General features: G+C 39.4%; 15 protein-coding genes and 3 long non-coding RNA genes across 27 annotated transcripts; 5 read left to right on the top strand and 13 right to left on the bottom strand.

The window, feature by feature from the left end:
* Positions 1 to 17,162: 17,162 nt before the first annotated feature.
* Positions 17,163 to 18,643, bottom strand: LOC145428522 (uncharacterized). Its single transcript, XM_080300784.1, has 3 exons — positions 18,492 to 18,643; positions 17,956 to 18,045; positions 17,163 to 17,515 (listed from the first exon to the last, which is right to left on the bottom strand). Exons 1-3 carry the CDS (start codon positions 18,594 to 18,596, stop codon positions 17,300 to 17,302), a joined length of 411 nt encoding a protein of 136 aa, XP_080156910.1. The 5' UTR covers positions 18,597 to 18,643; the 3' UTR covers positions 17,163 to 17,299.
* Positions 18,644 to 18,777: 134 nt separating this feature from the next.
* Positions 18,778 to 19,701, bottom strand: LOC145428523 (uncharacterized). The gene is made up of 2 exons (XR_013908810.1): positions 19,570 to 19,701; positions 18,778 to 18,824 (listed from the first exon to the last, which is right to left on the bottom strand). It is a non-coding gene; the product is annotated as an uncharacterized LOC145428523 (long non-coding RNA).
* A 40,526-nt stretch (positions 19,702 to 60,227) lies between these two features.
* trip10a (thyroid hormone receptor interactor 10a) lies at positions 60,228 to 79,517 on the bottom strand. 4 transcript variants are annotated; one of them, XM_026164613.2, is made up of 16 exons: positions 79,210 to 79,517; positions 73,434 to 73,549; positions 72,772 to 72,828; positions 72,198 to 72,345; positions 71,439 to 71,501; positions 69,458 to 69,562; positions 69,228 to 69,356; positions 68,744 to 68,890; positions 68,413 to 68,598; positions 66,001 to 66,162; positions 65,683 to 65,706; positions 64,848 to 64,957; positions 64,471 to 64,603; positions 64,189 to 64,277; positions 63,967 to 64,100; positions 60,228 to 61,702 (listed from the first exon to the last, which is right to left on the bottom strand). In XM_026164613.2, exons 1-16 carry the CDS (start codon positions 79,231 to 79,233, stop codon positions 61,551 to 61,553), a joined length of 1,779 nt encoding a protein of 592 aa, XP_026020398.1. In that variant the 5' UTR covers positions 79,234 to 79,517; the 3' UTR covers positions 60,228 to 61,550. The 4 variants fall into 4 exon arrangements, with proteins under 4 accessions (XP_026020398.1, XP_026020402.1, XP_080156362.1 ...); XM_026164617.2 differs by lacking the exon at positions 65,683 to 65,706; XM_080300236.1 differs by lacking the exon at positions 66,001 to 66,162.
* A 145-nt stretch (positions 79,518 to 79,662) lies between these two features.
* LOC113020556 (uncharacterized) lies at positions 79,663 to 87,689 on the top strand. The gene is made up of 3 exons (XR_003272208.2): positions 79,663 to 79,789; positions 79,886 to 79,981; positions 82,083 to 87,689. It is a non-coding gene; the product is annotated as an uncharacterized LOC113020556 (long non-coding RNA).
* Positions 87,690 to 88,753: 1,064 nt separating this feature from the next.
* Positions 88,754 to 97,583, bottom strand: LOC145428251 (vascular cell adhesion protein 1-like). 2 transcript variants are annotated; one of them, XM_080300242.1, is made up of 7 exons: positions 95,055 to 97,583; positions 94,244 to 94,576; positions 90,530 to 90,784; positions 90,166 to 90,420; positions 89,545 to 89,871; positions 89,105 to 89,368; positions 88,754 to 88,972 (listed from the first exon to the last, which is right to left on the bottom strand). In XM_080300242.1, exons 2-7 carry the CDS (start codon positions 94,332 to 94,334, stop codon positions 88,806 to 88,808), a joined length of 1,359 nt encoding a protein of 452 aa, XP_080156368.1. In that variant the 5' UTR covers positions 94,335 to 94,576; positions 95,055 to 97,583; the 3' UTR covers positions 88,754 to 88,805. The 2 variants fall into 2 exon arrangements, with proteins under 2 accessions (XP_080156368.1, XP_080156369.1); XM_080300243.1 differs by lacking the exons at positions 94,244 to 94,576; positions 95,055 to 97,583 and adding an exon at positions 93,650 to 94,199.
* Positions 97,584 to 97,726: 143 nt separating this feature from the next.
* Positions 97,727 to 106,642, bottom strand: LOC145428250 (neural cell adhesion molecule 1-like). Of its 4 annotated transcripts, none has more exons than XM_080300237.1 (9): positions 106,189 to 106,642; positions 101,478 to 101,629; positions 100,437 to 100,478; positions 100,060 to 100,317; positions 99,478 to 99,804; positions 99,141 to 99,380; positions 98,779 to 99,006; positions 98,387 to 98,650; positions 97,727 to 98,255 (listed from the first exon to the last, which is right to left on the bottom strand). In XM_080300237.1, the coding sequence occupies exons 2-9, from the start codon at positions 101,527 to 101,529 to the stop codon at positions 98,098 to 98,100; spliced, it is 1,569 nt and encodes a 522-aa protein (XP_080156363.1). In that variant the 5' UTR covers positions 101,530 to 101,629; positions 106,189 to 106,642; the 3' UTR covers positions 97,727 to 98,097. The 4 variants fall into 4 exon arrangements, with proteins under 4 accessions (XP_080156363.1, XP_080156364.1, XP_080156365.1 ...); XM_080300238.1 differs by having other exon boundaries at positions 100,060 to 100,314; XM_080300239.1 differs by lacking the exon at positions 100,437 to 100,478 and having other exon boundaries at positions 106,189 to 106,640.
* A 1,204-nt stretch (positions 106,643 to 107,846) lies between these two features.
* Positions 107,847 to 119,375, bottom strand: LOC113021526 (intercellular adhesion molecule 5-like). 2 transcript variants are annotated; one of them, XM_080300235.1, is made up of 11 exons: positions 119,269 to 119,375; positions 118,394 to 118,585; positions 111,450 to 111,734; positions 111,036 to 111,356; positions 110,644 to 110,898; positions 110,272 to 110,526; positions 109,839 to 110,165; positions 109,503 to 109,742; positions 109,147 to 109,374; positions 108,748 to 109,011; positions 107,847 to 108,614 (listed from the first exon to the last, which is right to left on the bottom strand). In XM_080300235.1, exons 2-11 carry the CDS (start codon positions 118,443 to 118,445, stop codon positions 108,415 to 108,417), a joined length of 2,427 nt encoding a protein of 808 aa, XP_080156361.1. In that variant the 5' UTR covers positions 118,446 to 118,585; positions 119,269 to 119,375; the 3' UTR covers positions 107,847 to 108,414. The 2 variants fall into 2 exon arrangements, with proteins under 2 accessions (XP_080156361.1, XP_026022068.2); XM_026166283.2 differs by lacking the exon at positions 119,269 to 119,375 and having other exon boundaries at positions 118,394 to 118,672.
* Positions 112,728 to 117,169, top strand: LOC113020555 (uncharacterized). Its single transcript, XR_003272207.2, has 3 exons — positions 112,728 to 112,887; positions 114,583 to 114,718; positions 116,002 to 117,169. It is a non-coding gene; the product is annotated as an uncharacterized LOC113020555 (long non-coding RNA).
* Positions 119,376 to 127,601: 8,226 nt separating the features above from the next.
* Positions 127,602 to 135,252, bottom strand: LOC113020552 (hemicentin-1). The gene is made up of 14 exons (XM_080300667.1): positions 134,841 to 135,252; positions 133,123 to 133,398; positions 132,713 to 133,033; positions 132,320 to 132,574; positions 131,948 to 132,202; positions 131,518 to 131,841; positions 131,125 to 131,379; positions 130,753 to 131,007; positions 130,053 to 130,412; positions 129,670 to 129,921; positions 129,264 to 129,518; positions 128,578 to 128,922; positions 128,184 to 128,435; positions 127,602 to 128,027 (listed from the first exon to the last, which is right to left on the bottom strand). Exons 1-14 carry the CDS (start codon positions 134,944 to 134,946, stop codon positions 127,855 to 127,857), a joined length of 3,684 nt encoding a protein of 1,227 aa, XP_080156793.1. The 5' UTR covers positions 134,947 to 135,252; the 3' UTR covers positions 127,602 to 127,854.
* A 137-nt stretch (positions 135,253 to 135,389) lies between these two features.
* On the bottom strand, positions 135,390 to 140,352 carry angptl6 (angiopoietin-like 6). Its single transcript, XM_026164619.2, has 7 exons — positions 140,074 to 140,352; positions 139,059 to 139,538; positions 138,839 to 138,976; positions 138,523 to 138,730; positions 136,986 to 137,179; positions 135,794 to 136,064; positions 135,390 to 135,701 (listed from the first exon to the last, which is right to left on the bottom strand). Exons 2-7 carry the CDS (start codon positions 139,521 to 139,523, stop codon positions 135,517 to 135,519), a joined length of 1,461 nt encoding a protein of 486 aa, XP_026020404.2. The 5' UTR covers positions 139,524 to 139,538; positions 140,074 to 140,352; the 3' UTR covers positions 135,390 to 135,516.
* Positions 140,353 to 143,531: 3,179 nt separating this feature from the next.
* ppan (peter pan homolog) lies at positions 143,532 to 147,589 on the top strand. 2 transcript variants are annotated; one of them, XM_080300233.1, is made up of 13 exons: positions 143,532 to 143,748; positions 144,043 to 144,213; positions 144,322 to 144,423; positions 144,697 to 144,747; positions 144,947 to 145,117; positions 145,336 to 145,412; positions 145,749 to 145,856; positions 145,975 to 146,098; positions 146,193 to 146,271; positions 146,478 to 146,607; positions 146,702 to 146,859; positions 146,936 to 147,292; positions 147,326 to 147,589. In XM_080300233.1, the coding sequence occupies exons 1-13, from the start codon at positions 143,734 to 143,736 to the stop codon at positions 147,352 to 147,354; spliced, it is 1,572 nt and encodes a 523-aa protein (XP_080156359.1). In that variant the 5' UTR covers positions 143,532 to 143,733; the 3' UTR covers positions 147,355 to 147,589. The 2 variants fall into 2 exon arrangements, with proteins under 2 accessions (XP_080156359.1, XP_026020393.2); XM_026164608.2 differs by having other exon boundaries at positions 146,936 to 147,589.
* Positions 147,590 to 148,436: 847 nt separating this feature from the next.
* Positions 148,437 to 149,974, top strand: p2ry11 (purinergic receptor P2Y11). Its single transcript, XM_026164609.2, has 2 exons — positions 148,437 to 148,614; positions 148,813 to 149,974. Exon 2 carries the CDS (start codon positions 148,857 to 148,859, stop codon positions 149,772 to 149,774), a length of 918 nt encoding a protein of 305 aa, XP_026020394.2. The 5' UTR covers positions 148,437 to 148,614; positions 148,813 to 148,856; the 3' UTR covers positions 149,775 to 149,974.
* A 1,303-nt stretch (positions 149,975 to 151,277) lies between these two features.
* eif3g (eukaryotic translation initiation factor 3, subunit G) lies at positions 151,278 to 155,415 on the top strand. Its single transcript, XM_026164607.2, has 10 exons — positions 151,278 to 151,392; positions 151,475 to 151,521; positions 152,094 to 152,182; positions 153,308 to 153,367; positions 153,465 to 153,569; positions 153,686 to 153,881; positions 153,994 to 154,104; positions 154,663 to 154,799; positions 155,120 to 155,226; positions 155,312 to 155,415. Exons 1-10 carry the CDS (start codon positions 151,370 to 151,372, stop codon positions 155,325 to 155,327), a joined length of 891 nt encoding a protein of 296 aa, XP_026020392.1. The 5' UTR covers positions 151,278 to 151,369; the 3' UTR covers positions 155,328 to 155,415.
* A 221-nt stretch (positions 155,416 to 155,636) lies between these two features.
* On the bottom strand, positions 155,637 to 159,397 carry LOC113020548 (intercellular adhesion molecule 1-like). The gene is made up of 5 exons (XM_026164606.2): positions 159,237 to 159,397; positions 157,168 to 157,443; positions 156,755 to 157,072; positions 156,391 to 156,651; positions 155,637 to 156,310 (listed from the first exon to the last, which is right to left on the bottom strand). The coding sequence occupies exons 1-5, from the start codon at positions 159,265 to 159,267 to the stop codon at positions 156,216 to 156,218; spliced, it is 981 nt and encodes a 326-aa protein (XP_026020391.2). The 5' UTR covers positions 159,268 to 159,397; the 3' UTR covers positions 155,637 to 156,215.
* A 2,398-nt stretch (positions 159,398 to 161,795) lies between these two features.
* LOC145428455 (intercellular adhesion molecule 1-like) lies at positions 161,796 to 166,408 on the bottom strand. The gene is given in 5 exon segments (XM_080300666.1): positions 161,796 to 163,991; positions 164,409 to 164,570; positions 165,650 to 165,812; positions 165,814 to 165,929; positions 166,405 to 166,408. Coding segments are annotated over 5 exon segments (840 nt in total). The 3' UTR covers positions 161,796 to 163,596.
* Positions 166,409 to 166,638: 230 nt separating this feature from the next.
* Positions 166,639 to 170,600, bottom strand: LOC113020547 (cell adhesion molecule 3-like). The gene is made up of 4 exons (XM_080300783.1): positions 170,329 to 170,600; positions 169,899 to 170,216; positions 169,536 to 169,799; positions 166,639 to 169,446 (listed from the first exon to the last, which is right to left on the bottom strand). The coding sequence occupies exons 1-4, from the start codon at positions 170,489 to 170,491 to the stop codon at positions 169,289 to 169,291; spliced, it is 903 nt and encodes a 300-aa protein (XP_080156909.1). The 5' UTR covers positions 170,492 to 170,600; the 3' UTR covers positions 166,639 to 169,288.
* A 2,331-nt stretch (positions 170,601 to 172,931) lies between these two features.
* dnmt1 (DNA (cytosine-5-)-methyltransferase 1) lies at positions 172,932 to 186,045 on the bottom strand. Its single transcript, XM_026164600.2, has 34 exons — positions 185,711 to 186,045; positions 185,258 to 185,294; positions 184,668 to 184,775; positions 184,316 to 184,556; positions 184,139 to 184,211; positions 183,965 to 184,046; positions 183,819 to 183,859; positions 183,686 to 183,740; positions 183,516 to 183,599; positions 183,291 to 183,400; positions 181,881 to 181,999; positions 181,694 to 181,786; positions 181,447 to 181,598; positions 181,035 to 181,222; positions 178,885 to 179,065; positions 178,693 to 178,790; positions 178,371 to 178,518; positions 178,152 to 178,267; positions 177,875 to 178,076; positions 177,658 to 177,791; positions 177,384 to 177,563; positions 176,863 to 177,087; positions 176,589 to 176,781; positions 176,270 to 176,360; positions 176,054 to 176,185; positions 175,671 to 175,953; positions 175,395 to 175,536; positions 175,054 to 175,220; positions 174,770 to 174,947; positions 174,488 to 174,683; positions 174,231 to 174,394; positions 173,927 to 174,043; positions 173,345 to 173,438; positions 172,932 to 173,223 (listed from the first exon to the last, which is right to left on the bottom strand). The coding sequence occupies exons 1-34, from the start codon at positions 185,755 to 185,757 to the stop codon at positions 173,186 to 173,188; spliced, it is 4,509 nt and encodes a 1,502-aa protein (XP_026020385.2). The 5' UTR covers positions 185,758 to 186,045; the 3' UTR covers positions 172,932 to 173,185.
* A 2,523-nt stretch (positions 186,046 to 188,568) lies between these two features.
* On the bottom strand, positions 188,569 to 204,154 carry s1pr2 (sphingosine-1-phosphate receptor 2). Its single transcript, XM_026164599.2, has 2 exons — positions 203,763 to 204,154; positions 188,569 to 190,458 (listed from the first exon to the last, which is right to left on the bottom strand). The coding sequence occupies exon 2, from the start codon at positions 190,337 to 190,339 to the stop codon at positions 189,218 to 189,220; it is 1,122 nt and encodes a 373-aa protein (XP_026020384.1). The 5' UTR covers positions 190,340 to 190,458; positions 203,763 to 204,154; the 3' UTR covers positions 188,569 to 189,217.
* Positions 204,155 to 204,585: the final 431 nt, after the last annotated feature.

The raw sequence follows: 204,585 nt of genomic DNA, 5'->3' as shown, positions 1-204,585 counted from the left end.
TTAGAGATGACACTTCTTTGTTATTGCTGCTTGTCAGGCTCCAATCTGCTTTAATCTTGTTAGTCCCACAGCTCCTCTCAGATGCTTTCTGCAGAAAAATGATAAAATGCAAACCACACAGTAGCACACGGCTCGCAGCTTTGTCATTATTTACCACTGAAATATTTCAGAAGCCATACTGGCATTTTGTGCTGCATGGAGGAGACAACAGCCCGCTGTGCTTCATTTCTGTGCTTTCATCTATAAGGTTTGTGCATGCTTTGCAGGGGTTGTAACATAAAATAATATCGTAGATTCAACTTTTCTGTTCTTTGTAGTAACCATGGTGGATTTATCCTAGATGACCTTTCTATCAATAAGTGCTACGCTGAAGAGAACCCCAATGAGTTCATACACAGTAGCAGCTGACATTTAAAGCACAATGCAATAAAAAAAAAGGTACAAAGCATCTAACAGCATCAAACAGAAACAGTATTGACTGGGAAAAATAAAGGTTTTGGAGCTACCACAATATTACTTCACATGTAAAAGTAACTGGTTAACAAAGAAACAGATAAAAGTTAACAGAGACTGAATGTGCTCTTAACACAGGTCCACCACTCACTGCTCTCCCACTGCCCACACACACACACGCAACTGGTTTTAAAAAGCAGTGCAGCACATCCTGAATTTGCAAGAATATATACAACAGACCAAGACATCACCTATAGTATAAATAGAATTTCACCTTTTAAAAAACTTTATAGTTTATAGTTTCATAAGCACAAAATAGTATTTGAAGTTAGGCGTGACTGATTATGGCCATGAGTGGTAAAGACAGGACTGCATTTTCAAGCTAGCAAACGTTCTTGCTTTCTTCTTAACATAAAGAAAGCAAGGAAATAGTGACCCATACTAAACAGACAAATAAAGCCATGAGACTGGAAACAGGCACTCCTCTGAGAAATGTGAATGGAATATTTATCCATTCCACAAAATATGACATTTTTTAAGCAGTGGGTTTTTTTTTTTATTAATGTTTCTTCAAAAGAAACAGAGTTCAAAACAGATAAGAATCAAAAGAGAGCTTTGCAAGGACCAACATATGTGCTGTTGTGCCACCCAGTTCTCACACTTAGTGCCAGTAGGTGTGGCAATAACAAAGACAGAGATCAGGGGTATAAAGAATAGCACCAAATCATTATGTGGTGACCCCATTTGAGTATTGTATCATCACATCTGTGTCAGTCTAGATCATCTTCAGCTAAGGCCAGTTTGTCAGAGCACAAACCCCTGCTGCCAAGCAACAGTACTTATGTGCCATCTTTCCTCAGGATCATCTTAAGGATAAAAGACAGTAGGCTGAAAAAGGTGGTTGTGATTCAGGGCGTGTAAAAATGTACTGTAGTAAAAATTCAGAAGCGACATGTCAAATGTTTTTAAAAAATATATATGAGGGAAAAATATATTATAAGTTAGAGCAAGAGGTATTAGTTGAATAGATAAATTGAATTTAAAAAATAATAATTAGTGAAAGATGGTGATTTTGTGCTTATTAGCTAAATAAGTGTTTTTATTGTTCTATCAGAGTATGATGAATACAGTATGATGAATAAAGTGTGGATTCTCAGATTTAATATCTGAACAAAAATATTTCATCAACCCCTGTGAAACAGTTTTCTATTTGCAAGGCCTTCAATGAATTAATCATAAAAAATGCAAGCAATGACGCATGAAGTCTTAAACTCATGAATATCACCAACGTGTGATTTTCCTTCTTTCTGGTTATATGCGTAGCCTTTATATCAGTTATCTTCAGTTTTTATTTGTGTGTTAATCTTTCTACCTTTAGTTTTTTCTTCAGTAAAATGCTTGTTCAGTCAGGATGAGATTAGGGAACTAACTTAGCTACTGAAGAATATTGCACTTTCTAGCTTTATAATACTCCCTGCATTGCTTTAGTAGCATTTTGGGTGATTTTCTATGTGTAATGAGAAGAACTTTACTGGATTTTTGCTAAAGTGAAAAGCAGCTCTACACACTTCAGAATGTGTTCTGTTTAATTATGAATTAACACTAGTGACGCAGTGCTGACAAAAACTACAAATGTATGTGCATTACACCACATTTTGCAGGGGATCTTGTATTAATTCAAATTACATGCCATTCCAAAAGTGCAATGGAAGCAGAGATTGACCCTTCGTTGATTGTGGATGAGAAGGCACAGTACAGTTTATATTTAGCATTTAAGCTATGCCTTTATTGCTCCTCAAGCATGGGATACTGTCATGGAGTGATTATGATATAACAGAAGCATAAGAATTGACACATGTGCAACAGTACAAGGAAAAATCTTACGCAAAGCAAAAAACAGAATTTGTAAATTAGTACACGTTTAACAAGCTTGAAAGCATCTGGTATACTTTATTCTTCAACACAGCCTGAACAAAGCTCTTGGGCAGCTTTGTTGTAATTTCCTTAAGTAGTCATCTCGTTGGAATGTCCTTCAGGCTTCTTGAAGGATATTCAGAGTTCTTCTTTGAATGTTGGCTGCCTTTTGTTCTATTCTCTGTCAAGATGATCCTCACACGGCTTCAGTAATGTTGAGGTCCGGGCTCTGGGGAGACCACTGCATAGTTGATACTGTTCCATTGTGCATCTATCCAGGTATGCTTGTGCTGCATTGTCAGTTTGTTCAGGATTGTTGTTGTGCTGAAAAAAGAAGCCACTGCCAATCAGACAACGTGTTTGTGGATTAAAGTCTGATCCATAATGACCTTTTACCAGACCTCCTCTGTACATGTTGATGATGATCTGAAACAAAATCTTCCCATTTGGATTCATTGCTAAGCTTTTTTGGCTAAAAGCTATTTGGGAATCACATTGTTGATACAAAAATGCTATTTTATGACTGTCAGACTGTGATGTCTTTGACACTTCCTTTGAGTGATACATAGGTCAGCGTTAAAACAGTTTAACAAACAAAACACAATCCTCTTAAATGTCCTCAAATAAAAGGGCAGGACTGACAATCAGTATAATAAGTGAACCAATATTCAAGACCACTTTAAAATATTACAAGAACGTCTGCCTCATTGGAGGTGAAACATAAAGAAAGAAGTGCTGTACTGCACAGTACTGTAAATTGAATGATTGAATAAAATCATTTACCACCAATTTAAACTGTGGATTTAATTTAAAAATTCATAGTGACAATGTTTCAGATGTTAAATTGGGATTAGGGTTAAATTAATGGTTAAAATGTTTGAAATGACTTGCTGTGTTATTATTTCATCATTCCAGGCTGGACAGCAAAGTATAATTTTACAGCAAAGTTGTTGATTCATGTCATTTGTGGTAAAGTATGAAAGAAAGTTCATGTGGAAAGACCTTTAGCTATTTCTGCAGTTGCATTTTTCATTGTTGTTGGAGTCAGCTGTGACTTTGCACATTTTCTCATGGTGCAAAGTCACAGCTACAGGACCCCAGGAAAAACAAAACAACAAACTTTAAAATTAAAGTTTGCATGAATAATAACCAAGACAGAACGTATTAACCTACAGAAATCTCTCAGCATGAGCAGCTTCCATTAATGGAGAGCTGAAATCTAAAAAGAACAATAGGCGACAGAGTGGCTTTGCCGGTTTGATTTCCTTAAAGTGGTTATGAACATGCATTCGCACATGCAGTCGGACTGATTGAGTGCAGGTGGCAGCGACAGAACTGGCTTGATAGAGTGCATGGGGTGAGATTCATCGGCAGGAGCGGAGCTACAGAACAGCTCGAGAATTAAGAAGCAAAGCCAGTTCCAGTTTAATCACGCACCCATCCTCGAGAAGAAGGGTTTGTTTTGATGGAAACACAATCATCTTTGTGAGTGCAGCTGGTCCTGAGACACTCCTCTTTGATTAAACTTGAGAGTACATTTGCTTTCTGTCCCTTCTACTCATACAGTAGGTCATGCAGCAACTTCTGTCCTCTGAAAGGAAAACTTGCAAATCACCCCAGCCTTGTTTTATGCATCCTTTCACTGTAACCTTTTACATCACCTTCCTCATTAATTGTGCCCTCAGCCACACTTGGAACAACACCCCACCTCTTGTTCAGATTCACAGTAAACATTTCCTCTACACCCTGCCCCTTGAGGTGACACAGAAACGCTATGAACAGGGCTTTGAACATTTGTTTCCTCATGATTAAACATAACTTGCACTCAGTTTCCTAATTTTTTTCCACACTCCATATTCATGTTTGAACTCTAAAGGCAAGCAAAGGTGCCGGGGTGTCGAGATGGAATAATGGGTTAGCTGGAGAAGACGCTAATTTACTCTACTCACCTCTTTGGAGAACCTTCCTCATTAATGTCCTCTTTAATTGTGTTTTAAACTTCCATTGATTCAGCACTTGCATCCCTAATCTCATTAGGTGCTGTTTTATGAAGGAAGGACAGTAGATCCATTCTGGGCTGCAACCACGGGCGATTCCATTTTATAACCTGATGCACTCCTCGCTGAGGCAGTAAAGGTTTACCCTTGAACTGATTTTTTTTTTATGTCTCTTTCCGTAATTACAGTAAGATGCTATTGGAGAAAAGAGATGAAATTTTAGCTCTGGTGTGCCAGAAGGGAAAAGAAGTCAGGATACATAAATACAAACATCACAATGTAGCCACAAGCTGAGCAATAACAGGCTGGTAAGTCAATATAACTGAAAAAAGAAACTTTTAGAAAAAGGAAAACACTTTTCACCAGCTAAAAAAATGAAAGATGCTAAAGGAGCCACAAATCACATCCATATACAAAGGGAATTATTATATTACTTTTTCACCAGGTGGATTAAAATTGCAAAGCTTTTAATGTACATATATTTCTCTTAATAAGTCACGATCACTGTCTAAATTAGATAGCAAATCTATTGTAATCAGGCCCACTGATGCACATATTGTAAGTCTCATATAAGCTATTTGCAGTTTTAGGATCGTGGAGTTAACTGGTTCACTGTTGCAGCTTCACATTAGTAGTATTTAACTGGTGAAATATGCATTGGCTTTTATTATGAATTTTACCAAGAAAATACAAGGTCATTGTTTGCAAATTTAGCGTGTTTTCCTGTAGTGAGTCTGCCAATCAACAAAACTGTAATGTCTTACAGCAAATTAGTTTTTCTTCCATTACTCCATGTAATGTTTAAGAGTCTTTTATGAAGAGCTTCAGGCAACAGGCTTTTTGAGCAAAGGTCACTCTCCCCCAAACTGTGTTTTTCAGACTCATTCCACATGCAGCATTAAATCCCAGAATGATGGAAAAAAAGGCCAATCTTTGTCTGCTTCATCCATTAAAGTGACAACACTTTGTTTTGCAGGTCCCAGAATTTATGATTAGTAGTATTAAACTGCATTTGCTTTTACCGCTGATAACTGCAGGTGACCCTGCTCTGTGATGTTTTAAGAGAGAGGGAACTTTTTGTTTAAATGGGCCATCAGTAATTGTGGAGGGCAGAATTTTACAAAAATATTTCAGTCATTCTATTCAGTTGATATTTTTTGTCATGCATGTTGTTTGAAAGTTTTTGTAGTTCTTCAAAATTGTTCAAAGTTAGCCAAATTGGATAGAGAGGCTCTAGCCTCTTGGTCACTGCAAGCCTCACAGTTTTCACTCCTCAACAGTATCCTGTTCTTGAGGAGCAACAAAAGCATATTTTAAAAGCTAAAAATAGCCTCTGTACATAATCTGTATTCACATCGACCATCATCAGTTGCCTGGAATAGCACAATAGAGCCACTCCTATCTGCAATGCCAAGTTTCCTAAACATATACCACTGAACATCATAGCCAAATACGTAAACTTTCATTCTATACCCCCAAAGGATTTTACTCCTTATGTTCTGAGAGTTGAGAATTCTCCCTGCAAGATTTGTGCCCAGCACTTCAAAACCCTGTCATTATAGAGTACTTTGAGTAAGCTAATGACAAAACAAAAAAAAAACAATTCTCAATTTAAAAATAATACGTAAAATGTGGAAAACCTGAAAGTTTGAAGACTTCCTGAATCCTTCTGCTTACTTTAATAAAGTATGTGTAGCTTGTAGATACTGCAGGTGGTATCAGTATCTGCTCATTTGGTATTTCCTCAGCTAGGCCTATCAAACCTACATTGGTCTCTGACAGATACTGGATAATGTTTTTGCTTAGAATCACTGCAGAATAGTTGCAGTTTCAGGCAACCTGCTGGAACTGACGATTGCTGATGTCAATGCAGAATATCTACAGCATTTATATTTAGCAGCTAAGCTTTTATTTTGTTGCTGCCCAAGTACGGGAAACTGTCGAGGAATGATTATGATATTACAGAAATTCTCTTAAGCTTACATATTAGTGCTTCTGGTGGAGGTGAGTTTGAAGAAAGAAATCAGTTTCAGACTTGGTGCAAACAGTATGGGCACTTTCCTCTCAAAGCATTGCTCTATCAGGCCTGCAGTGTTCAAAACATGAAGGGATAACTGATATCCTTTTGAACATTATAAGGAGCTATTTTGAATAAATTCTCATTCTAAGGCACCAGCACAGACCAAAAGCTTTCATAAATTGCTTATAAAGTGTTACTAAAACATGAATCACTGGATATTTTCTCTGTTACGCAGGTTAAGCACTGCTTAGCCTACTTAAGTCAAGAAACCTCCCAGACTCTGAACATAACTTCAAAGCAGGATAATAGTCATAATGAGTGTTTTTAAACAATTTTTGTGTGTGTGTGTGTGTGTGTGTGTGTGTGTGTGTGTGTGTGTGTGTGTGTGTGTGTGTGTGTGTGTGTGTGTGTGTGTCCAATTCAGCTCATTTGAAATATTGCCCATTTAAAAAACTGCAGAGAAGATGGCAACATTTCTATTTTGATTCAGGAAGTATTATATTAAACATGTAAAGAATGGAAGTGGAGCTGTTATCAGCTAAAGATCTGAATCATTCTCACTTTTACAGCTTGCTAATTAACCAGGAAAATTCACAATATTGCCTTTGTTTTCTTTCTTTGGATTATGACAATTTGTTTGTAGTGCCAATAGACTCACTGCAAACTGAACTGAGAAATAGTGTTGAAATTGCAGTTATTTTCAGATATCAGACAGGCTTTATTTAATCTGTTTGGTAAATGGATGGTTCACAAATGAGAGCATTTTCAAAATTTACTTTTTTGCATTAAACCAGCGGGAAACATTTTGACATGTGTTTAGTAAGTTATTATGTTTTAGTTTAGCGTTAATTGGTCCGACCTACTTAACACCATTGGGTTGTATCCCATTACCAAAATCAGTATAGGTAGGAGGTTTGTAATCTTATAAATGGGGGGAAAAACGCTCAGGTTTGTTTACTAGTATTTTTCACTGGCTGGAAGCTAATATTTAAACTGGATGGATGTGTTTATTAAAGTAGTTTCTGTTTTCAGACAGGGTGCAGATATATGAAACATGCTCAGAAATGCAGGGCTGCTCATGAGCAGCAATAGAATACAGGAAACATCAAATATGGCAGGCTAAATAAGAAAGTTCAGGCAAGGAAAGTAAAATGTTGTGAAGGAGACAGAGTGACATACAAAGTGAAATCTAGGTTAAGTGGGAAGACTGTCAGAGACCAGGCCTCATGTACTGTATGTCACGGAAATGAGATGCTGTTCTCTCCCCAGAAGATCAAAAGATCTGTCTGAAGAGACAGAACTTTTTCCTCTTTCCTCTCTGTTCTGTGGCAAATTACAGTTTTTAAAAAGAAGAAAAAAATGTGATCCATCAAAAAACACCAGAGCATGGCCATGAGACCTCCTTTTTATAAAAACCTGTAGTTGTAAGCCACAAATATACAGAACTATAGCTGGATCAAAGTGCTCCATTTCCAGGACCTCGCTCTTGTAAACTGGACTTCATAGGTTAATTTTTTTTAAAGTTAAATAGTTTTAATTGTGAATCAGAACAAGTTTGTCTCTATATGCATTATATTTGCTCTGTATTTTTTTTTCATAGTAGATACATGAACTAATATATTTTGACTTTGTGTGAAATACTACCAACTCACAACAGAACCTGTTGTTTTTAATTCACACCTGCCCCAACAGATGATTACAGATGACTTGCCTTCAGAGCAATCCATCTGACTGAACATCAGAGCAACACAATTATTACAAACATGCACAACATCTTGTACACACAAAGCACAATTTGACATTTTGACCTTGTGACATCTTTGTACTATAATACATGTCTCCTCTATTGGAGCATAAAACAATTTAGACAACAGCCTCTTTAAACCACTGAATACATTGTAAAGGTAAATATAATTCAGATGAGGAATTTTGTCAATGTGATGTAAACAAGATTAGTTCTCTTCACATAATTCATAAATTAACTATTATGGTTTGTGCAAGGAACTCAAAGGCAGGACGCGCTGGAGTTCAGTGTTTGTGATTTTAATGAACACATTCTAATTTACAATCCGTGAGTATTTACAGTAACTCAGAAAGATAAACAGCTACAAACAATGGAAGTTTTGAGTTTGATTTCCTTGCAGGTTAAAGTCCAGTTACCACCAAGCAAGCAAAGCTTCATTATTAAAAGAGCTGAGTTACATTACTGTATTTGTGTGGTCCAACAATACAGGAAAACTGGGGTTATATACTGTTGATAACTGTAGATGAACATCAGGTGGTTCAACACCTGAGAGAATGGCGAGACCATAACACAAGCATGATCTGATTCTCAGTAATATACGCACAAAAAATAAAATTATAATTTACAATTAGATACACAACATATATGACATATTATTGGATGTAGAGATTTTATGCTCTGGTGTTATTTTTTTATGTACGTTGCTGATTTTTTGATCCTTTATGTTTTGAGCACTATTGGTAGCTGCAAGTTACATCTGCTTGTTTGTAATACTACCATTTCTCAGCTCAAAATAGATATGTGGGAATTTGATTTTTTTTTACTCCTTATACGATCAGGATTAGCTGAAAATTTATTGTAAATCTCAAGTAATAGTTGGATTTACAATTATTAAAAATGTCATGACCCTTAAAAACTACATTTATATTGCTCTAATTGTGGCTGAGGTGTTATTGGTTGCCTCTTTAAATAGCGAATCTTTTTCTCGTGCCATTTTCTCTCTCCCTCTCTTCCTATCTCCCTCGCTCTGCCCGCAGTCTGTGTGTGTGTGTGTGTGTGTGTGTGTGTGTGTGTGTGTGTGTGTGTGTGTGTGTGTGTGTGTGTGTGTGTGTGTGTGTGTGTGTGTGTGTGTGCTGAATTTTCCTCCAGGTTGAGAAACATGTGAGTTCATATTGTTCCCATATAACTGTTGTATAATTCATGTATTTACAGAATATGTATTCAGTTCCAAACATCCAATAAATCTTCATAATGCACACACATTCATAAAATGATTTCCCAGTATTTCCCCACACATCCATTAAAACATAATCTATGTGTCCATGGACAGACTTCTGTCCCGAAGTTTGACATTTAATAACAGTTTAAGTATTCATTTATGTGGAGGAGCACAAAGGACTCAGAGTGTATTCACTGAAGAAAGAAATCCATGAGGGTGGTTTCGTACTGGTGTAATTATTTCTCTTCAGCTTGCATTTGAAAGAAAATCCCACAAACAAAATACCTGTTTTTTTTTATAAATAAATATGCAGAGGCATTACAAAGTTTCCACCAGGGAATTGCTGCCTTTTCCTGCCTCCATTGCGGCACAACAGGGCCCTATCCTGACACCTCCAGAGCAGCACAAAGTAAAGGTAATTAAAAAACAGTCGCCTCAGCCCCACCCATCCGTAAACATTGCAGACTGCAACCATTGTGCCACATTAATATGCAAATTGGAGAAAGGGCTGCAATCAGGGTGCTTTACTGATCCAGTTATTAAATCAAATTTCCCCCAAACAGGCATCAGGAGCTGCTGAGGTAGTGAATGGGTTTTCCCTCTTTCTGCGCATAGTAATGAGCCTTTATCAATTTTACATTCATCACGGGGGTAGGGGAGATGGAGAAGGCGGTGCATGATGGCACCACCTCCCCTGTGGCAGGCCACCTCGCTCTGCAGTGGCAGTCATTCGCAGGGTAGTCCATCAGTACAGCAGCCATTGGACACAAGGGTACCAGGATCATCATATCATCTTGCCTCTCTCTCCTCTCAGTTCTTCTGGGACCGCATGCACAGCTACACACCGAGATGACATGATCGAATTTTTCAACGGCATCAACAGGTGATGTTACACAGCAGCCAGAATGCTGCAGTCTCCAAGGAACTGCAGTGTCAAACCACTAAATTTGCTGGTGATTGTAGCAGACTGCAATTCGGTGTGAATTACAAACAAATACACCATGTGAGTTGAACACAGCATGTGAATGGACACTGACACAAAAAGTAGTCTCACTGGTGAGGCAGTGACACTTTGCTAGAGAAAATGAAGACGACAGGTTACTGTTGTTTCTTATGGCAAATGTGCACACACTGATAAAATGATCTTCCTTCAAACTCGTCTTCCTCAATATAAAAACACTGGCTTACAACAATCAAATCAGCGAAGATGAGAGCAGGTGAAATGACGGCTTCCTCCTGGGAGACGTGTGGGAACAATTGGATTGTTTCTCTTACGTGCCTTCTTTTATTTGTATCTGAAGTGACCTTGGGCAAAGACTAGAGTGTGGGGACATTAGCAAACCAGCAAGTATTGTTATAGCAATTACTAGGAAATCACTGGGCCACGGGGAGCAATTATGTGCTTTGTGTTTACAATCCAGCATAGGAGAGCGATGGGAGAAAAAAATGAAGAAGAGCAGGCACTGAAAAAATTGGGCTGTGGGCAAGTAGGAAAGCAAGAGCGCAGAATGAGGTAATAAAAAAGCAGTGTGCAGTGGCAGAAATGGGAGGAAGTCGGCAGTCAGGTGTGTGAGAGGATGGTGAGGAGGAAAGAAGAGGTATTTGAATGGTAGTGAAGTGGACACAGTGAAGTGTAAGTGTAACAACAGTAAGAGAGAAAAGTGGAGGGACAAAATAGCAAGTGACTCTAGAGTTTCTAGAGCCTGTGATAGCTTGGATTTCTTATACAGCATCTTGGTCCTTTGAGGCATAAATTTCAACTGTTTCTGTGTCACCATTGTAGCTGCGTACACTGCCAGATGTGAGCGGTAACGAGCTGGCCTGGCGACATGGTCAGGCTGAGTCTGGGGTTTGGCTGATAAGAATGACGGGGAGGAGGTCACTGAGCTCACTGTATTGAGACATAACCGTCGGTCAATTCAATTTCCTTAAGGACACAGGAGTCCAAGCTGCAATCAGAACATTTCATATCACAGTCAGGCTCCTCTTGCCCTTTCCCACAATCTCAGCAGAGAGGAGTTGGAGAAAGGAAGAATAATGAGAGAGGGAAAGAAAGAAAATAGGGGAAAAGTGTCAGAAGATAATTGTCGGGATGGGTGGGAAGTTTAGAGGTTACTGCAGTGGCCCAGAAAGTCTTAATTTCCTGTCAGCGTTATTCTAACCAGTTATTAAGCTCTAGCTGATCTCAAGAGGAAACGAAGGGAGGAACATCAGAGAACACGTTCACAAACAAATTCAGTAAAGCCTGAGTGCTCAGACAAAAAGGCTAACACTGTCGGGATGTCGGGATCTGTAAAAGAGAAGAATCGGTCTCTCCCCAGCGCTTTAATCTTTCATATCAGTGTGTGCTTGACTTTCAGAGGAGAGGAGGAGCAGTATACATACAGGCCACCCAGAGGATCAAACAGCATGCTGACTGCAACAGAGGATTCTGCAACAAAGACACCAAACCACCCTCAGATGCAGATAAAGAAAGAGTGGAGGATGACTAGGAAGAGCTGAGGCAAGGACGACGTATACAAAGCAGAAATCTAAAATTGACTGGAGACTTTTAGGATGCCTGTGGACACCCACAGACCTGAAACAAAATCAAAGATGTAAAGTTTTCATCATCTGCCTACTTAAAAACATGACCAAAATGTAGCCTTGTTTAAACTCCCAATTTTAGACAAACTTCACTTGAAATCTTTCAAATGGTCAAGCCTTTTTGTACTGATTCAGATGGTGTAATGAACCTTAGGACTAGGGCAGGGCAATATAGCCAAAAATATTTATCACGATATATATTTGAAAATTTGCGATAACGATATAACTGACGATATAATTAACGCGAGACAAAATACTTTACAACTCCACAACTTTATTAGTGCAAAAAAAAAATCCCCCATCGATGTATTTTCACTTAAACTAGCAGCTGGTTTTTTATGTGCATTAAAGTTATATAAAACATTTACAGTGCAAATGCAAATTCCTTGCTGACAGTTTAACCAAAAGGCATTTCCAGTGGAAATTGGCCGACATATCCTCAGCATAACCATGTATAATATCCAAAACTTAAAAAGAGGTTATACACACACAATACGGTAATATTATGTTGAAGCACAGTACATATTACTTTGCGAGGCTCTTGACTCTGGTAGCCGTAATGCTCCAACAATCCATCAAGCGGTGCGACTTTGTAGCTTAGCAAAGTCGTACTAAAATATTTTTTGACAGATTTTTGAGCACCGTGTACCACATAAAATCGGTTCGGTAATAACGATGGATATGTGCTTTGGTGTGAATCTGATGGACGAAAGCCAAACCAGTTCCACACCACTGAAGTTGCACCATTTTTATAAACCAATTCTGGTTCATCTGTTTCATTTAACAATCTGCTTTCGCCCTTCTCATTCTCCGTCGCCGCCATGCTTTTTCCGCCATGTGCGTATGAAAACAAAGGCAGTGCACACGCTTGTTTTGCCCATATTCTATCGCAATATTTCATTTTCTTATCATTGCCTAACATTATACCGGTATTACCGTGAACGGTATGATATGGCCCAGCCCTGCTTAGGACCACATTGCTATATGGGGTAACATTATGACTCATTTAAGCAGGGCTGAAGCAAAGAATCAGGATCATATCTCTCTAAACAATGAAGATATTGAAAAAAATTGATTCGTAATTTATTCACAGCAGAAAATGAAGTGTCTGAGTGTTGATTTGCTGACAACAAGAAAACCCAAGTCCGTACTGTGCCTGAACAATCACATACCATCACATATTAAAACAATGTGAGAGTTGATATTTAGTGAACAAGGGAAAATGACATAGTGTGCCCTTATTTTTCAATTATCTCAGTCTTATAGTAGTTTGTCTAACTGTATTTGCATAGATTAAATGGTGTGTGGGGGTGTGTGTATGTGTTTGTGTAAGAGGTAGGAAAAGAGGTTTGACTGGAGTAAGATTAAACCAGTTTGCTGTTACAATGGGCATTGTGTAAACATTTAAAAAAGAGAAATAACTTAATAAATACAACTGTTAGCTTTATTCATATGTAATCTCAATATTAGATGCTGTATTTGTATTTTTTGTCTGAGGAAAAATAATAGATGCTTAGGAGTCACGTTAACCCCTGTAGTCACTGGACTTACACCTCTGAAAACACTGAGTATGTGACCACCATTGAAATCGGTTTGTCAACAGTGAATCGTTTTAATTGACACTGGAAGTTTTCCTTTTCCGCCAAAAGTTTTTTGTTTTGTTTTATTTTTATCATTATTACAAACTGCATTAACCCAGACAGAAAAAAGAGCAAACAACAGAGAAAAAAAACAACAAAGCAGTCCTCCCAATCCAAACATGACAATCCACATCCACAAGTACAGGAAACAAAATACCCAGGCTCGCATAACAAAATCCCCATGTCAACTCAAAAGATACAACAAACCAAACCCAGTATGTTTTAGAGCAAAAATTACTCTGATTGACATTCTGTTAGATAAAAATCTTTTACAAAACTGAAAAGAGTCCCCAGACTTTTCCAGATGCCACTGTTTGTCTCCCTCTGAAACTGGAGGTTTTGATTAGCTGTATGTTATATAACCTTTTCACATTTTTGTGTTTTTACTTCTGTCCTAAAAGGATAGCTACAGCAACCCTGCAACTAATGACCAGTGATTCAGTAGACAGCTTTCCAACATTAGGTAATTAGCTCTGTTTAGCAAAGAACATCTTTACTGTTCCTCCAAATGGCAGGATTATGAACCCATTTAGACTGAATATACATAAATCATTGTTAGGGAAGAGCTTCTCACCAGTCACTATTCATTTGCTTGATAATGTAAATATCTAATCAGTCAATCACATAGAAGTAACTCAGTGCATTAAGGCATCTATAAATGGTCAAAATAACCTGCTAAAGTTAAATCCCAGCATCAGAAATGGGAAGAAATTGGTTCTTGGTGCAAGGCAGGCTGGTCCGAATATTTCTGAAATATTTCTAAAAGGTCAGAACTTATGCATAAAGTACATCAAACCATAAAGAACATAAAGAACATAAAAGCATGGATCTGTCTGGTCTTGTATCAACAGTTCAAGCTTCTGGTGGTTTTATGGTACTTCCAGAGGATAACAAGCACATCACACAGCTCAAATCATCTCAAACTGGTGTCTTGACACCATAACAATGAGTACACTGTACTCAAATGGCCTCGACAGTTACCAGATATAAATGTTATTCTGTAGTTTACAAACCAAAAGTTTGTTGAACTTTGAAGGGTAGCAGAGAAAATGGGTTCACACAAGTGGGTGGCTGAAATTATAGATGCATTAAAGAAACCAGATGCTGACAGAAGTATAAACAAGCGCTTTGTTGCAACAGCAAATTCATCAGCACTGAAAATGCAGAGCAAAGAGGAGAGGGATGAAGAGGTTGTGATGAGCAGCTGAGCAAAAGAAGAGCGGCTGATGAAATGATTAGAGTGTTTTGAAGTAGAAAAAGACAAGATATGGGATCATTATCAAGAGCCATGGAGCCAAATGCAATCACTGAGAATGTCTGCTTATTTACATTTATTCAAAAACTCAGCCTCTAGTGGTAAAAATCTGTAACAACATCAGTTGTTTCAGAATCATTTCCTCTCAAATATGTATTTTTTGTGCTGAAATGTACGTGGAACGTCTACCAACCCTCAGGACAGGCGTTCACTATGCAGATAACAAAAGGTTCAAAATTAGTCTTTTTAGATATTTCCCACTGATATACAGTTCTACAACTAGCTAATAATTCCACTTCGAACTATGTAGGACACCAAATGATTACAACTATGCAGTGCAATGTATTGCTAGTTGTTGCCACAGGAAAAAAAAAACTGAGGGAAAGACAGAGAGATGAGCAAGATTCAAGACAGCCAACTCTAATATTGTTTCACTGAAGAGAATCTCTTGAGTTTTATTACCAGACTTCAACAGCAGCTGAACTGCAAGGAGGCAAACATGCTGTACATTTTTTTATCTTCTTCTATTTCACCCCATACCCCATCCTCTTTGCTCTCTTTGTCATCTTTTTTTTCCTCCCATATACAGTATGTGACATCTAACACGCTATTTCATCCCTACTTGGCAAGCCCTCTGACTGAGTGCCTTATTTGCTCTCTAATGTTGTCAGGAATGCAGCAACCCTTCCTCGGGTCATTGCTTGAGGTTGAACTTGTATCTCACTGCCTGACAGAAGGAAAGGAAGGCCAAATGGAAAGTAAAGAAAGGAACGGGGCTCTTTCATGCTCAATAGGAGGGGAGAATAGAGACAGAGAGAATGCATAAGCAGAGCAAGGGGGTTGGGCAGGGATGGGCGGGTTGTGGGGGTTCACAGAAGAAGAGCTGCAATACTGAGGTTTTTAGCCAGAGAAAAGAGACAGCCAGTCTGTGAATACACAGCACTACCACAGTGGGTTCCCCACTCTTTTACAACCTTCCATCAGACTAAAATTTGGTACCTGACAGCAGCTGACAGCTTCTAAAGCAGGAGGCAATACAGAAGACCACATGGCACATGCTGTTTATGCAGGTCTCTTGCATATGTATTGCATGTGCACATCCATGCATGAAATAGGGTTTATAGCTGCTGACGGGACTAGAGCTATCTGCAAACGTGATGTATAATTACACTCTAAAAAAAGATCTGCTGGCTTAACGTAAAAAAATTAAGGTAACAATTTGCATGGATCTTTTTAAGTTACTTCAGCTTAGCCATTATAGCGTAAATGCCACAAGAGTTCTCTAGTTAGGCAAACTCTATTCCTTACGTACAAACAACATGATTTGCTTTGTCCTCTACAAGCTTAATTAAGTTGAACCAACTTAATTTTAATTGTTTAAAAAATTACTCCATTTAGTTATTAAAACTTATTTTTTTACTTTTATTCTACTCAGAAATATCCATGCAAATTGTTACCTTAATTTTTTTGAGTACTAATAACTTACAATAACTTATAACTTACAATTATACAATAAATTACACATTGAAATTCCAGTTTTATGATCAAACTGTTTATTAGAACACCAGTCCACCATTCCAGACTCATTGACATTTCAATAGCAGACAAAATTGTTGCCTCCATAAAATAAATGACATAAATCTGTCTCAAAAAGACTGAACATTTTGACAGTCATGCTCTGATTCAAGTTTGTTTGTGTTAAAGTGATAGTTTAGGTTTTTTTAAGTATGAAGTACATTGTGAGTGTATTACACACAGTAGACAGCAGTCAGCACATTCCTGCCACCAACACGCACGATAGGCTCAGTTTGTTTGTGTGACTTTGGTAAATCTGAACTAACCCGAACTAACACCAAAGTCACCAAATAACACAATTACACTTACTGATCAAGGCAGCAGGAGACCAGCAACTCCTGTGTGCTGTCAGGTAAAATTGCTGTTTTTGTCCATGGACGCTGGTGGGCCAGAGCGATTGAAACAACAAGCAGTAGAACTTCTCTTTCCTCACAGAAAAGGCTGTCTGATAGCAAAATAAAGCAGTAAACATATTCTTGATATAATGTACATTTAAACTGACATCAGTTTTATTAGGATGGAGGCTCATCTTGCGTGCCGGTGGCCCCGTCTGCTTCTCCGTAAGTGGAGCTTACTGACTGCCATCTACTGTGTGTAATACACTCACAATACATATGTACCTCATATACAGCCTCACTTCAAAAGACCCGAGCTATCCTTTTAAAGTGCATTATTTTTAACTAGGTGTACTTAATGCTCAACGCTCAACTTTACACCTACTGCCTACTGTACAGTATGTAACACAACACATTGCAAACAACAGTGGAACATTTCCCGTTTAATTTGAGGATAGCCTCACTCTTCACATTTTTTAGTACAACAGTTTACTTTTTAGTGACATTACCTTAGGACTGGCTTTCAGATCATCCAGCTCGAGGAATATCTTTTGAAACACTTCAAAAGTGTTTTTCAAAAGTGTTTTTCAGTTCTTTTGGGTAGCTGAGGTTGAGTGCATATATCAGCCCCATTAGCAAGGCACAGGCTCTGGGTACATCCAGGTCTGCTAGGACTTCTGTTCCTTCAAGTATGATCCTTGCGCTGGCTGGATCAGACGTTGTGGCACCTCTGGTTACAATCTTCATCACTTCATTGGTAATATCGCCGCCACCATCCTGGTAGATCAGAATCAATATAAATGTTTTAAGTAATCATACTTATACATGAGAGTAACACAAAATAGGGCTGCAACTAACAATTTTAGTTATCTGATTATGTCTGTGAAGGTTCTCTTTGCAAGCTCCTTTGACGATTATCTGATTAGTTGTTTGGTCCAGAAAATGTCAGAAAATGGTGAAAAATGTCAATGTTTCTCAGAGCCCAATATGATGACCTCAAATGTCAAACATATTCAGTTTGCTGTCATAGAGGAGTAAAGAAACCAGAAACGATTCACATTTATGAAGCTGAAACCAGAGAATTTGGACTTCTTTTTCTAAAATAATTACTTAAACCGATCAATCAATTATCAAAATAGTTGCCGATTAATTTAGAAATCAATTAATAATAGATTAGATCGTAGCTCTAATACAAAGTATAGTCATGTCTGATTTACCTGCTCTTTGAAGAGATCCTCCTCCTTTTCCCTGAGATACACCACTAAGCCACGGATAGCGACCTCTCGCCTTCTCTCCACAGAATCGTCCTGTGAATAAGAAAAAGAATGTCGAACTGCTCTTCGAGGAGGATGGGTTTTTGATAATTACATCCAAAAAAAAAAAAAAAAGGATTGACTTTATATGGCCTGAACTGTACCAATTATAGATTTCCAGTGATAATCAAAATAATGAATTGATCATTTCAAAGATCATTTCTCTGAAATGATCAATTCATGAACTTGAAAAATCCAGGTAACAAATAGAAAAACTGCAAAATCTTGCATATTACTCTGCCAATCATGATCCACATCACCTATAATTTGTTTTATTATTAAGTATTTATAGTTTTAATTGATATTTGTGCCTCAAGCTCTAAACAATAATTTGACATAGTTGAGTTGTAAACAGCTACCTTTTAAGACTCAATATCACCTATTGGAAAAAAAAAGTGGATTATCCTATTTGAAATAAACTACATTTCATTCATTCATACCTCTAGCAGCATGTTCTGGATGCGCCGAATGCGCATTTTTGCAGCCCCTCCTCTTGAGGACAGCAAGGACATTATTTTCTGAGAGTACTGGCCCAGCTTTGCCATGAATGTTGTCTCCAGGTTAACAGTGGTGATCCTTCTGAATTTTTGGTTTATCTGTATAAAAAAAAAAGGCACAAATAGGCACAACATGTTAATGTATACAATTTACTTTAAAAGAATACATACTGCAAATTATCTTATGGAAAAATATTTACCTGAACTGCATCAAAAAGAGCAGGCCATCTTTCTTTCAGGTCATTGATTTTTGGTGCTTGATTGACAACTTCCTGCCTGCGAATGGAGAATGTTATGTTATGTTTCCAAATCAAAGATATTTTTTCTTAAGTGATACAACTGCGCTTATGTATCTGCAGTTAACACCCAAAAGAGCAAAATTATATTTTATGTGCTAATGCACACTCAATGTAATGTCATTAAAACAACTAGTTTATGAATGTTACTTAAGATCTTTCCTGTGGCGTTTCTACAACATGGCGTTCGCTTCCTCGCCCGCGTTTTTTGACTGAACTTTGACACAGGCTGTTCTTCAGCTAGGGCTCAATTAACAAACTTCAATCTCACATAAAAATAACTCTAGGACTTAAACATCAAAATGCATCGATGTTAAACCGAATGTATACTCAGTAACCTACATTTGTTTAGTCATGAATGTAAAATGGCCCAGCCTTTTGCTGGTCAAACCTTCATCAACGCTGCAACGATTTCAAAGTAGAAAGAAGAAAAACATGTATTACCCTGTCTTTGCAGAGTTAAAACTACTGCTACAGAAGCTCAGTGTCAATTAACACCATTTGGCTGCCACCGTAAAACAAAACTTAACAAAGACTAATGTTACGGTCGAATTACTTCACAAGTTAGCCAGAAGTGTAACGTTACTAGCTTATCACCACCACTCGCCGAGGAAGAGTTTAGTGTTGTGTAAAAAGGATTTCTTGCAGTGCGTGTTGATAGAGTTAAAGTTAGAGTTAGAGTTATTAGCTGCTGTGAATAAAACAAGGCAAAAAATTGTACTCACCACAAAGCTTTAACGTTTGATAATGTTCCGTACAAAATGCCGCTTCTCTGCTTTCTCTCTTTGCCTCCGTTTCTTTCGATCAGTGGTCTGAGAGCACAACATGTCCGGGCAAGTCAGCCTTGTACTCAGCTTTTAAAGGACGCTTACGAGATTTTTAAGTTGTATTAACTGAATACACTTTCATGTTAAGTTAACACAGAAATGTCTGTTCAAAATCGATATATTACTGAGCTAAGACTGTTTTCTTTATTTTCATTTCGACCAACTCATTAAATTAAGTTATCAACTGATTACAATGTGTACATGCAACAAACTTAATTTTTTATGCAGAAAAAGCTATTAATTTTAAGCTTTACTTACTAACCCCATGAATCATTTTTTAGAGTGTAGGACTTTATTTGCATCAAGCTTTATTTGATTTGAATTTCAAACTGACCCACACACACGACAGTAGTTCATATTGTGACTGCTTGTTTATGTGTTTGCCTTTTTCATGATTCAAGAGAATCATTGTGTGAGAACAATCAAACTTCACAATATGCTCTAGTTGCCATATCAAAGAAAAAACCCTCAACCTCTATTGTGAGGGTATTTGTGAGTGTTTGTTGCAGCCATAGTCCACTTGTTCCCTTGAGCCTGGATTATACCTCCAGCATCTTAGAGTGCATTAGTGTCAGGTCCAAGTCACATAAATTTTATGATCAGACCGTGAGGTACTAGTGGACATATTGCATGCCTGCCTGTTTTTTGTGACCGCACTTGTCCAGGACTGAGGATTTAGATTACAATACCTTAGCTTTACATGCACGACAGATAGCCGACATCAAAAAAGTCTAACCTGAATTACAAGGCTGTCTTTTTGTCTGTGTAGATTCTCAGTCATCCAGGTCATAGTAGCCTAAGGAGTTTGGAAAGAAAGCGACTGGACCTCTTAAAGTTTCTTAGAGATGTTTCACCTCTCACCCAAGAAGCTTGTTCACTTTTAAAACCAAATGGTGGCAAGTCATAGTTATTTAAGCTCTAGTGCGGGTTCCCTTAAGAGGGTCGTTGACCCTCTATCTTTGCTAATTTTCTATAAATTTTTAACTTGAAGATGTCAAATTGTGATTGCCTCGGGGTCTTTAAATTATTAGCAACAATACAATTCAAATAGATAAATACTCAATTTGTAAATTGTTAAACTTCCGATAACTCTACTAGGTTTACATGAAATGATCAATAGATCAGATGCCACAGAGTTATACCACCACAGGCTAAAGACAGAAAAGTCTTCAACGACAACTGAAAGGTTAATTTTGCTGACTCACTGGTTATTTCAGACTCTCATGCCCATGGGGCTGTGCATAACTTCTAATAGCCTGGAGGTTTGCTTGACAAGGATTTGGAGCTAATTAGTGCTATGTTTATTGGCAGTTTGCATCAGAAACTATTCAATAAACTGCATTTTTCAGACAGTTTTGAGAGTTACTGCAGACAGTGAAGTTTAGATAAAGCTTATAAAGTCTAGCTGCTCTTGACAGTTTTCTTGTTTGACATTTTTTGTCCACAGCTGGTATTCTCAGTCTGTATCTTTGGCTGGCTTTTCCTGTGACTGACAGACAGACAGACAGACAGACAGACAGATTAAAGCAACTCCATTAAAAAAACATTCAGTCATAACCATAAATAAAATATAATCTAAATAATCTAAATAATCTGAGCAGGGCAGGGATAGCTCAGTAGGCAGAGTGTTCGCCCCATGATCGGAAAGTTGGGAGTTTAAATCCACCGAATGGCTATCCTCAGGTACCCTTGAGCAAGGTACCGTCTCTACACACTGCTCCCCAGGCGCTGGATAGGTAGTTGCCTACTACTTCAATGAGTGAATAGGTTAAACGCAGAGGACTAAGCAATTTCCTACAGGAATAAATTAAACATTATTATTATGAAAAATTGAGATAAAAAAAACAAAAACAAAAAAACAAAAAACAGGATGAAGAGGATAAAAAAAATTGGAGAAGGAGGGCAAATGTGTACAGGTGACTGATTTTTTTTTTAGTGGCGGGGAGAGTCCATTGCATGTGTGACCTCTAGACTCATGAGATGGTTGTCTGTGAAGGTTCTCAGTTATCCAGAACCTTCACGTTTCTGGAGGCACAACGTAGATAAGCCACCTTCACAGGACAAGACTCGGCTGCCATCTGCATCTAAAAGACAAAGGTCACTCTTTCGAGAATGCCAACGTTTGCATTTTGGACAGAGAAGATAGATGGTTTGAAAGAGGAGTGAAAGAAGCCATCAATGTCCACTGAGAATGACCTTTGAAAAGAGGCGGTGGCTTACGACACCAAGTGTCGGCCATCTACAGTATAACCTAGTTTTGAGATCCCTTCCCAGACACCATAACAGCCACTCACACCCTGGGCCATTTGACCTCAGTATATCACATGATAAGGTGGGGCTAGGTTTCACAATGGGTTCCACCGAATCTTTGGCTGATTGTGACCCACACCCGTTTTCACACCTTGCCTTGTGTGATTAGGTAGGGGATCAATAGGAGGATCTTGGGGTCACTCCCATAGGGACTCTTCACCAATTGCTCATAGAACTGAAGAAGCTTCATGAGAATTGAAACATCTTTAAGGAAACTTGGGCTTGTTCTTGTTAGCATCCATGAGCTGGACATTCTTGGAGTAGCCAGTGATGTTCCACACTCCCCTCACACCTCTCTGCTGTTATTCTTCTACAGCTCACACTCCATTTTAGCCTGCATCAGACTCTCACTAAGTTCCTGTTGCATACACCTGAGGTTCTACTTGTCCCACTCCTTGAATGGTTGATATTTCTGTTTAAGCAGTTCCTTAATGTTACTGGTGACCAGGGTTTATTATTGGTCACTAGTAACACAGACTAACTCTACAGACTGGATCCAGAGAGTCTCTGTAGAGCTAGTTTGTCACATCCAGGCTCAAAGGATTTGACAAGGAGGAGGGAGACCACACAGACACTTGGGAGGCTAGGAGATATTTTAATGGAATAAAGAAAAGAAACCCAAAAACAGATCGAGTGGTATGACTGCCATGGCTGAATGCACCATACCAGGACAAATGCTTGATCAGTCAAGCAGTAGGGGAGACCGGGGATAGTTGTAACATTTTTGACATTTCTGTCTGTAAATTGGAGCTCGTTTAAGGTAGTGGATTCAAAATGTAATGCAAAGTATTTACATGTCTCGGCTATTAAATAGTGCAGCTATTTTCTCTGCAGCACAATTACCCATTGCATGGTATGGCCCTAAACACAAAGAGTGAAATGTTACAATTAACCCCATAGTCTGGGTTAGGTGTAACATATCCTGGGGTGAAATGTAACACAATGAAATAAGGGTACTAACAAAATATTAACATGTAATCTTTGTTTATTCAACACATGAATGCACTTAGAGCCATTTATGTAGCTATGTGTGTGTGTGACAGAATGCAGAAATCTAGCTTTTGAACATATTCCAACCCCCCAAAAAAGACAAATTATGGAATTTTCTGCAACTGAATATTTCATTAATTTTGGTTGGTCTTCCTTGAGTTTGGCCTCATTGGCTCAGTGGGCATTATAACCTACAACTCTTGCACCAATTTTGAACATAACAACGAAGCTGAAATAATGTAGTTGTTCACCAGCATCGCAATTCCATTACTTTTTATCATGGCTTACCTTGGTGTGGTTTGCAAAGTGCTTCAGAAAGACGAGGAAATCTGTTTCTCACACCCATCCTGATTTATTTCCACTACCAGTACTTCCTACTGGTCCATCTCTGACACAGAGGTCTGCATAATTTATGTGTGGGAACACAAACAGTGGAGGAATTGTGTTGCCAATGGCATTAACCGCATATACAAAAGCGACCAGTGAACCTCTCTCTGCTGATGTCGTTGCCCCAACTTGTTTAATATAAGTTAAAGTAATAGTGTGGTAAGTTGTAACATCTGCATTATTGTTACAACTAACCCAGACTGTTGCTGTTACAACTGACCCAGACTCCTATAGCCATGAACTAGCTAACATTACAACCAACGGCTAAAACATTAGCACTAAAGACTTACACAGAATATATCCCCATAGACATACAAATAACACAATTTCAGTTTGATGAGTTTAACTGCAAAGCAGATAATGCTATTAAACATTGAAATAAAGTAGAAAAACTTACTTTTTGGCATACAAATTACTTTTTTTCGTGTTAAATTGTCTGTGTTTGACAAAATGTGCTGATTTTTCACATGTGATAGCAGAACTGACTTGAAACTTAGCCCTGATTGGAGAAATTGGAAGTGTTACAACTGACCCACGTTACAACTATCCCCGGTCTCCCCTATACACAAGAGTAAGGAGCAACTAAAGGAGCCAGCAGAGATTCATTCAGACCTGGCCTGCTCAGGTGTGCTGCATCTGAAATTGGGTCAGCTCCACCTACTAGACACCTGAAAGAGAGACAACAAAGTCAGCCCTATCATCACCCCCCCAAACTCATAGAACAGCGTTCTTACCCTGAGCCAAAGCGAAGTTAATTTAGTCCATGATAGTGTTCACCCAGCTATCAGTGTCGACATTTATGTTTTCATCCTGTGGCTCCAGCAGTCTGTGCACTTGAAACAGTCCCTGAGAGACTTGCTGGTCTCAGGAGATCATTTCCTGAATGAGCGGGTGATAACAGGAACCTCATTACACAGGGTTTATATGTGGGCTGGAAAAAAATCAGACTGTGATCTGATCTGCCAAGTGGTGGTAAAGCAGAGGCACAGTAAGCATCCTTCACATTAGCATAAAAAAACATCAAATGTCTTAATTTCTCTTGTGACATACTGTGCAAATACAGTCAGATGGCAGATGAGAGTGGTGTTATGGTGGTCTGGACTCTTGCAACGGTTTAATTTCACATTGAATTACATCATGTCCTATACTTTACTAGTCCCTAAGAACCCCAAAGCGCTTTACACATCCAGTCATCCACCCATTCACACACTGGTGATGGCAAGCTACATTGGAGCCACAGCCACCCTGGGGCGCACACCTTTTCACACCTTGCCTTGTGTGATTAGGTAGGGGATCAATAGGAGGATCTTGGGGTCACTGACAGAGGCAAGGCTGCCAGACACTGGCGCCACCGGGCCCTCTGACCACCACCAGCAGACAACGGGTGAAGTGTCTTGCCCAAGGACACAACGACCAAAACTGTCCAAGGCGGGGCTCAAACCAGCAACCTTCTGATTACAAGGCGAACTCCCAACTCTTGAGCCACGATCGATCATATCCCACCACATATCTGGTCTTTTACTGAGACAGAAGATCATCCCATATGCACACTAAGCTTTGCACATCATAATACTTGAAAATTGCACTCCAAAGCTGCGCACTGTCTCAGGAGCTATTTGGACCTCTCAGTACAGCACAATCTAATTCTCACAGACGGGATTCTCAGCCTGCTTTGTTGGTTGGCTTTTCCCATGCTGTGTCACAAATCTTACACATTTTTCTTTCTGTCTTCTCCAGATTAATAATGTTTCTAATATTGAACAGGAGAAGTCACTTAAATTTTTATTATCCTATATTACATATAGCCTTTGCAGTAAACTTCTGTGGAAGTACCTGCATTTTTTATTTCATCCATATATTCTTTTGCCCCTGTTAATTTGTATAAATACTGTATATAGTGGGAATGTGTCACATCTACATCAAAGAGGAAATACAAGCAATCTGTGTGATGCTGACAGCTAAATGTGAATGGGGAGCTATCATGATGAGTGAGAGATTGAGGTCATCCTGCATCCTGCATCCTGATCTTTGTTGAGGTCTTTCCAAAGGCTGTCACTTCATAAAGTGAAACAAGCTATTTAATCACCACTCTCCCACGCACATTTAAAAAAGAGGTGACATTACTGGGACAGACATCATAGAAAACAAAAATGTTCTTGACTACTCCCATAAAGCACAATGAGGTGAAAAAAACAATCTTGTATTTGACCTCTGAACATCATTTGTCGTTAAGAGAGAAGATTGTACACTCTATGCATTTACAATTTAAATCTGACTAGGCAAAGAAAATCTCATTCAGTATGACAGGACTACTGGGGATTTTTCATTTGCTTTTTGCAGTATTTTCCAGCTAAAAACAGCACTACACACTTCACATAACAATTCGCCACACTATACCAACAAAAACTTTATGAGTGTACCACTACTGTCTCAGATTTCCAATTATAGACTGTGCTTTTGATTAACACCAACACTTTAAATAGGTTTTGCCCTACTTTCTCTACATATAACAGTGTTGCTTACATATATATGCAAGAACACACTGATCCTGACAAAACAGCATCCCCACTAACAAGGGATAAAGTTATTCCGTGCTACTGCAGGTAATGTTTATATCCAATAAAACACAATCTTTGTCGAGAATCTGTATGACTTTGTTAAGATAATACTAATAAAAATTCTATTTCTTTGACACTTACCTAAAAAAAGAGTAGAAGAAAGAATAAGTGGCCAAAAGAGTTGAAGTCACATCATGACAAAATGGCTTTTTACAAATTATTTGGGCTTTACTTTTAAAAATCCACTTTTGTGTGGTATTGAATGCAGTTAAAGTGAATGAAAATAATGGAGAAAGTTAAAATAAGGAATTCTACACCTGTCAAGACAGGTTGCACCTAATCTTACATTTTCCACAAACCCTGCCCATGTACTGAGATATGTAAAAAGGTATACTATCTCTGCAAATGTAAAATAAGAGCTACAAAGAATATTCTTGGCAATGAAGCAGAACACAGACCACTTACCCAGCTTTCGGGGCATTTTGTTAAAAATTAAACTAGACATATATATCTATAATTGGGCTCTAGATCCCTTTTTGTTTGAAAGTACTACACTGCCAGACTCTCACTGAGTCAATTTGGGTGGGTATCAGCTGTGGTGTCAACAGGGAATAAAATGATAATGAAGCAAAAATACACCTGAGTGTTCAAACAAGAACCTCCAGGCAGCTAATATGGATATGTGATGTTAAGCTTCCATTTTATCTCATCTTAGCTTTTATAACGCCTGCTTCAACAGTGTCTACAAGATAATTTGGCAGACAAATATTGTTTGCTGTCGTTCCACGGAGGCTCATTTAAATTTCAATTTGGTGGCAACAGGAAGGAGGGAGAGAAGGATAAATGTAAGGTAGCAAGGGGCGAGGCAGCAAACGGTCCAATCACTCATAGATTACAGTCATTTGTCTCAGTCAGATGGGCATCGGTTCAATTGTTCTTTAACTGTTTCCTTTGACGCAGAGCAAGTATCGATTTATTTCTGTTTACACAATAAAAAAAGTTCTCCCACAAATGAATTCTATATATACATATATGTTCTGACTCTGTCAGAACTGATAAATGTGATGAACTGATAAATGTGATTCTTGAAGAGTTACAAAAACCGGCAAGCACAAAGACACAGATCTGGCCTCAAATAGTTCAAGATTGCAACGCTCACCCTGTCACACTGAAATGACAGCATTTGACAAGTGGTCATGTCAAAACGCACCGACCTCTTGGGTTTTACAGAAGCTGTCAAAGTCATTCAAAAAGAAAAAATAAAAACCCAACAACAAAAACACAGCTTTTCCCATTTCAGTAGGTATTGTGGGAACAAATAAAAGGTAAACAAAGGATGAAAAAGCAACAAAAAGGATTTGGGCTCCCTGGAGCTGGCTAAGCGCTGCTGCTACAAGGATTGTCGTAGAGTAGGGCGAAGAGGGAGGCTGCTTTTTTTGTTTTGTTTTGGGGTTTTTTATTATGCATACTAACAAAAGAAAGAACAAGGAAAGCAGAGTTTATAAAAGAGTTGTGTAACTGCGTGCTGCAATTGTGCACAAAGTTTGTATTTGTTTGCGTGAAACATTGTGTGTACATGTGAGTATGCATTAGCATGAGGTGTGTATATATGCACCTAAATGGGTACGGGAATGAATGAGGAATCAGAGCAGAGGGAGAAAGCCAGGAGAAAAGAATTGCTGTAAATTTACTGTGAGAGCCAGCTAAATTGCTGACTCATATGGTGCCCAATTACACTGCAGGAAGGCTTGGTAACTGCCTTGGTCTGGGCTGCTGGTTAGGCTTTTCACAGAAATTTGTTATTTTGAGGATATTTGATGTCCTCTTCCCTAAAACAGCTACTGCAAATACAGAGCATGCTTATTGTGATACTGTGTAACAAAAACAAAACAAAACAAAACAAAAAAAACTGATAACAGAAGTACAACAAATGGACTTAAGTAAAACAATATATTATATTTTTACCATATATAGTTATATATACTAGTGCTATAAACAAGCACATTTTTTGAGATTGGCAAGTCTGATACAAAACAGCCAACACTACAGAAACTAATTGAAAATAAACTGAATTAAAAAGCAAAAAAAGTTAAACAAAAGATTTTCTAACTCATTTTCTGACTAATTTCAAAAGTTTTGCTCATGCTTGCCTGCTATGTTTGTCTACAATCCTGTTTTGTTGTTTGGACTTGTCATATAGTATGAAAGTAAAAAAACAAAAAACAAAAACAAAGCTATTAATGCAGCAATCTATACGGAAATGTTAAAGAATCCTTTTTTCATTGTAAAGAAAGGTCTGGCGTTCTCTCCAGAGACATCTGTACAGCTGAACAAATAGGTGTTCACACCTGTAGGGAAATGCAAGCATTTCTGGTTTTCTTCTATAATGATACTATAACTCCAGGGGAATCAGGAGGGGGTGTGCATACATATAAATATATAAATCACTGTTATGTTTGAAATTGTAAATAGCACTTCAAAATTCTCAATTAGTGCCAGCTCCAAGCAACATATAATTGGGTTTTGGAAGAGAACATAAAATACAAATATGGGGATTAGGTGTTATCAAAATAATAGATTGTATTGAAGCACAGAAATTCTATTTCAAGGTTTGGGGTTGACTGGATAAAAATATGGATATAATATGAACACACTATGGTCCAGGCAACAAAATAACATCGAGCGCAAAAGCTGAGTTGGAGTAAATTGCCATGGTAATAATGCTGCATTATAAGTCAAGCTGTAAAATTGGGCAACAGCCTCCACATATTGTCAGTGCAGTCAGATAACCGGGCTGTGTGCAGCCACCTAAGATGGAGACGAGTGTAATCTGTTGAATGAGACAAAGCTTTAAAATAAAACTCATTTCTTTCCCCTTGGCATTCTGCTTTGTCTGCAAAAATGAGGATTTGCAGTGACTTCTCCGACACTCAGGGCCACTGGTGAATGAAAAGAGTTATTATTCACATCAGAGTATAGTCTACACACACACACACACACACACACACACACACACACACACACACACACACACACACACACACACACACACACACACACACACACACACACAGAGGCATACACAGGAAGACACATTCACCATCGTAGAGGGGTCCTTTTGCTGTTCTTGCTTATCCCTTTCTATTCTCCTTATTGGTCCTTTATGACTCCCTGGGCTGTGTGCTTGCAAGGGGTACAGCTCCACTTAACAGCCCCTGTATTTTCAGAAGACCCATAATGACAATTTTAAAAAGAAAACAAACCAAAACCAAAAAAGAAAAAAAAAAAGCAATAACTCCAGACATGACGGAAGCAGGAATGAAATGAACACAATGAATAACAAAATGAGGTCACAGTAATTCGAATTTAAAAGTAGGTTGGCCAGATAAACTGCTGCTTAGTGTCTGCTCACTCAGGTTATAAAAAATATTACCAAAGTGTAAAGACCAAGTGTTTTTCCAATAATTATGTCTAAAATTACTTTAGGATGTTCATTATTATACTCAGATTGTATCTGGGAAAGATGATTTCAGGACAATTTTATATATAAGTCATTTATAAAATGTACTGTGAACTTTTAAATTCATCAGTTACTTACTTATAAATTTCACTCAATTAAGATGAGAAATATAGTGAAAAGCTATGCGGTGCTTTCTTTTGAAATTCACAAGCCAAAGAGATTTACCAGCGCAATCCAATACATTTTCCAAAATAACAAGTGCACTTCATTTGTGCAGCATAATTACAGAGTGTAGAATCCATTAATATTCTATACAGATTATTCACTAATCACCAGTCACCAGTTACCTAAATCATCTAAAGCTATATGGGATTTAAACTAAATTAGAGAAGGCCTATTACATGTAATTAACTTGAAATATGCTCAGTTATTTCTAGACATTACCACATATTTTCCGACACTGAAAACAATTGTAATGACCTCTATAGGTTTTTTTTGTATTTAAGATGTGAAATTATGCTTTTTGCAGACATTTTCTCATTTTCTCATGTCTACCTCTGCCAGTACGTGTCTTCTTCAACTGAAGAGGATAAAAAGAAAATGCTTATAACCTCAAAAAATGAAAAGAATAAAAACATGCTCTCTGTTTCAAGAAAAAGCCGCTCGCATGCATGTGTGGGTGCGTGTCTGTTCACGCACGTGTATGTATCTGGGGGAAAAGATGAGAATACTAGAAGAAAATATGGACTTTGAACGAAGAGAGCATGAAAAAGAGGGAATTTTGATCACCAACTGATATGATCTGGCTTATGCATTATGAATGATGCAGAAGAGGGTGACTGGCTCTCCAAACCATCTGCAAAAGTAGCAACAGTTAAGAAACTGGGGGGATGAAGAGATGAATTTGCATATGGGTTTATGGATTAATTCAAGGGATAGGCAGCAGTTACTTTCAGTAGGGGGTTGTTTAATTAATGTCAAGAGGTTTTTCAGATGTGCTACAATGATTCACATAATTTCAGTTGGACCATTAAGACAGCAGTCCAAACTCTCCGGGGAGTCAGACCACCCCCTACTCCATATCATGGATATTTCTGAGTGAGAACAGGGAAAAGTAGCATCACCACGGAAACCACAGATAGCGCAGATGAAACATATTACCATGGGAACTGAAAACTATGTAATTATGCAAAAATATAGCAGATTAAACATATGATCAGTTTAAGAAAGTAAAGTTTTAATATGGCACAATTTCTAGACATGTTTTAGGGTATCTTTCCCCCTCCTTGCATTACCATTGTTATCGCAATGCATCCTGTTTGACATCCATAAGGTGCAAATGCGGGAGATAAAATGATGTATGTGGTATGGAACGGCAAGCAACTGCAGCGAAGCAGAAACTAGAATGTGTGCGTGTGCGTGTGTGTGTGTGTTTGTGTGTCTGCAATAAAAGAGAGAGAGTGGAAGGAAAAGTATGGGAGAGAAAAATACTGCACCCTCTTTGTCATAACATGATGGACCTTGCTGGAAACACAAACTGACAGCAGTGTTTAATTTCCTTGCAATATCGGAAAATTGAATGCAGTAGATAAACACTGACACGGCTTTACATCAACACTAAATGCTTATGATTAACCATCAGATCCTGCAAAAATATTCAATCATAATTCAAGCAAAACTTTTTAAAAACTAGAACACGATGTATATTATTCTATATTTGAATAAATAGGAATAAATAATAATGAATGAATGAATGACAAAAAATGGTCTGCTAATGTTTGTTTCATTTCTTTGTTGCCATCCACATGGCAATAAAGAAATGACAATAATTAAAAGATAAATAATAATCATACATGGATAGACTGTTCAATTAGTTGCCTCTGAACACTAAATTATAACATAAAGAGAGTGACTCCCTGAATGGAGACCTTCAAGCATTGGTCCTCCATCAATGCTAATTTTATTATACTAATTTCTCACCTTAAGGCAAACAGGTTTTGTTGCATTAATATCCTGCACAATCAACCAGCCGAAAAGCGGCCACAAACTAGTATACGCTTAATACCATTCCCAATCTAATGGAGAGAGTTGTGTGAGGAAGAGTGTCCACCGTAAAATCATTGCCAAATAAAATATGCTGCTGATCAAGCATGTGATTCAGGACCTGGGTTAACAGCAACCCCCTACGGTGATGATGAGCATCATGTTGGGTGGAAGCTGTGCCGAAGCTGACTCAAGACAACGGTAGAGAAAAGGGTGTTTGGTTCAGGTCAGGACTGGGACAAAAAAAAATCAACCCTGGCACTTTTGGTCTCGATGGCCCAGATGAAAAAAAAACAAAACAGAGATGGTTCATTCATATAAGTCCAGATATTTGTTTAATTCCTCAAAGTAATGGTAAGGTTAAATAAAAAATAAATTAAAATCATAAATGTATTATTCAGGAAGAGGTCCGAGGAGGCGTGGAGGAGGGGCGAGTAAGACAGTGGAGCTCAGGCGAAAGGGGGCATGGACAACTGGACAAACATCATTGAGGCAAATTTCCATCATGTCCATTTCCTTGCTCAGGTTGTATATGATGCCTTACCAAGCCCAGCCAACATCCATGTGTGGGGCAAGAGTGACACACCAGCATGTCCGTTATGCTCTGGAAGGGGATCCTTACAACACTTGCTGAGTAGCTGTCCAAAGTCCCTTGCAGAAGGTCGCTAATGCTGGCGCCATGACCAGGTGGTGAAGGAGGTTGCAGAAGGTATAGGTAACCTATATGTAACGCATGCTTTGCACACTCTTGGGTTTCTCTTGATGAGCTTCATGGGGTACTCACATGAAATGGTTTTCCAACAGTCTTGAAGGAGTTCCCAGAGATGCTGAGCACTTCTTGGCCCTTTTGCCTTCCTTCTGCGCTCCATCTCATCCTAAAACATCTCGACATCTCGATGGGATGGCATGTTGCTGCAGGATGCTGTGGTAGCTGGTTCAGTGGGCCTTCAATTTTGAAAAAATCCCCAACAGTGTCACCAGCAAAGCATCCCCACACCCCACATCACACCTCCTCCAAAGCTTTACAGTAGGAACCATGCTTTTAGAGACCATCCGTTCACCTTTTCTGCGCTGCACAAAGACATGGCGGTGGAACCAAAAGATCTCAAATTTGCACTCATCGGACCAAAGCACAGATTTCCATTGGTCTAATGACCATTCCTTGCATTTCTTGGCGCAAACAAATATCTTCTGCTTGTTGTTTTTCCTAAGTAGTGGTTTCTTAACAGATATTTGACCAAAAAGGCCTGATTTGCCCAGTTTCCTCTGAACAGTTGATGTAGACACGTGTCTGCTAATGGAACTCTGTGTGGCATTTATCTGGCTGTAATCTGAGGTGCTGTTAACTTGGGATTTCTGAGGCTGGTGAGTCAGATGAAGTTATCCTCAGCAGCAGAGGTGACTCTTGGTCTTCCTTTCCTGGGACGGTCCTCATGTGGCCCAGTTTCATTGTAGCACTTGATCATTTTTGAGACTGGACTTGGGGACACATCCCGAGTTTTAGCAATTTTTGACTGACTGACCTTCAGTTCTTAAAGTAATGATGGACTGTCATTTCTCTTTACTTAGTTGATTGGTTCTTGCCATAATATGAATTCTAAAAATTGTCACATAGGGCTGTCAGCTGTGTAACAACCAGACTTCTACACAATACAACTGACTGAAGTTATACTCTGTTGAACAGAGTGTAACTATAAGTACACTTTTGAAGGACTTACTCAGCACAATTCAAACTGGAACCGGAAAAACTGTATTCGGTGATGTACTCCTACACGGGACACCTTAAGCAGCTAATCAAGTTAGCCTGGATATGCTAGGGAGCTAAACGTAGTTTCTCATGGGAAGAAAGCAATAATGAGTTTGGACTGGCTGGTTGGCCGTGTTAGAATGAGGGGGCGGAGCCCTGAGCACAGCTCGACAGGTCTGCCATAGACAGACGTGGTGTCTTTGGAGCTTCCGTAGTTGGTCATGCCAAGGCGATTCCCATAGTAAAACACTGAGTGAAGTTAGAAAAAGAACTTTAATGCCAAAGTTGTCCAGAAACACAAAAAATACAGACGGTAAGAATGCAAACACTAAAATGAAGTGAGAAACCACAGAGTAAGGAAGCATGCAACCAAGAGGGAAAAGAGGGACTGTGGAAAACAAGGTGCACAGTAGCACACAGTACTGAGGACATTGCACAGGGTAAGAGAAGAACTGAGGTATAACTACACAAAAAGTAATGAGGGAAGCAGAACCAGGTGGGAGCACAGCTGGAAATTATAGACATAACTAGGCAAGGGAAGTAAACACAAAGAAAAAGCAGAAAACAACAGTGTGAATAATTCAGACCACAGCGTTTGATAGTTAATAGATAATTTTATTTGCATTACACACAGATGCACTTTGCTTTAGCACCAGTGTCCCAGCACGGTCAGCTTTCAAGCTGTCTTCACACGCACGTCCTCCCTTCTGGTCTCCGATGTCACTATAAAGAAGGGAAGACCTTGTTAAATGAATCACCTCACCCTCCCTGGCACTGCCCCTTGAGCTCACTGCACCATGCCTCCCCTGCAGCTGAGCCAGGGACCACACGTCCACCACAAACAGTTAAAATAGGAAGACAGCAATTGAAGGAGGAATAAGGGTTAACTTGACTTGGGGAGAAAATAAGATCTAAACAGAAGCACATGGAAAGACAAAGGAAAACACCGATGAGACTCGAACTCTGAGGGCCACAACAAAAAGGGAACTAACTACGAGCAACCTGCATATCAACAGTAACCACAAAAATAGACACAATTTCTAAACACAGGGGATTAAACTAAAATAATCACTTGAGAATTAGCAAGTAAATACTAACTAGAACAAGTTAGTTGTGAGACATTATTGACAAGCTAAATATATACCACAAGATCACAAGGGAGGCAATACAGAATAACCAAAGCAAGCAATTTTATGAAAGAAGAAAAAACCCAAACATATGTCCTTCTCAAGATGCAGAAGAAACATTAACTCACAAAACTCAAACCCCAAAAAGAATAAATCAATGAAAAAACAGAAAGCTCTAGGTCAACGACCCTGGGACCATAACAGTCAGAGCATGTACCCCAAGATAAGAGATAAGATAAGATAAAACTTTATTAATCCCTCGGTTGGGTTCCTCTGGGAAATTTGGTTTCCAAAAGCACAGCACCGACAGAAGTTGCTGAACGTGAGCAGAATATTATATATATACACATATATAAATACAGAGACATATATAAATAAAATACCGGTATATGAAAGCGATAAATAGAATAAACAGGAATAAGAATACAAGGAAATTGCACATTTCAAGAATTGAAGTCTATTGCACCGTTGACTATTAACAAAAGGTATTGCACAAAAAGTATTGCACAGTGAAGTGAAGAGAAGAGGCAGTACAGCTTAGTTGTTCCCCCCTCCTTTGTCCTCCTGTTTCCCCTCCCTCTCCCAGTTTGATGGCGTGTGGGACAAAGGAGTTTTTAAGTCTGTTGGTTCTTGTCTTTGGGAGAAGCAACCTGTCACTGAACAGACTCCTCTGGTTGTTTATGGCCATGTGCAGAGGATGCCCAGCATTGTCCATAATGTCCAGCAATTTTTTTTAGTGTCTTTTTCTCTGCCACTGATACCAGAGTGTCCAGCTTCATGCCGACCACAGAGCCAGCCAGCATAGAAAGTACTCCTGCGACCACTGACTGGTAAAACATCCTCAGGAGCTTCCTGCAGATGTTAAAAGACCTCAGCCTCCTGAGGAAGTACAGTCGGCTTTGGGCTTTTTTATACAGGTGCTCTGTGTTGCATGACCAGTCCAGTTTGTTGTCCACCCACAGCCCGAGGTACTTGTACTTGTTGACCACCCCCACCTCCTCCCCCTCTATCTGAACCGGCAGTGGACCTTCCCTGGACCCCCGGAAGTCCACAACCAGTTCCTTGGTTTTTGAGGTGTTGAGTTGCAGGTGGTTTGTGTGACTCCATGTGACAAAGTTCCTCACCAGACTTCTCCTCTTCCTGATTATCCCAGATACACCCCATGATGGCTGGGTCATCTGCAAACTTCTGAATAAGGCATAATTCAGACAGCACAGTTCCCTGTCGTGCTCCTGTGCTGCTGACCACAGTGTCAGACATGATGTCCTTCAGCCTGACGTACTGTGGTCTGTCAGTGAGGTAGTCTGAGATCCAAGCGACCAGGAAAAACTGCATCCGAATTAAAGGCACTGGAAAAGTCAAGAAACATGATCCTGACCGTGCCTTTTCCCCCGTCCAGGTGTGAGTGGGCTGTATGTAGGAGGTACAGGTGGGATCCTCCACTCCGACATCCGCCTTGTATGTGAACTGTAGTGGGTCCTGGGCATGTTGTACCTGTGGTTGGAGGAGGTTGAGGAAGAGCCGCTCTAGAGTCTTCATGAGTTGCTGGGTGTCAGAAGAGAAAGCTAAGACCAAGAAGAGACCCAATTTCTCTTCTGAAGTTGGGTGTCAAACGAGAAAGATGAGTACGTTGGATGAAGTGCTAAAGAGTATCCCCAGGAGGGAGAGACAGAGGAAAGAGAGGAGGAAGAGGAAGAAGGGAAGAAAAAGTAGGATAGTCAGGGAGATTGAAGAAAAGACAGTAGTATTGGGAAGCTAGAAAAATAGCAAAGATAGAGGTGGCAAAGGAAAAGGCTTATAGTAAGTTGTATGCGAAGCTGGACACCAAGGGAGGAGGAATGGACTATCAACTGCCTGGGCAGAGAGATTGAACTGGAAAGGATATGCAACAGGTCATGATGGTTAAGGATAGGCATGGAAGTACACTTCCATAATTTTGAAGTCTGAGAGCCTGAGGAATCGAGGTGTACTGGTACCAGTTGTTAAGAACCAGCCTGATATGCAGGCTACACTAGCTACAGACAAAGTTGATGAGCCATATGATCTGATGTGGGCAAGAATTACTGAAGCTATTTTAAGAACGGAGATGACAGCATTGTCAGGGTTTATAGACTAATAGTACTTTTTATAGTACTAAATTATGATTAGTGCTAATGTCATAAAGAAAAAAATATCTGAAATAAAAAGTCTGTCATCATTACATTAATCAGTTGCCATCTGTTTAGCTGCTATAAATATTAAAATATATAAATAATCTCATCAGAGTTGACTTTACTGTTAATGCTACGGTTTGTCACAACAGTGATCTACTTTCTAAAACTACAAATGCAGGGAATTGTTCCAGCTGTTGATCCAAAATACTGAGGAAAATGGGTCTTTATACAGAGGTGCATATGGAAACACTTCAGTGATGCAGCTGAATGCCAAAATTTTCTCAGCCCAAACAGCCTTTCAGTAAGTTCTCTGATAAAAACCCAAACACACCCGTTTCTTCTTTTGCTGTGTGGACATTGTGAGTCCTACTCACACATCAGAAGTAAAGAATCCACTCATATTCACTCTGCTTTGAAAACACTCAAAAGCCCAACCCTTCCATGACTGTGTGTGAGTAATAGAGAGTCCATGTGATGAGAGGAAATTCACAGCTTGCCATTTATCCTCAGACAAAAGCTCTGGGAAGAATAAAAGCAAAATTGGAGTGCCTACTGAAGCTGTTGAGAGGGCCCCTAGCCGAGACACAAATTGCTTTCCTCCTTTGCTCTACACAGCCCTAACATGGTCGAGGCCTCGTACATCAATTACCAGCCACCTCAATGGAACATCTCTGCCACTGTAGTACCTTTTCTGGTTTAATGCCAAATGAGTGCTGCGCCTGCTGCACATCACAGAAGTCAAGCAGCCAATACGGAAAAGGCAGGTGCATTATAAATCAGCTGCCCATCCAGAGGAACTAAGTAGCTGTTGACAGGTGCCGGTAGTAGTAACAGAGAAAGCTGACAGCGGTTTGCGAACTGGAGTGTGGTGCAGCTTGCTGATTTTACATAATGCCTTCGGGCACTAATGATTACGTTTTGAAGGATTTTCAGCACCCAGCTTGCCAAGCAGTTTGTGTTTTATGATTTCTCTCTGTGTTCATTAGAATGTGAAGCCTCACTGCCCCCCTGCTTTGAACAAGCGTTGTGGTCTTACTCCAAATCCCCCATTCCCAGAGACATCTTTGTCCTGGCCAGTAGTCCATCAGAGTCCAACACAAGTGAGAAGGAGTGAGGAAGAGAGAGACTAAACTGAGACGAGGGAGCACAGCCATTTTGTCCAGCTTGCTACATCCCAAGCTTTCATCTCTTGCCTGGTTTCCTGCCAGATAAACCAGCAATCCCAAGACACAAGCTGGTCTGTCCTCGGCAGCTATTAAAAAAAACCTGATATGTGCTTGCTCTCTGCACTGGCATTTTTTCCTACAGCCATTTACTGAGTCCAGGTTCGGCCAAAAAAAGAGAGGTTAAAGATATTAAAAATGTCTAATGTATAAGGCAGTTGGAAGTGCGTTGGGAGGTAATGATTGATGCCTCAGTGCTCTAACATTTATGCTAAGTCGGTTTCTATGTTTTTTGAAGAAAGCAGTAATGGTTCTTTGGGCCTCTGGGCAGCTACATCTCATGCCTGTATGTATCATAGATCCCTGCATGCCCATGTAAGAGCAAGATAATGGAAGGCCAGCCGGTCTGGTGGGATGACCAGAGGTGGGAGAACATACTGTAGCATAGACACTAACAGAGAAGCCAATTAGTAATTTCAGCATTTGCTTGTTTAACAAGCATGGTGCAGAGGTCTCTGTTAAATTAATATACAAATCTGAACTTGCCAAAAGCAGGTCGTTGTTGTTGTTATGAATCACATCACAGCCACTTTAAACATTCAGCCAGAAGACAAGGCACAAGGAAACATTTAAAAAGCTTAAAGGGAAAGGAAGATGGAAGACTTCCTCAAGAGATACCTATAGTGCAAGCTTTAAAAAAAAAAAAAAAAAAAAGCACAGTTTAGGGATTTACGTTGTGGGATTTGATTTTATTCCTACACTAGAGACTTTTGTTTAATTGCTGTTCACATAGGAAATCACTCAGCCATTGGGCAAATCAACAGTGCTCTCAAAATTCTGCAGACACACATACAGACTTTTACTCTCACACTATTGAGTTATACGGCTCTCATTCAGCTTTCTGATTCGGCTGAAACATAGCCCAAGGGGAAATGAATTTCTAAAATCCAAACAGTGTTCAATCTAATTGCCCTTTATTTTCTGAAAGCCACTACTGCACTGTTGTTCCTGCTAGTGTAGGGACATGATGGAGATATAATGAGAAAGAGCAAGATTACTATGCTGGACATGTTGCAAGAAAGACATTTAGCTAAAGGCAACGATGTAGGCCAAGACCGGGCCTAGCAGGAGGGAAAACATGCTGCTGACTCTAGTGGTCTAAACTGTTATTCCCACGCTAAATGCTAAATGTCACTGATGTTATTACACTCTCTGGAGCAGCATATATCTTTGTGCTGAAATAGGCAAATTCTCAAGTGGGACTGTGTTTGTAAATTGCGAGTTTGGTACCATTTTAAAGACAGTGTAGCATCTATTTAAGGGCTCTCACAATCAGTCATATTTCCCAAATGATCTGTAGCCACTGAAAAAGCATGACATGGTGTAAAATTTCAGCTGTAGAGCTGGTCGGATAGAGCCAGTACCTTTTTGTATGGACCTTCATATCTGACTTCTGGTTCTGTCAGTCTCTCTTTAACTGTCTTCCCATGCAAAAAACATTGTGTTTTACTGATAATAGTGCCTGCACTCATTTGTCTGACCTGTTGTTATACGTTGTAAACTCTGGTTCGTTAATCTTAAGATTTAGGCGTTCAAATTGATTGCCTTTTAAAAAGGGTGTATGTGTTACATGTACTGGTGTGACTCAAGTGAATAAATTGCAGATTATTCTCTTTAAATACTCACACATATACAGTTAGATATAATAAATCAAGATAAACACACAGTTCAAAGTCTGTAATATGCACATTTTGTGTTTCCCCTTTCTAAAACAAGTAACACTGCTCATGTGAATCTTTACCACAGTAGCGGTATCACTAAGAGGACAGTATGTCAGTTAAGTGTGACATTTTTTGGTACCATCATTTGTGGATGAGGTTCAAATGACAGAAAACTGACTTTTTCTGCTGAGTTGGCATTGCTTCCATATAAAAACTGACAAATCATCATGGTATCGTAGTAGTTACATGTGATTACTGAAAACAATATATGCAGTGGTAGTCCAAGTATAAAGCATCAACACCAAAGTACTTCATGTTGGTTCTTGAGAACACCTATTAAAATATCTCTCTTAGAAACAAACATCAGTAGATTCTGGATCAAAATAGAGAGGATTTGGACAGATGGGTACAGCTTTATTGGGAACAGTCAGCATCCCTAGCAGACCCAAGGCATTATCAGTGTCAGAAGCCTGTTCAAGCAACAGATAATCAATTTTTAACTGACTGTTTAAAAAAATCAAAAATAAATGACTACGACTTACTTATTTTACAAAAATACAGATATTGCTCATGCATGCAGAAATGCACGAGGTAAAATATCACTGTATATGTTAGTTAATTAATTGACTCATTTACTTTATGAGGGTGAGTTTAATACTTTTTGGTAATCTTATTTTGAAAAGCCTTTAGTCCCCAGAAGCATCCATCTTCAGAGTAGCCTGTAGGGGAAGAGCTGGTTCTGTCCCTCTCATTAAATATACTGGCTTAGGAGTGGAACAGTGGCTGTGTTTTTTTCTAAATTAGTTAATGCCCTTCCCTATTCAGGGGTTCAACATTTCTGGAGGCATCACTGGGATGTATGCAACATGTATGCCAAGAGCTAACCAAATTGACAGTCATCCTCCAAAATTATCCCAAGTGTGGAGGAAGGAGAAAATTCACGGCAAATCTTGGGGAGGAGCTGGAGCATGGGCTGCCTGTACTCTGAGGTGAAGCTAACTTACCATTAGAGCTAAAGCTAATATTAAAAGCTACCAGCACACCTGCTGTGACCTACTTTTTTTCTCTGGTGACAAAACAGGAAAATGGAGTCATCTAAACAAGAGAATTTGCAGTTGGAGGTGACAGAGGCACTATGCATGTTGTCCAGGGAGTGCCTTTTGGATTTGTGTGACTTTAACCATAGCCGGTCCAGAGCTTGAGCTGGTGGTTGAGAAAAAATAGGACAGCACTCATATCAATGATAAGCAGCCACCTTGAGTGGGAGAATTTAAAGGAATTGGAGGACAAAGGTACGTCTGAACTTCTTTGTCTTCAGGATAAGATTAATGAGTATTGCAAAATGCCAGACCCACTGGTTGCTGAGATTGTGCTCCAAACTACTGACCGAGCTAAAGAATTACAAAATGGACCGGTGCAGCACGAGCCTGTTCTTCACTTCAATAGAGAAGTGAAGAACAGGCTAAACTTTGTAAGGAAACTGAAGCTTTGCAGTTAAACTTGCAACTGTGAGCTTAGATAAACATTGCTGAAAGATGGCCGGCAGCCACTTAAACCTCTTCTTTATGGCATAAAGATTAAAATATCTGGCCAAATAGGGGAGCAAGGGCAGAGGGATTGCCTTACATTCTCTAGTTTGGCACACGAATTTAAAAATGGCTTGGTCAAAAGCTTTCCAGAAGTGGATATTGTAGATGCTGTGATAAGAGCGATGGCCCCTGGCATCTAGTTCTGTAGCTATCTTGAGGCAAAAATCTTCCCACATTAAGAAGAATTTGATGTCACAATCAGGAGAAGAGTGATACAGATCTGTACAAACAGCTGAGCTCTGAGGTCCAAGTTGTGAAAGAGATGATTTAAAATATTTATCCAAGCCCTTAACTTGAGGCAAAAGAGCTCATTTGCTTTATAAGACTTAAGTACAATTCTGAGCTGGTCCAAAACATGTTTTTTTTTTCATGCTGTGTTGTCAGGCTTGCAAAATGACAATATAAAGCGTGATCTACAGCTATATCTTGAACTGACCAATGTCTCAGGTGTACTGTCACTGGAGAAATTTAATATTCCCTGTGCATGAAAGTGTGAGAAGCAGGACAAAAAGAAGATAATAATGCCAGCTCGTACTGCAGCCATCCATTCTGCACAGACCGACAGTACCACACCAAAGAATGAAAAATCCATTCAGCCAAATCACAGTAAGTATTGAGTGTTTAAGTAAGTATGTGTGGTAGCATTGAACACTGCTTGGCGGGCTGGTGTATGAGGGGAGGAAGACAAATGAGGCATAGCCCTTTAAATGAACAGGAGTCACTCCAGCAGGAAAGGGAGTCCCAATACAGTTCCTACTGTTGCATGGAAGGAGGTAAAGTAAAACTGTGCAAAAGTATGCTTTACTGCTCCAAATCATGTCAGGCAGAACACTAAACTCATCACAAAGATTATCATGCATAGGCGTTATGCAAGAAAACTCAAAACATCCCACCAAAACAAGAGAACTGTAAAGCCAAAGTAGAAGCCTAAACAGAACAATTATTGGCTCAAATGAGATCGGACTTATTGTTGAAACAATAAGTCCGACCTCTGTGCTGCACTAGATCAACAACAAGGATGAAAAATGCATGTCATAGCATACGCCTCCCACATGCTCACAGAGTCTTAGAAGAACTACCACCTACATTCCAGAAAACTGGAATTTCTGGGTTAAATGGGTTGTGACAGAGAGATTCAAGTATTATCCGATTGACTCATCTTGTACGGTCTACACCAACAATAATCCAGTCACTTATGTCTTATCATCAGCCAAGCTCAATGCAACATGCCACCTGGCTGAGTTGGTGGATTTTCACCTTACCATGAAATATTATCCAGGAAGATAAAATAGTAAAGCAGACAGATTGTCAAGAATGTCGGTTGATATTGGGACCATGATTAGGTAATGCATGGAGAAGAACGCACTAACATGATATGGTTCGTGCGTCTTGTAGCTCAATATGTACAAGTTGATGACCCAACACTTTTGACCATTTCAGCTGAAGGAATTTGTGCTTCCCAAAAAGAAGATCAATGCATTGGTAATGGTCCTTGACCTGCAGTCTGGCACAAAACCCAGAGGTCAGCAGCTGAGGTCTCTGACCAGGGAGACAAAATGACTGATACATGTATGGGATAGACTAAGACTGGACAGTGGTGGAGTTTTGAAATGCAAAACAGCAGTCAAAATTCAGCTGGTCCTGCCTGTGAAGTATAAAGAAACAGTATTGACAGCATCACATGATGAGATGGGACATCAGGGGATGGACCAGACATCCTCACTTATAGGAGACTGATTTTTCTGGCCACAGTGCAAAGGATATTGAGCATTCTTTCCCTGAGCTGCTCTTGCATAAAAAACAAAAAACCCAGGAAACAGACAGGAGCCTACTCACTAGCATAGTTACAACCCAACCCTTGGAACTAGTGTCTATTGATTTTGTACAGGTTGATAGATGCTTTGGGGGCTAAGAATACATATTGATTGTAATAGACCATTTCACACGGTTTGCTTGCCCTTATATAACAACATCTAAAACAGGCAACACAGTTGCTGACAAGCTTTTTAATGACTATGTTCTGAAGTCTGGCTTTCTACTGAGGATCCTGCATGATCCAGGAAGAGAATTTGAAAACTGGTTGTTTGCCCAGCTGTAAAAGAACTGTAGCATTGCAAGCTCCAGAACAGCACCATACAGTATCATGGTGAATGGAAATGGTCAGAGCATTTTAACAGGACACCCCTGCAGATGTTGAAAACATTCACTGAGAGGAAAGATTAAACTGGAAGGCGTAATTAAATAAGCTCATTTATGAATACAACAGCACAAGAAGTGACGTGACGGTTTTCACCCTTTTACTAGACCATGTTTTGATCAGAAATTTGACCCCTCATGGGGGAACAGGCAAGCTTCGTAGTCACTGGGATGACTGCATCTACAAAGTTGTGGTGAACAGAGATCTCCCAACTTAAGGGACAGCAGAATTTTGCACCGTAACCTTTTGCTTCTATGTAACCACTTACCTCTGGGGGTCCCACTCAAGGTGGTTTAGCCAAAAGAAAAGGACAGAAGAAAAGCTGGAAAAGATGCAGGTACTGTACTACAGTCTGAAAGCAGTAGCAACAACAAAGATGACTGGTACTGTTACATACCTTCACATGCTTCTCCAGCAGTACAGCCCCAGGAAAATGGAAACAGCAAGCAATCGTACATGTTCTGATGGCGTTCCACATCCTGAGCTGAAAAAAAAGTTTGAGAAGGATACAGATAAGGGTGAACCTGTGTTGATATTATGATCTAATGTTGGCAGTGTTTGCTTTATGTGTGACTCCTCCCACCAGAGGATGGCTGTGGTTTTTTTCCCTTTCTCTCTTAGGAGGTGGACACCTGGGCGTGCCTGCTGAGTAGCTGGGTGGAGTCTCTTCCTGTCCTGGGATTGGATATTGGTTGATCACCTCCAGTACTTAACTACCTGGGCCCTATTTCAGGAAGCCGGTTTAGTGCAAACTCTGAGTAAGTATACCCTGAGTTAACGAAAACTCTGGGTTTTCGGTTTCACAAAGCGAGTTTAGATTAATTCTGAGTGAGTTACTATGACGACACACTCTGTGAAGCTAACCTGCCCCCTAGCAGGTTTACTTCAACTAACCCTGACCTTCTCCGCCTCTTTGTCAGAAACCTGACTGTAGGAAGTGTCAGACATGGTGTGCCCCTTCCTTGAAGAGCCAGTAGATGTTGAAGCCCAAATTCTCCGCAGAGCTCTCCGCCGGGAGAGAGTGATTAGAGCGCGTTCGGACATTTTATCATTTCCTGATGATTTTCTGTGTGAACGTTACCGTTTTTCAGCACAATCTATAATTCATTTGAATAACATCCTCAGGCCTAATATTGCTCATGTGACACATCGCGGACATTCTCTCAGTTCTGTACATATTATTTGTATTGCACTTCGGTTTTTTGCAAACGGGAGCTTTCTGTATAATATTGGTGACGCTGAGCACGTTTCCAAGGCTACCGTCTGTCGGGCAGTCAGGAATGTTACAGTTGCACTGAAACGTCTCCTGTACTCGTTTGTGGTGTTCCCCGGTCATAGACCCACAAGATTTATCAAAGAGGGATGCCACAAAATTGCAGGTATCAGGATGAACGAAACTTAATCCATGATGTGGTGATATTTGAACTACTACTTAAATTTTACATTTATTCTCACGGTTCCCAGGCGTGATTGGCTGTATAGATGGCACTCACATTCCAATCATTGCTCCTTCAGTAAATGAAGGAGACTATGTGAACAGGAAGTCTTTCCACAGCATTAATGTACAGGTACATAGTTCCCTGTAGCATTTCAAACTAACAAATTATTTCATTATAGTAATGGATGCTAATTTGTGTTCTCTGCACTGTGAAGATCATATGTGATGCTGCCAACATTATCACAAATGTGGAAGCCAAGTGGCCAGGCTCTGTGAGTGGTGGTGGTGGAGGACCCCCACCTGTTTTTCGGGCCTCCGCTTTTTTTCTGTTGAGCATACAGAGTAAGCAAATATGTACTTGTAATGTGCTCAGATAATTTCAATAAGTGCTTACAGACAGAAAATTAATGTAGCCTCTAACTGCAATTGATTTACATCGGACAAACAGACCAAGCACTATGGCCCATGATACAATTACACCTTACCTGTTTGGACTATATTTTTATATTTCATTTTTACTTGCTGCCAGGAACGTTTGGGGCCTGTTGGGTTGCACCTGCGCTCAAATCACATCACAAAATAAAATGTATAAAATACAAAATAAAATAAAATATAATAAAATAACGTGTTAAATGGGTGGAAATCCCTAGATCAATGTTTAAATTAACACTCACGCATTGACTCTGTCGGCTATGTTTTGCCATGCATGCTCCCTTTCTTTTGCAGCTGAGGCTGTGTTACCTTTTTTCCGCGGAATTTGCATGTTATCGGCATATGCTGCCATCAGAATTTCGGCCTCAAGCGCTGTAAAATACATTGACCGCGCCTTCTTTCCCTCCGTCTCCATGGTGACTCGCTTAATCTGTGCTCCACTAATCAGGGCTTTATGTATCCTCGTGCGCGCGCTTAACTTGGGGTTAAAGCAACTCCACGTTGACTGAACTAATTGTTATCAGCCTTTCTGAAACCGAATATTCCGAGTTCGACAGTTCGGGGTTACTCAACCCTGAGTATCGTTTTTCACTCTGAGTTTTCTAAACCGGCTTCTTGAAATAGGGCCCTGGCCTCCTCTCTCTTAACCTCCACCATCCAACAAAGAACCTGTGTTTTTGAGTCGTTGCTGTGTAGAGTGTCTTTGCCAAATTGATTTGCAAGTATAACCTTGTGTGTGTGTCTGGCGTTAGTACCTCAATTTTGTAAATAGCTGTAAATAGTTTTGTCAAGTAGCAATCGTGTATTTTGTTCACCTTGTATATATTGGATGCAAACTGCATTTCGTTGCTCTGTACCTGTGCATGTGCAATGACAATAAAGTTGAATTCTATTCTATTCTATTCTATTCTTATTCTATTCTATTCTATATTCTTCACTGCAGCAGCCTAGTAGGCGTGAGAAGCCATTTTTGTTGATTGAGTTTTCTCCTGTTTTTCATTTAGAAAGTTAGGTAAGTGAATTGTCTTTTGTTTGGTTTTCATTTGTGTAGTAAAGCATAGGGACCATTAGGGAGTTTTGTTTGTTATTTTTGGCACTGCTCACTGCTGAAGCAAATAAATGGCTGTTTAGCATTTTAAAAGATACTATTGTTTGTGTTCTTGCTTTGGTGGAGCGGGAGTGGGCCAATTTCTTGTTGCGTTCAATACACGCCTAGACAAAGAACGTAACAGTTGGATAGTAAGGAAGGTTACACTAAACCCAGTCACCTGCACCAAGAACACACATGTACCCAGGAGGACATCATATTACAGATTAAGGCAGTCTTGGAGTGAGGGATGCAATCACCTGACTAGTTGGGAATGAATCAAGTGGCACTAAACAACCCCTTAGTTATGCTGAAATCGGCTTAGACTGCTGGGGGCTGGACTGCTAGGTGCATTTCTTCTTCACTTTCCATATATATCACTATTGCATTTTAACAATAATAATTCATTTTAAACTCTGGCTCTCTCCTGTATGTGTCTTTTGTCCTATTTCACTCTGCTCCCTTATCGTTCTCCTCATCCCCAAACTGTCACTGCAGATTACTGCACCACCCTGAGCCTGATTCTGCCAGAGGTTTCCTCCTGTTCAAAGGGAGTTTTTCTTTTCCACCGTCTCCAAGTACTTGCTCATAGGGGATGTTTGATTATTGAGGTTTATCTCTAACATTGCAAGCTCTTTACCCTACTATATAGATCGCCTTGAGCCGACAGCTTTTTGGGATTTATTGTTTAAAAAAAAAAGAAATTTAATTAAACTGAATTGAATTAAAATTTAAAGTGGGCTATTGGTAGAATAATGTCATTTTTTGTTGTGTTTACTTAATGCTTTAGATTAACATTAAACACAAAATCAGGGAGTATACATTTATTTTCACAGCGTAATTAACAGTAACTTATTAAAAATTAGTAAAATGTGTATATTATTCACCTCCTGACTGACTTCATTTAGTAAGTTAAGAAAGTTATTGGAATTTACAGTGTATGAAGAGATTCAGTGTAGCTTCAGTGAGTGTTATTACGCTTCAGTCTTGACATTTAATCCATGCCAATTTATCACTACAGCAGCCCACCCCAGCAGTAGTATCTGCTGGGGTCGGTGGGTGGTTTATTGCTTCATAGTGAACCTCTGGCACAGACACAGCAAGTGACAGGTTTTTCCTTTTATGCCTTTCCGTGTATGTACATGGAGGTGCATGTGTTGCCATGGGGTAAGGGGTGTATAAAAAATAAAGAATTGTCATAAAAGAAGCCATTGTCTAAACCATTTATAGCTGCCGGCCAAGTTTGCTGTTGTAAAGAGATACAGTAATGAATTTCTCCAGTGGTCTAGGGAACAAAAGAGCATTACAAAGATTCTTGAGAGGTTCATTAACATATTTGCTGCATTGAGGGACTAGTTGATGATCATATGTATAACCCCAATGTACACATTACTTGCTTATAAAAGAAGCTTGCATCAAAAAGCCACACCTAGAAGCTGAATACATTCTGGGGTAAATCTGTCGTAAATAATATTTCCTCCGAATCATCGCCAGCTCTCAGGAGCATCTTCTGCATCTCCTTCGATAACAAAAAACAGATTATTTTATTTCATACCAGTTTTTCTCAAATGCCTGTGCATCACCGTGATTGATTTTCAGGTAATTCACTGAAGGAGGATGATCAAATGAGTGTCCCGTAACATGGTGCACCAACAGATTATAAAGGTGACAGTCTGTCTACAAACTTCCCTAGCTGTCACAAAAAGCATGCACTTCTTTAATAATGTGAATATTCCTAGAGAGAATTTAACTAATCCTTGCAAAGACAAATAACTGTGTCACTTCAGAGAAAGCTTTCCCTGAAAGACTGAAGTCAGATACGTAACTCTAGCATAAAAAAGAAAAACTTTTTTCCAATTGGTTTACAACTGAATGTAGAAGAAACCACACACTGTTAGAACTTCACAGTGATTTCCCTGCAGCTAATCTTGAGGATGGGAGTAAAAGTCAGTTATGTTGTATTTGAAGGCATTTTTTCCTTTACATATACTTTGTTTCAGCTTCCTTAGTCTTCCCTCGCTATTCTGTCTTCCTGCTCCCACACCCTGCTCTGGGCTCTCTGAGGCCCATGACCCATCACTTCTGCTAAGACCTCTAAGGGGCCATCCATCACTAGAGCAGCGTTGTAACCTGGGGATAGATTTCCTCTTCCCTTGCCCACTCATCAATCACAACAGGCTACTGTGCATACCCAAGCAGCTTGCGAAAGGTGGGAAAGGCCAAGCAATGTCATTCACTAAGCCAAAAAGGAACCTGCAATATAGAACAAAAAAGCATATATGCATCAAACCACTTTTTTACATGTCAAAAATAAATAGACTAATCTTTCGATGAGGAAAAACTTGATCATACTTCTTAAGTATGCAAGTAAGCAACAGGCTATCTCTGTGTGTTTATGCATGATTAATTGTGAACATTAACTTCAATAAAAAGCTGAAGTTTAAACAGTAAATTCACCTAAAAGAGAGAATGTGCTGGAAAGTTTCTGGTCAGTAATCAGCAACTCTGTGTCAACCGGCTTAAACAAAATAGTATCTTCACAGGTGCATCACTTACAGTTCACAAGAAGGTCACTCAAACATACAAGCAGTTTTTGAATCATACATCACTTACCTGAAGATGTTATCATGGGGGAAAACGAGAAACCATTGATCAATTGTGAATGAAGGTACTGGAGGGGGGGGGGGGGGGGGGTCACAGTGATGCAAAACAATGCAAGGAACAATTAAAGACTCCCATGAGAGCTTAGACGAAAGGGGAGCACTAATGTCTCACAATACACAGGAAAGAAGTGGTGATGCAACAGAGTAGAAAGAGCAAAAAAAAGGGGGGGGGGGGGGGAAATAGGAGAAAAGCAAAGTGCAGGCACCTACAAGAAGCCATGTTCCTTGTCACTGACACCTACACAAAGAGGATGCAGCGGTGGTTAAAGCTTTTGTAATGTCGATATAGCAAAGGCTGAGTACACTGGATGATGGGGTTGAGTCAGACAGTGCCAGGTGTCCTTTTGACATGGGCACCACTCCCCTAAATGAGTGGCTGAGAGAGCGAGTGCGGCTGTCACCAACACCCTTCCAATTAAAACCTCTAATTAATCAGAGCTATTTAAAGCAGCCCATTCATCCCCAATGGCGGGAAGCACACTGATGAGAGGAAAGACAAACCGCACATCTTTGCTCTCATTTACCTTTTTTCTAAGCTGCCCGTTGGCATTATTGCTTTCTTTCCACAGCTATGATATGCAGCTGCTATGCACAGTTACAAATGTAAGAATAACTGCATCTGGAGCAGGATATGTATTTTCTTTACCTTTTTCTTTTGAGGAATAATAGGTTGCTGTATTGTATGCTTGTACTGTTGACGATCATTAATATAAGTTAAGTAAATTATGTCTTTTCCCTGCAGTATACTGACAAACAAACAGGTGATGTGTGATTAAATGTCAGCATTGAGACATCATTAAAGATTTTTGATTAAAAATAAAAATCATAAAAACTGTTTTCATATTAGGATTATACATACTGATGTTCAGTGTTTGGTAAAGGTTGGAGCTTCTAAAAATTTACAGTGGAAGTTAAACTATAGGTTCAAGCTACTTAAGGGAAAAATATAGTTTGGACAAATAAAAATGCATCAAATTGTTAATCTACATATGTTTCAAATATAAAATTTTAAAAGTAACAAAAAATAGCACATCAGTGAGTTTACAATAAAGGTTTTCCACTTTTTCACATGCTGTTTATATAGTGCCCATGGTGATTCTTACTGAGACTGAGATCCTTATCCATGATGACGTCGCAGTGTGAGCGCTGAGCAATACCCCCCTTTGCACATACACTACACAAAGGTCAGATGTGTGGTTTAATGAATGCTTTGTCTTCATAATAGTTAGGGCGGAAGAAGAAGGTGATGGAGCAGGTGAAAGGGGGTTAAATTCAGTAGAAAATGATAAACATATATTTGTTTTCTGTTTATGACTCTTTTTTTTTTTTTTTTTTTTAAATAAATAGGACAGGGGGAATGAATGAGAGAGAGAGGGGGAGAGAAAGAAAGAAAACCAAAGGGGAGAAGAGATGGTGAGAAGGGGGGGGAAGAGAGACAAAAAAAAAAAAAGAACTCCTGGGTCACCTGTATGGAGAAAAAAAACAAACAAACAAACAAACAAAAACAAACAGAGGAGACAGCAAACAACAAAGAGCAACATAATAATAGAGAAAACAAAGCACCATCACAATAAACTAGCTAGTCATAGATATCAATATTTACTAAATAATAAACGATATTGTGCAGCACGCAAGATAGACAGCGCACAGTGTGCTTTGAGGCAGCAGCCAAGAAAGCTTTAGTCCGCGTCTGTGAATACCCATGTGTGCATACCTGTGTGGATCAGCATGCTTGCATTCCAAAGGTTTCTCCATGTAATGATCTGCTAGGGAGTGTGGGGGGGCCACAGCCCCGTCCTCCAGGGTGTGAAGCGGGTATGGAGGAGATCAAAACTCCAGACATCCAGAGGCCCCCAGAACACAAGAGACCATGGAAGACCAACAGAGGGGCAGCCGCGCCACTGTCCCAGTAAGAGCTGAGGAGAGTCCCAGATGAGGGCTCGCCCAGCAGCCGCGGAGCAGAAGTCAGGGGGAGTTGCAGTGACGCGCCCGTGAGCTCCGCCGGCCCCCAGCTGCGCCTGAGTGACCGAGCCCTAGGCCGAGAGGCCGGGGGCACCCCACCTCCAAAGGGGCCCGAGCGAGCCCCAGGCCCCAGGCCCCGACAAGCGGCCGCCAAGGAGTGAGCCGGTGTGTACCCGGACGCCCACCCCCAGACACAAAGAACCACCAACACACCGACACCTGAGGGAGTCCGCCACCGGCAGGGGAAGTGGTGGTGGGTGGAGATAGGCCTCCAAACCTTGGAGGGCCTGAGGTGTCCCCAGAGAGGTGGCGTCTGATACCCAACCTGACATATAGACACAGACATACAGGCACACACAGACACAAACATCCATTCCCACCCTCATGCTCTCATATGCACTCACTCCACACTCAACCAACGTGGAGACAGACATAAAGAGACGCTGTACACACGATCACACTCCCCAAGCGTACTCTACAAACCGGGTCTAGGTACCCTTGCCCCTGGAGGGGGGAATTGCACCCAGACCCAGGTGGTGTTACCCTTTTCCCTGCGGTGGGGAGAGGCAGACCACCCCGACTCTGCAGTAGCAGGGAGGCCCCACACCCCCAGACCGCAGTCGGACGGCCAACTCCTCCTACTAGCCCTCCCGCTCCAGCAGGCCGCAGAGAATGGGGGTGGGAGAAGACTCCAAACCTCCCTCCACCCGCTCATTGTAGTGTTGATGCATATGTGTTCTAAGGTGCAATTAAAACCCAGGAGGGCATGTAGCTACCTGCCAAGGAGCAGCAGGTAAGCGCATAGTCCCTCCTGCTAACCCTCAATGACTAAGTGTATTTAAAATTGAGAGGTGGGCAACGACGTCAGGGGTGAGGTATACACCCTGATGGTGATTTGGACTCCGTGATTGTGCCCACCCCCAAGATCCTATATGTATGTGTAATGAGAGTGTGAATAATGTGAATGTCTAAGTTGTGGGATAAAATTGAGGCAGAGGCAGCCAGAAGGGGACAGGGGGGGGGGGGGGGGGGGGTAGCCTCCTCTGCACCCTGGTGACATACCCCCACTCCAAGGCCCTGCATGTGTGGGTTTATGACTGTTTATGACTCTAAAATGATCATAGTTCCTGTGGTTAATGACATGACAACGTAGCAAAAAGGTAAATTAACTACTTGAATCACAATTATACAATCAAATGGAAAATTCAGAAGATTCCCATGAAACACCCTTACTGCTTCTTTAGAAAATAAGAGGGTAAGAAGTAAGTGGTGCTAATCAAATGCACTTGATTAAAGCATCATCTGCATGTAGGACAGCCTCTATAAAAAGAGTTTTTGTGGGGGTTTTGGACTGGAGCATTTGGGTGTGTTAACTTAATGTCACAGTCTTACCAAGAGTGGAGACCCACTCTGAAATTGGGTCATGCAAACAGGACAATGATGTCAAGCACAGGAGCAAATCTATAACAGAAAGGCTGAAAAAGGAAAAGATTTTGCAATGTCAAACTCCAAACCTCAAAGTCAAAGACCAGACCTCAACCTGATTGAAATGCTGTGGCGGGTCCTTAAGAGAGCTGCGCATAAATGAAAGCCTGTAAACCTCAATGAGCCAAAGCAATGTTGTAAAGAGTAGCGGGCCAAAATTCTTCCACAATGATGTGAGAGACTGATATAGTCATACAGAAAATGATTACGTAAAGTTGCTGTTGCTAAAGTTGGTTCTACAAGCTACTAAAATCTATGTTTTGCACATGACTGCAAATGTAGCTAAATTACCAGAAAGCTACTGCAAAGGTAATTCTCCACTACAGATAGTGAAAATACATCACATGAGCATTTGAGAAAATAGCCCACTATTGTTTAAAATGTTCAGTATTTTCTGGTAACTAATAAATACGTATGAGTGCAAGTGACTGACAAGAAGAAAGAAGCGTGAAGCGTGGTAATTGGTTGTATAAAAGTAAGATGTCATTATGGTCTGTATGGTAGAATTAGAGATGCTAGGTTTTTTTTTTTGGGGGGGGGGGGGGGTTTAAAGTTGGATTTCAATGTGGAACGAGGATGCTTTTTTCATTTCTAACCATTTGGGGGTTTTTTCTTATGCATAACACATTTTCCCACCAAATCAAAATTTCGAGCCTTATCAGTCAACATTTTAGTTCTCAGTATCATCTCAGCATCCATCTCAGTTATTCAATGTACAATAGATAAACTTGGAAAGCAAATTATTACAACGACAGTTCTCTAGTGGCATTGGGAAAGTGGAACTTAAGCCCATTTTTCACCATATGCTTGTAGCGCTGTGCCATAGTATCAAGTGTGATTGTGTACTTTGGTTTTTCGTTTTACATTTGATTCAATTAGTTTGTTTTACTACAGTTTTTAATTGTATGTACCTTCACATAGGTTGTATTTTCCTTAATGTTTAAGCTTTTCCCTATTTACATGCTTCTTCTTTTTTTGTAGCATTTCTAATTTTGCTTGTGCTTTCACGTACTACATGCGCTTTCCCCAAAGCGTCAGCCACAGCAAAGTCCTTCTGGAGGGTCAGATCCAGACTGCTTTGTGTCACGTTGGAGATAATGGACAAATTTTGCATTCAGTTGGCACTTCAAGTAAAGAGGTTGACAATAGTTAGTGCCAAGGTGAAGAAACAGCAGAAAATGATCATGAAACATGTGGATAGAAATGGCTGGAGTCACATATACACACATGAGATGCAGAATTTCCTCAAGCTGAAACAATCATTTAATCACACTCAAAACTTTCTAGAAAATAAAAGGAAGCAACATATTGACACCCTTTATTTTCTCCCTGAAAAGAGCTCATTAGCTTCTCGTGCCGTCAATTGAGCTTCCCAGACAGAACTTCCTCTCACATTGAATACAGATCTCATCTCCTTGTCTTAGATTGAGACACTCAAACCCTAACCATAGCCATAACCCTCAGAATGTCAAACAAATTTAACCAAAAATATCTCATAATTAGATGAATTTTTAGTGAGCACTGAATGACCTGCAGGCATGATGCCTACCTGAAGGGATCAGTTCAGGGTGGAAGCATTGTCTCTAAATGAAAAGATTTCTATTTCCTACACCTGTACTATTTACTTTTTTTTACTGTTTGCATATTTATTTTTGAAAAAAAAAACATACATGTGTCAACTGCTTAGTCAAATGTCTCTCCAGACAAATTGCCTCCCTCAGTTAATCACCCCTATTTACATGTAAAATCTGAACTCTGCCTATTACCCATTAAGTACCTGTCAGTTTGACTGAGGAGCAATTAAACTGAATCACCCCATTACACAAATAAGTAGTAAGTAAGTGTTGGCCTCTGTTGTGTGTCCTCTAATTCAATTTAAAACAGTAATTCATACAACTTGGTATTAAGAACTCAAACACTTATTGAGTCTGGAAGCACATTAAATAATATGAAATGTAAATGGCTGAATCCTTTTCAGTCTGAAGATCTAAAATATATTCAGGGGAAGACAAAACTAGTGTGAGTAATTCAGGAGGTGAGGCAGAACTTGCATAACCATTTTATCATAAAAGAAGAAGAAGTGAGTTTTACTATTACCCCAAACCAAGTTTTCACTAATCTTGTGATTGATTTTGAAAACTAGAGATGGAAATAAGTAAGGCAGACCTGTTCCAGAGGAGTGGTTTTCAAATAAAACAGTGGGTAAGCACATGTTAGTGTTGACATAAATTAAGGTTCTCTGCTATTAGATATAGAGTCTTAATAAATTTGAGTAACACTCAGGTTACCCTACCGCTGCATGTCAGTGAAAAGTTCTATTAAAGTAAAAATGAAATGCTTAAGTGAGTCAGGGCGAGTGTAATGTCTGAAAAAAAAAACATGTAAATGTAATTGTAAAAGCAAATTGAACCTTTCAGTAAATAAATAATAAAATTAATCAGATCCTACTGTTGAGATGTTTTTTCTGGTGAGATCAGCAGAGGTGACGGTCAACATGAAGGTGGAAGTTAGAAAAATAAAAATGAAAGTACACAAATCAAAAACGCACCATCCACGTTTTAATCAAACATAAAAACTTATTTTACGTTTTGGAATGGAAAAAAAACCGCAGGCCATCATCCTGTGATTATGAACAACAGTAGCTGGAGATGGCAGAAGGTAGGTAACACAAACTGTTACCTATTTTTTATCCAAGACCCACAGTCATACAACAGTGTGGAAACAAGGGTTTTTGTTACATGATTGACACTGGAACCCAGGAATGTGCAGAATTATTTTCACAAACACAGCCATATCCACACTCTACAGAGAAGTGAAGCTTACAGCTGAGCGTAGTTTGAATACAATAAATAGAGTTGTATTGAAAAAAGGTCCATCCATTCATCCATCTTCTTCTGCTTGTCTGGGCCCGAGTCACGGAGGCAGCAGTTTAAACAGAGAAGCCCAGGTATCCCTCTCTCCGGCCACCACCTCCAGCTTGTCTGAAGGAGGCGTTCCAAGGCCAGCTGAGAGATATAATCTTTCCAGCATGTCCTGGGTCTGCCCTGGGACCTCCTCCTGGTGGGACATGCCCGGAACACCTCACCCAGGATGCACCTTTATCAGGTGCCCAAACCACCTCAAATGACTCCTTTCGATGTGGAGGAGCAGCGGCTCTACTCTGAGCCCCTCCCAGATGGCTGAATCCTCACCCTATCTCTAAGGGAGAGGCCAGCCACCCTTCGGAGAAAGCCCATTCCTCGAAAATGATTTATCACTGAGATTGATCACCTTGAAAAAAGGTGATAAATCACAATATACGTTACTGCAATACTTTGCCAACCTGAGAATTCAAAATCAATCTGATATCATAGTAAAGTATCTTAATGATATGGTACCCTGGGGTCTCGTGGTGATTCACACGTGTAATTTTGACCACAAATCAGATTCAGAAGGTTGCTAGGGTCATTGTTCATTCTTTGTTACTTTTCTTAAAAGTAATGCAATATGTTACTTAATTACTTGCTTAATTACCAGCACACATACAATCTTTCTTGCCTTTGTTTTGAAACAACTTTAATCTCCACTTTTCAACTTCTCAAAATAGTATTCCGAGTTTAATCTTGAATTTTCAACTTTATTCTCAAAATAAACAAGAATATTTTTTAATGCTGCCTTAATGCTTTGTAAAATACAAACAAAGAATCGCAGTGAACAAAACAAAAAAACATGTTTTGTTTTTTTTTAAAAAGTGTTATAACCTAAAATTGTGACAGCAACATTCAAACCAAACAGGTAACGGTGCAGAGGAACAATGATGATCTGACTGAGGGAGGACAACTTTTAGTACACAGGGGCTGTCTGGGAATGAGTCATACATGGATTCAAGGCACCGGTGTTAGAGTAACTTTTTTTTTTAAAGTTACACATTGCATTTGTAGCACACTACTCCATAAAGTACTTTTGCATTACTTCATTATATGGCCTGGTGATTCTCAATTATCTGGTAATGATAAAAACCTTGAGTCAGAGTCCCACACATGTTCCTGTCGTCTGAGGACAGAGGCAGACTGTTCTTTTAGTGTTTAGGCATCAACACAAAGCCAGTATTCAGGCTAGAAACCCAAACAGCACTTAACAGCTACTGCCACAGCAATTCTACAGTATAAACAAGCACCGGCAGAAATGACGTTAGAAGCAGCATCACTGCTTTGTTAACTGTTTAAAATCACACTCTGATTGTCCTGCTGGGGCCTGCATCCTCTCAGCTAAATTCTCTCTAGCTTTTGTATGCATCCCATCAGCAGACACCTGAAAAAAGTCAATGTTGTGTTAGCAACAGTTCCTTCTAACCTCGGTGCAGTTTTCACTTTATGTTCTTGTTATTTCATGAAAAAAGGACTAATATTCATGTCTCCATCCCTCAAAAGACCTCCAGCATTCACATTCGGTTAGCCTTTGAAACTCAAGTGGAGATAATTGGAAGTGTAACATGATTAATGATTTGAGTACAGTAATGTGTTGCAGCAAACATTCAATATGATTACACAAAACACTGCAAGACACAAGTAGAAACAATTAAGGAAAGACAAACACTGTGGGGGAAGGAACAAAAGCATGAAGTAAAACCAACAATAAGATCCATGACAACTAACTTACAAAATAAAGTGAGAATGAAAAAACAGAGAGGGACGCCACAAACACGACAAAGACACCTAAAATAACAACCGTGATATGTCTCTTGTATTAAATTATTATAAAATGTCATCTGTTAAAGGGAACTGACAGCTTGTAAGGAACTCTATGACTCATCATGTTTGGGTTTTATATTTTTTCTTTGTTGTGAACAGACTGCAGGAAGAAAAATGGGACGAGTATCTTTTAAAAAGACTGTGGTATACAGTCTGTTGAGATTTCAGGGGCTTTAAAAAAAAAAAATATATATATATATATATATATATATATATATATATTTTTTTTTTTTTTTTTCAACACTGTGGTGGGGAAGTCGTATTGGAAGTCAGCTGGCATTTTGTGTTTCTGTGAAAGTAGGTGGGTCTGCTTGAACTCCTCACAGTGTCCTCTGCATACAGAATGAGTAAATTAGTATGTTGGGCTTGAACCATCTTAGAGTGAAGTTGTTTTATTTTTTGTTGTATCTCCAAAATCTCCAAAATGAACCTTTAACCAGGTAACAGGTGCCATAGCCACCTTTGCCCTTGACCTAGACTCATTTCAGTAAATACATCCACTATCAGCCAAATTCCTTGGATATGAGTACATGTGTCAGAACCTGCGGCACTCTTTGTTTAAATCATGTTCTTTGTCTATTGAGAATAAAAATGAAAACACTGAAAAAGAAAATTCCTTTTGTTTTCCACAGAAAAAAAAAGTGAATGGCATTTTTACACCCTGACCAACCTGAGAAGCTGAGCAGCGTTGTGGTTGTGAAGGCCGGAGGCGCTTCTGTTTAAAATGAAACTTAAAAAGAAAGTTATTCACTTCTGTTGGGATTTTAAAAAAATTGACGATGATATTAAAATTAGATTCGTTTTGGGGTCTTGTGGAGCCTCAGAGAGAATTACATGCCTCGGTATTACACTGATCAATATTTACTGGTTATACTCAAACAGGGTTTAGTCTAATGTTTAATAATTTATGTCTTAGTAATGAAGCTGACAACTTAGTCGAGGCAGTTTTGTGTTACTCCTAGCTCTGCTGGCTTGATGGTAGTGTTAAAATACTTTTGATTGGTGGAGCTTATTAAAAGCTCTTTGGGTCCACATATGCAGAAAAACAGTTACGGGGGGACAAGCTTCAACAGAATGGCTGTGAGAAGACAGAAGTTGTAAGCAGACAGAAAATTGGCCTCAAGCTGTGCCGCAGGAATGAACATGAGGCAGTGATTAATCTGAGGGACATTTATTTATTTATCTACAGCAAAGCTACAATTACAAAGCAGTTGACTCTGACTCTGTTGTTTATTTGTGGATTTTTGTACATGTCACTTGAGTGAACCGGAAACGTTATTTACTTAGAGATTGTCCTGCTTATCTTGTAAATTGCCTTTTCAAATTTCTTAATGATGTAGTTTGATCATTCTCTCGTTGACCATGCGGAGCTGATGAAAAGCTTAAAGGTTATCCTGCATATTTGTCTTTATTTTCTCTAGTGACTCCTGAAAGATCTGTTTCTTAAATCTTTAATCACCTGTGGTGCAGAAGGGTAGAGAAATAATTGCTTATTTTGTAAACCACCGCAGTAAAATGGAACTGGTGTTTCACTTAGAGTGACACATAATGCAGTTACTGAATTCCTGCCAGGCAATGCTTGTTTGGAGCATTTATGCCAATAATCAGCCAAATAAAAGCATTGCTAATGGTGACCAGGTTGTTGTCGATTTGTTGATCACCACTAGAGCGTTAAAATGATGTCTGAGCGCTATTCATTTTCTACAATCTCTGATTCTGCAAGAACAAAAACAAATATTAGTTAAACACAGGCAATTCAAAAAACCATGGCACCACATAACTAGCGTTTGAAGTCCAACAGCTAGATTCATCTTTCCTGCTGGACATGTGTCAAAAGCAGCATTAATACACCAGGCACTGTTTATCAAGACAACATGTTTTTATGAGTCATTTTTTTCCCTCACATTTTTATAGTGAAATCCTTTGCAGTAGATTCTGATCTATTTTAATGTAAGGTTAAAGAAACATAGTCGATTTAAAAAAATGAAATGTGAGTATCCATATCCAATTGTGGGTATCGATAATGGATGCTCTTGGTCAGTCCCACATAGGAATAAAAGTGTTGTGTAAAAATGTTAAACTTGATGTGAAACGATTATAGACACATGAAATCAAAGATTACACTGAGTGAATATATTGAATAAGACTTGCCAGAGATCTCTTAGGAACTGCAATCTTGTACTGTGGTACATAACTTCCAGACAAAGTATCATCCTAGATTTTTTTTTGGAATATGGATGTTCCAAAAACAGGAACAGCTTTGGTTATCAGGTTTCCCAACACATCAATAAATTATACAAAATTAGGTTGTGCCTGATATCTGCTTAAATAAATAAGTCTTTAAAGATTCAAATAAAATGAAACACATGAAAGCCACTGCCCAACTCTAACTCGGTTCATCCTTCAGGTAAGTTTGTTTTTCTGTCCAGAGAAACCGTTTAAATGTCTTCTCTTGTGTATCCTCCCCATTAACATCGCCACTGGGGTGAGACGAGAGGTACCAGGATGCAGTGTTGTCCCCACCGAGCTGTAGGTAGACGGAGAATGTTGGCTGGTTCCTGTTAGCCTTATTTAAAAGCTGACCTTTAATGCATCTTGAGAATAAAGGCTTTGCATACAAATAATGATCTTATTCCTCAGTCAGTCAGTCTCTCAGTTTGGCCACACCAAACTGATGCACTACCATTTCTGCCAGTGATTTTTTTCCCCATTTCTATCAAAATATGATGTATTATTCATTCAAACCTTGTTTTTAACTAAATTCACATTCATTGCATTTCACTTCACTTGTGTGGTATTGTGGATGAGGTGATACGAAAGTGGGGCACATGCCAATTTTGGGTTATTTAATTAGTCATTATAAACATTATGGTTTTTGAAGCCAGTGCAATTTAATCAGGTATGCAAATGCATGGCCTATATTGAAAACATAATTATGCAGAAGAGAGTAGATGGCAGGTCTATGACACAAGTTGCATCACTTAAGAAATGATGCAACAATGCCACCTACTGAGAATGAGCTGCATGTAATCAGTTAAGAGTGTGAGACATATCAATGCATTCTGGGCCTTATTTCTTAAAGCAGGTATTGGGATTTTGTCTTTTGTAGTTTGTTGCAACACCATCTCAATTTTTATTCCTAAGAAAATGCAGCTAAATTCCTATAATTGTTACATTATATATAATTCAGATTTTTCTAGGTCATCCATGTAGATGGATTGCCTTGTTATTAGATAAAAAAGAAAAATATTATCTTATATGACCAGATATGTTTTATTTTTTTCTCCAACTTCAGAAATGACATAACCACTTCAAACTCTGAAATGTGCTTAACATTTATTAAATCTTGAAAAAAAGAGAGAGAGAGAAAATACTTTATATGCAAAAATGGTATATACACATTGCTTTTAACCAGAAAGGCACCAAAGACACATAAGCAGTTACTTGGATAAGTAATGCTGCTAGCTGGCTTCATGACAACATAAAAAAGACATTGTATGACAAATTAAAGTGTGAAAAAGCAACATTATCGGCCATAAAATTAGCTTTCAGTTTTCTCTCTAAAAAGTACGATTTTTTTATTTTTTTTATTTGAATGGTTAAAATCGCTAATAAGACAATAGTGGTGTTGCAATAGCTAAAAATATATATTACTTATTACATAAATACAATAGTCTTAATGAAATACATTTTATTTACTCCCTTTTGTGGCTACAAACTGTCCACTATGTGTGCAAGCAAAAAAGAAGAACATGAAAAACATCCTTAATACAAAGTACAACTTCTTTCAAACATGAACGTTTGCGCATCTGCAATAAATTATTTTTCTCTATAATTTCAGGATGTAACCATGAGAAAAGAATAGGTCCTGCATATCCTTATTACTGCTAAAGGTCTGAAATTAACTTAAGTGAGAATGATATGACTGTGATTGTCTGAACATTAAAGTGTTTGTATGGTTGTTTGAATCTGCTATGATGGGAGAGCCGTTCTCAACTTCTGGTGCTACACACAGCTAAAAACTAAAAGTAAGTATTCTCCCACAAATGAAATTCACCACCCGGTGACACTCAAGCACTATCGAGGGTAGAGAGTGACATGCTTGAAGCAAATAAAAACTCGCAGTGGAGCAGACTGCAATGAGCCATAGGAGGTCAGGTTTTTAACTGAAAAGGTAAACAGGAGAAGTAACTTCCTCCTAAATATTAATGGTGTTAACACCCAGTGTAAAGATGGCAGCAGCACTCCTCCTTCCTCTCACACTCAGAAACTAATGCCTCACTAGTCTGTGGAATGAGACAAGCACTTGTACTATTAATGGTGCCTGAAAATGACTTTTAAAAAACAACAACAACAAAAATGACAACTGTATATTGTGATGCAAGACTAGAAAATAAAATGTCTTAGTGGTTCAGGTGGCTTAGGTAACTGGGATGGGGAAAAAATGTCATTGAAGCCATGATGAGCACACTGGTAGCACCATTCTTCTTCTTCTTCTTATATGGTGCACCTCTTTCAGTCAAAACACGTCATCTGCATATTTCTGGTAGTCTTGTCCATTAGTGCTGTCTTCTTTATGATCAGTCCAATAGGAAGAATTGCATACAGTTTTTTTTTTTTTTTAAATGTTAAGTGTTTCACTTATTTAGAGTGATGGTAACATAAGATGTAGGTATGTAGCCTTCATCTCCATTGTTCCTACGGACACGGGTCCAACCATCCCCTTTGTCCTCCTCTACCACAGCCAGCACCTCCCCTTCCTGCATAGCGATGGTCCCTTCACTGGCACCTGAAAAAGAAAAACAGGCTAGAGATAATTTCATATACCGATGTGCTGACACAAACCTTGCTCAGTCAAATCAGAGGGGAAAAAAATGGATTCATAATTTTATGACTGACTTCTTATTTTGTGGTATAATTATGCTACAACCTACAGGTAGAATTTCAAAAGCCAAGCCAGCACTATAATTTTACTGTCATATAACATTCTGTAGCCATAATGAAAACTTAGAATAAAATTGTCATTGTACATGTACAACAAAATTGTGGGTGTGCCACACCAACTGTGCTGGAATGAAATATAAACAGTAGACAGCAGGAATAAATAGCAAACAGGAGAAATATATTCGAAAAAAATAAGAGAAATGCACACATTGGAAAACAAAATAGTTGCAAAGTGCTTGGAAGTAGTGCAAAGAAAAGACTAAAAGCCAGAGTGATGGGGGTTACTCTGACCATGGCTGAGATTGGTGAGGTGGGTGGGCAGGGGTGGGGGCAATATTGTTTATTGACAGTCTGAATGGCCCAGGGGAAGAAGCCGTTCGTGACTCTGGAGGTGTGGGACCTGATTGACCTGAGGCGCTGACCAGAGGGCAGTAGGGTGCAAAGGGTCACCTGTGATGACAAAGGTTTTTCTGAGATAGACGGATCTGGCGATGGCCTCCAGTGTTGGCAGAGGGCAGTCAATTATTTTTTTGGGCCAGTGTTAATTATCCTCGGTGCAGCCTTCCTGTTCTCAGTAGTGGCCCCTGCGTACCAAACACCCAGGCAGTAGGAGAACATGCTCTCCACTGAGGAGCGGTAGAAGGCCAGTACCAGCTTCTGGTCCAGGTTATTCTTTCTCAGGACATGGAGGAAGTGCAACTACTGTCGGGCCTTCTTTACCAGGCCGTTGGTGTTGTGGGTCCAGGTGAGATCAGCGGAGATGTGGGTGACCAGAAACCTGAAGGTGGAGTCCAATTCCACCCGTTCTCTATTTATAAAGAGAGGGAAGTGGACCTGTCTGTGTCTCATTATAAGTTCTTTTGTATTGAGGACGTTCAGCTTCAGGTTATTTTCCAGTGTTGACTGACTATGGGTGGGTAGGGTGGGCAGATCAGCTGACAGCTCACCTGATACCCTTCACACATGCAGTTAGATTTACAAAAAAAAAAAAAAAAAAAAAAAAAAAAAAAGAAAGAACAAAAAACACTTTGCAAACCACATCCACCTCATATTCTTCTTTCATGTCGTTTCTGACTTAATCGGTGTCATGTCTGCTGTCATTAAGGCTCGCTTTCTTCACTAAGCGAGCCTTTCTGCTGTTCTTGTTGCCTCCAATTTTCCATATATGAACATGGAAGTCTGGAGACATCTCAGAACAGAGCACAAATATTACAACCAAATTCTAAAAATAAAAAAATAAAAACTTAGGATGCTGTGTTAAATGTAAAAACAAACAGAATGCAAGGTTTTGAAAATCTCACAGATCCATATTTTATTCACAAGACAGAGGGAGCAAAAAAGGGTGTAAAGTCATATTTAAAAAGAACATTTGGTAACTGATTAGGTTATTTGGCAAAAGGTCACTAACATGATTGAGTATTTAAAAAAAAAAAAAAGACATCCTTGCGAGATGATGCAAGACAATTTTAAAGGACATCTACTACAACGGCGTAACTTTGTAGTAGAAGAGTCTGGATGTTCAACTGTGATGCCTACAGTCGGAAAAATATGACCAAGACAACCCGGGATTATTGAACAGCAGACAATAACAGGAGACAAAAGTCCAGCAACTACACTCTCGAGTTCCCCGATTCTTACAGACACTGTTGTTAAAAGAAGATGTGACGCTACACAGTGCTAAACTTAGCTCAGCTCCAACGTTTAGGTGCCATCAAATTCAAAATAACTTTTTAAAATGATAATTTTCTCAGTTTAAACATATTATATGCTTTCTCTATTCTGTTGTGAATAAAATATGGGTTTATGAGATTTGCAAACCACTGCATTTTGTTTTATTTGCGTTTTACAAAACATCCCAACATTTATTGAAAATGGGTTGTAAAGTACACCTCGCAGGAGAATAAAAATCTTAGACTGTAGTGGTTCTTACTAAACAGTGAGAAATAATATTTCCATAACTCAGCTTTTTAGGAATGCAACTCTTGTAATCACACATCCTAGCATACAGCATCGACTCACTATGCCTCATTTTGAACAACAACAATAGGTCAATGAGTCCATTAGTTAAAAAATAATAATAATAATAATAATAATGAGTGTATTACATACCAGGGAAGTTGTACATGGCTGTGCATTTCCCGATAGGAGCAGCTAGGTCTTCATCCTCAAAGTCATCATCAAACTCAGCATAAATGGCTTGGGAAGGATCAGGAGTGCTTTCATCGGAGTAAGCTCCATCAGGGCTGGAAAGAAAATAGACAGGCTTCCTGTACAGAGTAGACAACAAGCCTGTGTTTTAAAGTAATGTCTACAAGCAAAATGTAATCCTACCTGTGTACATCATTAGCTCCATTATTGTTAAATGAGTGGGCTTTATAGCGCAGCGTGTCTCCTCGACCTCCAGCTTCAGCAAGCCATGTCTACTCAAGAGAACGGTCCCCCCAAAAAAAAGCAGAAATTTCCATCAATCCATTATTCTGCCATTTGTGTGACACATGCTTTAAAAACTTTTAATTGGTTAGAAGAAAAGGCTGGAAACCTATTGACCTAATAGTTTATTAGAAATAACATATATGGGTCACATCATTTGACAGCAGCAGAGAGCTAGATTACCTCATATTTGCTCTGCTCTCCTCTGAGCCGCTCTATATTCTGGGATGTCTGGTTGATTTGGGATGCCAGGCTGGCGGGGTCTCCCATTTGAGGATTTTTCTCATAAACATCTTTCATCTTTCCCAGCGCTTCACTGAAAAGAGAGAAAAAAAAGAGAGCGATAGACAGAGAGAGGGGAACAAAGGAAGAAGAGGGAAAGTGACTTTCAGTAGAAATCAGTTCCCTGCAGACCTCAGGAGTGGATAAACACACAGAGACACGGCACAGTTGTGTACTCTGCATGGATATTATATCCACTTTCCCAGTGGAGAAGTTCTAACAGAGATGGTTATTAATACACAGAAGGATCCGCACATGTCTGTCTAATAGACACACACCTCTGATCAACTTCCTTTTGCAACTCTTTGCAGATTTCATCCAGTTTCTGTTGTAACCTTTTTCTGCGCTGCTCCGGAGGGAGGTGGGCAAAGTCCTCTGTCACTGTAGGCTGCAAGAGGGTACAGGAAGGGGGGGGGGGGGGGGGGGTGTTAGCACTGAATGTCTTCTTACACTTTCATAATGACAGTTACCGTGGTGTGAGAACTGGACAACTGCAGAGGAAGCCTGTGGTTTGTGTTCAGCTCAGGAGACGTCAAACTAAAAACCATTTCAGCTCTTTGAGTTTCATGTTTGTTTGGTTTTGAACTGACATAAAGCCAATGAAGTACAGAACATCAGTGAGCTGAACACAAAACCATCACCCATGGACCAATAACCGCATTCCAATAACTTCGTACAGTCCCATCTCTTATCATCTTCACATTAAAAAAAATAGTCTTGATTTACATGTGTGACACAGAAAAGTGCACGATTGGGGCTATTCGGAAAACAGGGTTACTGATTGCTCAGTGTTTCTGTGTGCCACCAAGCATTCCTCCCTTCCTCCACCACCAGGTGGCCACCTCTTCAATACAGGCTTAAGAGGACAAGTCCTAGACCACATTACCTTATGTAGGATGCGGTATATTGAGGCCGTTTAGGGCAAAAACCAGCAGAAACTTATGAAGTTCCTGCTGGAAACTTCATAACTTTCTGCTGGTTGAGAAGGGAAACTACAGAGAATTTACAATGAATGTGAAGGGAAATTACAATGAAATGAGCCATTGTAAAGAAAAGGTGGCTACTTTTTACGAGTCAAACACCTCCACACCCCAGCTTTGTTTCCTGTATTACCATTATCCTCTCTGGAGTAAACTTCTGAGGGGGAAAAAAAGAAAGAGCATGTGTACATAAAAATGGTGAAATAACCTTAAAGTGGGTTTCTTGCTTTTCACTTTTTACCTTGAAATGAATTTTAATTACATTTTTATATACATAAACATTAAAAATCAGACTAAGTTTAATACAGCATGTTCATGTCCTAAAAATATAAATCAAATTATTCATTACAGGAATTCAGTGACTCTTGCAGAGGCATGAACACAGGATGATGTGTAAGCCCTTATGAGTGAACGTCTCCTGGCACCCGAACCGTCTTCTGTGGTGACTCACCGATCTCCTGAGTGTCCGGAAGGAAGAGATTCTGGGTTTGACTGTCTTATTGATCTCCTTCAAACAGTACGACAGGGGGTCCCGGCCAAACTTGGGGGAAGGGGGTCCGTTAGGTGAAGGGGCAGGGGGAGTGGAGAAAGGAGCGAGCACTGGAGAGGACAGCTGGTGTGGGAAATGAGCAAAGTACCAGCACCCAAGATAAGATAAGGTATACAGACATAGATTGGTGTATTGGGGAAGGAGGAGGGAAGAATAATTGAAAAGAAGAAGGGGAAGACAAGAACAACAAGATGACAAGGGAAAGAAAAAGACACCGTCAACACCTTAAAGCACACCACAAAGCAAGGAAGACAACACTGAAGCCAACCCAGCACATGAGCCCAATAAGCATGAAAGCAAAAAACACTCTCATAAACACAAACATCAAGTAATAATTACAAAAAAATAAATAAATCCCAAAACACTAAGATTACACAGCAAAACAACCAACCACAGCTCCCACATTGGTGCCACAGCAACCCTGCAGCCAAGTTCAAGCCCAGCTGATGGGCAGCCTGAGCTCCAGTGAGGAACTGGCTAAAGAAAGCCTGCGAGGTTAAATTACTTTGCATTTTTTACAGCTTTAATTGTTTATTAGTAATAGCAGTAATATAATCATTCATAATAACAACATATTTACTACCCAGTTTCAATGCTAACAATAACAAGACCGAGGTTTCTAACTATGGACTGGATATGATCTCTCTCAATACACCCAATAGGCTATGGTTACTGGCTTGCTGAGTATCTATAGACAGTGGTCAATGTGTTTTTCCAATTTGGCTGTAATTCAGTTACACTGAAAATAGAATTTCATCTCATCACAAAATAACTAAGAAAAATGTTTGATTCGCAACTAAATATGTTTAAAGTTTAACCAGCACTATTAGAAGTCTGACCTATATAGACAGAAAATATCAACTCACATACCAGAACAGTAGCTATAAATAGCCTGCTTAATTACCGCAGTGGGATTCTGCACATAGATTTTTTTTTTTTTTTTTTGGGGGGGGGGGGCGCCTAATGAGTGCCCTCTGTGACCTATTAGAAAGAGGTTAAACTGCAAACATGTCTGGGTGAACTAGACGCTGAGGTGTACATAAATGTAGTAAGGTGGGTGGGGGTCTATTAGCTAAATTACACAGGAGGCTGATGGCTTCTAGTCTCCAATAATGAACGTCTAAGAGAACCACACACAGTTTCTTGTGTAAATACGGTGAGCTAGAAGTACATTGTTATTATATGAACATCTACCAAGTAGGTGCCGCTTTTCTTCAGGGTTACGGGGGCCTAAATACAGGAGAGGAGTTAAGAACGGGAATGTTTAGGAGCTAGACATAAACCAAGAGCTCACTCAAGCCGATATATTCAGCCTCCTATTCACACGGCCGAGTCCTAATTGGGAGAGCATGACTGATGATACAGAGCACTGTGCCACACACATACACAGAGCGGGAAAAGTGCACAGCCAGTAAGACATGCAGAGAGTAGAGGGGTGCTGAACAAGCAAACACTGCAGGGAAGAAAGAAGGGATCATTTAGAGCTAGGACTGGAGGTGGGGGACCATTAGCTTGTTAGTGGTCAGCCACTCATATCGCCGGCTTAATTTTGGACCACAGCAAAAGTGCTCCATTGAGATAAGATTTACAATGTAGCGCAGCTCTCTTGCTCCAAACACAAAGTCATACGCAAGAACATAAATGTCAATGAAAACATTCAGGTCATAAACGTGCGACTGTAACTGGTCGGGGTTTTTTTTTTTACCTACAAAATGTGGTATCATTCTGAAGTTGGCACAAAGATTTTATTGTGATGCAACACATAATGGCAGGTTCTGCACAGTATAATAGAAGCAGTGTGTTTGTGGATGCCTATAGAGAAAAATTCAATGTTGTTTGGGTCCCGTGCTGATGAAAGCACAAGCACAGCAGAATGCTGCCTGCTAGTTGACCTATTGGAAACCAGGGATAGGGAGGGTGTGCGTGGACGAGGTTTATACGCTGACAGCCAGTCATAGAGTCATGCAAAAGACCTTTTCCAGAAGTGTTGGGGTGTGTGAGAGTTCCCATATAACTCAGTGGCAGAGGGTCATGCAATATTATTCTGAGCATTAAAGGTAAGAAGGGTGTGTATGTGTGTGTTGCAAGTGTGTGCAGCTGCAACCACAGGTCCACCAGGGGTGCTCTCTGTAGGGGATTTCCTGGCTCTGCCATGCAAGGAGTCACACACTAATCTGCCTGATTGCCAACCTGAAGACTCACTGATTCATTGAAAAATTTCAAAAAGTACAATAAAGGACATCTGTGTGAGTGTGAGTCCATGTCATTAGGCTAAATTAGCCTAATGTTGCACTCTATAGTAAAATCTCCTACCTTACTTCGCTTGCTGAAAAGCCAAAAGTTATTGGTCTTCTTCTTCCATGGGTCAACGGAGACTTTAGGTGTACCGAGGCTACTGTCCGAAGAGGCTCGATTGATCCCCTGACTGTAGTCCTCAAACTCCAAATCTCCCGGACGCTCAAAGCCCGACTTATTCTGCTCTATTACAATCATGGAGTCCTGCATTAAATGCAATTATGGATAAGAGCAATTAAGAGCTATCGTCAAGCAGATTTAAGGCTAAAACGAATTAGCTGTACAAAGCCATGCTTCACATTAATATCCGTTCTTTTCTCCTTTTTTTTTTTTCCCGAGATCCACTCACATTCTTCTCATTAACATTAGTTCCGGCTTTAGTAATGCCTTCCAGGCACTTGCCAATGATGGGCATCACATGCTTCTCTGTGTCTGAGAACAAGACGTAGCCTTGTGCCAACTTCTGTATTCGCCTCTCATCCAAATCCTGCAATTTCTAGTGAATACAAATTAACAGTTATTTACAAACAATGCCATTATTAGAGATAAAACAAAGCACAATAGATAGCAGCTAAAAATGTGTATTTTAAAAAAGGAAAGATCAGGTTTATACTAAAATATTGAAATCATATACATATTTATCTGAAACAAAATAAACAAGCTGTAGCTGTTTATGATTTTCAAATAGCTTTAAAGCATAACTTTGACATACATCATTTTTTAAATTTCTCATTGATTCATAATAACTAATACGCGTTACCAGTAGAATTTCTACTAAAACCGAAAATAATGATGGTGGTAGGTGGTCATTTTGCAATAGATAATTGACTTACATTGAAAATGAGAGGCATGTCACTAAAATAGAATTGGTTCTGTTCTTTGTTGTATTTCTGGAGCTGAGCAGCATAGTCGTTCTTACACTCGTCTGCTACGTGTGCTCTCATGTGAGCTTGCTGTTTGGCCTGAAATCATGCACAAATAAAAACAGGTTAACAAAGCGCATCTAGTATTACTTTGGACGATGTCAAATAGGATATGGATATTCAACATGTTTCCTGTTTACTTTTTCAACATCAGCTTTTGTGGCATTGATGTCTTGATCTGTCTTTTCTGCATACTGTGCTGCACGCTCTGCTTCTCTCCACTCTCTCTCAAAGCGCTTCTTACTCTGGTGTGGATGGAGGAAAGAAACAGAAAGAAAAGCAAGAACATTACATTCAGTTCATTTAGTAAAGAATTAACTCTTAAGAGGTTACACAACTTTAAGCAAAGGACATGGCAGGTTTGACGGAAAACAGGTCTTGTAGTGCGAGGCGGTATTACCAAAAAATTGTATCTCTGTAATACTTAAGATTCTGGCCCTCTGACTTACTTTAACACATTACTTCAATTTTATTTTGTATTACACAAGTGCGCCTTTATATTGGTTTACAGCTACAAGTAAAATGTAAATAAGGTACACACATTTAACTGCTCTTTAACACAATTATCAGTTGGTCACATGGCAGCAATTCAGTGCATTCAGGCATGATCGTGATGGCCTGGTGAAGGTCAAAGCACAATGGGGAAGAGAGGTGATTTAAGTGACTTTGAACGTGGCGTGGTTGTTGGTGCCAAATAGACTGGTTTGAGTATTTCAGAAAATGCTGATCTACTGGGGTTTTCCCCTCACACAAGTATCTCTGGTGTTTACAAAGAAAGATCCAAAAAAAGAAAGAAAAAGAGAAAAATAGCCAGTGAGCAGTAGTTCCCTGGGCCAAAATGCCTTGTTGATGCCAGAGGTCAGAGTAGAATGGCCAGACTGCTTCGGGTTGATAGGCAGGCAAGTAACTGAAATGATCACCAAAGCACAGAGAAAAGCTTCCCGGAATGCACAGCATGTCAAAGCTTGGAGCTGACGGAGTACAGAAATAGAAAACCACACCGGTTATCACTCTTGTCAGCTACAAACAGGAAACTGAGACTGCTATTCAGCACCCTTAGTACCAACTGAGTACAATTAGCACTATGGCACCATTCAAACACCACAGCCTACCTGAGTATTGTAACTGACCACAGTGTGCCCATGTCGAGATGGCTGCTTCTAGTAGGGTGACTCGCTATCTCACAAAGCCTCAATTATCTCAATCACAGACACCAGGATGTCAATCCAACGGAGCATTTTGGGATGTGGTGAAATGGGAGATTTGTATTATGATTGCGCAGCTGACAAATCAACTATGTGATGCTATCATGTCAATAAGGACCATAATTTCTTAAGAATGTCTCCAGCTCCTTGTTTAATCTATTCCCAAAAGACTTCTGAGGGGAAGTCCGTTCCGAGGGGAAAGATTAATCCAAACTAGAAAAGGGGAACTAATAAAGTGGTCAGTGAGTGTATCACGAAAAAGAAATAAAACACAAAAAACCAAAAACAAAACAATGAATTCATCTGCAATAAAGATCTGTTTGGTACAGGAAGTCCTCAACAGGCTGCTTGGTAACCTTTCGCAATATGCCACTGCTAGGCCTCACATGCATTAATTCAAGTCACTGAACTGGACCTCGCTGCCCTGAATGTGCTGCTGGTAGTTTTGGACCATTCAGTGTTGGTTTACATGGGTTCCCTCTCAATGCCAGCACAGCTTGTCCAGTGACCAATGTAATAATAGTACACAGTTTCTTGAAATGCCACAGTAGCGTGTTTTTACTTTTCACCTTTATAGTGGTACTTGAAAAAAATATGCTTTAATTTATGATGTCAGTGCTGCATACCAGTTTGTCCAGTATGCAGCACAGCAGTGGAGATTCAAAAGTAGGCTTGCTTTCCACTCTGTTCATCTGATTTTACTATAGACAAATCTAGTCACCTGACTGAGCACACAGAATCTAGAACCATTCACTTTATCTTTCATTTTTTGCACTCAAGTCAAACATTCCAGTTTTGGTTATAGAGAAATCTTTTTTTTTCTTTTTTTTTGGTGGTACTTTAAATGTTAACATGCATTGTAGAAATGACTTGTGTGCTGTGTTCATCAACCTTTAAATTCTAAGAGTAAACTTACACTGTCAAGCTGCTTGTAGGTGCTCTCCAAACTCTGCTGGGCCTTCTTGGCATCCATCAGATACTGCAGACATCCATAAAAATAGAGTGAGAGGAGGGTCAGATGACAAAAAGAGAGACAGCCATGTGCAGGGGCAGACAAAATAAACAATGACTGCCTAAAGCCACACAGCACAACAGACAAGAAAACAAATACCAGTGTGTCTGTTTGAGACATCACGTCTTCAGTAGAAGCCTGTACATGGCTGCTCTGTTCTATCAGGAAAAAGCCAAAGCATTCCTCAGAGAAATGGCACACCACCACTCAGACCATGCCTCCCTCAGGAGACTCTAAGTGAGGCTTCTTTCCTGCCACAGCAGTAAGATCTCTGCATCTCCACTCCTCCTTATCACTGTTTGTTGTATATTCTAAAGAAAAACCCCATTTGGCATGTTGTCAGAATGTTGACGACTATGGTGTAATAGGCACATACACAGTGAGTTCTAGGTGTTTTCATTTACGTCATTTACATAACGGGGGCTTCCAGTGTCACACAGTATGACTCAAACCAGGAAGTAAACAACAAAACTGTTAAAACAGCATGGAAGTGAAACAAAAGTGGCCTAGTACAAGACAGTTAACCATCTGCAGGTAAAGAGTGGTATGAATGGGACTGTGGGAAACGAGACCAACTAAAATGAAAACATCACAGATTCTCTTTGTTGCCACAGATTAGAACTTTAAAGACTCTAACCCTCATCCATTTCATATCGAGCTCACCGTCTTTCGTTCCTGCTTAAAATCTTGCAGGTACTTGGTAAGATCGATGCAAATGTTCATCATCAAGTTCTCTGCAATTAGCTCTCTCTGCCCCGCATAATCGTTCATCTCTGTCAGGATGTCCAAAAATGCCTGGTAGCTGGACAACCTATTATTTAAAGAGGTGGAGAAAGGAAAGGGTGGAGAAAGAATGACACTGTGATGAGGCAGCTGATAAGATGACAAACAGACAGGTTAAAAGAGAAGTTTGCAGTGGACCACGGCACGATAAGAAGTTTATAGCTTCCTTATTCCTGCTTCCTTCTAAAGGCATTTAAATGGCAACGAAAACAGCAATGCACTACTGCGTGGATAACAACACCAACTAACTGCTTGGATAACAGGGGGAAATGAAGGGAAAACCTTTAGTTTCAGATAGCAAATGAACTTAGGGGCTGCACCAAAGTCCAGGATTATTTTTAACTATAGATAATGCAAAGATATCCTAGTAGATACCACAAATAAAAACATATAAATATAAATAAGGGAGCTCTTCTATAAGAACAATCCTGCAACATAACCAACAACAACTCACCTGCATTCAGGCTCATCTTTGCTGCTTCGTTTTTGGTTATACTTCTTTGAAAGGTTCCTGTGAACAGTGACAGATCATTAACAATCTGAAATGGGGAAAGGGCTGAAACGGCAGATGGCAATAGAAGACAACTCGCTGACTTAAAATGTTCTTATGTAACCATTTGATTTGTTTCCACACCATAGGATCAACAACAGCAGTCCACTATGAACATATTTAAATAGCTGTTCTTCCTCCTTTCACTCTCCTTCTGACCACTTCCTGTCTATCATGCGCCAGTCTGCTCCCGCTTCCTCTCCTTTCCAGCAAAGCTCAGCACTACAACAGATGGGGGCCTACAAACTGGGAAACAACCGGGAGAGGAAGGACTATGTAAGAAAGGCCACAGGAGAGAGAGAGAGGAGAAAGATACAGGGACAACAAGCTACAGCTGGAGAATCGAGCTAGTGTTTCACACACAAGTTAGATTCAGTCCCGCAGTGGTCATAAGACCAACAAGCATTTCATAAACAGCCTTTTAACAGGCACCCATGCAAACACAAAAGGACACATATGCTGCAAGCTGCTTTGAGCAACACACTTGTACACAATTCTTTGTGGCAGTTGGGCAACAACAACGTGAAAAACAGAGGAGGAGAGAGAAAAAACAAAAACAGGCCTACCTCAGTTGTTTGGCATAGTTTTGCTCAATCTCTGTCCTCTCCTTCGCAAATTTCACATACTTCTCTACCAGCTCCAGGCCAGACTGTGTGTGCTTTTCAATGATGTCATATTGGTCCTGGTGGAAGGAGCACAACACAAATAAGGAAAAGACAAAACACAGTGAAATACCAAACATGTGTTGAATTCTAGGTAATGACCGGGATGTTGCACTGGTGGACTTTGAGGTCACCAAATTACATCTTAAGCAGGGGGGAATAAACCAAAAACACATCAAGGTTTGTTCTCGCATGCTAGGTCCCAAGAATGCTCGCCACATGTGCACAAGATATTGGCAACCGTTTCTTAACTTCCGCTAGGCTTTAAATCATGGGGGACCTGCGTTTTTCTTACGAGGGGGAGAGAACTGTCAGAAGGACACAGAGGTCATGCTTCTCAGGCATTAAAGAAGGAGGTGCTTTTCTCTTCCTTATGTGGTCAGACTGTGTGGAGTGAATAGCAACGTGACGCCCGATTCCTTAGAAAAAAATTTTTTCATGCCAGTTCCATTTACAGCCGAATTTGCTGACTTCTCCTCATCATTATGCAGTATGACTGAGGCATATATGGTTTCTGTTCCTCTTTCACTGCTTTCTTTAAAACACCTTCAAGCTCTGACAAGCCTACTAAGAGTGAGAAACAATGCTGAAGACTTGAAGCGGAGGCATGTTGAAAGGGGATTCCTGACGTGTTGAGCCACGTTATTCTACACCCTTCCCGCTCTTCAGGTGAAACAAAAGAGTTAAAGTCCACATAAATGAGATGGCATTTAACCTAACTACAGTACACAGTTCAAAGTTAAGAGTAAGGCCTGCAATCCAGCGCTACAATAATGCCTAGCCAGTAGGCACTTTGGGGGGTTTTAATTAAGGGTCAATAATTGTGTAACTGTAGTAGAGAAAAGGAGTGAAGTAGGCAGGATTAGTGTATTGCTGAAAATGTTTCCCACTTAAAGGTAAGCGATGACAATTTCTGCATGATTTAAAATGAAAGATTATTGATGTGGAGTAGAGTGCAGTAATAATAATTCTTTTACTATATGAATACATTTGGATTTGCAGCATATTATGATTTACCACACAGTTTTTGGATAACAGTAAACTAGCCTCACATGATTCCTGGATCACAAAGTTAGCGCATGTGACAATTTCTCCTAAATTACTCGTACCAGCCACTTAAAACCAAATCGCCCTAAATGAGTGATTCCTCCATCAGGCCCCAGTTAGATTCATAACTGGAGATGTGTCAAAGTGCAAACCAAATACCAGGAATACACCAATTACAAAATTCAACTCATGTTTAAAATAGCATTTTTCTTTTTAGTTTTTGCTGACATTTCCTCCCCATTTTGGGAACTGAAGTAAAATAGACCTCATTACACCATCTCTGAACATTTACCAAGCACCAAGTTTTTATGACACAAGAGATAAAAGTCAGCCACTGCCACTTATAAATGTCACGCCCAAGACACTTATTTGGTAAATATATTAGCTCACGTCTATCAAAATCTGTTTACACGTGAAGTAACCAAGAAGCTAGAGGCAACAGGAATAATAACACAACTGAAAGCCATATTATTCAGTCGGGAACTTGTAGGAATAACTACATGTGTACGAACTAAAAAGCACAGTAAGTTATGAGCTTACAATACCTGTTAGCACCCATTCAACTTAGTCCTGAGGCCTGACCTAATGCTGTTTTCAAACTCATAAGCTTGATTTAGTCTTCTGCAGGAAGCATCCTAACTTACGATGTAACTGGAAACCCCTCTTATCCACAACATTCCACGCCACTTAAGTCACTGCAGGCTGTGTCAACCCGACGTGCAATGACATTTCTCAAGAGGTGCAAATCAGGTTACGGCATAGGGTTAAAAGGGGTTTCCAGTTACGATGTAGACTTCCCAATGAAGCATAAATCAGGCATTGGTAGCCCCCAAGAGAGATGATCAGAGGCTTTAAATAATGTCCAAGACTGGACAACAGCTGGTTAGTCAAAGTGCATTAATGCAGTCCCTTCGACTTGTAGGCAGGTTACTTCCGACATATTACAATTACAAATTAATCACTCTGATTGGTTTATTTTTTAGATTGTTAGTTTCACCACTAAGACAGATGTACTCATCATATTATGAAGACTTGGAAAGTTGTAGTCTGCCTCTGTAGTCTGGAACAGGTCATTTGAATAGATAAGCCCTTTATTTGCATATTCAGTTTGTGGACTGCCGACCAGCCTGTGGCACAGTGTGCAAAAAGCTTACTGCTTACTGTGGAGATTTAAGGGGAGGTTAGAAACTACAAGCTGTGCTAGGTGTAACCTCTTTGTGTGGGTTTGTCCTTAATCCAGTATTTATGGTCAAATTTCAAAATACTATACTTGAAGTATTCCTGTCAATACTGAGTACCATTCCAACATCCAGACACTTCCATTGAAAATACAACTGCAGATACTTATTAATGTTGGAAAATATTATCGATCCAGGAAATGTCACCATTTCTATATCAAGATAAAGCAATGCAGAGCAAAAGGTTTAAAGGTCTGACAATCCTTTAATGGTTATTTAATAGTTGAGGTATACCAGGTATATTTTAATAAGGTGAATGGATATTTATCTGGTAAAGCTGTATGATCTCAGTTATGTCATCTGGATGTTGGATGTTCAAGTGTGATGCTAAAAATAATTGTGATTAAGCCCTTTTTTTGGTCAACATTTTTCACACTGATGAAGAAAACCCTTTAGTGAACTGGCTGTTTTATAGATCCAACAGGAAAATTGAACTTATATCAGAAATCTGTTTCAATTAAAAAAAAAGAAATAAAAAAAAAAAAGATGTTTGGCTTATTTGTTATCAATAAGAGTATACCGGTATTACCAGAAAGTCTTCACATACACACTACCCCATCTGTCCCGCAATATCACCCCTAAAAAAAAAAGCATCTACATCAGTTTAAGCAATTATGAATAAATGACATGACCGAAGAAGAGTGGGAGGGGTTTCCACGCTAAAAAAAAATAAATAAATAAAAAAATAAAAAAATGGATGTGAGAAATCTCAGTGCCAACTCCATCAGGCACACTCTAAAACACAACGTTAGGAATAATTTCAAATAAATGATTGAAACCATTTCTGGGTAAATATTCAGTTTCTATAAGTTCCAAAAATTACATTCTGTTTTTTCTTTAACATTTTAAACCACTTTTTCTGGAAATGAGGTTGGATAACAGAGCTCATAGAGCTCATCTAAAGAGTTCTTCAAACTTTTCACCTGAGGAAAGTGAATTAGAAAACATTTTTTTACTTTTTAATGGGTGTTGGTAACATAAAATTCAAAAGTTCAGTGTTGAAATAATCCAAATGTTTCAACCTTTGCTCTGTGGTCTTTGGACTATTAACACAAAAATACAAATATTTAAATTGTGACCTCCTTTTAGTCAACATTCTACACAACAACCCATCTCCCCTGTGATGGACTGGTAACCTATCCAGTGTATACTCCATCTACTGCCTTGGGCTCCAGCACCTCCTGCAACCTTGAACCAGCAAGTGGCTAAGAAGATGGATGGACAGAGAGTATGCCAGATTTCTTGTAAGCAGTTTCGTAAAATACTGAAAAAGTCACATTTGGTTATCTATAAACCTCAAGATAACAACTTAAATCTGAACAAGAACGCCCCACTTAAAAAGCAAAACCATTAAAACTATCTTAAAATAAATCAAAACAACTTGAAAAGATATAATCAGTGTCTTCTCAAACACCATTCAAAGCCACAGTCAAAGTTATGTATACAAGTCCCCGCAGAGTTTGTACTGAACTGATTTTCATAAGACTAAAACAACTTTAAAATGAGCATGTTTTTGTTTTAAAAGCAAATGTTATGTTGGTGGCTTGCACGACTGCTTTTTATTTGTTCTTTTAACTTGCCTTTACCTATAGTTATTTTTTTATGGAGTAATCGCTCCTTTCCTCAGGAATACTTAGAGCCATGACTAGAATCTTTATCCTCCTCTTATTTCATCGTTTTGAAGGATAGTCTAAATATTCTAGTTCTGCCCTGGTAATTATACAACTTCCAAATATAGAGAGCCATAACCTATTTTGTACTGCACAGATTTATGTATGTGGGGTGCGTTAAAAGTGTGACAGTTTACTTTGTTCTTCAACTCCCAGGTCTCATCTAAACCTCTGTCCTCAAAATAATGTCAAAAGAGAACTGGCATCAAGTAAAAGCCACACAATTTCTAAAGGAGGCACCCTGAAAGTCACCAACCTACAATGCTTGGCTGGATATTTCAGCCTTGAGTCACCCTGTCATCTTCAAAATGAGGGGCCAGGCCTGGCCAGACCAGCCTTACTGCAGTTCTGAGGAGTGCCCTGGTAACACTCACTATCACAGTTAATGCCCAGACAATGATCTTGTACTCTGTAAACTAGTGCCTTAAAATAGCCATTGGATTAACGACAATCAGGGGACAGATGTCATAGAGCTGATTTGGCCCGAGGAACTAGCCAAACATTAAAAAAGCCAATTATGCCTGCAGGGCTTTGTCCAAGCAGGCAGGTGAAGACATAGCCTACAATGAGATTTTTTAATGAAATCTATATTGACTGAAAGCAGAACAGTTCGCTTTCCTGTGAGAGATTTCCTAAAAAAACTAGTGAAACAACTATATGCACTAAAACAGGAAAGCCTTACAAAGAGACAAAGCCTCTGATTAATCCTGGGGTACCACATTTCTCTGAGTCAATCAAAGTAGGGCAAAACTAATTAGGCTGTGTTGCACCAGCACATAGGATGGAAAAGGGACTGGGGAAGAGGCCTAGGGGGAGATTGTAATGAGGTCACAACCTCACTATGCTCATCTTTGCAGTGCTCCATTTTACATATTCAGGTTTGTTGAAAATGTGCATGAGCAACAACAGGCTTTGTCTGGATTCTGGATAATGTCATTGCCTTTACAGCTGCATCCAGGAAGTGGCTTACAGCTGGCTACCTAGCAGTCTGTAAAACACAATTCATACAAATCTAGTATTTTACCAAATCATCGCAGCACATGGGAATAAAAATCTCTCTCAATATGCACTCTTTGTTGAATAAAAAAAGAATCATGGCACTGAGATGGACACATTAAGGGATTTACTCATGAAACTTGTTCGCAAGGCAAATCACAGCATCTGATTTCATCTCTATGGAAGCAAGGTGTGCCAGACTGTACACAATGAACCATCCCACGGGGCACAACCCACCTTTGCACTGTTTAAAGGCCTTTCTAGATGTGAAATAGTGTTTTTAGGCTGATATCAGACAACTTTTAAGAGTCATCTGGGTCATAAATAGTCACTTGATCCAATTAATTAATTAATTAATACTTAGATTTGGAGGAAAGAGAGGGACTAAATGATAAAACAAAAGGTGTAAAAATATATATAATATGCAAAACGTGGATCCTTCATTTTCCAAAAGTGCTTGTATGGTTTTGTATGTAAACTTAATCCTTTTTTACGTACTAAAAGTTGAAGAAATGGCTGGAAACATGTTAGTATAATCCTGAATGCACAGCTGTGCACACAGGCGAGTTACTCCGCTTCTGGATACATGTAGGCTTCCTCGCCGGAGGTCGTGTAGCGTTTTTCACTTTCTCATCCCGCAATGCTTAAAAAACTGCACTGCAAACCTGACACCCAGACAACCTATTAAAATATCAAAGGAGACAGAAGCGAGGCAGATGATAGACTCACCCAAAGCTCTGTGCCCCAATCCATGTTCAGCTTGTTGGCCAAGCTGTCTGACTACCCCGAATACAAAGAACTTCTCCAAAGTTATCCCAACAGCTCGGAGGACGGCCCTGGCAAGTATAATCCCAACGTGATAGATCGGTCGTAAACACTACCTTCTCCGGCTTATTCTCTCTTCAGCACACACAATACATCAACATTATGATCCTGCAATTAATTAGGTGTGCCAGTCGTTAGTCTGATTCTTCTAAATATTTTACATAGCGAGGGAAACAGGGACAAACTAGCTTTCGTATCCGCGTCACTCCCAAATCCTAAGCCTTAAAGGGGCAGTAGCCTGAAGCACACACGCTACCAGCCAGGAGACTGTGCTGCATCCTGACAGTCCGCACTGGTTAAAATTACTTCTGTTCAAGACGTGTTCTTATCTAAGACGGTTATTGTAAAAAAAAGTCCTCTATAGGCTACAAGCTCCGGGAATTCTGTGCTTCCCTGATAGAGAGCGTCCCCCGGACTTTCCCACATGAATCATAGCATTATGTTCATCATCGATCAACAAGCAACAGGCTGACTGGTTCTGGCAGTGAGTGCTTCACCGTCTGATTCAAATCATTAATGACTCACAATTAAGTTTTCATGCAAGAAAATAGGCTACTCTGTTTAATTTGCTTATGTGCAGTGACGCCTAATAAGGTCTACAATGAACACATCCACTACTTCCAGACTGAAAAACAGCCAGACTGTAATGGGGGAACGAAAGACGGAAACTATAAATGTAAGAAGATTTAAATTCAATCTTTTGAGAGATATGAAGCTACGAATACTTCATACAAAGGGAAATTGAAAATGTTTTTTTTTTCATAGGAAAGAACAAATAATTAGGTTACCCGTGCAGTTAAGTTTTCACTTCAGTTTTCAGAATCCTGTAAAAACCCCTAGCACTTAACACTGGTTGATGACATAAGGACATCTATGTCATTTGGAATTTTGTATCTCTCTATCTTTTGTCTTCTGAGAGTTGTGAAAAGGGACCAGGAGGATGAGAAACGATGAAACAAGCAACACCCAACAGACTGGAAAGTGTGTGTGTGTGGGGGGGTTACCTGTTTAGTTTTACCTGTGAGATAAGCAAAACAAAACATAACATTTCTTCTCACCTCTTGACCTTTTCTTTATTCATTTCCCATATCTGTTCTGCACAGTCAGCAACCATATCTTTTATCACAAGTGTGGCAAATCTTGTCTTTCTTCCAACTTTATTCTCTCCAACACAAATGTAAACACCAGCACTGGTAGACGTGGCTCTAGTGATAGTGACAGACTTCTGGCGCCTCTTAGTGGTCTCATTTCACAGCCGCTGTGAGCTGTGTAGATCAAGCTGATGTTTGGGGGAGGGAGGGTTACTAGAGCTTCAAAAAGAATCACAGCGACTGACGATGGATCTTCAAATCTCACAACAATTTCAGAAAGCGACAGTGATACAAGGCAATCTTCTACAAGTAGACTTATGAAGTTAGAGCTTTTCTTTTCTTCTCTTTTCTAAATTAAGGAATAAGTCAACAGTATCCACTCAACAGCTACCCTGAGGTACCCCTGAGCAAGGTGCTGTTCCCAGGCGCCCAATGGCTGCCCACTGCTTTACATAGTGAATGGATTAAATGCAAAGAGGAATTTCCCCACGGGGATCAATAAAATCTACATTATTATTATTATTAAAGGATGCATTAGCAAATTAACTGTAAGATAAACAGTGATTTAAATGACAAGGTGCAGGTTGTATTGCTGCAATAGAATGATCCTAAGATTGTTTGTGTTCTCCCCGTCGCATTTCCAGTTATAGACAAGAGGAGGGTTTCCCTTGGTTTCACAGCTCAGGGTAATATCAGTGCCCTTAAGTTGACAGATATCATTGTGTTTAGTTTAGCTCAGGAGCATCAAGAATGGCAAGCATAGTTTTTCACATTTAAACAATGGATAGCTAAACTGACTTGAATGGTTTTTGTTTTTTAAATCTAAGCTAAAAGTTGAAATAATGCTCTGTTTGTTTGGACACAGTGGGATGTTTACTCACAGTGTTCAGAAACACTGTGTGAATGAGGGGAAAAAACAGGAAGTTGTGGTGTCTCCCTTAGTTATGCTGCAGTTGACGTGGGCTGCTGGGGGGATTTTTATGATACGCTGGGCATTTATTAATCTCTTTATCTCTTTAAACATCTCTGTGTTTTTAGCCTTTTTGTATTTAATCATTCTTTGCTCTCACTCCAACCAGTCAACCAGTCACGTTTCTTCCTGTTAAAAGGAAGTTATTCCTTTTTTCCTTTCCATTGTACAAGTGCTTGGTCATAGAGGGTTGTGTGAATGTTGAGGTTTCTCTTTGGTATTGTATAGTCTTTACTTTACAATTCGAAGCACCTTGAAGCAACTGTTTTTATGAAGTGGCACTATATAAATAAAACAGAATTAAATTGAACTACATTTTGTTCACTCTCAAATTACAGGATTCATTATTCAGTGTTTTGGTGTGATTGTTAAATGATGTGTCACAATGCTTTCATTGTTTTTATACGTCAGTGAAGTACTGAACAGGAACAAAACTGATGACATCACACAGCAGCCAGTTCTGCTTTTTTCTTCTATTGAACAACTTTTGGATTCTCTGGCAAACAACATTAGATAAAAGTTAGTTACATATACATCATCATTTTTAATTTTCTTAGCATTACATTGTATTCATTTCAAATTAATTTTTTTGTATGCAATAGGTCTTTACTGCAATTAATGAGAATCATCTAGCTTTATTTTTGCACTCAAACTTTCAGTCTAACAGTATAAAATCTCTTTGTTTTTAAAGCCGGAGCTTTTATTTCTCATTTCAGTGTGCTGGTAAACTTTACAGAGAAAGGATTTCCTCCATAGTCTTCTACAATCTCAAGTGGATCCAGGATAAGAGAGTTGAGCTCTGTTATGATGTCAGGATCTTTGCCTCCCTCTTGTGGTTCAGGCCACTAATGCATTTGACTAAAGCTTGAGCTGTAGCTCCTATGCTCCTATGTGTAACGTTATAAACACAATCTTTTGATCCTTTAGCTTCAACAACTCTTTCCACAAGTTCATGCCTTCAATATTCCTCTTGAAAATCAGTATCAATACACTTTTCAGCTCCTTAGGCTTCCTCTCATTCTCCAGGATTTTGTTAAACAGTCTGGTTAGAGTTGACTGTCCTCTCTCTACCACCACAGGCATGTCATCTTGACCAACCACCTTTCCACTCATCACCCTCTTCATAGCTGCCCTCACTTGCTCCTTACTAATCGGCTGCACTTCCTGATTTTCAACTAGTCCTTGTCTCTCTCATTTTCTGAATTCAACAGCTTCTCAAGTACTTCTTTGAATGTTGTAAATAAATAAAGAATCACAGTGACAACAGATACAGATACACGACCTTCCACCCTTTGAGGAACTTTGAGGGGCTCAGAGTTCCCCTGAGCTGGTACTTCTCCAGAGTGAAAATAGCCAGTTGAGGTGGTTCAGGCAGGAAACGTCTTATGCACCTCCAGGCATGTCCTACCTGAGAAAGCTCAGGGGCACATGAGGCAGGGATGATCAGGCACTTAAAACAATACTTTGAATTCCATATGCAATAGTATCTCAGATTATATAATCAATTCACAAAAATGGTGGTTTGAAATTTCTATTAGTATGAATGGCTTTTTTCCTTCAGTACTTTGAATAAATCAGTATCATGATTAAACAGTTACCAGTCATTAGTTTGGTTCTTTTTCACCAGTGTGACAAATCTTGTCTTTCTCACAACTTGCAACACACATGTAAATGACAGCATTGGTAGACGTGGCTCTTGTGACAGTGATAGTCATCTGGCGCCCCTCAGTGGTCTCTTTTGCATTCACAGCATCTATACAGATCCAGCTGATGTTAGAGGGAGGGTTGCCATCAGCATTGCAGCTTAGTGGAACATTCTCACACATTCTCAGGGTGTAAATAATCCCACTGGTTAACATTTAGTCACTTTGATCTCATAGGTTGACAGGTGAAAGAGAAAAGGACTGTCTGTGCAACCAGAGTTGTTTGAGCTCACAACACTTTAAGAATACATTAGTATTGGGTGGCAAGCTGATATCCAGAGTTCACTTAGTGGAAAATAAGGAGGAAATCTTACAAAGAACAACAGCAGTGTAAGGTGCTGAGGTTGCAGAAGGATGGACTGATAAGATCCGAAGCAGGTGCAGGAGGGATCTCTGGTGCTTTGGGTCCTAAGTGCAGCACAGCCTCACATCTGAAAACTAATCCAGGGTAATCTCTCTTGGGAATGAATCTTAAAACAGACGACACATTGACCGGATTTCCACAAGGGTCATTAATATTTTGTGTGTGCACAGTTTCATTGCCTCTTTACCACTTCACTGTGAGCTCCTTCATGGGAGCAACATTGGTGACATTGCATTTCAAATCATACTCTGTGCTCTCCGTCATTGGACTATGATCCATTGCAGAAATTGACGCAGTCTGAAGTTTTTGTAAATAAATTAAAGTAAAAATAAATGATGTCAATGAAGACACATTTTTAGTAATTTTGTCTTGATGTCTTTCCATCACCGCAGATGATTATAAATTCAACAGTCAACATGTGATTAAAATGTAACTTTAGTACAAGCCGTTTAACCTTGTGGTACCTGTTTAGAAATCACCACAATATTTATACATATTTCCCCGTTTTCAGATGCTCAAAAATAGTTGGACAAATCAATATCATTTTAAATATAAGAAATGTTATTTAATACCTGGATCCTATACAATCCTTTACAGTATCGCAAGTCAAGACATCATGGACATTAACAAATGTTATTTCTACCTTGAGTTTCTCTGCCAGGATGTTGAATAAGCTAATTCAGTTGCTGCTTGTTTGTGGCTCTCTGTGCATTCAGTTTTGTCTTCAGTAAATGAAAGTATGCTCTGTTGGATTGTACTAAGGTAACTGGCTTGGCCAATGAAGAATATCCAATTTCTTTAGCTTGAGAGACTGCTTTTGGTTAATGATCCATTTGCATTGTAAAGTGGTGTTGGATCAGGTTTGCATTCAGCATTTTGTCTGAGTCTGAGCAGAGAGTATAGCCCTGTACACTTCAAAATTCATCCTGCTACTTCTATCAGCAGTCATCTCATCAATAAATACCAGTGGTCCGATTCCACTGGCAGCCATACATGCCTCCACCATGTTAAACAACATGCTTCGCATCATGAGTTGTTTTTCTCCTTCTCTACAGATTTATCTTCGTCCGTGTCAGAAGTTCACCTTGTTTATATCTGTCCAAGCTCTTTTAGATGCTTTCTGCCAAATCCAGTATTGCATATCAAATGCAAGTTGAACAGTTGAAATCAAGTCCAAATTGTTTATTTGCAAAATCCTAGGAGACAGGCATCACCTGACCATAAAACTACTTGTCATTCGATTGTCCTTTGAGCCTCAGAAAATGCTCTTAAACTGTCACGGTTCTGGGTCAGTTTGACCCAGTATTTTGAGTTATGTTTTGGTTTATTTTTCAATGATAGATTGTTCTTTATGTTTCTCTGGTGCTTTGTTGGGTTTTATGATGAATCTGCCTTTCAAGTTACTTTGGTGTGTTTGATTGTTTCCTTATTCTCTTAGTGCTTGTGATGATGATGATGATTATGATGATGTTCTATGTTCCAGCTTATTCTGGTTTATTCTTAGTTCTGCCCGTGTTAAGTCTATGTTTCTTAGTCTGCATCCTTGTGTCTTATTTCCTGTTTTATTGTGAAAGTCTATGTCCTATGTTAGTGTGTGCCGCTTTGCTCCCCCTGTCTCGTTAGTCCAATTTCTCCCAGCTGTGTCTCCCTCCTGTTGCCCATTCCCTGATTACCACCCTGTGTATATTAGCCCTGTGTTTTCCTGTGCTCAGTGTTGCGTCGTACCCTCAACTAGCTGTGTGTTCTGCTTCTATGTGCTGCAGTTTTGTATTTCTTTTCCAGTGTCTCAGTCCTTGGTTCCTCTGTTCAGACTTTTGTTTGTCTTTTGGTGAGTTTAGTTTGTTCGAGGCTTTTCCCAGCAATAAAGCTGCGCTTTAAGTCTCACTTCCGTGTCTGAGTTCTGCATTTTGGGTCCACCACTCCTGCTTGCCTGCCTGCCACACAGCGATTCATGACATAAACAACTAATGCAATAATTTTTTTTTTAAACCTCGTGACTTAAAGCTTAAACTTTAAGTCATGAGGTTTGGTGTTTTAAGCACTTCAATTGCATATTGATTATTTAATGTAAAATTGTGGTAAAATGATAGGATCATCAAAATGATGGCATAAAGAGACAAAGTCGCAATAACATTTATTTAATTATGTATGGAGTGACCTGTGTATATCGGACATTATGACATCAAAATGAGAAGAAGGCAGAGACAAATTAGTAGGCATACGTCAATGTGTAACTCTCCAAAACGTTATTGTTTTTTATTTCTACACAGTGGTACAAACACTTGAATGAGAGCAATTACAGGCTACTAATACCATCAAGAGTGAGCAATTAAAGTGACTATTCTAGCAATGAACATCATTCTACCAAAAATTGTATCAGTTCATTTGAGCAATGATGTAATCCATGTTTTCTGGAAATGTATACATAAAGATAAGCTGTGCAACACAATTGTACCTTTATCTTTGATAATATTACTCTGAAACCTTTGTTTTTCTTTTGGTTTCTGTACTTTATTTAAAAAAGACATCTTCATCCTCGTGGTTTCATGACTTTTAAATTCGTAGATCCTTCAAGTACATTTCTTACTGCAAAACGTACTTTATTTTCATTAAAATTAGAGGTTCTAGAGTTTTCTTTAATTTAAATGTTCTTCTAAATGAAGTGCCACAGGGCTGACCAAGAACAAAATAGGGGTGCACCACGGGAAATCTGAATATTTAATTTTTAATTAATTTGATTTTAGTTTTGATTTTTATTCTTGCTTCAGAGATTCTGGTTCTTGGTGTTGTTCAAACATACATCTGGTTTATTTATTTTTTTTCATTAGTAATCTGTTCTTCTTATGTTCTGGGTTCTTGTTATTCCTCTAATCTTCTAACTTCATTTATCTCACCTTATAAGTTTATGTGTTACATTTAAGTTATTTATTATGGCACCTTGTGAGAGGTCATTTTGGTTCCTACCTGGTAATGTTTATGGTGGAATTGTTTGTAGAGTGTAACATCCACTGTGTGCCATGCGTGTCAGGGAGTGAACAGAGTAAAGTTCACAGTTTTGGTATTAAGATAGAAGAGACTGTAGCCTCCAATGCAGCCACAGCCCAGAGCTACCACAATTTATCCCCTCAGTCTTCCCTTTGGGGATTTTGTGTTGTACTTTGTGGAATTTTACAACCACACTAATTAAAGGGGCCACTTTTTGTTAAATCCTGCTTGTCTCCTAATTTTACTTTTGGGGTTTTATCCTGCAAATTGTGACAGATTTGTATAATCTGTCACAATTTGTATAAAGTAAGTGTGCTATGTAGAATGTCTGTGAAGGTTCTCAGTCATCCAGGTCATCGTAGTCCTTTGACTGCTATGTAGAATGTTACTTTTCAGAATGATATCTAGTATTGTAGGTGTGTTTTTCATCACAATTAGTAATCCATCCAAGTGACATCAAAGGGGAGCAATCATATATCAGTGGAGGGGTTATTCCGCTCTAACGCATAATTAAAAAAAAAAAAAAAGCTGAATTGGTGATTCAAAATGGCCTGAATCTAGAGACTGAGCCATCTGTGACAGTCATCAAGAAAGGGTTCAATGAGACTTCATAAAGTATTACAGGACTCAGAGGAAGGCATCTCTTCTTCTTCAGAAGACTTAGGGACTTCCATCTGCCACTGAGGGTGCTTAAGAACTTCTACTCCTGCACCATCGAGAGCATCCTGACAGGAAACATCTGCACCTGGTTTGGGAACAGCACCAAGAAGGACAGACTAGATCTGCAAAGAGTGGTGCGCTCAACCAAACGCATCATTCGATCACAGTTTCCTGACCTGCTGTCCATCTACACCAAGCGGTGCAAGAACAAAACCAGGAAGATTATGAAGGACCTCTCCCATCCCAACAATGGACTCTTTTCACTGTTGAGGTCTGGGAAGCGCTTCCGCTCCCCAAGGGCCAAAACAGAGAAAATGAGGGGGAGCTTCTTCCCCCAGGCTATTTGGGCCCTGAACCAAATGCAGGACTGGACTCTCATTCATCACGTCACTGTTTTTATTTGCACACTTCTTCCAATTTCTCTCTTAAATCATTATTTGCGCATTCTTTTTTTACTGTAAATTTCTAAGTTAAAATCTGTAAATTTTGTCATAATCTGTAAATCTGTAAATTCTTTACCGTCGTTTAATGGTCGGGCATTGCACAGAAACAAGCACTTCACCACTTGTCTGTGTATGGTTGTGTGTGTGGTAAATAAAATTTGAATTTGACTACAGGGTTCTTTTTTGTAACATTAGACACCAACTGGTGGCCCTTGAGTTTAAAAAAAAGCCATTTCTAAGTTGTTTTCAGTTTTTATATTATGACCGTTAATCTCATTCTTCCTCTTTTCTTCCTCTATTTAATATCATGCAAGCGAAGCAGATTATACTCTCACTGAAAGCTCTTTGCAAAAATCAATTTTCAGGCCAGTCAGATTATTCAGAAAGCAAAAAAAGCTTTTCCAAAGTTATCCCAGCAATTTGAAGGAAGGTCCTGTTGAATAGGATCCAAGCACAATATAACCACTGACTGCTCCAGCTTTGTCTTTCTTCAACACATATAGCTGATTAATTGTTTAATAACCATCACACTTAAGCAATTAATTATGCTTGCCAGCTTTTAGCCTGGTTTTTCCAAATATTTAACATGATGAAGGAAATCAGGTCAACGTAGCTTTCCTATCCACATCACTCTCAAAAATCGTAATAAGCCTTAAAGAGGAAGCGATCTGATCTCCACACAGGATGCCAGCCAGGAGGCTGTGCTGTAACCCGACAGCCTCCACTGGTTAAAATCATCCTATTGTTTAATCCGTGTTCTTCAATGAATTATGTTATAAAAAGTATTCTGTGGACTCTGGAAATCAGTGATTCCCTGGCAGAGAGTCCTGGACTAGCAGATAATCACCCTCTAATTCAGATCATTAATAATTCGCCTTTAAATTCTGGCATATGACATAGACTACTTTGTTTAAATGCAGTAATACCTGTTAGGGCTACACTTGATATTTCACAATTAAAATGAACTGTGGGTCAAAAAACATAAAAACAATAAAAAAAAATTAATTCAAACATAAGACATAATATTGCTAAATGTTAATTGTTTTTACAGCAGTTTCATGCACTGTTTAGCAGACATATACATAACATTATTAACTCTAAAGCATAACCTTCTTATTATTTTAGATATTTCTGCTATTTGTTTTCTGGTATATGAAGTTGTTTAATTCAAGGAATTAATTTATGGAAAAATTAAATGTACATTTATACAATATTATAGGACAAATCATAAATTACATATGCAATTAAAATTTTACTTCATTTTTCATAATGCAGGGAAATATCCTAAGCATTACTACTGACTGTCAGAGGGACATCTGTGGCATTTGATACTATGTCAAAAGAAGAATGCCAATTTTTTCTCTTTCTATAGTAAATAAAGACCAGGAGGACGATGAGGCCAATGGCAAATACAGCGAGCAACACTCCAATGACTAGCAAAGGGACCTTATCTGTAAGATAAGCAAAATAAAAACAACATTAAAATAAGATCAGTTCTCGATGTCATATATTGTTCATTTTAAACATCAGTTATCACTTTTCTTTATACATTTCCATAACTGTTCTCCAAAAAGTAATCATACCTTTTATCACCAGTGAGACAAATCGTGTATTTCTCCCAGCTTCATTCTCAGCAACACAAATGTAAATGCCTGCATTGGCAGACGTGATTCCTGTGATACTGATAGTCTTCTGTTGTCCCTCAGTGGTCACGTTTGAATTCACAGCAGCTGTGTAGATCCATCTGATGTTTGAGGGTGGGTTACTGTCAGCACTACAGCTTAAAGTAACATTCTCACCCTGGAGCACTTCCTTGCTTTCATTTCCATTCTTGAACTCAGGGGCATCTGTGGAAGAAATACATGAGAGATTTAATAAGATAAAAATAGTATGCTTCAAACTTTACTTTCATCTAAAATTATTTATATTCAATATTGACAAATCATTTAAAAAGATCGTGTGATTCTGTTGCAGAGCTCTGAGGTGGAAAAAAAAACATGAAATAGGTGGGTGGAAATCTTACAGAGGACAACAGCAGTGTAAGGTGGTGAGGATGTATTAGGGAGGAACTTTGGTCCTTTAGGTCCGAGATGCAACTCAGCCTCACATCTAAAAGTTAATCCATTGTAATCTCTCTGAGTGGAGATTTTCAGGGTAGAAGATGCGTTTACTGGGATCGCAGTAGATTCATTAAACGTCTCTGTGAGCACAGTTTCATTGCCTCTGTACCACTTCACTGTGAGAATCTGTACAGGAGCAACACTGATGACATCACATTTCAGATCATGCTCTCTGCCCTCCACCATCGGAACATGACCCATGTCAGACACTGACACAAAGTCTGGAGTTTCTGTAAATAAAACAATTTTTATTTTTTGGTATTACTGATTTACAATGTAAAAACCAAATTTAATGTCTAACATTATTACATCAGTACAGGAAACATGCATTTCTAAAAGTGTTAGTTTGCAGGTGCCAGAGTCACATTTTGATTTCCACATAAGGAACATTTGAATTGGATCAATTAGAAGCTGCTTGATATTACCATGTCTAAGCATGTCTTTAATTATTGCTTTCTTGCATATGCATTTTTCAGTTCATGCAGGTCATAATACAGTAACACAGTCTGTGCACATGTACTTACTGTAAACAGCGATGAGTGGACTCACAGTACACTGGGATCCATCAACCAAAGTAGCATAGCAGGAAGGACTTGGAGTCCACTCTTCTAGTTTTTCAACCCTCCAAGTGACAACAGGAGGGCGTTCAAATCCTGTACCTCCAAATGGAGCCTCCCAGCCCATTCCTTCAACATCTGTGGCTGATGTGCTGCAGTTGATTAAAATTGGATCTCCAAATTTCACAACAATTTCAGAAGGTGTCAGTGTTAGTGGGCAACCTGCCATTAACAAGCACACATGTTAACATTTAAAACTGATTTTGGATATAAAAAGACATAAGTCCCTAAAAAAAAGGACAGTAGTTGTAAGGTAAACAGGGATGTGTACCTCTTGGTTCAGCATGAACATAGAATGTCTTAGTTATGTTTCCTAGAATACTGGGAGCTGTGCAGGTGCAGGTTGTGTTGCGGTTTACTAGGGTGATATTGAGACTGTTTGTGTTCTCCAACATATTTTCCCCATCACAAGTCCAGCCATAGACCGGAAGAGGGTTTCCCACAGCTTCACAGGTCAACATAATATTAGTGCCCTCACTTGAAGACATCACATGAGTTCTGTTTTTTGTCTTTGGTTCAAGAGCATCTGAAAAAAAGAAGAAAACAGAAGATTGTTATTTACACAGTTTTGTATATATATATATATATATATATATATATATATATATATATAGATAGATAGATAGATAGATAGATAGGGGTGCAACGATACACAAAATTCACGGTACGGTTCGATACTTTGGTGTCACGGGTCAATATTTTTTCGATACAAAAAAATGTTCATGCCTTTTTAATTTGTCATTTATTAAAATTATAAATATATATTTTAACTCAAAAGTACAGTTTTTAAATTTAATGTTGCTGAAACAAAAGTAATTAAAAAAAAAAAACTGATTGAGGAATCACTCATCTTTGAAAAGGAGAGTTTATTACAGAGAAATGGCTCTTTCCAAAATAAAAGCTATACTATACGCTTCTTCTGGGCTATATTCTCAGCAGCATATTGTAGCGGGTCAGGGCTGTTCGGGGTTCTGTTTGTACAGTTATGTTTTGTTTATGTTGCCATAGTGACGGGTGACGCCCTCTCGCTGCGACGGTGTGTCCTTCCGGGGTCAGAGGGCGCCCTGTGTGTTGTTGTTGTTGTTGCTGTGCGGTTGCCGCGCTGAGCAGTTAGCTAGCGGCAGTGTTCTTCTGCAGATGTCAATAAACGGCTGTGCTCCCTGGCTAGCTCACGGGAAGCAAGACCAAACGACACCTCCGTCTCCTCCTTGTCTGAGCTCGCCACATTGGTGTCAGAAGTGGGATGATGGTGGCACCCCATGTTCTGACCCGAGTGACTTTTCCCCCCGCCGGTCGTGACCGGCCGGTGCGCCAAAAGAAGGCACCTGGACGTTTGCAGGACTTTGTGTGGGGCAATGGGGTCGTCGGGGACGACTGACCCCTTAGGTGGGGGCTATGTAGCGGGTGAGGGCTGTTCGGGGTTCTGTTTGTACAGTTATGTTTTGTTTATGTTGCCATAGTGACGGGTGATGCCCTCTCGCTGCGACGGTGTGTCCTTCCAGGGTCAGAGGGCGCCCTGTGTGTTGTTGTTGTTGTTGTTGCTGTGCGGTTGCTGCGCTGAGCAGTTAGCTAGCGGCAGTGTTCTTCTGCAGATGTCAATAAACGGCTGTGCTCCCTGGCTAGCTCACGGGAAGCAAGACTAAACAACACCTCCGTCTCCTCCTTGTCTGAGCTCGCCACATTGGTGTCAGAAGTGGGATGATGGTGGCACCCCATGTTCTGACCCGAGTGACTTTTCCCCCGCCGGTCGTGACCGGCCGGTGCGCCAAAAGAAGGCACCTGGACATTTGCAAAGTGAAAGCAAAAAACAAGCGCAAATTCAAACGCAATTTTAATATGTCACATATTGACAGTGGCTCACCGATGCCAATGACATAATTACCCAGCTACATTTCCGAAAGAATGCAAAAACATTGACATATATTTTTCCTTCCTACAATAGCCCGACGGGCAGGGCAGAGATAGATTTTGGTAGCCCGACTGGAAAAATCGCTAGCCCCGGGACGTCGGGCTAGCGATTTTGCAAGCCTTGTATCTGATTGAGGAATCACTCATCTTTGAAAAAGACAGTTTATTACAGAGAAATGTCTCTTTCCAAAATAAAAGCTATACTATACGCTTCTTCTGGGCTATATTCTCAGCAGCATATTGTAGCGGGTCAGGGCTGTTCGGGGTTCTGTTTGTACAGTTATGTTTTGTTTATGTTGCCATAGTGACGGGTGACACCCTCTCGTTGCAATGGTGTGTCCTTCCGGGGTCAGAGGGCGCCCTGTGTGTTGTTGTTGCTGTGCGGTTGCCGCGCTGAGCAGTTAGCTAGCGGCAGTGTTCTTCTTCAGATGTCAATAAACGGCTGTGCTCCCTGGCTAGCTCACGGGAAGCAAGACCAAACGACACCTCCGTCTTCTCCTTGTCTGAGCTCGCCACAATATTAAACATATCAGGTCCCCATAAGGAGAATCATGTGCTAACGGCTGTCTAAATGACTCGGGTAAAGTTTGTAGCATGCATGCTTGTTGGTTTTGTCTGCTTCCACTTGTCTTTGCACTAGGATGATGTCGGCGTAAATGTGCAGTCATATTCGTTGTGTTCCCACTAGTGCTGTCAGCGTTAATCTCGTTGAAATGACGTTAACGCCACAACACGGCAAATCGCCGTTAACGAGCTACCCCTGATCGCCTGTGCGTGGGGCTAGATGGCCAACACGTTAACGAGCTAACTGCGCTAACACACTAGTTCCCACCCATGTAATTGAGCATTGCGTGGCACATCCAACATACTGTTTTACTTTAGTCCATGACGCGCTTACCTTCAGGGTCATACGTCACATGCAAACCAAAATAATTCCAAACGCCAGATCTGAATGAGGGTGGGGGAGGTTCAATTTGCCATGTTGCAAGGAGAGCTTAACTTCTGTCTCGCTAGCTTGCCCTGCGCTCTTCCTTCTGACGAGGCTGTCTGTGTTGAACGCTCAGTGGATCTGCGCTCGACAGTGCAGCCTAGGCGGAGTAGTCGAACGCAAATTCACTGAGCGCTCAACACAGACAGCATCGTCAGAAGGAAAGTTGATAAAATAAATTACAAATTTTGTATTGTTCGATACATATGCGTACCGAACCGAAAGCACTATATCGAACGGTTCAATATCGATACGAGCATCGTTGCACCCCTAATATATATATATATACATATATATATATATAGATATAGATATATATAGATATAGATATATATAGATATATAGATATAGATATAGATCTATATCTATATCTATATATATAGATATAGATATATGGCACCCAACTACACTGGTTTTGACATTGTTTTACTGACTCAAAATTGGAAAATTAAGTGAATGTTGTATTTTCCTAGAAACATTAGGATATTTACTTACAGTGGTCTGAAACACTGTGTGTTTGAGAAATGGCATGAAGTTTTGGTCCATGCAGTCCAAAGTCCAGCTGAGCTTCACATCTGAACTCAACTACATTTTTCTCTCTGGTTATGTTGACTCTCAGGATACTGGACTTATTTGTTGTGTTTTGTTATTGAAGGGTTGTGTGATGATCCTCTCATTGTTTTCGCGCCAGTTGCAGGTAAGTAACGCTACTGTAGCTCCTACTGGTCATAAAGTTTCCAGCGAGCAAAGTTTCAACCGACAGACCCATGAATTGTTGACCACCACACTCACTTTATTGATTGAGATCAGAAGTTTGTTCCGCAATAACACATACCTGTAACTCTTCCATCAATAATAATTTGAATGTTTTTGTCTTTTGTTCAAATCTCAGTATTTACAAATCATTCTTTTTATTTTTGCTTTTTCCAGTTACCTTTACTTGTAACTCATGGAGGCCATTGAAATTAAATTTCCAACAATAAACTAAGCGTGAAGTTAAAAGGGAAAGTTAAAAGTTTTGTCTCTAACCATTATTAAATAAATTAATACACAGTATGTCAGATCCACAGAGATGTCTTCAGCACTCACCACACAGTGAAAAGATGAGCATGAGGAAGCCCAGCATTGTGGCAGACAGCATGCAGGATGATGGAGGTGGATGGAGGAGATGAGGTGTCATTCAGGAACATCCAGAAAAAGTTCAGTTTCAGGATTTGCATTAGATGTTGTGAGGCACAGGAGTCAAAATTATCATTGAAGGTCCTCAGCTGATAATCATTAAAATGGCAGTTACGAAGTTATGAATGCACAGTTTTGCATTCATAGACACAGTTGTATATATCCAACTACAATGAAACTAGTTGGATATATACAGGTCCAGTCTGACCTAGATCAGCCTCGGTGTACAAAGATTTGCAGCACCTGTAAAACAAGATCAAATTTGGAGCTTTCAGAAAAATGTAAGGCTTTCGTGTACAATTTGGGTCAGTTTAGAACATTTTGGGGAGTTTTATACTAGCAAATGTCAAAATGGGCCAAATTTCATTTGCTCTACCCATGATCTCTTGCAATGGTGTTGGACATTGCAAGATTAACAGTAACTCCAAAATGGGATGTTCAGGAATTATGGGAAGAGCGTCTTGAGTTTTCCTACTTTCTGACTCTCAGTATTAAAACTATTTATAAAATTAAGTTAATGTTCTGTTCAGCATGATAGGAAACCACTGGCCGAGCTAAAAACACTTTTTGTATTAAACAGAATGGAGGGATAAAGCACTTCTAAGTTTACTTGACATATTGTGAAAATTACACACTTTCTTTCACAGCTTGCACTGCTTTAAAAAATTGCATTTCTGATATACAGACAATTACTCACAAGCCAAGCAGCTGACAAACTCACCCAGTGATCTATGTCCAAATCAAATATTCAGCTTGTTGGTTAAACTGTCAGATTATTCCAAATACTTTTCCAAAGTTATCCCAAAAGGTCAAAATGTGAATACTTCTCTGCTCCACCTTTTCTTTTTGTGCATATATACTGAATCAGAATGCTCAAACTTTTAATTTGGGCTGTAATTCGTTAGTCTGGGTCTGGTTAATTAACATAAGGAAGGAAATATGGGATAAAAATAGGTTTCCTATCCACGCCACTCCCAGATCCTTATAAATCTTAAAGGAACATCACCCTAAACCACACAGAGACTAGCTAGGAGACTGTGCTTCATCCTGAATCCCTTAAATGGTTAAAGTGATACATTTATGCAAGAAGTGCATGTTCCACAGCCGACACACTCAGGGAATTCTGTGCTTCCCTAATTGACCATCTCACACTTCCCCACATGAATCCTGCCATGGAGTTTAAATTCCAACATTAAATAACTCTCTGACTGATGCTTGCAGACACTTACTGTGTGATTGAAACGATTAACCACTCAAAATTATTTTTTTACAGCTTCAAATAATCTACTTTATTTAACTTGTTTAGGTTGCAGTAATGCCATCCAACATACACATCCAACGTTTCAAGACTGAAAATCAGCTTTAAGGAAAAACAAGTAAACCATAAATGAAATGCAAGACAAATAGTTAGGTTACAAATGTCATTAAGCTGCAGTTCAGATGCAGCAAGTGTCCTAAGCATTTGCACTGATTGATGTCAAAGGGATCTCGTAACCAACTGGCCGTTTGTCAGGAGAAACAGTGTAATGGCCATGTTTTTTCTACCATTTGTAAAAAGGCACCTCAAGGAAGATGAAGCCAACGACCAACAGAGCAAGCAAAGCCCACATGACTGGAAAAAGTCTAGCAGTAGTCTTATATTTTAAAAAAAAGTAAAGAAGGTAAATAAAGAAATATATATCATCTTAACATAAAATATATAAAACATGCATTCGTTTACCAATGTTTTAGTATTAAAATAGGTATGGCTGATGTGCTGCAGCTGAAACTGGATCTCCAGATCTCACAACAATTTCAGAAGGTACTAATTTTAGAGAGCAACCTGTCATTCACAAGCAAATATATTCAGTCAAATCATCTAAATAACCCACAAGCACATTAGATGTAAGCTAAACAGGGAAGTGTACCTCTTGGTTCAACATAAACGTGGATTGTCTCGGTTATGTTTCTCAGACAATTGGCAGTCTTGCAATTTACTCACATGCTATTGAGACTATTCGTGTTCTTTAATCTATGCTAACAATTTTAATTAAATATCTCTCTTTCTGTATAGACGACCAGGATGTTTACTTGCAGTCTGCTGAAACTCTGTGTGTTTGAGAAAAAACGTGACATTTTGGTCTGTATGGGCCAAAGTCCAGCTGAGCTTCACATATCACATCCCATCTCAACTAAATTTTTCTCTTCTGAGGTTGACTCAATAGAGGACTCATTTACTGGTGTTTTTATTGTGTCATTGAAAGATTCTGTCTGCATTTTTTACATTGTTTTTGTACCAGCTAACAGTCAGGTATTTGTCGGAGCAACAAATAGTGTTAATGATGTCACACTGCAGCCAATTCTGTGTTTCTTCTCCCATCACATTCACATGCTGTACAGAATCATCAGCTTCTGGATTCTCTGGCAAACAACATTAGATGAAAAACTTAGTTACTTATTTTAATAATTATTAACTTTCTCTTTGCACTGTATATATTTAAAATGAAACTTACTAAATACAATAACTTGAAAGTCCTTGCTGACTTCGTGAAACTCATTTAACTTTATTTTGCACTTGGCCTTCTCATTCCAGTCTGACAGTGGCACTGAGTGGGAGATAAACATTCCTTCATCTTCGATCTGAAAGATTTCATTTCCAACTGTCTAGTACATCCACTCATGTTCATCCAATGTGATGGTGCAGTTTACAGTGAGAGGTTTTCCTTCATATTCTGCTATAATCTCAGGTGGATCCAGAATAAAAAGGTTGTCCTTTGTTATGCATGTGCTGTAAGCATCTGTAAACCGCCAAGATCGATATTTTTATTTGGATACAAAAAGTAAGCTTTGCTCCCCTTTTATGGTTTACACCAGTAATGCATGTTTCTGATGTTTGGATTGTAGCCCTTGTTCTCTGGTTTCAAGCAATAAACGTATAATGGACGTATCTGTTATTTGACACTCTATTGTGTCACTGTAAATAAATTAAAGAAATAACCCTACAATAATACATAAAGACAAAAAAAACAAAACATCTATCATATGACCCCCTATGACCTCCAGTGGAACACCAAGGCGTTCCCAGGCCACCCAAGAGATATAATCTCTCCAGCGTGTCCTGGGTCTGCCCCAGGGCCTCCCAGTGGGACATACCTGGAATACCTCACCCATGAGGCGCCCATGAGGCATCTTTCTCAGATCCCCGAACCACCTCAACTGTCTCACTCAGCTCTCTCTTCACCACAACAGACCGGTACAGCATCCGCATCACTGCAGCCAAAGCGCCAATCCGTCTGTCGATCTCCCGCTCCCTTCTCCCGTCACTCATGAACAAGACCCCGAGATACTTAAACTCTAATATTTAACGACTAAAAAGAAGCTGCCTTGTGAGGAAAGTGAAAAAGAAATAAAAAATAATACATGAAAACAGATTTTAATCCAAATAGAGGACACAACATGGGTTACTGTTAACAGTTTCCTGCTTCATAGCACTGGATAACACAGTATTTTTGCATCACAAGTGTAACCTTTTTATTGTTTTGCACATTTATACTGTTTTCAGGTCTATGAAGTTTAGAAATGGATCATAATCCATTTATGTGTAAATATGCTTTTCATTTTCTAGCTTTTAATGAATCAATGACTCATATATAAATATGTAACTTGAAATTCAATAATGTAATTAATCTGTAAAATACTAACAAATCTAAATTGTATTAATGAGTTTGACACGCAGAACAGAATGCAGCAAAGATCCTACGCATTGCCATTGGCTTGTGCAAAAGTCAAATGGCTATATTAGACATTTGGCACACCGGAACAAAATTGTATTGTCCACGTTTTTTCTGCCTGTTGTGAAAATAGACCACGAGGAGGGTAAGACCGATGATCAATAGAGTGAGAAAAGCCCAAATAGCTGGAAAGAGGACTTTACTGGTATTGCCTGTAAGACCAACAAAATAAAACAACATGTGACTTCTGTTTAATACATCATGCCATGCATTGTTGAAATTAAACATCAGTAATTTTTTCCTACATTTCCATAACTGTTCTGCACAGAGTCAGTAATCATACCTTTTATCATCAGTGTGACGAATCGTGTATTTCTCCCAACTTTATTCTCTGCAACACAAATGTAATAACCAGCATTGGTAGACGTGGCTCTAGTGATAGTGATTATCTTCTGGTGCCCCTCATTGGTCACATTTGAATTCACAGCAGGTGTGTAAACCCATCTGATGTTTGAAGGTGGGTTACTGTCAGCACTACAACTTAAAGTAACATCTTCACCCTGGAGCACCTGCTTGCTTTCATTTCCATTCTTGAACTCAGGAGAATCTGGAAAAAATACAAAATTTTGAAAGTAAGTAATGTCCTTCAAAATATATTATCATCTCAAAAATTATATATTTTCACTGTGGAGTAATCATAAAAAGACAATATAATTCTGAAAATTTTAAACTTACACAAAATTTCAAGATACAGTGTGTGTTCAGCTGTTCCATGTGTGTTGTGTGCATTAAGCAAGTATTTTCCACTATCATTCTTTTTCCAGCGCTGTGGGGAAACCATCTGTTTGCCATCTTTAAACCAGGTGAGGGTGGGTGTAGGTAATCCTACTGGTTCACAGATACTTTGATGTTTATCATTCACTGTGATTTCATAGTGCTCTTTGCAGGTGAAAGAAGGACTGTCTGTAAAAATGGTATCAGATTCATTTAAATAAATAAGTAAATAACTGAAAACAAAATATTATCTTGTCAATACTTTAGTGTGTTTTATCATTATTCGGCTAAAATATAAAATGACCCAGGTCTGATGCACTCACATTCCACTGTGATATGAACTGAGGTGTTGCTTCTGCCACGACTGTTTTGAACTACAGCCGTGTACTTTCCTGAGTCAGTCCTGGTCAGTGACCTCGATGGATTGATGAGTTTCTCCTCATAGAACCACTGAACAGTGGGAAAAGGGTTCCCATCAGGCTGACAGGATAACATGTCAATGCTGAAGGCAGCACTTTCATTAACAGTGACGTAGTCTGGACAAGATTCCATGAATGGTTTATCTAGGAAGGAATATCAACATAGATTAATTTATATTTCATAGATCACAGAGCTGTGTCTTAGATTAAAAAATATGAAGTAAATTGGTGGGAATCTTACAAAGAACAACAGCAGTGTAAGGTGGTGAGGTTACATTAGGGGGGAACTTTGGCCCTTTGGGTCCGAGGTGCAGCTCAGCCTCACATCTAAAAGTTAATCCATTGTAATCTCTCTGAGTGGAGATTCTCAGGGTAGAAGATGCGTTTACTGGAGTCATAGTGGAGTCATTAAACATCTGTGTGAGCACAGTTTCATTGCCTCTGTACCACGTCACTGTGAGATTTTGAACAGGAGCCACATTGATGACATCACACTTCAGATCATACTCTCTGCCCTCCACCATTGGACCACGACCCATGTCAGACACTGGCACAGAGTCTGGAGTTTCTGTAAACAAATCAAAGTGGGGAAAAAAACAATCAAATATAAGCATACAGAAAATATGCATTATTTCACACATGATGTTGCTGGTTGCAGATAGATTTTCATTTTGACTAAAACGTACTAACAATTGAATCAGAGTAATTAGAGGATAATAGATACCTGCTGAGCATTATAAGTGAAATCACTGTTGTATTATAATACAAATATCAGTTCATGTAGTTTATAACACAATAAAACAGTGTGTGCACATGTACTTACTATAAACAGTGATGAGTGGACTCACAGCACACTGGGATCCATCATTTAGAGTAACATAGCAAAAAGGATTTGGACTCCACTCTTCCACTTTGTCAACCCTCCAAGTGACAACAGGAGGACGCTCAAATCCTGTACCTCCAAATGGAGCCTCCCAGCCCATCCCTTCAACATCTGTGGCTGATGTGCTGCAGTTGATTAAAACTGGATCTCCAAATCTCACAACCATTTCAGAAGGTGTCAGTGTTAAAGGGCAACCTGCTATTCACAAAGAAATGTTTTCAGTCACAACAGTCAACAGTATGTGACTATGTCTAGCCTGTTTCAGTTTAAGCGTTGTTTTCATTAAGTTGCATGATCAAAAGAATGTTTTGTCTCACTCTCATTTCTTTTTGTTGCATGTTGAAGCTGTGGTTGGAGCCCTGTTAAGATTGAACCATGCAAAATATGATTTTTTGCCATTTTTCAAGTGGTCTTAAACTACATGAAACAGAACAAAAAACTAAATCAAAAAACAAGTTCAAACTACAGAACTCACTAAGTGCCCAAGACACTAGGGGAAGAAGATCAGGAAACAGAATAACACCCAGGAACTACTCTGATGAAGATCAAAGGGAGACTGAGACAATATAGACACAAGAGAGTTATTAGGGGAAGCGGAGACTAATAGGAAACACTCAGGAACTCAGGAATAGCGTGGCGAGTAAACTCATCACAACTCACAAGAGACAAGAGAGTATCACAATAAAACAGGAATTGAACAAACACAAAGACCTACTGATACAAACCTGATTCAGAAAAAGAGCAAACACAGAGACAAAATGCTGTTTAATCACAGAGACAAGACAAACAGCTTGTGGACAAGAGAGGAAACTTGCACTAATACAAAAGAGCTAAGAGCTAAGCTAATTCAGAAGCATTAAGGAAATGACATTAAATTAAATACCATAGAACTAGAACATAAATTATTAATTATTTACCCAAAAGTAAATCAAAAACCACCAAAACTCAAAACACATCACCCAAGATCCTAGCAACAAAGTTTTGTAAATGGTGCTAGATTCTGATGATTTACTGATGATGTTTCAACCATAAATAACACTTTTAACTTGAAAATGTTAAATGTTAAAAATTCAGATGTTATATCAGTGACAAGTTTCATCTTTTTTATTTTAATTTGAATCTCATTAAAAGGGAAGCATTTACAAAGCACCATTATTTTCAGTTTGTCGTTACCCTCGCTGCTGACATGTGGAGATTGTGGCCATTGAAACTAAATGCAAGCCATAAACTGAAAGTGAAGTTAAAAAAGAAAGTAAAATGTTTTGTTCTTAACTGCCAAATGAAATACTATCCAACCTATCCTTTCCCACCTGCATTACACAGCCAGTTTATGACACATAGAGCTCTTAAGCACTCACCACACACTGAAAAGATGAGCATGGGGAAGCCCAGCATCCAGACAAGCAGCATGTTTAGTCAGCATACAGGATGAAGCAGATGGATGGAGGAGGTGAAGACTGTTTCAGGATTGCCCAGCAGAAGTTCAGTTTCAGGATTTGCATTAGATATCCTGCAGTACAGGATTCAACGTTATCTTTACAGGTCCCCAAATAGCTCGTCTTAATTGATTATCCTACAATCACATTTTTACAACATTTGTCATTGTCTAAAAACTTAAATATCTGGCCAATTACAACTATGACAAGTACAGTAATCCATGTCATCAATAGTGGGCAAATATTTGTCCAACTTATCTTTTTAAATAATAGTAGATATAATACAATATGTTTTTTTAGTTGTTGTTTTTTAATTAGGTTGTTTACATCTATATGTAAGACACATGGAAGAGAAAATAATTGTAAAGCTCAAGATTCAGACAAAATCTAAACATTGAAAAATGTGTCCAGGATTAACTTTAAAAAGCTTCACTTTCCACAAAAGCAACATGTTAGTAATTTAAAAAAAAACACTCTTTGTTTCAACTACTAAATGTTAAAGAAAAAACTGGGAAAACACAGGGCGCTAACTGTGAACGCAAAGTTCTGCAAACACAAGAGAGTTTCTACGCATTCATTCCTTGCCAGAAGACCTCTGGTGTTAACACAGATTCTATAAAAGATTGATGCAGCCACCAAGCCTGTCATGAAGACTCGAGCTGATAACACTTTGCACACACTCCTGTGTTGCTTTTGTTGATATGGATGAATCACATGCTCCACATGAGAGACGTGCAGCTACTTTGACTGAGCTAATGCTTGAAGTTGATTGTGGTGGTGGATACTATGTACACTCTGTCAGGACAAGGGGTGAGAGAATTTGTTACTTTTTCACTTACAATACATGTAATAATTAATTAATGTAAATATAACTTTAAGCGTGCATTTTTTGCTTTCTGCCTGCTGCCAAGAAAAGTTTATCAGCACTTATGGTCCTACCAGTGGAAACTAACCACTGGTAACACAAATGACCTACTTTTGGAGGAGGAAAGAAAATGTACAGCACACACACCAGGTTAGTTCATTATGACATTTATAAAGAGAAACTTCACAATTATAATTTACAACTGAGGAATGCAAGGAGGTCCTACTTCTCTGACATCATCACTAAAAACAGCCATAATGCTCGGGTCTTATTTTCTACAGTTGACAGGCTAACAAACCCTCCTGTGTCAGTGGCAGCTGAACTTCATTCAACCATGGCCTGCAATGACTTTGCCAAATTCTTCACTGAAAAAATCCAAAAAATTAGACAAGCAATTGGTACATCAACAGCAGATCCAGGATATGTACTGTGTCCACCAAAAAACTGTTTAAACACCATGAAACAGTTTCAACCTATTAACAGCAAAGACCTGGAGGACATCTTAGGTCAACTGAACTCCTCCTCCTGCTGTTTAGATGTCCTGCCAACAAGTTTTTTCAAAAAGGTCTCAAAGACTTTAGAGTCAGACCTGTTACAGATCGTCAACTTTTCTTTATTATCAGGTGTGTTTCCAGAATCACTAAAAACTGCTGTAATCAAACCTATACTGAAAAAGGACAATCTTGACAAGACACAAATGAACAACTACAGGCCGATCTCAAATCTCCCGTTTTTAAGTAAGATCATTGAAAAAGCAGTTTCTCAACAGCTCAGTTACTTCTTAAAACAGAATAATTGCTACGATGCCTTCCAGTCAGGTTTTAGACAGAACCACAGCACTGAAACCGCTCTGACCAAAGTGTTTAATGACATATGTCTGAATACAGACAGTGGAAAAATGTCAGTCCTAGTTTTACTGGATCTCAGTGCAGCATTTGATACAGTTGACCACAACATATTACTCAAACGACTGGAGAACTGGACAGGTCTTTCAGGAACTGTACTAAACTGGTTCAAAACATACGTAGAAAACAGGAAATACTTTGTATCAATAGGTAACTTCACATCTGAGCAGACAAGTATCACATGTGGAGTTCCCCAAGGTTCCATCTTGGGACCCCTTCTGTTTAACATCTACATGCTCCCACTGGCACAGATTATAAACAACAACAAAATAAACTATCACAGCTATGCAGATGACACACAAATATATATCACAATGTCACCAGGAGACCGAGGCCCTGTACAGGCTCTTGGTAAATGCATTGAGGAAATCAATGACTGGTTGTGCCACAATTTTCTCCAGCTAAACAAAAACAAAACTGAGGTAATAGTCTTTGGCGCCAAAGAAAAACGATTACAGGTCACCAGAGAACTTCAATCTATACATCTAAAAACCACAAACCAGGTGAGAAATTTGGGTGTAGTGATGGATGCAGACCTAAACTTAGAAAAACACATTAAGACAATAACAAAGTCAGCTTACTATCACCTCAAGAATATTTCAAGGATAAAAGATCTGATGTCTCAACAGGACCTGGAAAAACTAGTCCATGCATTCATCTTTAGTAGGCTTGATTACTGTAACAGCATCTTTACAGGTCTACCTAAAAAATCAGTCAGACAACTACAGCTCATTCAGAACTCTGCTGCTCGAGTCCTCACTAAGACCAAAAAAGTGGACCACATCAGTCCAGCTCTGAGGTCCTTACACTGGCTGCCTGTCCGTCAGAGGATAGACTTTAAAGTTCTGATGCTGGCCTATAAAGCTCTGAATGGTTTAGGACCAAAATACATCAATGACCTCCTGACCCAGTATGAACCATCCAGATCCCTCAGGTCATCTGGATCCGGTCTTTTATCAGTTCCCAGAGTCAGAACCAGACACGGAGAAGCTGCATTCAGCTTTTATGCTCCTTATATCTGGAACAAACTCCCAGAAAGCCTCAGATCAGCTGAAACACTCAGTTTATTTAAATCCAGGTTGAAGACTCACCTGTTCTCAGCTGCATTTGAATAAAGCACCAAATCCACACTTTAAGCTTAAATTTCAAAACTTACATTTAACTACTGATTTTATCTACTGTTCTGATTTTATCTGTTTTGATTTTATATACTGTTGTTTGTTTGTTTGTTAATTAGTTAGTTAGTTTATTTGCTTGTTTTAATCAATTTTAAATCATGCTTTTTATTTGTTCTTGTTTCTAATGTCTCTGTAAAGCACTTTGAATCACCTTGTTGTTGAATTGTGCTATACAAATAAACTTGCCTTGCCTTGCCTTGCCTTAGTTATAGTTGACTGAAACTTCATCTGCTGCACCTCACATATTTCTATGAGATGGTGACTTTGAGCAACAGTGCTGCAAGGGCAAATTTAGAAACAATGTTTTAATTTAAGTATAGCTAATACCCACACATGCTCTTCTTGTGTGAGGAGTGACATGTTGAGATGCTGCAAAATTTTCACTTTCACTATGACACACAAAGATCCCCTAGTTTGAACATTGCTGGATTTTTATGTGAAACATAATAGGAAATTTTAGGATTCTGATTTCCTCTGTTTTAAGTTGATTTGGCTGAGTGGAAGGCTCTACATGTTTTATCTTATAGATATATTCATCTGTACAAGTTATCTTTGGAATGTTCTGACTGTAATCTGTGACCATGATGGGTAGATAATGTGTTTCTATGCTTCTACGCTTGTTGTCATTCTTTGTCAAAAGCCATGCAGACTGCTGTTGTACTCTGTACTGTTGTTTGACCCCTTTGCAAAGACAAATTAAAACCTCACAAAGACAAGCTGTTTGTGTAGATCAGTTTCTTTCAGATTTCCATAACACCACTGAACTTGACACCCTTGGACCTTTGGCTGTGCATAGCTCTGTCCATAAAAATTACAAATAGAATGGTTGATAAATGGCCGCCCTGGCAGAGTTAATTCATGTGTTTGGAATTATAGTTATAAAATTTAAACAAGATCTATATTATTAAAAGAATGAACAGACTGTTTTTGGGTTTTTTTGCTTTGTTTTTTGGTGCTGTTAGGCTCCGTCTTATTACAAATTTGTTATACAGGGCATTAACTGTGAACAGTTTTTGTCTTGAATAACTTTTGCAAAGTAGACAAAAAATTCGTTTGACTTTTTACTCAAGTTAGAACCTTACTGAACGACCTTTATGGTGCCAGAGATTGTCATGATCGTGTAATTTTAATAGTTTTTAAAATTTAGCAGTTGTGGTTCTGATTTCTATTCTTTTATCAGGTTTTCTGGTTCCTACTGTTGTTTACTGTGTAACTTTCATTCTTTTTCATTGGTATTCTGTTCCTCTTCTGTTCTATATTCTGTTAGTACTAGTTCTCTCAGTCTTCCCTCTGTGTGGTAAATGTCCTTTGAATTTAGCTTGATATTCAGTAATGTACAAAATACTAAGAAACTAAAACTTTAAACTAAATGTTAAAGAGTACAGAGTATAATGCCTGCATTCAAAATATATTAAAGTAAAAGCAGAAAGTAGCAATACAATACGTAAATGTTAGGCGATGTACTCATCTGCATTCGGAATGGTCCTGTCTCAGCTGTCCTCCAATGGTGTCAGGCATTAAACAGTACTAACAAAACTATATTACTACTTTAAGGCACTTCTAAGTTGGTTTCACTTTTCATATCGTGACTATTAGCTTCTCACTTCTTTCCTCACCTTGCAGAAAATGTATGTTAATGACACTGACAATATCATACATACAAACGAGGCAGATGATAGACTCACCCAAAGCCCTGTGTCCAAATCAACGGTCACTTATTTGGCCGAACTTTCAGATTATTTCTCTCACACAAAAAAAGAAAGAAAAAAACCTCTCCAAAGTTATCCCAACAGCTTGGAGGACGCCCCAAGGGAGTACAATCTCAGCATGATGTAAACCTGCTCCGGCGTTTCTTTCTTCAGTTCAAACTCGAAATCAACACCATGAACATTTAACTCGGGCAGTTCTTGTTCTTCCAAAAAAAATTTTACATTGCGACAAAAACAGGAACAAACTAGTTTTCGCATCCCCGTCAAGCGAAAATACTACTAGTCTGTGTCGCATCTTGATAAGCCTGCACTGGTCAAAGTTGTACTTCTGCATTGATAGTGTACTTCTTTAATCTGGTGTATAAAAAGCATTCCCCGAGATACAAGCTCCGGAAATTCTGATTCTGTGCTTTGCTTGGGTTTTATATTGCATGGGCTGTGATTTTAATCTGTGGCTGTATTCTTTCTTGATGCATGTTTTTGTTGTAAAAGTCGAGGTTTACTTACAGCTGAGCGAGTTCATGTCCTTGAAGGACACTGTCGTCAGCCAATCAGGACAGGGAGCCACCAGGAAGGGACCAATGAAGTGGTCTGGTGGGAGGGACAGAGACACGGTGCAGAGAGACCTTGCTGTGGGGCAGGAGGAGAGGTGGGGAGGTTCTCGTCCAGCCTTGTGAGGTGAACAACTGGAACTGCTAGAGACGGAGAAATACAGAAGTGCAAAACGAGCGGAACTACGAGAGAATCGGTTGCGGATAGAGTTAAGATCTGTGCTCAACTATTAATGTTCTTATAAGGAAATGAAATCCAAATTTGGTAATTCGGAGCAAATGACTGCCGGTTGTTCATCCTTTGCACAGGGGATCAGCGCCCAGCACGCTATAGATTGAAAAACACAGGTTAGTGCATTCCAACTCGGGAGGGATCTGATCCTCCAAATTTCTTGTGGACCTGATCAGTGAATTTTGATTGCACTTTAAGCTTTGTGTTAGGGAGCCTCTGAGTATAAAGACTTTTTGTTCAGTCAATTGCCTGAGACCCATAGCTTTGGGTTTTGCTTTTTCTTGTGATTTTTAATGCTTAATAAAGTTTTTCAAATGTTGTATTGTTGCAAATAAATTATTTTTAGATTTACTAATGAGAGTCTTTGTTATTCAAGGTACTCTTTCGTGATAATCAAAACCCAAGGCTCGGACTGAAGCAAACATTATGCTCCTTTAGCATAATGGATATTAACTAAAACATAGTTCTTTATCCTTCACTGTCTGAAAAACCTCTGAACTACTGGCATGTATTGGTCATTGTAAAATAGTGTGTTTGGTCACAATTCACCTGTAATGACTTGTTAAAGGCCTTTAAAAGGAAAAAGAAAACACATATCCTCATCTTGTTTATTTAAGTATTTATTTAATTAACTGAAAATAAAACCTAAGGAAACCATCACTTTACACTCTGACTAATACTGGGCGACACCCACCTTTTTGAATCAAATCATTAAAGATCCATAATTAAGTTCTGATGCATGAAAATAGGATATTTTGTTTAAATACAGTGACGGCTGAACAAGGTACACAACTCATATTTCAAGACTGAAAAGAAGCTGCCTTGTGAGGAGAAAGAAAAAGACAGCAAAATATAAAAATAAGATTTTATTCCAAATAGAGTACACAACAAGTGTTTCTGAATAAACATTTTAATGTACAGGTTTGGTTAATAGTCCTTAAAATGGCTTGTATGTAACAAAGCAGAAATAATAATAAGACTGTTGTGAAATATAACTCTGGAAAATGAGAAATGTGGAAGTACTGTTCTTAAAGTGAGATTGTCACTTCTATATCGTCATAGGCCAACAGACCTTTTGCTAGCAGGCAAAGTGTGCTTCAAGTGCATTAGCTATGCTAAAGAAACACAAATTGTATTTGTGACAATAAATTAATTGGACTTTAAATTTTAATGTGTTTTTGGCAATGTATTAACATCTGTCGTTCCATACCTTTCAAAGAGATGCTGGTCATCATAGAAAGAGATTGAGTTTGTCTCTCTTTGTTTAAGGAAGTAGAATAAATCCTGTGATTAAAGCTGTAAACAAGCTTATGATCCATTCTTCTGTATTTTAATAAACAGTTGCAGGATTTTGGATCACCTCCCTACCTGAAACCCACCAGGCCAGGGGGCAACATTTGATATACAGAACAGGATTCGTTAAAAATCCTTAGCTTTTCCATTGGCTTGTACACTAGTCAAAGGGATATTTGAGACATTTGACACTTTGACAGGAAAAAAACTGTAATGTCCACGTTTTTTTTGGCAAATGCGACAACAGACCACAAGAAGAATCAGAATGATGATCAATAGAGTGAGCGACACCCAAATGATTGGAAATGGGATTTGACTGCTTTTACCTGTAAGAGAAACAAAATTCAAAACATAAGATTCATTTAATTTCTCAATCCCATGCATTGTTGAAATTGAACATCAGTAATCTTTCACTTTCTACATTCCCATAGCTCTTCTGCACTGAGTCAATAATCATACCTGTTATCATCAGTGTGATGAATCGTGTATTTCTCCCAACTTTATTCTCTGCAACACAAATGTAATAACCAGCATTGGTAGACGTGGCTCTAGTGATAGTGACAGTCTTCTGGTGCCCCTCAGTGGTCATGTTTGAATTCACTGCAGCTGTGTAGATCCAGGTGATGTTTGAGGGTGGGTTACTGTCAGCACTACAGCTTAAAGTAACATTCTCACCCTGCAGTACCTCCTTGCTTTCATTTCCTTCTTTGAATTCAGGGGCATCTGGAAAAAATACCAAATTTTGAAACAGAAATAATATCCTTCAAAATATGTTATCATCTCAAATTACTTATTTTCACTGTTGAAAAATCATAAAAAGACTATATCATTCTGAAAAATTAAAAACTTAAAACTTACACAAAATTTCAAGATACAGTGTGTGTTCAGCTGTTCCATGCGTGTTGTGTGCCCTAAGCAAGTATTTTCCACTATCATTCTTTTTCCAGCGCTGTGGGGAAACCATCTGTTTGCCATCTTTAAGCCAGGTGAGGGTGGGTGTAGGTAATCCTACTGGTTCACAGATACTTTGATGTTTATCATTCACTGTGATCTCATAGTGCTCTTTGCAGGTGAAAGAAGGACTGTCTGTAAAAATTATACAAATTAATTTTCAGAGTAAATAATTGAAAACAAAATATTATCTTGTCAGTACTTTAGTGTGTTTTATCATTATTCGGCTAAAATATAAAATGACCCAGGTCTGATGCACTCACATTCCACTGTGATATGAACTGAGGTGTTGCTTCTGCCACGACTGTTTTCAACTATAGCCGTGTACTTTCCTGAGTCAGTCCTGGTCAGTGGCTTAGATGAATTAAGGATTTTCCCCTCATAGAACCACTGAACAGTGGGAGGAGGGTTCCCATCAGCTTGACAGGATAAAATGCTCTTGCTGAAGGCAGCATTTTCAACAACAGTGACGTGGTCTGGACAAGATTCCATGAATGGTTTATCTAGGAAGGAATATCAACATAGATTAATTTATATTTCATAGATCACAGAGCTGTGTCTTAGATCAGAAACATGAAGTAAGTTGGTGGGAATCTTACAAAGAACAACAGCAGTGTAAGGTGGTGAGGTTACATTAGGGGGGAACTTTGGTCCTTTGGGTCCGAGGTGCAGCTCAGCCTCACATCTAAAAGTTAATCCATTGTAATCTCTCTGAGTGGAGATTCTCAGGGTAGAAGATGCGTTTACTGGAGTCATAGTGGAGTCATTAAATGTATCTGTTTTCACAGTTTCATTGCCTCTGTACCACGTCACTGTGAGATTCTGCACAGGAGCCACATTAATGACATCACATTTCAGATCATACTCTCTGCCCTCCACCATTGAACCATGACCCATGTCAGACACTGACACAGAATCTGGAGTTTCTGTAAATAAATAAGCTAAATCATTGCTATATCATATTAAAAATTTCAATTCATATAGTTTATAACACAATAAAGCATTGTGGACATTGTGGTCACATGTACTTACTGTAAACAGTGATGACTGGACTCACAGTACGCTGTGATCCATTAACCAGAGTAACATAGCAAAAAGGACTTGGAGTCCACTCTTCTAGTTTTTCAACCCTCCAAGTGACAACAGGAGGACGCTCAAATCCTGTACCTCCAAATGGAGCCTCCCAGCCCATTCCTTCAACATCTGTGACTGATGTGCTGCAGTTGATTGAAACTGGATCTCCAAATTTCACAACAGTTTCAGAAGGTGTCAGTGTTAGTGGGCAACCTGCCATTCACAAGCAAATATATTCAGAGTTAGAGATGATTTGGTGTAAAATAAGACATAAGTCAGCAGTTTCATCTAAATCATCCACAATTTTAGATGTGAAGTAAGAATATATACCTCTTGGTTCAACATGAAGATGGATTGTCTTAGTTATGTTTCCCAGATAATTGGTAGCTGTGCATGCGCAGGTTTTATTGCCATGTACTCGAGGTAAACTGAGACTGGTTGTGTTCTCCAACATGTTTTTCCCATCACAAATCCAGTTATACACAGGAAGAGGGTTTCCAACAGCTTCACAGCTCAAGATGATATCAGTGCCCTCAAGTGCATAAGTGTCATCAGCACTATTTTGTGTCTTTAGCTCCGGAGCGTCTGAAATGATAAACAGTTTTTTATCAGTTCTCACATTTACACAATTGAAAGCTGAACAGAAGGGAACTTGTGTTTAATCTTTTTAAAAAATAAAAATAAACTTCTGTTCATGTGTAAACAGCAGGATATTTACTCACAGTGGGCTGAAACTCTGTGTGTTTTAGAAATGGCAGGAAGTTTTGGTCTGTGTGGTCTAAAGTCCAGCTGAGCTTCACATCTGAACTCCACTACATTTTCTTCTCTGCTGATGTTGACTCTCAGAATAGAGGACTCATTTACTGGAGTTTTGGTTGTTGTGTCATTGAAAGATTCTGTCTGGATTTTTTCACTGTTTTTGTACCAGCTAACAGTGACATACTGAACAGGAGCAACATTGATGATGTCACACTGCAGTCTGTACTGTGTTTCTTCTCCTATCACATTCACAAGCTGTACAGAATGAACAACTTCTGGATTCTCTGCCAAACAAAGTTAGATAACAGTTAGTTACTCATGATCGTTGCTTTTAGTTTTCTTAGCATTGCTCTGTATTCATTTCAAATTAAACTTACTGAATGTAATAACTTGAAGGTCCTTGCTGCATTCATTAAACTCATTTAGTTTTACTTTGCACTTGATCGTCACATTCCAATCTGACAGTGACACTGACTGGGAGATAGACATTTGTTTTTCTATGATGCGAGAGGTTTCATTTCCAACTGTAAAGTACATCCCTTTATGTTCAGCCAGTGCTGTGGTGCAGTTTACAGTGACAGGATTTCCTCCATATTCTTCTATGATCTCAGGTGGACTCAGAGTAAGAGGGTTGTGCTCTGGTGGGCATATGCTGTCAGCATCTGTAAATAGACAAGATTGATGTGCTTATTAGGTTTTATTTGTCCTGCTTCACATTTTTTCACACTAAGTATTAATAATAAACAGTACAAAACAAAATCAAAAAGAATCAGTAATATATGGTAAAATGCAGGATATTAAAATGCAGCCACTCATTTGCCTCAACTGTTTTTAAGCATATCCCTCATGTTCAGAGGTTCAGAAATCCTTGAAACATTGACCAAGTGAGGGCCAGTGAGATCTCAGTGCAAGTAAAGAAGGCCAATATTACAATGACAAAGCAAAGTAAATCAGAGATATTAAAAATTTAGTTAAGTGTCCTAGTCATGTGTAATAATTCTTAAAAAGATAGAATACCAAAAGTCCTAAAAGACAGAAAACAACGTTTAACATTTCAAGGACCCTCTAGGATGTTGGCACATTATTAACGTCTACATCTAAGAGACACCTTCATCAGTCAAAACACAGAGCGTTCACAATAAGATGCAAAAATAAATATATATCTTTGGAAAGAAACTGTGCTAAATACTCATTAAAACTAATACAATTCATTTTGAAATTAAAGTGCATTTATATGTTGTCTGTTATTTAAACACTATAAATAAATATAGTACTAAATAAGTATACCCCCTACTGCTTTCACAAGTTTTAAGAGGGTTTATGAGGTTTGAAGAGGCATCCACATGCTGCTAATCAAATCCATGAGGATGTTTAACTGATCATCAAGCAAATTCAACCCAAAGTCAGACTGTACAATGCTCAGATAAAGTCCAATAAAAAAGAGCTGCACGTCAGACTCTACAAAGCCTCACTCAGCATGTTAGATGTTTAAGATCAGTTTATATTGTGAACCAGACTGGAATTATAATTTGTTTTTAACAAATGTATTAAAGGTATTTTAATATTGGAAGAAATCTGCACTGTAAAAAAAAATCCGTAAAAATACAGTACAATCTACTGTATAAACGTGAAGGAATTTTCCGTATTAGTCATTTACAGGTATTTTTCTGTATTTCTCAACTACTGCAATGCATTGTGGGAAAAAGAACCTGAAAAGGAGGGAAAAGTAAGCGCAAGAGCAGCCATTAGGCTTCTTTCAGGCTTCATCTGGATTTTGGATTCTGAAGTTGGAGAAACTGCCTTCAAATTTCTGTGGTAAGTATTAAAACTCATGTTTCGTTTTATTAAAATAATGTTTTTCAAAAGACTCCGTGTTTTTATTTAGAAAGAATTGTTAATTTATTTGTTAACTGGTTTCGGCTGTCTCCAGACAAGTCAGGAATATTTTGCTGACTCATTTTTTAAAATAATTGTTATTTAGGTTTAACATGACTTAAGCTTTATTTTAGTTAATGTTAAAATAATTTTTACTGTGATACCACCAGTTTTGCCCTTCAGTGGCTGAACCAGTTTTCATAAATATTATAGTTAGCTGTCTGTGTCTCTCTGGGTGTTACACAGCTGTGACTGCTAACTAGCTAATTAGCGAAAGTCAGCGATGTGGATAACTGGGAAAGTGAGAACTTCATGGTTCTAGAAATTATTCTAGGACTCTAATAAGTACTGTATCAATACCTGTGTTTTACAGTTGGCTCTACTGTACACTTTAAAGGGTTTCAGGCAAAGTTACACTAACCCTAGTTTAAGCCTCAGACCTTCCTGGCTGACGCTAGCAAATGCTAATGTTAGCCTCTGATTTGGGCTGCTAAAGTAAAGACTTTTAGCTAGCTGACCAGCATAGATTATTTCGGTGGTTAACAGACTGTAGTGGTAAAATTATTGAAAGTATAGTTTCACCTCAGCACATTTACAATTACAGTATGTCTATTTTGTAGCACATAGAAATGTTTAGTTAATATTTACAGACAGACACATTTTCCCTGTAACTGTGTTTTTACTCCAACATTTGTTGAAAATGTAATTTATGAAATGCTGAGCAGCATTTCTTGTATGTGGAATATTTTTGTCACCCCACTGTGCTAATGTGATTAAATACTAAAAATTATTACTAAAAAAATTCAATAATAAATCAATAATAACTATTTCTTGATTGAACTATAATGTTTTTTTTTGTTGTTTTTTTTTGTTGTTTTTTTTGCCTGTCCCATTTGGTTCTTTAGCCATCAGAATTGTTGTCTGAAGACCAACAAGGATACCTAATGGATTTACTTTGCCAAATGGATCATCGTGGCATTGCCGTATTGGTCCATTTGGTCGATCTTTGTATTTATTAGTTATTATATTTTATTTTCAGATGTTACAGACGGGACAGACATGAGTGAGGGATAGGAAAGGGAGAAAGAAAGAGGAAGGAAAGGAAAAACAGAAGGGGAGAGGGACAGTGAGAAAGGGGGAGAGAAAAAAAAATCTCCTGGATCACCTGTTGAGAGAAGAATAGAAAACAAGCAGAAAAAAAACAAAGCAACATACTAAACACAACACCATCGCATTAATCTAGCTAAGTGTAAACAGCAGTAAATACTAAATATTCAATGTTGTTGTGCAGCACGCAGGACAGATGTGCTTCGAAGTAGCAGCCAAGAAAGGTGTAATTTGGGTCTACGAGCAGTGAACACCCGTGTGCATACCTGTGTGGATCAGCGCGCTTGTATTCCAAAGGTTGAACTATAATGTAAGCGCAGTGCTGGTGTGCAGGGGCTCTATATGCCTTGTCTATATCAAGCTTTTAGCCAAATATAAGCAGAGATATTTGTATCTTTCTTAAAAATCCAGATCCTTACAGATTATTTGAGAAATGGATCAACAGCTATCACTACTTGAAGCACTTTAAGTCCTGCAGTGGAAAGATATCCCTTATTTCACCTTTGATCACACACTTTGGTTTTCCAGTGCAGAGCAATGGCCAAGAAAAGGAAAGACTTCCCCGAGTGGAAAAAAAAGATGAAGATACAAGCTGGTGATGATCCAGAGCAGCTGGTCTCAGGAAATGAAGAAAAACCCTGATCACCTTCTCTACAAACACAAGGTGAGTTTAATGTTGTGGTTGATTTAGTTTTTCAAGGTATGTATGTTACTTTAATTATAAACTGCTTTTGTTGCAACAGAATGGTGTTATGTGTATGCAACTCTACGTGAATTATAATCCTTTGTAGGGCTGCGTGATATGACCAAAATCTCATATCCCAATATAAGACGTATCTCTCCTGATAACGATATATATCACAAAATAGTGCATTTTCTGTAAATTCTGTGATTCTCGGGCAACTCGACTTATGTGAAATGTTTTCAGTTGGGCGTCGTGTACCTGGAGTCGAGTGTTTTGACCGATGCATGAAACTATACATTTTTAGACATGAGTTTAAATGGCCGCCATTTTCTTTCTGAGTATTTATTACACGGCGTGCTGCAAGGAAAAGCCTGTTCTAACGTTTGAGTCTAAGGATTATTTTGAGCACCTGACGACTCTTTTTTGCTTTTCATTCGTAAACTCTCTCGAAACTCTTTCATGTGATTCTTGTGTAGGTGGTTAAAGAGGTTTGTCGTGTTCGAGTGGTGGTGGGGACCAGTTTGTGGCATAATTTGCATAGTACAGTTTTCTGGGGCGTGTCAGACTTTTCATAACCAAACCATGTCCATGCTACAGAGGTAGCCCCTCATTTAACAATAAGGTCCTTGATTTCTTTTGACTGGTCCTTCTGGTTCTGCCTCATCCTTGCTGGCCATGCTGGTATTCTCTGTGCCTTCATCTGCGTGGTGACTGTAAGCGCCATTTATAGTTACTTGATGTTTTTATTTGAGGTCATTTGTTTGATGCATATTCTGAAATTTTATGTTTGAGAATAATGTATATCATTTCAGTTTAGTTTGAAAAGTCTCAACAGAAACTTGAGCTTTATTGTGAAAGGTTTATGTGTAAAATAAACAAGCGGACGGCGGAGCCACACGATGGTTTTATCCTCATTGTTGGTAACGAAAGTACGCGTAAAAACAGTCACTTGTCCGTCCATAGTGTGGTTATTTTAAGTATAAGAGAAAGAGAGAACTTTAAGAAATAATATAGCAACTACAGTGACCATCAAAACCATGAAAAAAATATTGCCATAAACAGTTTATTTTGCAACACCACAAAACAAAGAATAGTGTATAATATGAAACGATAGACATTTTTATATCGTAATCTGATATATATCGTCATATCGCACAGCCCTAATCCTTTTTTTGTTTATGTTGTTTATGCTCTAGGTAAAAAAAAATTATAAAAATACAAACTTTTTAAAAATGTCTTGTTGTTTCTCTTTTTTTCCTCAGAATAAATTGCGACTAGTCTCAATGGCTGACACGGAGGAGCAACACAGCGACACGTTAACTCCGACTGCTGCAGTTCCTGTATGAACTGAGCAACTCTTAAAATCCAAGGAAAAGCTGTGTGTATTTTACTTAAAGCTCAGATGGACCTTGATGTACTAACATGCAGGCTGCATTCAGGACTTTGTCACACTGTTATATGAAGAGCGGTAACAAGACTTTGTAGTAATTTGTCTTACTATTGTCTTATTTGTTGTGATTTAGGGTCTGTGCGCACAAGCAGAGGTTTTTGTTTGTAACTGTAACCTCGTTTTCAGAGCCTTGTCTAACATTTAATGGTCATGAAATATGTCAGACTTTTTCCTCTACTTAACCAGCTTAGAGAATTTGAACACCGTGGAGAAAAAGGTGTGCATTAAGGATTTTGAACTATGATGTTTAAGTGTTGTCACTGCTGAGGATTCGTGGACACAGATCCTTATTCACTATGCTGCTGTTTACAGTTTAACTTTTCATCAGAACAAGCACTTCTAATTATACTTTGCTCCTCACTGACAAAACAAGTCCCGTAAATACACTTTTATCTTTAAGTTTGGGACAGTAATCTGTCTTAATTTATTATGTGTTGTAGTTATCATATGGGGAAAAGTCCTGTGGTTATCCATCAGTCCTGTTTGAATAAACCCAAAGTTCAGGAACATCTTCTTTAGATCTGTTCAGTTGTATTCATGTGGCACCACTTAAACAGTCAACAAATTTTGACTCAAGTATGTTATATTGTAAGGTAAAGAGCCCAAAGAGTTAATCTCAGACAAATGTTCACACAAATGTGAATTACATTCACTTCATTAATGAAGTGAATGCAATTCAGTAATCAAAGGTGTTTGGCTATAACTGACTACATGTGTATACTGTATCATAAGTGGACAGAGATGGATGTAAACCACACCTTAACCATTTGGCTGAGGCAAAACTACCACAAGGCAGTGATTCTAACTAAAAGGTACTCTGGATATTATTAAATGTGAACATGTCGTTAAATATGACATTTTTTGTTTGTCAGGTGTCCTGTTTGAAGAAAACACTTGGTAGCCACTTGAATGAATGTAAATAAACACATTTACATGAGTGCAACCTGATTTCAAGGAAATAAAAATGCTCAAATTTGAAAGCTTGTGAGTTATTTTGTTCATGTATCAGCTGTTTAGTAGTTTTATGACAAGATGGATGCTGTCATTATATTTTAGTATAGTGTTTGAGTTAAGGAGAATAAAAGAATATTTAACATTAATTGTACCAATGTTGTTGTGTACGAAGCACAAATTAATTTAAGTTTTAATTTATGAATTTTTGAGTACATGGTGTACTAGGTTGTAATTGCATAGAAATGTACGTTTAAGGATATAAAGAACTATATTTAATGAGTTACAGTGAAAAGAAGTGCTTGGAAATAGTAATATAAACAGAAATTTCAATTTTTCTATTAACGGAAAATATCAGTTAATGATACAGAAAATATACTGTGAATAAACGGAATTTTCTGTTTTATAGCTGAAGGAAATGTCCGTAAATAGTACAGAGAGTATACTGTAAATCTACAGAATTTTCCGTTTTATCATTTACAGAAAGGTCCGTCAAACCTCCGTAAAAAAACAGAAAATGTACTGGCAGAAAATTACCAGGACATTTTCTGTTTTTCTACGGAATATTTTTTTACAGTGTGCTTTAGTAGTGCACTTTCAAACCAGTGTTTTGGTTAGGATGTTTGAAAACACTCTGTATATTTCCTAGGGGTGAAATTCCACTAGGTGGCGTGGTCGCAGCTTAATCATAACATCTCTGACCACCTACACACACACACACAAAAATTTCCCACAACTATGTGAGAAACTGATAACATTGTAAAGAAAGTGGTTACTGCAAGTCATTGCTGCTAAAGGTTTTTTAAAAGCTACTGAATGATGGGGTATAATTAGTCTTTCACAAGACTGCAAAGAGTCCTGTGAAAGCTTTATTTTTCATCAGACTGTAAAGTTCAATATGGCCCACGCTCTCTCAGTTTGATGAAAACGGAACTTTGTACCAGAAGTAACGTTCACCTCTCCCACTTAAAATGGGTTTTCATTTATTCTTTTAAAAGTCAGAGGTTACATTGATAGTCCTTCGAATTCCATTAGTACCTCATTAAAATGGGAGTATTTTATTTAAAAAGAAAACATATAGAAATTATTAGTTTTACCATTTACCACCAAGATACCGAAAGTTAGGCCAAAAAGAAACTCAAAGTTAACTAAAAGGTTTTACTCCTGTCAACTCAATAAAATAAACAACTTTTCAGATAGATACAGAGTTAAGGAAAATCCCTTTGTACTTAAAGAACATCTTTATTACTCACCACATAGTGAAAAGATGAGTATGAAGAAGCTTAGCATCCTCACAGATAGCATGCTTGAACAGCATGCAGGAGGAATAATGAGATGGAAGGAAGTGAGCAGTGTTTCAGGATCGTCCAGACGATGTCCAGCTTAAGGACCCAGGTTAGATGAATATCAGTTCGATGCAGGAGATATGATGTCCGCCTGACAGGCTGGCAGTATCACATGCAGAAAGAAAACATAGAGGAAATTCAATGCTCTTGTGTACAGGAAACACTGTGAAACCCAAAATACTAAACCACATCCAGAGCCAGCGCTTTGTGAAGTAACGGTAGCTTAGTGATGCCCCTCCCCCTATGTTTTGTGCCATTATTCACTGTTCTTTTACAAAGTGTCTAATTTCTACAAAGAAGAGAGAAATTATGTGAGTTTATAGAGAAATACAAATTCTAGCACAAAAATGCACCACAGAAGGCAGATTTGTCAACCTAATCCATTTTAGTGATCACCCAGTTATTCACAGTCGATGTACATGTCATAGTTTTTATGTTTTTAATAAACACAGACACAGAAAGTTTGTTTCATTCTCTCTACACTTATGTGAGAATCATCCACATCATCTTTTTCTGTTTGCACATGTTCAGAATATAACCCTTTTTATGCTGGTTTGGTCATCATGGAAACTTGTTTGAGGGAGTAGGATCCTCCATTGAACGCCATCGTGGTAGTGGCTTTAATAGTGTCTAATAATAGTGTTTAATAGTGTATATGACAGAGTTATTTATTGTATTATTCATTTCTTTAGTTATTATTAGTTATTTTAATTAGTTATTATTATTTATTTAGTTATTTATTGTAAGTGTTAATTCCTGGCTTTCAAAGGGCAAAAGGTCACCTATACTGCTCCCATTTTTGACCCATCTTGTCTCCTCTAGATGACTTTCCACCCTCCCTGAGCTCGACTCTGCTCACACCAGACCCACATGCATCAGCTAGTACTCTGCGGTCAGTCCTGCTATGCCCTTGAGTGAAGGGAAAATATGCATTAAGGGAGGATGTACAAAAAGCAACATGCAAATACAGTTTTATAATATGTCAACATATAGCATTTTGAAATTCAGTAGTATTAAATAAAAACATGAAAGGCATTTTATAAAGTTCCCTTACCACTAGGGAAAGTCTCATAAACAACTTCTCAGTTTTGTTTAAATAAGCAATTGAAAATCTGAGTGTAAAACCACGGTGGTAAGATGGGCATAGGAATCTGAAAAAGTAAAAACGTATGCAAAGAGATCAGCCTTAATGGTCTGTCATGACAGGCATGCTCTCGCAACCACACCATGTGCTCTCTTTCTCTTTAGACATTTGAGGAAGTGGTGAAAAAAAGAAAAGAAGACACTGGAGGAAGTGGTGCAACACAGAAATTATCCACACTTTTGTGTTCTATTGTTCATATCCTGTTCTTAACTGCAAGCTCAAAAGGCAAGTATTATAAAAACATAAAGTCTTTTGTTCAGTGATAATGCTGCTAGCTGTTTTTCTCAGACAGATAGGATCAAAACCAGGGAGTCATTAATGCTACCAGCCTCTGCTGTTTATCTGAGCAGTTAAATAAATTTGACAGGAAATAGATACACTGCTCAAAAGATTAAAGAAACAGTTTGAAAACACATCATAACTCACCGGGAAGAAAATCACAATAGATAATATGTTGGAAATTAAAGGAGGCCACATCATTTAAGGGGAATGACAGTTATCAAGCTATCAAAGTGAAAGAAATGATGTGACAGGCTAGCACATTTTGCTGATACTTTTTTATCTGCAAACAGCAAAAAGATAGTATGTCTCAGTGTGCATGCTTTCTACCCTAATTGAGCACTCAAACCATGTTGTACAACAAGCTTCACTGACACACAAGTTCACCAATCTGTGGGCTCATTCACTATTTTATAAAAGGCTGCAAAGGTAAACACCTCAATTCTAAGAAGGTTTGTAATAGTACAGCATATAAAGTTCTTTTTTGTGTTAAAAAAAAAAACCCCAAAACAAATTCATGATTTGTTTTAGTCACAATACACAGCATTCGTGAGCATATGAGTATGGTTGTGTTTAGCAATTTGTAGCTCCAGGCAAGACATTTAGTGTTAAGAAGAGGAAAATGCTTGGCACCAGGGGTTTGTGTTGCTGTTTTCACTAGCCTAGCAAAAAGCCCTGCCTTGCATTCTCATATCTGCCTCCAATCCCCATGCCATCTACAACACAGATACTGGAAAACAATCCTGTGATTTTGCTTTGTGCAGATATACATCATGACACTACTAAAAACCACTTGTAATGTTGATTTGATAGGTTAGTGGAGCATTCTGCAACTAAGCATGAGTGTAGATGTGTGTAATCACATACACCACAGATGGTGGTGGTAAACATCTCATTCTCTTTATTCTAAAGCTTCTCAAGGACTCCTTGCTCTTTTTCAGTAGTGTTAGAATCTTAAAAAGAAGGCGACTGGAGTTCTTTAAACTCTAGGAAGTTTAATCATCATGTTCTTTAGCTCTAAAGACTATGACCCGGATTACTGAGAAACTACACAGATACAGTTTCAATTTCCCTATCATAAAATCACAATTATTTTTGTTAAACCCCTTTAATAAAGCTGAAAATCTGCACTTCAGTTACATTTTAATTGAGTTTAAATTTTTGATTGTCCAAAACTTTATAGACCCCAACCATATCAAGTTTCAGTTGCAGCTGTTATAACTGTATAGTTGCCATGTTATCAATAATCCATAACTTGTTGTCCAACTTGACTTCAGTGGCAGATATGATATAATTTGATTTTAAAAGCTAGGGTTGTTGGCTTTTATTGAGCAATGACCTGCAGTTTGCACTGGCGCAGTTTGCAGCCAAGTTTGAAGTGACTGGGATCTAAATTACCTCCAAGTCTGATGCCCTGGCTCTCAGCTGGAAACAAGTTGCTGCCACAAGTGGAGACGCTTAAGAGTCTCAAGATCTCAAGAGCAAACAGATTGGTACAGTATCTGTGTTGATGCTGATTTTGTACTACTCTGTTGTGTTGAACACAGAGCGTGGAGTGTGAAGGCAAAGATGTACTGGTCAGTACAAGTTCTAGGTAGTGACTCAGAAAATGAGACCATGGATCCAAGTGGCAAAGGTTAAATCCTCCAAAAGGGGGCTGGCCTCTCCCTTGGAGATCAATCAATCAATCAATCAATCAATCTTTATTTATAAAGCACTTTTCATACAGAAAAAATGTAGCACAAAGTGCTTTACATAGTTAAAAGCAGCCCACCCCACCCTCCAACTCACTCCCCACACTCTCAATACACATATATCCCCCCACCCCCACCCACACACACATACACACACGCGCACACTTAAAGAGTAAAAATTGGGCTGGGCTCGCATGAGCCAAGTGAGGAAACATTATAACAGAGAGCCGTCTGCACCGGGAGCCGGTCACAGACCGCAGCCTCCGGGCTGGGCACACAGCCGGAGGGAGGCAAAGGAGCCCCCCAACCAGGCTGAGAGGACCCCAGAGACCCAGCAGCCACGGTCAATAACAGCCCCGGTGCAGAGAGCGCCCTCCGAGGAAACACTGGAGATATGACGCAATACGATGTATACAGGGTAAAATGATAAAATAAATAAGAACAGGATACAATATAAATATAAATATAAATAGAGTAAGAAGATTAAAAAATGAATAAGAATAAAATCAAGAAATATTAGGTAAATCCTAAATTAATAATAGAATAACAGGATAGAATAAATAAGCATAAAAAATAAATAAACGCTAAGTAAAAGCTAAATTAAAAAGGTGGGTCTTGAGCCTGTTCTTAAAAACATGTACGTTCTGTCATGAATCGCTGTGTGGCAGGCAAGCAGGAGTGGTGGACCCAAAATGCAGAACTCAGACACGGTAGTGAAACTTAAGGCGCAGCTTTATTCTGGGAAAAACCTCGTACAAACTGAACTCACCAAAAGAAAACCAAAAGTCAGAACAGAGGAACCAAGGACTGAAACACTGGAAAGAAACACTAAACTGGAGCAGGAGACCAAACACTAGGAACATAGAAGCAGAACACACAGCTAGTTGAGGGTACAACGCGACACTGACACAGAGAAACACAGGGCTTAAATACACAGACGGCAGTAATCAAGGGATGAGAGACAGGAGGGGAACACACCTGGGAGAAATCACAGCTGACGAGACAGGGGAAACGTAAACTGAGCACACTCACATATGACACAAACCTTCACAATACAACAGGAAACTCAGACACATGGAACCAGACAAGACATTGAACTAAACAGACAGATTCACAAACAGATGGGGTGACACCATAGACAGAGACAGACTCAAAGGCAGACCAAATATAACACACAGAACTCAAACAATAATAATCATCATCATCATAAACTAGAAAATGATAACTAAAAGCGCTGGGTCACCGACCCAGGACCATGACACGTTCTCTGCGGCCCTGAGCTCCTCCGGCAGGCTGTTCCACAGACGAGGACCATACCACTGAAAAGCTGCCTCTCCGTGAGTATGTGTCCTGACTTTAGGGACAATCAAAAGGCCAGTACCAGAGGACCTCAGGGTCCGCGAGGGTTCGTATGGTAAAAGCAGATCTGAGAGATAAGAAGGCCCAAGACCATTAAGACATTTAAAAACCAATAAAAGAACTTTAAAATCGATCCTGAAACACACGGGGAGCCAGTGCAGCGATTCTAAAACCGGTGTAATGTGGGCCCGCCCTCTGGTCTTCGTCAGCACACGAGCTGCCGAGTTTTGCAAGAGTTGTAAAGTTGAAATATTCTTCTTAGGAAGACCAGAGAGCAGGGCATTACAGTAATCAATGCGACTGGTAATAAAAGCATGCATCAGCATCTCCGTGTTGGCCCGAGAGAGAATAGGGCGGACTCTGGCTATATTTTTTAGATGATAAAATCCAATTTTGGTTACATGTTTAACATGTGGGATAAAACCAAGCTCAGAGTCAAAAATAACACCCAGGTTTTTCACTTGTAGCGAAGGACATAGTGAAAATGACACAAGGAATTTGGGCATTTGGGCATTTGGTAGGGGCTCAGAATAGAGCTGCTACTTCTTCTCCAAATTGAAAGAGCCAGTTGGCGTGGTTCAGGCATTAAATCAGGATGCCTCCTGGCCCTTCTAGGCATGTCCTACCACAACCCAGTATCACAGCAAAATGTTTAATGACATCTCAGTCCACCGTGTCCATTTCACGCTTTGGAGATGCAAATCATGATTCATGTTTCATATTTAGACTATTTACATAAGTTGAAACTCCACTTAAGTACCTCAATAGTGTATGAGTTTGTTATGATCCTGTACATGATTTTCTTAGGTTTTGAAATTTAAGAAATGTGTTTATTGTTTGGGTTTTGATTTCTGTTCTTTTTTTTTTTTTTTGGAGTTCTGGTACACAAACAGTTCACAGACTGGGTTAAGTTGAAAATAATGTTTTTATTAAACACACAGACACAGATTAAGTTTGTTTTATTCTCTCTACACATGTGAAAATCATCTACATCATGTCTTACCTTTGCATATGTCCATAATTTAACCTTGTTATGTGAGTTTGATCACCATGGAAACTCTCTTCAGGTTGGTTAAGTAGTGTCCACTCCGATACCACACATCATTCATATTGGATTGGGCACATATTTGATACTACCAGGCTCATTTATGATAATTTAAATAACCACATTAATGGGAAAAAGTCAACATACAGCAGACAGCAATCAGATGGGATCAGTGGAAGTGGAATCCAAACTGGTGAGACATTGTGCCAGGAGAGGGAGTCCCCTTGGATTGCTATGATATTAACCCGACTGTAGCTGTTACCAGTCACTGTCAGGTTCCACATAGAAGCTGTTATATTTAGTTCTAAAGTAAGCAATGTCTAATGAATAGATTATGTAGTAGAAGCAATATTGCCTTCCTCTACATAAATTATAGAGGTCAGTTAGCATTTATCTAAATAAATAAATGCATCAGTTGTTCACTTCTATTGCATGCAGTTTATTAAAGTTTGAGTTTCATTTCTTTATTAGTTCCATACCATCACTGCTCACTCTCTTACTATAAAGCTGTCATTTACTCCCAATTTTTACTTGGTGAACGGTGAACGTAAAGATGTGAAGTTCTTCTCTCTTTGGCCTGGTGTTGGAAATGGTGAGTGTGACGAAGGTGTGCTCCCTGGCTCAGCTGCAGGGAAGGGGTGGTGCAGTGAGTTCAAGGGGCAGTGCCAGAGAGGTTGGTGGGACAGGTGTGTGGTGTTTTAGTTAATGAGCTCTCTCGCTCTCTCTTTTCCTGTGTTATATTTAATGAAGCCGGAGGCTCCATCATTAGGTACGGGCTCAAAATCAAAATTGCTGGTGATATCCAAATCAACACAGTCTCCGTCTGTTTGGGAAGTGCTGCTTGTAAGCAGACTACATGCAAATGATAAATGAACATTCAGGCTCTCCGCAGGTCAAATGCAAAAACGTTCCTGGGTACAAACCATGCTGGTAATTCAAATGTCTAAATACCACTGAGTAACTTGTGTGGAGTATCTTACAAATGTAACAGATGAACTTTTCCAGTCAAAGTGCTGAATAGTGGATGTATTCAAACTGTACTGTAAAGAATTCTTGCTCTGATTTCCCTGATCCAAGGATTCTCCTTCACACTGCCAACATCAATGCCATACATCGTGGTCTGGATGAAAGTGTAGAAGACACAGGAGGAAGGGCTGAGCGGGGCCGGTTTCCTTGAGAAAAACCTCCACGCTTCCTCCCACCTTCATGAATTTCATCAGGTGGTCAGCAGCATTAGATGTGCTAATCTTTGAAGACTTTCTTCCCTTAGATATTGGAGGTAACAAGTTAAGCAGCAGAAGGACGGCAGACACTTCACAGTCCCATACACCCTCGTCAGGATCATGCTGTGCAGAAACAAGCACCTCATCCAATTCTGCACTCTGAGGCAGATTGCAATCTTTGATGATCCTTGGCTTGAAGAGTGTTGGCCACTTGGCGAGTAATTTTGAGCTAGAAGAAGGGAGTAATACAAGAACTTTGTCTCCGGGTGAAAATTGCCTGAGTGTGGCCTCTCTGTTATACAGGCAATGCTGACATTGCTAAGCCTGGAGCAAATTCTCCCAAATCAACCTCCCCAGTGTGTGGATTTTTACTCTCAGGTCCAGCACGGATTGAATTTCATTCTTTGAGGGGCTTGGACCTTCCTCGCAGCTTTCCTTAATCAGGTCGAGCACCCCACGCAGCTTCCTGCTGAACAGCAGTTCAAAGGGAATAAATTCAGCCACTCCAACAACCCAGTCAATAAGTTCAAAGAGGACCTACATTAATGGTAGGGGGCACAAAGGTGCTTTTGGTATGGTTGGCTGGTTAATAAGTTGGCATTCCAGAAAGGATGTGCACCAGCAGCGCACATCCTCTCGGATGCCTGGCCAAAAAAATTGGGTCATAATTCGCTCTTGTCAAACCCCCTATGCCCTGCCCTGCCATGGGGTTATAGTGAGCCACCAACAAGTGGGTGTGTGTCTCCTCCGTGCAAGTGTCACAACTCACTCGATACAGCCTATCTTTTAAAAATACAAAACACAGGTAGGTCCGCATGGCTTCAGGGCACACCACGTAAGCATCAATTTCAATCACTTGGTCAAAGGCTGAGCATAGGATGTCATCACGAGACTGCTCCAGTGGAAAATCTCCCATGATGGGAATTACATTACATGCTACTAATGGTTGTGATCGCATCCCCGCATAGGGTGAGAAGCTTAGCAATCCGGGAGGGGCTCATTATGGACATACTTAAGAGTCCATTCTTTCCCATCGAATGGAGCCAGTTGAGGTGTTTTTTTGCATCTGACAAGGATGCCTCCTGGGCGCCTCCTGGGTGAGGTGTTCCAGCATTGTCCTACTGGGAGGGGGCCCTGGGGCAGACCCAGGACACGCTGGAGAAATTACATCTCTCGGCTGGCCTGGGAACACCTTGGTGTTCCCTGGACAAGCTGGAGGAGGTGGCTGGGGAGAGAGAGGTCTGGGCTTCTCTGCTTGGGCTGCTGGCCCCGGCCCCAGATAAGTGGAAGAGGACGGACGGATGGACTCTTAAGTATGTCCATAATGACCACTCCCAATAAAAAACTTAACACCCTCAACTCTGCTACATCCAGATCCACTTCCTGTCTTTTTGTTAGTGCCACCATCTTCAAACATCACACATGAGACACAGGTCTCACTATCATCTTGCAAACCTTCAACTTTCACCGTTGCTGCTATTCTTCTGGCACAAGGAACCCCTGACTGCACTCTCTTATTAATCTTACTTGTACAATGTCCATTGCTTTGGGTGATTGACCCCACATTACCAGGTATTTAAACACATCTACCTTCACTATCTTTACTCCTTGCAGCTTCATTGTTACACATGTGTCCTTCTCATTTACACACACGTATTGTGCTGACTTTACAGATAACAGATACAGATTGTGAGTATCATAGATTATGAAGAATCCTGCATAAAATACTAATCACCATCACATGCCTCTGACACTTAACTTCCTCACGCAGTACAGTAGTTCCCCTCTTGGGAACTGGCCAGATGAGATATATAATCTCTCCACGGGGGTCTGGGTCTCTCCCAGGGTCTGCCATGGTTGCCAGTTAGGCTGAGAATACCTCTTCTCATCCTATCTCTAAGACTGACCCCAGCCTGTGTACAGAGGAAGCTCATTTTGTCTGTCTGCAGTCCTGACCTCAATCTCAATGAACATTTGGAGATCAGCTTGGACATCCTGTTTGTGCCAGAGTGAGCAGCACAACCACTGACTGGCAGTGTGTGAAAAGCTAGTGACCAGGATAAGGAAGCTGTGCCGGGCTCTTGTCTCTATGTATGTTTTTTTCCAACAGTGTAAGATTTATTGCAAAAAAAACCATTGTTATAACAAAAAAAATATTAAACTCAAATTTCCTTACATGATGTGTTAAGTTTCTAAGTTTTATTATCTGCTGCCTGAGAAATCTCTGAACCCTTACATGCGATTTCAGATTTAACAGCTATTGGTCAATGTGAAACTGCCTCTGTAGTCAGACTTTGCTTGTGATATTTATTATTTTTTTTATTTATCTTTTGATTACTTGTTTTTTAAGAAAGGAAAACACATGACATAATTTTTTTTTTAAATATTTATTTAATTAATAGAAAAGTAATAGAAATAATAGAAAATAAAACTTTTTTTAAAAGCCCATCAGCATGGATCCATTGTTGAAGTGGGTGGGCCCACATTTCCAGGAATGTGAAGCTTGGAGTTTTTTATACAAGGGTATGAAATGGGTGTAGAACTTCTTTTTTAATGAAAGAAAAATAATTAGGTAGCACATTAAATTAAGTTTTTGCTTCGATTTACAGAAAGCAGCAGATATCTTATTTGTTTCCATTAGTTTGTGTCAAAGGGATATCTTTGTCAGAAACAAAACTATAATGTCCATGTTTTTTCCACTGATTGCGACAGTAGAACACAATGAAGATGGAGATGATGATGGCTGCTACAAATGGCAAAGCCCAAATGACTGCAAAAGTGATTTTATTGGTTTTACCTGTAAGATAAAAAAAAATAAAACCAAAGTTTACTTCTCAAAACTTCCTAAAATACATTGATCAATTTAAACATCAGCTAACACTTCTCTTTAGTCATCAGTGTCCTCTAAATGTCCCACAGCAATATTAGGCTTGAAATAAACAAAGACGTGTACCTCTTGGTTCAACATGAACATTGATCGTCTTGGTTACGCTTCCCAGATAATTGGCAGCTGTGCAGGTGCAGGTTTTAGTGCGATTTACTCGAGTTATATTGAGACTGTTTGTGTTCGCCAACATATTCTCCCCATCACAAGTCCAGTTATAGACAGAAGGAGGGTTTCCTTCAGCTTCACAACTCAAGGTGATATTAGAACCTTCAAGTAGATAGTCATGATTACTATCTTTTGTGTTTACCTCTGGAGCATCTGAAGAGACAAAAAGATGTTTGTTATTCGTTTAAATAATTACATGTTGTATGCCTCATTTTCACATTGTTAAATTCAGTTTAGAAATGAAAAAATCCAAGAAATATTCTGTTTTTGTGTAAACAGCAGGATGTTTACTCACAGTGGGCTGAAACATTGTGTGTTTGAGAAATAGCGGGAAGTTTTGGTCCACGTGGTCCAAAGTCCAGCTTGGCCTCACATCTGAGCTCAACGACTTTTTCTTCTTTGCTGATGTTGACTCTCAGAATAGAGGACTCATTTACTGGTGTTTTGGTTGTGTCACTGAAAGATTCTGTCTTGATGATTTTATTGTTTTTATACCAAGTAATAGTGAGATACTGAACAGGAGCAACATTGATGATGTCACACTGCAGTTTGTATTGTGTCTTGGTGTACTGCTTGTCCTCTTTGTGCTTCAACATCAGACCATGATTCATTTCAGAGATTGACACGGTCTCTGGGGTTTCTGCAAATGAAGCAAAGTAAAAAATACATTTAGAACATATGACAAATGGATGCGCTTGTTAGCATCAATATGAGAACAATGAATGCATAAATGCATTGATATTAAAAGGTTGGGTTTTTCTTGCCACTAACAGAGTCTTCTTCACAGTTCTACATGAAAGTACAACATTTGGATCAGAGCTACAGCAGGTTACTCGACAACATCGTCTTCAAAGTTGCAGTGTCAGCAAACTGAAATTATGCCTTTGTTATACAAAAATAAATAAATAAAAGTATTTTACATCATAGCCTGTTTCATCTTAATTTCTAGTACAATAATGCAGTTTTGACAGATGTACTTACTATAAACAATGATGACTGGGCTCACAGAACACTGAAAATTGTCATTTAGAGTGATGCTGCAGAAAGGACTTGGAGTCCACCATTTCAGGTTTTTAACCATCCAAGTGACATCAGAACCAGGTTTAAATTCTTTGTCTCCAGCAGGAGTCACCCAGGCCATTTCAGCAACATCTGTGGCTGATGTGCTGCATTTGATTGAAACTGGATCTCCAAATCTCACAACCATTTCAGACGGTGCCAGAGTTAGAGGACAACCTGCCATTCACAATACCTTCAGTTAGACATGATTTGTTATCAAATCAAAAATAAGACCCACAACAAAAGAATAACACCTACAACATTAGAGATCAAATAAAAATAAATTTAAGAAATAAATAACAACTAAATAATAATAAAAGATGTGTACCTCTTGGTGTGATATGAACATTGATTGTCTTAGTTATGTTTCCCAGATAATTGGTAGCTGTGCAGGTGCAGGTTTTGTTGCGATCGACTCGAGTAATATTGAGACTGTTTGTGTTCTCCAACATATTCTCCCCATCACAAGTCCAGTTATACACAGGAGGAGGGTTTCCAACAGCTTCACAGCTCAATGTGATGTTAGTGCCCTCAAGTGGTGAGATGTCAACAGTACAACTTGTGTTGATCTCAGGAGCATCTGAAGAGACAGTTTTTCTTATCATTTTCACATTTACATAATAGAAAGAATAGAACTTTTGTTTAATCTAGCCTAAAAAATACAATTAAATAATCTTCTGTTTGTGTGTTAACCTCAACATTTTTACTCACAGTGGGCTGAAACTCTGTGTGTTTGAGAAATGGCAGGAAGTTTTAGTCCATGTGGTCCAAAGTCCAGCTCAGCTTCACATCTGAACTCAGTGGCTTTTTCTTCTCTGCTGATGTCGATTCTCAGAATCGAGGACTCATTTACCAGTGTTTTAGTTGTTGTGTCATTGAAAGACTCTGTCTGGATGGTTTTATTATTTTTGTACCATCTCACAGTCAGATGTTGAACAGGAGCAACATTTATGATGTCACACCGTAACCAATATTGTGTTCTTGTTTCTTTATTGTAAGGCACTATGTGTACTTGTTCCTCCATCATTTGACTTTGATTCAGTGGATATATTGACACAATGTTTGGTGTTTCTGTGAACAGAGCAAAGAAAAATCAATTTTAAAAATCCATTCATCCATCCATCCATTTTCTTCTCCTTTTCAATTGAGAGTCTTCTATGGGGATAAACCAAGGCAGCTGTCATTAGGGAAGCGCTAGAGTCCACACTGGGCTGGTCACCAATATGTCACATAGAAAGAGATAATCTTTCACTCCTATGGACAACTTAGAATCACTTCCATGCAGCCTCCACCATCATATCTGAGCATTTACAGTGGCACTTTCAGGAAGAGAAATCATTGCTTTATTATATAAAAACTGTCAGTTCATGCTGTTTATAATACACTAACAAAGTTGTACACATGTACTTACTGTAAACAGTGATGACTGGACTCACAGCACACTGGGATCCATCAACCAGAGTAGCATAGCAGGAAGGACTTGGAGTCCACTCTTCTAGTTTTTCAACCCTCCAAGTGACAACAGGAGGACGCTCAAATCCTGTACCTCCAAATGGAGCCTCCCAGCCCATTCCTTCAACATATCTGGCAGATGTGCTGCAGTTGATTGCAACTGGATCTCCAAATTTCACAACAGTTTCAGAAGGTGTCAGTGTTAGTGAGCAACCTGCCATTCACAAGCAAATATATTCAGAGTTAGAGATGATTTGGTGTAAAATAATACATAAGTCAGCAGTTTCATCTAAATCATCCACAATTTTAGATGTGAAGTAAGAATATATACCTCTTGGTTCAACATGAAGATGGATTGTCTTAGTTATGTTTCCCAGATAATTGGTAGCTGTGCATGCGCAGGTTTTATTGCCATGTACTCGAGGTAAACTGAGACTGGTTGTGTTCTCCAACATGTTTTTCCCATCACAAATCCAGTTATACACAAGAAGAGGGTTTCCAACAGCTTCACAGCTCAATGTGATGTTAGTGCCCTCAAGTGCATAAGTGTCATCAGCACTATTTTGTGTCTTTAGCTCCGGAGCGTCTGAAACGATAAACAGTTTTTTATCAGTTCTCACATTTACACAATTGAAAGCTGAAAAGAAGGGAACTTGTGTTTAATCTTTAAAAAAAAATAAAAATAAACTTCTGTTCATGTGTAAACAGCAGGATATTTACTCACAGTGGGCTGAAACTCTGTGTGTTTTAGAAATGGCAGGAAGTTTTGGTCTGTGTGGTCCAAAGTCCAGCTGAGCTTCACATCTGAACTCCACTACATTTTCTTCTCTGCTGATGTTGACTCTCAGAATAGAGGACTCATTTACTGGAGTTTTGGTTGTTGTGTCATTGAAAGATTCTGTCTGGATTTTTTCACTGTTTTTGTACCAGCTAACAGTGACATACTGAACAGGAGCAACATTGATGACGTCACATTTCAGATCATACTCTCTGCCCTCCACCATTGAACCATGACCCATGTCAGACACTGACACAGAATCTGGAGTTTCTGTAAATAAATAAGCGAAATCATTGCTATATCATATTACAAATTTCAATTCATATAGTTTATAACACAATAAAGCATTGTGGACATTGTGGTCTCATGTACTTACTGTAAACAGTGATGACTGGACTCACAGTACACTGTGATCCATCAACCAGAGTAGCATAGCAGGAAGGACTTGGAGTCCACTCTTCTAGTTTTTCAACCCTCCAAGTGACAACAGGAGGACGCTCAAATCCTGTACCTCCAAATGGAGCCTCCCAGCCCATTCCTTCAACATATCTGGCTGATGTGCTGCAGTTGATTGAAACTGGATCTCCAAATTTCACAACAGTTTCAGAAGGTGTCAGTGTTAGTGAGCAACCTGCCATTCACAAGCAAATATATTCAGAGTTAGAGATGATTTGGTGTAAAATAAGACATAAGTCAGCAGTTTCATCTAAATCATCCACAATTTTAGATGTGAAGTAAGAATATATACCTCTTGGTTCAACATGAAGATGGATTGTCTTAGTTATGTTTCCCAGATAATTGGTAGCTGTGCATGCGCAGGTTTTATTGCCATGTACTCGAGGTAAACTGAGACTGGTTGTGTTCTCCAACATGTTTTTCCCATCACAAATCCAGTTATACACAGGAAGAGGGTTTCCAACAGCTTCACAGCTCAAGATGATATTAGTGCCCTCAAGTGCATAAGTGTCATCAGCACTATTTTGTGTCTTTAGCTCCGGAGCGTCTGAAATGATAAACAGTTTTTTATCAGTTCTCACATTTACACAATTGAAAGCTGAACAGAAGGGAACTTGTGTTTAATCTTTAAAAAAAAATAAAAATAAACTTCTGTTCATGTGTAAACAGCAGGATATTTACTCACAGTGGGCTGAAACTCTGTGTGTTTGAGAAATGGCAGGAAGTTTTGGTCTGTGTGGTCCAAAGTCCAGCTGAGCTTCACATCTGAACTCCACTACATTTTCTTCTCTGCTGATGTTGACTCTCAGAATAGAGGACTCATTTACTGGAGTTTTGGTTGTTGTGTCATTGAAAGATTCTGTCTGGATTTTTTCACTGTTTTTGTACCAGCTAACATTGACATACTGAACAGGAGCAACATTGATTATATCGCACTGCAGTCTGTACTGTGTTTCTTCTCCTATCACATTCACAAGCTGTACAGAATGAAAAACTTCTGGATTATCTGGCAAACAAAATTAAGCAAAGTTAGTTAATGTCAACATTTATTTATTTTCTTAGCATTGTACTGTATTCAATTCAAATTAAACTTACTGAATAAAATAACTTTGAGTTCCTTGCTGCATTCATAAGACTCATTAAACTTCATTTTGCACTCGGCCGTCACATTCCAGTCTGACACTGGCACTAAGTGGGAGATAAACATTTCTTCATCTTCAGTGTCAGAGCTTTCATTCCCGACTCTCCAGTATAGTCCGTAATGATCGCCCAGTCTGGTGGTACAGTTTACAATTACAGGAATTCCTCCATATTCTGCAATAATCTCAGGTGGATCTGTCTTCAACTCTGTTGTGCATATGCTGTCAGCATCTATGAATAGACAAGAATAATGTTTTTATTGGACTTTTATTAGCTCTATAGCCCTATAGACTGTATACCCCCTTGAACTGAAGCTGAAAGTCTGCATTTTTGTCATATCTTGACTGTTCAGAGGCAAAACTATGTCTTTGTTCAACAAATTATGGGCGCAACTGCACATTCAAGAAAAAGACACACCCAAAAAGAGAGCAACATGGGGAACCAAATGAGCCTACCAGTTGCTGTGTAGTTGTTATTAAGGCAGAACAGGTGCTAACTGATTAAAGCTGCTAAAAAGCTGATTTGTCTTTATTTATAAATGTATTCAAATGCTGTCTGTTATTTAAAAACAGTTATTCTAATAAACTCAAACATTATAAATAAATGCAATCCTGTGAAAATGAAAATTCCCACAGGATTCTGCGCATTAATGTTGAAAAACAAAGTGCATCCTCACTGCTCCTATAGGGTTTCAGAGGGTATGTAGCAGCCAGGCTGTACTAATGAAATGCACTATTAATTGATCATCCTTTCAGGCGTGGACGTCCACGCATGACTCTGGATTTTCTACTTAAACATTTTAGTTTAACATTTAGTTTTGTTTATTATATTATTACCATATATTTTCTGATTAGTTTGGTCTCTATTCTTCTCATTTAGATTATTCTATTCTAGTTTTAGTTCATTTGCAGTGGTTATTTCCCTACATTCCTTTGTTCTCTGTGTCAAGTCAGCTTTTCTGTTCCCACGATGTTCCCGTATTTGCTTACTTCCTGTTTTATTTTGTTAGTCCCTCATCTGGCATTCACTGTGTTTTGTTTTACTTCCCTTGTCTTGTCTCCTGTGATTAGCTAGCTTGTCTTTCCCTAGTGTTTCCCATTGTTCCAATGACCTTATATGTATTTATAGCCTTTGTCTCCCCTCAGTTATTCATCCTGTTCTACTGTTTATCCGCCTGTGTGGTTTGTTGGAGTCTGTTTTCTGTCAGTCTTGTGAATTTACTGCCTCGGGTCGAAATAAAAGTTAGTTTTCAGTTTGTTTAAACCTTCTCAAAATCTGCACCTGGGTCCAAATTCTATGTAAATCCTGACCGTCAGACCGTACAATGGTCGAAACAACACACAACAAAACGATAGTTTAAAATAATTACTACAAGTCACTACTGCTAAGGTTTGTTTTGAAAGCTACTGAACCATGTAACCAAAAAGAAATATGTTTTTCACAAGTCCACATAGAGTCATGAAAACTTAAAAGGGGAGTATTTCATGAAACATGATCTTATTATTAGTTTTAGCTTTTGCAGTTACCATCACTAATAACATTCCAGTATCAAAACTGATCACACCATCAAGACACTAAAAGTTAAAAACCTAATTTTTATTCCTAACAATTCAATGAAATAGTTTTTCCCATACACACAGAGTTCTTGCAGAGCATCATTATTACTCACTTACTGCACAGTGAAAAGAGGAGGATGAGAATGCTCAGCATCCTGACAGGCAGCATGCTTGGACAGCATGCAGAAGGAATGAGGTGAATGGAGCAGTGTTTCAGGAGCATCCAGAGACTATCCAGCTTCAGGACCTGGGTTAAATGAACGTCAGCTCGATGCAGATTCTACTTATGATGACCGACTAAAAGTTTCACAGGCAGAAAAAAAAAACTAGAGAGGAAATTTAACGCCCTTGTGTACAGGAAACTCTGTGAAGCCCAAAATACAAAACCACATCTGCAGCCAGCCCTTTGTGGAGTAACGGTTGCTTATAGGTTGTCCTCCTCCCATATTTTATGTAATTTTTTAATGTAGTCTTTCACAAAGTGTTTTTTGTTTCTCTCCCGTGTTTTTTTGTCCAAATGGGAGTGAAAAATTATGCAATTTAAAAAAAAAATGTTGAAGAATACAAATTCTTTTAGGAAGTTGCACGACCGACAGCAGATTTCTCAAGTTAGTCAATATTAGTCATCATCCGGTTATTCATTTCATGCACATGTCACAGACTAGGTTAATTTTAAAATATCCTTTTTATTAAACGTAGAGTTACAAATAGAGTTTGTTTTATTCTTTCTGCACATATGTGAAGATCATCCACATCATGTCTTTCCTTTGCACATGTCCATAAGATAACCTTGTTATTTGGGTTTGATCATCATGCAAACCCGTTTAAGGGAGTACGATCCTCCATGGAACTCTGCCCAGTAAACGCCATCCTGGTACCGGCTTCGATAGTGTCCACCACGATACCACACACCATTCAGATTGGAGTGGGCACACATGTGATACCACCAGCCTCCCTTCTGATAATGAGCACAGTTACCTGATGACACAACAGAAGAAAATGAAGATGTTAAAAGGGAAATGTCACTATACAGCAGATAGCAATCAGGTAGGACCAGGGGAAGAGCAGACCGCCATAGCTGTCTTTGTCTCGATCCAAAGTGGTAAAGGCCTTGTTGCTGTGCCAGGAGAGGGAGTCCCCTGCATTGCCGTGATACAGTCCCAACCGCAGTCGATACCAGTCGCTCTCTGGTTCCACATAGAAGCTGTCATACTCAGCAAACACCTGCCGGCCACGCCAGTCTTCCAGGGCCACCCGCAACTTATACTGAGCCTGTTTGGTCAACCAGTACAGGTTTTCCAGACCAAGCCAGTACTCTCCATCTAGGTTCCCAAAGCCTTGCTGTAAAACATGATTAACCAGGTTTAATCACTCTAAGTTGCACAAATTCATCATGGCAACACTTAGACAGCAGATCTCCAGAGTAAGCGATGTCTAGTAGATTTATTAGCTCTTAAGAGCATACGTGCACACCTCCAGGATCTGTTTTAATCAAGTTTGTGGTATGTTTTCACTTATTACTTTTTATCTATTGATAATATCAAGCCCTTTCTCCTTATTAATACTAATTAGCGTTGCACTGTTGCCTCATGATCAAGACGGGCCTGGGTTCAATCTGGGGCCTTTCTATGTGGAGTTTGCATGTTCTCTGGGAACTCCAGCTTCCACCCAGAGTCCAAAGACATGCAGTCAGTGAGGTTAGGTTAACTGATTTAAAATTGCCCATAGATGTGAATGTGTGTGAATGGTTGTATGTCTCTCATCCTATGACATCTGAGATAGGCTCCAGCTCCCCCGCAACCCTGAATTGGATAAGTGCAAGAAGATGGATGGATAAGTAAAACGAGTGTAGCCTTTGTCATGTTTCATTTCTGTTGCATCCAGTTCGGAAGAGTTTGAGTTTCATTTGTTTAGTTAAGATCACTGCTCACTCACTTATTATAAAGCTGGTATTTACTCACTAATTTTATTAGACGAATGTAAAGATGCAAAGTTCTTCTCTTTTAAGCCTGAGAGACAGTGAGACTTCATTTATTTCAAAATGATCCCAGACATTTTATCTAGAGTTTTTCATTTTGGCTTTAAAGTTTTGCAGCTGTTACTGATTTTAATTTGATGATATTCTTTATGTGCATTTTTTTTTAAAACAACATAGGTTTTAAGTGATTTTTAAGTGGAAGTAAATTTGTATTTGTAACACTCTTAGGTTCACAATGAAATACTTGATTGTGTTTAATTAAATTGCTAGTTTCAGACTTATACCTTATACTGTTCCCAGTCTCTAAAGAAGTTGATTGACCCATCTTGTCTCCTCTGGATGACCGTCCACCCTCCCTGAGCTTGACTCTGTTCACACCAGGCCTGCAGGAGTCGGTTGGAACTCTGCGGCCGGAGCAAATAGATCCCACTGGTAGTTTCACCTGATTCCAACACATGCTGACAGTCCCACCATGGCCCTGAGTGAAGGGAAAATACAAGCAAGGTGACTAATAAAAGCAACATGCAATTGTAGTGATGTAATATTACAACATATAACATTTTTTAGTATTAAGTACGAACATGGAAGATATCTTTAGAGGTCTTTTATGGCTTTAAAAAAAATATAGGACACTGGAAAACCCAACAGGAAGCTTCTAACAGAGGGTTTTGAAATTCAGTTTGGACATCAGGAAAATCACAGATCTTATTATTTCTCTTCCAGCACATATTCAGTGTCTCATGCCACACTGGTAAGATAGACACAGGAATGTGCACAAACAACAATGTATACAAAGAAGAGAGACTCCCACACCAAGTGATAAGCCCTAATGGTCTGTCATGACTTGAACTCTCTCTCTCTTTCTCATTACACACTGGAGGAAGTGTTGAGTTACACAGATGTTTCATCCTTTTGGGTTCTGCAGCTCATATTCTCTGGTTTGTAATTGCAAGTTCAAAAGGGAAGTGTTATAAAAAGTTCAAAAACTGTTCTGTGCATGTCTTCATTAGAAAGTGTTTTGTGCTGTGACAAGAGCTGCTGTTTTCAGAAGCTGAGGTTCCCAGGGTGGACAGATAATAGCAGGTCACTGACTCCAACAGCCACTAGTGCTTATCTAAGCAGTTAAATAAATCTGACAGGACATAGACATATATATAAACACCAAATAACTCTAATCAGGTGCTACTATAAACCATGTTTTCAACTCCATCTTTGAAGAAGCCGAGATGTTGTTCAAAATGTAAATAAAACGATAGAAAGATTTGTCAAGATGCATAAAGTAAGTGCTTTCTACGATGACAGAGCGCTCAACCATCAAGCTTCATTGATACAGTCACACACACACACATTCACTACTACATTACACGCAGGAAGGTTCACTTCCTTTCTGGGCCAAGATTATTTCAGTGAAAACAGAAATTGTGTTTGATATGGGTGTTGTACCCTCGACACAGAAGAAGAGAGGAACCATCTGGTTTGTTATCAGTGCATGGTTAAAAGACCACTATCTGTCATAGCATGGGTGACTTGCATATCTGTGGAGGCACAATTAATGCTGGGAAAACCTTTTTTAGACCTACAGCAGTTGGTCTCATCAATTCCCAAATATGGCGTTGTTAACTCAAGGAGAGATGTAATGTGGGGTAAACATGACCCTGTGCCAACATAAACATTTTTCCCACATTTGATGTGTTTTCTTTGAACTATATTCAGTAGAATTCATGTTTAATATTGTGTTGAAGTGAAGAATTACTCCGAGTTTTATTTACATCTAACACAGCATTCAAACTTTTTTGGAAACAAGCTTGCATATTGACCTACCTGGAGTTTTTGTGACAGGAAAGCTAAAGAAGGAAGGGTCTGTAGGACTGCTGGTGGTAGTGGGGGGATGGAAAGGACCTCCCCCTGTTTGAGCTTGCTCTAATGGGAGAGCACTTTGGTCCCGTTGAACATCATTGGTCATTTGGTTGGTTTCAGAACTGTAATTCAGATGCACATTTGACTGGCTTTTGGGTGGTTCAGTAACGACCTGTTCAGACAAAAAAAAAAAAAAAAAACAATCCAAAAAATATTCTGAGTCCTTTTTTATAAATCTTGTATAAATAGGCAGATGTAAGATTTGTTTTTTTGCCCCTACCTGAGGGGACTGGGCAGAGTCCCTGCACTGGCACTTCTTCTCCAAACGGGCAATAAACTGGTTGTGTGAACTCATCATAGAGGTGAGGGCTCCATATTTCTTCTCCAGCTCCCTGTAATCCCTGGACACCTGCAGTGCCTGAGATGTCCAACCATTCACAGCATAAGGATACATTTGACAATGATGAGTATAACATCTAGTTCCGCTGCTCTAGACTCACCTGTGCTGTCGCATTTAGCAGAAGGTTCTCCACCTTTTGCTGCTCCAAGGCCTGATCTTTCTTGTTTATAACTTCATGTAGCAGCTGAGCATAGAGCTGGCTGATGCGAGAATTCATACTGCTGCTCTCTTTGCGCAAGGCCCTTACTTCAATGGCAAGGGCCCCTTCCTGCTCCAGTTGGCTTCTTAGCTTCTCTAGTAGTTCCTGCTGTCGTTTGAGCTCTGCCCATAAGGCTGACACTTCTGAATGGTTGGTAGGAGCAGGCTGCGTGTTCAGACACAGCGCCCCAGTCAATTTCTGCTGAGGCACTATGAAGGTGTAAGAGCACCGGCCTGTTTTTGTTTCTGAAGAACGTGATGAACCTTTGTTGTCATCCTGGGATCCCTCCTTCTGTCCGCCAACTTCTGGCACGTTCACACAAAGTGTAAGAAAAAGAGGCAGAACTACTGTCAGTGCCTTCTCCATGAATCTGTAACAATCCTGAGGACACACAAAAAGCAATAGTTTCTCATCAGGTAATTAGCACTTTAATACACAGACATACACTTTGCATGTTAGTAAATAAGTATCTGGTGAATCTTGACTTTTCACCAGATGTTTCCTTACAAAGACAGAGTATGCGCATTTTCTTGAGTTTAGCAGGTCAACACAGAAGGGACAAAGGTCAACACAAACCAGTCAGAATCAACACTTCTCCATCTCAGGGTCAACAGTACAGTAAGCTCCACACCCAGATACAACAGCCATGGTCAACACAGTAACCAAGGCAAACAGACCAACACAGATGTACAGCTCTTCCACAAAACAACAACATGAGACCCATCGCATTGTGTTATGTAGCTTTCTCAGTTGCTGTGGGTAAGAATGAGACAATTTCTTCTGTCAGAGATGATAAAAAAACATGCACCATAATGATTTAACTATGTGAAGATTAATGTAGCTATAAACAGTGCAAGTGTATTCAAGTCTACCTGAAAGTAGATATAATTAAACATTGTGACCATGCATAACTTACTGTGCCAGCTGGTTAGACAGTTTTTGGTGTTTTTGTTGCAGCTCCCAGGACAAAATCGCAGAAAAGTAGACATCAAATGTTAAGACATAAACAGTGATATCAAAAAAAAAATCTTCCTCTAAATCAAAAGCTGTTAATGATCTTAATAAAATGTTGAACTAAAACTGATGGCAGAAAACAAAAAGACTGATAACTACACAACTGCTGCTTTGTCTCTAGAGTTTCTGTCTCAGGCAGACAACTAATTACAAACTCCTGCCTCCCAGAACTGGTTGTTTAGCTGGGTGCAGGAATCTAGGGTGTCTCCTCCCTCTGTCATTAACCCACAACCCTGCTGTCAACTCTATCCTGCTGTAGCACCTTATCAGTGTGGCATGATTATTTTTGAAATACATTGCCTCTTTTTTCTGATGCACATTTGGCTTGTTTTCTGTGGCCTAATTTTATGAAAGCATAAAAAAGACCACTGCAGCATTAGGGCCTTATATTGGGACTCATATTCTCTAGTGTGACTTCAACAAACAGACAGTGCTGGGAATGTAGTGAAGTGATAGTAATGATACCAGTCTAGGAAAAGACTGTTGCCTCTTTATGCCACAAAGACTAGAATAAAGGCTGCACCTGTACTTCAGCCTTCTTTGTGACTGCAGTGGCGCTTCAAAAATGGTTGTATCCTGTATGTAAAGGTTTCGTCCTGTATGTAACCATGCTTATTCAGTGAGTCTGTTTTGTTGCCAAGACGGTGACTCTCAAATTAAAAGTGGATTGGTCTGCTGCTCTAAATGCCATTACAGCTCTTTATACTGCTGCAGGTGCTTGTTCGGGAAATTCTGGGTCCCATCACATTCTGTGAAAAGTAAAGCTTCACACTCATCAGCTTTTTATGATTTTCATAAATTAACCCACTAGACTGAGTGATGCTGGAGGACCAATATATATGTATATATGTATGTATGTATGTATATATATATATATATATACATACATACATACATACATACATACATACATACATACATACATACATACATACATACATACATATATATTGGTCCTCCAGCATCACTCAGTCTAGTGGGTTAATTGCAGCAGATTATGCACTTTGTTATAATAATAATAAGTTGTGATGGTCTGAGTTGCCTTTTACATGACAGCAGTGGCTCTGAGATAGTTCTTTGCTACTGCATCATCTTTATGGGAAAATCAGCAATACTGAAAAACAGTAAAGATAGTCACAGTCACACAGTGCTGAGGTCAAAGTGTGAACAGAAACCACACCTAAAACGCTGTCTCTATTTCTACTTTCAGATCAGCTTACAGTATTGCACTGGGTCACACCCAAGCTCTGATCACACATTTCTTTTTTCATTATGGTTTTCTCTATACTGCCAAAACAAATAAACACTTTTTTTCTTATGTCAGAGAGACAAAGACTTTACGCTCTCATTAACGTCATGATGCTACATTTAGAGTATTGGTTTTCTATCAAAAATTGTATAATTAAACTGTTGAACTTCAAATAAGCCAATGTTTGCCCATAGAATGAATATAATGAATATAGCCGTTTTCTTTGTGTGTGTGTGTGTGTGTGTGTGTGTGTGTGTGTGTGTGTGTGTGTGTGTGTGTGTGTGTGTGTGTGTGTGTGTGTGTGTGTGTGTGTGTGTGAGTTTGAGGCCTTGCAAATTGCAGAAAGAAATGAGTGGCTCAAGACTTTTCCATAATACTGTGTTCTTGTTTATTGAGTGTATATTGAATTTCGTCTTGATGCATTCTCAATCATCCAGGAAAGTAAATCTCCAAAAGTTGATTCTGTTCATCTGGACGTAGCGTTTTGTGTTTCATCACTCATCCAAATTCAAATTCAAATTCAAATTTTATTTGTCACGTACACAGTCATACACAGTACGATATGTAGTGAAATGCTTGGATAACTGCTTGTGACCTAAAGAAAACAAAAAAGGAAAAGGCTATGAATAAGATAGGAAATAAATATGAAAAATTAAAAAGGGTAAATTTAACTAAGAAGGAATAAAATATAAATTAAGGTTAAAAATGAAATAACTGTACAACACAAATTAGAATGAAGGGTAAATTTAACTGGGAAGGAATAAGATAAAATATATAAATTAAAGTTGAAAATAAAATAACTGTACAACAAAATACACAATATAGAACTATATAAGAATGTATGAAGAAATCTAAATATAAATAAATATATACACAATAACAGCAGCTGTACAAGTATTAACCGGAAATGAAGAATATAGTGACCAGTGTTGTGCAAAAAAACAATGTTTTTGCACACATTGTTTTTTTGCACAACACTGGTCACTATAATGTCCAGAAAGTCCAGTGTGTGTGTAAAAACCATATGTTTGGGTCAGTACTGTGTGATGGTGTGATTGAGAGACCGTATCGCCTGCGGGAAGAAGCTCCTCCTCAGTCTCTCTGTGTTGGTCTTCAGGGAGCGGAATCGCTTTCCTGACCTCAGCAGAGAGAACAGTCTGTTGTTGGGATGGCTGAGGTCCTTCACGATCTTCCTGGCCTTGGTCCAGCACCGCCTGCTGTAGATTGAGTGCAGGTCAGGGAGCTCGGAGCGGATGGTGCGCTCAGCTGACCGCACAACCCTCTGTAGAGCTCGTCTGTCCTGCATGGTGCTGTTCCCGAACCAGGTTAAGATGTTTCCCGCCAGGATGCTCTCTATGGTGCACGAGTAAAAGTTCCTGAGCACCTTGGAGGGCAGTTGGAAGTCTCTCAAGCGTCTGAGGTGGTAGAGACGCTGACGGGCCTTTTTCACCACGGTGTTGATGTGACAGGACCATGACAGGTCCTGCGTGATGTGAACTCCGAGGTATTTGAAGCTGTCCACTCTCTCCACTGGGCACTCGTTGATGACGGGGGTCTGGTAGTTCCTCTCCTGCTTAGTGCTGAAGTCCACTATCAGCTCCTTTGTCTTACTGACGTTTAGAAGGAGGTTGTTCCTCTGGCACCAGTTCTCCGGATTCCTAATCTCCTTCAGGTAGGCCGTCTCGTGACATCTTCAGTCTCAGCTGACTGCAGGTTTCCCCAAATCTTATAAACAGTATATTTGCATAATGACTGAAACCAGCCCACTTCAGTGGTTTGGGGAAACCTGCAGTCAGCTGAGACTGAAGATGTCACTTGGATGAGCGATGAAACACAAAACGCTACGTCCAGATGAACAGAATCAACTTTTTGAGATGTATATTGAATTAAATAGATAGAATTAGAATATGTTACTTGTGTTACTTTATTTTTCTTTTATTATTATTCCAAAATTCATAGAAAGGGAGGGGGTCGATTACCATCTTTCAAAGAGATGCAGCCGTCTCAGCTGTCTACGGCCATCCAGCGGTTACTATGATGAACTGCAATTGGAAAAAACAAAGTAGCGTACACCGGCTAGGAACTATCGAAGACACGAGAAATACGGACTTATTAGCCTGTGACACACACTAGAAAAGCAGAGTAGAGCCATGTGGGTGGCGTCACGTTAACTTCAGTTTGGACTAACTGTTGGTTAATATCGTCAAAAAATGAGCTTGATCGTTCTTGGTAGCTTAAGTATAGTATAGCGATAGTTTTTGTGAGTGTGTTTTTGTTCCCATTACACTCTTGCGCTCTGTTTCGAGCTGAATTATGGGGAAATCAAAGGTAAGTACCGGCCTGTGCTAAAAAATTAGCCGATGTGGATTGAAATGCTGCTATTAAAGAGGCTATTTAATCATTGTTAGTTTGCGAAAAACCAAACTGTTACTTTTATTAAATGGAAACCCTGTTGGGTTGTAGTTAGCGATGAGTATGAAAATGTGTGTAGTTTGTAAAGCTAGTTGTGTCGTGAGACCCTTTCACGTTAGCCTTCTTTTCACTAAACTTAAAGCTAAACGTGAGACCAGCAACAGTCAGTAATTGACCCCTTTACTAATATGTGTTTATCGCCCTCAACAGACCCGGAATCAGAAGAAAGACCGATTACAGGCCAACCATGAGGCCGAGGAGACTTACTCGGCTGTGCCCCACACTTTGGTGTTTCACCGGGGCCAGGTTGGAAAAAACGTGGGTCAGCTCATTATCGATATCCGAAAAGTCATGGAGCCCTACACCGCAGTCTCTCTCAAGGTCCCTTCTTTGAGTTCTTTAGGCAACTATTGTATTGATTTATTCATATTTTATTTCTGCAGACTGTGCGTGAAATCGTTTTACTTTTTTACCAAAAAAAAAAAACAGGTTAGGAAGAAGAATGTGCTCAAAGACTTTGTTGCGATAGCAGGACCACTGGGAGTGACGCACTTCAACATCTTCAGCAAAACGCCCACCAGTATCAACATGGTAAGATGACCTTAGAGTATTGATTGACTGAGGCCTATAATTTACCTCTAAATGTGCTTGGTGTCAGAGCTAAAGTAGTTAAGTCATTTGAAAATAGCGAAATATTAGACCTTTTTTAATTTTTACATTTTATATTGTTTAATATTAGCAAGCACCTGGCTTCCTGTCACATCAAGTTGAGAATCCTTATATTAGACTGTAAACAAATGCATTTGCAACTGTATGTCAAATCTGTGGCTCTGTTATAAATCTAATCAAACATTCTTCTTACAGAGAGTTGCTCGTCTTCCCAAAGGTCCCATGCTTCATTTCCAGGTCACCAAGGTAAATAATTTAAACTGTGCATGCAAAATAAAACTAAATCAAATGAGTCATGGGTTCATGACATTTTAAAATGTGATTAATAAATGTTTTTCAAAGTAAACGCACTGATGTGCCCAAACTACCAAAGTTGCGATTTCTTTCTTGATCGTTCTATTCCTTACTTTTACAAAGTTGTTTTTTTGTTTTGTTTTTTTTCCAGTACTGTCTTATCAAAGATGTCGTTTCATCTCTGAAGAAGCACAGGATGCACGAGGAGCAGTTCAAGTATCATCCGCTGCTCATCCTTAATAACTTTGGACAAGATGGCATGCATATCAAACTTATGGCCACCATGTTCCAAAACATGTTTCCTTCCATAAATGTGCACAAGGTGGGTTTTACCACTAAAGCTACTGCAATATTTTTTCCTTGGGTGACTCGAGGTTTAAAACCTCATTGATATGATGAAAGTATAGTCTTCTGAGTTTATGTGAAGATTTATCAAAAGTAAACGCTTTCTGATCTCTCTGTTGATCCATTCAGCTTTGTGATTGCCTAACCCTGACTTCCACTCAAGAGGAATGTTTCGTTCTGTTTCTTATGTTTTAGATAAGCCTCAACACCATCAAGAGGTGTGTCCTGTTAAGCTACAATTCCGAATCAGAGGAAATTGAATTCCGGCATTAGTAAGTAAAAATTGGCTATTCTTTATCATTTTAAGTTGCTTATAAACATCAGGTCACAACGCTTTTGAATCTATACATCTGCGCACACATCACAGATGATGCGCTGTTAAGGAACGTACACGAAACTAGTTCCAGTTACTTAAACCTACATTCAACAACAATCCTGTGAAATTCGGGCTCAGATGATGACAGACCTTGACTTGACTGTTCAGTGATCTATGTCCAAAGTAAACGCACTGATGAGCCCCCACAGGATAAAAACATTTGTTTGGTTTTTTTTACTCTGTTTACTGATTACACATTGAAATTGACCAATATGTTGTTCCCACCCTGCAGCAGCCTCAAGGTTGTCCCTGTGGGAGTGAGCCGTGGAGTCAAGAAGCTGATGCAGGAGAGGTTCCCTGATATGAACAAGTTTGAGGATATCAGTGAGCTGCTGATGAAGTAAGGTTCTTTTTCAGGTACAATTGCTGTAGCCTCGAGGATTAAAAGGGGCTCGGATTTGTAGCCGTTGGTGAGCTGGAGTTTTGTCTAATGAAATGTTCTTTGTAACCATTCTCAGGGGGGCAAACCTCTCAGAAAGTGAAGCTGAGCAAGATGAGGAGCACAACGTTACCGAACTTCCACAGGTCTACTCTGGAAGAGGCAACATGGCGTCCCAGCAGAGTGCCGTCCGCTTGACCGAAGTGCGTACGCGCACAAAGTTGATTTATTTTTTTTATTTTTTTTTCCCTAAATAGTGTTTGAGTGGTGCTGAAAATTTCATTGTGCTGTTCTCAGATTGGTCCTCGCATGACTCTGCGGTTAATGAAGATTCAAGAAGGGATGGGCGAGGGGAACGTCATATATCACTCCATGAGTAAGCGCATACTTTTCCTAATTTTTTCTTTAGCATACGCAGGGGTGTACATGATGAAAAAAACTGTATGAATTCTATGATTTCTCTCTAAAAAAAAAAAAAAGTAAACGCTTACTGATACACCCTGAACTTGCAGAATTTTATTTATCGTTTGGAAGCTGGCAAAAACTGTTCTTAACCAGGAATTATTTGTACAATCCTTGTAGTCTCCAAGACGGAGGAAGAAATCCAGGAGATCCTGAAGAGGAAGGAGGCAAAGATAAAAGAAAAGGAGGAACGCCGGAAAAAGCAGGAGCAGAACATCGCTCAGAAGACAGAGAAAAAAGAAGAGCACAGGTAATTTGGCTTTCAAATGTTTTGACTTTCCTTTTTTTGTATCCATTTTTTGATGCGGTTTATGACAAACTGTGTCGCTATTTCTTTCTCACAGGAAAAAGAGCCTGGAAGGCATTAAGAAGAAACGTGCCGAAGCTGAAGAGGACAGTGAGGTGGAGGATCCAGGGGCTCAGGACGGTCAGGGAGCTGATGCTGAGTCTGATGACGAGGCAGAGTACTACAGACAGGCCGTAGGAGAGGAGCCAGAAGAAGGTGACTGTAGCTCATTTACTTAACACTTTTAGTTCACTGGGGTCTTTTTAAGTATTAACAGATGTTTTCCATGTAGGCATGTTTCCGAGTGGAAAGAAGAAGAGGAGGAGTTCAGAAAAATCTCATGGACCTGCCAAGAAGAGGAAGTTGTCCCCTGGTCAATCTTTAAAAGACAGAGGTTCCAAATCACCAGGAGGACAGCATAGAAACCAAACAGGGAAAAAACAACAGAAAGAAGGATGGAAGAAATCCAGGGATGGGGAAAAATCATTTGGGAAGAAAATGAAGCCTACAGGAAAGGCTTTTGGAGCAAAGAGAGCTGGAGAGCAGGATAGATTTGGTGGGAAAAGGAGAAATGGGGACAGACCATTCAAGTCTAAAAGTCAGAAAGGCAAAATGGGCTTTAATAAGAGTGCAGGAGGAAGAAAGCAAGGCTTCAATAAGAGTGCAGGAGGAAGAAAGCAAGGCTTCAAACAGAGGAAGGGAAAAGGCTGACCTTCAGTACTTCCTTTTAAACTGGACTTGGAGAAATTTTCTGTTTCCAATAGGAAACGTGGAAAAGTTATTTAACTGGTGAATGCTTTATCTGCAAGTGACGCCTGTGAGAGTTTCCTGTTAGCATTTATATTTGTCACCAGAAAACCGACCTCTTTCTGTTATGCAAAGATCTTTGAATTTCAAACTGTATTTGTTCTGTAAATAAATTGACTCCCAGTTTGTCTCTTTTTAATCGATCTTTTGTTTTACTAAACTTTAAGTAACTGCAAAGAGATACAAAGTTGGAAGAAAGCAGCCAGCAACTATTAGTATCTCTTCCTGAGTTGCTGTCCAAGCATGATGTCATGGAAACACTGTTACAGATGAGGGAAAGCTAAATGAAAAATAACCGCATTACATGAGCACCTTTTGATACCAGTTTAAAATGAAATGAAATATTAAGACTTTTAATGAAAAGTTCATGTCACCTATTGTTTTTGACACATTATTGAAAGCAAAATATGTTGATCTTTCTGAAAATAAAGTATCTGAGAAAAAGATGTTTAAGTATGATAAATGAAGATTCAAGTGTTTAAGGATCATAAAAATGAACTTGACCTTTAATAGTCCTTTTTACTATATTTAATAACTGCTATGACACATTTTCTAAGCTTTCATGTACAGTTCTGAACATTTGACACAAATATTGATGTGAAATCCAGAGTTGCATTGAGGATAAGAAAAAGGGAAGTAGTATATTGCCAATCATAGCCAAACAAGTAATAATAAGCAAAGCAGCTCCCTCAGTGCATGTTGGCCCAGCACCACAAAAGGACGATGTTGGCTAGTTTTTTAAAATTCCTGGTCAGCAATTGACTTTTTGTTTTTACTCTATGTGATATGGAATAGATTACATTTGTTATAATGTGAATATATATATGTATAAATGATCCTCCCAAATTTAGACTAATGGCAGATGAAGGGAAAGATTAAAAAACAAAACAAATGTGGATGGAAGCTTTGCTACAACATACCCAATCTGTCCTGTGACTATTACAGATGCTTGACGTTGGCGTCGTGCTTTTCCTTCTTCTAGTTGTGAAATAAAGACAAAGGGTATGAGGAAGTTGCTTCTATGCTCATGCGTGCGTTCCGCTTCTCGCTCACTTCTATCACCGACAGAGATAAGAATGGTACTTGAGAAGTGTTTCATATTTTTCCTATCTATCACGCAGGACTTAACTTTCAAGTCATAACGCACTATTCGTCACCCTTTCGGTAAGAGAAAAAAAGAATTCATTACTAAATATAATCTCTGTTTTAGCTGTAACACTTTTAAACTTTTAGATAGTGAAAAGCGGTTTCTATAAATAGCTTCAATAACTTCCTTTTCTACAAAAATATAAATTTGTGCCAGAATAATTGTTGTTTTATTAGATAATGAAATTTAATGCATTAATATACTTTGATTTGCAGGGCTTGGACAGTTCTAACAGTGTACCTAAAAGCAAATTAAAAGCATGCTGTCTAACTTCTCTAAATGTGAGAAGTTTCAAACAGGCGCCCTGCCTGTGGTGTATGGAGTTGAGTTTGTCGTGGCTCTGGCTGGAAATCTGTTCGCCCTGTGGCTGCTGGTCGTCAAAGAGAGAAGAAACTGGCACACCGGTGTTGTTCTGTCATGCAACTTAGCCATCAGCGACCTGCTGTACGTCCTCACCCTGCCGTTGTTAATCGTCTACTACTCAAAGGACAAGCACTGGATGTTCGGCGACGCTGTGTGCAAGCTGGAAAAGTTTCTTTTCACATGCAACTTATATGTGAGCATCTTCTTCATCATGGCGATAAGCGTGAATCGATGCGTGGCCCTCGCTTGTCCATTTTTCACCCGCTCCTATATAACGCCTGGCCACGCCAAGGTCACCAGTATAGTCATATGGGTCATCGTTGGAGTCATTTCCAGTCCGGTGTTGAAATTTGCATCTGTTTGCTCAGATGGGTCTAATAACAAAATTCAGTGCGTGTCCTTCTGCAACGAGACTGAACACCCTCACTATGTTTACAAATTTTTCCTCTCTATGTTTGGGTGTCTGTTTCCCTTCCTGGTTACTTTCACTTCTTACTGTGTGGTGATTTGGGTAGTTTGGAAGAATGTTAACATAACCCCTCTTGAGAAACGCAAAGTCGCCCTGTTAGTCGCATCAGTGCTTGTGCTGTATGCCATTTCTTTCGTGCCTTATCATTTCTTTCAGATTTATCACTTGCATCTAAGATTATTGCATCCGGACAACACTGTCTGTTGGATCTATGATATGTACCAAGTGTCAAAGGGACTGGCAACTGTGAACATGTGTATCCATCCGGTCCTTTACATGGCTGTGTTTGACAGTATGAGAGTAGCATGTTGTGGAAAAAGCTCAGAAGACAACATCGGGGGGTGATGAGCTGTTGCTCTTGTTGTGGTTTTTGTGTACAGTCTAACACATGCAATGCAATGCATATAGCACTTGCTTGACTTTCTTGTAGCTATCTTATTTCAAAGTGTTACTAGTCTCTATTATGACTTTTCTAAAACACTTTCATTGTGTTTCTTTTGGTTAATTTCCTGTTGGCCTAGTTCAGCAATAAAAATTATACTGAATCAGTTATTTCTTTTCATTTTGTTTGCAAGGAGCCAGCCTTTCTTATATTTTTAAGTGCTCCTGAGCAATAGTTCTCTATGGTTTCACAAATTTTCAGTCCAGTCCTTGCATCTGATCACATCACCTGAAAAACGTTTTGTTTTTGTGTTTGTTTGTTTGTTTAACCATTTTATATTGACATATGAATCATTCAAGCATTAACAAAGTCCTCTATGGCAAAGGATGAACCCGAGTTGTGTCTACAAATAACAGACAACATAGCAAAGAACCAATTTTTAAATGTATCTTTTAATTTTTTGTTGCTAGCAGCTTGTCAGAAAAATATTTTAACTTATTCAAAGTACTTTAGTTGAATCTATGAAAATTCCCAAAGATAAATAAAATATTTTTTGCATCAACAACATGATTCCCAACGGGATATTAGTCAAGTGCAGTGTGTCCTTCAAAAAATCTAAGGAAACTGAACAAGTGCAGAACAAAAGAAGAAGTGATGGGTCTGAAAAAATCAAGCTGTGTATGGCAAATGATCAGTCCTGACACCTCGCCTGAGATATGCATCTGGCCCTTGAGCAGATCTAACATTTCTTTGACCTATGCATCTCAGAATTTTCGGTTGTCTGCAGGAGAGACTGCACCCAATTGGACAAGAAACCAACTTCTTTTAAAATGCTTTACTACAATTGACAACATGTTAAATCAAGTCAACATGCCAGCTTCTAAAGTTGACCGACCATCATCTACAGACATCTACCACTTGAGTGAGACAGGCTGCAGTGGTGCAACCTCTGTCCAAAGGATTTGTAAAGGTGCAATCTCCATAAATACCTTATGTTCCTTGACTTGAATGCAGACCAACAGTGCTTTGAAGAATACTGCTAGAAATAAAGGTTTTCTAATGCCCCAAAATTTGCTCTTGAATGTGCTTCTTTTCCACTATCAAACATGTGAGGAAGGTTTGAAAGAATCCAGAATATTATTTAATTTTCACTAATCTAGTTTTGTGTAGTAGAAGTCCCTTTAAAAATGTAGTTGGTCGAATTGAAAAATGAAAATCCTTGTTATTGTTGCTCTTAAAAAAACTTTTTAAATTAAATTTCATGTTCATGTAAATTGCATGTTCGTGTCTTTGTTTGTTTGTTTTTAAACCCCTAAGATCTCAGATATTGCTTTCTGTTAAAAACTTAATTTTACATTTGCGTAGAATTTTCCAGATTATTATCAACCCCGATGTTTAATTTGGTTTGGTTTTAGACAATGAGTTCTGCGCTCTTATTTTGAAGCAAAAAAAAAAGGGATTACACTATACTTTTATTGTGAAGTGGTAGGAAGTGCGTACAGTAGCGACGCCGCTCGACTCATACTGCTCCGGTCCTAAAGTGAAGCTAGCAGTGAGGATGCCGTCGAGTGAATACGACGAGTAAGTTCTGTTTGTTTCATTTCATACTGTGAAGTCTTTATTGAGCTCAAAATAACGAGGCATTTTCGCATCTGTCTTTCAGCTCCAAGCCCAGCTGGGCTGATCAAGTTGAGGAGGAAGGAGATGAAGGTAAAGAGCCTATTATCAGCTTTAGCTAATGCTAACACATCTGCTGTAGTCCAGTGACTCAAGACGGAGGCCGGCTAGGCGGTTTCCACTTCCACGTGGTTGTTAGGCGTAAACGTAGAGCTAAAAATGTGTTTACCTGAGACATTTGGGTTGTCTAATTATGCAAAAGCTGGAGTGATATATTCGTGTGACTGACATGGATGGACGATTTATTGATGAAAAGAGTTACCGATATATGCTGAGGCCTGTAACAGTGACGTAAGCAGGGTCTCTCAGTACTAACATGAGTGCAGCTATCAGCTAGCAGGCTACGCTAGCAACACAGCTGTGTTAGAAGTAGGGTTTCAGCGCCACGGGTAATCAAAAGTCAATAAGTCTCTTATTGCAAATAAGAACACCCGAGTGTGAAATCCAATTCAGAACTGGATATTTGATCAAAAGATGAGCCTTGATGGTGCTTTCATTGAGAGTTTGATTGAATACGTGGGAAGCGAAGCTCTTCAGAAACGGGGCGTGAAAAACAATCGTTTTTCTAGTAGTTTCAAGGACTAAACTGAATGTTTTCTTCACAGGCACACTGCCATCCCCCAAGGAGACCATCAAAGGAAATATTAAAACTGTCACGGAATATAAAATAGATGATGATGGAAAGAAGTACAAGGTAATAAAACGTTTATTATGTCGTTTTTACAAGACTCATTATACAAAGTCTTATCTTCATTATATTTAAATGGTTAAAAATGCATCTATCATTGCATTTGTAGACCAATAGAGTTATAAGAATGGATGCAGTGATTGCATTACTTTTGTTAAGGAGATATAGATACTGTCTGTAGTGCTGTAGGACAAGTAGTTTTTTCTCCCACTCATTGATCCTTTGCTAAGCATGGGTGTCGCCCATGTAGTAATTGCAGTCTAAAACAGGGCTCTGGAGGAGCATGAAAAAAATGGCTGCACAAAAAAGTGCAGGAAAAACGGTTGTTACTGATATAACTGCAGTTCTGTAACGGAGTGTGATAAGGTTTATCATCGATTGTGTAAGGTTATCAGGCTTTAGTCTGTGGTGTCCATGGTCAACCCTGGGCTGCACCTCTGAAACCCTGTGGCACATGATGGGTTGTACAATTTATTTTGAGCATTAGAACTTCATAAGCTATGAGTAATATATGTTAAAAAGCAATTACAGGCACATTTAAAACATAGATACAGAGTAAAACCCATTCTTGTTTTCCATCTACTAGATTCTAAATTTACAAACTTCTCAATTGACATGTTATACAGCAAAGTTACAGATGTAGTCATTAAATGGTTTTTAATATTTCTTTTATTGATACCAGATGCCCTCTAGAGGTCATAGTTTCATCTGAAAGCTTCGAGTAAGACTGCATTTTTCAAGATTTGTATAGATTTTATTAGAGGCGCATTAGTTCAGGGTGGCTGCGGTAAAGCAGGTCATCTACTAACTGGAAGGTTGGTTGTTCGGTTCCTTGCTGCTCCAGTCTGCATGCCAAACTATACTTGGGCGAGACACTGAACCTGATGCTTTCATTGAAGTGTTAATGTTAGATAGAAAGCAAGGTAGAAAAAATGCTTTTGTTAATTGGTGAATGAGACATGTTGCATAAAGCCTGAATAGAGTAGATGACTGCTAAATGAGAACCAGTCCTTTTAACATAACCTTCTTAAATATTTGCACTTGCTGTATACAAAGAAACTTGTTTGTAATATTATTAATTAATATTAATATTGATTTATATGTTGTTGATTTTGTTTCTTTGTCCTCTAGATTGTGCGAACCTTTAAGATTGAGACAAGGAAAGCCTCAAAAGCTGTTGCCAGAAGAAAGGTCTGTCTTTAAATTAAATAAAAGTAAACCTTTTTCCACTTTATCCATGAGCAAAATAGTAAACTCTGTGTCAAACATTATCCCGCACTCATTTCAGAACTGGAAGAAATTTGGTAACTCTGAGTATGATGCACCAGGTCCTAATGTTGCCACCACTACCGTCAGTGATGATGTCTTCATGACTTTCATCTCCAGCAAAGAGGTGAGAGTCTTGCTTTTTTGTGTTGCTGCTTTTGTTTACTGTTCTAATAAAAAAAAAAAAAGTTAACTATGGTGTAGCTTTGCCTTTTTACTTGATGTATCTTTTTCATTTTGTAGGACTTAAATGCCCAAGACCAGGATGAAGATCCGATGAACAAACTGAAAGGACAGAAGATCGTGTCTTGTCGTATTTGCAAAGGTGATCACTGGACTACACGCTGTCCGTACAAGGACACCCTGGGCCCAATGCAGAAGGAGCTGGCTGAACAGCTCGGGCTTTCTACTGGAGACAAGGATAAGCCTGCTGGTTCAGGTATCATGAACATACCATTCATATAGTCAAATTTTTGCTGTCAGATGTTCTGTTGCGGTTTGGTGTTCCTAAAGTTATCATGACTAATGTTGCATGCTTTTCCTTTCACCAGCGGAGCCAGAGCCTGCACAGCCTGCACAGAGCAAGACCGGGAAGTATGTTCCTCCGAGCCTGAGGGATGGAGGCACCAGAAGAGGGGAGTCCATGCAGCCTAACCGCAGAGGTGGGTGCACATTGTCTGCTTATACTATTCACACCCGTTATTCTTTGAGAAATTGCCATAGGCATTATAAAACATGGATGTAACTTCCAGGTCAGAAAAATGAAGCCAGTGCAGCAATGCAGCCATCTGGTGGCTTTCTATTGTGTTGCCACCAGATGGCGATAGAAATGCAGGGTTTCAAAAAGACTTCCAGTCCTATAGAAGTTTAGAGGGAAAGGCTTTCTTAGTTTATGGGCTCTCACTTATTTTTTTTTCACTTTTTTGGAAGTCTTAGTAATGCTATGTTTCAAAAGGGAAGATGAAATTGCATGCTCAATGGCTAATGAGTTGTCAGTCAAAAGACATTACACTGAGCTTGCAGTGTTACAGTCACACCCAGCCTCCCAAATTGCGTCCAGTTTTTGCAACCGAGATGGCAACAGTGGAAATGCTAAACTTCAGGGCTTCAAAACAGATCTTTAGAAACTAGTGGATGGTGTAATGGTAGTGGTATTATGGTTGATAATGCCTGCACAGCCTCAAGTATTGTTCAATAGAAACACTGTTTGTTTTTGACAGCTGATGACAATGCTACCATTCGTGTCACCAACCTGTCTGAGGACACCCGTGAGACAGACCTGCAGGAGCTCTTCAGACCATTTGGCTCAATCTCAAGGATCTATTTGGCCAAGGACAAGAACACGGGACAGTCGAAGGTCAGTTATAAAGCGAACATTTGATTTAATAAAGTGTCAGCAACAATTTCTTAACAAACCTCTTTCCAAGACGGTGTAGCTGATAAATTGACTACAATGTTTAGTTTTCTGTTCGTAAGAAAATACAAAAACATGTTGTCCGTCAAGTGTTCCAGTGAAAGTGAAAATTGAGTGCTTGACTTTATTATTGTCGTTTTTGTCTATATTTTTTTAAGTATCAGCTGCTGAGTGTGGGTGCGTTTTCTTTTCCTTTTTTAAAAAACTGTTGACATTGAACTGAAACTGAGCATGGTTCAGTAATCTCATCCTGTTTCCAACAGGGATTTGCCTTTATCAGTTTCCACCGTCGGGAGGATGCAGCAAGAGCCATCGCAGGAGTGTCAGGATTTGGATATGATCATCTTATTCTCAATGTTGAATGGGCCAAGTAAGTTCAGTCTGTCAGTTTTGTCAATGTACTTGTCATAATGTTGTATAATCTTGTCGCTGACTAAATTTCACTCTCTTTGCAGACCGTCAAACAACTGAGGAATTCAGTGTAAATCCCAGGAAGATTCCATATTTTATTGTCATGGTAAAATATGGCTGTTACCGTAATAAAGAGAGTAGTTGTAAATGTCTTTGTCATTATTTCTTTTCTTTAATGCATTTTCTGTCTAGGCTTTTATCCTGAATTAAACCTTTACGTCTTCGACATCAGACAAACACTACATTGATTTTCTTGATTTGGAGACGTGAACAGAAAAGAGGAATGAAGCTCTTCACAAAATCATAATTGGCAAACGTGTTAGCTGGCTTTACAAGACCTAAACGATTAGACAGAGATAATGACCATCATGACACTTATTATCAACTTTATTTTTGATTTAATGTGTGCACACTTGTAAAACTGGATTTCAGATCAAAAATAAATTGACAAAAGACAACATGTGGCAAGTGAGCAATGCTGCAAAAAGTTACTAATCTTGTTTTCAGGAGATTATATCTAAAAACTGTAGCGTGCATTAGTGAGGACATACTAATACTGACAGGGATTTTAAACGGTCAAATACTTGAAAGGTTTATGTTGATGCAATTTTTGTCCCAACTTTTCTTTATATTAGCACTACACAGTGAATCACAGTGAGCTTGACAAATGAAGCCTGCATTTGAAAAGATAGGCCTTATTAACTAATTATGGTGTCAAAAAAGTAAAACACTAAAACATCGAAAGAAGAAAAAAATACAGACGTTACAGTTGATAAGTACAATCATGTTTCCATAAAAAAAATGTATGGATACAAATTGCTAAAACAAAACATGCTATTTGAGCTTTACCAGTCCTCGTGTTTTAATACATTTAAGAATGTAGCTAAAAAACTTTGAGGATTCAAACATGGCACAGACCAAATTTTTTGGCTTTGAAAATACATTCTCTTATCTTTTGCATTTGCGATGAATCACTCCCAAAGTACAGATAACAAAAACAATTGCAGCAATTGCAATTGCAGCAATGGCCCCGGGACCAATACCTAAAGGAGAATAAAAAAAATCATAGATGATAAAATATAACAAGATGGGAAATGTACTGAATTAACTGATGAGAACTTACCTGGAGGTTTGTTGACTGTGAAGTATTTAGTCACAGTACCCTGGGAGTTTGAGGCGGTGCAAGTATAGACCCCTGGAAACTCAAATGGTCCAGTCAAAATAGGATAATTCACATCCTGATCCTTGTACGTCTCTTGTGCTGCTTGTGGGAATTGCCAGTGGTATGATGGCAAAGGGTTTCCTGTTGCATTGCAACTTAAAATGTTTTTACCAGCTGGCAAGTCCAGAGTCTCATTTGAAGCGCTGATAAAGGTTGGTTGGTCTGAGGACATATGTGAAATCAAATTGCACACAGAAAAACTTGAAAATGAAAATACAAAGAGAAATATTTTTTTGATTACATTAAGATCATTTTAAAAACTCACAGAGTACAGTCAGAATATGCGCCTCTGAACGCACTGGAAGAGGACGTTGTTCCTCTGGCCACAGGTTTAGTTTTGCTTCACACCAGATCTCAGCTCCATCATCATCTCTATGAGCAGTCAGAGTGAGGACAGATGACTTACTGACGGGAGACGGACTGGACTCATCAAATGTCTGAGAAGACAAGATCTTATTTCCTTTGTGCCAAAGCACAGAGAGATTTCTTGCTGGTGCAACATTAACAATGTCACACTGTATGGCAAACTGTTGGCCTTCCACCACTGCACTTAAATTCTTCAGAGACACACTGTCTGGCATTTCTGAAATAAAAAAAAATCAAATGAATTAATTTTACCCAGTTATTAAGTACTAATGACATACTTGAAAAGTGTGAGACAAAGTTAAGGCTACTCACTATAAACAGTGACTGGTAACACTTTTTTACACTGATCACCATCACGGAAATTCACATAACACATTGGCTCTATCTCCCACACTGGCACAGAGTCAATTCTTAAGAGAAGAGAAGTGACACCCTTGGTAAGGTCCACTCCTCCATATGGAGACTCCCATCCCATTCCATCGGTCTGGTTAGATAGTGAGGTGCAGTTAGCTGAAAAGGAGCCTTGATACCTTACCACAACACTAGGAGGGCTTATTTCTAACGGACAGGAAGTGCTCACAGGCTTTCCTAAAACGATACAGGAAAGCTTAAGTTAGGCGTATCATCAAATAGTAAAGAAAAATACTATCAAATGTGCATATGCTGGTAATGTTTCACTGTGAACCGTGGCTAACAGACCTGGAGCAGCAAAATTTACAGTTGGAAAAGCCTTGAGGAGGATACTCAATGTCCAAAGTGATGAATAAAGCCACACTAAATTATATAACTAACATTATCTGGGATCACTGTTGCAGACTCTTCAAGATTTGTTTCAGTTTGAGATCTCCCACCCACCCACTAAACTTGGTGAGGTTACTGCTAATAATTGAATGATTGAATTTACTTCAGTTTCAATGGGCACTCTCTATAGAAAATCTCTGACAAATACTAACAAGAGTAGTAGCTTAACAAGTCTTATTCAGGTTGTAGTGGGTTCACTAGATGTTCTTTGGGCTTTGGGAAGGCCACTCTAGAAGCTTAATGAGACATTTTCAAACAATTGCCGATTCCAAGATCACCAGTTCAAGAAATTGTACATAAATACAAGTTATTCAGATGTGTCACCATAAGAATGAAATTTCTGACCACAACTTTGTGTCACCTTAACATCCTCTATTGCAAATGCTGTCAGAATATAATTCCTTTTAACTGAGTAGATAATTTAACAGCGTATTTCCGTTTGCTTTGTTGCTACACCTGCTGTCACAAGAGTCAGTTCCGGCTATACAGAGCTGTCTGAGTTGAAAAGAAATCTTTGAGCGCACAGTGTCTTCCAGAGATGGACTGGTGAACTGGCATACCGGGCATTTTCCTGTTGGGCGACGCACTTTTGCGCCGATGGGCCAACTGTATTGCCCAATTCAAATCTCCTAGACATACCCAGAGCTAGCCCTCCAATACTTTTGCTTTGCACTTGCGCAACGTGTGGAGCAGTGTTTAGTGCGGAAACAGTGGCGAAAATGTGGAGCTGAAAAGATGAGCGAGAGAAAAAAAAAATAGATGCAGGAAAATCTGACACATGTGAACAGTACCAGCAACACCTAGTAACAAGCCCTTGTAGTGACAGGACGGCTACCTTCGCAAGTGAGGGCTCACTTGACCGCATGAGATACAGAAAGGTGTAATTAACGTGGTAAGGAAATAAGTTGATTTAAGGATTAAAATCAGGATCCAAGTAAAATGAACGGATACTTTAACCATAGTCACTCCAAATACCTAAACTGTGATTTTTAATTGCCACGTGCAACCTGATCAAAAAGAAAAAAAAAGCTTCAATATTAATAATTTAAAAAGTGAATATATTCATAATATATCTGTACATGATATTTTCTGTCTGTTTGTGTAGTGCCGACCTCTCCATCGCAGACGTAACGGAAACCCTATACGCAGACTGACACGTGCGGGACTATAAATTCGGGTTTGGGAGACGACTTTCAGGTAATCCAGATTCTCAGCCTACAACTCTTTTTTCCCTAAGTCACTGTGAATTACCATCTTTAAGTGTTGTTAGGAAAAGGACATAGGAGGTAGACTACTTTTCGAAAACAGGCCTACATATAATGCTCACAGCTGCTGACACGTGTGCGCAATGTAAATTTAAAAGTTTGTTGTTTGTGGGACTCGTCATGCATATATACCAAAAAAATGATAATAAACGGAACAATCCTAACGGGACCTTTGCACTTTGAGTGCTCAGACCCTAAAAACGGAGTTGATGTAAAAGAAACAGCGCGCTTCATCCGAAAGATGGGTTCCGTTCTGAAACTATAATTTGGTAACTTTAACAAAGTAAAGAGCGCAAAGAAAAAAAATACACTTACCTATCCACGCAATAAAGATGAAGAAAAACATAGTGTTTTTACCAAGCGTACAAAACCCTCAGAAGGAAACTAAAAACGAAGCAGATCCACCTGAACAGCTTTTTCTAAATGTGCGCACACTCGTGCGTTTCTTCCTTTCGTTTTCTTTCGTCAGGCGCAGAAAGACTACGCCCGTGGAGGAAAATGCAGAGTTATTTTGAAGAAGTTAACAGTTTCCTCACTTTCTGATTTGCACAAGCAAAATTCTAAGTATTGCACAGAAGGTTGTAGTTCATACGTTATATTACACGCAATAAAAATGTCTTGCACTTGCTGTGATTTTGCGAAATAAATCCGCCCGAGCATCTAAACACATGAGTGACACCATACTTAGAATAAGAAAGTGTTTGAACAGCGAGTCAAGTTCATTGATTTCTCTTTGTGTTCGGTGAAAACTAAAGAAATAGTTGGGTTTAAGCAGTGTGTATGTGTTGGGGGGGCGTGGATTCTGTTATTTCGCATTTCATGTGCGTCCTGTAAGACCGTTAGACGCTCAGTCGAATAACCCTGTGTTACAATAAACCCTCCTCACTTCACATAGCGTCAATATTAAACATGATATATTTAAAACGCAGCATCAAAACATGTTGCCAACCAAACAAATGAATGAACAAATAAACAGGATGCTACAGTCTGATGTAATAACATCTTCAAAATGTCAAATCCTCTTTCGCAATCACTTCTGCAAAGATCCAGGTGATGAAATGGACAAGAGGCTGTTGGATTTTTGCAAAGATAGTTCAGACGAGGGAAAACGGGACTGTTTTGACAGCAGTATGTACCAGTGACGCAAAATGAGTCAGGACATATGACTGAAACAAAGTCTTCTGTGTAGAAGACGGGAAGAAGCTAAGATTAAATCTGATTAAGGGTTGCATTTGTAAATACATTTACACTCACAATGTTACTCCTAAACAACTACCGTACTGTAAATGCTTAAAGAAAGCTGATGAAATAATGCTTTTTTCTTTCTTTATTTTCAGTTTTGAAGCATGACTGGACTAACCATCCACTGAGCATGCATTCATGCAAATTTCCCCTTAGACTGGTACTCGTGAGGCAGGTTGTCCTTGGAGATGTGGAAAAATTCAGATCTTCCCCTAAATATTAGGAATCGTAAAGAAATCATTTAATCACGAGAAACAATTAAATTTTGGCATTCTCTAAAGAAAATAAGATCTCTGACAAATACCATCGTGACTAGTTAAACTTCATATGTAAAAAAAACAAAAAAATAATTTTGTTTTCTTATGGAGACTCCGTGCACTTTATATAAATCCAATGAATAGGCTTTGTTGTTCAAAAATAGAAAGGTTTTATGGTCAGAAGATTTTTCATGTTAATCATTTGTACCTCATTCAAAGCTGCAAGGTTAATGGAGCAACTCCATGTGGGCCTTTGCACTTTCAGTGTTAGCAATCTATTTAAAAGGAGCTTATGTAAAATGAATGCGCTCTTTGGAAGATGAGTTCCACAACAGCATTGTAGAGATACTATAGAGATAACTTTAAGTAAAAAGCTCAAGAGAAAAAATACTTACGTATCACTGCAAAACAAAAGATGAAGAACTGCATCATGTTTTTACCAAGTTTCACAAGAAAATTAAATATAAAGCAGATCGACCTCAACAGATGTTTTGAAATTTGTGTAGCTGACCCCAAAAGCTGTTTCCTTTGGCTCTGAGTCACAGAAAAAACTGCCCCTATACAAAGAGCTGCAGCATGGTATACATGAAGTGAACATTGACATGGGCGTTGACTCACTCTATCGTTTCCACAAGCAAACGTTCTAAGAAACTACATGCAGTGTGAACATTCAATAATGACATCTTCCTGTTAGTTTGACAAATAAAACCACAGAGGCTCCTAAAGACAAGAGAAAGGTCCGATGTGGTTTGTAGAGATATAATATTTCAACTGCAAACTCGCGTAAAATGAGTTTGTCGTGTTCTGCTTTCGTTTTCAAAAGACTGAAAGAAGATGTTCTTGAAAAGGTTACAGTACTGAGTATTCACACACAAAACAAAATGGAGTGATAAAAGTGAACTCAAAGAGGACTCAGGTCCTCAGGTGTCTAGCCAAGAAAGTTGAGTGCAAGAGGAAATCCATCAACGCTCAACCTTTCACGAACCAAGAGGAGCATCAGTACTCATCAGCATTTGTCCGGGAGGGGGACAAGCCAAGGACTAGCCCTTCAACCCCGGACCTAAGCCCGCTGAAGGTTGCCAGGGATTGGCAGATGCAAGTGGACTTGGTTCAGAGGCCATTTTTTCCCACAGAAATTGTAACAACTACTCTGCGACCAGACCTCGCCCTTTGGTCCAACTCCCAAAAACTTGTTTACATCATTGAGCTGACAGTGCCGTGGGAGGATGCAATGGAGGAAGCCTTTGAGTGTAAGAAGCTGCAGTATGCCAACTTGCCAGCTGAGGCAGAGGACAGAGGCTGGAAGATCAAGGTGCACCCGGTAGAAGTGGGGTGCAGAGGCTTTGTTGCCAGTACAATAGCAAAACTGCTTAGAGAGATTGGAATCAGAGGACAGGCCCAACGGCAGAATTGAGAATTAGCATAGAGAATTAGCTCCCGAGAGGACCAGTCACTGGCTGTGGCTAAAGAGTGATGTCAGCCCTCTTTAGCTGTGGGTAAAGAGTGATGTCAGCCCTCTTTGGCTGTGGCTAAAGAGTGATGTCAGCCCTCTTTGGCTGTGGCTAGCAGTCAGCTAACCATGAGACACATGCCCAGGATTGATCAACCCGTGGTGTGCCTGCCTCAGGAGAGGGCATCAAAGGGGTAGAAAACCTAACACTAGAAACTTTGCTGTTTGACTGATACAGCTGTCTCAGGGCCTCCTGGGGGCCGTGCAGTTAACCTCATGGTAGTGAAATCTAAAGGAGGAATGGAAGAGAAAAAAGAAAAGGAAAAATGTTCCTGCTCTTCTTCCCTTTTCTGGAAGGCAGTGGGGAGGTAAAGCATACAGCCTGATCAGACAGGGAGGTGTGGGAAGCCAGATCAGGCGCCCCCCTTCCAGCTCACCCGATGAATCCAAGGTCCACTGCTGACGATATGTCCCAAATTGAATATGATAATCTAGATCAGCTCTCTAATCCCTAAACGTAACCAAGGAAGGTAAAAAATAGCAGATTAGCTTGGGATAAAAGACTGAAACACCCTGTGAAGTTGGAGCACACAAAAATGTGTCCAGCTAGTAAAGTTTCTGGGCTGCCTTTCCTCATAACAGGCATCTCTCAAGACTTTCTCCATTTGAAGCAATGTACTATCAGGGATTGTAACATTTAGTCCTTTTACTGAATTAAAAAAAAAAAAAGGTATTTCTGTCAAGGTCACATTCAGTTTCATCCACATGTCTGGAGGGTTACCTAGAGAAATCATGAATTCAGTCTACAGTAGAGATCAGTTTATGAATGAGATATCCAAAAAGGTTTCCAAAATCCATCGCTGCTCCTCTCCTGGGTGGGGAAACGAAATCCAAAACCAAGTTTCCAGTTAACCTAAATCATGGGACTGGTTCCAGAATAATCCACAGACTCTACTCTCCAACAAAACTTTCCACAAATGAAGGCTTTGCTGGTGGAGATGAAACATGATTCTTCACACATAGCCAGCTGACTCCCCATGAATCTTGACCAGGAGGACAAGGCAAACTGAGTAAGTCAGAGAATCAAGCAAGACCACGATCTCAAACATAACAAATGCAGCCAAAAGAGTCCGACAATATAATGCAGTGATTTACAAAGTGTTGGCTCATCCCCCTAGTGGGCCATGAAGGCACTGCAGATAGGCCGAAGTGATACAAATTCATTCTGATGAACAGTGACATATATTTATATACAAAAATCAATCAAAACTGGTAGTAGGAGTGGTTTAGTTTGTGATATTAGTCATTACTCTGACCTACATTTACTGCTCTTGCATTAATAATATTAATGTAACATTGCTTCTTTGTACACTGGCACAAAGTCAGTTTTAAGGGGAAGAGAAGAAAAATTGTAGGTAAGGTCCACTCCTCCATATGAACACTCCCATCCCATTCCATCTGTCTGGCAGAAATTTGTAGCCAGCAGCCTGTGAGATTTATGTTTTTTGCATACATTTTTAAAGGAAATGCATCACTTTATGTTGTATTTTGATTAGATTGAGGATTTTATGGTTTTAGTGATGCAGCACTCTTGACTTATGGAAATGGCTGGTATACAGCAATGACATGGCAGTGATTGACAAGACAAGTTAGTGTGTGTGAGTGTAAAAGAAGCATCAGCTGGAGTTTAAAATGGCCTGTATTTATATAGCGCTTTTTCTAGTCCCTAAGGACCCCAAAGCGCTTTACACAACCAGTCACACACAGATTCACACACTGGTGATGGCAAGCTACATTGTAGCCACAGCCACCCTGGGGCACACTGACAGAGGCTGCCGGACACTGGCGCCACCGGGCCCTCTGACCACCACCAGTAGGCAACGGGTGAAGTGTCTTGCCCAAGGACACAACGACCGAGACTGTCCAAGCCGGGGCTCGAACCGGCAACCTTCCGATTACAAGGCAAACTCCCAACTTTCACATTATGAGCTTCAGAACGCACCGGAGGAGGACCTTGTTCGTCTGGCCACAGGTTCAGCTTTGCTTCACACCAGATCTCAGCTCCATCATCATCTCTATGAGCAGTCAGAGTGAGGACAGATGACTTACTGACTGGATGGACTGGTGTAGTGCCAGATTTGTTTTTTCATGTATTAATCACATATTTAATCACTAGTTCGAATGCTTATGGAATGTTAACACAGTGAGGCCATTGTAATGGGAGACGTTAAACAGATAGTGGGACTCCTGCTTATCAGGGATGTAAATCCTTAGGTGATGGCCAAGCAGAAAACAAGGTCATAATTCTCTGTGAGGGAGAAGGTATAGCCCCCCCGTGAGAGGGGCCAACGTGTAAGTTTGTGGAATGTTCTTTGTCTGTGTGTCTGTATATAAGATGTAAGGGCGATGGCCACAATTCAGAGATGGTCCTGGTGTTTCACTGGGATGCTCTCTCCACATTGCAATGTGTTTATTAAACCCACTTCAAATCAAGCTCACTGGGTGTGTTGCAGGTTATTGTTAAAATTTCTACAACACTGGACTCATCAAATGTCTGAGAAGACAAGATCTTATTTCCTTTGTGCTAAACTACTGAAAGATTTTTTGCTGGTGCAACATTAACAATGTCGCACTGTATGGCAAACTGTTGGCCTTCTTCCACTGTACCTAAATTATTCAGAGACACACTGTCTGGCATTTGTGTAACAAAAAGGGATACAATTACAGTTTTTTTTTTTACAGCCGCTAGGACACATTTCACAATACTTAGGTCACTTTTGCAAAACTCTTCACACAATCCTCCTAACTGACCTTCAGCTTGGCAAAGCAGTTCATTTCACATTCAAAATGCACTACAACTACCAAAACACTTTATTCAGGTCTCAAATAAAGGTTGACAGCCGACAAACACACTTTGTCACCCACAAAACAATGACCTAAAAAACACTAACAACATGTAGCATTACACAGTGTTTTCTTGTGTAAAACAAGGACACATCTCTGTTTATAATTTCAATATATGTTACTGGAATGAATCAGACATCATGCAGAATTCGTTAATATTTGTTTATGTACCGTATTTTTATTTTTTTGCACTAAGTAATCCCAAAATACAAGAATTTGTATACACACCATCCACTGATACACATACAATAGTAATGCTAATCTACTCTACTCGGTCTTCTCCATTTGGCCACAGGTTCTCATCCACATCACATCTCATGTCATCTAGGGCAATACACCTAGGAAAGAATCTTCTGGCATGCCAGAATTGAAGGAGTTGAAAAATTGAAGGAGTAACACCTGTGTAGATGTTCATCTACAATGAGAATAAGCTGTGGCTGGTTAAACTGCATTTTTAGATTTAAAATATGTTTCAATAAAATATTGCTGTTGAATTTTGCTGTCTTTTTAAGTTTTGCATTGTGTTATTGTTTTGACCATAAGTTTAACAGTTTTGAAAACAGTATGTAAGTACATGCAAAATGTCCTGTACGTACAAAGATTTTTGGCAGTTGTTGTGTCTGAGTGAGAAAATAATTCATGAAATTTGAGAGATGTAGTCATTGAATGCATTTTGTGCCAAAACAATGATAACTGATCCTCAGTTTAGCCCACATAGACTTCTGTTGTGCTCACTGTGTGAGGAGTTTTGCAAAAGTGACCTAAGTATTGAGAAATGTGTCCTAGCGTCTGTAAAAAACTGTAATTCATGTTATTTTCATGTTATTCAGTGAATACTAAAAATTGCGTGCTCAGATAAAGTTAAGGCTACTTACTATAAACAGTGACCGGTAACACTTTTGTACACTGATCACCATCACGGGAATTCATATAACACATTGCTTCTATCTCCCACGCTGGCACAGAGTCCATTTTAAACAGAAGAGAAGTGACGCCCAGGGTAAGGTCCACTCCTCCATATGAAGACTCCCATCCCGCCCATTCCTTCAGTCTGGTCAGACGATGAGGTGCAGTTTGCTGATAAGGAGTCTCCAAACCTTACCACAACTCTAGGAGTGCTAAGTTCTAATGGACAGGAAGTGCTCACAGGCTTTCCTAGAATGATACAGGAAAGCTTAACATAGGCATATAGTATGATACAGCAACATTTAAATTCGGCATGTGGTCAAATAGTAACAATTAAAAATAATAAAATGATAAATTTAGCACATTATTTCAGCTCTGCTGGTATTCTGGATGCATGGATACATTAATTTGCATATCCTTTTAATATTTAGGCTTTGATTTTACTGTGAATTTTCTTTTCTGATCACTATGGTAATGTTTTGCTGTGAAACATAGCTAACAGACCTAGAGGAGCAAGATTTACAACTGCAGAAGCTCTAAGACTGAATAATGTCCAAATGTGTTACGACCCTCCCACTCTCAACAAAACACCGCCTACCATTTTCTGTTGGCTGGTGTGAGAGGATCATCAGCTAATGCAGCTCAACTGTGTCTTCCAGGACTGTTACTGTTTATACTTTTTTAGGCAATGTTGTTAATTGTGCTATGCAGTATGGATTAATACCCATTGTCCGCCATGAGGACTTACACTTTACCTTAGTTGATGTTAGAAACTTTTAATCCTTTACAGGATTTTCATTTTCTCAACCAGAGTGAATTGGTGATACTGGGACAGGAGGTTGAAGTTGCAGTATAATTCTAAAACATTTAATTTCATCTTATAAATGCAAATGAAAACACTTTTTCTTTCTATGCTCTACAGTTAGCTTATTTTAGTTTGTGTGTCAGGAGAACAAAGTGGTCTACAGATTTTTACTACACTTACTTTTCTTCAGTTACAGCACAAGAGTGCGCTAGTGAAATGCAAAATTGTTTATCCAAATAAAAAAAAAGGTCATTAAAATTAAGCAAAAATTGAAAAAAAGAAAAAGTAAAATCACAGACTTAAAAATATAGTTTAAGTGGACAGAAAGGATTATATTTAAAAGGAGAAAAAAAAAAGACAAAAAAAGAAAAAAGACAAAAAAAAAAAAGAAAAGAAAGGATTATATTGATTTTAATATTCATACAATAATGCAAACACATAAAGATACTTGCAAAACAGGTCATTTCTTTATTTTATACCTAACCACTTTGTAAATCCTGGTGACTACAGTATTTTTACCAGTATGACTAAATATTCTAGGCATAAAAGCCCAAAAACATCAGAAATCCCTTTTGGCAAGTCAAACACTTTGCAGTCAGATCCTAAACTTCAGCAGGCAGCTGTCACGGCGGGGTGTACTGATTAAATTTTGAAACTGGACCCAAAAGCAGGACACGGAGGACGACAAAACTGTGATGAACTAAAAGCGAGCCTCTTCTTGTGGCTGATATAAAACTGTTACAAACAATAAGGCAAAAGCGCATGAGGGAAACTGTGAAGGGATACACCCAAGACTGAACATCATCATGAAACACACTAACATGACATGGGGGATGACAACAGACGACCTGACACAGACCGAACGGAAACACACTGACTAAATGCATACAAGGGGTGCTCAAGGGAAGTGACCACACATGGGGAAACGCTGACACAAATTAACATGACACCACAGGAGGAAGTGAAACTAAACACAACAAGCAATGAACACAAGACTCTTTCAAGATAGAATAGGAAACATGGAGACGTAGACATGACACGAACTTAACAAGAACCACACAGACATGAAACATGACAGGTAGACACACGAACCAGGGAGACGACGAAAAAGGGATCTAAGAAACAAAAGACTAAAACAGCAACTAAATGAGCTAAACTGAAACGAAAACACAAAAAAAGGTACATTAAACTCAAAAACTTGGTCACACGACCCAGTATCTTGACAGGCAACAAAGGCAGTGATGAGCAGACAGGCTTAAAACATTGTAGCCTGTATTTGTACTTGTATGTGAACTGTAGCCACAGTTTTATTTTGCTAGCCATTAATTATGGGACAGTGCACTTCAGGTCATTTTACTGAGTAACAGGAAAGGAATGTAATACTTTCTTTGTTAAGTAATTAATAACGTACATGTATGTACCCTAACCCACGTGCATTACTTTTAAGAAAAATAATGAGTAATGTGTAGCAAGCCCAACAAAATTGTTATAGCATAACATCCTCAGTTTAACCAGAACATTTTTCTAATAGTTTAACAAGCCCTCTTTTAGATGAAATGATCAAATCATAGAAAATAAATTTTTTTTAAAAAAGAGTGAATGTTACCACCTTGAAATGACTGAAACGTAGGAATGAACCAGACCTTACACTAATTCCACAGCTGTGTGCAAAATACAAGTTTTTGAGCATGTTTAGACCCAAAAAATGTGTTTTATTTCCATTAATAACAGTTAAATTGATGAGTGGAGTAATTAAAACCAGAGATTTCCGATTTCAGTGTTTGTCCCCTCTTAAGAAATGGGGATGAAATTAAATTTTTTTAAAAATCATATCCAAATATGAGTTTTTTTATGATTACATTACAACAACAGATTACAACAAAACACACTTACTTATCTAAGCATTGAAACTGCTCAAAATTAAGAACCAAATCAAGTTTTCACCAAGCGTGCATACAATGAAATTAAAAATAAAACTTTCCTCCGTTTTGTGGTGCAGAAAACAAGTCAGCTCATTTCCTGATTTACACATTTAAAAATATGTGTATGTATATGTATATATGTAAGCGCGTACGTGGAAATATGTGTGTGTATGTATGTACGCATGCATACATGTGTATATGCATATTTGTATGTATGTATGTATGTATGTGCGTGTATGTTTATATGGGTGTATCCGTATGTTTGCAGGGGTATGTATAACTTGTACATATCTTGTACCCCTTGTGTAAATTTAAATTTGTCTGTGATTGTGTAAATACTTATGCTATTGCGTACTTCACACATGGAGAAATGCCAAACAGCCTTTCATTGTTCTTGTAACAGTGACAATAAAAGCTGTTCTATTGTATATCTAAAAGTTGTAAAGATGTGTGTGGATCATACATTAAATTGAGCACATGAAAAGATGTGAACATGCAATAAAATGTCTTGCATTTCCTGTTTTCTGAGAGAGAAAAACACAGGCGTGCGTAAAGACTTGATAAAAATCACAAGCGGTTTTCTAAAATTAGAATTAGAAAAAGTTTCAGTTGACAGTCAGAGGCAAATTTGTTCCTTCTTATTTCTGTCCAGCGAAAAGTTAAAATAAATGAATAGCTGAGGATGATATCTGATTATTAATCTGTTTTGTTTATACACATGTTTACACTCACAGTGTTGCTGTTAAACACGTTTCTGCTAGATTAAATTTGCTTGTTTGGACAGCAGTCTCTTGATTAGTGGAGCTTTAGCGATAGCTGACAAGATGGTGCATTTTTTCAGCTACAGCTTTAAAACAAGCATGCACCCATTCAAATTTGTTTTATACTGGTACTGATGAGGTAGGTTGTCCTTGGAGATAGTCGCCTTTCTTGCATGAAAATATGCCTCTGTGTGTCGTAAAAACTAGAAAAGCAAGGAAGAGCAGGAGTCCAAAGGCCACAAGTAGTCTGACTATTGCTGTGATGATTGTTTGATCTCCTGTGAGAGATGGGAAAGTTTCTTACATAAAATCAATCGCAAATCCCAAAATAAAGATTTAAACAGACAAAGAACTGCCAAGAACTTACGTGGAGCTTTGGTGATGATAAAGTATTTGGTCACAGTGCCCTGGCTGTTTGAGGCGGTGCAGATATAGACCCCTGGAAACTTAGATGATGGAGTCAAAATAGGATGATTCACATCTTGACTCCTGTACCACACTTGTGTAAAGTTTGGGAATTGCCAATGGTAGGATGGTACTGGATTTCCTCTAGCTGTACAATTTAAAGATATTTTGCTCCCAACTGTCATTTCCAAATTCTCATTTGGATCATTGGTGAAGGTTGGTGGGTCTGAGGACATCCAATCAAAATACAGACAAAGAAAGAAAAGCTCATGTTTTCAGTATGAAATCTTGTGGTGATTAAATTAAGAGCATGTTAAAAACTCACAGAGTACAGTCAGAGTATGAGCTTCTGAACGCACTGGAGGAGGACCTTGTTCCTTTGGCCACAGGTTCAGCTTTGCTTCACACCAGATCTCAGCTCCATCATCATCTCTATGAGCAGTCAGAGTGAGGACAGATGACTTACTGACTGGAGATGGACTGGACTCATCAAATGTCTGAAAAGACAAGGTCTTATTTCCTTTGTGCCAAACTACTGAAAGATTTCTTGCTGGTGCAACATTAACAACATCACACTGTATGGCAAACTGTCGGCCTTCTTCCACTGTACGTACATTCTTCAGAGACACACTGTCTGGCATTTCTGAAAAAGAAAATAATTTAAAAAATAATAATAAAATGACTCAAAGTTAATCAGTGAAAATATAATAACGATGACCTTCTTAGAAATGTTAGACTAAGTTAAGGCTACTCACTATAAACAGTGACTGGCAATATTTTCACACACTGATCACCATCACGGGAATTCACATAACACATTGGCTCCATCTCCCACACTGGCACAGAGTCAATTTTAAAGGGAAGAGAAGTGACATTCTGGGTAAAGTCCACTGCTCCATATGGAGACTCCCATCCCATTCCATCAGTCTGGTCAGATAGTGAGGTGCAGTTGGCTGAGAAAGAGTCTCCAAATCTCACCACAACTCTAGGAGGGGTTATGTCAAATGGACATGAAGTGCTCACAAGCTTTCCTAAAAATAAATAAATAAATAAAATAAAACAATAATACTGGGAGTAAGGGACTTAAGGCATGTGATGAGTTTCACTCTACCATCTGAGTTAGGTGAGTGTTAATGTGAGTGCAAATGGTTGCCTGTCTCTCTGTGTCAGCCTTGAGACAGACTGGCGATCTGTCCAGGGTGTACCCTGGCTTTCACCCTATGGCAGATGGGATAGGTGACCCTGATAATGATAAGCGGACGAGAATAGATGCATGGACAATATTGCAAATTGGGTGGTTGTAATATACTGACCCGTTTTAGGTGACACGTTCCATTTAACTTTCAAGAGTGGTTTGATTTTTGATCACACTGTTCATAACTCTGGATTTAAAATATAGATGGACATATTTTTATTGTAAAAAACCATGAAATTGTTTGTGTTCCTCTGTTACAACATTCATAGTTTTACTGATACTTAACATAATGGAAGATTTGGAGGTTAAGAGAAATTGATGGAGCTACAGAGGCCTTGAGGCACAAACTAAATGTTGAAAGTGAGATGAAACGGCGAAGTACTTTTTTTGCATAAAGAATAAGTCATACTAAATTACATTAAAATATTTTTAGAAAATCTGTAAATGTCTTAAAATAGGATAAAGGAAAATGATAGATATAATAAAAACAAACACAGACTAAAAGTAAGTCCCAATATAAAATTATAATATAATTTGGTCACTTTAGTCTCTAAAATACTTTAGCTGCTTTAGAGTTGCTAAATACTGATCCATTCATTGAATTACTGCAATGAAAGAAGCAATTTGTAGCATATTTGGATTGAAGACTTCTGGTCAAATGTCTAATGACCTGCAACTTAGTAAATAATAGGACAATATCTAAAATATAACAGCTGCTAGGCTTTTGGGGGTTGTTTGTTTTTGGAGGCAGCAAATTTACACTAGAAAGACTCCAAGTGATAAATGCTAAAGATTTTAGATAATGACTTCATAAAGTGGATTTAAATTAAACTGATAATCTGAAGAAATAAAAAGCTTATGACCAGTGCTAATGTGGTTGAAGGTTTTCTCCTGAAGAGGAACTGGACTTTGTGTTAAAACTATAGAAATATAATATGGTAACTATATAACAAAGCAACAAGCACAGCAAAAACAAGCAAACAAACAAAACAGACCCACCTGTGCATGCGATTATGCAGCTGAAGCCAGAGGCAAATCTATTCTAGCCTGTACTGTTCAAGAAAAGAGAACTCAAAAAAGCCATACTAGTCTTGTGAAGAACCCCGCCCCCCAAAAAACCAACAAACTAAAGAAAAGAAAAGAAAAAAAAAAAACACAACACACACACTTGCAGACAAGTTGCGGCGTCTGTTGTTCCGATTTAACACCAGCAGTCTAACAGTCCCTCTGAGAATACTCGTACTTCTGCAAATTACAAGACAGGGAAGGAGCCCTGCTCCACTTACTGGACTTTTTTGTACCATTTTTGTGAATTTTAGTGCAGACAGTCTGAAAACAACTCTGTGCAAATTTAAAATGATTCAAATCACAGTCCACAAGTACTAATTTATGACTGACATAATGAATAGTTATTAGATTACAATGAGTGCTTCACTTGCAAGTATATGGTTTCTTCTCTGTATGACTGTCATGCCAGCTACAAGGTTGGTTGCAAAGCCAACAAGGTTTTAGAGCAGGGTCCCCAAGCCCAGTCCACGAGGGCTGCAGGTTTTAGATCTCACCCTGGGTCAACACACCTGAATCACATGATTAGTTCATCACCAGGCCTCTGGAGAACTTAAAGACATGTTGAGAAGGTAATTTATTCATTTAAATCAGCTGTGATGGATCAAGGACACATCTAAAACCTGCAGGGACACCGGCCCTCGTGGACTGGGATTGGGGACCCCCGTTTTAGAGTCTCCTGTCTATCAGGATGAGTTAAAAAGCTGTCATTTCAAAGTTTCTTAGATGATCAGGGAGTACATTTTACACCCAGTAGAGACATTTGGAGAATTTATCTATTCATTTTAAAGTCTTGTAATATGTGACCCCTGTGTATATTTACTTTTTTAATGTATTTCTAACCCCAAACAGATTCAGTAACAGCAAAGATTGTGGAACAAGCAGCTCAAGGAAAGGTTTTAGTACAGGTCAGACTTTAAACAGTTAAAAACCAAACTCTGCATGTTTTAACATCTGGTGTCCACTGATCTAAGGTTCATTTACAAAATGCTTCAGAATTCAAAGAGATGAGGTTTTTCAACCACTTGGCACCACTTTCTTTGATTCCCGATATATTGATCACACTTGCTGTACATTTACAATAATGAAAACTACAAGTAGAATTTCATAAGATTTATTTGAAATATTACATATAAAAACTACATACAATTTATCCCACATTAGGTGAACATTTAACAACAACAGCAACAACGTCATGATTAAAAGCACATTTAAAACTCAATGTGGAATGGTACTACATAGAAAGTCCATAGCGGCCACTTGGTGACGCCATTAAATCGCAACTTTTAAGAGAAATCATTTCACCAGCACCAGGACTTGCAGAAGTGATTCTTGATGAAATCTTTACACGCTTAATCAGAGAGCTCCATCTTCTCTTGTTTAATGTTCTCTGTGGAGGGAAAGTAAGTAAGTTAAAATAAATTAATTTTAAAAAACAAAACCACACACTTGAATGAGGATTGGTGCATTCAAATCTTAAAAGATAATCATACGATTAAACTGAAAGTCACCTGATGCTTGTTCTTCCTTCATCCTTTCCGTGATGCACCTCTTAATCTCAAGCCCAATGGCCCTGGAGAGCGGAGGGGGCACAGCATTTCCAACCTGGAAGGAAACAGAAGCAATTACTTGGCAAGAAGCAGGGAGAGATGTTTCTGGGCAGCTCATGAAATGCAGTAAAGACATCTTCATTTTGGAACTGCAACTCAGTCCAAGATGATAAAGGCCAAAATGACAGGGCCAAAAATTAAAATGCTGCTTATTTTTGTTATCATTTATGTAACAAACAAAAATAATAACACATTAATTTATCCCCCATCACCTAAATTTATTGCCTCTCACAGACATAAAAACTGTACTAAAACAAAGCAGTTTCAAAGTTTATACTTTGCTAGATTCCTGCTAAAATGTCTCTGCAAGCCTGACCAAGCGACATCTCCTGAAAGAAAATAGTCATCCCTCACGTGACTTGTACAATATTGTGACTAAAACTCGTAGCAAAGTCACTGTTGCCACACTTACCTTCTTTGTAGCAACTGTAACCACAAAAATTTCTCAGGGATTAAGAAAAGTATTGTGATTCCAGATTGTACCTGTCTGTGTTTGTCCAGGATGTTTCCAAAGAAGCGGTAGGTGTCAGGGAACCCCTGAGAGCGTGCACACTCTCTCACACTGACAACTCTGTGCTGCTCAGGATGGAGTACACGGCCCTGTAATCAAGAGAGCCTAAGGTCAGTTTCTTTCATTTAAGAAGTGTAAACCATTTCCTGAAACACAAATTAGCTTAAGACTTAAATGCAAGTACTCTGTTTTTTCACTCCTATATTAAATAAATTTGAAGGAATGTTTAATGTAAACAAACTGAAAAAAACAAAAACAAAAAACAAACTTGCGTACCTGCTTGCCCATTGGTTCAGGATTGGTGACTGTTGTGCTGAAGAAACCATCCCATTCCAACCTGCCATAGAGTCCCGCCCAGTGATTATGGCGGTTCCCAGTGTGGGGCAAACACCAGGGGATCAGGGTATTAAACTGCCTGTCTGCAGGGTCACAAGGCTTACCTAAAAAGACATTTGCATGGAAACTATAAGAGATGTATCCCAGATGGAGATTTAAGCTCTACAACTTTTTTTTTTTTTTTAAGTCCTGCATACCTCCTGCACAGGTGCAAACACCTCTGAGTGCACCGGTGCCGCTACGCCCATTCTTCTTATCATGATGTGTGTAACGCAGTTTCTTAGTCAGGGTGCCATCCTTCAGTCGCACCTCGATGTTGGGCAGATCCCTCCAGTCGGAGCCTGGAGCCAAGGGGATGTAACGCATCCGACCCTCAACCAGTGCACTCATATCCTGTAATGCAGATCATGTAACTTCTGTCATAAAGTTATTCTTTAATGACTGAAAGAGTGAGCCAACATGAGAACACCACAACTCACCTTGCAGATATGATCTCTGAGGATAGGCTGGTACTGTGTGCCTCTGATCTGCCTCTGGAACCAAGACTGGGGCTCCCCATTGTAGGAAATCTCCAGTGCAGCTGCACCATTGCGAATCTCTGGCAGGTCAGACATGGTATCCCTGACAGTGATAGTTCTGTAGATTCCACCATTGCCTCTGTAGACAGAAATTAGTGACAATGATGCTTTAATGTCTTGTGAGAAAGATTTGCAACCTAAAAATACAATATAAGCAACCCAGAAGGGGAAAGGGTTTACATTACCGTGTGACATTGCTGACGTATCTCTTTTCACCCACCACAACGCTGAGAGAGCAAGCTCTGGGGGCAAACACATGCAGAGGCTCAGGATAGCGTGGCAGCTTCTCTCCCGGAGCAGCAGCCAGGATGATGGCCCTGCGCCGGGTCTGAGCAACACCGTACTGACCGGCCTAATGAGAGCAGAACGCAGCGCATTAGTGATCTTTTATTGTATGAGAAGGAAAGAAAAACCTTATAGCAAGCTGTTGGTTAACAACACAAGCTCTGAAATTTGTTCCAAGTCAATTTCATTTTAGCTTCACCCAAAATTTCACAGCAGAAAAGAGGTTTAAGGTCTGACCCACCTGCAAGACACCAAAGGTACACTGGTATCCCATTCGCACAAGACAGCGCAGTGTGAGCTTCAGGACCATAGAGTTTTTGAATGACACAAAGTTCCTCACGTTCTCAAGCAGGAAGAATTTGGGTCTGTAGTAGTCACAGTAGCTGCAATAAGAAGAAACAAATAATAATAATAAAAAATAAAAAAAACTATTAATGCGAGGCTAAGAGTTTTTGTGGGAAACAAAAAAGCTTGCTGCACAGTGTCGGCGAAAGTTGATGACTTTAGGCGAACCAACCTAAGATAGGAGACAACAAGTGAGTTCTTGAATTTGGAGTAAGTGCGAGAGTTGAAGCGGTTCATCCCACTGAACCCTTGACAAGGAGGCCCTCCACACAGCATCTCCACATCACCCTTCTGAGGCAGCTTCTGGCCAAGAGAATTTGTTTTCTCTCCAGACATGACCAACTTTAGCAAGATGTTGCAGTCCTCGGTGAACACCGTTGTGCCTGGGTTGTTCAGTCTGAAGGCCTGTGCTGCTGGCTCCCACATCTCTATAGCCCAGAGGGTCTCAGAGATTGCTAAAGGCAACAAGCAGTTACGTTTTTGTACTGCAGTCCCAAAACAAACAAACAAAAAAGATGATTTTAAAACATTTTGTGAGTGGGTTGCAACATTTACCAGCCTGGTGGAATCCCTCAGAAAGTCCACCGCAGCCAGAGAACACATCCAATGTGCGATACTTGGGCACTTTAGGTTTAGGCTGTGAGTCCGGCTGTTCCTGTGCAGCTGAAGCTTTTCCTTTGCCTTTACCTTGGGAAACCAAATTTAATACATTAGGATTTCAGAGACTACTAAAAATCAATTTTTGAAGGAAAATATAAATACAATTTCTACCTTTTCCTTTGCCCTTTCCTTTTCCTTTATGGACAGTTGAACGAGCATGATTTGGGGGATCCTCAAAGCTTTTTGCCTTTGCATTATAGGCCTGTGAAGGAGGCACAGTATGGAAATAAGACTGCAGTTTCTACACTGAATTGAAGACATGTTCAAGACTTTTTCAAATAAATGTTCCAGTATTAGACAAAATCTACCATGTCAACTGTTTTTGCTTTCTTCTATGCACGTGGGGTTGTCATTACAAGAAATTGTTTTTGATGAATTGATAAATAGATGATTAGAGTTTAAAGATTAGAGTAGAAAGAAAGTACTGTACCTCAAGAAAATAGAAGCGCTCAGGTCCAGCACTGGAGTAGTCCTGGATGGATTCATTCAGGTCCTCTGCATATTCTACCTGGCAGCGGCCGAGTACGTCACCCATGTTTACGGTCACTTCTTCATCACTCCAGTACAGCTGATTGATGTCTGTATGGTAACTAGCTTTGACACCTTTGTGTGTGTTCTCAGGCCTGGAAAACAAGATAAAATTTGTTAAAGTCTTAAAATTTGTCCAATTTATAGCAACCCATTAAACTGTTAACAGTTTTTACCTGTAGAACTTGTAGAGTCGCAGTTTGACGTCTGACATCTCGGGTTTCCCATTGCTACGCCTGTGACAGAAGATCTCCTTGATGCGCCCAACACGGAAGGGCTCAGGAGCGTCCAGGTTTGAGCCCTTGATGTAGTCTGAGGACTTCCTGTAATACTCTGGATACAGATCCTCATCCACATCGTCTTTCCTGTGGGATCGCTTCACTGGACTGGCTGGCTTCACACTGAGAACCACATTGTTATAGAGGTAAGTGGTGGCCAAATTTTTTAATATACTTTAATATTAGCCACGATACTCAATCTTCCCTTTTTAATAAAGAACAAAATTTATTCAACCTGAAAAAAATAAAAATATAAACAGGCGACCCGTGTGTAAAGAAGGCCCTCTAGTGGCTGAAGCTGCACTACACATGTAGACTCCTCGTTCATGCAAACTACCGTAAGACTGAAACTTCTAAATAGCGTTAGACAGTACATGTGTATTCATCATTCTACAGGTCTGAATAAAAGTAACACTCACCTGAAATTAAAAGCCTCAGGGGGAAGGTAGACGCTGTCCCCCACCCTGAACTGCTCTCCTTTAAAGCAAGCCATAGCATACAAAGTCTTTGTGTCATGGTTTTCATTCTCCAGGGGTTCAAATACACGAGGCTTATCTTTGTCCTCTCGCTCTTTAGTCCTTACACAGCTGCCACAGAACCTGAAGGTGAAAGTAGAGATTTTAAAAATGTAAAAAAAAATAAATCGAGGAAAAGATCACGAGCAGCATAAATGAATGTGTAGCTGGTGCTTACTTGAATTTGCATTCTTCTGATGGAGATGTCTTTGGAGGCATTTCAAACCTGGCATATTCTGTGTCATACCAGAACTGATAGAAAAAACTCTTCCCGTCATCCTCAATCACCTTGAGGTCAACATCCACACCACCCTAAAATTACAGAAGCAACTGTTACATGAAGAAAATTACAATAAAAGCAGCTTCAGATCTTTCTAGCCCCTTTAAAAACTTACCTCCATAAACCAGTTGTTCGATGGGGCTTTATACATAACATCAACTTTGCCTTGGACATAATTGAGCAGCATGTCCTCACATTCATCCACAATGACAAGCTCGAGTGGATCTGAAGTCTCACCGAGCACCGTGTCTATTCCACGAAGGAACCAGTGGGCATGAAACATCTTTCCATTATTATCCTCCCACATTGACGTGATCCTAAGAAAACACCTCATTAGATTTGAGAATTGACCTGAGAATTGAATATTATTATACTATGTCTGAAACGCTTACCTTGCCAGATACAGTGGAATGGATGGATCCTCTGATGAAACTGAGACACAGTCTCCCACCTCCAGCAGTTCATCGTTCAAAGAGACCTTCCTGTAGTATTGCTTCTTCCCTTCAGTCTGAAAGGAGTTAAAGATGAATATTTTTATATGACCAGTGCTGGGAGCCACTGCTGCACTAGAGGGTAGTTCTATTAATCTACCACACTGGATGAAAACATACGTGAATAGATTCTCCAATCCATGTAAGTTTGCACTGGGTCTGCTTCTTTCTTTTGGCATGAGGAACCTTTTTAGGCTTCTCCACAGGAACATCTTCCTCCTCAATGTTCTCATCATCTTCAGCCTCCTTGACTGCAAGGTTGGGGCATCTAAACAGAGATAGATAGATTTAAAGAGATTAATACGACTGCAACACCAAGCTGTATATAAAATATCATGTCTGTGTTTTATTCCTTCTTGCTTAAAATATTATGACAGATAAAGTCACTGATGCAAATATCTGGAAAAGCATTTGTAGGCAACACATTCAAAAAAATGCTCACCTTCTCTGCCTACAAGCTTGTTTGCTTTTTCCACTTCCTCCAAATTTGATCATGTCTTTGCAAGCTGCACACTTTCCACAATCAGGAGACTGACAAACCTGTCCACACACACAGAAAAAGAATTCAATATGCATAAGAATTACAGAGGATGGACATCAACATCAGATACTGTACAGATAGTATCCAACTTGCCTCACAGACACCACAGCGCTGTCTTTTCATGGCGCTTTCTTTATCATTCTGCTCTATCTGATCAGAGAAGAATGCATCAAAGATCTGGTAGACCAGCTTTGTAGTGGTTGCTTTAGTTGGTCCCTTACTATCTTTTTCTATCTTTGTTGGGTGACGAATAGCCTGTCTTCTGGCAGCCCTCCTGTCAACAGAACAAAGTGCATGGTCAGAAGACGCAGATTTTACTCTGCACAAATACCTGACGATAAGTGACGTAATGGCATTATGAAGCCCCTGGCCATCAACACACCACAGCATCAGGCCATGCAAAGAAACAAGCAAACCAAACTAAACAAACAGAATGTTCAATGCAGAGTTTCCATCTGATGTAAGAGGCAATAAAGTTCTCTCCGTGGGAAGCAATTGGGCCTGCATGGGAAAAAACAACAACAAAAAAACAAAAAACACACCAACATGTGCCAACTTCCTGAGTGTAAAGACTGCTTTGATCTCCTTTGGCTTTTGTTCTTCCTGTCAAAGATATAAATAGCATTCGCTGCAAGAACTCTGAACTCTTAACAAATTCTAACCCATGTTTGAGGAAGTGTCATATTTCTTATTAAACAAGATGGATAACCCTCACCTATATGAAGGCTTTTGAGTGTTAACTCATACAGGCTCTAACTAAATCAAAGTTAATTCCAAATATAAAGAGAATACCCTGACAGCACCACACTCAGGCGATGAAAAGTTTCGTTTTTAATTCTGATGCTTTACAGCTGTGGGGCTGCCCCATGTTCAAACACAAAGCTTGAACTTGGGACTTTCCAAGTCTTCTTGTTCTATGGATTATGAATTTCGTAATGGAAAAAAAAAAAGTTTACGAGAAAAAGCCTCCGCATAGCCATTATGAAACTTAAAACACTTCTTTCTTCACCTACTATTAAGAGACTGTGCATCTCTTGCACAATATGCTCCTTTTCTAAATGTATCATTTTTGAAGCTGCCAGATACAAGATCAGAATCTCAGGAGAACTAGCTTTCTATGAGGAAGCACTGACCAACAACGACACTGCTAGAGGCATGATGACTGTTTTTAACGTTCACATTTGTTTTGCACAAGTGCTTATAAATGTCAGCAACAATCTCACTATACTACTAGCATCAAAGCACCTCAGACTTTAGCAACCCACCCACTGTTGGGTAAGTAAGTCTGTGGTAGAAGTTACTTTTTGAAAGTGAATGCCCTTTCCCAAACCTGCCCGTTTCCAAGGACCACATTCCAGATTGTTCTGTATAACAAATCGGGTATCACAAAATATTAAATATAAACACATCACAAGTGTTCAACGAGTTGAAATGTGAAAAGACGATTTGTATGTTTTAAATAATGTTCTGTTAAACTCGAGTGGGATGTGCCAGTCTAGTTAAGTTGTTTCTGCAAAGTTCGTTTTAATCCTATGACATCTTTAAATAAATCAATCACCGCACTCGCGCCGATTACACAAATCTGATATACGTGGCCAGATTTCAAATCTGCTGGATAAACTAAAAATAAACCACAATGTAAAGCCAAAAAATATAAAATGATTTAAAGTAGAAATAAAACTTTAGCATGAAATCTGGTGTAGTGCTCTTTGTCCATAAAGTTTCTAAATGCTTCACATTAAACACACCACCAAACAAGCTAAAGATGCATTCACAATGAGGCCTACCTACCAGTACAGCAGCATGCTGCATTAGGAAATGTTAAAGGAATGTTAGACATTAGGGAGAACAGGGAGCAGAAATACAGGAATATAAGCACAAATGAAATGGATAGCTTTAAAACCCGAAGGGAGTCAAAATAGCTGCTGATAGAAGAAAAAATAAAAATGGGAAAGCTGAAACTGGATTTTTCATTATAAATTAAGTATGTATTACATGTTTCTTCAATGCACTTCAGATTCAACATTAAGCTATTATTTCAAGTATTTGCAGAATCAATTCAGACCATTTTCTCTGAAATCTCAGAAGACTGCAGATTCACAATCCAACAGATGAGACCAACACCCTTGAAAAATGAATCATTTTAAGTATTGATGCAAAATTATCACTATACATCTAAGCATACAAAACAGAAAGTTGTAACAAAAAAAAAACAAAACAAAAAAAAAAAAAAGTTTAAGCACCTTTTTCCTAGAGTGACTCCTGCAAGCTTGATCAGGTCTCTCATGCAGGGAGTAACAATAATTGGCTGCTCATCTGAATCACCGGCCTCATCGTAGCTCTCCACCTGCTCTACAACAAACTGGGCATGGCGCAGGAGCGTGTCTTCAGTGAAGCAGTTGAAGTTGAGTCCTGCAGGAGGCACAGTTGTCTGAGGGAATGGAAAACAGGGCATAATAAGCTTTGGACATGTCATTAAGAAAAAAATAAATAAAAATTTGATCCCTGTGGGAAACCAACACAGCAACAGGCAGGATCACTTTATATGAATGGAAATATACACAGTAAAACATTTTTTAAAAATTCTCAAACAGATACCACGACAGGAACCCGGATTCAAAGACAAGAGTTTGTTTCATTCACACAAGACTGCACCTCAATCTTATTGAGTAGGTCTTCATAGGTAGCATCAGGATTCTTCTGGAGGAATTCAACCACTATCTTGCTCATATAGATCTTCTCTTGCATCAGTGCAAAGATGGGAGCATACTCCTCACTGGGCTGCATTAAGATGTAGTCAGCAAAAGCTAGATAAGGAAAGAGTTGGATAAACATTAGTGTACTGTATATATGGATTTATTTATTTTAACTAAATGGAGAAGAAAATACACAATTATACTACCTGTAGTGAAACCAATCAAAGCTTTTTCTCCACCATCAAAACCAGTGATCCACCAGGCATTAATGGGTCCCAGCTTTTTGGCAGGAACACCACCTAAAAATACAGGGGGGGGAAAAAAAGGTTATAAAAGCTAAAAGACAATGTACAATCATAATGAACTTTCTATAACTGGACAGGTTTTCCATACCATCCATACAAGGGTTGTCATCATAGATGGGTTTGACAACACAGCTGAAGTAAAGCTCAACATTCTTCTCAATAAGTCCAGAGTCGAATGGACAGAGATGGCCACGCTTGTCATAAACACTGCAACACACATTGTTATACCATATGACTGACAAAAACTTTAAGTTTTAGAATATAAAAACAGTCTAATTAGAAGGAACACATCTGTTCTTCTAAACTCCTTTTACTTTAGGGATCACCACAGCAGATCATCTGCCCATCTCTCACTCCATTCCTAACATCGTTCTGTCACGCCAACCCACTGCAAGTCTTCCTTCACCACATCATGGATCTTCTCTATGGTCTCTTGCCCTCCACAAGGTTACTATCCATACTCTGTCCAAACCTTGCGTCTCTAACCCTGTCTGCAAATCTCTGAACCTGATCTGTACTCATTCATAATACTATCAATTCTGGACCCTGACAATTAAAATCTGATTATCTACAGCTCCGCCTCCAGTCTTGTCTGTATGTCTCAATACCATCTTGTAAACCTTCCCTTTCGCTATTGCTGATATCATTCTGTCACGAATCACACCTGACCCATTTCGAAAGCCTCTCCACCCCTGCCCAACTCCCTTCTTCACCCCTCATGTGCTGTCCTTTGCTTAAGGTTGAGCCAATTTCAATACTACTTGCAGCAGCATTGTTGTGCTTAGATGTCTCCCTTTCACACAGCTTTCATTCTTCTCTCCAGAGCATACCCCCCATTTTTCCACTCTCTTCCACCTCCTTCCTATTGTTACTACAGATCACTATGTCGTCTGCAAACACCCTTCCTGCCTAACCTCATCTGTCAATCTGTCCATCACCACTACAAACAAGAAGGGACTCAGAGCAGATCCCTCATGTAATCCCACCCCTACAATGAACCCATCTCACCAGTATATGTTTTTTTTTAGATCCACAAGGATGCAGTGCAACTCTTCTTGTCATTGGATAGTTCTCCACCACTCTCAAAGCAAACATCAAATCTGTTGTGCTCTTTCTGTGTGAAGCCACATACTTCATGGTATCAAACTTTACCCCACTGTAGTTACTACTACCACCACCTCATCTGACCAACCACCTTTCCAAGCTATCCTTTTCATAGATGCCCTCACCCATTTCCTGCACTTCCTGACCAACAGTTCCCCTCCGTCATTTTCTTCATTCTTGAGTTCCTCAAGGTACTATTTCCACCCTGTCACCACCCTCTTGACATAATAGTACATTTCCAACTCTATCCTGCTGCCCATTCAAGCTTGATGTCTCCCTCTAGCCAGTCACAGATCTTTCTTTCCTTGCAGTTTTGTTTTGTTCCTCTTACCTAACAAGCTGTGTATGTTACCTCACAGGAACAAAACCTTAATAAAGATGGAGAATTACTCACCTGAAGTTTGTGATCTTGTGCTGTGGCAGATCCTCGTAGCTCTCAAATCCATCCTCATTGGAGTCAAACAGTGAGAGGCGCTCATCTGTTAACATTTCAGGCTCATCCAGCTGAAACACAGAAATTACGTTTCAGCAGACAGACAGACAGACAGAAATAAATAAATAAATAAATAAATAAAATTTAAAACAAACAAAACTGCAGTTTATGTTTGCAAGTTCTCACCGCATTATCAGGATCCCCTTGGAAAAACTTCAGGTCAGAATCATCTAGGTACTGTCTACAGTCTTGACATTTGGGTGGTGGTGTCTGAACAGTAACAAAAACACAATCCAGTCAGCACGAAGCAATAATGCCTTCAAAAATGTTTACAATTCACCTATCTAAATCACTACCTTTACAGCAGAAACCGGCTTTACAATGTCACTCTTGGATTCTTCTGGAGCAGCACTGCATAAAGAAAAGTGTCAACACATTTGCTTGTATAAACTATATCACAATTGTTGCTCTCAAGCTAAAGATACTTACTTGTCATCCGACTCCACTTTGAGACGTTTCTCCTCCCGAGACTACAAACAAATTTGAAAGTATGTGGAGGGTTATTTATCTGACACGGAGGAACTGCAGTTTCTACTCATGTTTTTTTACATTACTTGTACATAACATTACGGTACCTCCTCAATGTCATCATCTTTCTTCGGTTCATTCTGTCCGTTGACAGCTTCTCCATTCAAGTCCTCTGACTTGCGCTTCTGACTGAAAGACATTTATTTCAAGCAGGTTAGAGTGACTGAAGTTTTGTTTTATGCCAAAATACATAAATGAATTAAATATATTCCTATACGCACACTTTAGTGAACATTGACAAGATAGTTGGCTGTTTCCCACTGTTTCTGGTAACCCTGGTACTTGCTGGAGACTCTACAAAAGGAAAAAAATTTATTTTAAAAATTACCTTTGCTTAAATAACTGGAGAAAGCCACTGAATGTGCAGGTGATCTCCATCTTAAGAGATTTAAACGTACTTTTTGTGTCAGAATTTGCCTTGCTCCTCCGTCCACCCTTCCCTTTCGAAGAAGTTGGTGACTTGACAGATTCCTCCTCCTCCTGTACGCTCATGGTTACATCTTCATCATGCTCGTCTTTGTGCGAACCATTTGAAAAGCCATTCGTCTTTCCATTCTTCTCTGCGTCATCAGAGTGGGAGCCATTTTCAAGATGAAGTTCTTTTCCAAGTAGGGCCTTCACTTTAGAGATATAGACCTCCTTTAAAAAACAAAAACAAAAAGCACATGACATATGTCACAAGTTAGATGACAGAAAGTCAAGTACGGTTTTAGGATTAATATCAATTTGGACAACTTACAACTGACTGACCTTTGAGATCTCTGAACTTTTCATTTTTTCCTCCAGACTGGTCAGCTGATCCTGAGCATCAACATGCAGAAAGTCCTGCACCAACTTGAGCTTCTCTTTCACATGTTCCTGAAGTGACATTTTAAAAGAGAATAAGAGCTAATGAATAAAGTCCAAAAAAAAAAAAAAAAAAAAGGCGGCACAACTTATGCACTCACAGGCACGGGGATAAACACACAAAACTTAAAGAACACAACTGTCTTAAACTGGATTGCATTACTTAACGAGACAATATGCAACCTGGAAACTATCACATAGTACATATTTAACTTCTCCTGTTGACATCGCACCACTGGTGTCAGTTTCCTTATGCTGTCCACCAGAAACAGCTCAAATAGAAAATGGCACAAAAAAAGAAGACTAAAGCTGATCCTCGTTCATTTTATTTATAACTATTTATGATATAAGGGGAGTGCAATGCGGATTGAGTCTGGAACTTCCCTTCGAGGTGACAGTATAGAAACAGACTAAAATACTAAACATTTAGTTCTTCCACACTAAACTTCCGTTTCAGAACTACTAGATAAGCATGTTTTGAGTCCACAGCTCACCTCATCTGCAGATCCTTCCTCATCCAACCTCTGCAAGCTGTAAACAAAGGAGAATCAAAACAGTGCTGGGGTAAGTCAGAGCGAATGGTGTAGGAGCACATCCTTTGCTATACTGCAGCAATAAAACACTGACAGCGGGAAAGCAGAAACACAGATAACAAAACTTCCTGAGTGGCGCCAAATCTCACACGCTGTCCCATCCATTGGTAGGCTAATGATGCTAACTGGCTAATAGTGCATACCGCATTAGCCCTGTCAATGGCAAAAAGCTAATGTTAGCAACATCTGTTTGCACAGGTAAAAGGGAAACCGCCAGTAACGCTCAGGACAACCACAGAAAGTCTAACCCACCAGGACTGCCATTTCAGCTTTAACAGCCGCTGTTATGGCTTTTGAAATAAAAGCTGCAAGCTAGCTACATCAGTAGAACACTATTAGCATTCATTACAGTACCTTTTCCGGACATCGTCCGGGAGAGGCAGGGACGTCCTGGTTGGCATCGTAAACGAGCGTAAGACACGAGCGACTAAAATGTTTTAAAACCGTTTAAAACTCCACTATCATTAACCACCGCGCAGCTCCACGGTGACTGTCTGTCTGCAGATGGATGCTATAAGCAATTCGGGCGCGCGGGCCGTCTTTTCGCGCGGAAACCCGGGTGTTGTGGACTGTACCACTGTAGCTATGTACAGGTAAAACAGTTTCGATGATGGACTTAATACATCCTTGATGTACGTATCGTTTGTGACCGGAATTACACGTTTATGTCATAAATGTTATTAATAAAAGAAAAATGGGAATTTTTGTCTCTTTTATAAAGAAATAATTTATCTAGAAATGCACAATTAAACCGATCCACCCTTACTGTTTGATAGATGTCGAAGTGGTCTGACCAGGCGGAAGTTGTTGTTTACTAATGAGCTATCGCAGCAAGACATCTGCATCTGTTGTATTACTACTACTTAAAAAAGTACAATTAAAAAAACATTGACTGGATGGCATCGTAAATGTGATACACAATGTAGCTGTTGTATTATTGTAGGGTAACAATAGTTGATTATCCACTGTGGATCACTTCCAGTGCGACTGTACTATCCATGCCTCAGGTCATGATTGCCTTAAGTTGTTTGTAGATATTTTGATTTGGGCGACTGCAATGTCATTATGAGCAAATAAATACGGAGACAAGGTCCTTCAACTATAACCAGCTACGTGCCTATTCCACCACAAGGTGGCAGTGTGTCATCGGTAGAGAATTAATCTCAGGCGGTCAATTTGTTCTTGTACAGTATTTACACATGGAAACCCACCATGTCCGCTTTTACCACCAGCTTTTATTGACACTTGTTTATTCTGTTATTATATTAATTGGTCAGTGTTTAGCTGTGTGTACAGTCACTGCACAGTTGAATAATGTTTAGAAATAGGCGGGGTTTTTGTTCTTTTCCTTTAGTCTAAATTGTAAAGTACTTCAAATTTCGTGCTGTTCTACAGCAATGAGCTTACATGGGCTGTGCTTTATGTGTACACAACTTCACATACAGGTTTCTGAATCTGATGTAATATCCTGCAGCGCTATGGAAAGACTTGGCAGACATCCCAGCAGCACAGCCTCCTGGGGCTGATTCAGCCAGCGTTCCCACCCAGGAATCCTGGATGTCTGACAGGAAACAGGCCCAAATCTCCCAAGGCCTCTATAAGTCAGCCTCCCCCCTCACCCCAAGCATCCCTCTTACCCAGAAAAACCTCTCCCGGGGCTTTTTCTTTATGCTTCTCTCAGACAAGCACTTACAAACAGGCCATCTTCTCCACCACACCCCACTTTAAGCCCCCGCACTCTGTCCTCTGCCCAGCTTCCCATCCTTTTCAGGTCTACCTTTAGCCTTAAAGCAAAGCTATATTTTCATCAGGTAAGATAGCCATGATTAATCACAAAGCAGTATTTGCACAAACAATCACAGGCTTTCATGTTGAGGCTAGTGTTTTTCTGACCTTGTCAGAGCATGTTTGGATTTAATGCTGCATTTTAATTCCTTCTAAGATGGATTCACAATAAAAAAAAAAGAGGCAACTCAGGACATGCAGAAAAGTTGCAGCTGCCACACTGGTTGAGTAAAGCTAAAAATCACACGCACACTTTTTTTTCAGTATTTCATTTATTTTTATAAAACTGGAATTAACAAAAAGGCATGTACCTATTAGTGTTTCAGATTGTACCAGTTTAATACAGGAAGCGTGCTACTGGACACACACAACTATTGCACACAAGACATTGCATAAAAAAAAGTCATACATACTGTACAAAGACACATACATACAAAACATACACAGTTATTTATATATATATATATATATAACATAAAAGTTGGCAAACTCATAGGTACACCGATTTAAAAAAAAAAAAATGGGGGAAAGGAAACATCACGGAAGCTGCCAAAGTGCGTGTCCATCTAAATTTAGAAGTCAATATAAAAAATAAAATAAAAAATAAAAACACTGACAGGGAGAAGAGTTTTAATTGTGTGTCCATGAGAAGAAGGTTACAGTAAGCCTAAACAACAGGAACCGGACACTGAAAAAATAGAACTTCCTATGGCTGAGGGAAGTTGCGTGTTGTAGGATGTCAGGGAACGAGGATGAAGCTGACCTCCCAGGAGGGCAGATACCTCTCGTGCGTCTGAAACCGGATCTTCTGCTATTTTGTAGACAAGGTGAGGGGTCTTGAGAAACATGAGACGGGTTTGGATCTTTATTTGCACACGGCTTATGGTTTGCAAATTAAACCAAGATGTTCACAACAAATTCTTGTTCATGGTGCTGTTTGAAAATTCACAGTAAGAGTGATCTACCCTGTTTATCCCACTCTCTGTTTGTCAATGACTTTGTAATTCCAAATGATGGTTAATAATACTGTCGACAATGGGGTACATGCCCCGAACACTTCATACATACATTCAGCCTTTTGCCCCCATGAGGAAGGCACAAACAGAGGCAGCACATTGATTCTATGTTACTACAACACTGCAAGGGCATCTGTTCTTTTAGTTAAAGCTTCTAAACAGCTGTTATTGAGTCAAATTTGCCATCTGTGCCTACTCCCTTAAGGAAATGTGCATTCTGATTAGGCCTTCCTCAACGGAAACTGTTTAGATACAAAAGACAACAGTAAAAGCAAGAGGGGCAGATTAAGAGGACAAATGAGGGGAGGGGTGTTAGTGATGGAAGCCGTATCTGGAGTATATCATACATGTTAGCTCTTACAGTCTGAGTTTCATGCATTAAATGTGAGCAGATTACACAAGTTTGTTGTAGTTTATCAAAAGGTACGGTTATATAGGGACTATATAGTCCTGGTTTTGTCAAAGGACTACTTAGTAATTTTGTTTCAGTTGACCACTGCCACTGACTCTGTAAATAATGAGTGATGCAACTTTAAGCTTAATGCATACATATTTCAGTGAGGAAGAGTAATGTGGTTTAATCTTACACAGGGCAGAAATCTCTACAGTAAACTACAAAGTGCAATTTTGCAAGCTTTGCATTGACACAGTTCTTGAAAGTCCCAAACAGCTATTACATAACTATGATATTATGCACATTATTTTTGGCTTTTAAAAGGGTTTAACACATTTAAAAGATGAACATGATCATAGGTATATAAGTGAAAATGGTTTGCTCCACAATCGAGAAAAGTACCCATGAGAACGTTATAGTTTCTCATTTACTACGTTGGTTTCCTCTTGCATTTTTACACCAGCTGCATGGGTGATTTTAATTGCATACCGATTATAAATTCACACAGTATCAATTGTAATGAGAGATTTAAGTCTGTGTCTCAAAGACAGCTTTGTCCCAGCCTCACCCACTTGTCTTAGATCCAGGACGTGCTAGCTTGTTTCTTTTTCTCACACTAATACACATGATATCCTTGGACCCTATCAAACACCCTATCAAACCCTATCAAACACAGGTGGTGCATTCTTTCATAATAGGCATTTTCTGGTGTTCAAGTTTGTTGGTGCAGTGTTCCAGAGAGCTGGAACTCTTTAGAGGAACCAGACAACGTTCAGAAGGCCGCCCACTTTGCAGCACGCCCCAGCAGCAAATCAAACGGAGGAACTCCCTTCTCATGTCCTTACTGCGCAGCGTGTAGATCACTGGGTTAAGCGCAGAATTCAGAGTGGCAATGCAAAAAAAGGTGCTTGATTTGGAGAGGATAGGGCAGGAATATATGCTGCAGGACGAATCCAGAAGGAGAATTGTAAAAGCGGGCAGCCAGCAGACAATGAAGACTCCCACCACTATTGTGACCGTTTTCAAAAGGGAATAAGCTTGTGAGTTGGTTGCTTCCTGGTGGCTGGAGCGTACAATCAAATAGATTTTCACATAGAGGATGACAATAGAGAGTAGTAGGAGGCTGAAAACAGTGACGACAAACACAATGTATTTCTTAGAGTAAAGTGGCAAAACTGCCGAGCATTCAGGGAGGTTGTCGATGCAGTTCCAGCCGATGATGGGGAGTCCTCCAAGAAGGATGGAGGTAACCCAACAGGCTCCAATCAGCAGAAACATTCGGCATGTTTTGTTGGAGCCGTATACCTTTACCTTGGTGATAGCGATATAGCGCTCTATAGCTATTGCCAATAGGCTGAAGACTGAAGCTGCCAGAGCAATGAACACTGTGCCTTCCCTGATGAACCACTGTATTGGGAACAGCTCAAATGTATTTGCCCCTGATAGAAAAATGTTGGCTATATATGCTGAGCCTGCAAGCAGGTCAGAGAATGCCAGGTTACCAATGAAGAAAAACATAGCCGAATGGAACTTCTTGTTGCGGCAGACGGCAGTCAGGACCATCAGATTCTCAAGGATGATGAATGTGCAAAGGATGACGATCAATATTTCGAGACTGGAGGGATGTTCTTTTTTTTTTTTCTCAATTTCTTCCCTCATTTCATCCGTGGTCATGTTTTTAGCATAGGTGTAGTATAAGCGAATCACAGTCTTATTGTAGTACTGGGAATATTTGCTCCCCATGGTGACAGGGTGGCAATGCACAACGGCTTTACGACAAAGATTCATTCACACAGTGTTGTTCAGAGCGTCTATGCCAGTAGTTTCTGCCTTTGAGTAAAGGACAGGAAGGATGCTGGGAGGGAGACTGTCCTACAGTCACGTCTCAGAAGCTCTATGTGGGTCACCTGTAAACACAAAGAAAGAGAGAAGGCCAGGATTACTAACAAAGGAAATGTTGTTGCATCGATGTAATAAACTGTGACAAAGAAAATATATATATTTTTAGCAAAGCCACGTGCTCAGCAAAGTCAAAACCTAAAGCAAAACAGAGTATCCAGGAAACATGTTAAGTACAGCGGAAACTAGAAAATTCTTACTTATTCTGACTGTAATAACCCAGGAACAGTAGGATGGCGATAAACAAGAGCTTCAAAAATAAAACCTTTTATTGTCAGAAATCCTTGAGTTGCTTTACAGCAAAACAGATGAAAAATAAAGAATTGGGTGCTACATTTAAACCACAAAGGCAAACCTTGCAGTTTGCAAGGAAAAGAAGTCAACCGCAGAAAGACTTTGCACCTAACCTAAAGAAGAAAAAAAAAGTACTTTAGTTATTAACCTCCACAAGCAGAGATCACCTTCAGGTGAAAGAATAAATGCTTTGTTAGGGCTGGTGCTTAGACAAAGGACTGCACTCCCAGTCTGAAGGGGACATTCCACTAACCCTGTCCAAGCACTCGGCTGTCAACACACGGCATTGTTGTGGGGAGCAGACCATTCCACTCCAGTGAGTTACCTCTTGAAACTTCAGCATAGCATGCGGATCAGCCAGAGCTCTTCATCCTGACAAGCACCAGCCACCCACTTCCAACCAAAAGTTTTGCAGCTAATCAAATAGATACCAGAAAGTTAAAAGTTGGGGCTTTCCTAAGATTTGAAAAACAAGATGTTTTATCTCTACACCACACTTTTACATAATGATTTCTGAATATCATTAGTTTTATGAAAACTGCTGTGGAAAAATTTAACTAATAGGAAAGTTTTATCATGAAATGCCAAAAAACAAGCCCCAGTGTGAATCGCTAAAATGGATTCAAATTACGTTTTTTATGCAACAACAAAACAAAAATGGGCCCCAGCTACAGGATCTAAAATAAAGGAAGGTTGGAAGCTCTGGAAATCTAATTAGAAGTGGAGCCGGTGTTTTAAACCTGTCAAAAGAAATATGATCTCTCTGCAGACTAGCTTTCAGAGTAATTCAACACTGATGCGTCCTTGTCTTTGCTAGGGAAAGGGAAGAACTGAGGTAAGTGTTGGCTAAAGAAGAAATGAGTGGAAACTGGGCCTGGATCTCTTCTCTGTTCTAATAGGCTTTGAATCTAAACCTGAGAGCCTAAAAGATAAAGAAGGAACAAGACAAAGCCAGACAGAGAGAGCATGGATGTGGAACGGCATCTGGACACAAAGGCAGGAATCTGAGACATCGCTGTGACGTGCACATACATACACAAACCCATCAATGCATTGCATTGCATTGTAACACACTCGGCTAAATGTGACAGTAGTGTTGCAAAGCATCCTCCTTGCATTCAGACAGGTTCAGCGCACAGCTGCTATAGGCTGCCAGTAATAACCAACACACCGTTTCCTTAAGCAGGAACAAAGAACAATAGTCTCCTTCAGTGTGGATAGCATTGGCCTTCAGCCTTAATAAAGGGACAGCATGCTTCCATTTGGCTACAGCAACTGTATCATAGCAGAAATTTACAGCCAAGCACTCCCTTATCCAACTGCTATCAGAAAAGCCGGGCTCCTCCCCATCCCTTTTAGCTCCAGTAATAGACACAAATAGGAGTGTTTGAGCTTAAGCACATGTGGCATCTGCACTCGGGTAATTATATTAGGTTGTATTATTGCAGCCTATAATGAATTAACTCATGAAAAAGAACCTCTGTGTCTCTGCAGTCTCCTGTCTACTAATGGAGAAAAAAAAATTGGGCTGGCTTTGTTTCACCTTGACTTTTTTCTCTCAGCTCTGTCATTTTTTTTTTCCTTTCGGTACGGCACTCTTTTTATCTGTTGTGTAGACAGCTCAAGGTCCGCCTGTCACCAAGGAGTTTTTGGCAACTGTCATCAAGGGATTTCACTTCATGTGGGAAAACTTGACGGGCTGGTTTGCCGAGTGCACCGTCTAAATGTGTTAAACCCTGCCCTGTCGCTCTACCTGCAATACAGTATATCACTCAGATGTTTCTACATTGGCTGATCAACACCTGAACCCCTGCCTTCCTGCCCCTTTGTTGAAGCATTTGACCCAGACAGCACTGTCACACTTCCACAATAAGGGTGACAATGCTAAAAAGTGTTGTCATACCATGACTACCAATGTGTCAATTCTTTTAGACTAGATGTGAACACTTGAAATAATAATCACAAGTAATGTCATAAGAGTAGTATAAAACTAAAACCACTCTAGTCATTTTATTAACTGGCTAATATCAGATTTAAATTCCCCAACTCCCTGAAAAATCTTAATTTTCGATTAATTACAGGAAGAGTAGAAACGTTGGCCTATATTTAAATATATTTCTATATATTTCTATATTTGACATATAAACCACATTTCTGCTTATGTGCACGTTTCTGCACTTAAATGCATCGGTGCAATAAAATACATTACAAACCTGCACCTAAACATAATGCATGCACTTTTAGTATATATATATATATATATATATATATATATATTAGGGCTGCCACAAACGATTATTTTGATAGTCGACTAGTCACTGATTATTTTTGCGATTAGTTGACTAATCAGATCCATTGGACGTAAAACGTACAGCTTATTGCACCAGCAGCATCTGCTCTTATATAACTAGCATTAGCTTACAGCTTTAAGTGTTTAAGGTATGTGCTAACTAAAAATAAAGAAAAGATGATAGTTTATTAAATTTTAATGAAATTTGCAGATTGTTTCGGTGAAGTTTAATAAACTCCTTGCTATCTAAAATATAACAGGACACCGGAGTAAATTCTCAAGCATCTCACACTTCTGATAATCAGCTGTCTGCTTGACGTTTATTCAGCTGTGTAAAAACTATAACTTTAATCTCAGCCAAACTCAGGAACAAATAAAATACTAAAAAAGCCAAACAATAACATTTTTAAGTTATCTAAGTGACTCATATATCATGTTTAACCTGAGTAGCGAAAGACGGCGGTGGGTTTGAAAACGATTTGCCGGGAGTCCGGTGTTCTCACAGCTCTAGTGACCTTGCCCCCGGCTAGCTATCGAGCTAGTGGGTAACAGACGTCTCCGAAAACGTCGGAGCGCTTTTGAAAATATGTGGTGTCCTGATAAACTGAGCAGATATTTGAGGTTTCCACAGCTACATTCTCGCCTAAAAATATGTTAAACGTGTATTTTGTGACCCAGAAAGAATAATAAGAGTAACATTAAAACTAACTAGCTGCCGCCATTGTTGGAAACTGAGCAGGGCCGCGCTATGAATTCTGGGACACAGCTTCTTCTTCGGGGTTTAACGGCAGCTGGCATCGTTGTACATGCAGTGCTGCCATCTTCTGTTTCAGTCCGTTATTACACTCTTAAATCCTGCTACTCATTCCTGCGTCTTTTGGGATCTTACAAAGCTTCAAACGACGCGTTGACTATTAAATCAGTCGTCGACGATTTTGATAGTCGACGTAATCGTGACTAGTCGACTAATCGTGGCAGCCCTAATATATATATTAGGGCTGCCACGGGGGGGGGGGGGGGGGGGTGTAGAGGAAGAACATTTTATTTATATATATATATATATAAATAAAATGTTCTTCCTCTACACCCCCCCCCCCCCCAATTTTTTTGCACATGTCGAGGAGCGTGTCAGGCTACATTTCACTGTGTGTTATACTTGTATAACTATGCATGTGACAAATAAAGAACCTTGAACCTGCACCTTGAAGGTGGAAACCTACTCTCAACTTTTCTCTGACGCCCCCTCAAGTCATTATAGATTAAAAATTTAATCTGAGGTTGCTTCCAACACATGTACAGCGCATGCAGGTTTTTGAATCAGGTATTTGATGTTTTTCCATCGGAATGACGACAATTTAGTTTTGTTTTTCACAAAGGTGGAGGTGGAGGTGTAGCATGGGTTACCGAAAGACAACATGACATCCTGTCTGGATTTTACAGCAAAGGCCCAACAAGGTGCAAGAGCAGGTGATGAAACAAACGCTGGCAGAGAAGCAACACGTGAATTAAAGACAAAGGAAGCCAAACAAGAGACAGATACCTGTGGCAGGATATCCTATCAGAGAGCTTTGAGATCTGTATCATAATAAATTTCTCATAAATGATGCAAAGGTTCTCACGTAATGCGCCTTTCTCTGCTTTACAGTGTTTGTGATACTTCACAGCTATGTATAGTTTTCACACCACACATGCAAGAAAATGTATGCAGCTGCATTTGACACCGAATTTTTTAAAAAACTTTATTTAGTGTTGCAGGGATATGCGATGCATCATGATAGCGGAAGGCAAGCTACTTTTGAGTGAACATGAACAGAAAAAAAAGGTTCCGATTTTACCATGTAAGCCTTAATTTTTCACACTTATGAGCATTTTTCGCTTAATAGTGTCTGAAAGATGAGAATTATTATCTTACTTTCATTTTACAGCTTAAATTACAAAATAAGTCCAACAGACCTGTATAAATCTTGGGCCATAAAGGGTTTTAAACATGCAAAGATTGCTGGAGATAGAGCCTGACGGTTGCTCTTGAAAGCAGACTCTTGCTCTCTTTGGATTTTAACAAGAGAAAGAGCTTTGTCTTCATCGTGGCACTGACGGTTGAACAAAAGCTTCAGGTGTTTTTCATTAGAAACACACAAGTCCCAGTTTGCACCAGAAAACAAACAAAGCCTCACTTCCTTGTTAAACCTTCTGCTACCTGGCTCCATTTTCACCAGGGGGAAAGCATTTGAAACTCACAGTGATGCTAAACCTCAACAACACAAAAAGATTTCGTTAAAGACCATTTCAGACAACAACAACCATGAACCGTGAATTGAGAAAGTTTATATTTGACTTTTATCTTGGCTGCATTCAAATATGTTTACTGTTTACTTCAAATAATCCTTCAGCGCACTTCACGGTTGAACTGTTTGTGGTCGGAGACATCCTGTGACACTTCTTTCTCCATCTGCCTTTCGCACTCCCTGCGAGCAAGTTACCGTAGTGGAAACATATACTCAGACCAGCCTCTGCTGTTCAAAAAAAACTGTATGAAAAAGTTAATGTGTGGATTCTCAAATGTAATCTCTCTTATATGCAATGTGATCTATCTCAAAGTATGCTATCACGGGTGCACAGGAAGCCTCTGGTGCCATTTTTTTTTCTTTCCTGTTCAGTTTCTTGTGTGTTAATTATCAGTGTTAATCTAAAATGTGAGTATGATTTGCTGTAAATTTTAGCCAGAGTGACTTACATCTTGCTTCCTTACTTTCCCACATGCACATTCTACTCTACTGTAAATGAAGATCACCACGTTAAAGTAACAAAGACCTTTGTATATGTGTTTTGTTTGGTTTTTTATTTCGACTGAACTAAAAGCAAAAGCTGTGAACATCCCGCGGAGGTGTGAGCAGAGATTCTTAGAGGGAAAATTCCACATGCAACGCACAGCAAATATCAAAGTTTCCCCCAATGTCAAGTGCTAACATGCCAGACATGGGGGGGGAAAAAACACCTAGCTCCACCACAAGGTTTCACCACTGCTACCACAGATGCTGAAAGGAAGTGACTAAACCATGCTTACAGAGTTCTGTTTTTTTTTTCTACACTTTTAACTTTCTTAAATTTGATCAGTGATGACATAGGAGCCTTCCTCTTTACACTGACAGGTCAAAACACAAGCCATTTGCACACAGGAGCCCACCAAGACCCCACACCCACCCTTGCATCAAGCCCGCAGAAAAAAGAAAAACACAGGATGGACTGTGTCTGCTGGCAGATGGTTCCAGTCCCTCTTTACCAATCAATCAATCATTCACCGCCAGGCCTCCATGAGGAAAATCATTTTATATCAGCACAGCGATGCTATTGATTGTCTGCTGGCAATTACCAGGAAAAGGCAATTATCCCAGTTTCATGGTTTAACGGGAAAGAGGAGGATGCATGGTGTTGCTGTCACATGACTGTCCCAGACTTTAAACGACATTAGGGACAGATTCGCTTATTTGAAGTTTAAAGAAAAACAAAAAAGAACAAGAAAAAAAACTGCTTGAACTTATTTTCCCCTCTCTTTCATGCCCAGCTGCACACAAATTCAGCAACAAGACGGATGCAAAAAAAGCTGTGAAAATAAAGAAGTAACCAATTTAAAAATAAATTGGTTTAGGGTCAGTTGAGCGTAAACAACCTCAATTTCCTGTCACGAGAGAGGCCTCTTACTCGTGGTGTGCTGACCTCAAAGGGAAACATGTTACGTGTTACAAATTCACCTGTGTGTTCAAGCAGAAAGATTGAATTAGTAGTTGAGGTGTTATGCACACTTTTTCATCTTTTGTCACTTTTGTTATTTCAGTCAAGTCACAAAGATAGGACAGTGTTTTTGACAGTTGTGACAGCTGATATTTTTGGAGAGCAGCAAAATTCACAGACCCTGACAGTCTGTCGATGATTTTACAAACTTACACATAAGCAGGACACATTGGGCCGAGGATAGACAAGTGGAAAAGTGGCAGATATATAGTCGCTTTTGGATCTGTTGTTTTCAAAAGACCAGCATATCACAACGGTGCTACGCATGAAAACTAAAGCAAGGGGAAATGCGAAAAATGAAGGCTTTTAGCAAGCCCAGTAACACGATCAAGAGGCACAACAGACTGGATGAATATGATAGTTGCTGCAACATGTTACTGTTTATGTGGAGGGGAACTGAACTGAGGAACAACAACGTTAACAGAACAAAAAAAAACAACAAAAAAAAACATGGCAAGCAATAACCTAGCTTGCTAAACTATGTCACAGATATCTATATATTACATCCCCTTCTGTCATAAAAACACTAACAAAACACAGAAGTATTTAGCACACATTAGTATCGGTGTCATACCTGCATCATAGCATCAAACGAGAGACAAAACACACAGCAGTTCCGTTTTACTGAAAGGTGAAACAGTTCCTCCACTTGAGTTTTCACACTATGTTTTAGGTTTAATTTTAGCTCCAAATAGCAAATGTTTGTCTCTCTTTGTTTGCTACTACACCAACATTAATCACGTGCCACTAAAACCTCATATAAGCGCCTAGATATAGGAGAGCTCGTGTCCCCAATACACGAGATCTGGCATATAATTAGGGATTACCCTTTCGCTCGTCAAACAGTTTGACAGTTTGGGCACAGCCTCTTCTGGGGGTCGCAATCTGGCAAGACATCTCAGTGTGGAAAAAAAAAAGCATTTTTAGCTCACGTCTTATTGTGTCACTTTTCTGCTCCTTTCTGAAGTCACATCACAGTCTCTGCAGCTTGATAATGCTTTATATATCGTGGCTGTTTGTGTGCTTTAGGGTTCTTCGGGTACCAAGTGAACATAGCTGTAGACAAAGAGCTGCAGAAAGAAGGGCATCGTGCAGCCTCGGGAGCTATAACCATCACCCCCACTGCTGCTGTCCCCTCAGTGCTCCACTCTCTCTACTTGGGGGTGGGGGATCTCCAAAGTCGGCGCCTGAGAGGCAATTACTGTAATACGTTCACCCTCAGACCATCCCTGTCAACTTACGTCTCGTTTTCAAATTGTTCATGTTTTTATATTGCCCCATATTTGCATATTCTCCTTTCATGCGGCTCTCCGATTTGCAGAACCACATAATCCTTACTCTGACACCCCTCAACCCACCTCGTATTTTTTAAACTTCACCACAGAGATCAAAAGACGAGGCCACAAAGAGGTGATCAAATGCACATCAAGAGGGATTTATTTAGCCCACATCTGGAGCAAGCATGTTCTTAAAGCCCCCTATTAAAGACTTCATTACAGCACATAGTGCGCAATCAGTTCGACAGAACTGTGTAGCTCTGCACCAATAGACTACATTCTCAGGCAATACACAAATGAGTATAATGTTTTAATCTTTTCAGAAAAAAGCACTATTATTTTAAATTACTTAAATACACACTTAAAGATTATGATTTTCTGAAATACAAAATCTCAGGAAATTTTATAAGACACTTCTCAGAATTTACCCTTCAACATGTGATATGGTTAAACCACTTTTAAAATTGCAAAGCGCAGAATTTGTCGGCGTGCGTGTCTGAAGGTAAGGTAGTGTTAACCACATGGCGCCTTTCTTAGAGATGCTGAACATGTGTGCATCACATATGCACTCTGCTTTTTTATCTCTGCACTTTGCACAGCTTTCTTTTTTCTTTCTTTTGTGAGTGTCTCTGTGTGTCTTTGTGTGAGTGCGTGTCTGTGTACGGCGGCTTAAACCAGCAATGTACGTGCAGGCAATGCCATGCAATGCAGGCAGAGAAGTGAGGTCAGGATTGGTTGGCCTCTTGTGAGAAACCTCATGTGTGAGAGCGAAATTGAGTGACTTGAGTTTCAATCACCATGTGCCTCTAACACCATCCCATAGTTGGGTTTTTTTTTGTTTGTTTGGTTTTTTTTACAATAAGGTGCCTCCTAATGAAAGGTTTTCAGCCCTCTTTAGTTATCTTTTGTCCCAGCTCACTGTTCCTATTATATCCTGTTTCTAGACTTTCAATTCCACCCCTTCTCATGTTCTCTTGGTAACTGTGCAGATGCTGTGAGAGAATTTGAGATTATTTAATGCATCCGGTGCTAGTGACCACGAGACATGACTGTGTATATCAATGCATGTGTTTGTGTTGATTGGTAGTGCAGAGGGTTCCGTGACTGCGACACTGTGACTGTTTGTTCCACAGATGCTGCAGTGATTTGCAGTGCACTGCACATCATAACAAACAGTCACGGTACACCAGACCATAATCAGTAACGCAAAAAAGGTTTACTGCACAATGAACCGCAACAATGTCTGCAGAGTCGAATGCAAAGAGCCACAAGGCCACCCCAACTGCTCCTGTCTAGTGTCCACTGATAAGTTGATAAATTGACAGTGGCTCTCCATCCCTCCCTATGATCGAGTGTAGGAAAACAACTCCAGACTCCTCTGGCAAACAGAGGTCCATTAACCATAGCTCTGTTTTATGGAGAAAAACACGGTTGCCTAGAGAGGGAACATTGTTGTGTCCACACAGCCCTAACTTGTATCCCAGTATTTTATACAGTTTAGGAATGATTGCATTGAATGGCAGCATTTATGTCTTTGAAATCTCCCCAGCATGAGTGCATCATATGTCAAAACGCGAAGAAATATACTTGTGAGCTGCAAATGTGTGCCACGGATATCTAATGTTACACGGTTTCGGCAGTTTCGAAGGTCTGCTTTATATACTGTAGGCATTACATGAGTGCAAATAAATAAACTCAGCAGTTACTAATTTTTCTTTATATACTGCATTATATCCTGGCTCTGGTTAAAGTGGCTTACCACTACGTAATATGTAAACAGCAAACAGTGTAGCTGTTGTGGAACTCTTCGAATAGCAGAAGGCAACTACCGTACTTGACTTTCACTTAGACGAGGCACATTTAAATGAAAACGTCTGAGCAGTTATCATTTAAATAAACGGCATCCACTTCTGCCCCGTCTGTCTGTTCAATTGGAGCTGTCTGGCTTCCATCATGACCCAGCTTGTGTTTTGCTGTAGGTTAAGTCCATCATATCTTTCAGCTTGGAAAGACTTAAGCTGAAGCATTTACAGGATAAACAAACTGAATAGCTAGTTTCAATAAAAATGCCCTCACAGTTGGCCATTTTGTCTAACTTTTAAAGCCTGTGAGTGGATATAACAAAAACCTAGCAACCAAAGAAGCTCATTAGGACGAGAGAGAGCAAATTAACTCTCAGCTCCAAACAAAAGGAACAGCTTCAGGAGGCTTTCACTGGCTGAACAGGGCAATTGAAAACCCAAGAAAACTGTCTCCAGCTTCCTCCTGGGTCTGGGGAGGTGGGGTGTTGAAGTAATCCTGTCAAGTTGTCCAGCTGCACAAACAAAGCTGACCGGATAACAAAGACTTCCAAGAGAGAGGAAGAAAGAGGAGGAGGTGGTCTCCAAAACAACAGCATCTTCATATGTACCTGCCCCGAGATCGCGCAAGAGCGAGCCCTGAAAAGGATCAGAAATGAGAAAACCACGACATGACCACACTAATTAAGCCTGCCACGAGGACAGACTGTACGAGGCTGTTGCCTTTCAGTTCATAAATCACGCTGTCCAATCTAAAGACCGATCCAAAGCCACAGGAGTAACCAGAAACCCTGCATTCAATCCATTCGTCATTGTCTCTGAAAGACCCATGTTGCAAGTTTGTCCTGAAAACCTTTTTTTTTTTTGCATTGCCACTTATTGGCAGCATCTGAGTATTGTCTCGTCCAAGCTTGAAACTGCAGGAGAATTGGAACAGACTTATCCACACCAGAAAGTGTCAGGAAATCCTGGCATGCTGCTACAAGCATCAGGGCCTGGTCATGGGGGGTCTCATAGTTTGTCCAAGTGGAAAAGGAATGTAAAGAGTCTTTAAAGCTAATGGTTTCTTTCGCTGATTGAAACAGCATTTTAAAATACTCACAGCTATTGTTTCCCCCAACAAAATAAAATCCATATTTGTAAATGTGTTTTTCATAAGAATAATTATTTTTAACTGGAGTGAGTAGGTGTCAGCAAAGAGCAAGCACATCATTTGTAGCTTTAAAAAAAAAAAAGGCTAAAAGCAAAGCGCACCACATGTATTTCTCTGATCTGAGGCACTCCCAGCTTTGGCTGTGAATCATATAGCAACATGCTGTCAGCTGTGTGTTGTGACTTGCGCCTCGGCAGCTTGCGAACAGAAGTCGTTTATTTTGCTCCAGCTGCCACACCCAAGGAAAGTGTTTTTCACGAAAAAGGACTACCAGCATGAGCGCGTAGAAACCAGATGGCTATCCGCAGACCACTATTAATATCACAGAGAAATCCCAACAGAGGAGTATAAACACAGGCATTGTCCCTCATTATCTGACATGGTTCCTATTCTTTTTAAATGTATGCATTGACCTCTGACTGCTTTTACTGAACCAGGTAAAAGACAGGGCGCCTCTGGCAGGTCATGCCTCTGATCTTTTAGTGTTGTTATGAGCCTGATCTGACTGAATAAAGCACAGACAACAAAAGGAAAGACAGCTTCCTCAAAGAAAAGCTTTCTTGCTGCTCCCTATTAGTGGACTGCTCCCAGGCCTTAACTGAAATCTGAGCATCCTTCAGGGATCAACGCCACCCACCCACCACCCATTCCCGACTTTATCCCCCTAGTGACCTGTTCCATTAAAAAAAAATCCCACAAATTGAGTTCCCACTGCTAAATTACCATTAATTTATTTATCCATCCATGCACTTATACATCTATTTATTTATTTACCCCATCTATCCGTCTTCATTTCTCACGCTATCCCCACTGAAACGGCTCCCATTACAGAGGGCCACTGAGCACAGTGGGCTGGGTCAGCATCGCACAGATCCTGAACTCATGAGGTAATGGGCTGCTGGTCTGTGTAAATGTCCCTACAGTTTAACATAAAACATTTAAGGTTCCTTTATATAGACTGTTAAGACTAATACTATGTGTGCTTCAACTCTGTGAAAGGCATTTAGCCAGTAATTTGATTGACCCTTTTGTTACTCCTGCCAAGGGATGGGGAAGGGGGTGGGTGAGCAAAGAAGCCCGGCACCAGTCAGGCCTGTGGCGGGTGTTGTTCACGTGCAATGAGCCATGTGGTCACATGGGACAAACACAGATGGATGGATGGTTGTGTCATGTCCTATCCAAGACATGCTGGGAAACACACCTGAGTCCACAGGTGGTCATGCATGCACCAAACAAACCAAGTCGGTCTTGCGCAACACCTGCATCAATGACCCTGTTGACAGCCTGTGCAACACTTGATAGGGTGACCCTATTGCTGCTGACTGTGTTTCCTTTTCACAACTATTCTCGATGTTATCACAGGAAGATGTGTACTTAATTTTAACCGGCTTCAAGCTATTCAACATTTTCAGACGCTGATTTCTCACGGCATTTCTTCAGCTGGTCCTCGAGATAATATGACCACAGACTTTTGTACTTTCAGACAGCCTCCTAATGAGCACCGCACCGTAGACCGACACACTGACCCAGACCAAGCACAGGACAGAGCATGATGGATGGAGGCTTTTATCTGAGCAATAAACATTATTTGCTCTAGCTTATCATCTTATCTCACTTTAACTTAAGCATTCTCCCAGGATGTCTACTGGACTGCTGACACCTATATCCTTCACTTAAGGATTTACTCATTTGGTCAGTATGAAACAGTATGTGCTGTGCAGTCAGTATGGAACACTATGTGCTGTGTAGTCAGCATGCTCTCAGCATGCGTGATAAGAAAACCTTCGTTAAATTCAAATCCGGATTTGCAAATTCAGGCCACTTACTTGCAGTTCAGCTGCATCGTATTATTAACGTGTATTCAAATTACATTTCCGTTTTAATTCTCACTCTAAACCACCCATAACAATGCACGAGATTCAGTTAAGGCCATGCTTGTTGAAGCTATGAGCTAGTTTTCACTGAAAAGTCTATCTCCCAAGCCCATAAGATTAACTCCGGTGCACATGGGGATAATGGGGGCTTTTGTCTTATTATTACATCCTTTCAATACAATGCCTTCTTTAGAGTGACGGATGAACAAGCCCCAACAACATCAGGGGTCACAGCGTGGAGGGGGTGCGGGGTTGAACGGGGGGGGGGGGGGGGGGGGGGGCACGGCAAGCTGGCTGTTTGGCTGAGCGCGGTTCCCCCTCAGCCTCGTACAGTACAGCTTCCATACATCAGAGTGCACATACACCCCCACCCGCCCACGTCCAGCTGCCTTGCACGTTAATATTTGACACGACAAATTGTTAATCGTTAAAGGGCGACGTCTAAGAAGCTGTCACGTTGAATCAAATTTAAAGAAGAAGAAAAAAAAACATCTCGCGCTGTGCTGTAACTGCTTTCTTGGGACACTTGTGAAAGTGCAGAAGTGACGTTTCTTAACTGCGGCCACGCAGCGAGCTGGCATAGGTACTCATGAGTCATTGTGGCATTTTGAAAAGTTTGCCGAGACTTTCCAAGCATTATTGACACGCTTCACTGCTCATGCAATGAGAGGGACCTCGTGGACTTTAGATAAGTGTCTGTCTCTGATTTTCAAAGTCCGAGCATCTATAAATATCAGCCTGGTGGAGCGATACAATAGTGCGGATCCCCTTTGTTAGGCTGCTGAAGCACATGCTCTTACTTTTTGCTCTTATCTTTAAATGGTGGGATTACTTACCCCATGAGAGATAGTAGATAGCAGAGTAAAGAGACGCTCCGGCAGTTTGATATTTGTCTTCAGGTGTCCTCACGTATGCGTCAAAGTTCAGCGCCTTCCTCTGTTACTCCAGACCAACGGTGACAATCAAAACTTTGGTAGCGGACCACACGGCGTGCCTTCTCTAGACAGTGGCAAATCCATACCGGTTTGAGAGCCACCACGAAACTGTTCAAAAAGGCGCGATGATCCCCCCACCCCCCAAAAAAGGAGAAGTTATGAAAGTCAAACCAGACTTTTTATGTTAAAAAAGGTTTTAAAAAATGAAGAACTAGCAGTTTCTATTCTGTCGATCTAATCCAGTCGGCTGTCTGTCTGTCTGTCTGCTCTGTGAGAACAACACTGGGCTGTGGAGCGTCAGTGAGGCACTCACGCAATACGCGCTCACACACCCACACACGCGAGACGCGGCGTGGAGTGTATGGAAACGTCATATTCCCACGAAGAGCCGTGAGTCTCGCTTTTGAAATATAAAACTAAAACGAGGCAGTTCTGCGGCCAACAATTAATATGGAAAATGCCCTTTAAGCTGATTTCTGGACCTTTTCTTCACTTTGGAGCGCTCAAATAAAGTCCAGATGTTCCGCCTCCCCACTTCCTCTTTTCCTAACAGATCCCAACACTTTTCAACTGACAGAGGCCAAGTATTCCTGCACTGTGAAACAATAAATACCACCATTTGATCTGATTTACTGTGTCTTTAATATATTCTTGTTTTTTGTTTTTTTTTTTCAGCTGACCTGTTCTCGTTGACTGTTTGTGGTGACTCATGGCTTTTATTTTT

This window comes from Astatotilapia calliptera, chromosome 4 (assembly GCF_964374335.1).
Source record: "Astatotilapia calliptera chromosome 4, fAstCal68.1, whole genome shotgun sequence".
Classification (NCBI taxonomy): Eukaryota; Metazoa; Chordata; class Actinopteri; order Cichliformes; family Cichlidae; genus Astatotilapia; species Astatotilapia calliptera.
Note: the sequence above shows the minus strand (reverse complement) of the source record. Positions and strands in the feature narration are given on the sequence as shown.

Coding starts and splice junctions, on each gene's coding strand:
- LOC145428522 (XM_080300784.1), bottom strand. CDS start 18,596: ATGGCAAAGCTGGGCCAGTACTCTCAGAAAATAATGTCCTTGCTGTCC. Junction 18,046..18,491: donor TCCAGAACATGCTGCTAGAG/GTATGAATGAAT, acceptor TCTTATTCACAG/GACGATTCTGTGGAGAGAAG. Junction 17,516..17,955: donor AGGATCTCTTCAAAGAGCAG/GTAAATCAGACA, acceptor CTGATCTACCAG/GATGGTGGCGGCGATATTAC.
- trip10a (XM_026164613.2), bottom strand. CDS start 79,233: ATGGATTGGGGCACAGAGCTTTGG. Junction 72,346..72,771: donor AAAGATGAGCCTGAATGCAG/GTGAGTTGTTGT, acceptor TTTAAATAATAG/GTTGTCCAGCTACCAGGCAT. Junction 61,703..63,966: donor AGCCATGTACAACTTCCCTG/GTATGTAATACA, acceptor TTTCTTTTTCAG/GTGCCAGTGAAGGGACCATC.
- LOC145428251 (XM_080300242.1), bottom strand. CDS start 94,334: ATGACACCTCATCTCCTCCATCCACCTCCATCATCCTGCATGCTGTCT. Junction 89,872..90,165: donor TCCACTCATCGCTGTTTACA/GTAAGTACATGT, acceptor TTTTATTTACAG/AAACTCCAGACTTTGTGTCA. Junction 88,973..89,104: donor TGTCTCACTGGTGATAAAAG/GTATGATTACTT, acceptor CTTATCTTACAG/ATAAGGTCCCTTTGCTAGTC.
- LOC145428250 (XM_080300237.1), bottom strand. CDS start 101,529: ATGCTGCTTGTCTGGATGCTGGGCTTCCCCATGCTCATCTTTTCAGTG. Junction 100,479..101,477: donor GCTCATCTTTTCAGTGTGTG/GTGAGTGCTTAA, acceptor CAATCTTAACAG/GGCTCCAACCACAGCTTCAA. Junction 99,381..99,477: donor TTACACTGCTGTTGTTCTTT/GTAAGATTCCCA, acceptor ATTCCTTCCTAG/ATAAACCATTCATGGAATCT.
- LOC113021526 (XM_080300235.1), bottom strand. CDS start 118,445: ATGCTATCTGTGAGGATGCTAAGCTTCTTCATACTCATCTTTTCACTA. Junction 110,527..110,643: donor TCTTCATGTTGAACCAAGAG/GTATATATTCTT, acceptor TGTGAATGGCAG/GTTGCCCACTAACACTGACA. Junction 109,743..109,838: donor TTACACTGCTGTTGTTCTTT/GTAAGATTCCCA, acceptor ATTCCTTCCTAG/ATAAACCATTCATGGAATCT.
- LOC113020552 (XM_080300667.1), bottom strand. CDS start 134,946: ATGCTCCTGAAACACTGCTCCATTCACCTCATTCCTTCTGCATGCTGT. Junction 132,575..132,712: donor ACACAGAGTTTCAGCCCACT/GTGAGTAAATAT, acceptor TTATCATTTCAG/ACGCTCCGGAGCTAAAGACA. Junction 128,028..128,183: donor TGTTCATGTTGAACCAAGAG/GTACACGTCTTT, acceptor TTTATCTTACAG/GTAAAACCAATAAAATCACT.
- angptl6 (XM_026164619.2), bottom strand. CDS start 139,523: ATGGAGAAGGCACTGACAGTAGTTCTGCCTCTTTTTCTTACACTTTGT. Junction 138,731..138,838: donor ACTCTGCCCAGTCCCCTCAG/GTAGGGGCAAAA, acceptor TTGTCTGAACAG/GTCGTTACTGAACCACCCAA. Junction 135,702..135,793: donor AGACAAAGACAGCTATGGCG/GTCTGCTCTTCC, acceptor TTGTGTCATCAG/GTAACTGTGCTCATTATCAG.
- ppan (XM_026164608.2), top strand. Junction 145,118..145,335: donor CTTCCATAAATGTGCACAAG/GTGGGTTTTACC, acceptor CTTATGTTTTAG/ATAAGCCTCAACACCATCAA. Junction 145,857..145,974: donor ATCAGTGAGCTGCTGATGAA/GTAAGGTTCTTT, acceptor AACCATTCTCAG/GGGGGCAAACCTCTCAGAAA.
- p2ry11 (XM_026164609.2), top strand. CDS start 148,857: ATGCTGTCTAACTTCTCTAAATGTGAGAAGTTTCAAACAGGCGCCCTG.
- eif3g (XM_026164607.2), top strand. CDS start 151,370: ATGCCGTCGAGTGAATACGACGA. Junction 151,393..151,474: donor CCGTCGAGTGAATACGACGA/GTAAGTTCTGTT, acceptor TCTGTCTTTCAG/CTCCAAGCCCAGCTGGGCTG. Junction 153,882..153,993: donor GGATAAGCCTGCTGGTTCAG/GTATCATGAACA, acceptor TCCTTTCACCAG/CGGAGCCAGAGCCTGCACAG.
- LOC113020548 (XM_026164606.2), bottom strand. CDS start 159,267: ATGTTTTTCTTCATCTTTATTGCGTGGATAG. Junction 157,073..157,167: donor GTTACCAGTCACTGTTTATA/GTGAGTAGCCTT, acceptor TTTTTATTTCAG/AAATGCCAGACAGTGTGTCT. Junction 156,311..156,390: donor CACAGTCAACAAACCTCCAG/GTAAGTTCTCAT, acceptor ATTCTCCTTTAG/GTATTGGTCCCGGGGCCATT.
- LOC113020547 (XM_080300783.1), bottom strand. CDS start 170,491: ATGGGATGGGAGTCTCCATATGGAGCAGTGGACTTTACCCAGAATGTC. Junction 169,800..169,898: donor TCATACTCTGACTGTACTCT/GTGAGTTTTTAA, acceptor GGATGTCCTCAG/ACCCACCAACCTTCACCAAT. Junction 169,447..169,535: donor TATCATCACCAAAGCTCCAC/GTAAGTTCTTGG, acceptor CATCTCTCACAG/GAGATCAAACAATCATCACA.
- dnmt1 (XM_026164600.2), bottom strand. CDS start 185,757: ATGCCAACCAGGACGTCCCTGCCTCTCCCGGACGATGTCCGGAAAAG. Junction 183,600..183,685: donor AGCCGGTTTCTGCTGTAAAG/GTAGTGATTTAG, acceptor GTTACTGTTCAG/ACACCACCACCCAAATGTCA. Junction 183,401..183,515: donor AAGGGGATCCTGATAATGCG/GTGAGAACTTGC, acceptor TCTGTGTTTCAG/CTGGATGAGCCTGAAATGTT.
- s1pr2 (XM_026164599.2), bottom strand. CDS start 190,339: ATGAATCTTTGTCGTAAAGCCGTTGTGCATTGCCACCCTGTCACCATG.